General features: G+C 40.8%; 1 protein-coding gene across 1 annotated transcript; it reads left to right on the forward strand.

Moving 5' to 3' along the window:
- Positions 1–135830: 135830 nt before the first annotated feature.
- On the forward strand, positions 135831–136971 carry sox11a (SRY-box transcription factor 11a). Its single transcript, XM_053335355.1, has one exon. It carries the CDS (start codon positions 135880–135882, stop codon positions 136966–136968), a length of 1089 nt encoding a protein of 362 aa, XP_053191330.1. The 5' UTR covers positions 135831–135879; the 3' UTR covers positions 136969–136971.
- Positions 136972–288358: the final 151387 nt, after the last annotated feature.

A 288358-nucleotide genomic window follows, 5' to 3' on the forward strand; every position in this document is an offset into this window, starting at 1 on the left:
CTGGAACAGAAATGGGGTAAATTCATTAAAGAGTCTGGTGAACTGAGTGGCATCCAATTTTAGTATTAAGTGTAAATTTAAAGATGAAGTGCAACATCTAATAAGAGGTATAAAAAGGAGAATACGTGTTTGCACTTGAATTGAGATTGACAAATCCATTACATTTCAGAGTTTCTATTTTCTGGGAGAAATTGAAATCCATGGATAAATTCTCAAGTTTGGCGCATCTGCATTAAATGAATGAAATTGATTGACTTGGAGATGTTGCTGCATAGCCAATCAATCTAAAGAGAGACAACCCAGGGGGCGTCCGTGGGGATGCGAAAAGGAAGGGCCTCCTATTGTTTTGGGGCCCTATGTCAGCCAGTCCTTGACCTTGGGGGGGTCCAGGCCTCCACACTCAGGCCGGGGTGAGAATACTGGGACAAGGGCTTGGATGCTCAATATGGGAGAGGAAGGCTTTCAAGCTCAGGGTCACGGGGTCAGCATCAATGCTCAGGAGTATTAATGAGTGACCTTCGGAAAATGGTGGAGGAGGACGCAGGGGTAGAGGGTGGGCGGAGGTGGAGGGAAAAAAAGGAACGGGTGGGTGGGGTGAGTGGCAGAGAAAAAACTGTAAAGCCCTGAGAGAATGGAGGCTGAGACCTGTTTCTCCAAGATAACAGAGATTGGCCTATGAAAATGCATCCATCACAAGGCCACTAAGCCGGAGCCGTCTTTTGTGTGTCCATGTAACCCCTGTCGGCTGGGAGCGAGGGCTGAGGGAGGAGGAGGAGGAAAGGACGGGAGAGGGGAGAGGGGAGAGGGGGGGTCAATCTGTGGAGATGGAAACAGGGGTTAGGGGAGGGGGTGATGGGGTGATGGGGGCGGGGGTAGGGGCGAGGGTAAGGTATAGAAGGGTCGCTCAGGCCAGCCTGGCGTGGACAAGTGAAGTGAGGAACGCTCCATTGCTTATTCAACAGGGAGCAGATCTCTAAGAAGATAGAGGCCCACCAATCTTTTGAATTGGGGGGGGGGGGGTGGGGGGCTTGGTGGAGCAGCAGGCAACGTGCAGGAGATTTCTAATTTTGTTAGTGTGCTCTTGGCTGAGGGGTTGGTGACAGAGCGGTCTGGATGAGCAGAGGATGGAGCGAGGTAGAGAAGACAGGCAAATGGGGAAAAGAGGAAGAGCTATTGCTGTAAGAGGTTAAAGGCTTGGGTACTTCTCTTTCAATAAGAGTATGTTCTGAGGAAAAAAATAGCATCGAGCAACAATTAACCTGCTTTAATCCTTGCCATTTAATACATAGATTTTTTTTTTACAAGATGCAAATCCTATAACAATGGCTTTGGATTTTATTTAAAATAATCTAGTTCCGTGTCACAGTTACAATAAACTTTGAAGTGCATACTCTTTCACTATGTGTTTATTGTGCACTGTTTGAGCCTTTTTTTTTATAAAACACTTTTCCTTTTATACTGGTGAGCTTGTCATTCAGAGTACATTGCATCTCCATCTCCTTTTACATCAGAGATCAATAAGCATCTGCAGGAGTGCAGGAACAGGATTGTCTGCTTCATACTGACTTGTGTTTTCCTCTCCATCACCTGCTGCGCTCTCCAGAATTTCCAAGAAAACATTCTCCCTCCCCTCCATGTCACTGCGTGTTCAGTTCCTGAAGTGAAGAACAGGTTGACACAGATGAGCAACAGACGAGAGATGGATTGTGTAGGTAGGGGGTGGGGGTCTGTGTTCGTGCAGATCACTTCTATTCTGCATTGAAAGTGGCACATTGAGGCATTCAAATTAATGTGACTGCCTTCAACTTTTCGCTCTTTCTATTTCGCTCTTTTTACCCTCAGGCCTTTTAATTTTCACTGGTCCTTCCCAAGGCTTCCGTCCATCGTGGAGACAGATGCACCATAGGCGCTTTAAAGCTCCGTAATGTATACATTATTCATATCACTCCACAAAAGGTGCTCATTAAACTTTACATGGCCAATGGAAGAGACAGCCATAGATTGAAAGTGTTGCCCATATCACAAATGTCACAGTGGATTGACAGAGAAAAGGGGAGAGCGTTGCTGGGGGTTTGATTTGAAGATGGCTTTGATTTTACTCTGGGGTTATTTGCATTCGACTTTATCCATCCTCCCTTTTTAGTTCACTATCTATTCTATGTGAGGCCAGAACCTGTATATTTGAGTACTACACAGAAGTCAAGAATACAAGGATATGAATGTTAAGAAAAAAAATGTTGGTGCTCTGTGCTCTGTGTGGGGATATTATGAAGCACTATGTTCTTTGATGACTGTCTTTAGCTGTAATGTTATTTGTGGTTGATTTATCAATGTGACAGTTGCCACAAACACACAAAGAATTTCTGAAAGGATAATTCATCTAACAAACTAATTACATACAAGAGCATACATTTATTATACATTACTGTATATTAATCTATATGTTGTGCTGCACCCTATAGAACAATAAGATACTGCAGGAGGGAGCAGATCCATACAGTGCTGGAGTTTGATGTATGTGTATTTATGTATGCATAAACCCCATATACATACAGTAATTCAACATCAAATGCATCTTTGAATCTGCCTAAACCCCAACAGTGTTTCTCACAACACAAACAAGCTGCCATGGAGGGCCCTTTGGGTAAGACCTACACGCTTTCCTTTTCCTTGGTCGGGGTCTCAGCAGAGCATTCCCTTAATAATACAACACTTAACCCTCCTGTATTGTCCATAAAAGGCTTTGCTGGCAGGTACAGTAAGCTGGTGGGGCTAACAAAAGCTTGGCACTGAGCTGAGAAAAACATCCGCACAGGGAAATGAGCTGTCATTACAGTAGCAAGGCAGTGTACGCAGCACTCAGGCGCACTTCTCTGTATGTGCTCATCTCTTCTGCTTGCTACCCCCAAGGTCCTCTTCCACTCATAAATACATAATTACGCCCACCGCCCGCCATGATGATTTCTGTTTTCATCAGCTGTCAAAAATGACCTGAATTACCCATCACTGTTTGACCCAAATGCAGCCGTCAGATATGTTAATCACAGCTTACATAACCACTCAGCCCTCTTTCCACCGACTTAAACTGTGTGTATGCATGTGCCTGGAACCCCTTTAAATAGCACCTGTCACCAACAGAGCAAAATAAAAAAAATTAAAAAATGAATAAAAGAAATGTAAAAAAAAAAAAAAAAACTTCAGATGAAATACTTTGCATCCATAAATTAACCTTGACTTTGACATCGCTCAGCGGGAGTTGTGCTGAGCTGTACCTTTTAATGTTTAACATGACAGAAAAGACAGAAAACAGAAAAGGCTGATGTCCCTGAAAGCTATGGCCTGAACTTATCCAATATGCAAAATGGGCAGAAGGAAAACAAGACAAATGTTATGTTGACTATTCTCTTTTATTTTTCTACCTGTCAAGAAATATTTTGACAATGATAATCAAATATTTATTTATGTAGATATTGCCAAGATAGTTTTAAAAGGATGTAAACAATATCATTTTCATAGTTTGAACCATGAATTCTGTATTTCTATTATTCTATTGAAGCCTCTTCAACACTGAGTCTATGCATGTCTTTGGCATTAACAAATTCTGCCAGTTTCCTGTGAACTGGGATGACCCCTTTGGACATCTTAAGTCTTGCAGCCTTAGTCTCTTGGTATTTCATGTTGTGTCTCATACCCCACCATAACCTTCCAGGAGTGTTGTAAAGTCAAGTGTGTTTGACATTTTAGTGTTTAAACCCGTGTAGCTCTGCACACGCAGGCTGTTCTCTTTTGACAAAACATGGCCGAGGTCACAGTGGGAATTGTAGGAATAATCCTACAGACTGATGGCATTAATATTTCTCTGTAACACTTTTTTTTTAAAGTAGTCTTAACTCACACCCTTAACTGAATTTACATCAATATATTATCACAAAATTATGTGCCATCTCAAGCTCACATAAATTCATAGCCAGTGGTTATTTGCATTTTGTGTAAGATGTTTGCATAGTGTAACTAACTGATCACTTTGTAAAAATACCAGTTGTTCAAGTACATTACATTATCTCACTCACATATCTGATGTATGTGGTTGTAATTAGACACAGCATTTTATCAGCTAATCAAGAGTAATATGCAAGTTTAAAAAAAAACCATTGCTGTCAGCGCAAAAGCATCACAGCAACAAGTTTCAGTAAAGGCTTTTTGCAATGTTATCTCATTAGTGGTAATTATAACAGATATCATCCTGTATTATTGTGTGAGCCAACATACCCTGAAGCTAAAGTCCTTCCCCCAGCCCGACGCCTGTTTCCACATAACACTGGGTAGATTTCGCTCTGCCATCTTCCCTTTGTATAAACAGTGCCTGCAGTCAGAGTCTGCTCTGATCAAAGGGACAAATCTATCCAGGAGCAATCAGGTTGCTGTTCTAGCCTGGGCTGCTGACAACTCCAGGCTCTTTGATCAGAAATACATCATCTTCAGCAGGCTGCCTGCCTGGATGCCTTTGTCTGGGGCCAGGAAATAGGGGAAGTGATAGCTCCCTCTTGGTGCTCTTCTTCGCTGCTTCGCCTTTTGGCAGGCAAGATGAAAGCTACCCCAATTATAAGTGAAAATACCCCCAATGAACTGAGCTGAGATTCTGGGGTGCAGCTAGAGCCACCACCCCCCTATATCATCACTAAATCTCTATCTGGTGTCTATGCATGATGGTACAAAAGATATTGTCAATTTCTCTTTTCTCTTCTCCTGTCTTGCTCGGTGAAATGAGACTTTGGTTGAGATAGTGTGCCAGTGCAATTGAGGTCAGATCCAAAAGCATTGGTCTCCCTCCTCCCAATTTAGTAACTGCAGTTCTAATAACATGGTCTTGTCGGCAAGGAAAAAGAAAAGTGAATGTCTGGCCCTCTAAGCATACCTCCTTCGCTCCCCTCCCCTGCTTTCAACCCCTTGACTGTGAGCTAAAGCAATTTTTTCCCCACCCAGCTTCAAGAGGTGGAACAGAAGATGTTGAATGATGGACAGGTGTGCAGGCATTGTGCTGTTCTGCTCTGCACTGAAGGAGATCATTGATTTGCATTACAGTCCCACACATAAAACACAACGCTCACGCACACACACACACATGCGCTCCCCCAACCACATCTTACTGTTCCACCCGTATGACTGCACCACCTCCCACATGGCAGCCCCCCCACTCTGGCTCCTAATCAAGGAGTGAATGTTTATCTCACTTCCTGTCTTTTATAGGGGTGGAGTGTTATCTCGGGCTTCTGATACCACCTCACCTGGGCTGACCTGAGAGGGAAAGCTATCACACCTTGGCACAGGCCTTACAAGCCCGCTCGGATGATGTCAAAACCATACATTACCTCACAGAGAATATACATCTAGAAGTATTAAATGAGGGCTATTGCAGGAGATTTAACCTCTTTCACTGTCATGCTTGACTCGTATCTCGGCTCAAACAAATCAAACCAATTTCACTTGGAATAGATTACCCAAATAATTTTTTTTTCTTACTAGAAGTACACAAAAAAAAGCAACAACACCCGGGGAAGCCGATGCTGCTTAAAAGTGTAATCCCCTGCGTCAACAGCCTCAGAGGCATATCATGTGTCTTTAAGCTCATCCACCTGTCAGTGAGCTCTTCCAGCAATTACACATCTGTCAAGTGTCACCTATCTCAGCTCTCACTGACAAGGGTTATGTCAAGCAGTCAGCCATTACGGCGGCCCAAATGGAGTCTGCATTGTTTAGAGCCAGCAGGAAGTGGCTGTGGCATGGAAGAGTGAGCAGGGTCTCCATAGTGTGACTGAGAAGCCAAGCTAACGGTTAGTTTCGGAGATGGAGGGGGCTTCTGTCCAGATCTCTTTTCTCCTCATATTTCTCAAAGCTAGAATGGCAGCAAGGGTGTTTTTCTTTTTTTTTCACTGCAAAGAGCCTTAAGACTCATCCGGGCTGGTTAAATCTTTGCCCAGGGCAACAGCTTTTATATGCATGAGCTTGATTTGACCTGTCTCCAGGCTGTGAACAGGGTTATGCAAAAGAGAAAATCAGGCAGAATATTAAATATGATATCAGGTTTAGCCTTTCCACGTGCTTTAATATTATCCAGTCGTGTTTTGGTAAAGAATATATACAGTGCTGTGTGTGTTTTCCTACTTCCAATTCCCTATGTAGTTTATTTTGCCCTGTGGTGGAGGAAAGATGCCTTTAAAAAAGAAGTCTCGCACAATTAATTTTTCTTACCAACATTATTTTTTAATGGCAAACTTGTTTGTTAAGACTAAAATCACCACCTCCTCTGCAGATGTATCTGTAATGAACAATTTAGATTCAAAACCCCAAACATTTTTAAATGAATGTTAATGTCAAGTAGACAGCCATCACATACTGTTAGCAGATAGTGTTACATGGTTATTTAAGCTCTTCAAAAACTACCTTGCAGCCCTTGAATATTTAAATGTGTATTGCAGTCTGAGTATGTCATCAGATCGCGTCTCTTCTCTGTGGCTTGTTGTAATGGCCCTTAACACCCCGTCTTTGTTGCTTTCTCAACTGAATTTTGTATCACAGGTGCTCTACTCAGTGTTAAAAGCTGCAAGTAAAGAAAGAAAGATTGAATCTGGGTCACTTTAATGCTCTCGTCCGTCACACCGCTACATCTCCTCAGGCCTGAGACGCAAGGCACATTGTCAAGTATTAATGAAGAAAATGTCCCTGTAGGGCTGGTGTTTGTCAAACCAAATTACATACATTCAGTTGGAAAGGTGAGGATTAATCTTTCAAATCCCTTCTGGATGTGTAGGATGCACCGTATAGTCCCTCACTGAAAATAACCCCCTGACGCTGACACGAATTGGCTGAGCAGAAGCATTGTGCTGTTACGGTATATATACTGCAGGACGTGATGCCAGTAAACTAGTGAAAATGCTGACAGCAATACAGTACCTGCTATAGCTGCAACAGCTGGTAAATATGCACACACTTACACAAAAACTGGGACAGAATATATTCTAGCGGTGTGCCAGTGACTGTTTGTGGTTATCATTATTGTGTTTTCCATTTTTGCCTTTTTCATCGAGTGAATAATTTTGACTGGTGATAGAAAATACAGAGAGAATAAACATGATAGAGAAGAAACGCTAAGTTTGAGGTAGGCTTTAAACTAATAAGAAAAAAAGAAAGAACCTTCATGACAATAATGTCTTGCTTAGGTGGTCATATGCAGCAATCCTTTGTGGGGGCTTAAAACACATGCAAATGTTTCTTTCATATTTATTATAATCACATGAACAAAGAGTGCATGAACAAACACATAGTCAAACCTACTCTTGTAAAACAACCAGCCAAACACTATCCATTCTAGCAGAGCCAATTGTATGTCAATAGCTCTGTATTTTTCTGGCAAAAATGGCCTTTTTCACAAACCGATTTACAGTGATGGTTGAAGCTTTTGTCCCATGTGGCGGTTTTATTTGGATGCGGGGAGCAAAAATAATTCTCAGTCAATTAAAGGCCATTGATAACACAGAGACGGGCTGCTGTGAGAACAGCAAAGCAATCCACATCCTTGCTCATTTATGGTAGGGATTTGGTCTACCATGGGAAAGAAGCATTGGAGGTAGATCTGCAGAATTTCCCCCCTCCATCTCTCCTGCTAGTGTCTTGCTGAGATTTAAATAAGCCTAAAGATTACTTGAGGGCCTTTAAATGCAAATTTTGGTGAGTGTGCAAAGCCCCTCCTGTAAACCTCAGCCTTATCATTTGCCTCCCAGATTAGGGCCTGTCTAAGATGGGAAGCTGGCTCCCGGCCCCCCAATAAGCTGCAGGCCAGGGGCCACTCCAGAGAGAACGGGAGAGCGAGATGGATGCAGAGGAAAGGAGGCTGCTATGGATATGTGTGCCAAGGTCAGTGGTGGCTGCACTCGCAATAATCAGCAAGTATCTAGAGACTTACATCTGGGAGTTTTCTTATCTCACTGTGTGTTTGGGCGTCTCTGTGTGCATGTGTGCTGGTGTTTGTGTGTGTTTTCAGCTACTTCAAACACTACCACGGTGTGTTCAGTCACAGGGGCTCAGAGCCAGGATCTTTGACAGATTAGGCAATAATCAATTAACAAATTAAGTAAAAGTAAGCATAACTGCCTTGTATCCCATGCATTATAAAATGCTTTGGTGCACAGCTAGAGCGATTGGCCCAGCATCCTGCAGTTTATTTTGGGGGGATAACAGATGTTGGAAATGGTTTTGATAGGTATATTGCTCTGAGGAAAATCCAATACTATTTATGGTTTGAAACATGAAAGGATCCTGGCTTGTGGATGCATTTCTATTTGAATGGCACCCACTTCATTACTTAATGATTTGAAAAGGCTGTTAGGAAACTGAGCCTGAGCCAATGAACCCATGACCCTGCTGAGTCAATGTGTTAAACAGACATGGGCTCTGCTTCAAGCAGTTACACTTCTCACACCATGGAAATATGACATGAGTATGGAATAAAGGAAGCTACATATTTGATTAACATACGCTGGCTTGTGCAAATATAACTTAAGTTGGTTAAATCAGCTGTAATCAATATTTTACAGTAATACAACAATAGATTAATGTGAAATGGGTCACTTGTGGTGAGAGACTCACAGAGAATTATCACTGATTCTGCAGCTTCCCTCAGCTCCAGAGAGCATTACAGCATCTTTTCTCAGTATTTTGTTTTTACTGTTTTAATTCACTGCCCACTGACTCACTCACTGCTCAAATAGGTCTGTTTTTAGCTGCAGCTAGCAGGTATTTTCAGTTCCACAAACTCATTATATGCTTCTTGTCCAGGAACAAATGGCGCAGACAAAGTTTGTGACTAGCTGGTGAACATTTTGCAGGTTAAAAGCCAGATATGTCCATTAAGAGTTGGTGGAGACCAAACAGAGCTAATAGGAGAGTGAATATGGACTTATAATTATCAAGTGGACACAAACAAGACTACAAATTAATGCCAAAATCGCTGTATGCCTGCTGAATGTGTAAATAGGCACATTGTTACCAACATTAAAATTGATTGATAATACATTTATTTTTAATAATAACAATAATAATAATATTAATAATAATACATTTTATTTAAAGGCGCCTCTCTGGGCACTCAAGAACACTGTACAATAAATAAACAAAACAATAACAAACAAAACAGATAAGAGACAGTGTAAAACAGTTAAAACAGAGTAAAGTGAGGTAGTGCAGTTCAGGTTAAGTGGGTTATGCAATTTTAAATAAGTGGGTTTTTAGCTTCAATTTGAAGAGATGGAGAGAGTCCAGGTTCCTGATGTCCGGAGGAAGTAAGTTCCAGAGTTGGGGGGCAGAGCGAATGAAAGCCCTGCTCCCCATGGTGACGAGGTGGGCAGGAGGGACAGAGAGGTGGACGGAGGAGGCAGATCAGAGGGAACAGGAAGGGGTGGCGATGTGGAGGAGGTCAGACAGGTTGTGGATGGCCTTGAATGTAAACAGCAGGATTTCGAATTATATGCAGAGCTTGACCGGAAGCCAGTGGAGTTGCTGCAGAACAGGGGTGATGTGGTGGATGGAGGGGGTTCTGGTGACAATCCGAGCTGCAGAGTTCTGAACGACTTGAAGTTTTTGGAGGTATTTGTGAGGTAGACCAAAGAGAAGTGTGTTGCAGTAGTCGATGCGGGAGTTGACAAGTCTGTGTACAAGAATAGCAGTGGAGTGGGAAGAGAGGGAGGGGCGGAGGCGATTAATATTACGTAGATGGAAATATGCAGACCGGGTGATGTTATTGATATGTGATTGGAAAGATAATGTGCTGTCGAGGATGACACCCTCTTAACCTGAGGGGAGGGGGAGACCGGGGAGTGGTTGATGGTGAGGGAAAAGCGGTCAGCTTTGGAAAGTGTTGATTTTGTGCCAATTAGGAGGAATTCAGTTTTATCATATAAGGTTGAGTTTGATAAACTGACTGACTTGTAAACTAGTAAACATATGGCTGTGCATTAAGCCCCTTTCGCACATGCACTGCAACTCTGAAATGTCCTAGACATTACAAGAAAGCTGTATATGTGTCAACACATACGGATCAGATGAACTGGATATTAAACTGACTTTAACCTGCCAGTGTGTGTGTTGCTGATTTTTGTCATACAGCCGGTGCTGGATAAACACAGCAGGCCAGCTAAGCTGCATTGTTTTGACTGGGCCTGAACACTCCGCTGTGAAGCTAGTGCTAATAGCAGAGAGGTCTTCCTGTGATATTTCATAAAATAAATACAACCATAGCATAGTTTTTGCACCATGTCCTGCCTCCTGCACGCCCTATCAAGATGCCTATCTATCACCTAAACCAGAGTATTACCAGTAGGTGAGAACTTGTCTGACAAGGACAATCTCCTGCTGTGTGCTACATGTGTGAAAGGGCATCTCCAGACAATGTTGAGATCTGATTCTCCGGACATTGTCCAGAGTTAATATGTCCAAACAGCTATAGCGTGCTATCAGAAATGAAGCCACAGTAACTGCATAAGTGAGTGAAAAAAAACCCAAATTAGCTTGACGATCCTCCCAAATACACATTGTAAGACTTCGAGTTAGCTTTTGAGAACCTAATTTTGAGACCCTTACACTGTGTTCATTTTCCTTGGCTCCAGCATCTACCAGCCATTACAGGAACTGCACCTTAAGGCTATTCTGTGTTTGCATCAGTGGTGAGCTGTAATGGTTACTGCTTGCTGCTAAGCAGTATGATTCAAGCAATTCTGTTGCTCAAGGGCGCTACCATAGTAGTTATTTGGGAGTGTACATTCACTTTCCTTGCTCTGATGCTTCGAGCTTGGCTTTTCATGCCTCTGCTTTTCTATCCACCAGCTAGCTAAAAGTCTGCAGTGCTATCCATTTTACTACATCTCCGACAATTTCAAGCATTGAGGTCACTGAACTGCAGCACTATACCTCACCGTGCATTTACTGTATAGCACTTCATGTCACTCCACCCTCTGATTTTTCACCCTCACTGTAGCCTACATTCTGTGCATTTGGCACAGTGGGTGAGCACAGCTGGTGTCAACAAGGACCTGTGCTGTCAAAAAGCACCAAACTCAGGTCAAGGTCATGGAGGGAAAAGTTAGTGTTGGTGGGAGGAAGGGTGGTGGTAGTCTTGACTGATGTTGTGGTTGACTGCTTTCTCTCTATAATGCCACCCACTTCCCCCTAACAAACACGCACACACACACACACGCACACAGAATCCCCCTTTCATCCCCCTTTTCTCTACTATGTCCCCTTGTCATACATCCTCCCCTCCTCCCACCCAGGTGCTCAGAAACGATGTGGATGAGGTCGAGGACATGAGGAGCCCACCGGAGAGAGAACAGATGTCACATGCCTCTTGCACCACGCTCAGGGATGTGCGTGTGTGTGTTCTGCGCTGTGACAGGTAACGTGTTGTGGTTGAAAGGTAAAGCCAGGTTTTACTCCCAGAAGGAAATGAAATGAAATGGGGGCCAATAAGGGGGGAAGGGGCACCGGGATAAAAAGAATTGTATGAGAATAGGTTCTGGATGTAGATACCTTTTGGTCTGGTGTTCAGTGTGAACTTTGCAAATGGCTGTCAGTCGACGCCGCGGCTGTGAAATGTCACATTGTATACAAGATGTTTTCAAGCTCGGAAAAAATCCTGATAATCAATAAATAAACAATAAAATGTGTATTTAATTTAAATCACTGCCCCAGAAATAGATGGTGTAAATCACTCAGACAACCACCTCAGAATGGAAAGTCATTTAGCGTTGTTGCAGCTGACAAGACAAGGTCTTTTGTCATAGCACCATGTATGCTTTCATTTATCATTCATGGGTCATATTGTTCTAGATTGGTGATTAGATCGCTGGCAGATTCAGAGCTATATTAATGGCCCAAACATATGCACATACACAAGCATACACATCGATTAGAGGTTATCTTTTTTCTAAAACTGAATCTGTGAGCCCTGTACTTAGTGGTTAATTCAAAAGTACGATGTTCCCAATAAAATAAAAAGCTTCCCCTTTGTCATTATTGCAGACACACACGCACATATACAGGCACACGCAGCCTGCTAAATGTACACTTACCTGCGAATTAACTCATTAGAAATCATGCTGATAACAGGCATGTCATGTCCAGCTACCACATGGAAAGTGATCCACTGCGTCCCCTGCGATACCTCCCTCTGTGATAATGTACATATTCATTATTCAACAAGGCCTGTCAGATTAACAGAATATTTGGCAGATTAGCTGGTTAGCTGTCTGATGGTCTTGTTTTTTATCCAGCGACTGAGTGCCCTGACTAAGCATGTCATAATGGCAGCAATCCCAGGTGGTGTGCAGTGATGGGGGAGACCTACTTTTGATCTGGTCTGAGTTCCTGAAAGGTTCCGATGGATTATGCTGTCTCTAAATGTTTACATTGAACATTGACTGATCATAACATCAGTGCTGTATGTGTATGAATATTTACATGCCATGTTTGGCCACAAGGGAAAGGGATTTATCCTTGAACTAGAGTTGGAGGTATCTGTGAGCCAACATCTCCTATACCTTCCAGGTGCTGTAGCCTGCGTATATCCAGCAGAGCTTAGGTGTTCAAAGCCACTGTCATGCTGTGGCCAGTGAATCCTGCATGATAAGCAGGCATCTCCCTCCTCCAGCACAGTCCCTGCTGGATGATGAAGACATCAAAACCAAGTGATGACTTCTGAGAGCAGGATTGCATTCTATAACATGTTGTGTGTGCCTGTGTATTTGTGTGCATGTGTGTGTGTGTGTGTGTGTGCGTGTGCGTGTTTATTCAAGTGTATTTGTGTGAGCTAACCAAGCTGTTTAATCTGAGCCAGTCATTGAGGTTAGCACGGTTTGGTCTTTCGTTTGAAGGTGACATCACTGAGGATTCGTCACATGAGTGTGCATGCTGTGTGTATGTATGTGTGTATGCGTTGTGAGAGTAAAAGCTACAAAATGTGCGTATGTTACACATATGCTGACAATTATATATCAGTTTCCACAGGGATACCAGTGGACAGGATGTAAAGTGTATTTGAACTAATGTTACATAAGTCTACAATCAGGGGGTATGGTAGTGATTCAGTGTATGGTAAACATGTAGGCAAGAACTAATCAGTGAATCTTTCATCTTGTAGTGTTTCAGGAAGTTTATTCATCACTCTGGCACAGTACTGTATACTGTAACGTAGGAGTGTAGAGGGATTGTGATGGTAGGTGTATGTGGTGGGGTTGAAGGTGCACAAGTGTCTGTTCTCATAAATAATTAACATCGCCCATTTTACAGCAGCATACAGTCTACACTTTTGAGGCAAGATCCTCATCAACCAGCCTATTCCAACAAACACTTAGAATCATTAATTTGTGGAGTGGATTTTATTGGACAGCGCTTTATTAGTGTTTTACAAGAGGATTGCCTCATTCAGAAATTACTGTGCCGGCTGAATGTATTGCTGATTTAGCCTTTGCTCTGGACCCATTGCAACACTCCTCTCAGTTCCTTTTGTCTGGCCCTCTGAGTGTTAACAGTTGCCTTCTTTTGTAAAAAATCAGACTGGTCTGAATCTTGACTTTTGTTAGCAATGAGGAGCCACGTCCCACTTTCTATATGTATGGGAGAAGCAGCCATAGAAGCACAGCAGGGGCATCGTAAAAGAGCCTCACAGGATATTGAAATAATGACCGTTGTTTGCAAAAACAGGATAGCCCAACTCAAATCATTTCCTTATGTATTTGTCCTGAGCGATCATAAAATCTTCCGAGAACACTTAAAGTTGTCTGCGGTGTGCTAATCCAATATGGAACTGGGCACATGGAAAAGAAACATTGCCTCTAACTACCTAGTTATCTAGCTGGGTCTGCCAAGCAGTCTGAATTTGCTCTGATTTTTGCCCTATCAGTCTGGAGAGTGAGGGCACAGGCAGTGAATTAATGGTCAGGAGATTTATTTGTTTGGTGTAATAAGGACTGTAAAACAGTAAGAGCTCTGTGCAGCCTTGCAGGCCCCCTGCCCCGTGGGTACAATCAAATGTTGCCAGTAAATCAATAGAGCTGGAAGAGGTTTTTATAACCTGAGTTTAACACCAGGCTCTAAGTGCTCCAGGTGGCAGGTCATTTGTTCATTATCCCAACTTATCACAATAAGCAATGGCAAGTCTGATTGGACTACTACGAGAGAAAAAAATTGAAGAGGAAGAAGACAAAAATCTCAGGTGGGCAAGAGAGGGCTAATAAGGAAGGCAGAGAGTGGGCAGGGGAGAAGGGAGGATCAGAAGATTAACCACTGTAATTACGCACAGGAGCACAGTGGAGGACTGGGACAGTAGGAGTAACAGATAGCGTGAGAGCTCTTCCACCTGTCAGGCTGTACCAATGACTTCACTAATGCCAGGGTTATAATGATGCTCTCCTTTCAGTGCCACCAGCTGGTCCGGGCTTTAAATATTGTCAGTACAGACAACAGTACAGCCTTGTGTTTTTTCAGGTTTCAAATGTACACCATTTTTAAAGCTTTATTTATTCAGGAAAGTTTTACTGAGAGGAAACCTCTCTTTTTCAGGAATGCCTTGATCACATTCACACAGTTACACAAATTCATACATGGATGCTCCCCAGTACAACCACAGTCTAATTTGCAAGTCACTGAGCAGCTCCACTGGAGCAGTTAGAGTTAAGGGCCTTGCTCAGGGGTACCTCAGGGGTGGTAATGAGTGACGGGCAAATGCTGCTTTTTGCCCCACCAGGATTTATCCTGCTGGTTCAGGATTGAACCAATGACCTGCTGGTCACAAGCTCACTTCTCTAATGCTAAGGCCACAATTACTCTACGTCACTGTAAAAAGGGAAGAAAGGGGGGGTTGTGGGTTAAGTTGTGTACAGAAACAAGATTGATTGCTGATGAATTTTGTGGCCTCTTTAAACAAGGCTCAAGCTGGTCTTGAATTATATCACAAAAGTGAATGAGAACATTTTTACTTGTTAGATATGGCAGCAGAAAAGCTTGCAGTGTTTAAATCACCATGATATTCAGTTCAGGTATAAGCATCATATTCACTCAGAAAGTACTTTAAACACCACACTTATACAGCAAGTACAGCAGTAAAATGGGCCTACATGCTGTTTGCAGACAGCTTTACCCAAAGGAACACAATGTGCGCATTTTTGCGACCCCACTGAGAATTGAACTTCTAATGCAGGTCAACCACATGCTTTATCAACTAAACTACACGGGCCCACATGGTTCTGCACCTTGTAAAGGTGAACTGTTAGTTTGCAAAAGACACCACAGCATATAAGAGCCACATGGAATATCATTGCCATAAGGTAGAGTGAAAATTGCTCTAATCATAGTTATTCAAATTTTGTGTGCTTAATTTATGACTCCTGCATGGGAGCGTGGCAGCTGGAGTTTGTAATTATACAGCACAATCCACTCTTTCTACTCTGCTGCCGTCACAGTACTGCATAATTTACATGTCTATTAGCTCATCAATTACAGTGTAATTACTTAGATGCACAACTAGCTTTTTACCATATTATAAAGCAAGCCATCAAATGAATAACTAAACTAACAAACAAACAAGCAAACAAGCGATAAAGATGGCGCAAACAAAGAGAGCTAAATTGAAAGGTAGGATTTTCAGCATGTGTCATGGCAACCCAGTCTCCCATTAAAATGTAATACCTACATTTGTCCACAGTGCAAAACCTATTAGTTTCACCATAATGGGTCTAAAATTGTGAGATGCCTACGTTTTTTCTTCTTCTATTGGGCTGCACCCAAGTCATGTGACTGTCAAGTTTCTGTCTGCAAAAACAAACAATATGGCTGCCATTCCTTTTATTCTCAGTGGAACATGCAATATTTTAAGATAGTGCTTGCATTAAACTGTGCTTTGATAACATTTTAGTGAGGAATTTGCATTTCAGGTCCCATCAGAAAATTGCTGGAATTCAGTGTTTTCTATTATTGCTATGGTGGTTGCTATGGACACTGCTTTCATTGTCTTTGCGTTGTTGTTGCAGTTGCACAATAGGATAAGGTTAAGGCCATCTTTTTTAATGATTTCACCTTTGATTCTGAGAAATCAATGGGGTTTTTTTGGCAATTTTTCAACTCATGTTCAAGCGACTACATTACCCATATTCTCATATGTCTTACATGTTCGGGTCAAGCTTTAGATACAGCCACATGAACTCTTGAGCCCTTATACAAACACATTTTAAAAATCCTGGACAAAAAAAACTATGCATTTCCACCACTAGAATTGTGGAGAAATACAATTTACTGAGCTTTGAGAATGTTGTATTATTGTTAGATTTGTGCCTGGTTTATACACTTTTAAATGGTTTGGTCCCTCCTCCTCCTCCTTGGTGTGATTTATTTTATGTATACTCTAAAATTCTATTAGATCCCCCAGAATATCCTCTATACAAGATTGTACTACACCATTTTGCCACACTGCATTTGGGCAATCAGCTTTCTCTGTAACAGTCACAAATCAGTAGAACACCCTGCCTGACAATGTGAGGAGCTGAAGCTCTATCAGCACTTTCAAAACAGACTTAAAATCTCTGTTAAAAGCTGCTAAGTCACCACCTCTACCAGACACATGGATGCTACGTCTGAGAGCTTTCTGCTGCTAGCTCGGTGGCTAACTCAGCGGCTAGCTCGGCAGCTAACTCGGCGGCTAACTCAGCTAACTGGCTAACTGTAGTAGTAGTGTGCGCTGAATGTATTTATACTGCTACAGCAGCAGGGGCGGGTTTATGCCAATCACCGCTCCATTACGTAACACAGCAGACCCGCCCACTACATCCTGAACACAGAAATCTTGAAACACAGTTTGTGAAGCCTAGCTCCACAATTCAAATCTAAGTGGTTGAAATGCTTTTTACACTTTTTTTTAGAAATAAATGTATGACCTATTTAATGTGTTTAGAAGAAAATGTCTGAATTCACTTTACACAGTCTTTAAAGGAAAATGTTTTTTTCTCGCTAAAGTGTTATCAGAGAATATTTTAATGCTGAAACTATCCACTGAGAAAAAATAAAATGTCAGCCATTCTGTTTTCACAGAAAGGAATGAGAGAGTCTCATACATGGTTTATCATCTGCATTTGTTTATCACTGATTCCACTGTTCTGCTCTGTTCTATCTTGCAATTCATTACTGTGATTAATAAGCCTATCATGTGCAACAAAAATACTTTAGTGTAGCATCTCAAGACTCATTGTCTCTCCCATAAGCTTTTTCAAGGATGCATAATCTAGCTGCTCTCCTGCTTTTCTCTCCTGCCTCCTTGGTCTTTTGCTTTCTCTCACCAAGCCTCTCTCACTTTTTGATGATTTAATGACAGAGTGGTTTTAGAAATGCATTATGCATGATAGGAATTGCTTTGTAATGGAAACAAACAGAGACAGTAGTGTAGGTCGGGGTGGCAAATCTATTGACCATCACCAGCACCTCATCCAGTATGCATTACTTACAGAGGATAGATGTGTTTTTGTGCTGTGAATACTAACACTCAAGCCAACACAAGATACTAAAAGTGCTGATGAGCCCTTTGCAATATGGCAGTATGGTTTGAATTCCTGTCATTTCAATAACCTTAGCAGGATGTGGCAGAAAAAAATAGGGTTCTTTGAACTTCAAACTGAAATGGGGCGTGTTTTGAGTTATGTTGAGAACACATTTTCTTTATATCACTGATTGCTGTGAGTTTCAAACAGTGTGGCTCAAAAATGTAGATGGAAATTACTTAACAATGGATGAAGTTAAAAGAAAAAAAGCATGGCAGTGATCCCATCATCCACTCACTTGGAGCACTGACTCAATCAAAGCCATCTTGGCTGCATCTCTCCAATGTTACACACTCATGCTTTCTTCAAATGTCTGCACCATACACACACACACAACACTGTCTAGACATAGACATATTGTACAGAAGGTATCCTTGAAATATACTTTTAATAAACAAAGGCCTCCATTCTTTGCAGCACTTTTGTTGAGCCAACACAGTCAGAATAGCCCATTCAGAATCAAGCGCATTCACGCTGCTGTTGTTTTGGCTGCTGCGGGTCATAGCGGTGATAAATCTGGGGAAGTTAGCCCTGGTAATGGACTCCAGAAGGGGTCTGGGAGTTAAACAGTGATGAGCAATGGAAACTGTGGTCAGCAAGAGAGCAGCTGTAACCCTCTAACAGGCGTGGACAAGATGGGAGGAAGGAAACAGCCAAATGTTCAGAGGCCCAGCGATGGGTCTATTTTAGGGCTAGAGTTAGAGGAGGGGGAATCCAGTTGAGCGGCACATGTGAGCATGCTGGCTGTTGAAGAAGCAGTGAGACGAGCTCAGCAGGAGAACAAGAGCTGGAGATGAATTGCTTGTACAGAGGCACTGTTAACTCCAAAAACTGGTTTTTAATGTTGGGTGTGCCTTGAGAGTTTGTGTAAAGGGTAAGTGGAGCTACACAAGTATAGCCCTGGAAAAAGATATGTGGTAAGCCACCGTTGCATAATCCTCTGGAGACATGGTTAGAAACTAGCAAAGGCAAATAAGCTATAAAGAGAGAGAGGGGGGAGAAGGGGAAGGGAGTAGCCTGCTGCTTTTTTGTCATTAAGGTCTGTCATAAGTGCTCTCTAAGGTTTCCCTCTCCTCATTTCCACCTTTGACCCTAGAATGATCCTCGATTAATGCCATTTGTTCAACACAACAGATTCTTTGTGAACATGCAAGAAAAATGGCTCAGGTATTGATATGCATATTAGCCTCCACAGGCCAGGTCTCTCCTGCAGTTGAACAATTCCTATTGACGAACATTTGCTGCTACTGCAAGTTATTGTCTCGATAATTGATTTAATTGATCTGGTTCAATGGAAATCAACAAAATGAGTAGTTTAATAGGTGAAGATGTTTCTTGGGAATCAATACTGATTATTAGTCCAAAGGGCTAGGCTGTTATTGCGGGGTCATCTGTTGGATAGCCTTAGCTGTTTACATTTTAATCTGGCTCTTATTTGTGTTTAGACTTCCAAAGATTCTTACCATGGGGCTGAAATCCCCTCGTCTGGCTTATGTCTTGACAAAGTAAATAAATGATTCAGTGCCCTCACCAGTCGGGTTGGAATGTCAAAGGTCAGAGGGTCAGCTCAGCAAGCAGCCAAATTAGGTTAGAGAACACCATACGCTCAGTTCCCCTCTATTTGATTACTGCCTACCCATGTGTCCTAGAACATAGATGAACAACCCAAGCTCAGCTCACTGTTGAGCTTAATGTTGGAAAAAATTAAGGTGTTAAGGTTAAATTAGTCACCTTCAACATCGAAGGCTGTTTTTAGACTGACATTAGCCCTGTGTGAAAAAAATGCAGACCTCTCAGAGATTGCAAATGCAGAGGGCCCCAGCAAAAAAAAGAGAAAAACACAGGGTTATCCAGCAAAATAGTTGAAGCAAGCCAATATTTCTACAGTTTGTCTTGTAATCTTCATGAAATGGATAAATTGCATTAATCTGTTACTCAAATGGGACTCCCCGGATTTCATTGTCTCACTGGTACCTCAAACACCCTCACTAACACGTCATTCTGCCTCTTTATTTAAGGCAGAGTTGTTTTTGGTCTGAATACTCAAAAACACCAAACTTTTCAGCAGACCAGTCCTGTTTTGATTGAGATCTCATGTGGTTAAAACAAATGCTGGGTTTGAAGAAAAGCAACCATGTTGAGACGGTGAGGTAAAGTACTTGGCAGTGAGCTGCATCTCAGTGGGGAAGGAAAGAGTACTATGTGTCTGTTATTGTTGAAAAGTTAGGACTTCTCCTGTGCAATCTGTCATTTGTTTTCAGGGCAATAGACAACCCACAGGGAATGGATCTCGTTTCAAACATTAAACAGGCTTCCAAGGCACTTGAAGTAAACAAATTAGACTTGGTGGTTCAGATGGCTCAAATGACAATATTTCTCAATAATTGGAAACGATAAAGAACATCTTTGATATGTTGGTGGCTTCACCATGTCTAGAAGGCAGAATGAAGGGAAGCCTGCGGTTTCACTTCACAATCTCAGTCTCATTATAAATCTTCACAGCACTACATTTTGCTGTGTTTGGCTGAATAAACAGTTATGATTTGGCACAAAACAGACACCGCAGACGCCTGACTTCAACAAGCTGCCAGCCTCTCTATGTACACGATGGAAAGCAGGGAGCTGAGGAGCCTCTCTGGTGGAAATTATGAATATAAAGTCATGCATTATAGATTTGCAGGTGAATTTATTTATTCTCCTGCAAAAGTAGGAAATGTAAACCAACCAAATCAATGTGGGCGAGTTCATCTCTGTCCACCTAATCATTTGCTAATGGCTAGTATCAATTGTCTGAGCACGGCTTCGGCATTCAACACTGTTGCAATTAAAGTCAACAAGCACATACTGTACTGACGACTAAAGGTGCTTTAGCATGGGATTCCAGGTGAATGTATTGATTAATTTCTGCATGTTAAATCAGATTTATTCCACATCATCAGTCTTGTTTATTTATTTATAAACACCCTGTAATTCATCACTAATGAAGGATTTCCTATCTTGCTGATTTGTGAGAGTGTTATCTGTCAAGACAATCAAATATCTTGTTTTATTTTGAATATAATACGCCAAGCGCCATTCTTTTGAGTTATGCGCCAAATGGTGTCACACAAGAAAAATCTGACGAAACAGTCTGAATTTGTAGAAAGCAAAGTGTGTGCAGAAAGAAAGAATAACAGACCTAAATGTGCAGTGTTGTGGTAATGCAACCGACTGGACACTGCTTGTATGTCACACAGGCTTAACAACAGCTTGCACTTTTGAACATGTTACTTATTTATTTATTTGCTTGGTAGCAAGCCCTGCACCCACATCCTTGTGCTTCTACCAGCACTGACAAATACAACACAATACAAAGGAACGCTTGCTTTCTGAGTATTATTATTTATTCATGACGCCCTGGAGTCGTCCTGTCCATTCCAGACATTATTTTAGTGTTCTGTCACTGTTTCTCTCACTGTTTTTGTAAAGACAGTGACACTGGCCTAACTACATCTCCAGATCACAAAAAAGAGATACTGTAGCAGTGGTTGTGTATGTTGTGTGGTGTGTGCATGTGGGTTCTAGCATGTGTGTGCGTGTGTCTACAGACATATAGAGTAATGTCTGCGTGAATTAGTGTATGGCCTTTTGTTTTCACATTTAATTCTCCCAACAGGATTTACATTCAAGGAAAAAGAAAACTGTCAACAGCCTTTTGCATTTGTTAGCCAGATCGTGTTCTGTAAGTATCCAACTTATGTCAATTAGTGTTTTCACAGCAATGTTTTGATATTATTTACACCCCCAATTAATAATGAAATTGATGCCTTTCATTGTTGCTGAAAGTAATCCCACACTTCTTATGTCACTGTCTATCTCAGGGGACTGTTCCTATATGCATAACACAGTGTGTGGGTCTACACTGTGAGCTCTTCTCCTTTGGCATTGATGTATACTAATGTACTCCACCTCCCCTTGGGTAGACCTGTCTGGATCACCTCATCAGAATCCCATACATCTATCTGCCCATCTTACACAGCCTTACACCGTCATCATTGTCCATAATAAAACGGTTTTAGCCTTGAGAGGCTGTTTGATTGCTGCTGGACGGCGAGGCGGCTATTCACCGTAATATAATATTCCCCCTGTCTGCACTTTAAACCTGTCTCACACTGACAAGTGTGCATCCACCCTGTGGGGTCAGTGGGATCTCCCATCACTGTCCAACCCTGCGGTGTGACTGACGCAAATCCTATAGAATTGCCTGTTTTCAACTTGAGCATGCGTCCCCTCTTGACACTTCCAGCATGTCTGCAGATCTCCAGTAACAATATCACCTATAGAATCAATCACAACACTGTATTTGAGGCCTATGGAAGCCATTGATCAGTGCTTTGATGTCATGGCCTTTCATAAATTTGTGACCTTTTTAGTATTGGCATACTCCCGTCACACCCGGAGACAGTCTCTTTCTCTCAGTGGGCAGAGAACGTGAGTCCGAGGCAAACCGGTGCAGTGTCACAGGTGTCAATACAGCTGCCCCTTATTGACAATTAGGCTCCTCTGGAGCCCTGAAATGAAATCGGAGATGACAAGTCCCTGACTTTGATCCTGACCCCACGCCTCATCTCAGAAAAATGTTAAAGTGGCCCCTCTAGGGGAATCTAGTTTTTTATTAAGAAATAAAAAAGGCAAGACTTGCTTTAAGAAAGGGTTATGAGAAATGAGAAGATCTGTGCTCAATAGTGATTCCCATATATTCGAAAAAAGACATCCAACAGCCTGCATTATGCACTTTGTGTGCTTGTGTGACTCATAGCCTACAGTGAACAGGGAGAATATTTGTTTGTATGCCTTTGTAATGACACTAGGCCACCTTGTGCTATTCTCTCCTTTCAGATGCTTCTAGCAGTACGAGGTTTTAGGAGAAGGCAGCATTCAGAAGTACTTTAGCTTGTTAAAATTGACCATAAACAGCCCATTGTTTTAAGAGGGCCAGACACAGTCATTTGATACCAACACTAGACTGGCTTCTCGCCCCTTAGCTATCCTGTTATTTCACTCTAGTAGTACACATGGGGTTCAACGGATGAAATATTGCCAATATAAGGCAAGCACACACTGCATTGGGAAGGATGTGTAGAGAGCCTTCATATACAGAAGGGGAAATGTTCAGACTACAGTGCATTATAATAGCTTCATTTTGCTTTCATTTACAAACATGTCAGTGGCACCTCATATATTTTTCTACAGTGCCTTTTTATATTTGAATTTTTCTTTGAAATGGTTTTCATAAAATTAACTTATAACAGCATGCAGCAAAGACATGTTTGTTTGTTTAGCTTAATTAAAAAAAATATGTGAAGATGTGAGATGGTGCATTCAGTACCCCACCTGTCTCTTTCCACAGTGCTATCCCTGCATACCTTCCTCCTCCTCTCTTTCATATTCAGACCATCATCAGTGCGCCTGACAGCAGTCTGATGTGTTCTCAGCATGCTCCTTTACATGCTCATGTCAGCGCAGTTGAATGAGTCACCTGAACTGACAGCAGATGGTGCTCTTTGGGTATGAGAGGCCTGATCCATCCGCTCGGCCCCCTCTCTCTGCAATCTATCATCATTCTCCTTCTCTGTCTTCTCCCCCAAGACCACTGAGGGGACTCTGGACCACCATCCTCTGTGCCATCATTTACCTTTGTGCAGGGGAATGTCAGCCTGCTCAGCCTTGGGCTTTTTATCCAGGGAGCTGGCGGCAGCTAGTCAACGTGCAGTTTAGACAGGGATCCATGGGGCACTTCTTAATGATGTGGTTTGGTGATAAACATGGGAAGACTGACTGACTGAAAATTGTCTCGGTGTGGTAGGAAAAGCAAAAATGAAAAAGAGGCACATAGCATAGAGCTTGCTGGAGGAAAGCATAGTGAGAGGGTAACTGAAGTTCAACGCTTTAAACTTTCAAATGTGTCTCATTCACCAAATGTTTGCAGTATAGAGTGTATGAAAGATGGATTCCCAGGAGCAGGAGCATAATTTTAACAAAACCTAAAGTGGTGGAGGCTAGCTAGAACATTGTAAAATAAGGAAGCTCTATCGATTAGCATACATTAAATGTGCACACGAAGACACATTTTACCCAGAGAGTGTCTTTAATGCTATATAAAAGCCATAATGAATCCATTTGGAAACCTGATATACAGTGTGTAGGATTTAGTTTTTCACAAGCTCTCTGACCTATCTCTGCAATGCAAATGTTTTAATATGCCAGAGTGTTGCTAGGAGCCAATCAGGTATATTGCAGTGATTAGATTAAAATCCGATTTTTCCGTCAACTCAGCAAAGCTGTATCGGTAGTCAATTAAGATCTGTCATAATGTGATGGAGGACAGTTTGAAATGATCCCCTGCTCTGCTAAATGTATGACAAGCTACTACTAAAAGGGTCACTACTGTGACCTTGATTCACCAGAGGCTTTAAATACACAATCTGCTGGTTTCAGCATATGCAATATTTCTCGTAGTCTCCAAGTGAAACGTCAATGAAGTGTGTCTGCAGGCGCCTATGCAGACCGTTCTTTATACATTTCCCATTTTTCCACACAATAGAAATCAATGCACAAGTAATTCACATATTCATGAAGAAAATATGTCCACAGTTCTAAACCTATTCGTGAATTAGCTGACAAATTATTCCCTTTCACATTAGTGCTTTGACTGAGTGGTGGGCAGTGAGATTCAGACTTAGATACTTTTTTCTCTCAGTTAATAGTCCTACTTAATACACATCAATCATAGCAGTCAAAACATATTGATCGCTGGCTAGATTAAATCAGAGTTATTCCACTGCGATGGCTATTACAAAGTACAGCTATTACAGTGAAACAGTTCTTGATTTACTATAAGTGAGGAGCTGCTGTGCTGTCTGTGTACTGTGCTGAGATCTGTGTATGTAGGGGCTTGTGTATGCAAGCATGTGTAGTTCAGTCCAACAGATTCAATCTTTATTCAAGTTTGGAAATACATTTTCTTTCTCCACAGCATGTCTCTACATTTCTATTCACCTCCTGGAGTTTTATTATAAAATAGCGCTGCATAAGAAACAACATTGACAACTTTGTTCAGGGAAAGCATCATGTTTTTAGAGAGACCATGTGAGTGAAGTGGAGGTTACACTGTATGACTTCACTTTTGCATAATGTGCATGACCAAGTCTGTGTCAAAAATGATGTCATCAGAAATACTCATAGTTGTATTACTAAGAGGTTCGTAACACCTGTGACATGATTGTGTGCTGAAATAAAATCAGCTGATTAATTATGCTAATTAACAAATGATAATAGTAATAAAATACATCCTTCACCTACTGGTCTAAGCCTCACTGACAGTATAGAACCATGCTCTGCTGGAGATGTACTGTCTGCCCCGTTTGACCTCTGTTGGCTTCATCACCAGGGAGTTATGAAAGCCTCATGAGTAGCAAGCCTGTTCTGTACTGCAATTGTGCGATATAAAAACGCCTTCAGACAGGTGCTGCAGAGTGTGCCTCACTGCGCCGAAACAGCTGGGACCGGTCATCAGCACTCACTGGAGATGACATCACCTGACAAGTGTTCATCTGACTCATCTCCCACTCTCTGGCTTCATCTTAGGCCCCTGACACATGCTTCACCTCTGAGGCACTCATACAGGAAAGTAGCGTTGGACAGGACAAGGGCTGGGCAATGGCTGCAGGCACTGAATTCAGTCATGCTGCTATACTATGCCAAGATCATGTAAAAATGAGGTGAGGTAAGAGGGCAGAGGCAGGTGATGCAGTTTCTATCATCATCACACTTTGACAGGTGTGATGCTTTGCTTCAGTGGCCCTTTTTATAGAAAAGAAGAACGCTGCACTCAGTGTATTATATATTAGGGCAGTTAGAGAAGAAATAAGTCAGACACAAAGGACAATTAAACTGGAGAAGTCAAGAGTAGGAACAAGGCTATTTCAGTTTAGTGTGTAGGGTTGTGAATCAGGGAAGGTCCATCCCTGCCTAGGACATAAAACAGTGATCTCTTTAATTACCTAGCATAAAATCCACAGTATAATATTCTCACCCCAGCATTATACAGGACTGGAGTAATATGATTCTCTGAAGGTGACTGTCTTGCACTATGGCGAGTGGAGAAATGAAGGTAATGTAAATGGATGGGCTCTTTTGTAGGTTGCTGTAAAAAGCAATCAATTAATTTGGTAATTTATACATCTCAGCAGAAGATGAATTGGATAAAATATGTGATTTGCCATTAAACTGTCCAACTCATCATTTTTTTTTTTACCTCAGGTGGCTATCCATGCCCTGAATATCTGGTGAATGTGTTGTGCTTTTTCGGAACATATTTTTAGCCATATTATTAACCTTATTTACCTTTTTAAAGTCAGTGCAATTAAAATATGCCCATTTAAGGTGTAACTTAAACAAATCCTTCTAATAAGAAAATAAAAAGACCAATGTGGTATTAATTAAGTGGGGTAGAAATGTATCGTGTACATATGCAGATTATGAGGATGACTTTCACAGTAATCAGGTTTATAATCAAGATGATGCTACATAAGATCATCATAGAGGTTTTATTATTATCATCAGTTCCTCAGCCTTTCTCTCCCATAGCGCATCTGATAAGTGTGTGCTGCTGCGCAAGCAGCATTACATCATCCTGTTTCTTCCCGGCAAAGTGAGCTGTGGCACGATGAGATCAGAGCCCCCTTGTTATCCCAATACCAGAGCAGACTGCTGCAGGACCTAAAGCATCCTCTCTCACAGTCAGAGAGACACTGTTTGTCTGCAGCCCACACAACCCCAAAAAAACAGATCTCAGCTCAGGTTCATTCTCAGGTGAAGCCTCTATTTCAGGTGCAGAGCAAAGAAAATCTGCATATAGCTTTAAATACACACCTGCACAAACAAACAGATAGGATACACAGACACTCAGAAACTCTTTGCTATGTGATCACAGAGCATACAAATCATTTTCTAGATCAAAGACTCTTCGTAACTCGGAGGCTCATTCAGTTAATCTCTCGGAGATACTGAGTTTTACTGCAAACTGAATGTTTTGGTTGGATTCATTTTTGTGAACAAAAACAGATTTTAGCCACATAGCTTCTCAATGAAGATTTAGCTTTATCAGATAAATGTATGTCAGTCTGGGCACTGGTCTGTGTCCTTCCCCTCCGGGTTACCAAGTGCTTGGCTGCCATTTGGGATTCAGACATGAAGATGAATGGACACATGATCTGATTTTTGTGGACCTAGGTGACTCCTGCTCCAGCTACGGTTACAGTCTCCACCCTCTGACAGTCCTCCCCACACCCCTTCTCCCATTCTGGTTATCCTGTCTGTGACACTGTAATGATGACAAAGACTAACCAGTAAACAGCAGCATCCAGCACCACAGAGGACCCTTTTATGGTGCAATGAAAGTGAGGGATGAAGCATGGTTGTCATCCAGGGAAGCTCCAGCAAATCAGCACACAACGGCAGTCAGTCAGTGGAGTGAAGATGACCGTGGCGGTGCTAGCATTGAGTTGAACTGTTTGTCAACAATCAGTCCATCTGTCAGCATAATGCAGTGCAACACATCAACTCTGCCACTGGTCTCTGTTTATGGTCAAGTACTGTAAAGAACAAGAAACTGTGTCACGGCTGCTGGGAGCTGTACAAGAATCTACTCACATACCTTAGTATGACTTACTAATGAGATACTGATCTTGTGTCAGATTACAGTCTGAACACATTTTCCTCTTAGAGGTGCCATATTAATGCCTAATTATGTTGAAGGTAATGTGAATAAATTTGTTCTCTTCAACGTTTTTGTCTTTCTGTCCTGATAAGCTGGTGCCTTGCATCTTCAGATCTTTTAAAATGACTTTCGAAAGTAGATACATTTAACAATGCAGCTTGACAGTTTGTGGATAAGTGTATGGAAGATTATATGTTTTTTTCTCTTTTATGCCCTTGTGCCCATGCTCTGATGCCTTCTTTTTCCTTTTGTTCCCTGTCCCATGCCAAGTTTCAACAGCTGCGACAGCACTTGGACCACAGACTTAAAGAGATATATTGTTAAACACCCACCCGTCACGCATGCTGTCATTCAAACAGTCCGTTTAACCAGATTAATACTTTGCCAGCACTCTGATGAGTACAACTTACATACTTTTCTGTTATGTGCAAAGGGAACAAGGGACAGTATAATGAAATCATGCAAACTGACTGGAATATCCACACTGTGCTTAATGGGAACAAACACACAGAGGCACACATGTGCGCACTCTCACACACACACACAGTTTTTTTCTTCCTGCGCATCAAATCAGTGCTCAGGCCACGCTTGCAGTTGTCCCTTTTCACTGCTTTTACTATTGTTGAGAAAAGCGCCATTGTGAGCCCAAAACGGATTAGAAAGCAAGGAATAAAGAGCAAGCTGCACACATTTTCAAACTTCTTTAAGAGGCTGCCCACAGTGATACAATGCGCTATTGCCAGTACACAATGTGATCGGGAGCTTTGGGGGGAGATGTAATCCCTCAGGTCACCAGTTACACATGGTAAGAGATTCTTAAAACACACACACACACTCAACCTTGTATTCTGTAGCACGGATGTGTGTGATTGAATATGTATTGTCAAGTGTGGGGTGGCACGTAGTTATCAATATTAATCATCAGTAGAGCATATGCTCCTCAATCACTGCTTGATTAATCAATATATTGACATTATCACACCTGCGCAAGATAAATCACCCATGAACATGAGCTTGTTGTGCAGTTCATTCAATATACATGAGAGGATCATTCTGTGGTACAGCTGAGGACGGCCTGAAGGTGATGCAGCATGTAGGAGGTGTATGTGTTCATTTTACTCCCACCAGAAACACACACGCACATGTACAGGAGGAGACACACACACAGCAGACGGCATGTGGAAATGCATGTTCTACTCTGATGACATCACTGTCTTGGCTAGGTAGCTGGGGCATTTTCCATAGGCTCTCCTCTGTTGCTGTGGAGCACCCTCCACCAATCTCCTCCCCTCCCTCTTTAATGTATACAACACCGGCTCCATGAATGATCTGTGACATTGCTTCTTTGGGCTGATCCAAAGACAACATTATGTGACTGTTGAGGACCACCCCCCTCGACGTCCCCCCACAAACCCCTTTTCAGCTTTCAGATCACCTGGTGTGAAGTGTTTATGGGTATTTGTCGCTTACTGTGTGAGCAGAATACTGAGTAGGCCTTGCGAGGGTCTGCTATGACATGGGACAGCCCATCATCTGAGGGCGTGTATGTTAACTAAGCATTTCCATTTACCTTAATCTCTTGGTCTTGGATTGTACATATAATAAAGGTGTTCCGCATGTCAATTTGTTTTGGAATCTTAAGCATGATACAGTAAACATTGAATGCAGTGGCCCAGAAAAGAATTGACTGGCTTTGTATACAGACTGTGATTTAACATTGAACAGAGCTCATAGGAAAAGTCAGTCAGAGAACTGCTGACAACACTGTCTATTACTCTGGGCTCTTTGCAGTCCATGCAGAATACATGAAGTGTGCATGCTATAAATCCTTGGCTGTTTTGCTCAATACCCATACCTGACATCAGCTGAAGATCTATACCTGTCTAGAAATGACTCTCTACCCCCCTTGTCTCAATAGCCTTGTCCCTTGGTACACATTTAAAGAGGCATGGGCAGCTAAAGCTTTCTTTCTCTAGGGCTTTCGGAGAAGAAAGAGTTCAAGAGGTCAGAGATATGTGTTATTTTCCCACCAGTGCAACACACTGTCAGAGCCATGTGTCAGGGAATGACAGCAAAAAGAAAGACAGCAAGAGAGGTAGATCTGGCAGACAAAGGCCAGACTTCACAGAGAAAGCTGGAGATCAATGGATCAGCAGGCTATGCACCCTGCGCTCACAAACAATTGCACACACACACATACACACTCCAACAAACGCAAGACGCTGCAGTTTGATGCTAAGATTGACCTATCTGAAGCCGTCAAAAAAAACTTGAGAAAGACATACAGACAAGAATAGACAGACATGAATAAACTCACCCAAATGAAACACTTCCACCTCTATACCTCACTGAGTACATTCAGGGTGCACCTTAACAGTCCCCCTCCCCAAGGCTTGTCATCTTGACGAATGGTTCTGGGTAACTGTCAATTAAAATGAAATCCCATCTGTGGAGTAGACAGAGGAGGACACATTGAATGAAACACACAACCACGCAGACACAAACTTGAGACCAAACCAATCTGGAGACCAGTAAGCTTCTGCCCAAAGACAAGGGCTGATCCACACACTGGGCTTCATATGGGCAATACATCAAACAGACAACATTATCACTGACTACACCTCTGAAAACTTCAACATGATTAATTATAATTAATTAGTGAAATGCTATGTGTTGGCTAATTTATCATATTTGCATTATTCAAAATCCATCATCAAAACATAGCCAACAGCAGGCCTCTGATTTTTTTATTTATTTTACAACAAAGTGCTAAATCAGCAAGTTGCTTTTTGTAAATTTGCACACACCCCCTAGAGATGATTCCAGACAGTCGTTGGTAACCAATTTAGTCCGGGCCTTTGTGGAATTCCAACTTGAACCAAATTAATCTGTCTTCAATGTGTGCGTGGATGGTAATTCATTTTAAAGCACATTTGTCAGTTTTATTGATCACTGATTGACATCTTGCAACCTTGCTGACTAAGGTAAATATGCCAATTTGTGCTGTTAAATAAAGTAAAGCATTTGCAATGTTCTGTCAAAAAAAGAAGATGTGCCACCATCATTAAATTAGTTATTTTCAAGAATCTAGTTAGCATTTTCTACATTTAAAGTGAAATTAAATGACAACCTACATTTTTAATGACCTCAGCCTGGAGTCCAGCCAATCCCCTTTATGCGAAATCATCACTATATGATTGAGACTAAAAGCGGTGTTGAAAGTCAGTATGCAAGCCTCATTACCCCAATTAATGGCGATTCTTATTGCATAAGCAAAACTCATCTGAGGGTAGAAGTCAATACCTTTGTCATGGTTATGATAATGGCCTTAAATGCTCATCTGTAGTGATATGCACATGGAGAACTTTGGAGCTTGACACTGAAGGACATCAATGCTGCAATATAGGTAATTAAAATGAGTGCGTCGCAGCCATTGCAATTAAACAGGGAAAAGTGTGTCAGGGCCTGTGTATGATTTGTGTCATTAATTTTCATTACCAAGTGTTTATTAACCTTTTTATCTTGTGTAGTCCTGATGGTGGGCCGTCCTGTGTATATCGTGACTGTGCTTGCGTGCGCGTGTGTGTGTTTCCTGGTATTTTTCACCTCCTACAGAATGTTCCTATCATGGGAAATTTCATGTGCGGTCCAGGGAACTGTAAATGTTCATGTTTTTAATACACAGCACATTCATCAGCAGCAGGAAACTGCACAGCATTAGCAGGCGGTCCAATGAAGGAAATATTATGGCTCATAATTAAATTTGAAATTAAGTGATATTTCATCTCTTCTCATTAATTAGAAAAGAGGTCTTCTGTGGTATAATTATTTATTCCTAGCAATGGGAGGGGACAATCATAATCTTCTCTGTGATGTCAGCTTATATTCCACTTCAGGTGAGGTGGTGGTCTGGATACATTTAAGTTATATTGGTAGAGGTATATGCTTGATTCTTATCCTTGTCATGTTTAAGTGTGGTTCATGAGATTCTCAGAGCTCATTGACGCTTGATAATGACAAGGCCAGGGAGGTATATTTTAGGTATTAAGCAACGTTAAGCTGATACCGTCAAAGGTGTGATCCTAAACCAGTAGACTGCAGGACAAAAACACAATTGAAAGGGATCTGTAAGACGGTACTTTCATTAATCATACTATAATGACATTACACCACGTCTTTTCTGTGCATTTGGAGGGGGGAAAAAAAATTGTTGCTCAATGGTGATCACTATCAAAGCTTAAAGAAGCAATCCTTGTTAAAGATGCATAGAGGTATGGATAGCGGCCGGTAAGGGATTAAGAACACGATCTCTCATTGCAGCCCCATACGTTCTCGGTAATGTCAAGAGGGGATATGGAGAATAAATACCTTTGCCCAGATACATGGATACCAATGCCACCCCCGTCACCTGGTCTTAACTTTGATCAGTAATTTTCTAGTAACGAGATTTCTCTGATTTCATTAAATAGTCATTTCGCACCTGGAAGCCCAAAGCTTTGCAGAGAGATCAATGATCTAATCACGTTACCGTTAAGCCAATTGCCTTGAAAGTCCTTTGTGATATCCCTTTACTGTTTTAATGACTTAGTTCAGATTAAACAGGTTTTAGGAGCCAGGGATTAAGGGACACATCCATTGAGGTGGAAAAAGCTTTTTCTGATGCATAATTTATTGCGAAGAAAGAGGAAGGATTAATGTGGACCATGTGCCCGCCACTCAACATTCACTGGTCAGTGATTAGAACAGAGGCCTCAGGAAAGCAGAGATATCACAGCCTTGAAAAGGAAGATATAATTTCTCTCTTTCTTCCCTTTGTCCTGAAAAAAAGAAGCTGCAGCATTCATATCAATTCTGCAAGTGTCTCAGAGCTTCTGTGTTTCACTGTTGGTTAGTGACTCACTTCCTTGACAAAGAGTAGCAAGTGATTTGTTCAAATCCACAATGAGTCAACATCATTAATCAGCAACCCTTGACAATGATTTACTAACCACATACAGTAGTGTGTGATGATTACCTGACTCAGTGAGAGATCCGCAACATCTAATTTGCACAATTATTGTTTTATTAGTCACGTATCTAACTTACCTGATGGCTGGCAAAGGTGTAGTGATTAATATGGAAATGGAATGCTTAATAACAGTCTGCTTCTTTGTACCACATTCAAACAGGAGGGGCAAGAAAAGGAACAAGAAAAATCATGATATTGTTTCAGAAATAAGTCATTTGAATTTCATGTGAAAGCTGTAACCCATCAACCATTCATATCTAAGCACCGCTGTGTTTGTCTTGCAGACAAAGTGTGTGCCTGTTCTGGCCCTCTGGCAACATGTGTTTCCTCAAACTACCTCATGTATGGTTGGCAATGAGAAAACAAGTAAATAAACATAATAAAACACTACAGAGTCACGTCTGCCAGTGAAAAGGAATAGCTCCGCTGGCATCAGCCCCACACCCGTAGCTTTGTGAAGGTTCTAAAATGTTAATTACAATTTGGAGACTTGTGGTTGAACACTTTCCAAATATATTTTGTTTCCCGCTTCCTGATTTTTCTGGCTGTTGCTTCATCCTCTTACCAAAACTGTCTTATTCTTCCAGACGCATTTTATTTTGTCACTGCGGTAATCTTCTTCAGGCTCCTCAATTATGTGTCCATGGGCAGGAAGAGCCATTTGCTCCTGCTTGAATACCATGAATAGCAATAACAGCGCTGTGAAAACACATTACCAAACACAATTAGAGCATACAATGCTTCTATAACCTGCAAGACCACTAACTCACAGCCCAGTAAACACATATTTACTTTTAAATGAAGTTTATTCACTGTCTCTGCTGTTGGGGCCCTTCTTTCTTTCTCTATCAAAAAATGTATGTGTTTTCCTCTTAAGAGTAATTTCTAATTCATGCAATTGGCTGGAGTGAGTGTGTTGGGGAATGGAGGATTTGTGAAATAAGACACAGAAAACTGAAACACCCCCCTGGTAGGATGTTTAACAGCTTTTTTCATGCACTTGCTGTTTGTAGATGAATTGCTATACTATTGGCCTGAGGATACCAAAGCTGAGATTTTTTATTGGTTCACCTGGTGCCTATAAAAGCCATTGGTAAGCTGTGTCAGTGACAAACGGCTGATTCACCATGCACTGACTAATCCAATACAACCGAGAGTGAGAGAATGCCCGAGAGCTTCGTCTCCTTCAGACACCCTTCTCTTGTAAAACACTCCAAACACCGCCTCTGGCTGTGCAGGAAGTGAGGATTATGAGTATACACTTATACTCTTCTCACTTTGTCTGAACGTGTGGGAGAGCTGAAGCAAGGAGTGGAAGTGAAACATGATTATGGTTTAGGGTTAGGGTTAGGAGGAGAGGTAGACTAATTACATATGTTAAATGTGTGATCCTTTTGCTATTTTTGACACAGAGATGACAGGTGCATGTGTCATGGTTAAAAAAAAGATGACTCATAATACTGAATAGTACAGTATTGCAAAGTGCATGTTTGAGGAAGTAAATAAGTATTTGCATCAACTGAAAGAATAACATATTGAGATTCTCATTGTCATCACAAAATTGTAATATTGTAATGTTGGCACTTTTGTATGTCTGAGTATTTAAGTATTTTATACAATGACAATAAAGGCATCTATCTATCTATCTATCTATCTATCTATCTATCTATCTATCTATCTATCTATCTATGTATCTAGTATGAAATTGCATTACCATAAAAACAGCTACATGTGAGAGTGATTTATTTTCATCAGAGGTACTTCCATTTTAAACATGTCTGTTTCTGGTAAACACATAATTAGTTAAGACCAGGCTTAATCCACCTCAGGGAACATAGCCCAGGATGTACCGTTAATGGAGGCAGTTTTGACAGAGCGCACACCTGCTAATTCTGTGTTATCATATTGTGCAGTAGATTGTCAAACTGCATTATTACACCTGTCTGAAGACCAACATACAACACCTTCTGTCTGAGCATGCAAATGTTTCAGCTTATCATGATTAATGATCATATCCAAACATCCAAATGTCAGTGTTGACTCTAAGAAACAAATATGAGCATGTTTTTGTAGTGCAGCAGTTTGACTCACGCAGTGAAGTTATTAATCTGTCCTCCCCAACTCATCTCATTGTCCCCTGTATAATGACAGCCTGTGTTAATTGTGACTGTTTATAAAATGGAGCTCAACGTTGGAGCCAAGCTGCGCTAATCTCATCATCCTCATTTTCTTTCTCTGCACCACTAGGTTTGAAAATCAACTATTGATGTTCCTTATTACATTAGGTGAGCTGCTTGATGGCAACACACAGCTGCAGGCCGTTTGTATGGATATCCTATTGATCTGATTTACATATATAGAGAGTTTGTTGTTTGTTGCTGAGCAGACAGTGTGTGTCTGGAAGTGAACTATTGAAAATGTGACATTCTCTGCTACTTTGAAGAGGTGTTTTTATACAACCAGTGACACAACATTTATGACAAAAGCCACTATATTGTCATAAAATGTATCTGCAGACTAGCCTAAATTAGCAATCGACATATGGCTATTTTATCTGTTATACTAAATCAGCATTTTCATTGAAGTATCACTTTCAATCAAGAATTCTTTTTGAAACAACACAACACTTTTACAGTGTACCAATGACAATGAGAACATGTTGTATATGTGTGTTGATGAGTGCTAACACAATATTAATTGAGCATGTTTCAATTTTTCAGAAGTACCAATGAAAGTTGTATCATGGAAAGCCAATATGAGGGGGCAAAAATACTATAAACAAACAACACAACAAAAGGTGAGTGGCAAACTCAAATACACTAAAATGTAATTTGGGCACACACAGATCATACCTTCAGACTAGGGATGCTCGATATTAGCTTTTCTGCCGATAATCAATATTCCGATATTGTCCAACTCTTAATTTACAATTCCGATATCACCCGATACCGATATATGCAGGCTTTTTACACCAAAACATAACATATCTCATATTGTGGAATTAACACATTATGCCTAATTTTATTGTGATGCCCCAATGGATGCATACGTAAATGTAACATGGTAAATCTCGTGTCTGGTTTGTGTGTTCGTGTACATGGCGGTGGACGCTAGGAACTTTTTAGCCACAGTTAGCCACGGTTAGCGACCCACGAGTCTAGCGTGTTGTTGTTGTTGTCGCCATCAAGCGCGCCGGTAAACGTCCCATGCTGTGTTCATGCAGGCTCGGAAATGCTGAAGCCTACAGAACAAACATTGGTTATAAAAACCGATACTGATACTTCCTGATATTACATTGTTGAGTAAATATCAGCCAATATTATCAGACATCCTTACTTCAGACTGAACAAGAAGTGTGTTCCAGAATGTTCCAGAAATTCACGTTCTTTCTGTTCATTTCCACACATCCTCTTCTTTTTCCTTTTGTCTCTGTACACTCATGAAGTAAAGCTCTGCAGCTTAGATATGAGCTTTTTTTTCACTTAAGTTAAAACTTTCTTCATATTGATTCACCTTTACCTCAGCACTGTCTGTTGTGAACATATGTCTTTGTATGCAATTGTGCTTTCTCAACAATTTGTTGAAGCTGGTATAAGATGGTTACATTAAACATAAATTCTTGCCTTGTACAGCTCTTATATTTTTGTGTAGTCAAGGACTTGACAAAGGAGTGTTGTCATAAAATAAAACAGAAAGAAAACAAGGAAGCAGAGACTGTAACCACTTGAGTAAAGCGTGTACAAGTACAAAACACTTGGACAGTAAAATTCTCCACATTATAGCATGCAGACACTTGCACATCTAGAAGCATATTTAAAGTTGCATTAGTTCTCTGCTGTGATCTGGTGCTACTTGTAAACGATGCTGCCCTAATTTCATGGCTTTCCAGGGCGAGCTGAAGAATCTTGCCTCATTTGTCTGTAATTTGTTCCCAGTGCACATATGAGAGGGGTTATAAATACATTAGTCTTCTCCATGGTGCGGCGCTCTGGGGGGCCGCCGGGCAATCAAGCAGCTTGCTGTATGTATAGTGCTGCTTTTTACCCAGTCAAACATTGGCAGCATTAAGATGGGACAGCATGTACCATCCACTTTATGGAGTGACTGTCAGCAGGTTGTGCTGTCCCAGAGGTGGGCTGCTTGCACGATGCATTAAAGCCATGAGTGTTGGACGGATGCGGACCGGTGCAATAAAGGGAACTGCAGGCCATGCAGTTACAAAACTACTCAAATCTCTCTTTCCCCTGATGTAATCCACCCATGAATTGAGTCAGTGGTGCGGAAACATCAATTAAAACATGACGATTATCACTAAATTTGTCATTAGCCCTGAGGAGGAAGCAGCCATGGCCACAATTTCTGTCTTTCCTCTTACACACACACACACACACACACACACACACACACACACACAGACACAGAGCATTGCCTGCAGGACTTTACAGAGCAAGAGATAGGTCTGAACTTGTTCTTCACTTGGAGAAAATCAAATCCTGTTGCATTTTCATCAGCTGTCAGTGTCAGATATTTCTGCTGGACTGGGCAGGAAATTAGGCTATTAAATTACAGCTTTTCACAAGGCCCACATCATTTAGTCCTGCTTTCCTACAGATGTTCTATCAAAGTTAGTCATTGTAACCATCTATCTTTCCCATGGTTAAATACCTTCTTTCAGTCAACCCAAAGTGCTGTTCTGCTCTCTGTCATCTCTTTTGTTTTCTCTTTCTGCTCTTCATTCTCCCAGTCACTTTATCTCTCCCTCTGTCTCTCTCTCTCTCTCTCTCTCTCTTTCCGCTGATATCTTGGCTTAATTTGCGCCTGCTTTGGGTTCAAGCGCAAAATCAATTCCGAGGAGGTCAGCAGAGGTCAGCGGCCAGGCCAGAGCCAGAGCAAAGTGGATTACTGATTATCATGCAGGCAACATGGCTACCATATTGGGACATCCGCGACCTAGATATCACAGCTGTATTATGCACTATCTGTGAACCAATCGCAAGATTTGAAATGTGGAAAAAGAGTGGGAGCTACTGCAGTATAGAAAACCAAAACACATTCATTCACATGATTCAAACCTTATTTTCATCCCAAGAAAGGGGCGTTAGAGTAATGTTTTTCATTCCAATAAAAAGCAGCAGGCAGAGGTATGAATTTTCCATACTGGTCTCATGAGAGGTGTGATTTCTTTTGTTTTTTTGTTTACTTTCCTTTTTTTCATTTCAAGAAGATGCTCAAAACAAAGTGTGAGTCTATAAATTCACCAGAAACAAATATTATAGAGTAAGAGGTTCTGAGACGACAATTGTAACTCTCAGAGGAAACTGTCACCTCACATTCACACACCCTGCCACTGCCACTAAAAAAAAAGATTGTCACACAGCCAACTCAGACTGTACAGCGCTCATTGCCATCAACTGCCATCATGGGCTTTGTCAAAGCATCTGGAACTATTAGCAGAGCAAGTTTTGTTTCCTATGAAGACAGTATTTTTAAAGAATATATATTTTTTGCATTGTTCCATCATTTAGAACATGTTGAGGATGATGCTCAGCCCTGACAGCAGAGTAAAAAAGAAAAGCTGGTAAGTTACAGGATTACTACATTTCACACTCACATGTTCCCCAAAAGACAGATAGCGAAACTCCTTTTCCTCATCATTAGTTCCTCATCAAGGAGTCAGTATGCTTCGGTATGCTGAAAACCCCTCCACCAATGTAGGAATTGAGGTTGGCTGCTTAAAAGGGACGTAACATTTAACATCATTTTTTATCATTATATTGTTATAATGTCAGATGTAAATGTGTTAAATTATTAATTATTAGTTAATATTTCAAAACATTAGGAACCACCCTGTTTGCAATGTTACCACTACTGTCCCATCAAACTGACAGAAGACTGGGAAATGGCCATCTGTTCCGCAGCGTTTGTTGCTAAAGTTGTTTGTGTTGTCCACTTGAGCATGTTTGGATGTTTTTGAGAAGTTGACATTGTTAGTAAATAAATTAATTGATTGAATGAGAAAAGGAAGTGAAATAATATTTTTCTTATGTAGCCTCCAGATATCTGCTGAGAGGCAGCTTCCGGGAGCTAACCGATCAGTAGGGGCTTGAAAGAGAAAGAATCTAAAATGGCCTGTTTCAGACTAAGGCTGACCTGAGGGGCTGCAGTATAAGACACATAAGAAGTTTTCAATAGAACCCTAGAATACAAACGTAGACCTCGAAATGTGTATAATATGTCATTTTTGCTTACTGACTGTTTGAAAAAGGAGGCAGGACTCTCTCTCAAGCTTTTCATTTTTAACATAACTACTTCCATCACACTGAAAGTAGTGTGCATACAATACATGAATGCCTTAAAGAAGACTGTCTACAAGTGTGTGTTGTAATCCCCATTTGTGCAATTCATAGTGTGTTTGTTTAAACAGAGCTATGCCTTTAATGTGTAGGTAGGCTAATTTGGCTAATTTCTTTTTTGGTGTGGTTACATTGAATACAACATCTTCCACACAATTTGAATGAGGGGACAGAGCATATACTGTATGATAACATGTCGATTGAAAAATTTACACACATTAACATGCCCATCATTTCTGCTATACTATCTACTACTACTATACTATTCTGTTTCTTGAGCTCCATGCACTTTCATACAGTCTGTTTTGTAGGCCACAAACTGGATAATTGATTTGCCTTGCTTCTTATTTTTAGATTTGAATGACATTCCAGGGAATTTTTCCAATTGTCATGATCTCATTTGTACTTCCTTTGCTTGCTGAGATGTCGATGGGGGACCTAGAGGTACTGCAGCATTTCAAAAGGGGGGCACATTACGCAGCACTTTTATCCAAGCTTGATGGAACAGCTGCTGTTCCTTGGATTATTTTTCTCTTTATCTCCTTCTCCCTCTCTTGTCAGAAACCCTCTCAACTAATCTATCATCCTCTCTCTCTACTTAAACCTGACTTTGCTATTGGAAGGCAAAGGTAGAATGAAAGGGAAATAGGATCTCATTATTTCAGACCCACCGCTCACTCTGCTCATGATTGATCATTATCAGAAAAAAAGCCCATTTGGAAGCAAGTGATTTCAGCTTTAGAAGAGAAAGAATACATAGGTATATTAAAAATATATACTCAAAGTCCTCACTGAATAAAGGGAACAGTACTTTTTTCTGCGCAGGTGCTGTAATGAAATGATCAGTCTCTCACTATGCACATAAAACAGGCTTTTGAAAAAGGAAGGTTATTGTTTCTATTAATATTTAAAAAGTTATTACAGTAGGGACTTCAGGTTTGGAGTGTTTGGAGCAAATTTTGTGAATTTATGATGGAGAAAACAATACTCAGTCGAGTCCTCGACTGTGCCCTATTGGAGGGTATACAGTATTTTGTGTTGTGTTCACTGCCCAAGTACCAGCAAGCAAAGAATGGGATAAAATATGAATATGATAAAGTTTTCTTTATTGTTTCATATTCAGGTAAAGTGAAATTCTTGTAAAGAGATGACTTGCTTTGAGGATACAGTACAAAGTACGATGTTACATTTAACTGAAAAAATGTTTTGGTGAGGAAAGTATATTGTTACAATCTCAGGGTTGTTCAGCACAAGCACTGCATGCACAGTATATGCAGACAAATAGGTTAAATGTATCAATAATACATGTGTTAGGTTTATGTTTTTTTGTGTTGCACTGTGAAATGTGAGTTGTTGGGTTTTTTTTAGAAAATTCGGTGTTAAAAAATATAAAAATATAAATGTATAAAATGTGAATTCAACCCAGCATTCCAAAATCATTCTGAAATTGACAATCATGTCTGACAACCACTTCTGCATACTTGAACCTGAAATCACTTTTTTGTTCTTCTGTATATCATTGCCAATTTGGATAGTATTCAGATTCAAATCTGCTCTCTCTGAATTTCTTCCCTCAGTGATGCTGCCAAAGGATATAAAACAAGTAAGGGAAAAGTTGGCTGTAAAGGAGAAAGGTCATATTTTCCAGACAGTCTGAACTGAACCATGACCTCCATTTCTCCCTTAAAGCAAGTACAGAGCACATCTTTGGTCTGGACCACTGCAGTCCCAAACTGCTTAAAAACATCAAAATAGGGAAGACACTGATGACAACAAAAGACAAAAGGCCATGTGAAAGAGCAGTTTGATAAGCTCCTCCATGCTCTCTAACCTGTCAGACAAGGTTTTGGGGGTCTTGGCCTGTCTGCCAGTGGATATGACATGCCACCAAGGAGAACACCTTTTGGGAACAGTCTCAAACTATTCAATTTTAGAGTCAGACTTAAATTTTTACTCTGCACTGACTGTCTGTTCAACACTAAGCAGTTTAGATGAAATCAGCTCTTGCATTAAATGAACAGTGGTGCCACATCACAAACTAACAGGTTTTAATGATATGATTATACAATAGTTTGGAAACTTTAATTGCACAAATCCCAAATTGCATGAGGATCACTGCCAACTGCATCTACTAGCTGCAACTTCCTCTGCCATATCCTCAAACGTGGACGAGGGAAATTATTAAACGATCCATGGAAATGGAGCTCATGAAATCCAGAACATAAGTAGCCCCCGGCATTCCACACACTTGCTGACCTCACAGCCCACACAGCACCCCAGACACCACACGTGTACGCTCTTTCATGTAAGACGAGTGCCTTTGCTGCAGCTTAATTTGAGTTCCCTCTGACTGAGCACAGTAGCAGAGTGCACCTGGGAAGGAGTGACGCACCCAGGTGACTGGTCGCCAGTGTAGAAGAAGTTCAAACCTCTCTCAGAGGGCATTTATATGCGCTCAGCACATCTTTATCCCACAGGCCAGAATTTACAAATAGATTTCAAATTAGAGCCTCTGCTTTAATTTTCTAATGCAGTGACCCATTCTGCAGTGGTGTAATAGCGGGTCCCAGTGTGACAATTAAAATAAATCACGTCTGAACAGAATTCGCTATATGTATTCATGCCTCATCAGTAACTGAATTGACGTAAATGATTTATCCCAGGGAACTTAAATACCAATGCCTGATACCACATAGGGCTACCACCCTGCAAGCGCTCAAGTTCTACATGCTTTTCAAAAGCCCTGCTGTGAATAATGAAATTGACTTGTCTAAGATGAATGAATCAATGTGGGAAGATAGACATGGGGGTTTCCTGAACAGTCTGAAACATATAGAATTACCAAGAATCAAATACAAGCAAATCTATGCACACACTTATTTCACTGAAATGTTTTCAATCAACACACATTATTGTTTGCGTCAGTTTGTCTTCATATTTGGCAGAAAGTACAAGTGGTTGCTCAAATTCAAAGCTCTTGCTCGTCAGACAAAGCAGTCATTTTTCCTCATGGCTCAGAAAAGAAGAAACAGTGGACAGAACAGCCAATTGCCAATTAAATACTACCATTATGAATTGTTCTCATGTGAACCTAACTAGAAAGAAGGTGTGATACTATCAGCTACCTTCACTTTTTATTAAAACTGACAGCTCCAGTATGTAGAAACGTTGTTTGATTATAGTGGGGTAGCACACTTTGAGCTCTAAATATCATTATACTTTCGTGTGAAGCTACTTACACTGTTTTAGTCACAGACCCCCACCACCAACCATTAAAATAATGTGGATATGTAGCCCACTATGTAAAACTAGTCACCTTCTTCATGATTTGGACATTCTCATCCTCATGTGCCGCTTCACCCTCATCAGCTTTACTTTCTCTGCTTTTGATTAATCCTGTCTCATTGGAGATTTTGAAACTATCAATGGGAATTATTCAAATCCCTGAGGTATGAAATAGCTATGAGGAGGCTGTGGAAGACACTCATTAACCCCAAATGGAGGGGAGCCCACAGTAAATCTCAATGAATTCTCTCTGTTGTAGAAATCTGATTAGTTACGGTCGCTGTACTTAATCCCAGTTGAAGGTAGAAGTTAATTTTGTCTAGTGTATATGCAATAATTCAAGATTGGAAATTAAAGTGTTATGTTTTCTACAGCTGCTGTTAAAGTACATTATACTCAGAGTTCTGTAATAATGTGTGATCTGTAGAGACTTTGGTACACATTTGAAAACTGAGGGCTTAAAACCCTAAGAAAAGAAAATTTATTGCAAAAGAAATTCATGCACAAGAAACATTAAGTCATCAGACAACTTTGTGACAGTTTGTTACGACTGCATAAATCCAATAGCCCAACATTTAAACCAATAACAGGATGCACTTGTATGGATTAAATCACTGGATTGTAGTGGCTTGTTCAGAGGCCTTTGCAGATAGCATTGTTCTATTGATCATTCCATTGTAGTTAGTTCCGCATTTCCATTCTCAGAGGCATGTCTTTATCCTCTCTAAAATATCGGAGGATTTTTGCATAAAGTCATGAAATGCACCACAGACGCCAGCCGGAAAGACCAGAATCTTGCCTTATAAACTAAAACTAGACATTCTCCCCTGGAGGGACATGTTTTAGCTGTATAACCACATCCAAATTGGATCGACAGCTGCTGTATATGATTCCATAATTTGAGGCATAATATGTTCCATTAATGCTGGAGCACTCGCAAGCATTAGAGAGACGCAAAACTCTCAGGATGTGCTCTGCTTATTCTCTGCCTTATTTCCCTGAAACATGGTGCAGACTGGTGCGGCTGCCATTCTCTTACATGCAGATGTCAATTATAGAGGTGGCAGAGAGTGGTGAGCTGTGCACATCTGCCAGTGGATGATGTCTCCCCCAGCACTGTGTAAGCCAATGAAGCATGAATCGCAACCATCAGTTGGCAAGCTTCACCTTAACAATAATGTCTGCAAGACACTGCCAGACCAAAAAGCTTATCTGGTATGCACCAATTAAGAGCAGCTGAGTAAAATATAATTTACTGGATTATTTTTTAAACAGATTTTTTTCTCATGGTTTCTTTTTTCTTTTCTTTTTCTTTCATTTTTCCTTTCTCTCTTCTTTCTTTGATGTAGAGACACACTTTGATTTTTTTTTCATCCTTTGTCCTTCATGGGTCACATGGCGTGGAGGGTATATGGGGAGAGTCTGTATGTCTTCTTCTGTGTTTGTGATGGGGAGGTTCTTCCTCATCACACCCAGACCTCTGCTGCCTGCTGTGTTATTAGGCAAATACAGTACATTAGGGACAGACCAGCTCCACCACTGTTGTCATCCAGAACATCTAGTTATCACATCTTGCGCTCAACCACCTGCTGAGTTCACAGAGCTATCAGCATCCCCCATGACCCGCTTGTGTCTGTGTATGTCTCTGCTGGAGACCTTGGATATGTTAAATACCCCCATACGACCGAGACCAAGTTTTCTACACGCAACATCTCCCTCAGAAAATAGTTTGCTCTGAACACTCATTTGCACCAACATGTGCGTACACACATACACCCACAAACAAACAAACTTTAATTTGAACAATGTTGTGAACACAGCCTTCCTCCAGTGCATGTATTGACTTGTACCAGGGTGAATCTGTTTGCGCTATAATGTACCAGAAGCTGCCTGGCTGTTTCCAGAGCATTGGGCTCTAAGTGTGTGGATTACAGCGGTATACATTTGTATAATGCCTGTGATAATGGGATAAAGCAGCTTCCGTGGGAGAAATCTGTATGGAGAATGGATTATTCCAAAGCTCTGCCTATGGGACGCTGAACCCAGGAGTTATCACAAGCAGTCAGCATCTCAAGTGGGTGCATTGCCTCAGAAAAGTGTTCTGATGCCGCATTTCATGTCCGCGTTCTATTCTCTGGAGAGAAAACATGAGATGGGGAGGCCAGTTGTGTAGGTTTTAGTCAGTAATTACAATAGGAGCACTCGAAAGGATGAGATATAGTAGCCCCATTTCAAATTTGCATTTGCTTTACATTAGGACTGTGCGCACGGCTTGCATTTATTTATTGTTCTCCCGTCCATGATACAGGAACCCACTGAACTAGTTTGTATGTTTCTCTTGATAGCCATTATAGAGGAAAATTAGCATTTCCATGCATACAAAAGCAATTACCGTCAATTTATACACATTTCATAGAAACATGTCCCCAATTAGAGGGCCATTTCAGGGGACTGATAAGACGAGCAGCACTCACACTGAACATCTGAGGTCTGGACAGATGATGCGTCCTGCTTTCTCCCTGATCCCTATCTCTGTCCCCGGCTCTGGCATTATGAGGAGCTCAGTATGCAGCTCTCTCTCATTTCAAGTACAGCTAATTTCACCCTTAATAAGGATGCAGTGGTGGAAAACAAATGTTGCTGTGCTGATAGTGATGCTTTGATATAGCTACAGCAACTGGATTGTCATGCTTCATGCAGTATGTTTATAATAACGTTGCTAGTGCATCTTAACAAAAATGTCATGTACTATGAATGATAAAACTGTAAATTTTCTAATTCCTTTATTGACTCTAATGGATTTATGCAGGTACTTTGCCCTTCCTTAGTGTGTCCTGTTGCCATTTACATGAGGAAGATAAATCTCAGATGACATCTCTGAATCTGTCCATTCATTAGTCCAAACAGGCTTATCTGCTTAAAGTCTTTGGCTAAGACCCCATTCTCACTGAGGAATGACTCACCTCCATATTGCCTCATTATTCACTAACAGCAACAATTACGTCACCCTGTTACTGGCTGTTAGAGATTATGGAGTTATTTGCACCAAATCCTCTTTTTACATGATATCAAATGCTCTGCCAGAGGTCTGTCTGGGCTCCTGAAGAACCCGAGTGATTCAAGAAGTTCAGCGATTATTAACGTTACAGGAGGAGGCAAGAAGGTGAGGATAGTGATGAGATTGATAATTAGGATGCTGGCGTCAGCCATACTTGGGTCAACATAGGAGAAGTCAGAGCAGAATAAAGCATCATAGACAGTTCAAAGGCAACAGCTAACCTTTTGATAAGCAAGGGCTCATCTAAACTTTTATATTCAGTACAACAGATGAGCTTAACCCATATCTCACTGCTGATAAAATCAAACTACCCCAGCTACATCTGTAGGTATGCAGGAGTATGAGTAAAAAAAAATACTATTAAAGATAATCTTATCTGCAATGTTGCTGGTTGGGGCTCACACTGTTACAGCTACTGTATTGCAGTTGGGATCTCATGATTCTGCCATTTATTTATTTGGGAGCCATATATACTTGGGAGGAATGGCGCAGGATTGTGAACTCAATCACAGTGCGAGGGGATGTCAGTGCACAGGGCGCTCCCCGTGAATCACACACTGAAAGGCTATCACCCAAACCTCCAAGGTCCACTGCCAACTCATCAGTCATCGTGGACCAGACCACGCCACAGACTGATCAGGCATGCACACGCTCTGGCCACTGGGGACATTCACAAACTAAGCCCCTCCTTCCCTTTCCCCCTATATCCATACTCTCTGCTGAAACCATAGCATAACATATTCCAAGGTCTAAGTGTGACTTTGCCTCTCAAAATTCTGTCACTCTTCTTAGATTGTGTATGAAACTGAAGGCCACAGAGACTTCTTTTTTCACACTGCCTGCCCTCTTTAGATTGATTTCCATACTTTTATTTATAGCTGTAATGTTTTTAGGTTACAGTTACAAAGCACTTCTCTCTTTGTCACACAGGCAAGTCTTCAATAATACAGTCTAATATGAATTTCATATAGTTTAGTTTAATGTTTGTTTCATGTTTAATGTAGATTTTGACATAGTATGATTAACTTTTGAGTGCATACTTTGCCCACTTAAGCATAATTTTTTAAATATTAAATGTAGTTATTAAATCATACTGGCCAGGCTATTGGCCTAATGAGGCTGAGGCAGTGTAACATATTAATATCCTCACATTAGTATTGTGTAAGTGGGGATATTGACCTGTTGTTGGTGCTAGATGAAAAGTGAGGGAATCACAAAAGTCATTAGGATTTATCCTCTGAAGAACATGAATGCCTGCACTAAATTTCCATCTATTAGTTATTGAAGTTATAAAACAATGCCCCGACACAGCAAAAATACACATTTTGTGCTTTTTAAACAGCATTTGTCAAACATGATGTGGGCGATGAGGTACGAAGAAAACATACATAAATGAGTGACAAGAGGTGTGTGGGACATGAGGAATAATACAAATTTGCATGATTACATGGACAGATGAGTGATTTACCTGCACTTATGTCTGACAGCCATTTTAGACGAAAGACATATGAGTGGGATCGAATCCTGTGTTCTCTCACTGTAGCTCCTGAACAAAGCTTGCATCATATCCTGTAATTGATGTACGACCCACAAGGAGGGTTCAAGATAGAGGGAATGATGTTTATCTAGCAAATTCCACCACTGAGATATCGATGCATTACGGGAATGCACAAAAACATACTCTGGGATTCAAATCACTGACGACTGTTTTCCACTCAGAATTTAGGATAACAGTTGTGTCTCTTCACTGTTAAAACTTGTGTGAATGCCACAGTATTTGACAGTATATTTTGTGCACTAGAATAAAGAGAAAGACAGAGGGAGAAAAAGGTCTATACTGCTTTACATCAACAGGCACCTTCTAATACTCTACCCTGAAAGTCAACCAATATTCTCTGACCTACTGCGTGGCCTCTCCTCTGTGTGTTTTTTTCAAGTTTTCCAATTACAGTTTTCAAAGTTTAAAAGTATTATCTGCCTAGTTCACATGCTTGCTGGCTTATTCAAGCCCACTGCCCCTGTGCACACTATACAGCGCCTTCTCTGCCATGCACATCTCTCACATTTGGCACACTCATGCCCAGCCTAAGCCACATTAGAAAATAGATGATATGACAATTTCACACATATAGCGTTATCCTTTGCCTCACTCCGATTCACCTGTGGCCAAGCAATCTTCCTAAAGTAAGCACAATAATAAGTAATTACCATAATGTTTGAATTAAAAAAAAAGAGAAAAGAAAAAAAAACTTTGAATGGAAGCAGGAGTTGGGGAGAGGGTGGTGGGGAGGAGAAATATTTGATTAATCTTCTTAACACGTTTCATGTGCAGATTCTTTGAGTTAATTTCAAGGACCATGCCTAAAGGAGATTACCTCCCCATGCTCCTGCACATTTGCTCATGAGTGATTTTGTTTATTCATGTTTTATATTATAATGCTCCTCCTGCCGTCTACAGCCACAGAACCACCGGCAAAAATGCAATTTATTTCCCGCTCTGCACACGATGGAGACAGCTGATAATGTCACCAGGAAATATGAAGACTGCTGGGACGGGACCAAACAGCCTACTATTTATGTATGGAATATAAATAAAATATTTTGTGTGGGTTCTTTTAACCCACATGTACACCCAAACACACACACTCCCCTCAAAAGTTGCTCCGGTTAGTGTTATTGAATTTTTTTGACAAGAACTAAAGGCACTGTGTGTATGTGTGTGTGTGTGTGTGTGCGTGTGTGTGTGTGTTTCTGTATATTGTTATTTTGATTTACATATCTGTCATCTGTCAGTAGATCAGCATGCATCTACAATAACATGGATCATTACAGAGAGTCATATAAAAGGTCAAAGATGCGTTCAAGTTCTCAGAGGTTGCAGATTATGCTTCTGCTCAGTCGCCAATCACACTTATCATTAAAAGCTTATAGTAAGCTCATCCCAGCTAGTGTATGTGCCTCCCTCATATGAAAACCCATCTATAGTATGTTGTCATGACATATATGACACAGCCCACTCATATTTCATTGATGCGACTCAGTTATGAACATGCATCAAAGTCTCTTTCATCACCCCTGCTAATATGGATTTATCTGTTCCAGTGGCAGTGATGGGACGGCTGACGTAACTATTTACACTGACTCCTATGATCCCTGCAGATGACGAAGATGATGATGATGACGACCAATGCTCTTTGCCCAGCAGACGGCTGCATGGCAGGATTTATGGCCTGTGGTGCCCATCCTCGGCACAAAATGCATTGTCTCTGGGTAGATCGTTCAGCCTGTCCTTGCTTTATTGATCTCACTCCTCACAAGTTCACAACTTCCGCGTTCCTGGTGCTTCACTTGACAGGAGAGAGATTTACTGGAGGGATGAGGTCAGATAGAGGAAGAGAGATGGAGGGAAAGGGGAGAGGGGAGAGGAAGAGGAAGAGCGAGGGTGCGATGTGGGACGTGGAGGGAGAAGGAGAGTGAGTCAAAGAAAATGAGAAAAGAGAGGAGGGGAAATAATAAAAAGGTCGTAAGAAAAAGGGATAGTGAAAGGAGAAGGGGTGAGATGAAAAGAGAGGAAGGAAGAGGAAAAGGGAGAGAGAAACTTCCTCTGGGAGGACGCAGCTCTTGGCCAGGTCAGACAAGATTGATACTTGTGAGTGTGTAGAGGCCTGCAGCATTAGCCCCCGGTATAGTGGAAATCCACTGGTAAACACAACCAGCAGCTCTCAAAGGTGTTCACATCAATCTCAGCACTGTCGTTTTGCTGTGCACGGTGTATACACACATACACTCTTGTCTCTAAGTGTTTGTCTCAGTAAAGTGGTCAGCAAGTGACATACAGCTCAGAAAATCCAAACATCTTTGAGTCTGACTTCAGAATTTGTTCCATCATCTTTTCACCTGGTGATTTTGCTTTTAGCACTTTTAAGTCCACAGAGATACCCCCCTTCCCCCCTCCTCTCCTGGCTGTCTTGCCATGTACAAGATGTGTGCTAAGGCATGTGCAAACATATGTTGACAGGCATACACTGTATTGTGAGGTGACATAAAGTATGTTTCAGGCAGTCCCCTCGTTATGATCCTTTGGTTGTGGTAGTTCCTCAAATCCCCTTCTAGATGTGACTTTGAATGACCTTCTCCTTCTCTACTTGTCTTTTGTTGAGAGCTTTGGCCTTTTTCCCCAGAGTCTACAAGATTACATTAGAGACAGTGACTCTGTACTGTTCACAAAGCCCACAGGGAGTGTGAAAAAGGCAAAGGAGGCAACTTACATAAGGCCAGGCCAAACTCACAAACCACCAGCCCTTAGGGAGGACAAAGCCAATGGCCTACAATGTTTATGTCAACCCTTGTACAACCTAATTGGCTTGACAATCATGGCATATGTACTGTTTGTGAGTGTGTCAGTGGGTTGGTGGGTGGGTCTTCACACGTGTATGAGCATATTCTCTGTGTATTTATACAATGCACTCTACATTTGTTCTCTGTATATGTACACTATTCACTGTTAATGACTGATGTGGTTCCTCATTCACCAATCTGCTGTCACAACATTCATTAAGAGTGCATAAGAAGCTGCTCCACAGCGTAACCCCTTATCTTTTGAACTCAGACACTCTGATAAGGATTTCAGAATGACTAGAGATCAGAATACAACTCTTTTCAATTATTTCTCTGCCATTTGAAAAGCAGATAGACTCCCAAATGGAGCCAGAAAGCCTGAAATGTGAAACGGCATGTTATTCTTTTCAAAAGAAGAAAAAAAGCTGGGGATATCTTGGTGATGTAGTGAAGGGGAAAATGAAATGCAGCTGTGTGCTGGGCCATCAGCATGGAGAGTGTTTGATAATCACACTTTTTATTCTTTTATCAAAGTCAGTGAATGCGGAGTAATGCACAGAGTAGAACACATGGGAGAGGAGCAGAGAGATTTGTGTGATCCAAAAATAAAATGGGTCATCAAATTACCCCTGTGATTGTGTGTACCTGCCCAATTATGATTGATCTTTGCTAGAGAAACAAAGTGGTATATTTTATTTGCATGTTAAAATATGCTCTCTTTCTCTCTCCCTCTCTCTCTCTCCCAGCACCATAATTATCTCAAATGTGAAATGCTATTTAGGTATTCATAATTTATTTCTGTGTGGGGAGGACACAATAGACAAGTCTGCAACGCTCTGCCAAGCCCCAGATTTTTTTTTTTAGTTAATTGAAAATCTCATTTGCATGAGGAGAAAATCAAACACTCATTTCCATACATGAGATTATAAAAAGATAACTGCTAGTGTTTGTTGTTCCATATTTGATCTGAGCTTTTCCACCTAATTGCTAAATGCTGCAAATAGGACTAGAGTGTAACCTCCAAACTGATGTTCACAAGGCGACTGGATGTTATGTTTCGGTTCAAATGCCTCACTGTGTTTTCTATCTGTATTTTCCTAAGTTTGTATGTGTAATCAGGTGAATGTGTGTTTTTGTCAGAGCCCACAATGATTCCGTATCAAAAACATAGAAAATGGATAACTGCATAGCTGGGTGTCTGCCAACTTCATAAACAGTAATGCCAACCCAGCTGAATGTTGTGTAGGGAGGCAGACACATGGAGCTTTTCTATGATGTGTGTGAGAGATCAGAGGTGTCCTGTTTCACCACTGAAAAACAACCTCATATCTTCTAACTTTCTCGCTCTCCCTTCTTCTCTTTCTTTCGATAATACACACACACATACACACACACACACACACACACCGATATACACAACCCTGTCCAGGCGGACACCATTACAGGCAGCCCCAGCCTCTGTTCCCTACTTGAAGCTGATTAATGCAGCCTCTGACATGGGCGTACACCAGGAGCTTTCCAATCCTCTTCCTCCCTCCCTTACATCCCCCACCCCCCACCCCCCTCCCAAAAAAAAAAAAAAAAAAAGATTAGTGGAATTTATTTAGTTGTCTGAACCCCAGATAAAACTGACCTTAGCATTACTGGCCACGAATGAATGCAGTGCTGACACATTTCTGTCTCACACATTTTTAATAAGTAGGGGTAATTTCAGATGAGGCTATAAGTAAGCTGCTGTCTGATGAGGGATTTTTCTAAATATTTCCTGTGAGGATTTGCTGTTGATCAGGCTCATTGTACCATTAATCTGAGACTATTTACAATTAACATTGTTATTCTATGTGTTATATACTCTGCTTCTCCACTCTACTATCAGTCTGTGCTGAATGTTTACAGTTTTTAATGTGCCGGCTTTGCCAGCACTTTGAATATCATGTCACCTATTAAAACCTAATTGCATTTAATTCCTCTGTGTTTTCTTTGACATTTACTATATGCACTGACAAAGTTAGGACATTCTAAACACTCAGGTTTTTTGCTGTAAATGATTAAGTTACTTTTTTCATGTGTTGCTCGTAGAGGAAACCTAAACCCAGTGGTTTTCTTACACAGGTGATGATGAGGTTGTTTTCTCCCCCTCTTAAGTGAATAAAGTAGCTGAGATGTTGTAAATGGATTATTTCATTTTTTTAAGCAAAATCCTGACATGAATAGCCTGATTGATACACCCATCTTCACTGGATGCACACATACACACACACATGCACTGTGCACAAGCAACGCTACCACTGCTGTACATGTGACGACCTCTATTCAATAGCTAGGAAAGGACAACTGTCAAATTAAATGACATAAGGTATATTTTATTTCTCTGTGCATCTGACCTAAGCATTTTGCCTCAGAAATATGCGCTATGTATTTTCGTCTAGGGCTTCAGCGCAGGTAATTGAAAAGCATTGCTCAGTGTAGCGTATGCACTCAGACATGCGAGGAGGCCACCATTACGGTTCAGCATGGCCTGGAGGGATGAGGGGATGGAGGGATAGAAGGGCTGCGTGCCATGATAGAAATTTTAGATTAACTGGGACCCTCACAGTCCTCTCAATGTCAATGGGTGAAGTGGAAATACCTGTGTATGTGGCATCTGGATAAAAAAAACCCACAAATGTACAAGGTTATGATTGCCAAAAACTGTGTTATTATTATTATTTTTTTATTAGTAAAGGTTAACATTTTAATCACAATGGTTCATGGAAGTGCACAGCACATACACTTAAGACATTAAATCTTCCTCTTAAATGACACGTTTTTTCCCCTCCTTTTTCCTTATGGCCTTCACGGAGAGCATGCAGTAAATGGGGAGAGAGTGTGAATACTCAGTTCCTCATGTAATAAGCATATAATTAAACTCCTCTGACAATTACATCATGCATTATCAGCCAAAGCCAGATCCATTACTCTTTTCGATCAATGGCTTGGACACAATAGGCCTACTACTCTGACCACACCAGGGACTGGCGGCCAGGCAGCTGCAGGCTTCTTTGCTGTATTGCAGGACCAGTAAGTGCTGTTAGTGACATCCAACACCAAGGGTTTGAACGGGGAGAGGGAGGAGGGCTGACTACTTAATGCTAGGTAAAGGGAAGAAGGAAATGGGAATTAGTCCTGATGAGGACAGTAAGGAGGTGGTGCAGCTACTTGCTGAGGCTCTAGAGTATAATGATGAGTCATGGTAGAGTGAATTAGTGTGTGGTCCTCTTTCCACTGCAGAATCAGAGATTGCTGTCTCTAATAATGAAATCCTCAAAGATTACTGGGGTCGAGCAAAGGCTGGCCTAGTGCAGAGTTGCATAATGATTATGAATTAAACATCCCTGGAACTTCAGGTCTAGTGTACATTTAAACTCTGTGCGCCAATAATTCACATGTAGTAGATTTGAAAATTGGCTCTATTATACTGTAAAGACAGTGTAAGTAATGCATTGTGGGTGAAGGGAAGAGTATGACGTTGCACCATGTTGTCAAAGTCAGGTCAAGTCAAGCACTTACCTTCTATAGATCATCAACCATTATCACATATTCAATGGCATTATTGGCAGGAAGATCGCAGGAGAATGACCAATGCATGCCATCTGCCAATGTGATGTGAGAGGGGTATGAGATTGTAATTTTGATCAGTCTGCCAAATCCCCCTGCCTGTCAGAGTGGTCAGAGAGGAGCAACCACAGGCCCAGCAAATAGATTAAATCAGCCCAACCTCTTTCTGGCTCCATCTGCTTTCCCCTCTTTCTTTTTCACTCTTTCACTCGTCGCCTCTCACCCGGCCCTGTATTCATCTATTCCACTACTCATCCATCCATTTCATCTTTTTTTCTTACTCCTATACTCTCCTGCTCCTTTTCACCAAAATTATTACATTACACATCCAGGGAACATCCATTAGCTCGGAACATGTTATTTCTTCTCCCTCGTCTTCTCTTCTTCTCTTCCTCTCTTTCCAGGAATTGGCTAAGGCAATGTTATTTCAGATTATACAGTTGTTAAAGCTCATTTTAAGCTAACAACGGGACATCAAAAGCGGTGAACCCTGCACAGAGGGAGAGGAGGAGGTGTTGATGGAGTTTCTGGGCAGGTGAGAAATGGAGAGAGGCTGTGAAGAAAAGACCTGATCAGATGGAAGGGAAAGATTAGAGAGGGAATTATTAATGGGGCCAGGGCCCTTTGGAGCCGGAGATTTGTTTGGAGGAGGATGCACAACTGCATGCGAGATAATCGAGAGGGGAAAAAACTGATTTTCTCTCCTTTTGCGCAATGTGAAATTGGAAGATATGAGGAATCCGGACAGAATGTAACGTTGATACTCTTTCATCCAAATCATTTTAATCAAAAAAATACAATATGAAGACCCATGAGATTAAAAAGTACACTAAACTGATACATATCATGCCTTGATAACTTGCATTGAACAGCCTATGCTTAGAAATGGATTGGAAAAAATGGCTACCCCAAGCCTGCTGCCCTTTTGCTGGAATAACTGCTGCATTTTTTTTTTCTCTGTATGCTTTCCAGGAGCAAGCAGGTCACCCCAAAGGGAGTTTGAGTGATTGATGTCCTGGTGTCGTGCTGATTGACTTCATGGTTGCATACCCTGGAAGAAGGGATGAGGTGCAATGCGGTGGGGCAATCATAGCCACCCAGGACATACTTCATTTCTAGGCCCCTCTCCCCATGGATCAGTCCACCATCCACCCACACACCTTGCAGGTTGAACAGGCTAAAGGCAGGGCGGCTCTTAGTGTAAACTGTGACCCCTGCATGAACGCACTTGTTTTGTTTTCGTGTTTGATGGGGAATTTAGGGGTCAGTTGGTCTTGAACCCTGCTCTCCCAGGAGGTCAGTATGACCATTGTGTTCTGACATGGAAGGGTTGGAAACTGGGGAGTTACCTGTGGTGTCTGTCTGTCATTCAGTTTACATGTGGATTTAAGGGTAGTATGTATTGTATGATCCAAATGCACCTCTGATGGTGATTCAACAATACTACAGGCTTTCTCATTTCCTCTGCTTGTACTGTAATCTTTGGGGATTACTTGCTTTAAAATGCATATTTTAACCCTTCTACGTTCTGAAGGAATGTATTATTAGATGTACACTTCTGAAATAACATGTACTAGGGCTGTATCTTTAACATAAAGTGCCCTGTGCACTCTACAGGCCTGGTACTGTATTTATATTGGGGTTTCACATGATGAGAAACAGATGGAGTGTGTCAAAGATAAAAGGGAAGGAAGTATGAAGTATGACTAAGGTTATAATGATGGGGAGCCAAGACCCAGGAGACCAAATACACATTTCTCTCTCTCTCCCTCCCGCTCCCCGCTCTCTGTTTGGCTTTTTTTTTTTCTGGCTGGTCTCGAACTGTTTGCTTATTTAGCCTCGGACCAGATTCACACCAGATCAATCTGTGGTACCGCAGAAGAATAACTCCCCTGCAGCAGTTATTGGTCTGTATGGCAGAGATGGGAAAAAGCTGCAGGAAGGGAAGTCTTAAGTGGTCGAGCGCCGTCTGGTAGGGAAGCCAGACTAATATCAAGCTCATTGCTAAGTTCTTCAGCCAGTATCGATCTACCATAATGTATGTTTAGCTGATCCTGTTCTGAACTCCTTTCAGTAAACAGGCCGCAGTCAATACTGTCACACCACGTTTGACTAACACCTCCATGCCAAGCCAACAACCAGCACCTCACTGACTTGCACTGCATGTCAAATGAGGGGAGTTCAAGCAAGACATGTCTTGAAACCAGCCAACAGATACTTTAAACCCCCCGGCATTATACTATACCAGAATGGTCATGGCAGTGGCATTGATGCTAATGGGCTACAGAGTTCCAAACTGTCATGTAGCCGTGTTGTTTGTATCATCTCTGAGAGCCAGCCCCCCATGTGCACCTGCTGCTGGTGGGGGTCATTATGGATTTCTCTAATGGCTTTTAGAGTTTTAATAGCAGGGTTTTGCATGGAGCGGGTAATGAATCACTAGATGTCGTCCCTGTGCCTAATGAGAGCACCCACTGTTTTCTCAGAGACACAAGGAAGAGATAAGCATGGCAGGCAGCTCCTGGAATCCGTCTTTATTTATTCATTTGTACGTATTTGTTTGTATGATGGATTATTTCTGCAACTGTCTCATTTTTGGGTGAACACACATACAAGTTACACTCATGTTGATTTGGTAAATCAATTTTTGTGTACCATTTTTTTTTGAGAGAGAGTTGGTGTATTTGGGTTTTCATTGTTGTCATCTGCAAGAGGATCTCTGTAATGGTTCATATTCTTCCCTCACAACAGAAAATAAGCCCGGAATCATCAGGGGGGGGAGCAACAGGGGAGGGTGACATCATTACACACCTGTGGTCTTAATGAGGCTCACCGCTCTAACATCAGGCATATCTAACTGGGTCTTCAGCTTCTCATTTCTTTCAAATAGGAAGCTGAAGTATGAATTAACAATAAGATAATTAGTAGCTGAATTCCAATTTGTAACTGTAAAGTGGTTCCCTAACCAATAGCCTTACTTGTCAAAGGACTACACTTCATAAGACAAAATGTCAAAAATGTTCAAAAATCAGTTTTTTCCCAGAAGCTCCCATGTATGAGTTTATATATTCCATAAGATTGTCAGTACAGTGTCAGTTTGGTCAGGTTGTAAAAACAGGAGTTTACCTCTTACAACCCCAATCAATATGACCTCTAGAAAACACATTGGCATAATCAATCACTCGGTCACATGTTTTAAAATTCTGTCTTTCAGCAGCAGGTGACAGCATGGATTACCATTGATACCGTTCATTCAGATACCTTTGCACCTGAGCATGCCTGCCTCATACATGGGACATTACATTTTGCGTTTGAAATGTCTGATGAAAAATAGAAAGTGGAGTGAAGACTCTGCTCGTCAAGCACTTTTTTTGATGAATCACTGTTATGTTGGTGGTGTTATCTCTTGGTGGAATGAGACTGTTCGATATTTTCACTCTGTCTCCTCCAGAGCAATTGACAGCTGTCTGTTTTCAACAAATTGACTGCAGGTGCTGGTGTAATGAAAGCATACTGGCTTCTGTGAAGAACAAAAACAGAATTACGCTGAAGCAAAGGTCATATGCAGAAATGATATAATGTGCATTGCTCTGCACACTGAACTGCACACTAAATGGGTGAAACGCTATGGGGCTTTTTCTCCTTTCATGAAGAACACAGTTAAAGTACATTTAAAGTGAGTTGAAGCTATTATCCCTTATTGATTTTCCTTATTTAGTCTGTACCAAGCAGAGCAGAGGAGATGTAAAGAGAGAAAGGCATGTTCAAGTTTGGGGAAAATTGACTTGCTGTTTATGCAAAATACCGTCAGTAAAGTGCTGCTGATGTTTGTACTTTATTTTCTGTTGTATAGAGCTGTCACAGAGCAGAAAAAGCTCTGCAATTCAACTATACAGTATGTACCACAAAGATGAGAAATAATGCCTAGCATGGAATTCAAACTAATGCTACACTACCATAATTTCCAAGATGAAACGCCTACTACTACATAATGCATTGGCAACAATTGTTCCTGTAAATATCGACCCTATACTATTCTAATATGCTGCAATGAATGAGAATAAGGCTTCCTGAGAAGTGCATTCTCTAATACGGACCCTCCAAATGATGTGTGACATATAGTGGTATGGGCATGTTGTCCCCTGTACAACATGTACATTTTGTCACAGGAGTTTTGAAATCAATCAACGTATGAGTTATTCACAGTCCAACATCAAAAAGGCATTACTTATCTAAGGCTTTTAATTTCCAATCCATCTGTCAAGTGAAATATGGAATCTCATTACTTTGAACAAGTGGGGAGGGGGACAACATAAATCATTTTATTTTCATCTTGCGCTGACAGAGTCTGTTTAGAAGTAGACCAGAGTGAAATGGCAGAGAAAGTGGGAGTTGGAGAGTGAAAGTGACAATCAGAAAAAGAGAAAGAGAGATCTGAAGTGACACCTAGGACACACAGAGAGAGAGAGAGAGAGAGAGAGAGAGAGAGAGAGAGAGAGAGAGAGAGAGAGAGAGAGAGAGAGAGAGAGAGAGAGAGAGAGAGAGAGAGAGAGAGAGAGAGAGAGAGAGAGAGAGAGAGAGAGAGATAACAAGATATAATCACATTTTGTCTATCTTATCTAATGTACCCAATTGAAAAAAGTAAGACTAGATCATCTGAGAAGTATTTAGTCAACCTGCAAATGAGAAAAGATTTATTAAAGGATACAAATTTGTAAACACATATGTATAAATGAGCCACTGTTTGATCCCTAATTATGATCCTCACTTTAAAATCCTCTATAAAATATAGAGAATATAATGTGAAGGGGCTTTTTTTCCCAAAACATCGGTCACTCAGTGCAACAATGTTAACTTCTGTATACTCGTAAAGACACACTGGATGGCTGCTTTTCTACTAATTATTCATGTCACCCTGGGAGGGATTGAGACACAAATTGAGTGTACTACCCATTTAAATCCATCACTGTACCATAGTCTAATAATTCATGTCTATTACAGACCCTCTAAATTATTCATTTGCCAAGATAATGAAAATATGCTAATTAGAGAATTGCTATCGAAAAAGAATGCATAACACTCCTCAGCCATCATAATTAGGATAAGTCATTATTTAAGCATTACTTTGTGAAGTTGAGTTATTAGGGCCTGTCAGGTTCTTACAGTATGAACGATCAGAAACACCACATTCTGTTTGATTGAGGGCATAATTTCTGATGACTCATTTTAGGAAATAGCGACTTGTCAGGTTTCTAAATGCATGAGTGAATCCTGTGAAAATTATTGCATGCGTCTGTGGGAAAAGTACACAATCCTGCTGCATGCACAGATATTATGTTTATAGCATCAAACTGCAGTGAGCCCTGACAGTTTTTAAAGACCTGTGCTGCGGCCTTATGGATTTTAAACTTAATTTGAAACACAGCCCGAAGAGTGAGGCAGCACTTGTTCCCTAACTGTCGCCCTTCACTCAGCTGCTTCTGATTAAGCAAAGGAAACCCTTCAATCCCTCTCCCTCAGCCTGCTCTTTTTCTTCTCTCTTTTTCTTCGTCTTTCTTTCACGATGGGGCCACTGAGCCATTTCCAACAGAGAACTATTCTGAAAGTTTATCAACAGCTCCTAGTCAATCCGTTCCTCTTTTGTGCTCTCTTCTCCGGGTTCTCTTTCCTTCTTCCTCCCCCTTGGGGCCTGCTAGAAAGGAGAGCTCTGTCATGGCCCTGTGGAGAGAAAATGGCGGAATTCATCCCATGCTGTGTTGGTGATAACACTCCCAAGCGTGACACATCCCGCCTCAGATTACAAGCAGAGGATTCATTCCTTGCATTCTCCTTGTCACCTCGCCTTCAATGCCGGCATTAAGCAATTTCCCAGAATAATGGGCCCTATCAAGGAAGAGATCCTGCCTGCAGTAGACTGGGCATCTATACAGCCGTCATGTTACAGGAATGACATTCAATGTTGTTTGCATGCTTATGGTTTGTAAAACAAATGGACACCAGCACATGCATGCATGCACAAAGCATGTCACACTGAACACGCATCCACACATAAACCACTGTCTAGAATATTATGGAACAGAGGCACATGGTCATGACAGGCATGTAGCCAGAAATGGGCCTCGGTGGCACTGGCTCACACTCATTACTCACTGGTCTACTCAGCCAAGTTTGATCAAAATACATTTTGTAACAATAAATATAATAATATATATTAAATAGATAAATAAATATTTACTTGATATATTGTTGACTTGACATCTGTGCTGAATTTGTCGTCTTGTTAAAATGGAACTGCTGAAATAAGTCCGCCTCCGTAAATGTAGCTGGTTGCTCTGGTTTTGACATGCAGACCTTCCTGGACTGCCTTCAGCCAATAGCTGACTTTACAGGTGATGTAAAGTCACACTACAACAATGGTTAAACAAAGTTTTTAATGTGTTATTTGCAGAAAGTTGAGGAAGACAACAGTACAGGTCTTTCTCCCAGTCAGCCTGATGTGGGTTAACCATAGCTGTGGGAAGTAGGGTTGGGGGGGGGGGGAGCTATAGCTTCAAGGTGGGTGCTAACCTATTGGCCCATTTGTGTTGTTTCAATAGTTTTTTTCCTAACTTGACGGGACAGAGGAAACTCTCCAGAAAAAAAACGAATTAAGTTTTTAGCTTCTGAAATATTTTTTAGATAGCTCTGATGGAGCTTAGGATTTATCAGTAGGACATCTGCTTTATTCCAAACAATTTCACTGTATGAACCTTGACTGTGTGGGTGACCTTTTGGATGAGTAGAAGGACACAGAACAGTAATTAACATTAGATCCTGACCAACTTCCTGTTGGCGTGTCAGGGCATTTAAATAATCAAGTTACACTGCTGTGCCTTGTGTGTGAATGTGCACAACGTCTCTCTCAATGTGGAGATGCACTTATCATTTCTGATTTAATGGGGTTGCTGCCAGTATTTGATAAACACAAACATTTTTTTTGGAGTGGGTGTTTATTATTCAGCAACCCCACAACTTCAACTGAAATCATGTTCTCATGGCTGGGTTCACCTGTTGATTTATGTGCCATTTATGTACCACATTCACAGTTAAAAGTGCTTCTTATCATAGAGGTATCGATAGTTTTCTTGATTCAAGAATAGACTGTAAGCACACGATTTTCTGTAAAATGTGCAGATTTTTTTTCTGAGCTGGGAGAACTGGTATTGAATAACAATGGCTATTGACTACAATGTTTGCACAAGGGATATGTGTGCAATTTCTGTGTAAGTTAACACTTCTGCTGTCTGGGTTTATGTTTAGTTGCCACTTTGTGCAATAAAATAGTTAATTAATAGTACCATGTGCTGTAAAGCTGATGGGCAATTGGTCTTGCCAGTACAAACATACTGTATTTTAGGCAGGGTAGGCTATTAATGGCAGCTTTTTGTCCATACTGTGGTGTACAGACATTACAGACTGATGCTCAGTTGGTTGGGCATGTTGGAATGCTGGATAAGCAATATGTTTTGATGTCAATGCCTTTGTGATGCAGAACATTGCAAAATAAATGTATGTAGTGTAGTATCTGGGAAAGGATGGCCCCACCCAAAATATAACTTCTGCATACGTCACTGGTCATGATATCAAAACTTGGATAGTATGACTGCCTTGGCCTCAAATATGATTTTATAAGCGACCCAGATTACAATAAATGACACTAATTATGAGTTATCACCTGATCTGTGAACCTCCTACAGGATGTGCCGCAGTAGCTGTAGCCGGAGAGAGGATAGTGCTGACTAATGTCTCTCTCTGTGTGCCTGGCTGGTGCCAGAGCTGATGTAACTCTGCCAGGAAGCAGTCTGTTAACAGATATTTGAGTTGCAGCAACTCAGCCAAGACTGAGTCACTTGGTTCTTCAATGGACTTTTTTTTAGTATGCATGATCTACTGTATGAAGATAAAAGATTAAATAGATAAAATTTCCAGTCAGCAACTAACACATTATGTCATTTGTTTTTTAAAAGTTGTGCAGAGGAAATTGGCAGTAAGCAGGGCCCAATAAAATAACATATTTATGTTCTTTATCACAGACATATCTCAGTGTATCATGAGTCTTACATAAAGAGTTTTGCTATATTCAACACGTGATCAATAGAGCTGCTGTGTAGTGGGACAGGCCAGACTCTGAAAGTCTATACACCAGACGATTGAATAGTGTCTGTTTTTTTGGACAGAAGTAAAGTAACAGTCTGGATCCCTGGTGGTCTATAGCAGTTAAGAAGCATGCTCATTCATGCTTTAATTCCAGCTGACCTTTATTACTCCCCCTCCCTGTGTTTCCTGTCTGTATCTTCACTCACTATCCATTTAGACAAAGATGCCCTGCCCCCCAATCTCTTAAAACCACATGTGTAAATCTGTTCCTCACATTGTCCTCCCATGGTATCATAACTTTTCAGAATTGTAAAATTCTGTCTCATAGTATTGCATACCACTGTGCAGTGTTTTGGTGTCTTATGTCTATAAACCCATGGATGTGTTACTTAAACTGGACTTCTTGAAGCTTTTTTTGGAAAGTTGTTTTGGAAAGGCCAAAAATGTTGTGTTCAAGAGAAGCCTCCAGTGTCACGGTGACACTATCTACATTAGCTAGATAGGTCTGCAAGAGAGCAAAAATACCCAATAGTCTTTACTAATAGACTTCACCTGATTTACATACTGTACAGATTGTTTCAGTTATTTATTTTTCCCAGATACAATAAATTGGAAATTAAATTACAAAAAAAAGTCATTAGCAAAAATACACCAAGCCATGCTGCCATGTCATGTCAGTAATAATATACTTCACTTTCCACAACCCATAGCACCAAAATCAGCTGAGCCCAACCCCCTTCCTGAAGCCTCATAATTAACCTATTCACGCTTTTACTCCTTGTTCCATTCCTTTCAACTTAATACCAACACCTCTTCTTACCTTTTCTTCCTCCTGCAGTACTCTGCTTAACAACGATGGCCCCTGCTGACCCTGACACAACCTTACTGTTTTTCTTTGAGTAGCTAATGGCCAGCAGGCCTCATCTCTCTATTGACCCCTTGCCCATACTGAGGTGAATTATGGCACCTCAGTGGCGGTCTAACGCGGCAGGTCCTGACACAGAGACATCAGTCCAGAAGAGCCGGCCCAGGCAGACTAATGATGCAGACATTGGTAAATGGCGGGCGATGTTAGCGAGCAAGCGAGAGAGAGAGAGAGAGAGATTATTAGGGCTGATTGCTTCATCATTGTATAGGGAAGACAAGCAGAAATACCATGGAGTTCATTTCTCCAGGGTGACTCTGTTTATGCCCAGGCACTGATCAATGAATCGATTATGGACTTGATATGAGAGTTGATTGTGGATCTGTTGGATACCAAGCACTGCTGCTGACTAGCTGATGTGTGTCTTTTGAAGTGATGTCTCACCTTGCCCATTATTCACACTTTGTTTGCGCCACACAGATAAAATGTCACTGTCTGGTGGTAGTGACTTTTCATTATATGCTAGAGAAGGTCTTTGAAGGTCAGTTTTTAACACGTCTGGTCATGTTTTTAATTTGAGGGAAATTAGGTTGTGCATCATACTCTCTAAAAGCAAATAAGGTTTGTTAGTGTGTGTTTGTTAGTTTCCTTGGCTCCTATCCCTTCTTCTCAATCCCAGACTACATACAAACTGTGCTTCTCCCTTCTGGAGTCTGGACACATTCTGCCTCCTACTGTCTGCACTGAGGAGACCCACTCCCCCTTCACCTCCTCTCCTCCCCCTTCTCCCTGTTACCCCCTCTTTTCTCTGGCCTGAGACACAGGACATGTGATGACAGAGGTGTCAGCACAGGTCACGGCGATCCTCTCCTGCCATTCTGTTCCCACTGGCCCAGGAGTCAATACATTCCTCCCCGTTCTTGGTCCCACCAATCTGCTCTCGGTGCTCTCAGGAGCCACATTCCTGCCCATCAAGAGCTCACACCGTCCAGCCTTACAGGGATCTGGTTACACTTGACTATAGTGGGAGAAAAAGCCTGTGTGAATGTTTCTCTCTCTAATCCTTCATCTCTTCTTGCAGTCATCCAGATTAGTCATTGTGAGTATCTCAGTCTGACTTTTCTTTCTCTCTCTGTGCTTATCTGTTCTTCCCTTCTCATGTGTGTGTGTGTGTGTGTGTGTGTGTGTGTGTGTCACTTCTTCACAGTCTCTCTACCTTTTAGGCCAGTTGAAGTCCTCTACATATGTATTGTAGATTGTGTAGTTAGGATTCAAAATTAACCCCCTGCCAGGGGCCAAATTAGCAGCAATATTGGTCATGGAGGATAAATCAATAATGGTCATTTAACACCTCTCTGTAACTTTTTCAGACAGATTTAAATTTCTTGGTGATATATAGCTCCTGGTCTTTGCCTGTTACTAAGAATTGTCCTTGCAGATTCCCTGTACAAATTAAAGCATTGTAGTGCAGAAACTGAATTTGAGATACTGCTTTCATATTTTGTTCTACAATATTGACAATATTGTTCTGAATACTTGACATATATTCATATCTGAACAGTGATTTTGTAACCATGTTGATGAACAAAAAGTGTGCACAAGCCATCCATCCGTCTGTTCTTTATACACACAACCCCTGTTCACAGATGCTGCATTGAGCCTATCTCAGCATACAATAAAATGATCTAAGTGAATGACTTAAACCGTTAAGTTAATTCTTTAATAATTATTTTCCAATGTAGGTAACAATAAACAATGTGTCATAGGGCTAGATGTTAAGTTAAAGGTGTTGTTTTAGTGACAAATCCAACAGAGATTTGTAACCTAACTCTGTAGTTTCTAACAGGATTATGGAACTTTTAGCGTCTGTCAACTCATTGTGTTTGTTGTATGGCCTACATCTTCACTTTATTGGCTGCAGTGTAACTGCTCTCATCAACCTTGTTTTCAGCAGGCAGATATTTTGAGCTAAAAGCTCTGATAAATCCACTGTACACCACCAAATCAGCACATAAATGACAGACAGAAAACCTAACGCAGCATGTAGAGTCAGATATTTTTTCTCAGGAGTTGGTGGACACGAAAAAAAGAGCTAAAGGGAGAGTGAATATTGGATTTACATTAGTACAGTGGCCAGAAACCCGACTGAAAATGAAAGCTTATGTTGATCTCTGCTGACTGGATGTGTCAATGGGCAACTGTTCACAAACATATTCGCCACAACAACTTTAAAAGGCGACAATATGTCACTGTTATGTTTATAGCTTGTTCCTCTGTCACCAATTGACCAAAAAACAGCTGCTTTGTGTTAAAAGGTCAGTAAAATGTGTTACTTACTTGTGACACTAGCCTATCAAATCATTTCCAGGTCTATTTATATTGAACCTGCTAGTGTGAGCAAGAGGGGGTGAGTATGTTAAGTCTACAGCGGTTTAAGTTTTACACTACCATTTCTCTCTTACTTCAATCTTTTTTGATATTACAGCCTTGCACAGTATCCCCTCGCTTAGGGCTATGTTAGCGACAGTCTGACAGACGGTATTGAACAAGAAAGCTAAAATCAGATTCCTGCCTGCCCATGAGTGTTCACTTGCTAAAGTTCTCATTACCTGAGGGAGACAAGGGCTGGAGAAGCCTCATTTTAGTGAGATTTCAGAAGCCAGGTACGCAGACCTTATATCTTTATATTCAATGTTTCAGATGCAATCTCCTCCACACCCTCTTCTCTTGGTTATGAAGTAACCCCTGCCAAATACGTTGGCTTTTCTCCCTTGGCTAAGCTCACATCATCACATCAGGCCTGTTGTATTGATTTCTGGGGAAAGTAGTCCTAAATTGCTCTTCCTTTGTCAATCTGAGGCTTGTTACCAGGCAACAGGATGACCCAACTCTCCTAAACCCCCTCAACCCACCCCCCCCCAAACCCCAAACACACACACACACACACATACACACATGCACACACACGCACATACAACACACATGCTCAATTACACTCTTGACACAGTGCCAAAAATGCAATCTGAGAGTACCTTTCCCTCTTCTAATGTGAGATATGAAAAGATGCTGGTGACAAATATGTTTCAGCACATGCAAACATCAAATCAATGTTGGAAGGCAAAGCATGTTTTTATTGAAGGTATAAAATTACTTGAAATGTCTTGCATGAAACCCTTAAAAAAAAGAACTTCTGTTTAAAGCTTCATAAAAAACAATGAAATAAAACTTGAATCTGAAGAATCAGTGTTTTTTAAATGCATGAATATGTTATGCCTCCTAATTCTAATTAGAAATGTGTTGTAGTGGCTTTTTGGCATTTTGATGGATGATGAAAATAATGGTAGACTTTCAGTTAGAAACGGTGTAGAGTGTGTAGAAATTTAATCATATGAATGCAATGCTTGAGGCCATTTGGTTAAATATTGTGTTTCACATTAGAAGTGATGACTGTCAAGCCAAATTCCTGTGAAGAATTCCAGCTAAAACAAATTGTCACTGGCTTTTTGATAGATTAGCCAAATATTCAAATACAATTATTCAAACACAATTCTTCATATTAATCACATTTGGACAATGCTCCTCTGCTCTCTACACTCATTTTTCATTTGTCACTGCTCAAACCCGCCTATCTAAAGTGGGAACTCATTTCAGTAATTTCTGTCTAATTCAAGTATTCAATCTGAATGCACCCCATAGATGCACACACACTGGAGCGGACGCACACGTACATAACATTCACAACCTCAGAGGGATGGAACAGCGTCAGTAGTTGTGGGGAGGATTAAATTTTGGACCACCTGCTTCAGTCACCTGGGACATATTTTACATGATTGAGCCAAATGCTTGAGATTGGACACACATGACAACATTCAGGAAACAAGCCTGGATAAGAATGTGTGTTTTTTTGGCAAGAAAAACGTGAATATGTGCATCTGTGTGCTCCCACCTGTACTATATTCCTTCATGTCTATTACACCAATAAGTTATTCCAAACAAACAGACAACTGACGGATAGGGATAGAGATTTTAATGAGAAAAAGACAGACAGAAACGGAAATGAAACACTGGTTGCCCATACAAATTGCTGTAATAACCATATCTACATTAAAGCTTCGTAATAACTTATACAGCCTTGCTTTATTGAGGTGAGGAGGGGAAAAAAAGAAAATAAATGCCTATCTGCAGTGTTTCTGAATTAATATCTCATTATGGTTCTGCATCATCATTTTTTGGTCTCATTTTAAAAAGGCAGGGGATTACACACTAATTACATATTGCATGGTGGGGAACGTCTCCACCGGTGATGAATAAAAGTCCAACTGCTCACGGGGATGTGTTTCTTTCTAATGAATCGGAGTTAAGACCTCTTGATTCCAGCCATATCTGTTTATTTGTCACTATCTCTGGAAGCTCCCTGTTTGTTGTTTTATTGAAGGAAAAAAAGCCTTCCTGTGACTTTGTTTTGAGGACCTTATCTTTAGATTTACTAGCATGAATGACATCATCATATCACTGCTTTTTCATCATAATTTGGTCAAACTTGAAACAAATTTCCTCTCTGTGTTTATTAAAAGATTTCTGTATTCATACACATTCCCCGACTCCTTTATGTCACGAGGGTTTTATCTCTCCTTCCATGCACATATTCAAAACACAAAACGGAAAAAAGAGAAATCCCTCGCCATCACAGCTTTCCACTGATGAAATTGGCTCCTTTTAGAAATGATTCCAAATGTGACTGTGTCTGCTTGCGTGCGTGTGTTTGTGTGTGTGTGTGTGTGTGTGTGTGCGCGCGCCCGCATCACGGGGAGGCTGCAGTGATAGCCTGAGGCTGCACTCCTCTCTATGTATCTGATCCAGGCCTAATGAAGCTGAAAGCCTGGCAGTTGTGAGGAGCATCTGCAGAGCCACAGAGTGATGGGCATCTCATTCTGCTGCCGTGTCCCAGGGGGGCTGCACACATCTGAGGACCTTGCCTGCTGTTTGCACAGTGACTCGGTGCCCCTGTGTACCCGTGCTGCAGAAGGTCATGCCACATATGCTGTGGATGCCATCTGGAAGGTCTGCTTGACTGCCACGGCAGCCACTCATGCCACCGTGGACAAGTGATATAAGCGGCCCAGGGCTGACCAAATACATGTTGAATGGAAAATTAACTGCCAATTGTTTTTGTCATTTTATGTCAACATGCATACCTCCACATGAACTCCAATGTTACTAGTCAAATATACTGGCTATCTGTACTCATTGTTATGATTACAGACAGATATCAATATAGACACCAAGGCACCCAGGTGGAACAAATCAAATAATGTTGCACAATATATATAAACATATACATATATGTGTGTATATATGTGTATGTGTATAGTACACACGATAAATGTGCATGTAATATGTTTGGAACGGAGAATTACACTCATTATTACTACTTAATTATTACTACTTAATTAATACTTATCATTATTTTAATTGACTGCAGGTGGAATTAGTGTCAACGTGTACAGTGGCTTCTGTAACAGTTGTGGTTTTGATCAAATATTGATGACAAACATACCTAATTTTTCTTGTATTTTGATGCTCTTTCATGTCTGGAAACAGAAATTATGGTCTCTTTCTCCTTTTACTATTATTATTATCTATTCTTTCATTTTCACAAGTCCGACTTTCCATGATCTGGATATCATTAAATTACAGGGCATTTATATGGCAAGTGAGTACCATGCAACAAGGTCTGGGCTGTTGTACCCCATACATCTAAATATAGATTTAATAACAGTGGCCTGAAATGCTTACAGTGCAATCTGCATTTCTCTGTCCCTTTCTCACTATGCATATAAACATCAAAATACATGTCTAAAAAGGAAAAGAAGTACTTACTCTCTCTTTCTCCGTCTCTGTCTGTAATGAGGAGAGCACAGAAGACTGAATGTCTGACCATTTGATTTTCAAGCTACATTAACCACAGAGCCAGAAGAGATGCTCCTTGGCAGATTTCATAACAGTGGCATAATAAAAAAAGGACCTCTAACCAGTGGTGTACTGCAGCGAAGGCATTTAGGTAAAATGACTGATAAGCCTCCTTTTATCTTTGCTTCTTTGCTACCTTCCCCTGACTAAAAGCTTCATTTCAAGCAACTCCGCAGATATTCTGAAGTGTTCTTATGTTGCTCATCTGCATCGCCGCAATGATGAGTGCTCATGTTTCAAAACAGGAGAGTGAGGTGATAGACATACCATGCAACATGAGAGATATTCACAGTGAGATGATGGCATCTTATTGGATGAGAGAGGAAGGCTGCCTCAACTAAACCAACAGGAATCACACAGAACAAGTGCTGATGTATTCATTCTGTCATGACACTTCGAAAACATCTTGCTGGGAATGTTGTGACAGGAAGCTTTAACGTCATTTTGTTGCTCGCTCAATTCTCATGTCAATTAGTTTAGATTACCTCAAAGGAAATCAAATTACTGCTTAGATGTGAAGGTATTATTTATCAAAATGTGCACACTTGCAACACAGTGAATTCATAATACATCTGGTGAAAAGTCCCTCATCTCTCCTTTCAACCACTGTATTCCTGTGGTCTCTCTGCTCAGTCTGCAGACCTCCATTGGTTCTGTTTGCCTTTGTGCAGCTTCCATAGGGTATATTGAATGTGTCTGACCCACTGTCTTTTATGGAACATCTTCCAGTGGTTCCTAATTACCTTTGGTTTTATGGTCAGACCTGTGTCAGTCCCCAGCTCAATTTGTTCTTGTGAAATATGGCTTGGCCTTGAGTTCAAGTAGGGGAGAAAACACGGCACATTGATTAATCAAGGCATGCAGGTTCAACCTCTGTTCTCAGGGAAGTCAATTCAATGACATGTTTTCACCTGGGGCACATACCAGTACTCTGAAGTTGCTTCCTCTCCTTAATTAAATTCCTTATATCTTTCCGTCATCCCTCTCTCTCCGCTTCCTTCCTTGATTGAATATGTTAAAAAGCTGTTTAATCTTTCTTAAAAAACTCAAAACTAAATTATGCAAGCAGATGATTTGGTGGTACTTTGTGTGTGTATGAGCAAGAGAGGACACAAATAGGGCAGGACTATTAGAGGTTTGAGACTGGCCCCAGAACTATAGGACAGATGATGTTTCAGTGGAGTCTGGATCTGAGAGGTGAACAGACGCTATGTTTGTGGTAAACAGACTTTAACACAATATGTTTTGCCATAGATGTGGAAATTACAGGCCTGGTTGACTTTGACTGTCTAATGTTAATCACAGAATTGCTTTGCATTATTGATGCATACAAGAATAATTACCATAATGTTTTAGAGTCTAAAGAATCCACATATTTTACCATCATTTTGAAAAATATAAGAAAGATGATGCATGACATTTACATAGACTTTTTCTTAAACCATGGTTGTGTATTGTGTGTTTGTATGTGATTTGAGAGCACAGAGTATGATGATCAAAAAAGAGTTACGCTCCAAATAGGTAAAAACAACTAAAAGAAATGGGGATTGTTCATAAATTCAGGAGGAAAAAAACATTTGAGGGAGCAATTTTACTCCACGAGGTTATCAAAATGCCTTCGATGTCTCCTCAGTTTGGTTTATTAGGGAAGTATCTAGCTTACCATGAGCAGTGAAACAATTACAAAGACAATTTCATGGGGAGGGTTTCTATAATCATCAATGCATGCTGGGAGCCCATATCAGAGTAAGTTCATTTGGACTGAAGAGAATTCATTTGTACTTTATAACCCACAATGCAGCCATTAGCAGCTGCACTCAATCAGATATTTTGAAAATAGAGAGGGAGAAAAAAAAAAAAAGACTGAAAATGTGAAAACAACATGCAAATTAAAGCTTTTGAGCTCGAGTAAATGAGTGACTTAAATGATTTATCCAGTGCACATTAAGTGCTGCCTTTTAAGTATGTATTGTTGAGTCTCTGGACTTGATTAAAAAAAACAAAAAAATAAAATGCATAAAATATTTCTTTGAGAACGACCACAGGGCAATATAAGTCATGCAAAAAGAGTACCACGAATGTCACTTAATCCTGTGATCCTAAACTTTAGTTGAGGTGAGCACAAGTCTGCATTAACCCGAGCTTAACTAAATGTTTTAAGTGATGATTTGGTGGAGAAACTGGAGCTGGCCAACACCAGGCCACTTACAGTAATCCTCATTATGCATGCTTACATCCATCAGCAGTGTTGTTTTGATGAAAACATAACAAGTCATAATGAATGGAAATGAATGTATGTTTGTGGGATCAAAATAGCACATAATTACACTATTACCCCTGATGATACAGGTATGCCCCCATCTAACAACACAAACATCAAGGTCTCTCAAGCAAATATTTCCTTGAGGTTAGTTTGTAAACAAATTAAATTCATTACAGCGAGATGACTGGTGGTAAACAGCAACATGCCTCGTGTGTTGCTTGTAGGCAATGAATCTTTCCTGCTGATGCAAACATGCTGCAATTCAACGCAGAGTCATTGGACATAAAGCACAGGTGATCTTAAAGCTAGATGATACACACTACTGATCACCATTGCTTTAAATTACATTGTGTTTTCCCTTAGCTCAATGTTTATTGTGTTTAAAATATCACTGTGTTAATGGCGGTTTATGATGAATGAGTTTGTGCCATAATAGACATGGCTATTAGGGCTAAAAGGAGATGGGACACACACCCACAGGAGCCACAGCAATTAGTTTCAGCCAGATCAGAGGGTGCTGGCATAATGACCTGATTCTGGCAGCTTATTCTATTCCTGATCTCTAATCATGGTCGCTACTGGCATTTTTCTCTGCCTGTCTTCTCTATTGCTCTCTCCCGCTCTCTCCTGGACTGGGGATATGAATTAATGAAATAATAAAGACTAATGTGAATGTTGCGGGCTGAGTGACCACTCACACGTGGCTCTCTTGCTTTGGCGAGTACAATTACATAGTAAGTTTGATCGGTGGTGATAGACAAAACAGCAGGGGCTCATAAATATGGATGGAGAGTCTGAGAAAATAAATTAACAGGGCCTGGCCTCTCGGCTGCCCCACTTAGACTGTCAATTACGGACCTGACAGGAGCCTTGTGAAAGAGCCACACAAGGATGACACGCACACACAGACACACACATACACACACATACACACACACACACAGTCATTAAACTGTGCATTTGAGACCATTCTGAAGCCATACAGCAGTCACCTGCTTCATTATCAGCAGACAGAGTTCATGCTTTATGACATGTATCAAGAGCTTACAGTTATTGAGTATTGTCAGCGGCCACACAAAATCCAATGCAGGAGGGAAAAAAAGTGAAATTCTCATTTCCGCATGATGTAGAAAAAAATGACTTGAAGCATATTTCTTGCATGTTTCTAGGACTGTGCAAATACTTTTTTTACTTTTTTTTTTTAGGGGGTAGGGGGACAAAAAATACAGACAATGGAACTTTTGCATCTTAAAACAGGGATAGTCAGGAATAGGGCACACTTTTTTCTAAGAAAGGTCACTATTATACATGCTTTTAAAATAAATGGTGACAATTAATTCAATTATGCATGCTGAAAAGATCAACACATTTTAAGAGGGCAAAGGCTGGAAGGAAAAAAACAGGCAGGGATTCAAGACCCTTTTTGGACCATGTCTTGTGGATTCATGTTCCATGTGAAAGGGTCACCCCCCGCAAGTTAGATACCAGCAATAACTCACCTCCTGACCTACAAATCTGGCTTAAAACCAATTTATGGGGATTTGCAGAAATAACTATCAATATAATTTGATACATCGATGCAATTTGTTTGCACGTTTAGTCAGTTTATGTTGATTTTTCTTTCAGGTTGATTTATATAATTTATTATATTATGTAATTTATGTACGGCACCTATGGGACTATATATTCCATAAATGCAGTATCCATGTGTATATGTTGGCAGATTTTATTAGTGTTTGCGAGTTTGCTTATATAATAATGGTCAGAAAGAAGAAGCGGTTAATTGGGAGTTTTGGGGAAGCAGGCCAGCAAGATTAATTTGGGGAGATATAGATTTTTCCTTAAAGACCCTGATGTCCCATAAATATCATCTGCCATAATAATCTACAAGCAATAACATTTCTTTTGCCAACTTTCTTTTTTTAAAGGGAGACAGAATGTCTGTGCAGAATATCCTGCGGTCTGTACTGAAAGGAGAGGGTTGAGGATAAGGGGGCATCTGTCCTGAAACATTGTTTTACTTCTGATAGAAACTCTTGTATACCTCAAGGGTCTGAAATGGATTTTGTTGGCGAGTACAGCAAGGAAAAAGTACCGCTTTCAGCAATTGCAAATAAGAAAATAATGCTTCTAAGCGTTTGAATAATGACTCTCACAAGTTTCCTTTGAAGAAGCTGGGCTCTGAATAAGATGCGTTAACAAACCAGCCACCAGAGTAAGAAACCATCCAAATGAATGCATATTGACTCACAGCATCAAACAGATGGAAACTTTTAATTTTCTTTAGAAAACCTTTGGGACCAAATGAGTAAAGGTAGGAAAAAAGTGAAAAATACACTTACAGATGATTATGTGTATTAAAGACACAGTGTGAGATTAAGAGAAAGAGTATCAGGGGAGAGATAAAATTAGAGAAGAGAATTTCCCAATCAACACTACGACAGATTTTGTCATTAGTAGGCTTACTTTGACTTTGGCAGACACATATTTTGTCAGAAGGTAAGGATAATTATGTATTTGTACTGGCTCTTCATCTCCCTTTTCTCTTTCAAAGGCCTATGAGAGCCTGACTGTCCAACATGTTTATTTTACTGAATATACATTTCCTGACTTGCCTGAAACCAGACTTAGATCATGAACTTTTACATGTATTTAATGATAGACTACTTCACCATAAATCTGAGACCAAAAACAATATTTAAGATTGACATATTATATACTGTCACAAAGCTGAAACCGGGTGGTAATGTGCTGCTCTGTATAAACCAACTAGCTGCTGTAACATTTTCAGACCTCACCAACACACAACTCAAGAGTGACAGAGCCACTGTGATGGTCAAACCTATCTCAAAAACCTCTACATGTATTATTTTTCATTAAACTTGTGAACTTACGTCTAGATCTTTGATTCAGACATCATAACTTACCTGAGAGACCGTAGCTTACCCGTCTGTATATCTTTGTGCTACTCAGGCTGCTGCTGACACTCACAGGATTTTCTTAATGAAATGATGCCTGACAGTCACAAACAAATCACTTGGGCAGGCTATGGCTAATTTACCTTATAAATAATAAGGACCCATATACAATAATATCTGTGCTCCTGATAAACTTGTGGAGAAGGGTTGAAATTACATCAAATTGTAAACATTTCTCCCACTAATTTCAAAGATTAATGTTTGGATTGATTACAGAACATTCTTACTAAAAAGGACCTCATATCTTTATTCCCTTTTGGGAGGAATTTTCATCAACACAAATAAAGTTGTCTAATTAAACAGCATGTTTGAGCAACAATCACAAATTAGCTGACAACACTTAATGCCAGAAATTAAATATAAAATCTAATTAATTATATTTTTGTCCAGTAAAGACGTTTCAATTCTATGATGTGTGGAACATTTCAACTATAAATGTAACAGTTTCATATTTTCCAACTCACCTACCACACTACCACTGCTGTCAACAATGTGTAATACAGCCATTCACACCCACACCCTATCTACACCCATGCTTTAATAGATAGATAGCTAGCTGGCAGCAGGGATTGGCAGGAAACTGACAGGGAGAGAAGCACAAAATGCAATGTTGGTCCAAGGCCAGCCAATTTCCAACACTAAAATACTGTTTTCATGTTTCACAGTTTAGTACTGTAGTTAGCAATGCATTGTGGGCTTCTTAACTTGGAGCAACAGGACAGAGGACGTAAACAGTATGCTGATGTTTTAAATTACAGGACACTACAGTATTTTTTGGAAATTTTCCAGAAGATGACGGCAGGACGCACAATTTGGCGGACATGTGCTACATATCATCAGTCTTCATTACCATCACTCCGGCCTTACAGCTACAAAATTAAACGGTAAGTTAATTAAAATATTATTTTATTTGCCTGTGGGTGGGCTTGCTATCTTATTGATATTGCCAAGAATGTTTGATATAACACTCAGGAGTTTGTCTCGCTATATGTATCAGTGATGCTTAGATTTGAATAGGCTAGCCGAAACAACTTGGGTTTTTTTGTTGTTGTTTAATCTTGGGTAATCTTAAACTAGCAGGAAAATAGCACTAGGCTACTGGAATAATTATATCTTGCCCAATGTCATAACTGTGCCACAATAGTGGCATTCGTAAGGCACGTGAGGATTCATAAAAATACACCTAATTTAAAGTGTGTTTTGCCAGATTGCAGTTGGACTTTCCAAAACTTTTTCATTGTGATTGATGATGATGATGACAGGCTTGTTAACTGGAAAAATCAGTGGTTCTCGTTCATAAGGATTCAGCAGTATATTTTATTGCTGAAAAGTATCATGCCCTGTGTATTCCTGACATGGGTGTTTACAGCCTTGCCTGAGTACACTGTCCATGGCACACCACTGATAATTCTTCACCATTCTTTCCCTCTGTTCCAGAATGATGGCGAACTTGAGTGAAGAAATCAAAGAGATCATCTGCAAGACCTTGCCAAATCTGTCTGAAGACACCCAGTGGCAAATAATATTGAAACTTCAGAGCTCCGGCTTGGAGTCAAAAGAAGACTTAAAATATATACAACAGGAAGACATTGCTGATCTGCTACCTGTTATCCAGCGCCGAAAACTCCTGGATGCATTCAGATTAGGTAATGTATGGCTAGTTTAGTGTGACATTCAAGTTGGGAAGCACTAATACTTAAAAAAATCTGGTATCAGGCTGATACCATAGTAACATAGGGTACAGGTATAAGGAATGACCATAATTAATTCATGAACAGTGGGAGCCAATTGTAACATAACAGAAACCATACTGATTTGTAATATTATACATTTCACAGTTTACTTTATGTTTATCATGTTCTTTCCAACTCATTATTTATAGCCCAATATAAAAACATAACAGTGCACCATACATTTGAATTGAACACTGCTTTATCTGTACGTGTGTCAATCAGTCAACGTGTCATTGTCAAGGCTGTTGCTAAGCTATGATGCTTGCAGCTCTTTCGGACAGAATCTGTCAGTATGCTAACGGTTAACTGTCATGCCAAAGGGAGCGTAGGCCTTCTCTGAAGAGCTCCAGGAGGCTGACTCCTTCCTCTGTATAATACCAGTTAATGAAAATGCTGCGTTGCACACATGCTGCAAGACTACATTATTGGTCAGGCATGGTGGAAATGCCGATATAAAAGATCACATTAAGATGGCCAAACATAAATTGTGGTTTCCCTGAGAGCTTCAGAAAAGGAACTTCAAATAAGAAGAAAGACTGCAAAACATGGCAACCTTCTTAAAGGTAGCTTTCTCAGTTTTTGTGCAATTGTGATTTAATGTTTTGACATTTTAATATTTATAAACTCACAACCAGTTTGTGGTGTAGCATTTTGAAGATGTAAGTTAAAGTTATTTTAATATATTATAGCCTATAAAGTTGAGCGCTCTCACAAATTGACCATGAGGCACACGCATTTCAACCAGTTCACATGCTCACACACCACACCTGACATTTCTCACGCTGAGAAGTGAGAAAGCAAGCTCACCACACAGAAATTAATATTTAATATACAGAAATGAATGGGCGAGGTGTAGGCAGATTTCTCTTCTGAGTTAATAGCTGTCCCGAGTTAGCGACCCACCAATCAGAAAATAGTATTTCTTGTTGCCGAGTAAATTCATAAAATAAGGTTTTTTTTCCCATTGCACATTCCATTAAGTAGCCTACTCTGAATGCGGACAGGTTGCAGATGAGTTGGAAGTGGAAGAGCAAACACACAAATGTCTATTCCTTATTGATCCATTTGTCGTTGTCTTTAAAAAAAAAAGTATAAATAAAACAATTTATTTTATTTAACTGATTCTGTCTTACCCATTATTTTCATTTCTATTTGTGCTGGGGTCCGTTCCATAAAGCAAGCTCAGAAAAGCAGCGCTTATTGTCGAACACCTGACTTGAATGAGCCTAACAAATGAGATCAAGCTAAAGCGGTTCCATAAAGGCCAATCCACATTCACGCAATCAAACTAATTCAAGACAGGCAAGTATTCAGACTGATTGCGTGTGCACGCCATTCACAAGCAGGCCATGACGTCGAACACAGATCAAACAGATTCACAATGGCAGAATCCACCACAAAAGAGTCACAGAGTAGAAGCAGTCTCTGGAACACACTTCTGCTGGAGACATAAGAATTTAAAAATATGATCACAAAAAACAATAAATAAAATCCAAGAGAAAGACTGTCAAGAAATCGATTGAAAGGGTCTGATCTGTCTCTGAAGGTGAGCTCTTGTTGCAGTGCCCTGTGTACTATAGCAGCTCGGTCATGTACAACCTCCTCAATCAAGGGACAGGCCTTCACAAACAGAGAAACAGCGCATGAGTTGAGGTCGTTATATAGACTGGACCTTAATCAATTAACAGAAAAAGGAAAAAGGGAAATGCCTAGACGTGCATCCGCTAAACACGTCTTAGCTTACTTTTTAGACATTTGAAATGTAGACTACTAATCAGTAACCAATACCTTTTAAAATAGCGCTTCCTACCAGGAAAACAGCAGTTAAAGACATATGGATTTAAATATTACATCTCCTGTCCAAATATTTTTGCAGTTGTTCATATTTATGAGGCTGTTATTCTGTCAGGCCTCAATGTTCAATATTATGAACACACACACAGACACACACACGTACATACATACATATATATATATGAGTATTAAGTTGACTATATGTGTATATGTATATTTATATGATTACTATAGTCGACTTCATGTGAAATGATGGTGATTAATGAAGCCATATAATATATTAAATCATCTCTTTTCTTTCAGACTAAGCTTTTTTAAGTTACAAAAGTAATTGGGAGAACTAGATGGGGTCGAGGGGCCGCTGCTGTCATAATGCACAGTATTTTGAGTCGCTCTGGCCCTAACAGATATAATCTCACTCCAAACTTTTCAGGAAGTTTGAGAGCACTGGAAGTTTTTTATTTGCCACAAAGAGATTAAGGTATTGCATATTATGTGGGTACATTTCTGAACCCATCAAAAATCCTGAGTCCAAAACAATGCTAATATCATCATGAGTCTAAAAGATTAGCCATGGTTCTCATCCTTTCCTAACAAGCTGATATATCATTGTGTGGGATTTTAATTTCAAACAGCTTTTTCTCTGGCACTGGGTTTATTTGAGAAGTTTTCTTGCTTTGTCTTCTTTTTTTTTACTGTTAACAAATAAGTCAAAGGTGACCTAAATGATCAATAAAAATAGTAAAAAGTTTCTGTCATGTTTGTTTCATCAGCTGACTAGGGGGGCACAGCGCTGAAACAATTTTAAATATTACTGACATACTTTTCTGACAACGTAAAAATCCCCAACCTAAACTTTACGTAAAATCATGCCGCAGACAAATTCAAACAAGTGCTTCACAGACATTAAAATGATTTCATTTCAGTCTCAGGGCTGTCTCTGATCAGCAGACAGTTCTGTGTTGCTACAAGGCCCCTTTGTTGTCACCGAGGGGAGAGAGATCAGCGCTTGCCAATAGAAATGAAAGCATTAAAGATGGATTGAAAACCTGCAGCGCTCTGCCAATTCTCCATGATTATTAACTCATTGACAATTTTGTCAGCAAATTATGCGTAGTCTGCGTCAGGTTTCCAGGCAATTTCCTTGTGAGCCATCAAGTTTATCCGCTGTGTTTCCTGCTAAAAAAACACTTAAAACATAGTGAGGGAAAAATCTTTATTTTCTGGTTGGTAGATCACTGGGAACTGTCCATACCTTTACATGCACTCATACTTTTAGCCTGTATTGTATTTCTGTTTTAGGCTCTTGGAAAGAGATTGCTGAAGTCCATATTGGATACTGAAGACTATTAGTCTAGAGAAGACATTGATGTTGACGATGTGCAGTATTGATTGTGCCACCTAGAATAAGTTGCCATAACGGGATCATATTGACCAGAATCATTGACGGTATACAGTATGTTTCTCTGCCCTGCGGACAAATTCAATTCTATCGATGAAATCATGTTGAGAGGATCAAGTGCATACCTACATACCATACTGCATGCAGAGGGAATAGGAGAGTGTAACACAACTGATTAATCAACTTAAGTTACACCCACATCAGTGTAGACTTGCTGCATAAAAGTGGTGGCTGAAGAAACAAATAATTCATTGACAATGAAAGAAATCCAAATTATATAAACCATCAGGTTTTCAAGATGAGGAATAAATGCTCTGTCTAAACAAAAGCAACAGATAATGTGCAAATGTTAATATCTGCAAAAGCTCCACTGTGTGTTTGAATGGATGGGCAGATGGACAGATTTTAGTAGCTGTAACTAAAGGATAGATTAGTGGTTAATCTTGTTGTAGGGTTTCTTCTTTCACTCAGAATCATTCCAGGAAACAAGAGCATATTTGAAATCCATCCAAATCTAATTAAAACACTCAATACAAAGGGCTGTGCTTTTTTGACAGTTTGATTGGAGGGATGAGAGGCATGGTGAGGCAGGGCCTACTGTAACCATTTCACAGGAGGCTCCATGCAGTGTTTTTCTTTAGAGGGGTGCCTTTTGTTGTTGCTGGAGACAGATAGGCATTCCTGATAAATGTGAAAATGTGTCAAAACTCAGGAGGGAAGTCGAGAAAGTACCAGAGGTATATTTGGCCCACTTGGGCATCATTACAGCTATTGTGTGACTGTCAGTGAGTTCACCCACATTGTACTGTATTTTTGCTGATGCTGTGCCTGCTTCATAAATTACTTTTTATTTTCTGTGGACTTGCTAGGCAATCTCCACTTGTCTTAGAGTAAATTCAATTCACTTGTAAGTATTGATTTTCAAATATTTTAAATTAATTATTATTTTATACAAATAAATACACTCTACAACATCTGAAATAACTACTGCTGAGCTACAGACTCCTAAATAACTGTGCATTAGGCCACAAGGCAATATGAGAGAACAGCTAGCTTCACATGGGCAGGACTTCACATGCTGTCTGACCACAGGCAAAAAGAAGGAAACAAAAAAAAAGAGAGAAAAATCAATATTTCTTTACAGGCCTGGGAGACTCTGAGGGCTTGCTTAACGTCCTAACAACATGCTTTAGAGCACCGTCTGTCCCGTAAACCTATCGGATCTCTGCAATCTCCAACTCTGCCCGGCGACAGGCCCTCCCAGGCCCCCGCTCTCACTTCCCTGTCTGGCCCCTGCAGTCCCAGCCCTTGCTGCCCCCTGTCCCAGTCCTTGCAACCTCTCGCTCCCCAGCCTCTACAGCAGCAACAGCAGTGCTGTTAGCATTGTTAATGGCTATTGTTATGAATGAGGACCTCTGCTCCTCTTTCTTCATTGGCAGGCCCCAGGCAGGCAGATGGATAGGCTGCTACTTCTTCTCTGCTATCAGGACAGCCCAGACGCTGGACCCAGGACTGGCGGAACAAAGTAGGAGGAATGATGCCCCAGTGGGGAGAAAAGGGCGAAAGGGACCAGAAAGGCGGAGAGGAGGGAGAGGGTAAAGGGATAAGGGAGGAGAGTCAAGGGAAGAGGGCGACAGTGAAAAAAAAGCAGAATAGGAGGGGGCAAGAGACAAGGGTGAAGGAGCAAGGGAGCAATAGGAGGGAGCAGGTCTCTCCTCCCCTGAATAAATTTGGAGCTCCATTGTAAAGGGTGTAAGAGAGGAGTGTGGCTGCTGTCTGTAACAGAGGCCTATATTCTCAGCAGCCTGTGGAGAAGAAAAGAGGAGGGGTGAGGGGCACATACTGCCCCTTTACTGGCCCCCTGCCGTAGCCCCCTAACCGCCCCCCTCCAGCACCCCTGCCTGGTGATGAATGGTGGTACTTGCTGAAAGTGAAGCCTGCTGGTGAGCCTTGGCTCAGGCTGGTAGGCAGGGAACGACTGCTTGGAAGATCATGGGGACAAACACAGCAAAAGGCTGCCCTTCAGTCGCCCATATACTTCACCAAGATGGCAGGCCCAATGGTGGCACACAACCACAGAAACCGGTGACGGGGTGGGGGTGGGGGAAGGGGGGGGGGGCCTGGGGGGAGCAGGAGCCTAAAGTCATGCCCAACCAATACCCAAATAGAGTGTCTTGCTTCCCATCGTACACAGATTCAGAATCATAATCAAATCCACTAAGGCACATTTTGGTTTTGTGCATTCTCCAAAACTGTTTGAATGAGGAATCCTGGCAGTGAAAAGGCACAACACTTGTGACAAATAGCAAATGTTACCATTGACTGCAATGCTCCAATTTACAAAGCCTGTATATTCTTTTTAACAAATATAGTAGGATAACTCTTCCTTGCTATTGATCATGAGCTCACATCCATAAATTACTTACTGTGGTCAGGAATGTCAGCCAAGACATTTACTATAACTGCAAAAATGGGAAATACTAATTGCTTACTCAAATAATGAATGTGCTATTTGCTGACTACATCACAAAATATGCTGCTCTGTAGATATGGGTTGTTTTTTTCAGACACTGTACAAGAAAAAAAAAACATGTCAAACAACACTGTTTTCTTGCACTTTATCTAATGAGTGTGTCTCAGGTCCTCCCTACACACTTCCTTCTCACTCATTTTCTCCCTCCTTCTGTCACACACACAAATACACACACACACACACACAAACACACACACACACACACACACACAATAAGAAAGTATATCCTGCCCCTAAGCAAACCTTTCTGTATTAGAGAAAGAGACAGAGATATGGAGAGAAAAGTAGGGGGGAGATTGAGAGAGCCTGGGGGCTGGCCTATGTCCCGACTCCCCCAGCCTCTCTGGATCCCAGCCATCTGCCACAGCTGCTGCCTGGCTTTAACTGCCACTCTAATTGACAATGAACCCAGAGCCCTGTGATAATTGTGGCTGCTTGGTGACTTGGGCAGGTAATGCCTCCCTTTCAGGATTTATCAGGCCCCATCTGTTCTTCGTAGTGCTATATGTGGCAGAAAAGGCCCCCTACCCAACCATCAGCACTCACCATTACTCTTCCCCTTCCTCCTCCTCCTTCTTTTGTACACCATCCCCTCTCTCTCCCTCTGTCGATCCATCCATCCCTCAACCTGCCCCCCCGCCAACGACCCCCCCTCCACAGTCCTGTTCTGTCTTCATGTGCGTTGTCATAGCCAACCAATATCCTGCTCCCTAACTGCTCTTCCGTCTCCTCCTCCAGTTGCTGAGCAAATATTGGGCTTTTTTGTGAGGGGATGCTTATTAGAGAGCAGCCTCAGGGATAGCCACACCCACCAGAGGGCATGGCTCTGAGACTAGGATTGTTTGTTCAATCATTAACTAAAAATAAAAGACTCCTTGCGGTTGCCTGAAAATACCCCCTTTTTGTCCTGTTCTGTGGTGTGAAATGAGTGTGTAGTGTCACAAGAAGAACTGGAGGGAGCACAGGGCCATAACCTCACAGCCTCGCTAACACCACACTACTCCTGTTCTGTTGATTAGATAGTACCCATCTTTCTCACATGAGGGAAGAATTGGGATCTCAGCAGTGTTAGCAGGTGTTGCGTCCAATGGTGTTTGATTATTGCTATGCTCAATCTTGATCAAGTTTGCTTACCAGCCGTCCCCCATGTTATGAACTGTCACTGTCAACAACATTGCACATTTAGCATGTCAGAAATTGTAATGCTGATAAATTGAGAGATAATTCTCATATCATTCTTTATGTAAATAATTGACAATTCCAATATGCGGCATATGAATGTGCAAACAAAAAAAGCACAGAACTCCCCAGCCTGTAAGTTTAGTTTTCTTTTTTTGTCAGTGGACAGCTGTTCTTCAGATGGTTTGGAAATTATTATGACAACAGGTTGTCTTCACATTTTCATCAAAATCAGCTTTGAATGTCATCCTGAATCCAACATAAGCAAAAAGATATGATGGTCTGAGACAGAGTATCATCCAAAGATGCAGACAGGAAGCGCACACCACTATGGGCACAAGAGGATTGTGCCAAATGCTTTTTTCTTTTGCCAGATTAATGTCAGATACTGGCAGATAACTGGAAAATATGTCAGCTTTACTTTCCAGAAATGGAAAGATCTTGGCCATGTGCTGCCTAATTGTGGGCAGTGTTTTACCATCTGTTAGAAGGAGATATAATTTTCAGACAGAGTGATCAGATATGGTACACATTTACTATCATTATCCTAAATGAGGAATATGTGTTTATTTATAGCATGATTTGGACCTATCTTATTATTCATAGGTTAGGTACGACATGTACTGCTACAACCCATTTGGGTGAGAGCCACAGTGTGTTCAGCTGCCAAAAAAGACACAAGGATGCTTCAGTGGTTTTTGATCAGCACAGGAATCAAATTGTAACTGTTTTTGGAATTATTTTCCCAACTCAAAATGGGAAACTAAGATTTTTTTGTTTACTAAATTATTGTATGTTGCTTAAATTAATACGTAATTGTATTTCATGGAATAACACTGATTCGAGCATCCTTCCCTGTTTGTAAACTATGCATAGAAAACATGTTTTACAAACCATTAAGCTCACAAATTTGTTCACACAAATAAAACCAGCCATCTGTAATTTAGCATTATTTCAGTGCATTAGGAACAGAACATTTAACTCAGCCATAATTTTAGGCTTTGAATTAGAGCTTGGATGAGAAGGCACTCTAAACAGGAGTGCCATGTGGACACAGGATATCACAAAGATTGGGAAAATGTCATGTGGAGAGTTTATGAATATGAAACAGGGTTAAATTAAGACACATAATAGCATTCTGTGTAGCCGGCATTCTATCATTTAACTTGGCTGGTTTACAGAAATTGATATTTGAATATGGATGTGATATAGCTAAAAGCAGTGCTGTAATCTTGTCCAAATGGAAACAAGTGTTTCCATTTTTTGGTGAATATTATGACATGAAATTGCTTCATTCTCTGACATTTACCATACCATATGAGCCCTGGTCCTGATTTACCTGTGCAACCCTTTCTAATACCTCATCATTTCCACAGCAGATTTCAGGACTTCAAGAGCAATGACATCTATAGGCCTTAATAGCCTCCAACCACTGGATTCAGCAGGCCTGCAATACCAAAACAGCAAGATTTCCGTCTCCCCTACACACTTACACACTCATGGACATACACACAGACACACGCCCTCTAACAAATGCATCCTGCTGACAACCCACCACTCCTAATCCCTCCTCATCATGGCTGCCTGAGCCCACAGGGTTCCAGTCATTTGGTGTGTATCTACCACAGGATACTGATGCTGCCATGTTGCCTGCTCAGGTGCAAGTGTGTTAGTGTGCAAATGTCTGTGTGTGTGTGTGTGTGTGTGTGTGTGTGTGTGTGTGTGTGTGTGTGTGTGTGTGTGTGTGTGTGTGTGCTGCAGTGCAAAATGCAGTTGCATGATTTGAAACAGGAATTAGCAGGGTAAATACCATACTAACCTTCAAAGTACTCACCTGCAACTTAATACCTCCTGTGGTCAATTGATTTTAAAATCACCAGTGATATAATGGGTCATGAATATTGGTTTATGGCCATAAGTATATAGCTAGTGCCACATACCCATATTAAATATATTTATTTATATTCCAATAAAAAAACCTGTAATTTAAAATGTATAAAACATATAAATTCTGTAAGACGAGAGTGTGTATGATAGCTTATGCTGGATACGCCTAATTAAATAAAGAAAAAAACAGGCTTGTGACAGCTCTCTGACTCACATTATAAGTGAGGACAAAGGCAATGGCATGATCTTAATCAAAATGACAAGAACATTAAAAATGTAACATTGCTCAACACAGGCAAAGATAAGAATCGATTTGGGCTGCTGATGATGGTTATCACCATTAATTATTGAATTAGTTCTCCATCATCATATAAGTGCAGTGTTGCATCCTTAAAAAACGGGACAGAAACATGTTTCTCTCTGCTGATGTACAATTTAAGTTGAGCTAAATTCACACTTACAAGTTCAACATGTAAACATAACATAGCCTACTCATTTTATCTGTATGTCTCACAGTAGCTGTCTGGCAGTGTTGCTTCCTCATTTCCAATTTGTCTTTATCTCACTGAGAAATGTACCAGTGGATTGGATGCTGGCAGGGTGATAGCCAGATCTCCAACTCTCTCCTGTAATAACTACAGAGTCCCGTGTGTTGTGAGCCTGTGATCCTGTGATCAGAAACACCATGTCCCTCTAGGTGCATTAATCCGAGAGGCAGGGTTTGGCGCAGAGAGCTGAGGCCTAGATATCTTCTGCCTTGGCCTCCCAGGATGGCCCTGCAGCAGAGGAGCTCTCCACTGACCCCAAGGCTATAGAGGCTCTGAGATTAGCAGCACTCCCCATACTTTGTATTTGTCACAGGCCAGTGCTGTGGGGATGGACGGGCTTGGATTAGCACAGGGGAGAGGAGAGCTATTCTACATTTCACACACAGCTAAGAGGGGATTCAGGATTCTGGTCACTGCCTACTGGGAGATGGGGTGTAGATGAGAGTTTTTGGAGGTATTGCATGCATGTATGTGTGTGGGTCTTTCCTAGGATGTTTGAAGTAGAATTAAAATAAAGATTAGGAAGTTAATCCTAAGGTTTGAGGGATATACTTTATGGCAACATGATTTTAATTCACTAGGAGAGATGCCTTATATCATGTAAAACATGGAGTGTCCCACAATATTCAAGACATGGCTTTTTTGTAGTCATTCACCTTCATCAACCTTTTTTTTATAAACTTGATAATAAAGATTAATGAAGTCTATTTGTGAAATGTAATAGCTTTAAGTAAATGTTGAACAGAATCAAAGCAAAGGAAGAAAGTCTTTTCAAAATCGACTGTGCATTGAAATGTTTGAGAACACGATCTCATTCAGTGAGACACAATGGGTTGCAGTGAATAAGCAGCAGCAAACATAATGCTAATCAGACACTAAATCATCCTAAACAATACACAGTAGACACTAAATATGAAGATGGCTGTATAGTTCACATGAATGGTGGCCCTGCAGGTTCCAGGTGTCACTGATAGCAGAGCATTGTGAAGTCCCATTACCATATGTTTTAGCCATTGTCATTAGCCTGCTATTTGTCGGTCAAGAGACCCTGACACAGAGAGAAGGAGCGCTCATTTATCATAAACACAGAACAGTGATTCAGACGCTCACAAAGAAACCTTGCATCTGTGCATTAATATTCATTGCTTCATTGGAATCTTTTTTGCTATCAACAATATTTTATCCCTATTTCTCTCATTTTCATTCTAAGAACTTTTACTTGCTCACAGCTTTCCCTGTAAAATGTTTTCTCTAGTTAGTGTCATTTTTCTTTTCCTGATGGTGTCAAGGTTAATAGCCTCAGTAATAGTGCTCACATCGCAAAACATGATACAATGCAACACATTTCATGAATGAAATGACCACAAAGGTCGATTGAACCTGCACTCCAGAACTACTCATAGGACCGTTTCCAGAATGACCCTTAGGACTGTTTATGGTATGACAGTACTGTAGTTAAGGTCTGGTTAGGTTTAAGCACAAAAACCACTTGGTTAGAGTTAGGTTCATGAATCATGGTTAAAGGATGGGCTGCAGATTACATATTCCCAAAATCCCAGGTTCTACCAGCCAAGACAATATATACAACAATTTAAGCTTTACATGTAAACAAATCTTAAAACAAATTATAACTTATCTTTTAAAGCTATGGTATTCTGCAAACACTTAAATGAGTCTATGTGTCTGTCCAAGTCAGTGTAGAAAACTGTCACAGATGGAAGGATGGACAGATAGAACAACCTTTCAGGCGACTTGGCTTAGCCTTGTTAAATGGCATCGGACAGCCAGATTCATCAGTGGCTCATCTGTGCTGTTTACACTGTTTAATTGTTTGACAGTTCCTGTTTATGCTGTGTCACTTCCAATCCTCTCTATTTCCATTAAACAGCTGAGCTTTCCTTCAATAAATGTGCAGCATTTGGAATTTGCCAGTAGCAGCACTGCTGGATGTGATCAAACAACATGTGGCTGTCCGGCTTCCTGCAGGCATCACTCTCATATCCTGGAACTGAGACGAGGTCAATCAACACTTAAAGCACTACTTGTGTGGAGGGTGTGCATGTGTGTGCATGTCTATGCATGTGTGTGACTCTCAGTTCCCCTGAAGTTGTTTGGGTTTTGCCAAACATCTCAAATTGGGAGGCCTGATCGAGAATCAGTTAAGCCTTTGATGTCTGTTATAAATAAGATGTTTGAGAGGATCTGCATGGGCAGTGATCCTGGATCGCTACTCTAAGATGCTTGATATACATGGGTCATTAGCTTAAGATGACTTATTAGCGCACGCACGCTGCAGGTAATGGAAGCGTAGTTACATATACATGCTTGCACTTTGCATGCCATGACTATTCAACCTTCAACAACTCCTATATAATCGAGAACAGTGAGCTTAGAGGAGAGAACAAGTGAACGAGACTGAGAGAGAGCAAAACAGACAGCCAGAGGGTGCAAAGATAGTTGGTGGAGAGAGTCAGAGAGCGCGCCTGCAAAGATGAAAGACAATGCAATCAATAAGATATATAAGATAACAAATAATGCCCTGGGTATCTCATTAATCGTAACATAGGCTTATTATGCTGAGCACAGGTTTATAAAGCTGGGTCACTTTGGCTCTCTTTTATTGAAATACCAGCAAAGGTGAGAGGAAGTAAAACACCACTGAGAATACAGCTTGCAGTAGCTTCAGCAAAATATGTGACAGAAGGTCACCCACTGTCCAACACTGTGTGGAGTCTGTTGTTTGTTTGTGCACAGTTTAGTTAACACGAGGCCATATTTGCAAAGAACAGCCAAAGAAAAGAATTTAAGATGGTATTTCATATCAATACATTCCTAAATGCAAATAGCCCACACTTTCATTGTACATTTAAAACCATGCAAACTATCCAGAGCAATTCATGTACGCTGTAAAAACAATTTGTTGTTGCATATCAGGTTGTGTGTGGTTCTGTGAGTTGCGGTGTGTTATTGCAGACACTGTGATGACATTGGACCCTCTGTCATTCTTCCCTTCATGCGTAAGAGGAAGAAAATGATAGCTTATCCCTCAATGCCCTTGAAGCAAGGTGTCTCTGCATAGTATATCCATCACAATCAACGCCAGATCATTTATATTAAATGTTGTCCTTCTTTTTTTTTAAGCTACACCCTGTAATATGTTGTTCCGAATGGAGGGTGAATTTAAACAGAGCAATAAACAGTGATTGTCGCGTACAACTTGTCCTTCTAATTTACAGCTTGGAGCTGGGCACCGGGCTAAGGAGAGAGGAAGGTTGGGAGTCCAGATGCATAATAACCTACCCATTTCCACCTGATCTCTATTCTCTGGATGCCATGACTTTCTACTATAAAAGGTGCGTAAAATCCAATAACAGAGACCATGGTTTACAAAGAGCAATATTGCAATTTCCATAAATGGAGTGTCTTTTGGTCTTTTCATTAATCTTGTTGACATTTTAGCATGATAATTTATTTATGTATATGAAAACACATCACCACTCTAAATGGGGAATTAATAAAATGAACCGTTATTAGCATAAAATATGGCTTGTAGGTGTGATTGGGATTACAGTCCCTTGGTAGCCGGGTCAACACCTAGCTTAATCCTCATTTTAAATCGGCTAAGTACGTTACCAACTTGCAAAAACTGTGACTGGAAAGCACTCTGCACATCACATGTACTACATAGTCTGCATTTTCTGTCATCATTCCTGTGGACTGAAGTTAATCTGCTCCTAATCACTGTGCTGTTGTTTATTGTCTGATCTTTTTTGTACATTTTTGCTTTCATCTAATGTTGACTAATCCCTAATCCCTGCAAGTAGGTATGAGTAACTCAAGAAATGTGAGCAAGAAGAAAGAATCATCAAGATGACGATAAGGTCCCAAATTCAGAGAAATTCCTTTCCCAGACAAGGATAAAACCATTACCAGTGACGTATCCACATTACAAAGCATCTCAGGACTTTTATCAATTACGAAGCACATTCTGTAGGTTAATGCAGAGGCAGCTTAGTGACTACAAGCCTGACATCATCTTCTACAGTAATGCTGATTCACACACATTCTACTGCAATTGTCTTTCTCCACAAATCACTAAATCTTCACAAATGTCGCCCAGTGCACTGTGCCAAATGGCTTTCCCTTTCACATTAGTCTAACTGTAGACAGAGAGAAATGTTACCTTCATCAGACACTGATCAGTGAGTTCCACAACATTGCCCCCAAATGTATATGTGCATGTATATGCAGGACCCTTTTCATGAATTGGAAATTTTCCATCCCTGAATTTTCATATGACTAATGGCATATTGTTTTCTGACTTACAAAGACGGATATGGTGCAAGCAATGCCACTGTATAAATAGGTGAGCGAGACGTGGTTCATTAATAAACTAACTCTCGCATTTTTCTTTTTGCATGTGATAGGTTGCTGTTGGTTTTATCATGGGATTTGCTGCTTGACTAGCAAATAGCAAGTGCTGTTATAGCTTTAGACTGCTATATAATTGATTGAGATCCAGGCCCTGTCATCCCTGGATAGCAGCAGACATGAGCTGTATGCAAGATAATGCAAGGGCTGCTGGCTTTGACCTGGGCCCCTGGCAGTCGCGGCTCACCTATAAAAAATTCCATGGATGATTAATACAGAAATCATGTCAGCTTTTTAGGGCTCAATTCTTCAGCCAGTGGAGGGGTGTGAGCATGCATGTTAAGAGCTTTCCAAAATAGAATAGCTGGTGAAGTCTGGGGTAATGGTGACTTGGATATGACTTATGTGTACACACACACAGAGACACACAAACACATATAACCAATCTGAATCTGGTCCACCCCACCATACCATTTCACTGAACACTGAAATGCTTGAATGAAGATGGATAGGATTTCCTGGAATGTAATCCAGGGGAGGCTGCTGGTCATTGCTGGACCCCATCTTGGTTTTTGTCTATGCTGTCACTTACTCACCCAGCCAGCTAGTGGTGGGTCGAAATGTGATGGGTTTTACGTGCCCTTGATTCCCCTACAAAGGGAAATTACAAGGGATTCTGAATATGAGCCAGACATTCATGGTTATGCCTTTGCAGATGCCCAAAGTCAAGGTCTCGGTCACTTTGGCCCCTTGCCTGTCCCTTCCTCAACTCAACTGATCAATATGTCATAGAGCACAGCCCAATCAAAGTGAAATACTCGGGACACGCCTCCTAATAACATATTTGCAGCCATAAATGTAAAGATTAACGATAACAAATGACCAAGCCAGCCTTATGTATGCCCTGACGCTCTCCCAATGCATGAAATTTCAGGCTAGCCGCTGCTTGTCTTCGGGTTCATTACCTCCACATGGAGGCATGGGGGTTTCAATCATACCACCCCAAAATATAACCCCCATCCAGCTCCTAAACAGACTTACACACACACATAAACACACATGTGCATGCACAAACCACCTCTTCCTCTCATAATGAAAACATAGGTTAGGCACACATTAATCAATGCAGACACCAAGTTCTATGAAACCTAAATGGGGTAAACATCCCCTGAGCATTCATTACCATTCTATGTCAGGCTACAGAAATGAAATAAAAAATAGAAGAAAAAATACATTAGTATATTGATTCTAATACTTTATTATAGGTGTCAGCCCATACAAGAAATGGGTTGTACACAAAGCATTGTGCTTCTGTGCATTATAAAAACACTCATGGCTTTTTAAGTTATCCTTACAAGAACATATACAAATGAAATAGGCCATTTAGGTCCATAAATGCAAATCATGACAAAGTGATATAATGTGGATGTAGGTTACAACCAGATCGTAAATATTGACACAGTAAAGTGTAATACGTGTTGAAATGGAACCTTGTAAAAGCAAAGGTTGTGACCCTGATTGTAAAGTGAAAATAGGACTACAAAAGTGCAAATTCTTCCTTGTAATACACATTATAGCAGATCCCTTTTACAATATAGAATAATTGCCCATTGTCAGACTTGGTTAATTTGTTTTCAAAATCTAGGAAGATTGGTGGCTAAGCGTCATAATGTGCCACAGTCATGATTGTCCACTTCCTTACAATTTACTTCATATTAATATACAGTTCCCTCCATCCTTTCGCCCCTTTAAAATATATTTCCCTCTCTCGACTGTTGCTGTAGGGCAGTAGTAAGTCATAGCACGACATGCAGATATTAGAAATGCAACAATCTAAGATCAGGGCTGAATCGAGGGGGGGAGAGTAGATGGATAGAGGACAAGGGGGAGGGATTGACATGCAGATACTCTCAGTGCTGTTGGCCTACAGCTGAAGAGCCCTTAACCAAATGAGAGGGCTGGTCTGGATGGCTTCCATGGTCCTCTATGGGCCTCAGCAGGCCAGGATCTGGATGAAAGCATGCTGTGATGTATCCACAGGCTTAAAGGGTCGAGAACATCTGTGGTCTGAAGCAAGATCCCATCCTGACTCATCTTGTCTTCAAGGAGAAAAACTATTGCAGATAAATGGGTATTGGGTGTTTGTTCGTGTGTGTATGTGTTCGTCTGTCTGTGTGCGCGCGTGTGTGCTGCTATGTTTGTGCAGTTGGCCATACACTGTGGAAGAACTGTCCTGGTAGAGAATTAATGTTGTACTTGGAGGACAAATGTAAACTGTAGTTATGTGGAACATGTCAATTGTTGCTGATCTTCATTTAGCCTTGAATTTAATGGAAATATTGTATTTCCCTCTAGTAAACAGCTAATTCTGCTCTGTTGACATTATCAGTAATATGGTCACATCTGAGAAGAGAGATTCAGACCAATAAATAAACATCAGTCAAGACACAGATTAAGCAGTTATCATTCCTGCCTGTAGCCATGATGAGTCTCCGTCAGAGACTGTACCAGTTGCCCTTTACTGTGGTGCAAATTACATGCAGAAGTGGCATGTCAGACATGTGTGACTGTTGGCCTATGAATACATAGGCAGTAATCAACATTGTTTAAAATGCTCATTTGCATATGCATGCATCATTAATTCTATGCAAATGAGGCAGTGGGGACTGCACTAGTGTGACTCTCCTTGTAACCCAATAGTATAGCTGTCAGGGGAAGGTTACAAAGGGAGGCAAAGTCATTAGTTTATAACAGTCCTTCTATATAGATTCAATCTTCCTCTTGATGATTAATGAATAAGATGAGCAAAAGTAACTTTTTAGTAATGTATGCTCTTTTACATGCCTTTCTATGTAACATACAGGACGTTGATACAGACAAGGGGCCTGTGGAGAATTAAAGACAAGAAGCAGTCATTTGTGCCATAAATGCACTATCACGTTATGAAAGACCTGAGTTTACCCCTCAAACCATGGTAATGTTTCTTTTTTCAATTATGCATGCACTACTTAAGAAGCATGATTAATAAGTGATTATTTATTTTCCTTGCGTGATCCAGAGTGAACATCATAGGTTGACCTGATTTGTATTAGACTGTGATTATGGTATAGTGGACATATAGCATCTTGTAAAATATTCTGTTTGTATGTCCGTGAACTCATAGTGGTCTTGAATGCCACTGAAAGACTGAAGTTCTTCCTCAGTAAAAAAAAAAGAAAATTTATGTTTTCACAGAAATAAAAACTCATGGTGAAAGTGCCTCCTATATGTTGTACATACACCAAGTTCAAATACAGGCCAAAATGTTCTCATACTTTTCAGGGTCTGTAAAACGATATAACGATGATACTCTCCATGAACTTGATATGCATAATGCAGGAGAGACGTTCTAATAACAAAAATACAGCATCAATAATGTATTGTGAGAATGGACTAACGCAAACTGCTCTCACACCTACTACTTCCTCGATTCCACTGTCCTCTTTCTGTGCTGTAATGAATCAGTCTGGCAGGGAGAATAAGGTGGCCTCAGCAAATATACATGAGAGTGACACCTTTTTGAGTTTGAGAAGTTGGAGAGGCATCTAATAACGCCACTCCTTTTCCTTTGCCGTGTATCCCTCAGTTGATGCGACGCTTCCGGAGGGGCCTAAGAAGACACATGATGACAGCCATGCTCAGAGGAAGATGGTAACAAGATGTGATGCATAACACATGAGAGAGGCTGGGGTGTCATTACAGAGGGATGAGCAGGCTTCATCAAGCACATCACAAATACATTTTAGATGACACCTCCACTTGTGAGACGCTTACTTCAGAGAAAATAACATTTATTACCCTGTTATTTTTATTGGAAATATGCAGATGTGTTAGACAGCTGCCGAGGACCAAGGGTGTAGATGAATTACTGAATTCCCATTTGTTTTACATAAACTTTTTCTATTATTTTAAAATACTTTTTCTTTGTTTCTTTTTCTTTTTAAAACAGAATATTGGATATTAGTATTCTGATGCTGATAGACTGTCCCTTTTCACTGCTGTGCTCAGAATAAATTTGATATGCCTGAGTGCCTGCAGTAGACTTTGCTTTGCTTCCAAAAAGCGGTTGTTCAATAAATATCCAAGCCACCCGATTCCCTGTTTTTTCCAGTGAGAGAGCATCCCAAAAACTGTTATGATTGCATTGGGAAAGAGCCTATTAAAAGTTATGCAAATTAACAGTTTAGTGGGATGCCCCTCCCAGTGACATAAAGCTGTGGCCAAAACATTAAATCCTTGCCATGTCAGTTTGAATCATGTGTTTACAATTTTGGAGCTGGGGAGTTTCTTTTATTTTTTTATTCCTGGTTACTCACAGATTTATCTACTAGTTAAAAAACTAAAAAACTAAATCAAGAATCCACTACATGTGACTAATGAATGACATTAACATACATTTGGGTCACAATTAGGTCCTTTTTAAACATAATTTGGATGTTTGGGTTGTTTTTTTAATATATTTGGCCATTTATTATAGCCATACTTTCCACAAAATAAGTTACTATTTAGAATTCCAAAGACCTGCACATGTACAATTTCTTAAGCATTGCTTAAGAGGAGCCTATTTCTGTATTTCCTGTATTCCAGCAGTGCTACTCCCTTGCTGAAATCTTAAGGGCTTCCCAGTAGTCTACAGGGATGATGTAGGGAAACAGAAGAGGGAGGAACAAAAATCTGCTGAGCTATTAAAAGTTCTTATAGAGAGTGAGGGAGGGGGGCAATACTGGTTTCCTCTACTTGCCTGTTAGCTAATAAAAATGCTTACATACAATGAGAGAAATACACAAGAGCAATCAATATTTTATGTAACAGCTCAGGCTGGGCCTGCAGTAGTGAAGGGGGAGAAGCCAGGGAGGAGATGAAAAATAGATTGCATGAATCCAGTGCAGTGATTTACAACAATTATGTCATCCATCTGATAGAGAGAGAGAGAGAGAGAGAGAGAGAGAGGAGGAGGAGGAGGACTAAATAATTCTGGGCCTCCACATCTATTTATGTGATCATGAGTACTAAACCAGACTTAAGTTCCACCCAGATCCTCAAGCTAGCCACCCAAAAAAATAGGAAAAAATGAGGAGGGGTCTAAAGACAGCAGGATAGAATGAGGAACTGCAACCTAATGTAAATTCAACAAGCTCTGCCTCTGTCCCTAGTCAAGCCCATTCCCCTGTCCTGACCCTAAAGCACCATGGTACACCACGACACTCCACACCATGTCACCATCCACATTCTCCTTCTCTGCTCAATGTTCCATGACAACAAGGTGAGACGGACAGCAGAGGTTAGGCTGAACAGCTGCTTCCTGGGTTGGAAATTCCAGGCATTGAGGGCCATCTGTCTATATGTTCACTGATGTATATGGGAGCCATCTATCAGACTGCTAGCCCTGCAGCTGCTGGGGCCGTCACAGCCCAGTCTGCCACCCGCCCGCCTGCCTGCCTGCCTGCTTGCCTGCCTGCTTGCCTGGCTGGCTTCTCCCAGCCTCAACCCCAATACAATGAGAGCTCCTTCTTCACTTTGTGTCACACAGAATGGGCTGATTTGATTAAGTCCTGGGCTCTCATTATGTTAGGTAGGGGTGTAGAATTTCAATGATAATCCATAATGCATGACCGGAGGTTTTGTTGCCATGGTGACATAAATTCAAGGTTACCAGCTCAGACGCATAATTGGGTGCGCATTGAGCGCTGAAGAGGTGCTGTTAAAATTCCCCTCATGAAAGTGGAGCATCAATCATGCTGTCGCAGATTGCAAAGTACTCATAATCAGATGAAATGCTTGGCAGAGAGAAAACGTCACAACAGGACAGGGCTTCCTACTCTTTGAAAACTAATCTAACATGTGAGAATGGACTATGAGACAACATATTTTTGTTTTTGTTTTCGTTCGTTCTTTTTTCTCACTCTTAAGACCCTCCTCTATGGCTTTTTAAGGTTTTTTTGTACAGTAAGTTGGTCTCAGTTCATTTGGCCCTTATCTTGCTCTCCCAGGCAGGAATATACCCTCAGTCTGTGCAGCTCCCCCCAAATGATGGAAATCAATTCACACAAGAGATCAGGACCTCTATGACAAGCAGAGCCTCCAGCCTGAGGCTCATCAGACCCATTTGAACGGCAGACAAAAGCAAAAGATTTCTGCCCCTTGTGCCTTCTCCTGAAATCCCATTGAAAATCTACTCATGCCTTCTCCAATCTGCACCACAATTCTTTTATTGATGCTCTTTTTTTCCCCTTTTTTCTGGGAGGGGATCGACAAGGGGATGTGCTTGCTTGGAGGCGTGTGTGGGACGGGAATGGTGTCGGTCCCCTGGATAAAACCTTCACTTTTTTCCTCTCCCTCCTCCCCTTTTACTTCTACTTCTGGCATCACTAACAAGAAAAAAAATCGAAGAACTGATGATTGGCTTGAAGCTACTTGTTAGTTGGGGAAAGTTTTTTAACCAGTGGAAAGATTGTCAGGAATAGAACTAAAACATGAAGTTTTGTAGGTCAGGTTATTGTGCAATTGAGTCTGCACTAACCATGGCTCTCTGTCTGTAAGCTGTCAGGTTGAACCATCACAATCATGTGAGCTCTATCCTGAAATACCCCCTGTCCATCAATACAAGACCACTATAATTCTCCTATGGTTAATAACCATAAATCAAATGAGATTCATAAACCATTAAGATGGTGCTTATTATCTCTTACACTAGGTAGTTCAGATATTCATAGCCTTGAGGTACGTGCTTCAAACCAATAATCTGCTCCATCTATGCAATATTTCTCTCTTTTTATCACATGAATTATGCTTTGTGTCATAATTTACCAGAGCATTCCTCATCACAAGAGTCACACACTATACTGAATTAATTTTCACTGCTTGTACACCACACCAGCATACAGTACACCGCCTCACTTTTTCTTTTTCAGAGCCACTTCCTGTATTGATAGGCAGAGTTACAAGGTCAAACATTGCTTGTAGTTCACAATATTCAGTGTGAATCATGCTTTTGGAGTAGGAAAGTGTGATGCCTATCTTTAGGACAGGTACATGAAATATTGATGCAGTTTACTTTAACTCAAGTGCAAGTCTACTCTTTTCAAAAAAGAAGCAACAAACACATAAGGGAGTTTCAGCAGTGCTCAAGCATCAAATTAAGGCCCTACAAGAAGACATCCATGTATGCCAGTCACGGCTCACCTTCAAAGGCCCTGTGTACAACAGTAGAAGCCATTTTGTTTGAGAGTACAAAGGAACATAGGTTATTAAGAGGAAGGCTTTAAAAAATCGAGAGACAGACATTCCTTTTCAAGTCCAATTTTCCCCTGCTACTGTATTTGCCACCTATCATTCCGATGAGCGCATTGCTTTAAAGCGACTCAACAGGGTTCCTGCCGAAGATCTGAATCAAGTTTTTAATGAGCTCCGTCAATCTTGCAATGCTGTCACAGGTGTGGATCCACTGATGCTGAAGCTCTGTGGGGCTTAACACAGGCCTTGCCGAGTCAATTAAAGAGTATAAGCTATTCACATTGAACAAGCAGTGTAACTTATGCACAGAGTGGCTTTGTTTTCCAACTGCCACTCTCTTCTCTTTCTCTCTCTCTCTTGAAATCAGTGGCTTGTAAATGACAACACAGAAGCCCCTCACCCAAAGCAAATGCATGTTTTAAGATAAATATAACTTTCACATCTTTATCAGTCAGTGCTATGCATTTAAAAAGCATAATTCACTTGATTTCCAGTCGTACTATGGCCCTTGCATCAAATGTCCCTGTTGATTCCTAAATAAATTCCTTAAAAGTGCAGTACAGCTGTCTTACTTAACCCTCACACACTTTTCAGGGTTAAATTTGACCCATTTTAAAATTTGAGAGCTGTAAAATAAACCATATACACATTTCTTTTAGCTGGACTTTTCCTAATGTCACCCACAGTATACAAACATGGAAATAAAATGCAACATGTTTATATCTTTGTGCAGCTGACACATTTTTATGCAAGTGTACAATTTTAACCTGTTTTTATTTAAAAATTCAAAAATCAGCATTGAAACATGTTGTATTCATCATATTAAATAAAATGTCCACCTGGACCATATACTAGTGATTATGAATAAGATTAATCAAACATTTATTAAATGTAGAATATGTAGAATGAGCAGAACAACGCCATCTAATGTCTCGAGATCGTAGTCGCAACAACCAAAAAGTAATTCCAGAAGTCGGGTTGCCAGGTCCGGTGCCGGATTTTATTTTAGCTCTAATTCTGTAAATATACCACTTTATCCACATGTCTAACCTTTTTAGGCGAGAAAGTAGCCCTTTAGATCAACAATGTGACGCTAATTTGTCCAAATAACATCTGCTTAAAGTTTTGTTCCTGCGAATTCGGAGCCACTCAAGTTAGCCGTAGCGAGTAACGCACTTCCGGTCATTTTCACAAAATAAAACACCCGTTGCCTTTTATTATTAAGAAAACCATAACGATAGAGTTGGTGCTTTTATTTTGAAAACAGGAAGCGAACATACCCTCGCTGTAACTGACTTGACTTGCTGGGAGTAGCAGCAATGCCTCTGCATGTACTGCCTAATCCTAAACACCGATTGGCTTGTGTGTGGTGTCGTCAGAAGCAGAAGAGGCTCACGGTCGTAAACATCTAGTCACGTAGTCTGAGATGGACGCGCAGGTCAGGAAATGACGTAAACGGACCTATATGGTTTGTTATTTGTGTTATTACATTACGTGTTGGACTAAATACATGGACATATTGAGGAAAATATTCCGGTTTTATGGAAACGGATTTCATATTTCACAAGAACGGATACTTGGCGAGCTGTACATAAAGTCCTGTGTCATAAGATGATCGTTGTGGATAAAGGGAAGACTTTGAAGGTATGTAGGCATTATAGCTTTTCTCACTTAGCTGAGTGGCTAGCCAAGCTAATCGCTAATACTATTACGGCTGTGAGCAACCATATAAGTCGTGAGTGGTCTTGAATGAATCAGAACAATCTAAGCTTTCCAACAATGTACGGCATGAGTATATATGTTTAAGGGTTGGTGTTTAAAACATTCAGAAGACCGTGTGGCTACCTCCTAACATCCGTCCCGTCCCGTGAACGGAACAGCGTGCGTTAAGAGGTTAATGATCAAATATCAAAATCCGAATAGCGTCAGAAAGTCAACCCACTCTCCACATTTCCATTGCTACCGTTTTGATACTTCATGGTACACAAACAAATAGCATCTCATATGAAAGCTAAGACCCTGGCGAGTTCAACAGTACCACTATTATTGCGCTAAAAACTCAGTGAACCAGCAGCATACAAAGGTAAACAACCGCTTATTTACAGCGACTAACAGATATTCTGTCTTACCTTCGAAGTTTTGTGATGAAAAGTTGTACTTGAGAGCAAAAAACGCTGGTTTTAGTAAGTCCAACACGGCTGTGTTTGTTTACAACTCCATTTCACCCAGTGCCAGCCTACAGTAGCTGCGCAGGAACAACAGACAACCCTGGCAACCCGCAATTCCGGTCGCTAAATGGCTGGTACAATGTACACAGAACGTGTCAGAACGTCATTGTCGAACCCGTCAAAACATTTTAAAAATATTAATTCAGACTAAATATTTTTTTTTATGGAAAAGCAATACTTTCATTCTGTACCCCTCAAAACGCCCCGTGGCTGTATTATTTTTAAAAAAAATATAGCTTTTAATAAATATTCCACATATTCAACCTTTAATGATGGTGAATGTATGAATTGTGAATTGGTGTAGAGACTAATTATGAGTCATAATATGAACAGTATGTAAGGGTTAATCAGAACTTCTTACATTAGGTTGTTAGTCTTTGGGATTTGTTTTTTTTTTTTGGTTGTTTTTTTTTTGCAGCCCAGCAACCCCTCCTTTCTGTGTGTGCATGTGTTCATCTATGAGCAAGATAGAGAGCGAGGGAGAGGGTGTGAGAGAGAGGAAAGAGGCCTGTAATTCCCTGTCCTCTGCATGAACCCCTGATACTGTCCCATATGTTATATTCACCCATTTCACTTGTCAAAGGGCTGATGTGTAGCTTGTATGGAGAACAAACATGTGTTCCAAATGTGTGTCAGTAATGCTACGCAGTGACCTGACCCCAACATGTATTTATGTGCGTGTGCCGTACCATGCCGTTCTCTGTTTCATTCTGAATATAAGCAATGTGTAACTGGAGTGACGCTGCTTAGTGGACTCAAGGCTGCCCACGCAGAAAAAAAATAAACCAATAGAGGTGCAATTGGAGAATTAGAAGCAAAGGAGGAAGGGGGAAGGAAAAGTATGGAGGATGAGGGAGAGAACAGAAGGAATGTATTGGTCAAGCACACAGAGTGTCAACAAAGCAGTGTAAAGACTTGTCACTCTTGGTCACTGCGCTTACTGCTCGGCGACTGGAGAGGAATGCTTCGGTCATTCACCCTCTAGAATAGGCAGTGCTCCTTTGCCCCTTCCTCCCTGTGCACCACCATTGTATCAGCAAGAACATTGTTCAGGAGATTCCTTTGTCCCTTTAGATTTTTGGAGGTCCCTTTTCAAGACATCCATCGAGACCCCCTGTGCAGCCAGGCCATAGCTGGTCCCCAAACAGCTGTCCGGGATCAAGCTGAAGTCACTCTAAGCTGGCTCCCATTTGAGTCAATGCATTACAGATGTTTATCCCATAGAATTAGACTGGTGGCTAGATAGCTGAAGGGAGGATGATAATGCAGAATTCTATCTGGCCAACTTGGTGCTGTTATGTATTTCTGTATTGGGGTCTTAAACCAAGTTGACCCTTGGTAAAGATTTCTCTGTTCAGTCCCTTTCCAATGTGATTGAATCCAGCCCAGGCTTAGGGGCCATAATAAGCCCTTCCCAATTCTCCACCAAACTGATCTCCAATGCACAAACTGTGGCCTCCCCCCATTATAATGTTTACAAGGTCAAGGTTGCAGGGTCAGTGTTTCTGGCTTAGTTAAATTGGCATGCTCTTTTTTTGGTAATGGATTACCGACTTGCTGATCGCTTGATGCTTAGTGTCACTTTTATCAAGGGCAGGAGAATAATATGGGGACAAGCTGAGGATTTAGGGCCAAATGCAGACAATTGAAGCATCTCAATAGATATCGAACACACAGTGGTGGGGATTTGCATAACCTGGTCGGTGGCAGATAGGATAGAAAAACACTCTCTTGGACCTGACAGTCTGAAGGATCATTTGAGTGATTTATGCAGGAAATTGTATTTGCGAAGCAAGGGAGATAATTTAATAAAGCAAGGCCTGGCCTAGTCCTCAAGAACAGGGGGCTCTTTGCTGAAAAATGATACAGCCTCCTGTCTGAGGGGATGGCAGATAACGAAGGCCAATATTTACTGTGGATTTGTGCTCCTTCTATTTCCTGTCTTAGTCTTACTATTATCTTGCTTAGTTTCCTGAAATGAGCAAACATATTATATGCATACATATAAATGTTTAATATATGCAAATGTAACCTGTTTCATTTCCTTTATGCAAATGTTGTATCATTATTATTAGCAAAAATGATGAGAATATCAGTGAATCACAAGGCAGCTTTAACTACAGTGGTGAATAATCACGCTATTACAGGGAGGAAAGAAGGCACCAAGAATCCAGATAAGTTCATGTACGTCAGGCTCATAACATCAATCCTTGACAGATAATTAGGTCCTTTATTTAAAACGTTTCTTTTAAAGACAGCGAGGCTAGGGACTTGTCTTCCCAACACATTTGAGTAACAAGACAACAGTCACATCCTGGTTGATGACTTGAATTGTGTTAAGGATGCTGACCTCTACTCATATTGCAGCATAAAAATGAATTAAATGGACCGAGCCGGCACAGGACTTCTTCTAAGTAGAGTGCTTACAACAGACCTTGTCTTTATTGTATGTAAACAAGTGTAAAGATGTAAATATCTATATAAATGCATGTCCTTTGTCCAATAAGTGGTTGTTTCACCTCATTAGTGTGCCTCTGAGCTACAGCCTTGCCCTGAATCAACCGACCAAATGCGTCTTTGCATGTATCTGCACATATAGGGCCCTTCCTGATATTGTAAGTAAGGAAAGAGACTCAGCTCCAGTTAATGTTGCATGTCAGCAGAGTAAGGGTCTCTCTCTTTCCTTCTGCAGTGGGTCTGTTAATGTTTAGAGTCAGGAGGCCCAGGGGACTCTAAATCCCTTGGACACAAAGAGCCTCTGTGAGCTAGCGAGGTCACATCTGCCCAATGACTCTGTGTGCATATAGGGAGCACTCCATAGGCCATCACAGGGGCCTGCTACAACTGCCCCACTTCCATAATACTAGCCTGTGTGCACTACATGGCCAGTGGGCTTGATAGAGCTTGACATTTCACCACACGAACATTAAACTCACTGTCACGTCATCCCATTCTCCTCAAGATGCTAGGAGAAATATAACATCATAAAATGGCAGGCATATCGGTGGCGAAGCGTTGGGACAAAAACATAAAATTAGTGTTTCGGTCATAATGTTGCACATCAACTGACAATAAATGGTCACACCACTACAATGTCATTGGTGGCATTAAATGAATGTCTGAAAATTTGATTTCACCCTACTCTGCTGGTCTTATCATTTCCTGAAAGGCACTGTTCCTTTTTAAACCTGACACACAGAGTCATGACAAGGAGAATGGTGCACATTTGGTTTGACATTATGCATTTCATAACAGATGTTTACTCAGTGGCTTTGGGGCTTCCTTCTTTAATGGAGGTCCTTAAAGTCCTTAAAGGTGAAATGAAAGCTTTAGAAGTAATGCTTGACTCAATGTCATTTTTCTTATTATGATTTTTTTTTAACACTAGAAGGAGTCATTCTTGTTTATCAGGTCTCCTCACCCAGCACAGGAATATTAACACACCTTTGAAGTGATTAGCATTGCCATTGACATGGTAAACAGTGATTAAAAATATATGCCTTTTAATGGGCCCCAGCCTTGCCAATCAGATAGTGTGCAGGCTAGTCAGTGGAGCAATAAATCATTAGGTCTGGCCAGTGGAAACCAGGGCTATCCACTGGATCCAGGGTTGACTCGATATGGAGATATCAATGAAAGCCTTTGTTTTGTCCACCACAGCAAATTAGACACGCCAGTGTGCTTGGTTAATGTACACACTGCAATCTTCCCTGACCTATACAAGCTGAATTTAGCACTTGGGATTTCTCATAAAGCAGAAGTTTCATTCCAGTTGACTTCACAGAGTGAATGTGTCTCAGATGATAGGATGGCAAGAAAGGCTGGAACAAAAATAATCTGTTAAATGAGACAGCAGTGTTGTCATACAGCTAATGAAATTACACAGTTGGAATTCAGCAGTGAACTAGCCTGTATTTAACTAGCTGTAAACATTGCTCAAAAACATACAAAATAAAAACTTCCAGTCCAGTTGACCTTTGACCTTTTTATATTGCCCAGGATAAAACTCTGAAACAGGGATGCCCGCTGGCCAGTAAACTCTCATTGCCCCATGCACACTGAGAGCAGTGACACTCTTGGGACAAAGTGGAGGGGCCCTTTTAGGAGGTGACAATGACAGGAGAGGTTGGATGAGGTCAGGGTGGTTTGATACCATCCTATGGAGGCCTTAATTGCTCATAGAGAGGCTATATGGGCCGTCTGTGCATCCACTGTGAAAGGACTGAGCCAGGGAAGGTAATTTATGACTGGCAGGGTGAGGTTACAGGGGGAGCGTCCCCTTAAAAGAGAGGTATGCATGCCTGGCCCCTCTCCTGAGCTCAAGTGGCTCAATAGATGGCAATTGAGCTACTTGGGAGGTGGACCTGCAGTCTCTTTCTCTTTCCCACTCCCTCATTCTTTCTGTCTTTCTCTAACTCTCTCTCTCTAACTCTGCTTGGTTGCTCCCTCCCATGTCCTAGATCAGCTCATCTGAGTGTGTGCAGCAGGATATCAATCTTAATGAAGCTGCCAGGCCAGTGTCGTATCAACTTTAGACTACAGGCCTTGATAAGCATACCAATTCTCTGTAACAATACCCAGGGTAATAACCAGGACAATAAGGTCTCACAAAGGATGGAGTGTGGAGACATCTGAATTTTATGGGTACTGTGTGTGTACGTATGTGTGTGAGAGAGAGGGCACATAAATTGTCTGTCAGTGAATGTGAGTGTGGAGGAAAAGCATGTCTTTAAACTGAACATGTACATATACATTGTATGCGTAATACATAGTGTGAAGAGTTCTTACTTATTCAAATCATGTCCTCATGTCACACTTGGCAGATTCACATTAAAGTAAGACCGCTTATAAAAAGCAGTTTTGCAATACAGTATGGCTCAAGAGTGTTTAAGCCATACCTCATTCAACGGCTAAAGTAATTGAAACTTTGTTGCATAAGCTACAGGTCACTCAGAGAGTATCCCACCATGCAGCAGAGCTATTAGATTTCCCTCATCATTCGGCTTTTTAGTCATACCTTTTAGATGAGTCATATCTTGTTGTGTTTACAGTATGGTTTTATCTCCACAGCCAGATAGGTCTGTAGTGGTAAATATGGGCGCCTGCCTGGTGGCTGCTTCTGGTTTGGAGGGTGTTAGAGGACAGTGTGCGACAGTGTGACTGTGTGTCTGCTTGTATCTGGAGGGGGGGGGGTTTAGTCATATGAGGCCAAGATGAACACCTGTGGTCTTTAATTTATTGTGGTAGGTTTATGCAGCTGTGACTATCAAACTTATTAGCAACATTACCCTGCTTTCATCTGCAGAGAGAAAAAATTATGCTAACCACAAACTTATTTAGGAGGGAGGAGGGGGATTTCCATTCTAATTTCCTTGCAAGGGCAGGCAGACATGTGGTTGGATGTTTGATGTCATTCTCAAGAAATTTGTATGCACAAACGGCTCATATGCTGACTAAATTGATGTAACTCAGCTTTGCTGAGTTATCTTGCATCATCTTCTTGGTATCATGCAATTGTAGGCAGCATTTTTGGAATTCAGTGAAAATCCGGTCATCACTGTGTATTTTTCATATCCATTTACATTACTATCCAGGGATGTGCCTGCAAATAATCCATATTACATTCGAGGTGAACACGAAAACACCATTCTTGGTTTATTGTGGATAGATTAAAAAGATAAATCCTACAGAGAGCAGACAGAGGGGGTCCTCCAGGAGCTTTAAGAGACCAAGAAATGTGATGATGTCTCTTGATTCATCCCTTAGATAAGAACCGACAGACATGCCTCCAACGAGGCTCGGTTGTCACAGGTGGGGTTTTGAATGGCAGGTCCATTCTCTCATGTGAAGGCTTTTCTGTGAGAGCTCAAAAGAGCTAATTAAAAAGAGACTATGGACCAGGCTACTGGGTGTTTTTCATTACAGCCCCCGAATACAGTATAGGCCCTAACCTGAATCCCTACAAGTTAAACATATGCCAGTAACAGATCACTAGCATAACCTTGGAGCTCATGGCTCTTCTTCTTCATCAGTTTGACGCTGATAAAGAAACAATAAACACATCCATTCAATACAGATATAGAAATAATTCACGCATTTATATGATCAATGGGAGGATGAGTAACATGGGGAGAGCATTTTATGCCCTATCCTGAATCTGTGAGATCAGTTAATGCAGTCCACTGTGCGGACAGTCTGGCTCAGCTGGACATATGAGATATTTATAGATCCAGCTTCCCTGAGGATTGATTGTCTGGTGGGTTGTTCTGTATTGATCCAATTTTCAGGAAGCAAACACACCACAGGTCAGACATCCATGCACACCTTGGGAATGTGGACACTGGAAATGCCGTATACAGGTAGTGGAAGTGGTAAGGCAAAAACGAAGCAGTACATGGGTACAGTATCTTTGATTTAGATTCAGTATGTGATGCCCTGGGGGCTAGAAGGTTGACATTTAAATTAGGGTTTGGAAGCAGAGATTTAAAACTAGATAAATTATAGCCTTCTGAGCAGCTGAATGTCCTGCACATGGCTCTTATAGTTTGTCTCTTTTGTTCCCACTGATGTTTAGGGCCCCATCTTCCACTGAAAGTGTAAGGTGGCACCATGTTGCATTTTAATTTCCCTTGTTTTTAGGCAGCAGACCCCATCACTGTCAATGGCCCAAATAATAACGTTTTATCGGTGCACACAGTGTGGCTTGCTGATGCTACTCAGCCATTATGATGAGGTAGAGACAGAGAAAGAGAAAGAGAGAAAGAGAGGCCTCAGTGCCCCTGCTGCTATAATTTAGGGCACTCTTATCCGTGCCATCAGCTCAGATTGTAATTCAAGAAGCAACAGTGTAGAGGGCTTAGTGCTTTTTTATGCACAGCCATTATTGGGGTGGTGAGATACAGTAGTGGCTTTTAGCACAGGAGAGGCCAGACATAGATGGGTTGTCCAAGTGTTTTACAATTGAATGTGCTAAACCGCTGCCACCATGCAGCCACACAAGCAGCCAAGGATGGGCCCTGATTCAGGTCTTTCTCGCCCCCTCCTGCTGTCCTCTGCTCTGGGCCTCAGTGATGGGCAGAGAGGACCGGGCTGTTATCCCCTCTGGTAATTACCACCATTAAAGCTAATCCTGGTCCAATTCAGGCTGCTTTTGTTTTGAGCTTTATCTCTTCAGTGCTGGAGAGTTTCTCCTTTCAGAGCAGCACACAAAGACACAGTTTTTAGAGTTGGTAATTATCTGTTATATCCCCTCTGCTGGGAATAGGATGAAAAATACTCGAGATGGACAGGAGCATATCTGCCCTCTCTCTGTTTCTCTCACACTGCCTCTCTCCATCTTCTTCTACTTCTGTCTACTCTCCCAATTGCTCACCTCTTTCTCTTTCTTTCATCCTTTTTTCATTCAGGATGTCAAAAAAGATAATTGTTAAATTCTGTGCTGGATGTTATTGAGAGATTAACGAGATTGAGCATGAATTTATCAATCTCTGTGACAATACTGCGATAAATGTAATTATATTCAGTACTTATTAGCATGATGGTAATGTTGGCCCCTAATTTTCCGCTGTAATTGCAGCTCTATTTTTACGAGGTGTTAACTGCTATTAATCACATTGATGATTCAGTAAATGTAGCGCAAAGATTTCCATTCAATTCCATTTCCTCTGACCTATCTCTCAGCAGATCTGTCTCTTATCAAAGGAATAAAAGATCATTGTTACATAAAAGAGAGAGAGAAAGAGGGAGCTCTTTCCATGCAGAACCTGTTTTAATGGATTTTTTTCATCATTTTCCCCAAATCAAACTCAGTGTCATAATTTTCAATTTGCCAGTTTTCACTGCTAGGATTTTTCCTTTTTTTAATTTTATGAGCTGGCAAATTGTTAACTGTCAAAGAAAAGTGACATCCTGCAGCTGGAAATAGACTGGTCCTGGGTTAAGAGTGTGTGTGTAGTGTGTGTGAGTGATGGAAGGGCTCTTACACTAATCAGTCTAAGTATTGTGATACCATGTCTTGTGCACCATGTTAATGCCAGTAACAGTATTCTACCCATAATACTGGTTTGCTATCACATACACACCCTTACATGAGAGGAATGGCTGCTCCTGCACATTTTTAATAAGCACCATCTGACTAGTAGAATCAACAACAGAATTGTGTGATAGGCAGCATGAATCCAAATGCCCTTGTTATATCCAGCAGCACACTCAACCAGCTTTCCTCCAGCATGTCATCACTTTGTTTCAGTTGCCCACTCACAGCTCGCCTTCACTCCAGATGGTGCTTCACTTCCTGGTCCCGGGCCTGCTGTGCTGGGACCCCCTCTGATTGGTCAGCCCACCTGCTCCCTCACTGCCAGAGACATGATTGACAAGTAAGTTCCCCAAACAGAGGCCCTGCTGCTGCTGACATTCTGTTGTTGAGTGACAGCCCCTATGGTGTTGGACTCCCCGCTGATGATTCTGGGCATGACATCATTAGTTTCTCTCTATCAAACAGCTGTTCCCGATTCCTGGTGTTCATAAAATCAGGCGTCCGATTCTACACAGAGTGTAAATAACATTAATTAGGCTTTGCATGAGTTGCACAAATCATAACTGGCTCAATGTGTTGCATGTTTGCTGAAGTGGTAAATCAGGACTTGATTTCAATACATAACCTTATTAATTTAAAACAAATTGCAAGGATGAGGTAAAGTAATCATGCTGTCAAAAAATATCCACTCATTTACTTATGCAACAGGTAACAAGAAAAATCATTCAGGAAGGGACTGTAGCCAAAAAAACAATTTAAAAATATATTTTGGGAGTGCCTTGGTAACAGAGTTGATAGAGCGGATGCCACATGATTGGAGCCTCCCCGGTTCCATTCCAGCAGGAGACCTTTGCTGCATGTCATTCCCCTCTCTCTGTCAGCTTCTATGCCACCTACTAACGCAAACAAGCCCCAAATAAACCTTCAAAAATATATGTATATATATATATTTTGCACTACATAACAACATTGCAAACTATAACCTCAGACATTACAATAGTGTAAACTCATTACCTCTTTGAAACTACTCTATAAGACTGTAGACTATTTATTGCAGTTCTAATACAATTGTTTAGATTGCATCACATTGTAAAGTGATTATATTGCTCAAAGCTTAATAATATCCATTACTGTCAGGATTTTATTTCTGCAGTAGACACAGAATAAGGGAATGCCACCTGTGCTGACAGCATTAGCTGACGAGGCTGAGTGACAGGAAGAGGGCTAAGTGGTCAGACCATTGGAGGCCACGGCAGCACGGTCCTCAAGCCTTGGCCAGATGGTAAGCTTCAGGTGTGTGTGTGTGTGTGTACTGTATGTGTGTGGGTGTGGGGCTCGGGGATCTCTGGAAAGGAAGGAAAGCAGACATCACTGTTTGTGTATCTCAGAGGAGCAGTCTACACAGGTAGCTAATGGATATGCTGCTTCAGACACCCGCGGGCATCCTCGGGCAATGCACTGGCACAGCGCCAGCAGGAATCATGCCTGTCATCATTCAGGCCACAGGCGGAGGTAGGCATAAGGAGAGTTTTTTTGTTAAAAAAAAAATCGGTATTTATTTATTTATATATTTTTTGTCAAGTTGGAAAGAGGTGTTATGGATGCTGCCTATCCGCACAGGCAGAAAAATAAATTATAAATAAATCTGGCTTTTTTTTTTTTTTTTACAGCCATCATCCTCTTCATGAACACCCTAAACCTACCCTGAAACCACAAATTATTCCAATTTGCAGGTCCAGCCTCAAGCACTGGTGTCTGTTTTGCAATCTATCCAAGTGTTTTGCAATCTATCCAAGTATCCAGTGTGTCTAATTACTGAATCCATTTTGACAAGAGTAGACTTTGTTTTATGTTGTTGTCACCTCACCTCACTGCAGGCAACTTGTGACCACAAGGTTTTGAACTGTCATGGTGTTAGTTTATGCACCCTGCCCCCCCCCCACCCACCCCCACACACACACTTCTCTAAATATGATTATAAAGTATGTTTTTTATTCTGCCGAGATTAGCCATCTGGCTGCGGGATGCAGGGAGGGAATCTCTCTGCTTGTTAGTGACTGGCCTTCACAGCTCTCCCTCCACTGAGCTCAAAGCTTACTGAGTGACACCACTGCCCACTCACACAGACAAAAATACCCCACTAACTGGATGGCATATGTGAGACATTCACCACAGGGTACAGCTCTATGCATGTACAACAGAAAGACAGACCATGGGTAAATGAAAAAGAGAGACAGCAGAGAGACGAAGACAGATAGGAAAACAGACAGAAAAGTGTCTTTTTCCCCTTTCTGTAGATTCATACCTTGTCAAATGGAGTGTGAGGGAGAAGGTGAATTAACTTACATGTGGAGGAAACTTGGCTGATGTCTTTCCTAGATAAACTGAGCCCCCAAGTGAAAGTCCAGGACATCTTTCCCTCAGAGAGTTATGTGGGAAAGTGTGAATATTTGTCCAAACGTGGTGCTGAAAGCTGTGAGTCGCGAACACATGTGGGAAAGGTGGGCTGAAATATGTTGGACAAATTGGACTTTGTCAGCTCTGTCTGCTAAGCTCTTCAGATGGTCTAATTGAACCTGACACGGCTTTACTTCTGTGGCTTCCTCTTTGGCCTGGCCTCTATTTGTCTTTTCACTCATGTTATAGTCATTAGCCATGTTCGTCTCATTGTCCTGCTGTGCTGCTAAAACACGCGCTTGCTTAATAAAGCCTTCTTTGTGAGTGATACAGTAGCACCTCTATGATCAAAAATAAATTGTCTTTTTACTGGAAGGTGCGAAGCTCTGTTGGAAAGTGTGAAATCTCTACAAATACTGGTGGAATTAGCAAAGCCAATTTAATGCCACAATGCAGAATCCATTTGGCTGTCATCATATTTTGAGTCTTTTACACTGTTTCTGGAGCAGGAAATGATTTTGGAATTTTCTTGGCCTCAGAAATCATAACACAGACTTGTTTACAGAGTGTAAAAAAAAGTAAACTTAATACATCCTCAGAATATCCTAAAAACACATGTAGCTACCACATGCTGTTTGCATTTTTTATGGCAGCAGTATTATTTAAGGTGAAAAAATATACCTTCAAATAAATCATGATATCAACAAAAAACTAGTAGAGAAAGGAAGCAGCATTTCAACAGGGGGCGCCACATTGTAAATCCAGCAAACCTAAAATACTGTACAGCAGCACAGAAAAGTGAGGAACTGAACTATTCACAGGAGGCAGGCAGCTGGTTCATTCACATACACACACACACACACACACACACACACACACACACAGTCACACAAGCTTTCGGTGCCTGCTAAGAGTTAAAAACAAGTCACCTCTCTGACATTTACGCAGGGCTGCTGCTTCTTTTCAGATGCACTGTGGGATATGACAATACCCGCGGCAGGAGAGGCATTGAAAAGACTTCTGGGGAGACAGGAAGCCTCCACTAGCACGATGCACCTGGACTACCTAAACAACCAGCACAAAAAGACCTACTTGATTGAGTGAATGTGGGAGGACAATGGGTACAATATAATAAATGGAGTCGTGAAACAATGCCAAATGATGTCACCTGGCAGTCAACTGGACCCCTGCCACAGTGCTGGTTTAGTTGGCCTGTGCTGTCTGTAACAAGTCACATATTCTGTATCTTGTTTATGGTCCAATTTCCCCCACTAAAGACTACTATTTTCCAAATCTAGACTCTTTTTTTTCTCTCCTCTGAAAAGGCACAGTGAGTGAATAGGCTTTAATTCTTGCGGTTTGGATGGCTTACCAATGCAATTTTTCAAAACACACTTCACAGATACTACTAGTGCCATCAAAGACCCCCAGAGGAACATTAGCACGGAGGAGTGTTTATACTTTGCATTGATAGTCCATTTTCTCTGGCAAACATCAAAGAGCAGAATATCAGCTTTGTTGAATGCCATTTACTGTGGCATGAGATGTTTTGATTAAATGAGCCGAATAAGGTTATTTCCATGCCTCTCCTCCTGTGAGAGAGAAACTATACAGAAATTATGACGGCTGAAGCTACAAAACAACATAATCAAGTAAATAAAAAGGAAGTTGATCTTGACATCCCTTGCTGATAAGGATTCACTTTTGCCCACAAGAAGAAAAAAAAAGCTTTTTCTCAACATGGGAGAAAGAGCTTAAAATATTCTTCTCTGTGCACTCAACTGATACCATAGCTGACTACATCTAAAGAGCATAATTCACAGCCAACATTGACCAACATATGCCAGTGCCATACTAACATACTAATCCACATGCAGCTGCTAATCACTGCAGCCACATTCTCAGCACTTCACTGTTGTGCATCCAGGTTGGCTGATTTGATGAGTATCAGATAGCCTGGACCTAAGCTTCCTGTGCTGCCTCTCCATTTGGTTCCCATTTAACCTGTCTCACAGCCAATAAAAGACCTAGTCAATTACAACAAACCGGGAACTTCATATGCAGGAAATAGGCCAATTACATTAAACCCAGAAAGCTCCTGCAGTCAGCGAACGAGGGGTTAAAAGGGAAAAAAAAGAAATATGTAAAGAGGCAGGGAGTCAAGCAGTAAAGGCAGCAGTTTTGGGTTTCAATCTGCCAGTTAATCTTCAAACAGCAAGCTGGCAGTGTGCTGGTCACTGATAAAGGCCGTGGTCTGTCATCACACAGCCTCACCTCCAGTCACTCAGCCCTCCTGTCAGAACGTCATTTGGAATCTGGGAAACAGCTAAGGGCAAGGAGAGAAAGGCCACAGAGAGGAGGCAGACGTGAGGGAAAGATCTGTGTGTGTTTGTGTGCATGTGTCTGTTCAGCTCAGCTCTGTCGTGTGCGTGGTAGTGTTTGTGTCTACGTGAGCCCGCCTGCCTGTATATAAATGTGCCTGCTTTTGCCCGCACATGTCTGTGGCACAACCTGTGTCCGGGACCCTCCCTCCCCTTTCTCTCGCCTTTCCCGGCATGCACACACACTGACACATATACATGCACACAGCTCGGGTCGTAAAATCAAATGCTGATTGTGTGATCATGGGTAATTGTGTGAGGAGAGGCCATAAAGTCTAAAAAGAGGGTGTATTAGTGTTTTGTGGCTGTGTTTTATGAGAAGGTGTGCTTTTACGTCTGGGGATGGCTGTGCTGAAAGGTGAGAAGGGGAGGTATCAAAGAGCTGACTTTGTTGTTTAAAGGCAGTCCCCCTGAGGTAGACTGCTGCTCAAAGACAATGTTTACTGCCTGCTGATTGACACTGTAAAGGCACCCAGACGGCACTGAAGAACTAATTGGATATGGCAGAGAGAGTCACCCATCTTCATGTCTGTAGAACTTCATTATTAATTTTGACATTAGATAATTTAGGTTCACACATCTGATTTGGAGAACTTAATTCATTCAGCAAACATTATTTGAAACATGAATAGCTGCAATAAATCTGCTGACTGACTTCTTTTAATTTCTCCTCAGTATTTGCTGTAAATTAGGAGAAAACTGCTTGTCTGCAGATTGATTCTTATGCCATGGATAAATATTACGTTTCTGTCAATTGTACTTTTCTATTGTTTTGATTCATATGATCTTCATATATTACAGTCTACATCACGCCCTATTCTTATTCTACTACATTTAATAATGTATTCCTGTAAATGACAGCTATAGTACTACAGACAGAGGTGGAAATACACTGAGCAGAACTCACACATAGATGTATGGCCTTATACTGTGTGAGAGAGTAATAATGCGGAATAATTACACCTATATAATTATGTATCGTTCTTCCTGTAATTGCTCTTTTGTAAGCACCTGGATTTCTACTTTTTATGATGTTTATGTAGCTTGATGCTTATACATGTAGCTTATTTGCATATAGTCGAGATTAGTTGCTTATTGCTCGGTGACCTCCAGCACAAACATTAATTGCATGGTACTTTTAAGAGTATGGATCAGATGTGTACTCTACAAATGATTTATATACTTAAACCAAGGTTGCTCAGTATATGTTCTGTATGTAATGAGCTCTCTCTCTCTCTCTCTCTCTCTCTCTCTCTCTCTCTCTCTCTCTCTCTCTCTCTCTCTCTCTCTCTCTCTCTCTCTCTCTCTCTCTCTCTCTCCCTCTCTCTCTCCATATACATATACACACATATATGTAAAATAAACCACAGATAACCACAGGAATAGTTAATTGTCATATATTTAACTTGAGTAATGTACCGTTTTTGCACCTTTAGATACAGTTCTACTGAAACAGGAAACAATGTTGTTCTGTATGTTAAAGTGTGAATCACATGATCTGTATCTGTTCCCTTATCTCCAAAGACATAAGTTTTAACATTACCCTGCAAACTTCAGTCCAGTTTCATGATAATTGGTTTAACTAGAGCTCTGTGCTGTGTTGCTTTTAGTACAGAGAGCCATAGTTCACTTTCTGATTAGTTCAGTTTATGGTCCTGCATTCAATGTTCTGTGATGTCCTTTTTTCCTTCCTCTGTAAGCTCCCAGATCATTTCCAGGCCTTGCATCCAATAATATTTGGTCGAGCATACATACACGCTGGCATAGTGAGGTGAGTCAGTCAGTCAATCTTTCATTAGGCCTGAGGTGAACAGGGTCACACGCCACTCCTTCACAGCCCAAGACAAGCAGCACATCTGCTATGGGGTTGATGCTTGGAATGATAATGCCTCTTTCTGCTCTTATTTCTGCCCCCCCCTCTCTCCCCCTCCCTCACTGACGTTCTGTCTGTCTGTCTCTCTCTGTCTATCTATCTCCTCTCATCAGGAGGCTGCAGCAGAATAGGGCAGCAGCATTGTGTGGGAGGTGATTATATGTGATCTGCCGACTCAGACTTGACCTTTTCCATGTTATCCCTCAGATTGAAACCAACACTCATGGACTCGCCTCCTCCCATGTTACCACACTGTTCGTGTTACTTTTTTGCTGTTGCTTTAATGTTTAATACATATTTCTTTGAGAAGGGACTTATGACCACATGCTGGCAGTAATTGCCCTGCTCTAGTAGAATTCCATAGCAGGTTTGTGGTTTTGTGTGTGTGCACAATTTTAGGAACTGGGGATTATAATTACAGGTGTGGCCATTTAAGTGGCCTATAAAATAGAATAACTGATCTTAAATTGTAGACTTATCGCAATGGGAAGTCAAATGGTTTGAACACAGAGGGGTATCTAGGTATTATTCTGCAGGTTGAAACAATGTCTAGAGCCCTATATAGAGTACCAGCTGGCTTATTTTAGTAAGTTAATCACACAATTTTCAAATGGTGTTAATAAGCAACACAAGCAACCGTTTTAACAAAGCTTGGTTTATAACAGACTGTGGATTCGTGTGACACGACTGCATGTACAAGACAAGAATGAAGACTGAGTAATTCTGTTTTTGAGTTGTTAGTATAATTCAGACTGTCTGTTAAATTCTAACTGCAAGTGCATTGTTCTTTGTGCAGCTCCAATATCCAAAGCAAATGAGACCAACTTGTGTGCAATTTACTCTGTTGTCACATAGACATGGTGAACACACCTATCTTTCTCTCTCTTTCTGCCAGCTTTGCTGTCGCAGCAGTTGCTGTCAGTTTGAGCGGTGCCTGCCCCCAAATATAATAGGGTTTTCTTGACTGCCTCCCCAGGGATTGACTGGCGGTGAAGAATTCACCATGGCTCATTTGGAGCATTGCAGGGACGGGCTTCATAAAACTAGCTCCTCCATGTCTCCAGGCAGGTCTGTGGTATTCCAAAGAAGGTGTTAGTTTCACTGATAATACTTTCATGGAAAGACAGCACTTCGGTTTACCATGTTGTCCTATGTCTCCGGTTCTGTCTGCGGCACATGTCATGAGGCTCAAGAATTTTGAGTGTTTTTCATGCAAATGCAGTGTTTATTAGAAGCACTGTAGATCTCAAGCATTGATAAATGGTTACTGCATTCATAACAGCCACATAAAAACAATGATTCATCACTAGATTTGTGATAAATTAATTATTGTCTACTTAACATTAGTTAAGTTGAATTCTATTAGTTTATTTCTGCAAATAAGTGATATAATGCATTGCAAATTGCTTTATATGTATCCATAACATATACATTGTATTTGAATTAATTATTTTAAATGTTAAACAAAGATAGTGACACCATTTAACTTTCTTTTATTCTGGAAATAGTGCCTAACCCATCCACATACTGTACCATGTGTCTCACCTGGTGCGATATACATCAGCGGCCCACTTTCACAAATTCAAACCCACATGTTCAGGCACACAATATGTACCACATACACACTCACTCACACTCCCTAACCACAGGCCAGTATCTGTGGTATGAGGGGTTCTTGTTGCTAGACAGCTGCATGCCTCGGCCTCTTCACAGCGGTCGACTGAGCTCCAAGGAGCTTGACAAAGAGGCTTAAAGTCCTCCCTAAGTCTCCAGCCCCTAGGTTGTCTGCATACCCTGAGCCCAGCTCTGGAAAAGGCCTGAATGCAAGTTTAGCAGCTATGGTTACACCCCGACAGACCCCTGCCGTCGTTCTCGCTTGCATTACCATTTTTTCCCTGGCCCGCTTCAGTCTTATAGCCCAGCAACAGGTTCCTCTGGTGCTCTCCTCTTATTTCATAACACGATGAAAGAACTGACAGACATACTGCTGCTACTGAGGGACTCTAGTTTTTCCCCTATGGTTATGTGTGGGTGTGCGTGAGCATGTACATCTGTATTTGTTTCGACATCTCTACTGGGTTGCGTACAGACAGTGGCGCATCATGCTCTTTGACAGAGATTTTAAATTTGTATTCACCCTCCTCGTGTTTTTCTTTTTTGTTTGTTTTGTTTTGCTTTGCTGGAGTTTTCCTTGTGGAGAGGGGAGAGTGGCGTACTGTGAGGTGTGTTTTTTGGCCGGTTACCTACTGTACTGGAAGTGCCTGTGACAAAGCCTCTGTGAAGAAACTGGAGGTCTATTATGGATATGGACAATAAGTCATCACCCATATCCACCCTGTCTGTGGGCACAGGCGCACAGGAATAGATAAGGGTGAAAGGACTGGTGTGTGTGTGCAGACATGTAGAGCTACACCATAAATGTATCACTTATAAAGGCAGGAGAGGGACAATTGTAGAGGCAATAAGAAACTACTGCAGTCATTTCAGTAACTGAGGGAGGTATGTGTATATGTCCGTGTCCGTGTCCGTGTCCGTGTGTGTGTGTGTGTGTGTGTGTGTGCGTACACGTGTTCTATACTGGGCCAGTTTGTACCTGTGTGTATGTCAATTGTGAGTGTGTGTGTGCGTGTGTGGGAGGCGGTATTCAATGTCGGCAGCTGGAAGTACTCAAAGCTGCTGCTGCTGCTGCTGCTGCAGAGAGAGAGAGACAGAGGGAGAGAGAGAGAATGAAAGAGAAGAGAAGAGACGCCTGCACAAGAAAGAGAGGCTAAGAGAGGTACCAGCACAGGCTCCCTCTTTACAGGGGCTGAGCTCTTGCAGAGTGAAAGCCCCTATAGAAAGAAAGCAGGGTCATCTCAACAGCGCAGCAGCCTTGCACACACAAACACACATTCACTCACACACACACGCACACTCACACTGAAGCAGAACACCAGGGCCAGCGTGAGTGCAGTGAGTGCACAGCAGTCCTCCTCAGGAAGCGGGTCTTGTTTAGACTTACAGCTATGTGCAAAGAATAATAAGGATCAGGACAATGTTGGTACAGACATGCAACACTCTGCCGTCAGCCTTTTATGTCTGCAGAATCTCCTTCTTCACTCGGACAGATACTCCCTTTGTGCGATATTGTAGATGAAAGAGGATTAGGCATACCTATGTTATGGTCAGTGCCAAGGCTCCCACCCGGTGATGCCAAAACAGTCAGATGAAAGATTTTGTGGTTTTTGAAACTCACTGCAGGTATTTTGCCATACTCCTCCAGGAAGTTATTCAAGTTCACATCCTTTCTTTCTATGTCTTTTAAAAACTTGATGTTTTTCCCCCTTTTTTTCCCCTTCCTTTTTTTCTGCGAAAAGGTAATGAAGGGGAACCGAGTTGCTCGGCTTAGGAGTGCCAAGGCCATGAATTTCACTGTGAAGTGTTAAAAGTTACAGTGCACAGCTGAACTTGTATATTCAAGCATTTGGCAGAGTTACAGCTCCCCAGCTAAGCCACATGTTTCAAAGTTTCAAACTTAACAGCAAAATGAACAGGTGTCTCAGACAAGGTTTCTGTTCTTGGAAATATGTGTTTGCATATGTGTCTTTGTGCAAGTGTAGGCACTGACCTGTTCTCTTTTTGGTGACATTAAAATAGGTCAGTCAAGCTCCGGGCCCCTTCCCTTTTTTTCTACTTTTTTTACACAGATCTTCACTGTAATGGACACCTATAGTTTTGTGAGGGGAAATACAGTCCTGTACTTTGTGCTTCTCCCTGACAGAAACATCAGTGAATCAATCCAGCGATTTCAGTGGGTCATTCCGGAAGATTCTGTTACCTTTCAACATGCAGAGCGGGCCCCCAGGCTGAGGCCAGGGAGAGGCCACATAAATGTAGGGAGACTGAGAGAGGAGAGGGCAGGAGGAAACCAAAGACCAAGGAGAAGATGGATAGATTTTGATCAAGTTTTAAAAAAGAAAAACAAAAGAAGAAACAAGGCAGTAGTGCAACTCAGAAAGCTTGAAGCAGAGAGAATGAGAATGTGGCAGGGCGAGAGAAAAGATGTTGAAACTGAGTGAGAGTGTGAGAGTACTCAACTCAGTGGAAATCCTCAAGTTCATACCGTGTTCCAATCAAAGTCCATTGACCTGGCAGGCCTGTGACAAATTATCCCAGCAGCTCTACATATGACTCAATCAGCATGGCGGATAGCTTTCTGATGAGCAATAGGTCTCCTCATATATCAGCCAAATCACCCCCTGATGACTGCATCAACACGCAGCCTACGCTACTCTAAGTGGAAGCCAAAGGGAGATCTTGAAATCAACTCTCACAGAGTTACATATTGTCTAAAGAGCACCTATAGAGCCAAGATGCACTTCATTCTTTTGTCACTTCTCCAAAATAGATTGAGAGTAAAGTACATACTCTTCGCATAGTCAAGTCATGAACTTGACTATACATCTATCAAGTAGAATATGCACCTTCAGTCTCATTATGGTAATCAGAACAGTCATTGCCTGTGTTTCATCTGGATGAACGGACATGTATATAACATGAAAAAAAAGTGTGTGTGTATGTATATAGCCATATATATATATATATATATATACATAGAGAGAGAGAGAGAGAGAGATACACACATATAAAAAATATAAAATATGATTGTAATAATTTACTTGTTTTTCTGTAAACACAGCAGCCACATAGTGCCTGATATAGTGGCTACGAGGTTTAGTTTGAACCTGTGTTAGCTGTCCATTACATAATGTCTAGATTGAATGGATATTGGATGCCACCACATCAAGCACTGTCCCATCTGTGGCTGCCGGGTAGGTACATACCAATCACACATGAGAGACAAGCCAGAGGATACCTGATATGCCACCGAAGCCAAGTGGATGGATTTACTCTCTAGAAGGCAACAGACCTATAGCTTTGAGCCATGAGTAGTGAACATCTAAAGGCCGACCTCTCTTCTTGTAATTGAAAGTGCACTCACTAGCGCAGCAGCAAGAATGTGTATATATATCTTGCCTGAGAGATTCTCCCGGGAGGGTGTCTATGGGGCGTTTCATTTTAAGTTGCTATCTGTCACATGAGCAAACTAATCAGAGAGACAGATGAAAGGTGGGGGGCAAAGGAGGGGTCAGCTACTCAGTGATGGCTTCCTCTGATGGCTGGGTGACCCCTCACCCCTACTAGAGGATCCTGGGTAAGGGATAAGCCATGTGTGATGATGAAACTAGAATGCAAGCTCCTGGGGCTGTGATGACTTAACCCAACCATCACATTGGATCTGCATGTTTGAAACTGTATTTATACAGTTACTTTTTTTTGTTTGATTAAAAAATGGTCACATTGTTACTCTGGGCCTCTACAAGCAATCAAATGCTTGATATATTTAACCTTGAGCACAAGTGATTGTGTTATGGATTTTCTATTTGCCTTCAAAGTTTGAATCTAGTCATCCATTTATACATTTATAATTGGATGTGTTGCATAAACCAGATTCCTGTGCTTAATGGAGCCTTTCATGGCACACTAATCAGAGCAGACGCCACCACAGCTATATTTACATGTAACATGTTAGAACAAGTCCCACAAACTACTCTTACATTTTGGATTAGGTGTCTGTACAGCAGCAAACAACAACAGCCTGGGTCAGGAGGTTCAGAAGCATGATCAATTTACTGTCACAGCATCGTCTCCACACTGCTGGCCAAATGAACCACCTTATTTATCCAGCTACAGCTCTGAGGCAGAGGAGTTGTAAAAAGTTAAAAGGAATCCCCCCCACTGAACCAAAAGCGGATTTTCACTGCCTTTCTTCTCTGCATGGAAACAGTATGAAGTTAATGCTCAGCGGAGAGGACATTAGACTGTTTATGGTTTATTAATTGTTTCTGAGGGAGTGTCAGTCCAAGCATGACCTGCTGTTAACTACCATATAAAACATCCACATGTTCACAACATCTGGGGGCTTCTAGGTAAACAATACAGTGAAATATACTTTCAACATATAACATTTTTTTCTTTTCTTTTTTGGCTCAAGCAGGAGGCACGTCTGCCTCTGCAGCTGCTTGGCCTTTTTAACTCCCTCAGTCATGTCGGCACATGTCCACTGTCAGGGAGCAGTGCCAAAAACGACCACTGTGTTCAATTATATTTCAGTAATTACGTCTGATACACATTAATCAAATCTAATAATCAGTTTTCAACGGCATATGGTTAGCAGGGTTGCGCTGTCAAGTGAAGGATATCAGCAAAATATTTCTGTGTGCAAGTAAGTATTCTGAACTTAAGAATACATTAAGTTAAAATGTCATAATCAAGTTCAGAATTACCATAAATATAATTTTGATGCCAGCTGAGGCTTGCAGATGCAAACCTGCATAGTAAACAGTTGGATGAGATTTGTATGTGTGTGTGTGTGTGGCATAAAACACAGAGGTGGAATTAAAATCTGATGTCATTAAAATCTGGCAGGGTATCACATTATTTACATGATGTAACCTTCCTCTGCCAGGACGTGTCACTCAGGACTCCATCTGCTGTGAGTGCAGTGCAGAGCATCACTGTGTGTGTGTGTGTGTATGTGTGTGTGTGCACCAAGCGACTGCAGCAGGCCTCTAATATGTGACCTAAGTGATAGCGCAAAGCTGTCAGCTCTTTCCTGTGGGAAGAATAGGACAGCTAAACAACTGATTATCTGTTCCAGTCACCCACAAATACTATTGACAATACCTCACTGCCAAGAGAAAGTGGTCCAAGTCTGATAGAAGTGACGTGTGTGTGTGTCTGTGTGTGTGTGTGTGTGTGCGCGCGCTGGCATTTGTGTGAGAGATGAAAGTGAGAGATGAGTGTAAGAGAGACAGTAAAGCTAAGTGAGCTTTGTTAACAATAGATTTGAATGTGGTAAATATATTAAGGCAGCTCATAAAAGTTGAATGAATTTAACATTTCCATTAGACTAATTTATAATTTCAAAGGAGGGAGCTATGTTCTTTGCAACTGGGAACAACTTTCTTCCAGAGGCATTTATAAATTGATTGAGACTTCATCTGTTGGAGCTTTGATGTTTTCCCTATTCTTTTTTTGTGTATTATTCTTTCATCCCCCTCCTTTTTTTATATGCTCAGCATTAAACAGGACCATGAATGGGCTTCTTCATTGAGAACACCTGTGCAGCAGTTAAAATAAGCAGGCCTATCTAATACTTCCAGCATCACATGTCTATCCTAGAGCTTCTTCTTTTCCAATATAATCAAACAGGAAGGTACACGTTTCCTGTCTTTGGCCCATATGGAATGGAAGGTAACCATCAATATACATGCACACTGCTAAAACTTTTCTTTTTTTTTCTTTTTTTAAATCTTCCCCTGCTCTCTTCTGACTCCTGCTTACTCACTCACTCATCTTCCTCTCTCATTCCCTCTGTCTTTGTGAGGCATGCTTCTGTAAGTGTGCGCTCACTTTCAAAAATAAGATAACAAAGTTTGCGAGAGCTTTGAGCTTTTTCCTTGATCTGAATACAAAGCTTTCAGGTTCATGTTGGTTCACGTTTGGTTTCCACTGCAACTCAAAGAGCTAATTGTGTTCAGCAACATCACAGTGTGACACGATGACTGACTAATGCATTAGCCATCGTTTTGTTTGATCTGTACAAAACAGCAAAGTACAGACTGTGGAAAACAATCACAGAGGCAAAACAGTAATACAAACAGATGCTGGAAGACTACTACTCTACTGCTGATGCATGTGGCAAGGCCTACAATAGATCACGGGTTGTACCACACATACAGTATAACCAACACCGTCTCCCTGTCTGAACAACTTAATAAATTCTATTCCCGCTTCGAGACCTCCAACAGTGAAACACAGAGGAGGCACACTCAGAACATGCAAGAACCCCCACTGACGGTCTCATCAGCTGATGTACACAAAGTCCTGAGGAGAATTAACCCTTGCATGGCAGCAGGTCCAGAGTGAGCCCTCAACACGTGCTGCAGAACTAGCTGATGTTTTCACCTCCATTTTTAATCCGTCCCTTCCATAGGCCACAGTCCAACGCTAATTTTAAAACCACCTCCTTCATCCAAGTCCACAAAAGAATCCCAGTCACTTGTGTGAATGAGCACAGACCAGTTGCACTCACTCCAGTCATAATACAGTGCTTTGAGAGAGTGGTTCTGGCCCATATCCAGAGTAAAACACCTGAATCAGTAGACGACCTGCAATGTGGGTACCGCCCCAACAGATCCACTAAAGACACTATCTCTGAAGTTCTGTACATAGCCCTTCCCACCTGGAAAACAAACTTGCTTACATTTGAAAGCTCCTCATTGATTAAAGCTCAGCCTTTAATACAGTCCTCCCCCACAAACTTACAAACTGTATAACCTTAGCCTGAACTCCACACTCTGGCTGTTAGATTTCCTCACTGGCAGAATCTGTCAGAATTGGAAATCTAACCTCAAACGCTGTGTCCTCAGCCCCATGCTCTACACACTATTCACATATGACTGCATTGTCTCATACAAGGTCAACACCATCCCGATACCACCATTCATCGATCTGATAACTGGGGGTGACGAAACAGCATACAGGAGACAACAACAACATTACTCTCAACACAGATATGACCAAGAAGATGATGTGTGGACATGACGAAGGAGAGGAGACTGCTTCATCAACTGTTTGACAGAGGGCTGAGGCGGAGAGGGTCAACAATTTTAAATTCCTGGGCGTCCATGTGAAGATCTCATCTGGACACATCACCCAGCTGCACAGCGGTGGCTTCTACAATTACATCATAGAGGGTATCTTGACCAGCTGCATGACTGTGCGGTATGAGAACAGCGCCGTCATGGACCATAAATACCTGCAGAGAGTGGTAAAGACTGCTGAGAAGATCGTCAGGGTGCCTCAACAATCTCTGCAGGACATTTTCCAACAGAAGAGTCCATTGAAGAGCTTCCAGCATCATCAAAGTCTCCAGCCAGGCCCCCCATACAAGTATCTCACACTTATGGCCTCAAGCAGAAGGTACATAAGTGTGAAATGCGGAAGCTGTAGGCTGAGGGACAGATTTTATCCTCAGGCCATCACACTGATCAACAGATCCAATCTACTACCCCTGCCCCCAGTCTCACTCACTTCACCATACAGGAAGCTTTACTCAACCCCCCACCCCACACACACACACTTGCATCCTCCACAAACACAAACAGATGCACATACACTCTCCCACTGTCTGTATATAGAATTTTGCACAAATATTTTGTCACCTAATACTCTATATTGTACATAATGTTATTTGGATTATCTATTTATTTTCTTTTTTTTTTAAATCTCTCCTTGTATTTTAGTATTTATTTTCTAATTATATTTATATTCTAATATTATATTATATTTATATATTTCTCATTTTAATACCTCATGTTTTTTTGATAAATGGCATAAAGAGTGGAATGTAAGGAAGATTTTTATCGTACAGGTAAACTTACTTACAGGTAGAATACCCGTCGCCGCTCATAACACAGGTCACCCCTTGTGATGTAGCTATGGGAGTCGTGGCTGCTCACTTGTTTTGATGGTGGTCGGTGTCATGGCTGGTTCACATGTTGTTTTGATCCCTGCTGTCAGAGCCCAGTGAGCTCACACAGACACAGCTGGCTTGGGTGGAGCTGCTAGGGGTACATAGGGAGTTGAAGGACATGGCTCCTTGCCAACACATTTCATACATAGCGCATATCTTACAAGTGCAGCTGAGAATTAGAGATAGGGGACCCTCACCCCACACTGCCCACCCTACCATCTGCCCACTTGGGGCTGGGGGCACTGTGGCTTAGCTTCCATATTAGCAGGCATGACAGCCATGCCCTCAATCAACCCCTCATGCACACACACCTTCTCCTCTCTTCTCTTTTCTTACCCCTCACTATTTTTAATGACAGGAGTATGATAGTGTGAATCTTGCTCCTCCTTAATGTCAGTGTAAATGAGAGATTACTGGCCTTTAACAGCAGTAAAGAGGGAGGACATTATTTTCCTCTTGCCGTCTAATTTGGTTCTTGCTCGGAGGGGACTGCGAGGCCAGAAAAGGTTAGGTCTCTGCAATGCTGTGTGTGTGTATATGTTGGTGAATGTGTGTCAGTATGTGGCTGTGTGTCTCAGTGGAGGTTCCAGTTCTCTTAGTGGATATAATTAGAAACTTCCGTGTAGCTTTTAGAAAAATAGTCAGCTTCCCCTTGCTTGTTTTCCTTTCACCATTTATCTCACTCTTCTCTGGTGACATGATCTGGGAGTTAGCCGCCACGTCCATCTTTGTGTCTCAACTTGCCCCCGTTTCTCTGCTGGTGTAAATCTCACATCCTGTTTAGCATCAGCCAAATAAAACAGCAGGATTGGATAAAACACATGGAGGGGAATCCCCAGAAATAGCATGCATGAGCTTACTCAGAGCCTAATTCCCCTTTGGAACAGAGGTTGGATGGAGGAAGTAAATGTTTTGATGATGTAAAAAACATGAAAAAGATTTGTCTAGTCATTTAATTACTTCAATTTACTCACATCAACAATGAAAGTCAAACAGTATAAAAAAAAAAACTGGTAGACATGGCACCACTTTTTGCTTAAGTTAGCCATTTCTTCAGTTCACATTTCTAGTTGAGAAACAGTTTTGAATCAGTTTATTTCATGCATCATCAATGTAACCTCTAAGATGTGAAGATACTATATATCAGGTAACTCTCTCTCTCTATGCATTTAGAAATGACAGTTATTAGTAGAAAGCTGTTGGCAGATAACTAAGAGAGAATTCTCCTCTGCCTTTCATCAGCCTTCAGTCTGCTATAAATAATGGCCGGTTATAGGCTGAGTGACTTAAGATTTCTTTATTTGTCATTTCACACACATGTATTTACATACACAGGCTGAAACGAAAAGTCATTTCTCACCAGCTCCTTGCAGTGCATAAGAGAAAAAGGGGGTGGTAAAAAAAACTGTGTTAAAAACATTCAAACATATAATAAAATGAATAAAAGAAAAGATAAAAAAGAAAAAAGAAAATAATAAAAGAAAACAAACATTCGTTCCATCATCCAGACCAACATTTAGCAGCATTTTGGGTTGAGTACTTATAAACCTCCATACACTGCCCTGCTTCTTCGCCTATAGCTGTCATAGAGGGCTTAACACACACTCACACTTTCCTAAATGCAAAAGGCTTCTCATGGCCTTGTATTTGCCTGAGTCAGCACTGAGTGCTGCAGTACAATACAAGAGCAACAGTTAGCTCATGATACCAGCTGATGTTAAAGATCCCCACTGATCCATAAACGGAGGGAAAAGGATGTTTTCTCTCCTCTCCTTAACTAACTATTGCACTTTAATACAGCTAATTAAACATTTTAATCAAGGGTAGAACTGTATTGATCTTGATCTGTGCTAAGGGGGGGTTAGTGTTAACTATACTGCTCTGATTATTCCTGCTTCACTAGAGCTGTCACTCACCCTCCAAATGATCCCATCAACTTGCCTCCTGCTCATGTCGAGAGAGGACCAGTAAAAACAATGAGTTGAAGTCATCCCCGACTTATAATTAATCTCTTGTCGACTTCTATTGACACGTCCACTCTTTGATTAAATAATTACCTAAGTGAAATAAGCCTCGGTGATTGAGTCATAATCCTGAATAAGCTGTAACCAACTATGGTCACCTCCTTCGCTACGATTAGCTCATCATTTGCTTGGCTGCCAGAGCAGCAGCCCCCCCATCTGTTATGCTCTGGTTCTGGGACAGCAGTTTGGGGTCTCAGTATTTACGGAGCATGGTAACAGGTTCTCATTTGACTATCAGTACAGTTAAACTCAGTAAGTGTGTGCAGAAACAGACACATGAACACACATATGCCTGTGTATGCAAATACATTCACACGCATGTCTGCACATTCTGACAAGTGCAGTTTCTCACATTATACTACTGCTCATCCCACACACACATCCCTTCACACATGCACTTGCAAACACATGCATGTCTACCCACCTGCCCACCCAGCACTCCCACACCTCACACATAAACAGCCTGGCATCTGTCACGGGGTGGGGGGGGGGTCACACATACAGACACAAACACACACACCCTGACACACAAACAGAGTCCTGTTGTCTGCAGCGAGCGTACCCTTTTGACCCTTTGACAGGTACACGGAGGATCTCAAAGTGAGAAGAGAAGCCTGAGAGCAGGTCTACAAGTCAGAGATGCGCCCTCTCCATAGGTAGCTGTCGAACTCCTCGGGGCTCCAGGGGACGGCGGTGCCTCTCCCAGGAAGCCATAACTCTCCTCTCAGGAAGTGAGGTGTGTCTGGAGCGTTATCTACATCTGTCTGGGAGAAAAGCAGGAGGACAGGAGGTCAGACAAGAGTGGGACCACTTATATCATGTTTTATGTATGACGTGTGGCATGTGTTTGAATATTTACATGTGTCTGAAGGTGATGCAAATAGAGAAGAAAAAGAGGGAGGAAGTTTAGAGAACGGTGCTTCTTTTGTCAACAAAGACTCTCAGTAAACAGTTGAGCATGATGCAATTCCAGAACTGAACCAGTAACACCCACACTCCATACCATCCATTAATCAGACTGTCACCTGCACAAATCAGTGATCAAGTCCCTGTTGACTATTCAATTGTCAAGTAAATCGATATCTTACAGACTTTATAAACCGGTTTTAAGAAAATATTCTTACATTTAGTTGCATTGCACCATTAGTGTTGTTCCATCATATCATATCCTTAAACATCAGCTGTGACCTTCAAATGTGAACACTGATTTCAATACTTTCCATCCTTCCTATTCCTGATAGTTTTTCAAATTCCCCCTGGTCCTAGGTATGTTGAACGACCCCTGAAATAACACGTTTGAAGAATATAAATGATCGGCCCCCACAAAGTCGAGTTAAAAGCTTTCGTTGTGATCCTTGTGAACTCTTAGAACACTCCCAGGCATATAATTAAAAGGTAGTTTCTAATTTCTATGAGAGTAAATTAGCGCCTCAGCTTCATTGTTAAATCATGGCTGGTGGCACGTAGCCTGGGGAGATAGATTGAATGGATCAGAGAGGGTTGGACAGTCACTGGATAATTTTGACAATGGGGTTCGGGGGTATCATCCATCACTCAAGAGCTTACATGAAAGTTTTGACAGGTAGAGGTCATGGCAATGTGGCAGGAGCCAACAGAGATGGATGCCTTTAATTTGGGTAATGAAGAGTTAACCATCTTGGGAGAGCAAGAGGAGCGTTAAATGGGAGAGCCATCCGCCATTAAAAGAAAGTCTTATTTAATTCCTCCAACCCTAATGAAAGACATCGGAACACAATCCTTGATTGACAACGAGGCCCTAGCTGTAATTCCCTGCAGACAGTTCACTTAAGTTCCCTCCCTTGTTAATCTCAAATATAATGAATTGCAAAACTAAGGTTAAATGTGGCAGCGTGAATTCATTATCACTAATACATTAGACCATAAGATGATTTACAGTGCGGTCTCTCTCTTATTTTCATTAACGGTGAATGGCTTTGATTTAGCTGAGATTTCGATGGCCTGTTCATCCTCACCATCAATCTCACTAGGTTGGTCATTGTCCTCCTTTATATCTGACCTCTTCACTCTTGAATGGAGCAAAGAATGAAAATATGTAGGAGCAGACAACCTGGAGAAAAAAATTATTATTCTGCTTTTTAGTGAGTACAAGACCCCTCTTTATCGCTTCCTCGGAAATTATATTCATCCTGAGCTGTCATTCAACTTCATCCTTGACCCTGGTCTTATTGTTGCAGGCTTAATAGTAGTGCTTTCACCTAGATAACAGTTAATGCTCCACTGTCTACCAGCAAAGGCCTGCAAATACTATCTCACTCTAAAACACCAGGGACCCTATCTGCATACTGAGCTGATAGTTATATGGACATTCAAAATGCATGTACATGTTCCCCATATCATTCATTAAGCAAAAAGAGAGGTGTCTGAAATGCATGTTTCTTCCCAATGTGTAATATGCATATCTCAAACACAGAGTAAACATGGCATAGCATTGTGGGCACTCCCTGTCTATTCATATTAATGCTCAGAGGAATGTCATACATAAATCATTTTATTAAGTTTATACACCTGCATGTGCCCAATTTTTTTCACAAAAATTGTATCAAAGCACTGACTTCCTGTATGCCTTCTGAAATGTTTGTGTTGTTTATGCATTTTCACATGTTTCTCATGTACTTGGTGAAGGTAAGCATGCATATAGGCTACCATATGATATGACATAAGTGTTGTGCATAAATGTGACAAGTTGTAAGAGTGCACTAAGTAGAGGCTGCTGCAGCTATACGGTGAGTGACAGGAAGGTTATGGGATCCTAATGACAGGGTTTTAAAGCTATAGCTGCTGCTAATTGGGGTGATGTGTCCATCCTGTGTCCCCCCAAGACATGTCTAGCTACCAAGGATTAGCCATGATTAAGGTACTGGTCTTCTATAGTGCTTTAACACCTCTCACAGTATTTATCCGCAACGGTCAGATTATTCCAGTGATGGACAGATAGAGATCGTGGAGGTCATTATATATCTAGACACTTAGTTTGAAGCCTATTATCGCCACCTTCACTAGTGAAGCTTTGGAAGTTACATATATCACCCGATGTGATATGAGATTCTACACTGTATGCTGCAGACAGAGAGCCAATGTAATATTTATGCAATCAGCTTGTTATGTAAAAGTAGTTCAAAAATAATGCCTCAGGATATTTTTCACATTTCTTGTTAAAAGAAATAGGGAGGCAGTTCTTACACAATTACAGAGTGTAAAATCATTATGTTGTGTTGGCAAACATTTTAGTTGAGCATCACACTAAGTACGCTATAATGGGTCTCTCCAATTAACAAGACAGTAATTATGTGTTGCTTCCTCTACAGGTTTATCTGGAACACTACGTTTTATGAGCTGCCCTTTTCTTCTCCAAATACGTTTATGGTAAAGCTAGCGTACTTTGTGATACTGATATGAAAGCACAATCACAATTCTTAATGACAATACACTGATATTACACTGATCTTGAGGGGAATAACGACTCCAAATGAGAAACAAGTTTAATGTGATTCCTAATAAGGAGACATAGAACACACCATATAAAGGAATAAAGATGTAGATTTACTGAATGTAGATTTTTATTTCTACTTTTCACCAGGAGAACTCCAACACCACCAACTGTGAACCTCTTAGGCAATTAGACTATTAAACACTACAATGGTCACAGTCAATACATTTCCAAGGAAAACATGTTCACAATTCAGCTATTGGGGTTTGAAATGATCAAAAGTGTAGAGCCTTATTCACTTTTTCCTTGTTAGACCTTGTCTGTTCTAAAGGGAACCTCTCATGTGTTTTCATTTGTGAAGAAGACTGTGAATTTAAAGGGAGCAGGAATCTCTACCTTGTTAAAATGAATTGTCATGTTTGCTTGACAGACACTTATAATGAGATTAGTGTGGGGATGTATCAAAGACGAAATGTTGGAAATAAGAGGAGAACTCATCCATTCACACGTTTATGACTAAATTCATTCTTTCCATGGTTTTTTGAAACTTTGCTTTCCAACTCTCATCTCCTCTACTGGCACTGGAACTCAGTTTAAAAAGACCTCATGAAGCTACAATAACAAATGGGAGATTTTGTTTTGATGATATGACATTTGTATAAATATTTGACATGAAAATACAAAGCCTTCCTCATTTCTTAAGAACTGGTAGATTACTTATAAACATTAACATAATCAGTAATGAAAATCATACCCACATATTACCATCATCAGACTCTAATCACAATACTATATGCAACCAAAATTGAGTGGTTGTGACTATAGAGACATACAGTACACCTCTACTATTTTTTTTACTTTTTATTTTTTTATATTGAGATCTTTAACTTGTTCACCCGATAAAGACACCTGGAGACCAAAGTCTGATGAAAGCCCCAAGCTTTGCCACACCTGAGTTACCCTGTGACTGTGATTTGACACACTCATTACCAAACCTTCTATTATTGATTTCTAGATAGTTGCTAAACACTCTCCCATGCACACAGCTTAGCCTTTCCATATCCCTAAGTCTCCTCCAATGACCTTTACTGTTAAGATAGAGATAGCTCTCGGAGCATACAGAGGGATGTGGAGGATTTGCAAAAGAGGGACATTCATGAAAATCTTTCTTGAAGCCTGTCTAAGAAATCCTTAAGAGACATGAAGGAAAGGGCAGTGAGTCAGTATATGGAGAGGACATACTGAGGCTCTGATATGGATGGAATGCTAGGGAAAATACCAGTCTATATGTGCATATGTAATGCAAAGTAAAAAGGAAGTCAAATGACTCTATTGAAGTTTTTCTCCTTTTCTATGGCACCATTGGTCTCTCCAGACATACACTCAACATAAATATATTTGAGGGGAACTTTATTTGTGATTCAGCTGGCGTATAGAGGTTGATATTGAGATGACCTTCTCTATAGACTTGAGTTGGTATTTAAAGGAGTTCAAACTTAAATGCAAGACAATATTTTCTGTAACTCTTACCAGTTTTAATTTTTTATGTCAGAATGAATGAATGAATAAGATGAATTTGAATGGAAAATAGGCCAAAAGTAACTCAGAATAGTGAGTTAGATCACCAGAGTTGGCCACATGAATGGAAACAAAAAGGATGTTTTCATTCTGGCCCCCATGATTATGATTATGTTTACAAAGTTGCTCAGTGTTTACGTGATGTGTTGTATCACCATACAGGAATGATGGTCCTTTACATCTTTTTTCTTTTCTGACTTACAGGTTTTTGAATGAAAAAAAAGGTATTGAGGGTATACGACTAATTTCTCTTCAGTTTTAGGTGGTTATTTGTCACTATGTGGTTTAAGGGATTGATTTTCTCCCTCCCACTACATTGATGAAACCCCTTCTGGGGGTTCCTCTGGGAATTCATCTTGTGCTGATAACTTTGAGCTATCTTATCTGGTCACTGTTCAAACAAGAGTGAATGCTCAGATTTGCTTCAGGTGTTTGTCTCTCTGTGGGTCCATTTCTTCTTGTTTTTGTTTTCAAGGTTAAAGCTTGATTGATGCACATGATTTTCGCAATGCTGTTTTTGTCCAGCAATGTTCGAGCTTGGGAATATATCCCTTTCATCCATCTGTTGAAAAAGAACTACACAGAGGATGATTAACCAGCAATCTATAGTATTACTTGATATTATACTTAATGTTAGGTTTGGTTTCATTAGCTCTGATAAAATTAAAGGATAAAAACAGCTTTTAGGAATTTGCCTTTGCCTTTCTCTAAAACTAGAAATTATCAGATGGCAATAAAATTCATGTGAACATGCACAGAACTCAATGTACATTCTGGGATTCCACTGTCATTATATCATCATTATTTTTGATGAGACAAGAGTACATTAACCTAAGTATTAATCAAAGAAATGTGAGGAAGCCATTAAGAAACGAAAAAAATAAATAAATAAAAGTAAGAATCCTTGACTTGAATTCCGGGTTTTCCTACCTACTAATTATAAATCTTAAGGCCCTAGCACTATGCTGTTTGAGATTTGTCCACGGGGCATGGATTCTCAATTTGTCATGCTGCTTTGAACTGTCACTATTCGACTGCTGGTGCAAAGATCATAAACCAGTAAAACTTCAGAGCACAGGATGCGACTGAGGGTGACTAAGCACAGCAGAGGCCCCTCACCAGTCTCTACACAAACTGGCCTGTAGTCAACACTATCTTATCTCATGAGGGGGCAAGTCTGGGCTGGTAGGCAGGGAAGCAGTGACGCATGGCTTCAATGGAAACAGTCCCACACTTTTTTAGAAATGAACTGATGAAGTGGTAAACAAATCTATTTCTCTATGATTGAATGTTTGGCTTCTTGTTTTGGTTGTATGTTTGACTACAGCAACTAAATGTACTGGATACCACTAAATAGCAACAATGTCCTCATTTATGTATTTCTGCGGTAATGATGAGTATTTTTCATCTGGTTTGTATTAACGTGTTAACAATAACTTTATGTTGGATTGACACACATTATGTTTTATAATCTTACAAATGAAACTTTCCGTCGTTCCCTCTATTGTGTCCTCCAGTGTGTGAGAGAGCAAGACCTGACCTGCAGGCATACAATCCATCAGCATTAGTCCTACACCGTCTCCAGACTAAACACACTCTCATTACAGTGGCTGCTAGTGCCTGGAGAGCTCTTACTCCACACAAGTTTATTAACACAAGGCACAATGTACAATACAAACCTAGGTATGCTGGACTTGTACAGTAAACACCACTTCAATGCCGCTGGTATATAATTAAAGGATTTAAATGGTCAGAGCTTATGGGGAATGACATGGCAATATGATTACTGTAGAACATACTGTACTATGTAAGCCAGAGTTGCTCCGGAATGATGTCATCTCCTTCAGGCCACTGTGGATTCCCGTTGCTTTGTGGGGCAGTGTCTGTGCTATGATGAGTGAAAGAGGAGAAGATAGGAAACTGTAAATGCTTTCTCACAGAATCCAGAAGTCATCACATGTACAGACTAGTTATGTGTAGTCAGCTAATAAAAGTGCAATTTGCATATCTCACATTCATAAGGGTGATAATAGTCACAAAGTATTCAGTTACACATTTTCTTTTCCTTTACTTACACCCACACTGATCCTCATATGTCACATTGGATACACTCAAAGTTTATGGTATCCATCTGGGTTTAATGGACACTGGAGTAGTTGGATGAGTATTTACTGGTTGGGATACTGAATTTTGTTTATCATCAGGTGGTGGAGGAAATGTTCAGATCCTTTACTTAAGAAAAAGTAGTAGTATTATCAGTCAAATGTACTTCAACATAAGCATGAAAGTACTGTTGATGCAGAATGCCCCTTTTCTAAAGTGTTATACAATGATATTATTGGATTAGTATAATTGATGCATTAACTTGTTGGGTGCACTTTAATCATAGAACTTCAAGATCTGTATCTGCAAACTACTAACTATAACATGTATGTAAATATAGTGGATTACAGAAAGAAGAAAACATGACTGAAATAAAGTGGAGTAGTAGTAAAAAAATGTATCATAAAATGGAAATATTCAAAGTATAACTTGTAAACTAGCTAGCAACTTTCAACACAAAATTCAACGCAGTGCATGGACCAAATTCAGAACAGTGTTTGCTCCCTTTGAATATGTATAGTAGTAGCTAACGTAGAGGGTTGTTGCAAGTACAAGTGTATGCAGGATACTGGCAGCTTTGGACTCTGATTGTATTTATGTGTCCCTGTGACAAACATTCCAGCACAGTACTCAGGCATCAGCTGTTTACATTCACAACAAGATACTCCAGTCTCAAGTATCCGCTAAGCATCAGACCTTGAGAGACAGAGACCACATCAAGGAGGTCAACAAAGAACCTGACACCCTGGAGATACATTTGCATTGAGTCGAGAATGTAAAGCAACAACAGGGCATAAAATGGCCTCGGAGGCACCAAACACTTAAGTGGTAAAACAACAACCTCCAAACTGCTGTGAGATCCTCCTCATTGTCAAAGCTTTTCTTATCTTGAGCGAGAGAGAGGAAGATCTTTGAGGAAGGAGTGCATAGTGACAGGCAGGCAGCAAAACGAATTCTGGGCCAGCTGACATAGCTCGTTGTAGTATCATCTCACAAGTTAAGACAACAAAATAGGTTGCTGTAACTGGTCAAGAACTTACAAACTATAAATCATCAGATTCATGAGCTGATATTAGGTTTCCCTTCCAGCCACAGCCTGGATACAAAGGACTTTTGGTCTGTATGGAAAGAGACAAGGGTGACTTACCTTATACTACTTTCAAACTGCTGGAACGTGTTACGTAAATTCTATACATGGCACCAGATTACCATTAAGTGACTCTACTATATGGGCTAGACAAACACCAATTCACTACGTGGCAATAAACATTGTAACCTGAGTACACGGGACACTCAAGAATGTGTCTGTCAAGTGAAAAGTTAATTTGAGTTTTTATGTGCTACCAAAGCAACCCCCCTTTCCTCACCCCCCCCTAACCCTTCTACCCATTGTGAAACCATCAGATAGTGGCTTCCAGAAGTCCACACCTGTCTCAGGGCTATGCAGAGGAGATGGATCCATGCATTTTGAGCATCAGATAGCCTCTAGCCAGGGTTACTATTGATCTAACGCTTCACTGGCCCTTTGTGTGAGCAGCAGCTGCTTTGGGGGGCTTTTAGATAAGCAATGCAAAGGGAATTGTTTCTTCTGAAACCCTCTTTCAATGTTCATACATGAAAACCATTGCTTAATTCAACACTCCATTGCTCTGGAATAAAATGTCCTCTCCCTTGACACGAAGCAGAAAATAAGCATTAAAACATCTCCCTCCGGGTTATTGGAAAGTGCATGGTATTAGAAATCACATAGTGATAATGCAGTTGTCTGGATTTTCACTGTTTAATCATATGTAATCTCTAGAGTGAAAAATGAAATGGAAACACAACATGTTTCAGTATCTCACAACTGTCCCTTTTACTCTGATCCCAGTCAGTGAATGAAGCAGTTGAGGTGGGGTGGGTGGGGGGGGTATATTACTGGTGTTGAGTGAGGCAGGCATGGCGACGAGTCCCTCCCTAAGATGACTCATAGGCTGTATGGGCTGACACCAGCACCTCATTCACAGCCAATAATGAGCCATGCTAATGAGCAGGACAGCCACCCTGCGTGCTCATCATTAAGCAGTCTTGTGATTCATGTCCAGCATGAAACCATCATATAAAGAGATAAGGCTGGCTGGAGCAGGCTTGGATGAGATATGTATAGACAAGATAAAAAAATCACAAAAAGGTTCAGGCACTAGACTGAGGGTAACACTTTAATTTTGTATGATATGGTTGATCAATATTTTTCAAATGTTTTTGTGAAGGAATAAGTACCATTTTAGCAGAGTAGAACTGAATACACAGTAATTTAGCTTTGTTCTACCTAGGAAGCTCAGACTTTCATATGCTTTATACAAGGACAATTTCCTGGGATTTAATGTAGATATGCAGCCAATATGTGCTTGCAAATTATACCTACAGTATATACGATATCGTGCTATCAGTTCATTTGAAATAACCTCCTCTACACTCGTCTGCACTGATCAGGAGATCAAATACCATTCAAATTAATCCATCAGAAAAAAAAACATGCTGACAGTAAAAAATGCATGTGCATGCTCCAACCTCCTGAGACTCCTGCTCCGACACATATATCTGATAAAGCTTAATCAGCACCGGGTGGTCATGATAAGGCATTTCAGCCCTATCTCTGTCTGAGAGTGAGACACAGACAGGGGTTGCCTCTGTGCTCCAAGGATGGAAAGGCAAGAGCTCCTCTATCTCTCAGCGTTTCTCTGCCTCAAACTGCCACAGCCTCCTTAGCCTTGTCTTCTTTCCCTGTGTGCCTCTTTTTCTCTTTCTTTCCCCCTGCTATCCCTTCTATGCCTTTCTAACTCCCTCTCTGTATCAGTAGAGACACGTCTTAAGCCCCAGCTGGGGAAAATAAGGTGGCTGGGTGGGGGGAGGGTTTCAAAAGGGTAAGTGATTGCCCTCTAGGGGACGAAGCAGAGAGAAAAAAAGCAGGATGTCTTATCGCCCCAGCCTCCAATAGCACTGCTGGCTACCACCCAGAGCCGGGGGGAGCAGGGTGGAGGGGGTGCAGGAGACGCCAGCTAGATGCTACACTGCCTCTTGACACAGCAAACTCAGCAGGGAGCCTTCCATCCATGCCTGGCTGTATGGGCTAAACTCCAGGCTGCAAATCTAAACGTTGCTATCTGAATAAGTGTTATTGCTGTGCTTGCATGCTTTGTGCTGTATTACATGAGCATTCAATCAAATAGATAAAAAATCACTGCATGTGCTTAAAAAAAACAAAAAATGTTTTATATGTAGATATCATCACAATTAAATCAATGATTTGAGTGTGTGCATGAAGTGTTTCAACTCTTATTAACAAGGTTCTATGGGATAATACACGTGTTTACTGTGCTCAAACACTATAAACAAGATCCATAACACAGAATGTACCACTGACCCACTTCCTTCATTCTAATGCAGACATGGAAACAAACAAGAGAGAAAGCACGCCAAAAAGAGAAAATGTGATAACACTTGCTCACTCAGATATAACTGTGAAATAAAATATGCTATATTTAAGTTAATGATAGCATCGAGCCTTCCTCTAAAGCCATTAACAGCTGCTAAAATGTATCATTCTACAGCAGGAAGGCAGGCAGTCAGGCAGGCGCACCGACTCATCCAGGCGCCTGCAACAGTGTCCAAGCGCCACCTTCAGTATCCAACCTAAGGGAAGAAAAAAAAAAGCAAATAATCACACAGCCCACATCTTTTCCTCAGACACATCTGCAAAGACTATCAGCCTGTCTGGAGAATAATCTACACTCACTATGTTTTCTTCTTTAACTTCTAAAATAAGGGGAAATGCTGCTATTGCTTTAGTCTTATGTGCGCTTTGGTGCGTGATGATCATCTCAGAAGCGCATAGTGCTAACTGTGTGTTTAATATGCCTGTCTCGCCCGGCGTGTTGCCCTAGACACTGTGTACCACAAATCCCCACCTCCACTCCAATGAGAACTCGGGAGGGAGGAATAAAAGGGTTAAGGGGAGTCTTGGATGGAGTCTGCTGGGCGGAGTGGAAGGGACGTGATTGGATGGCTTTCTGTGACGCAGGGGACATGAAAAAGCTGATAACTAGTTAAGAAGGCAGTTTGTAACTCTGGAAAAAGAGTGCAGAGCTTGAGACACACATTACGCAGGACGCGGACGAACCGGCGCACATACAGAGAGTACAGCCGTCTTGGCAGTGTGGGACTGTTAGACACTGCAGCGTCCGGAGACAAAGTGACTTGAAACAGGGGACAATGGTGCAGCACACAGACAACAGCGAGACGGACGGGAGCATGTCCAGGGAGGCTACTGATTCGGAGGAGAGTGAATTTATGGCATGCAGCCCCGTTCCGATAAACCCGGACTGGTGCAAGACAGCCACCGGTCACATCAAGAGACCTATGAATGCATTTATGGTCTGGTCAAAAATCGAGAGGAGAAAGATCATGGAGCAGTCACCGGACATGCACAACGCAGAGATTTCCAAGCGCCTGGGAAAGAGGTGGAAGATGCTCAAGGACAGCGAAAAGATCCCGTTTATCAGAGAAGCCGAGAGGTTGCGGCTAAAACACATGGCTGACTACCCCGACTACAAGTACAGACCCAAGAAAAAACCAAAGCTCGACAGTTCAAAATCATCAGCACCGTCTCCGGAGAAGTGCGGTAAAATTGCAAAGACTCCCAGCAAGAAGTGCTCAAAGATAAAGACTAAGAGCGGCTCCAAGTCCTCTCACGGCTACAGTGAGGACTGTGTGTTTCCCAGTTTAAAAGTTACAAAGACAGTGAAAAGTGAGCTCACCGATGAGGACGATGACGACGAGTACGAAGAGGACTACCGGATGGGGATTAAGACGGGGGACGAGGAGCGCCTGAGGCCGTACAATGTAGCCAAAGTTCCCGCGAGCCCAACTTTGAGCTCCTCGGCTGAGTCCGAGGGGACGAGCATGTACGAAGAAGTGCGGAACAACAACAGACTGTTTTACAATATCAAAAACATTACCAAGCAGAGCACATTACACGCTGCTTCCGTCTCACCAGCATCCTCCAGGTCGGTCTCCACATCCTCCTCCTCCAGCAGCAGCTCCTCTTCCGGCGAGGACGCGGACGATTTGCTGTTTGATTTTAGTTTAAATTTCGCCCCCAGTGCCCAAGGCTCGGAGCTGGGCAACCCCAATTCAGGAAACCTCTCCCTGTCTCTTGTGGATAAGGACCTGGACTCTTTCAGTGAGGGTAGCCTGGGTTCTCACTTTGAATTCCCAGACTATTGCACGCCAGAACTCAGTGAGATGATTGCCGGGGACTGGCTGGAGGCGAACTTTTCCGACCTGGTCTTCACATACTGATCTGAGAGAAAAAAAAAGTTCCTCTAGTAATAACAGAGAAGGGAGAAATGAAATGATATATGTGTCCTGGTCAAGTTGTCCCTAGCCTTTGCCCCCTCTGGGTTTTCTGAAGGGTCCTGGATGGAGGTGGACCGGGAGGCTAGTTGAGGTTTGAGGAATGAGATGCTTATGAAGCTGGTAGCAAAAAAAGCAAAGTCTGCAGACGTTTTTTTTCTGGCAGCATGACAGGGTTTTATGGATTTTTTCCCCCCGTAGGTCTGCATTTACTGTTCAGCTTAAACGGACCACAAAAAAGGGGAAAACGTGAACTTCTATGCATCCTATCCTCTGAAAAACAAAAACAAAAAAAACTGCAGGGAGCTGAAAACGGACTGTGGACTGACTCAAAGCAAATCTGTGAACTGACAAGTGTTCAGGATGTTACTTTACAACGGTTTATGTAATTTCTAAATGCCGCAAATGTTTGTTTGTTTTTTGTAACTGATTCCGTTTACCTCCTGGTTTGGTAAATTAAGCAGCCTAAACCTCTGCAGAATACAGGTGTGGAGGAAACATTTTGATACATAACAGACCTCATCTTTTTAAAAGAAAAGTAAGATATTTTCAGGCATATTTTTGTACAGTTAAAAGGGAATGTTCTTACTGTGCTTTCAGTGAGTTTCAGGCACTTCTTCCCTTTATCATTTGTTTTTAGCATGCAAGGGAGTCCTGGTTTTAAGGATTAAGTTAAATTAAAACTTGCATCAAAAATGCCTTGTGATTTTAAACTAGGTTTTGTACAGTTGTAGAGCAGATTTGTTGAGTATTTGTAGACGATACAATGGCATCATGGGGAACACATACCTCAGAGCTGGAACTAGTTTGAAGATTGTATATGTACTGTAATATAGTAAAGTTAGGAGTTTATGTATATCATACTCGTGATATGTGGATGGGTCCCAATCGCAGGTGTGAAACTGGATTTTGGTATTTTTATGGCACATACTGTTTTTCCCCCCTCTCATTTTTTTGTGCAATATATACTCTTAAGATACAGACCATCAACAATTGTAGCAAGTGATGGAAAAACAGACTTGTGCACTGTCAACATCATTTCATGTTATGATGCTGAAGCCTGTCCAGGCAGAAAAATAAACAAATCAGCTGGAACTGATACAAAACAATTTAATATGGCCTCATGGTGTGATGCATACGACAAATGGATAAATACCACAATTTGAATGTTATTTGACTCATAATGGGAATATTTGACTCTAAACAGTTTGAATCTGACTGAAAATTAGGGATAAAAAGAGTTCTGCAAAAGGGCATAGTCTGATACAGTGGTGGTCTGGCATTAGTTTAACAAGCAAGCAAAAAAGAACATTCCATAGTCCTGTTTCATGAAATGAAACTTTATTTTAAAACTGAAGACTGCCTTCTTTTTTTAAAACATTAACCATAAACCTGTATTTTTTATTTCTTGCACTTAAAAAAGCAGATATTGTTTATTTTTATGTGGGTCTTACATATGAAGTCTGTTTGATAAAGGGTTTTGGAATATGACCTAATTATATGCCAAGACATTTTGTTGGAAGTTCTGGGCAGTAGTTACTTCACATTCCAAGTGTGAATCTGTCTTTGACTCATCTTTTAATAAATAAGTACCTACCACCATCGACTGTCCTTTCAGTTTGTGAATATATGTACACAAATGTGTTATTTGTTGCGTTTCAAAAGGATGTGATGACAGAATGATGCCTATTTTGTATGTAGGCGGATACTCTGAAATGGATGGGCTCAAACTAACATGTGAATTCACATTTAATAAAAAGGAAAAAGGAAAACTTGTAAACTACAGTGTTGAGATGCTTTACTGTTTCCATTTTTCAAATGTGCTGGTTTGCTTGAACTTTCTTTCACAAAACATCCCCCTTAAAATGGACACTACGGCTTTAAGAAATTGAATTGCCCGCTTGCCTGCGCTGAGCGATCTGATTGGTGGGCTTGGTGGTCCCCTTGGAGACAGAGCTGGAAACAGGAGCCGCTCCTCTCAGCGTGGGAGCTCTCAGTCTGTCTGGCTTCCATTCAGAAAAGTAGCACTATGCCCAGCACAGAACGACTCCAGAGCTGTGTGAACAGAGGGCTGAAAAAATGACTAAATGTGACATATGTTATCCCACGGATAAACAATGGCACTTATTCCAGGCAGATGCTGTTTAATCTATACAAATGTGGAGGGTCTTTTTTTAGAACCATAATTCATCTGTGGAAGCAAACTAAACATTTGTCTACATGGCCAAAGTGCATTAGTACCTCAAAATATCACTAGGTGTGTGTTTAAGCAGAACAGGGACAGTAGGCCAGCATGAATAGTAAAGATGGGTTAAAATAATTATTCAGTCACAGTTCCTGAGTGTCTGATTTGCCCCTGGAATTTTGGATAAACTGAAGCTGGTTGTAAAGAAAAACATTCAGATAGCAAGGACCAAGATCCCTCAAGTTAATATTAAGAAAAAGATCAATATACTTGGTTAAAATAAACAGTGAAAATAAGAATAAGAATGTTAATGTCTGGAAGTAGCCAAATATGTATGTCTTGCATACAAAAATATAGTTGTGGTACTACTTGATTGTTGATCACCAGAGCTGATTATGTTATGGCTCAGACTGAGATAAACTTATGTTTTCATAGTCAGAACTGCAGTTTCTGTATATAAGTACACTGATATGGCAGCTGTTTATTATCAAAGATGAACAAGAATAGCACCACACATTTTAGCCTCATGTGAGGTCATATAAAATGTAATTAGAATGTCAGAGCACATACAATCTGTAAAATTATTAATGTAAAGTGATTGCATCTTCACATTGTCTCAAGAGCACCACAGATGCATCCTTTTGTCTCCTCTGAGGCATGGTCAGAGAGTTCCACCTTTAACAGATCATATATAAGGGGCCAGACGCCTTGGCGATTTGTGTTCATTACAGCAATAGAATCTAATGATGAATATTTGCCATGCATGGCTGCACAGGTACTAGCCCCCTCCCCATTAAGTCAGTTTGCAAATCTGTAATAAAACATTTATCTAGCTATTACTTTACCTGACCTATTGGTCAAAGTTGCTAATGGGTTCCAGGGCTATTCCCAATAGAATCTCAACATTGATTTTGTGTTCCTCTGAAATATCTGCTCAGGGCTAATGCCACTGGTACATGTTGAAATGAAATTAGTGACCCGTTGAAATTTCCTTCTATTTCCTCCTTAAATAAATAAATGGAAATCTAGAATGCTCAGGAGATGCTGAGTGAGATGCTGTCCTCCCCTGAATCCAGCAGGGTGGGGGATATTGTGGCGACAAAGTAATTTCCATCCCCTTGAGCCTTTAAATCATTCATATAACTCAGGATGTCACAGTCAAATGCTGTACGTGACACCTATACAAAGACCCCTGCCACAGAACTGAGGGCTGAAGGTTGATCTCCCGGTTTGCAAGTCGCTTAAAGCGGACATCTAAAATGTGTCAATGCCGTCTCAGTGCTCAAAGACAAAATTCCTCTGTGACCGGTCTCTGTCTCAGTCTACTGATGTTAAATGAAGTAATAATAAGCCCCGTTATGATTTCCTCACATCTTTTTTTCTCTCCATACTGACTCTCACCCAGTGAGCTCAGTTGCATTACATCACTGCTTAGCTTATGCTGCTGCGCAGTAAGATTCCATGTTGTGTCATCGTTGATCCACATGTGCTCCTCTTCCACCAGTGGGAGGCTGTCTAATATTGCTATGGGAATACTGATATATGCTCTGTATGCTGGAGGTTTCATAACAACAATAACAGCGCTTCTTGCCTAAATGTAAACCTGTTTACTGTCTGTTAATTGACGAGTGGGCAGGATTTATAGTCCGTGCTCCAGATCTGCTGTCAGCAGTGGGGATGGTGTTGACATCCTTTCTGTCCAAGCAAGCTCCTCTCTTGCTCTGTTATACAAGCATGTCATGCTGTTAGACACTGCCAGCGCTTTCCAGATCCTGCGAGCAGTGTGACAGAGTATTGAAATGACACACCAGCAGTTGGTCCCCTGTGCAACAGCAAGTCCTGCGATATGATCCAAACGGGTAAAAAGCTATTTGGACCATAAATATCATTTATTATCTTATGAATTCAGATGAGAAAACTACATGTTTATTTCTGGGATGCCTGTCTAGCATGAAATCTTAGATATAATGACCTTATAAGTACTCATTCCTAATGTTGTGCAATCCCCTTGCTGATAGTCAGGGAGAATTTGTCTGTAAAATTGCCTGCCTGAGCAACAGTCCGGTCCCTGTCTCCCCTGCTCCAGTCTTGGCCTGGGGCGACTCCTGCTGCTGTTGATGGCTATCCATTTGCTCTGCCCTCCCTGTGTATAGGAGGGAGGCATAGAGGGAGCATCGGCCCCATCTGCTGCACTGATATTTACTCTCCCTTCACATTTGTGAGAAAGGAGGTGGAGGGTGAGGGGGGTGGCAAAGACCCAATTCCCTCATGGTGTTTTAGCAGTCTGGCAGATCTGCACACATGTGCACACACACACATTGGAAGGGAGTGAATTAGAGAGAGATAAGAGACAAATGGGTGAAGTGGGAAAAGGGTGCTGTTCAAATAAACTATATCAAGTTAAACTCAGGTTTAACTTGATGTTGCCTGGATACAAAACAGGCAGTGTAACCGATAATAAGTGTGTAGCTTGAAGCAAGTAACCTGAATGATCTGCTAGTGCCTAATTTTCCATTCACAACTTCATTGCAGTTTTTCATTATTTAGCAAAGGCAATGAGGAAAGAAGTTGAGTGGAGCTGTTATGCTGAAAGTACACAGCAGGTTGCCGTGAGTTGTTTAAGCTGTGCTATTGTCTCGTCAACACAGAAACAAACAGTTCAATCACTCCTCCCAGAATCTGATGTGACCCGTGGTAAGATCTCTTTGGGAGAAGGTCACTTTTTTTGTGGGGAGCTGCTGGAGGCTGTGCATCAGTCATGTGAATTATCTGTTAAGAGGGCAGGGACTCGACTGCACACCTGCTTCTCTTTTCAGACAAACTATTACAAAGTATTTCTATTAATTAATTAAATGGAGTTTCTTGGATGACATTTTGCAGATTTGGGGTTCAATATGTGCTACGAGCACATTCTGTTTGCTTCACTAAATGTGTGAGAGAAAATAAACTGAGCCTTTTTAGCTTCAAAAAACGCCACAATAATGGGCTCAGTGTAATTACGGCCAACTTGTAATGACATCTAACTCTGTTTAGAGAGCAATCACACAAGTTGGTTGGCATGATTGTGGTCAGTTTGGTATTTACATAACCTTGTTTGGAATTAATTGTGACTCTGTGCTAGATGTTTATCTTAAAGCTTTACAGCAGCTGCACAAGCCCCTTGCTCTTCCAATAAGAAAAAGGGCATTAGGCCAGTATATTAGTCCAAAGGGGTCATAATGGGTCATAATATATGCAGGGTGTTAGTAGTTTATTAAAATCATACTTTAAAACAGATTAGAGTGTGTTTTTTTAATAAAGTTACGTACGTTTGGTTGATTTGTATTGCCTCAGATGATTCACTGGGCCATATGTGTTTATATGTGGTTGTTGACTAGATAATGTTGTTCCCCTCTAATCAAATGGAGTGGATATTAGTATATTATTAGAGCTCACTGCTCTCTTATTGCATGTGTGTATCTGCTGAGGAAAGTCTGTTTGGCTTTCTGCCCAGATGCATGGATTTAAGACCACAGCACTACCCCCTCCCCCGTTTTTGGAGTTGGAGATTGTGTGAGTGTGTGTATGTGGCTGTTTGTCTGTGGGCTTATATAATTTCTTAGTTTGTTGTTGCGCTGGTGAGAGACATTAATATAAAAGAAACATCAATGCTACTTATAATAGTTCTAACTGCTGACTAATCTAGTAGTTTGGATGAGTTTGAACTTTCTGATCAAGGGACATGTAACACATGTTGAAGTTGGAAAAGTACTCATTTAGTTTAGAAAGGCACACAACCCTTCTGCAACTCTTCAATTTAATGATACCAGCTACAGACATTCATGACCCCCTACCTACCCACCCAAGGATTAAGTAAGGCAGTAATCTAGATTCAAAACTGCAGCTCAAGGGGAGTCCATGCAATTTCCCCCTAAAGCTAGAGCAGAGCCAGCAGTTGGTCATTCATATGCATCTGAAATCTAATACTCTGCTGCTGTGCCCCTCAGTGGCCCCACCTTTCCTGACTCACCAGTGAACCTCAACTCCTCCAACACACTCTAACTATTATAAACCCCATGCTTCCTCCCTCGCTCTCTCTTTTGCCCTCCCCTCTCTCTCTATGTATTTGCATGTTACCCAGGTTACACTGTCAGGGTACCCCCTCACAGTTAGACTCAACGCAGGGTCTCATTTGATAGTCTTTGCTGCTTCAGTAAATAATTAGTACACTGAATCCTCTGGGGCCCTATACAGGAAGCATGGCCTGCTTACCAGGGAGGCTAAGGTTCTAATGATTGCTATCCTGCAAGGTTTTTGATAGCAGCCCCCCCGCCTTCTCCTCGACACAGTCTGTGTGAAAGAACAACACACACCCTTCAAGGATTTATTCTGAATATGAATGTGGATGCAGCTAAACAGACTTAATTTATACACATAGGGTTTTTTAAGCATTAGTCTGTGATGATTTATATGACTTCAGAGTTTGTGCTTGCAAGGAAACTGATCAGAGGAATATTCTTGAAAACAGATGTTTTTAGTTGAGTTATAAAGAGCAAATTAATAAGCTGATTTACATTTCTACTCACTGAGTGAATGAACAATTATATAATCAATTGAAATTATTATATAATATATTGTCTAATATATTGTATCTTTAGCAGCTGTAAAAACATTTTGAGTAACTAAACAATGTTCTCACAGGATTGCATCTATAAAATGACAACTCCTGCCAAAAAGTCCATTACCTGCATGCAGATTTTAATGGCTCTATCGAACTATAGATGCAGAAACAACTTCAGATGTTATTGTACGGGATGGAGTGAATAAATGAAAAAGCACCAGGACCCGAGTGGGACTTGAAAAACTTCCCTCCCCCTATGCCCTCCAGTGCATGTTGGATCCAAAAAAGGGCAAAACGAATCACACTGTTGAATAATTCATACGTATGCGGATGAACAATTCATATGCATCATGCTGAATCTATATCCATTATGGAGAAATGTTATATTCATAAAAAGTACAGAGCACCAAAAACTACACCTTGAAAATCATCAGGGAACAAGCAAGTAAATCTGTATTTCTGGGAGTTAAGCACACAGTTGACAGCTCCCATCTCTCCCTAACGGGAATTGTAGGCTGATTTTATTGGCTTCCCAGCGTTCCCATCACAAGATAGACTTTGAGGTCTAGACCAGAGGAACATGTGGCCTGGTCAAGGCACCAAAAAAGATGGTGTAGAGACACATTTTACGCACTGCTGGCACAAATGCAGCACATACACCCTCTGTGGGAGGTTCTGGGTGGTTGTAGATTGTTTGTAGCCAGTGGGGACTGGAGGTATAGTGTCTGAGGAGAAGTGACATGTAGCTCCACTCCTCACCACTGATACACACAAACACTGCTGACACACACACACACACATACACACACACACACCTTCTCCCTCTCTCCTTCTCTGCTGGCTGGTCAGAGTTATTCATTTCGTTGAGCACCTCAGTCGCCAGCAGAGAAATGCTGTCGCTGGGTCATTACAAATACCCACAGGCGGTTGAGAATGTCCTCACAGATACAGGAGACAAACGTGGACCTGCATGCCACTGCCGGAGTGCTGCTGTTTGATGGTGTTCTGAATGACCTACATTTCACTTCTTCATATAATTCATATTGGACCTGATGAAATCATGGATCACTAATCCAAGACCTTACAGAATTGAGGTTTTTTGTTTATTGTGGTTTTTCTATTTCTTTTTTCTTTTTCTTTTGATGACTGATATTCACAGAAATACTATGAACAAATTTGTTCAACATATTAAAAACACACATTTAAATTTATTCTAAAGCACTTTAAAAATATCACCATATCAACAATAATTAATTTAGCTCTATGTTTTTTAAAAAAGAGTCTTGAACCAGATTTTCGGGTAAAATTTAATCAATGAATATGTAGAATTTCACAATCAAGTTTTCCACAAAGGCATCACAATTGCACAAAACCACTTGAATGAGTAGCTCTGCTGCAAAAAGTGATAATTTGTCCTCTGAGGATGCTGGTATATATTTTGCATGTTTTTGACCATGCATAAATTAGTAAATAAATATCTAAATCAACCGTTCAAGAACTACTGTTGAAGATACATCATGTAAGTCAGTAATATTACAGTTTTTCAGTGGCAAAAAAGATCAGGTCAAGACATAGTCTATATCCTGCTCTATATCCCTTAGAGTTAAAGGTGTGTTACTGATATTCCTTCCATACACACCTCAGGTACCTTATATTGAATACAGGCTCAGTCTTCCTTTAATAATTCCTACCAGACTATAAAAAATAAAGAGGCCTTGCTGTTCACAAGACCCAGGCTTGCAACTGTAGCTCTATACATCTGTATCGTCTGTATGTGGCTCACCTCTGTGACAGGATGGTCACAGGCTATTTTTACAGAGTGGTGAGATAAGGGACATGACTGTGATCAAAAGAAGACTGCTTATTGATTTCCAAAACCACACATTATGCTGCAAATATATATCAAAGGGAACAGCCTGCATGGCCTCTGTGATATGCTCAGCATGATTTAAACATGCTAAGGCCATGTTTAAGCCTCAAGCCAACACATTTCAACTCTGAATAACGAGGTGTAACTGCCTCCATGCCTGCACAAGGGAGTCACTGAGGTAAAAAAGAAGAAGAAGAAAATCAAAATGAGTATAGAGGGATAAGAGAGACTAATACAAGAAATTGTGCCACTGTGATTCGATGAATTATTAAACTCCCCTTCACAGATTTTTTAATTAGAAAGGGTAATCCAGTAATTAACATGAGGACCAGTTGGCTGGTATAGTATATTACTGAAACATACAATCCCAATTCCAGTATTACTGTGAGCTGTAACTTCCCTCCTCATAAAAACTCACTAATAATCCCATTAGGTCTTACTACAGAAACTACACTCTACTCATCTTTTAAGCGCCAGCCTCAACCGTGTAATTGCTGTGCATTTAAGGCAATTTGGTCAGTGGCAACAGAAACCTGCTTAGTGCTGAAAAGTTAATGACACTGAAAGCCAATACTATACCCCTACCACTTAGTCTACCGTTTGACAGAATCTGTCATTACACAGTTCCACACTCAAAAACAGATAGATTTTACATTTCCTATGTTAACCCCCAAACTCTACCAAGGCATGACTAGTTGGAATGCAAAAAAAATGTTAGCCATCTATATCAGGTCTGATAGTGATGGATATTAGTCTTGCAGATCCAAACATGGACTGCAGAGACGTGCTGTCCATGAAGATACAACCACTGAGGACATGACAGTGAGTGGCAACAAAGATGTGTCCAAATTGTGTTCAAAGAGAGATACAAGGCATCAGAGTGATTGAATGGTCACAATAACAGATTTAGTTGTTTTTGTCCAATTTCCATCAGGCAGTCAGCTTGTTCCTGTTACGATAGAGTCCCCTAGCATATTGGAATTGCGTGACTGATATCTCACACACTAGATTTCTCACTTCAGTGCACCCTAGAATCCAACCCTACCACCCACATACACACACAAACTGCTCCCTCTCCTGCAACTTCCATTTCTAGTCCCAACCCCCACATCATCCATTCAAACTAAAACACCTTTATGGCCATATTTCTGTAAAGTCTGCTACCTTGATTTGCTTTGGCATTCCTGTCCTTATTCATCCAGTGGGTCTGTGAGCTGGAATAATTAGGAGAACACCATAAGGCCCCTGTCTCCTGACAAGTGATCAACAAACAATGATTTATGAGGCCATCTTGTATCAGGGGATGACCATTGATTTAAACACACAAAGAAAACACACACATGCATGGACACACACAATTTATGACACAGATGACCATACGCATAAATCAGATACAATCTGTTGTTTTATGCTGACCTATCCTATTTACCTGTCATTCACTTTAATAAACACCAAAACTCATAACAACTTGATATGGATCTGATGAGTGATCTGACTGCAACACTGTACACTGTTTAAAATCCCCTGAATGCTTGAACGAACCTTCTGCAAATCAATGTTGTCGCTCTTTCACACCATAGCTGCTGATTCCTCATATTTTCTAACTGTTGTTTTAAGTATTGATTGTCACAGAGGCCTATGAGAAACACAACGACAATGCAATGTCAGTGTTTTACTGTTTGAAATTAGTCTATATCACTTTGGCCTGTCTACTGTTTTGGTATGCCTAGGTAAGGTTTCTTGACAGACAGCATGCATGCTGTGTTTTATTACCCCGCCAGCTGCAGGGACATTATACATCGCTCTTCCTGTGAAATCGTAGGATCATATTTCTATGTGTACTGGAAAGCAGCGGCTTCGGGTACTGATTAATGAGTAATGAAATGGCTTTTAGTTATTACAGGATGAAAATATTAATATGGGAGATGCTGAGTGAGAAGAAGGGCGCCTTTATTATGTTACCAGTCTGTTCCATCATCCCATAGATCTGTCATAGGTTCACAGCGTCAAAGAGATTAAGAAGTCATATTAGTCATCAAACACTAAGTGATCCTGGTCCTATTAGAATGGGTACAGGCTGTCATCATCATATAGAACTTATTTTTAGCACTCAATAAATCTAAGTCTGTGTTAATTGTGTGGTTATGATATGCTGCTCTGGGCAAAAATTCTAAAATACTTTATATTCAGTAACAAATACATTGAGTTCATACTAATTTGATCATTTAGTATTGCCAGACATAGCAATGGGAAATGGTTACTTCTTCTACATGTATAAGACACATGCTAAGTTCCTTAGAGACATAAGACAATGTGAGAATGAATTCAGCATTATTGTCTTTCCTTACCACAGATTGATCGTCACTGCAGTCAGGTCGATATGTGTCTAAACATGATGTTAATAAGGTGATTGGATTGACTGTCTATACCACAATACCAGGGAGCATGATGATGCACGAAGTGTATGCATATGTGTGTTTGTGTCTGAGAGAGTATAAGAGCATGATAGAGATGGTGTACTGGCCAAATGCTATCTCTTATCCTTTCTCCTCTTTCTCTGGTGCGGGATGATAAGAATGGGTGCCATTATGGTTGTTGCAATTATACTGTTATTAGGGATTGTTGTTGGTCAGAGCCAGTAGATCAAAAGGAGTGGATCCATATTGATTAACTGCCTTTGTAAGGGAATGACCAAGTCAAGCTCTCACACAGTGGCAGAGCCGGTGCCCTGTATACATTTGATTGACTACTCCTTGGCTTTAACTTGCATTGTTCCAGCGAAATAATTGAGCATGCAGTATGAATCCAGTATTAGAGATTCATGTGTCTCACCCCACCTCTCCCTCTCTGTGCTCCTTTCAGCTGGCAGATGATTGAAAGGCCTCTTGTGTCTCTCTGCTCTACGTGGATAAGCAGTTGTCATAGGAAACATCAATACTTGAATGGATAGACAGTTTTATCCATTGATTAAACACTGAGTGAATGCACGAGTACTCACCCTGACGTCCATGCCAGTAACTACCCCTCCTCCATTTTTGTGATTTAGTGTACATTTGTGCAATGATCTTTAAGTGCTATGTCATTCCCTTACCTCGCCACATTTGCAAGAGCATTATCGATAACTTCATTTGAGCTCCAGTACATGTGGATGGACAATCATGGTAGTAGGGAAAGCAATGTTTTATATTGTTGCATAAGGTCAAGCCCATGTTTCTCCTGCTCAGAGAATTGGTTTGGAAATAGCCCCATCAACATTGATGAAGCAATGACGAATGGGAATTATGGTTTGACAGGTCAAAAATTGCCACTTGGAAACTTACAATCAATCACAATTTCCCTCAATTTACCGTAAAAGTCCACTGTATTGTCAGCCATGAGTTAGGCTTTTTGTGTGATATATTTAATTTAATATTTTGATGATCCAGTGCTCCAAATCAAAAAGACAACTTTTATTAATTATTCAGAATACTTTTATTCATTTTTATTTGGACAGAATGACTTTTTTTATAAAACACAACAAGCTACAAATTCACATATTTCTAGATTCTGTTGCTTGTAATCATCATTTTAAAATTCGAATAATGCAAAGACAGAGGGATGTTGTCAGACTGACACTTTGGTCTACTGCAGCATCTTGTCAGGCAGGACTCCTATTATGGTGGCGATCTCATTCTAATGGTCATTAGACAATCAAATGAGAATAATCCGCCCCGATCTCAATTATGAAGAAGCCAATTCTCCTTGTGTGTCGATGGCCTTTCAGAGAGCCACCGGGCCTTACCAGATGTGTTGCTCTTAAACTGATTGTTCATTTGTGCCTAATCTCACTATGTGTGAATGCCCTTTAATATGGCAGAAGAAAATGCCAGTTGGAAAAGTATTGTTTGTGAATATGGAGCGGAAAGAGTAAAACAAGCACAACCTGGATTTCATTAATGGGTTTCATAATTGAGAAACACCAAGTAAACTTGAATTACTTTACGGGCTGCTGTCATTATGGGAATCTATGTTTAACTGACACAGACTGTATTTGAAGTTATAATTTATGTGATCTTGATATGCATGATTTAATGCTCATCTAAGGCATGGTTAACCTAACCTGTGTTTTTCATTGATTGTCTACTTATAGACTAACCACTGTAAACCAAAAGTGACTCCAAAAGTCATACATACCCTCTAACAGCATGTTGTTTTCAAGGTCGTCCATTTGCTCGGTCCTTCGCCAAAACAGCAGTGGCCATTGCCCTCAGCATTAACCCCTGCTGGCTCCTAGAGGTTAAAATCCCTCTCTTGATTTACAACAACCAGTGGACACAGCAGCCATTAAAAAGATGTAAATTTGGACTGTTTGTAGAGAGAGGTGCATGAACCCAGTGACAGACCACCCACTCTCTCTCCCTCAAACAACACTCTCCATGGCTGTGGCTCACAAATCAGGGGGGAGCTTTCATTTGGGGAAGGTCACAGACCTTTTTATCACCTCTTTAAGACACCCTTTGGAGCCATCTCTCATGTTGCACAACTTGATGCTGCGCATCGCTTCGGTACATGGCCATTGGACAGTGGTGTTTGTTGCCTCAAACCGATGACAAGTGGCTCTTGCCGATAAAAAAGTGGCAAGGACATGAAGTCGCAAACATGCACTGTGTGTAAAGGGATTATTAAATACCATCAATTGTGTTGAAAGTCACTTTAGACAATGACCTGTACTTTTATTGAAATTCTCCCATATCACTAATCACCTTAGTGTTTGCATTCACCCCATAAACATTGCACACACACGGTTTGAACATCCTTGACATCTGCCTTTTTGCTGGAATGTGATGGATGGATTAAATGTCACCTATGCCCTGGGTGTTTCCGTCTGTTTCTGTATGGGTGTTGTTGTGTATGCGCTTACACTGTTTGTTTCTGTCAGATGTTAGTGTTGTGTCTGTCAGTCTTGCCTTCCTATCTTGTCCTGACGTGCTCTGCTGGATCCTGAGGCATTTGGCACCCTCTCAAGCCCCCCCCCCATACTTTGCTATACACACAGAGACACACACAGACACACACATACACACACACAATTAGCCAAGATAAGCTGGGATTCTGTGACTTCGTGCAGATTCGTCTTCAGATAAGGGAGAAGAATTTAAAGGCCCTGCTCAGACAGAGTGTAAAAGAGCTTCTCTAAGGAAAATAACCACATGTACAAAAGCCAGAGCTGCTAGGCTCATGTCTGTCGGTGTGATGATTGGCCACAGTATCATCCTGTCATACTATATTACTTTTGGTTTTTGCACACCTCAGTGGCGCTCTTTGCTGAAACTCATTTATCACATAGCAGGGGATAGACACCATCATATCACTTGGGACGTCTCTGAAAGTGTGACAACCTACTGTTTTGGAAAGGATCAGACAGTGCTTATTTGAGTCTCGACTGTAAAAAAGATCTGACATGCATTGAATACAAACAAAACCTAGTGTTTGTAACTTAAAATGACTTGAAATGTATACAGGTTGTTTGCCTCATCTTTGCATTTTTCTATGACAGTATCTGTTTCACAACTTAGCTTATCAACACATATTTTTGAGAAGATTATCATGTGTGGTACTTGCTGAAACCAGCCTAATTATGGTATATTCTGCTATCAGTGGAAATACCCTTAACTTCCACTGAACACATTTTCTTTGTGAAGACAAAAGCTATCCAAATAAAATTAGATTTATTTGGTGAGATTAAGCTAAGGATGAGTTTTAAATTTTGGCAACAAAATACATCTGAGTTTTGATAATTTTACATGTTGCAAAAGGGTCACATCTGTCTTGGGTTTCCCCAATTGAGAATTTTGGAGGCCTCTGCAAATTGCAGCATTTGTGTGTGTGTGTGTGTGTGTGTGTGTGTGTATGTGTGATAGTGAGAGTGAGAGTGTATGTGTGTGTGTGTAGACGACTAAGCAGTCCACACTTGATATAATGGGGGAATGAGATAAAGCAATCAACTTATATTGTCTAAAAAAATCAGTTAAGCACCTCTCTCTGAGAAGAACTTAAAGTAGCAGTGATACGAATGAAGAGGAGTCTGTCCCTCTAGTGTGCATATTACTGCGTCTCATCTTGCTTATTGCTGCCTAGAGTGCTATGACAACAGAAGTGAGAATAGATCTAATCTCTCCAGCCCTGCTAATAATACTACGCCACTGACTGAGCACCGAAACATGCACAAAGGGCTAATCATCTCTATTTCTAAGCATTTTCTTACACATACATGTTTTCCCAGCAGTTCTCAGACTGTCAAGAGTAAATAGATAAAGAATGGGCTGAAGGAAAAAGTCAGCTGTGCTGTGAGAGGTGTCTGCCACCAAAGCGTCATTAACACCCAGTCTTGCTAGAGTAAGGGAGGGAGAGCAGACGGGGCCTCCAAGCACTAGGAGCGAAATTGCAAACCCAAGGTTCCTGATACAACCTGTTATTATTTTTGACACAAGCCATTTACAATAGCTATGAAGGTGGCAATGGAAAATGTAATATTGATTGTATGCCTTCAAGGCTTTGCTCCCATGACTTCTAAACGTCACACGTCTCACATATGTTGGGTGTGATGATATGTTTCTCTTTTTTTATTTTGTTTTGTTTTCCCCACCTCCACAAATCCTATTTTAGGGGCTTTGTTGATGGTTTATTTGATGAGGTAATTACATTGGTAGATTGGGTGATGTTTTGGGAGTTGAGAAAATAATAGAAAGCTGCGTAACTACAGCAATGCAATATGATATTGGTCTGATGTGACAGGTGTTAATATACCCAATGGCAATCTGTATTTCATCTCTTTTTCATGAGGGTGCTTACTGAATTACTTCCAAATGATGTTTATGAAACATTAAGCGACTGTTGCACCCTGGGATAGCAGTGGCTCATTGCAGCATTATTAAGATAGACTCTAACATATAGTACAACAAAGACACACAGGGAAAAGGAAATCAAGTTTTTCTTAAACATAGACGTCCTTGGATGCATTTAGCTGTGTTTGTACAGACACGTAGGCTTGGAGCTTCAAATGAAGGCATTAGAAAGTAGAGGAAGCTATTAAGCTCCTGAGTCGCAGTGACTAACTAAACAAACTGCGGAACAACTGGGAAGATAGTTGGCCTTTGCTGTACCCTGTCTCTGTCTGTCAGTGATAGAAACCTGTCAAAACCAAGACAAACATGTTTAACAAGGCCCTCAAAGGACAGGAGACAATTGTGCAAGCCTGTGTGAGGTGCAGCGGAAGTCTCAGTATCTGGGGAGATTGCAGGGGTTATCTGCCAATGTAGTAATTACACTAGAGCTTCTCTCTCTGGTAAGTGTGACAACTTTCCGCTTGCTTCTAAAATGAATGCATGACCTGCACAGCACCCCTCCATGTAGCAAACCGCTGATTGCTGTGTTAAAAGCTACCTTTGTGAAAAGTGCTGTCTAAGAGCAATTTTGCTTTAGTGGTAGGCGCTTTGGAACACATCATTATGGACTTCCATGATGATTTAGATGGCCCCATAAAATGTATCTAAAAAGAAAATATAGCAAGAGCAAAACCTTTGTGTTGTCAAGTATTCTTCATATTTGATTTTATACTTTTTTATTTAAAATTCAGCTTTTCAAAAGCATTAAAAATTCTTAGTTAAACTGCTGATTGAGAAATTTCTATATTATCTTCATTAATGCATTACACAGAATTACAGACAGACTAATTGAGCTGTTGCCATCAGTGTTGCCATTAGAACATACAATGTTGAGTCAGTTCATGTTAGCACTGTCATCATTTGTCCAGATAATAGCGCCTCTCATTCCCCCATATACAGTTAAACTGACATGGTTTTATCTCTGTCATCACATTAGGTTGAGTGGAGGAAAATCACTCTTAATGACAAAGAGATTATTGGCTTTGTGTTTTGGTTTACCAGTAAATGCCGACCATGCCAATGGGATTTCCCCACATAAGCCATCACTATCAGTTTACAATAACTGTTGCATCCCATATTATCCACAAGGATATCAAAGCATAATACAACAAGTCTGTGCCGCTTCAGTTAGGGACATTGCCAAGCATTAGTCTTGAAAAAGACAGACTATATCCTGTGGAGGGTGCAGCAAGAAGAGCTTTTACTGTCTGAGAACAAATGGATGTGGAAAAGTTAGCACTGTAGTTAAACATTAATCAGTCAACAATTACTTCCTGGCTTTCAAACCTCACTTCCTGTTGGATTCTCTGAAAGAAATCCTTAACTTCTCCTCCATACTAACTGTGTCACTCACGCATTTTGACTATCAGCAAACCCAGCTGTGTAGCAGTACAGTGACAATATTTTTTAAATCCAATTGGCTTCTACTAGTGATACTGTTTATCAATTAATTAGCACAATCGCATTCCTATAAGTTACATATTTTCCAAACCTAACCAAATATGCATTTGGTTTGGAAATTCAGCCACACAAATTTAAAGCATTTATTATTGAAAAAATTACCTGAATCAATTACTGTCAGGGACAGAGTGGGACTTAAAAAAGACCCTGGACTTTCTCCCTGATAGGTCCACCACCCTGCTGCGTACAAACAGTCACTAACATGGGTTGTCCTGATATATCCCTACATTATAAAATAAACAAAATGATTGGAAAGATAAGTTATAGGCTATAATTTATTCTATCCACAATATATGTGTTACTTTGTGTAAAGGGGTTAGCCTAGTTTATCCTAATGAATAATGTAATGCCATATTACACTTTTGTTTCATATTAAGACTGTCAAATGACAAAACAATTAACTAATTAACTGTACAATTCTGCTGTGTTTAATTACTATCAATTTCTTCCCTATAATGAAGCTGTATACGAACAAACCCCAGGCTTGTAGCCTAAGTTTCAGCTCATAGCCCACAAGGCAATGACAGAGAAACAAACATTACTCAGATGGAAGACAGTGAGATTTTAACTCCCCAAACTTTTGGTTAAAAGTTTATTTAGCCATTTCACCGACCGTGTGTACTGCATGTCAAAAGTGATACCAATTGATGTTTTAGGTTTTCCAGTTTCATTCAACACCATGGTCTTCTATTTACCTGCAGAAGTGAGCTCACTATGCGATTCATTTTTAACACGTTTATTTATTTATTGTTTCATATTAGCTTGACAGCAAGATTTAGCACCTTCATTTTGACAGCACTAAATGGAATGATATTTTTCATCATCATATCATATACCCAGTTGATAAAAGCTGACTATGCCTTTGCCTAAGGCAGGGGTCAGTGGCAACCTGAATAAATATAGTCTACTGTTTTGTGTCCCTGGGTGCCTGTTATTAGTACCTCTGCTGTCTGTCCCTCATCATGACCAACCTGTGGATGCTCATCACGTTCAACTTCCATCTGGTCCTCAACACTTTTGCTGCACAATTCATTGCTTTGGTCAGCGTCTAGGACTACATAACTACTGCTGCTGCTGGCAGTTATACTGTAGCCAGAAAGCTCTGTGAGCTGTTTACATTTTGATACACCAGTCTGGAGAGACATGGTTTTTCTTTGAACTTTTCCCATACACCTTTCTCCTTACGTTTTCTGCTTGCAATTAGGCCTATTACCATCTAATGATGCATTCTTCTTTGTTAGTTTTTTTTTTTTTACACTTGGCAAACAAATGATCATATTAGTGCCCCCTGCTGTTGGCTATTAGTGTCTGTATCTAAGTTTTTGGTTGATGAACCAGGCAGGCCGACAGCCGTCCGCTGGACGGTGGTTCTGGATAAGTCCAGAACGTCCAGATTGCCATGCGTCCCTGATTACTGTTCAATTATTCAACAACATAATTTAAAGTTACCATGTGAGAAAACTAGATTGCATATATAGGTTTGAATGAATGTTGAGATCCACTACTGAGCCAATGCTAGTGAATCAGTTATCTGATTAGGCAGATTATTATTGAAAAACTGATCACCTGAGACAAAAACTAGCTACATACGTTTGTTCAAACTGTTAACAGTCATGTAACTTTTTCAAAAGTTATACCAGAGAGGAGGTTACCTTTTAGTCAACCAACCTTTTTGTTGGCTGATCAAACAGCTGTCGCTACCCATTGTTGCATTCTTAACTTAACGACATACCAACACTGATTATTCAAAATAAATAGACTATGTCAAAGATCTTTAATTTTTTGGATGCCAAAGTAGATCGATTAAAGTAATAGATTATGTAATGCCCCTTTAATATGATTGAACTCTTGCAAGGGTAACACTCATGACTCATGCTGCTCACTAAAGTGAGGATGAGTGTCTGTTGGGAAGGAATGGCTTTTAAATATTGTAAGAATTGTTTGAAGCATTGCTGAATATTTAGAGTTCCACTGCTTTCATGTGGCTGGGTTGATGTTAAGTTCAGCGCTTTTCTCTCTAGTATCGCTGTGCTCATCAGTGTCTCCACTGTCACAGATGATGTCTGTTTCACGGACACAGAGAATCACATTTGTGCTGAGGCTTCCCATGGCGAGTAGGCCAAGAAGTTTTGATGAAAACTTGAGAAAGGCTGTGAAAGAAGAGAAGATCAAATCAGCAGCTCCATCGGCCCTCGTAAGTGCTGATCCCCCCTGAGAGAGCTTGCGGGATCACAATACTTCCCATAAAACAGCGGGAGCCTGGCCAGCCGTCTGAAAAGGACCTGCCTCTCAGTGGAGTGAGGGAGAACTGAACTGGAGAAGGGAAAGAGTGGAGGGAAAAGAAAGGTTTCTCGTATACACAGGTTGAATGAGGGTCTTAGTGGTCAAACCTATAGAATTGGAGCAGGAATGGTGGAGTGGGAGGTGGTATGTGGGGATTGAAGAAGAAGGGGGGCTTGTTGGTCATTATATGAAGCCTAAGTACAACACCAGCCCCTCATTCTCCCACTACTGAAAGTTCACGTCCCTGCTGTGTTTACCACAGCCCCCCTATGGATTCTCTTAAATCAGACAGGAATAAAAGGCAGGACTGTGTACTCCCACTGCCACACATTTACCTGAGGCTTACCCTTTTGACCTCAACACTGCATGTCTCTCAAAGGGACGAATTATACTCCTATTTTATGTCTCATAAAATGCTGTATAAAAATGTTGACTAATTTGAAAAAGAATAAAATAGTTTATATGCTTATTTTTTCTGTGAATTATAAAGTTTTGCAAATTGCCCCACTAGAAGTAGGATATTTACCATGCTGTTTCACAGCAGATTTTACAGCCTCTTTTTAAGCAATGTGTATTTGGGTTTTCAAGGAATGTAGTTACGGGCGAAAGGTAATTCCTTGCTCATTCCCTGCAGTGAGATAAAAACACTGTCGCACAATGCAGCATTCTAAAACTTGCACTTAAAACCCAGAACTAAGTGGGGAAAATGATTAAGCAAATGAATCATTTCAAGTTGTATAGCCGTTACCTGGTTGAGGGGACATATGAATGCATGGAATAAATATGTCGCTGTTTTATGAAGTGTGAAATGGACCAATGCAAAGACTCTCCTTGTGTTGCTCTGTCTGTTGCTCATTGTAGAGGTGACTCCACATTTATGGGCATTTACACCCCCTGAATCTCGACAGTTTGGATACCTAAATTTATGGGTCCACTGGCACTTAAGCTTTCACTAGTAAAAAAATATTCCAGTAGTTAGTTCATTCTGATAAATTGTTATTAAGCTAGCTCTTTGGGGTTTAAGTTAAAGCAAAATGCTATTTTCTTCCAGATGATGGAATGGGATAATGATAAACACTTTAACAAAGTGACTGGGTTATTAACAGAGCTAATGTCTATGTCCGGGGGTTGCAATTAAAATAGTTGACACACACAACCCTGAGTCTTAATGACCTCACAATTCCAGACACTTAGCAAAAATTGCTCATTATCTGTTTAGTTGGATGAGTGTGTTTGTCATCAGTGGAGTGACTTTCTCGGAGTAATGCCTCCTGTGGATGAAATACAGTAAATACTAATTAATGAGGAACAGAAAATGTTTTATTTTATACGCTAAAATACTAATTAATGAGAACTGTTAGTTCTGCATTTGCTGTTTCTTGTATGAAGAATGTCATGAAAGTGTGTCTGTACCATTTAGTGTATGTGTTGTTATTCCCCTGTTACACACAGTATCAGGCCTGTGTACAAGATGACTGTATGGCTTTTTTTGGAGAAAAAAAGTTAATTGGGAGATCTCTTGCGATTGTCATTTATGCCATAATTTTGATCAAATGTATCTTCATGTCATAAAATCGTATTTATACCATCTACTTACCTTGCAAGGCAGCTCTGGATTTGTGAGATCATGAGATCATGCAAGAATCCATCGTATCATGCTTCAAGTTATACTCTAGTGGCCTAACCCCCAGCAGTTCAAACCAGTCAGCATCCTAGAAGTACTGGCAGCTATGGTTATGGTTTAGGTGAGACGATAGGGAAAAGTGTTTAAATCTCTGTGATAAAGGGTAATAGACAGATGGTTCATCCAATCACCACCGATCACCAAGTATTTTTTGAAAGTGCCAACCCTTTTCCAAACTGTGTCTAAGGATGACAACTCAGACGGTTCTGCGTAACAAACCATCTGATGTGTCAGGTTGACCATGTTTATGATCTTTTCTGTTTACCATTTGTCCAGTGGCTATACCCCATTAAGAGTGCGGTGGCCAAAGGCCAGGACCTTGTGTTCATTGATTGTGTAAGATCAAGTCACATCATGGATGAACTTTGAACCCAGAGTCCACTCTGGCCCTTGGCCCTAGTGAGCAGCTGTGGTAAGAGTTGGCATTCCTCCCCTGTAGGTCAGGACACCATTAGCCTCACTGTAAAGAATGTAATACCATTTGTAATGACTGGACAACAAACAATAACAATCTACATGTGAATCACAGTTAACTCTTTCTATGTTTACTAAGTGACAAAGCTTCAGTGATCTGTAAAAAAGCCATTTGTTTCATTAATTCTTCCCTTATTAATATTAAAAGTTAAGAATCTGATAATATAGCAGAACTATTAAATGTCAAACAATGTGCATCCTTATGCATGTACATAAATTATTCATGGTCAATTCACATGGTAAATGATTCTTAAAGTCTCAGAAAGACTTACGATCTCTGTTGTTGCACTATGTAATGGAATTTTAATGGCTTTAATAGCCAAAACACATGTCCCAAGTAAGCTGCTGCATGTAGGTTCAAGCTTGGTCAGTGTGACCAACACACATATGGCACTCTTCCTTGACATCATCTGAATCCTACTCACTGCAGTTGGGCTGGAGTCCAAACCTTTTTTATATCTCTCTTTTCCTTTGCTGTTTTCTTTTCTTCTGTTTACTTCCCTTTTCCTTAGTCTTTGCCTTATGTTGGGTGCACAGAACTAGACTGATATACTGCTGTTTTCAACAAGCTCTTATGAGTGGTGGTGAAAAGACTAGAGACATCTCTAAGCCTTTTGGGACCTCACAGCCACAAGTGTCTGCAGGGCTGTCTACGCTGAAGTCTGTTTTGTTCAAGTCTGGGAAAGAGAAAGACCTCATAGTTTCTGAAACCCTTTGAAATGCTGTTTTTGTGATCGATTCGCAGACCAATTCAGTGAACCCATAGGAGCAAACTCCTGCTCATATGCTCCAGGGAAGTTCATAGTTTTTGAAGCTGATGGTATTTGCGTTTTATGCAGGCAAACTGTGAAACGTGTTGATTTGTCCTGGGCATCCACTGCTCTACAGGCTTTGAGATGAAGACGCTGGCTCACTCTGAACTCCTTGCCAATTTGTGTCACTGAGGGAAAAGTAGTCTTACTGTTTTTCCCTACTGTCTTCCTCACCAATCCTCTATCCAACCTTGCTGCACTAGCCCTCCTCGCCTCTTTCATTTTTCAATCTCCCCAAAATCTTCTTATTAACTTTCTACTGTCTTCTTTTTTTCCCTCTCTCCCTCCCCCCCTGTAACTTTTTTCCACATACACTTCTGTCCTCAAAGTAAAATGCAGCTTGCACAAATTTATCAGACCTGACGCTAAGAAAAAAACTTGGACCTCCTTTGCTATCAATGTCTAATGCCTGTTCCTGTCTTACAAGTGCAGATGGCTGTCAGGCACTGCAATCCCAAACACTATGTTCAGCTAGGGTATGTCTTTGATCTCTTTTGACTAATAGTAATGGCTTGTTTTCATCTGGGGGGGATCTTGGCGCTCTATGTCAAACAGGGATTTCATCAGGGCAGGCAATGTGTCTTTTTTGTATTGTTCTACATACAGAAACTGGCTTAGTTGAGTGGTGAGAGGACGAACATTGTAGAGATGGTGAAAAGATACATGACCACTTTTTGTAGCTTATCAGTGATCAATGTTTGAGCTACTAATCCCTTGTGCACTTACAACACTCATATTTCAGTGACTGACCTAATACATACACACAAGCTAGAGAACACTGCCTCTTCATTGTAGTAAGAGGGAGAGAGATAATGGTACAGTGTAGTTAACCCTATGCATCTCCTAGTTGAGAGCAAAAATGTTATATGTTAATGTAAATTTATGCTTTTCACATTTGACTATTAGTACTGCTTTTGGAGTACTGGAGTTGCACACGACACTGACTGGCACTTGGCACTTCCAAGCCATGAACGCAAACTCACCTGTGTAATTAATATTGTCTGCTATTATCACTCATTGAAACAATTAATGAAATCTCCCTAAACATTTATGCCACATGTTACCACACTGATGCCAGAAATAGGAGATGGATTACATGTGCTTCCTGTAGGCAGAGGGAGGAAAAAAGACTGATTAAAGAGGAGCGTGAGGGGTTTTCTTCCAGTCCTCTGCCCCTCAACCCTCTGTTACTATCCTCCTCCGGGATGTTCCCACACCAGTTTGTTCATACACTTGTCAGACAGTTTTCCAGTCTAAAAGAGGCCACAGAGGGACATTCCCATGTAAAACCACTCAGGAGCCAACATGAGATGATAGTGTGGGGTGCGGTGAAAAAAACAAATAACTCATGGTAAGTTATTTCACCATGTGGGGAGCAGAAAGACAGCTGACGGGGACATGTTTAGACAGTTGCGTTCGGGCAGGGCATTCCTCACCCTCTACCAATGCACACACATACACACAAATTTGTACATGTGCTGAAGACTTCATCCTGTAGTACATTGGGATACCACAATACATATAAATAAATATACAGACACAAAATATTGGGCAGGGTTCTTGACTCATCCATTACCCCCCACAAACATGTGCACACACACATAATGACTGACATTCCATTTCCTCTGCCAACATGCCAAGGCTCTCAGGCATTGCACACACATGCACATGTGCACGCACATACACAAAAACTAACATACAAACACATGTGAGCTTGATTAGAAAGCTGTGGTTGGTTGACAAATGGCACGGTGTTCATATTTTGCCTCCGGCATGGCGGCAGTAATGATTCCATAATTGTCCTGAGCGCTCAACACTCACTTCCAATCAGCATCCAGAACAGCTCTGCAGCTGGCTACCCACGCCTCTGGAACCTGCAAAGACACACACACTCACACAAACAAAAAGATTCAGTTGCAACTAATAGGAGTCATGAGGAGAATGCTGTTCATTTTAGTGTGTTCATAGCTCTCATCTTTTGCTCAGGCATTTGCTGTGCGATCCTATCTGTTATTTCACCTAGAAAAATGTTGCTGAAGGTGAGATGGGTTTGGAACAAGGCAGCTGTGTGCAATTTCAGCCATGCCTGTAGACTAAGTTAGAATAGCTGAGAAAGATAGGGATTGATGAAGTCTGCTGCCTGTATTTATGCTGGTAACCTGTGATTGCCACTTTAGTACACATGAGCATATAATCTAGGAAAATGATATTGACTTTGTTATCATTGGAATAGACTGACTCATGTGGCCTGTGAGCCTGAATGAGTATTTGTTTTCTATCCTTGTTACATGTGCTGTACTTCCATAACTCACATGTTTCAAATTCAAGCCATTCCACATGTATGGAAAGGTCCCTATCTGGGTCACGGTGTGGAGATTGGTGCAGAATCTCTTCCCCTGTCTTTCTCTCTTGGCATTTATAGGGAAGAAAATATTCAAACAAGCAATCCATTTGCCATGATATCACCCCGCGCCTGTTAGGGCAAAACATCTTGTCCAAATCATAGGGTTATTACTTTGGATAGTGGGGTTAGAGATTCTCTGGGAACGACTCATCCTTGTTTCTCATACAGACTTTAATTAATGATGAATTAAGCCTCTCGGCTTGCTGGAACATGGCTACTCTTGAAGGTTAGCTCTGCTCGAATACTTCAGGACTGACCTCTCTGAAAGGCTGCCAAGAATGTCAGAAATCCTAGTTGCGTGGGATTGCTTTGCCGAGTTCCTCCTGGGTTGGTTGCTTGCCTCCTCCACTCTGTGTTTCTGCTATTAGCAGTGCCCTCTGCAGGATGCCTGGACCGCATGTGATGATGTAAGCACATTTCTCCTGTGCTGTGCAACTGCCTGTGGCCATGAAGCGTTGCAGGGCAGGCTATCTTTTAACGCACTCTCTCTCTTGTCTCCTGCTCTCTCTTGCTGCAAATACAGAACCACTGATTGCTTCGATCTTTATAATGCTAAGAGACATACAAGCTACATCATGTGTTGTCACTGTAAACACTGGTATGTCTATAAACACTGCTCACTGGGGGGGGGGGGGGGGGGTGCTTTTAAATGTACATTATCACTTAAATGTCAGATGTTGTGGTAGAGGAAATTACATCATCACCGTCTTAAGCCAGAATGTCAAAAGGAGACAGAGAAACCAGTCTGTATTCACATGCTATCCCTTCTTTAAGCAGTAAGGAAGCTGGCCTACAGTGAGCCAAAAGGACTGTCAGCAGATGCCACATTGATACTGAATGTAAAGATGCTCTGGCTGTGTGAGAATACAAAATATGGCCCTGGCACAAAGCAAAAATGATATGCGGAGGGTATTCCAGAGATGTCTTGTCTTGTCTCGTCTATGTGTGTGTGTGTGTGTGTGTGTGTGTGTGTGTGTGTGTGTGTGTGTGTGTGTGTTGGCTGGTCTATCTATACTCGCCTTCAAGGTCTACTGGTTGGTTTGGAGGAGGTCTATATAAGGCTGCTTAGGAAGGCCTTCAGGGTCCTCTGTGTTAATTAACTAATTACTTTGCTAATTGAACACGTTCGATGTGCCCCCCCCCCCCCCACTCCCCCCTCTTATTGTCAACCTCATCTCCACTATCAGTTCTGAAGCCTGGTAGCAGCCTCTGACACAAGCTTCCATCTAAGGGTGCTGGAGGAGGGGAAGTAAAAAGTGGAATTACATTCCTGTCAGCATCAAATCCTTATATCTGTCTAAATATTGATAGGCAACCTTGAGTTGATATCCAAATTTTAATTTTTGATTTAAACTGCAGCATCGACCTATGTGACTTAAACTGAAAGTAGAGTAAAAAAAAACGCTGTCTCAGTGTCAAGTGAAAGGATTGGTAGGCACAGTATGTAGGGGGTGTTTGATTTCCTAGACACAGATTAAGCTTAGTTGAAGAGTAATATGTTATCTTCAATGGAGGCTCTAAATCACAGGGAATATAGGCCAGGATTTAGTCTAATCTGTGCTTAACCTGTGGAAATGTTATGGTCATTATACTTTGTAGTTGTTCACATTATGTTGTTGTATAACTGAAAAATTATGGTTTATTTTTGGATTTTTTTTTGCTAAATTGGGTAGATTATTTACTAGATGATTGTTTGGATTGTTAAATAAAATTGTTTCTGATGACAAATCTTTAGTTAGTGAAGACTTGCAATGGAGGTGATAGTGGATATTTTTTCACCTGTTAATAGGTGACAAGATCTTGGTGTGCATATGTGTGTGATCAATTTGGGTCTGTCTTAGATATCTTCTCCCTTTAGCCTGCTCTGTCTCTAGTTCCTTTTTTTCATTTTGCTCTTTTCTTTCCCCTCTCACTTCTATTACCTTCCTCTTTCCCATTTCTCACCTCTTCCTCATATCTTTCCAATTTATTTTGTCAGCTCTCTCTCGTTTCCCATTTCTACTACTCTTCCCACTTTTCCTTCACCCCTGCTTCTCCCTCCCTCTCCCTTTCTTCTCCTCCACCCCCAACTCCCCTCTCTCCCTCCTTTGGAACAGGGAGTTCTGGGTTGGGCAACAGCAGCAGCTGCAGAAGGAGCAGCTGCTCTATGTATGTGTGTGTGTGTGTGTGTGTGTGTGTGTGTATGTGCGTGCGTGCCACAGCTTGTCCCCTCCACCAGGCTGCTTGGGCAGGGTTGGTCCCAGCAGGGTACCACAACCCTGCCAACACCCAACCAACAAACCCAGGCGCATGTGTGCTGGTACACACAAATCACATACGCACACACACGTGCACAAACACCACTTACAGACATAAGAACCATATGAACAGCCACACACAACACAATTTCACACGTACATTCATATTCAAATACACTTCTATTCAATGAGAAAACCAGTGAATCATTCAGTTATGAGCCTCAGAGAAATGTATGGAAATATACGCTCACAACTTCTATGAGTCATCCATCCCCTTATGGAGTTTGTGACAGACAGAATGCAATTTAGAAATATTCTGTGTACGATGTAAAGGGATGAGGAATGAGAAAGGGTTTTTATGAAAAAACAAAAACAAAACAGCAGTTTATGACTGCACACACTGGAATCCTTTCACACTGCAGGCTCCAAGGTTTAGTGCCCAGGGCAATGTTAAGCTGAACTCTCTCTGTGTCTGAAGGTGAAGAGGGATCTTCACATTTCATAGTCAATGGATAGTCCTCAGAGGCTTTCATCCTGTACAGAGGCGATTTCCATTCGCCCTCCCATGGCGGGTGCCCCCCCCCTAAACTCCCCACCCCTCCCACACATACACACTCACCCACACTCCTGTCATCAAATTATAGGCATTTTTAAAGCGCTCTCAAGTTGCTGTTGTCTTTGTTTGGTTGCTCTAATGAGAGATAGGCCTGAGGCAATGATTTTTCACAGGTAAACAAACAAAGCTATAGGCTAATGTTTGCTTTAGAAGGCCAGCTATGCTGTCTCAATAAGGGGGGCTGGTTTTTATATGACTCAAACAGGGGAGAAAAAAATACTAAGCATGGAGCAAGTGAGACATAAAGAAATACATTAAGAAAGAAAGAAAGAAAGGAAGAAAGAAAGAAAGAAAGAAAGAAAGAAATGACAAAAAGACAGAGACAGACAGAAAGCAAGAAGGGTAGCGAGAAGAGAGAGATTGGTGCTATCATCCAGTTAGCGGCTGGTGCTGAGGGAATACTGTCCTGTCATCGGAGCCAGCCATGCAGAAGGGGAAGCAAGCTCTTCTATTGCACCTTGGCGTCTGTCTGCGTCTGTGCAGCACCATCTCATTGCCTTGTCGCTGCTTACTTCGTCTGACCACACTTCCCACACTCCTAGCCCCCACAACCTAATTTTTTCTCCTTTAACTCTCTCTTCTCTTTCTTTTATCCCTCATATATCTGTTCTCTTTTCCGATTTCCAACCATATGAAGAACATCCATCTCCCACTCCTCCACTTCATTTATTTTTTCCTTCCTCTCTTGGAAACCTCACCCTCACATACCCCAGTTAATTTCCCCCGACTTTCTATCTTTCTCTCTCCCTCTCGTCATGCTTCAACGCTCATGTGGGAACTCTGGTATTATGCCTGTGGTGTTGTGGCCTTGGCCTGAGGGTCATTTCTTAGGCCCAGAGGGGTGCTGCTCCACTTGCCTCCTCAAACCAGGGGTACTGGGCAGTGTGCTGGTCTAGAAAGATGAACAGCTGGAGGGTTGGAGGCCAGTGGGGGCCGGCAGAGGCCACAGAGGTCACAGCCATTCAAAACCTTGGCTCCCAGCTCAAAGGTATGGGGTGAAAGAGGATCATGCTTCTGGAGGAGAAAAAGATCTCTTGTTTCCCCGTAGCTCACAAAGGACACAGGCATGCAGCCAGCCAAGCAGACTCTCTCAAACAACAACCCCATCATTCTCTTATCATGTGATTATATTTTCTGTGTTCCTATGCACAGCAACAGGAATTATTACATTTGTGCTGCAGCATAGCGATAATATATGGTGTTTATTTTTAATAAACCAAGCTCTGTCTGTACACATCTCGGGAACCATTGCTTGTGGTATATAATACTTGGTTGTAGAGTGTTCATCTTTCACATTTATGATGCTCATATAGGTAGGGGAAGAAGTCAATAACTTTCAGGGTCTAGTGCAGAGCCACTAAGCCATTCTCTGGTCTTGCGGTATCGAAAAAGCAACTTTTTTTGATTAGTAAACAGTGGAGCATGCCCTTCAGGGTACTTCCCAGGACTCGGAGGGACGTAAAGGTTAATCTTCAGTTTATTGCCACCAGCAGTCAGACAGATAGTATCTTTTAAAATTCCTCGTCAGGCGCTATTGATCCATTGACGTCAGAAGCCCCCAGACATGACATTTCTTGTTTCCCATGCTACCTGGACCATTACATGACTATCTATGTTCAAGAAAACCCTCTACTTCTTTCTGTAGCACTAAGTACTCCTTAACATAATTGGTGTTATAGGTGTCAGCTTAAATCATATATTTACATTCAATTTTACTCTACAATTTTCACCTTTTCACCAAAAATAAAGCAGCCAAGTCAGGGATTGGAGTGATAAGGCATTTCCCTATTGCAATGAGCTGTCTCTCTCTGTTATCGGGCCTATTAATCTAAGTATGAATTTTATTTGAGGAAGACAATAGGGTCAGCGATCAGACTGGCGAATGCTCTGCTTCTCCTCCTCTCTCACTCTCCACTCTGTGTCTTCTTTAGATGCTGCCCTGTGATGGGAAATCTATATGGTGCGAGAGGCCAATTTAGGTGGCTCCAACACTGTGGATTTGAAGAGTGAGCAGCCAGGGTAAACATAGTGAATAACGCCTCCACTCTAAATGATTTCAGTGTGAGGGGATGGTATTTTTCATCAGCTATTTTCCCGAGACGTGTGTGATGCAAGGGAGAGAGGAGTTCAAAGAAGTTTTCCACTGTTGTTTGCTGTGTGAGGCCTGTGTTGTCTACTAAAGCCATTCAGTTATCCATGTACATGTACCTGTGAGTCTTTGGGTGTCAAAGCTTGCTTGTACAACCTTGTGAACTACCTAATCACTGTTTTTTGGGTTTGTCCAATGAAAAAAAAAACATTCCCTGGGTGTTCATTTTTTGTTTACTATGCACAATTTGAACAAAATTCCCCTTTTAGGCCTTTTTCTGGTCCGGGCTACAACACTGTTGAGCCTGCATCTCATTCCTATTTAAGATATGGTGTATCAGGCTTAGTGGGCTGCAATTAATTCACCGCCTCCAGGGCCTCTCTGGCTTTGTATGAGAGGTCAGACTGGGTCAGGCCAGATTTTTTTTCTGAAAGTAAGCAGCACTAGGTTTGTGTTGGATCAGATGAGACTGGGCTAATTCTCTCCAGCAGCTGGTCCTTTTCACTCACTGTTTACCCTCCAATGCAAAATCTGCTGCTTTGCCCTGTCTGCCTATAAAGAAATCTCTTAACACTTCAACTGACCAAATTTAACAATCCTCTTAATTAAAAAACAGAAGATGCTTTCTTTTTTTCATGGTGTATTGATTCAGTCGGGGCCATTTGGTCTGCAGTAAGCAAAAGCTCTAGATTGGACTGGATTGAATCTAAATTGAGTTGTGTTATGTATCTTCCAGCCAAGCCACTTCTTCGGTTTCTAAGCCCCATCATTATCTCTGGTGTCCCTTGTTTTGCCTCCCCCCTCGTTGGCAGATTTAGCAGAAGCGGAGCAGCTTCTCCGGTCATTTGGTTACTTGCTTGGTGGGTCAGCCAGTTCTCTGTGCTTTCTGTGGCCACCACCTCTGCATCTGGGAGTTGTTTGCCGAATGCTGTGTCATCAGAGCTTTGCTGTCTTGCCCCAGAGCAAGCTAAGTCTAAACACTGCACTTTGTGGCTGAAAGGCCATCTGTCACGGGGAGGGAATCCGGCTTCTCCTCCAAAAAGCATAAACAGGGGCGGGCTGTTAAGCCGTGGCGCAGCTCACTGTCATGGAAATGCCCCATCTGAGCAAGGCTCAGGCCCTAATCCTGCACCCTCCCATCTTTGCAGCTGCTGTTTAGGGCTCCGTGGCTGCCTGTGCATACCCACTGCCTGTTTAGCCAAGAGAGAGCAGCATTATGAATAACATTCAATCAGAGATGGCTCCTTGGCTTGTTAGCTGCTGGTTTACAGCATGTGTATGTATGCTAAGCTTGTCATCACACACACCCTGCCCTGACTGGGGAATGGGTTTACACAAAAATAGGTGAGTGATGTATCTAAATGTATATGCAGAGATTTATCTGGATCATAGGACATCATCATCATTTGAATAATCTAAATGTACAGGTGCCTATTCAGGAGACATCTGTTTGGGTTGAACTCACTCCAATCTGAATTTTTCATATTCATTTGTTGCTAGGTATATCTTAGCTTTCTCTTATTTGTAAAGTTTCCTTTCATAACTGAACATTTTCTTTCTTTTTTCAAATCCAAGTAATCCATTATATTTTTTCTCCCTCTACTCCCTTTATCAACCACAGAACAAGTGCTGTTTGAGCCCCAAACCAGCTAGTGAGGAGTAGCAGCTGAGCAAGAGACTGGGGGCAGAAGATCCTGACATTTCATACATGATTGCAGAGATTTACGTGAGGTAATTATTGGGGCTGTGTCTGCCAACCTAGAGAAGATCAATTCTTTCAATCAATTCCACTTTTAAGAGGATAGGCCAGATTACCAGGGCTGAGGGCCGATGTGAACAAGGGGCCCATAATGCTCTTAATAGGTCACTAAAATGTGTGTTAGAACCTCTGGTTGGAGGATTCCTCTGAGATCAGCCATTCTGCCCTCCCTTTCTCGCTTTTTTTCCTCGCTCCCGCATTTGCTTCTCCCCCTTCTTCTATCATTACCCCAAAGTTCAAAAATAATTTATTGGCTAAGGCAGACTCCCCATTATTGAAAAATTAAGAGAGTAATATTTGTCTTTAGTAACTTTATTGGCATGTTTGGAAACAATCAATAATTTCTTTTACAACTCATTTAAAATCAATAGCAGCAGAGATCCAATTTTCCATTGTTTTGGTCAAGGCCAGATAATGGACTTGCACATAATATGGAGCAAAAATGCAATGCCTGTATCAAGTTATTCCTACTTTAACTAATTTGTTGAACCTTTTTATTGAATAACACAATTGCCCTGAATAGTTCTCTGCTGGGATATCTGTTTTCCATTAGTCCTGACTGTGTGGAGGTTTAAAAGTCAAAGTGCAGCAGTTACAGAGGAAAATTTGTTTTAATTCTTTTTCAGAATGGTCTGCCCTGAAAATCTGAGAATGGCACATAAATATTTTTTAAAATTACCTTAATTGTAGGGAGCTTTGACGTGAAGGGGGAGGGTATGTGTGTGTGTGTGTGTGTGTGTGTGTGTGTGTGTGGTGGAGATTTTGCCACATAGTCATGTCTCTTTGGCTTGCATCAGATAAGGGTGAGTAGTAGTGACAGGATAGATGGGAGAGCTAGCCTAAACCTAGCCAGTGTTTATTTAGACATAGCAGCAGGCTGGAAAGTCAACAGTAGGAAGGACAACGCATGCACACCAGCACCAGAGAAACCTGAGACCACAGACCTAAGCCATGTCAAGCGTCTCAGGATTGGATCACTTGCCTGAAGTCAGTTTTGTGTGTCACCTCACTGGACATGAAACTGCAGAGAATTTAAACTGATTGCTGATCCCAGATCGGCAGGTCCACTCTGAAAGACTTGGTAAACACAGACTCTGACAATGGCAGCCTGTCCAGTGTTTGTAGCACTCACTAGGGAGGAAGGTCACCAGGGCACTGTCAACAGTGGAAGCCACAATTCACCTCATGCCTTGTGTGAGTAACAAAAGAAGGAAAGAAAACACAGCTAAAGGGGTGAACACATAAGGCATCCCCCCAGCAAATAGTCCTTCATGATTCTACTCACATGAACACCACCCTGCTTAATGTTGTGGTAATTTAGGGAATATATTGATTAACATCCACAAGTGATCTGACTTTTGAGTAAACCTCTGGAAGTAAAAAATAATACTAATGGACCTATTTAACTGTATCTATGATTGATATATTGTTAAATCTGTGAGTGCTAACTGTCACAGGATAGGTTCACACTTTTTAAAGCCAATTTTAAAACAAACAGAATTTACTTGTAATCATGCTTCTTGTTCATACTGACCAGTAAAAGATCCACTCCAAATGCCCTTCCAATATCAGTGATGTAGGACAAAATCCACAGCCCTCATATTGAGCAAGAAATGTATTTAAAAGAGGCTTTGGCCATCTAAGTTGGTCAAATAAAGTGGACATTTTAACACTGCTAAGAGGCTTTTTACTGAAAAATTCCCTTTTTGTGTATTGATGGTTCAGCTGCAGTGGAGGGATCATAGCAAAAAGAGGGAATCTGGCTCTAAAAAGACAGTCAATTTGAAAGATATTGACTGGATCTGACTAATTTGGATGGCTGAAGCCTCATATTATATATATATATTTTTTAAGAGGAATGATTACAGAAACATGTCAATGTTCATCTGGGCACTTGACTATATAGGACAGACTTGAAAAACTGAACCTTCTGGCTTTAATATGTTTTTTTAAGCTATTTGCCGTTAAATCCAGTATTAGTGTTTAAACTCATTCACCAACACTGCTTCGGATGCAGCAAACAGTGAAACATAATTATGTGTGGAAAGTTTCTGTAAAACGCTAAATGAGCATTTCATTCATCGCACAACAGCATTTAGTGCCTGTAGGCCTTTACCGTACCACCATACAATTAACTGGATCAGGATTTAGTGCCTGGCCTGACTGCTGCCGAGAGCACTCCCTTTAGCAGTGGTTATACTTTCAGACATGTTAATCAACGATCCTGATGACTCTGCCATACATTTGGTATAGGACTTCTGTCTGGATACTGCATTGCACGGCTGTAAATAACTTCTGAGGGTTTCTGGTGATTTTCTGGAAAGTTCCAGTGATTGTGGATCTGGCTGCCTGTGATGCCATGTTGGAACTACCTTTAGGAAGGCCTGGCTCCACTTTTCCCTCACCACATGAAGGTGAATTATTTTTAAACCTGTTTTTGTCTAATGTTTGATTATATATGAGTTATGGCAGTCAGAATGTTAATGGGGTTTTTTTCTGTGCATTTGATTCCTTTTTCATTCCTTTTTTATTTTTACCCCCTCTCTGCCACTCTACAGTCACATACCTCTGAGACATCTGCAGAAAGGTTGGCATTAGCATGTGAAAGGGTTCATGCAGACAATGCTATGCATTATGTATTCACAGCATTTGTATGAAATGCAGCCGCTGTCATTCTTGCTAGCCTGTAATCTACTGGCAATATTTCAGGCTGAGCAGGGAGAACAATCTAAAGAAGACACATAGGCTACCAGTGCACCTACTATACCGAGAGCAACACACTTAAAAAACTCACTGTGTCCTGTATTCTAAAAAACATCAAATGCAAGGAAGTGTCAGATCTGTCAGAACTGCCTGAGCCAACTGTCTAGTAGCAAGACACATTACCAAGTGGCCTGTGTTAATGAGGAAGAGGTTGTTTCTGTTCTTACGCAGGGAAGCAGTAAACAGAGCATTTGATCCCAGAGAATTGTTGTGTTGTTGTCATTTTGAGCCGCACATTTTTCAGCACCCTCTCCCATATGAGTGTGTGTAAATCTGGGATTGTTAAAAGATCTATTGGGAATGTGAAAGATACAGACAAGCTCCATTTGTGGGACAAACTGTGGATATTATTGGAAAGGTCCCAAACACATAAAAGATTATTTCCTCATGATATCATTGAATAGGCCCTTATATTACTCCCCCATTTAGCAAATATCTGCCATATCTCCAGGCATAAGCTTGGGCAGTGTGGTTTGTAAAGTTACGGTACATAAACATATCATTCTATTGGGATATTTATTGCTTTTGGATTGCCTAAATATTGGCCTCAGCTTGTTATCTGAAGTAACTCTTTGTAAAGTGTATGATTCATTAGCTGTTTATACACACTCACTGGGCTCACTTGGTTATGGTATATTATATAAAATATATGGCTATAACACACAGAATATCCTTTGTGAAACATTTTGGCTGACATGTCCAAAGAATCACATGGTTGACTCTATGACTGTTTGACCGTTTCGCAGATGGTTACACAGTCTTAAAGTCCCTGAGATTGTCTGTGTGCTCTAACTGTCTGTCATCAACCCATCACATCTCACAGTAAACTTAACTTTCAGTGGCGGTAGTGGCCATGGGCCGCCACAGCTGCTGTTGCTGCTGCTGCTGCTGCTTGAGCCGAGCAACAGTGGTGTTTACCCAGACGCAGACAGAGACAGGGTGGGCCGAAATGAAACACACAACCCCAAATTGTCATCTCGTTTTGTGCCTTATCCTGTTCTGTGACGCACACGCAGTTTATCTGTTGCACTAGCTATGGACTTCGAATAGATTTGTCAGCACTCGCACCACTTCTTTCATTGTGTGTCTTTTTTTCTGTGCCCTTTCAGTTTGAGGCTTTTCCTTCTTACAAGCAATGATGGACGGTTTTGCGCCCTTGGATTTTAGTGTCACAGCTAAATGTGTGTTTGCATGGCTATTAGTGAAGCCCACTGAGGGATGAGTTGCATACTCTCCTGACCCCCACACATTTAGTGACAGAGCATTCTCTCTCTCTCTCTCTCTTTCTCTCTTTCTCTCACGCACACCCTCTCTTATGTGGTTTAAATTGTTCCAGACCAACCATGATGTTATTGACAGCTCTCCATTTTTGCATGTGAATTGTGTTTACACAAGACTGAAAATACCATGGAATGCATCATCAAGTCAAAACTATAATTACATGCAGGGTGTTGATTGTAATTTAAGAAGTGAGAAACTTACTGAAGTGCCAAACAGGAAGAACATCAGTTTTATCATGGATGCTTAGTGGGCTGTATACGCATGCAAGACACATGGTGTGTAAGTCAAATGTCTCTCCTAGGACCCCCTTCCCCACCCTCATTACCAGAGAGCTGCTTAATGACAACGTCAATATTGATCACAGCTCAGTGAAGCACTGGAGGACCGTGTGGTTAGTGGACCAAGAAGGGGGAAGACATCCAATGATTTTCTTTTTTTTAACATCCCTCATTCATTCCATTTTGCATCCTGGAGAAAAGCTCAGACTCAGCGGTATCCTGTTCTTACCTTCCTGTATTCCCATCTCCTTTCCTTCTCTTTCAATATATCTCCAATCGCTTCCCTTCTCTCATGTCGCGCACTAGTTTTTCCATCTTTACAGACTGAGATGCTTTAGCACGGGTGTGAACGAGCCTATGTTTTGTCAGGCCGGTGCCTATGCAATCTTTAGTCAGCAGATAATTGCACAGTAGTATGTAGTAAACATGGGTTAGAGAAGCAAAGAGACAGAAGTGTTCAATGTATAATCTGTTAGAAGCAAAGCGCTGCATATAGAAGCCAAACTGATTACATTACCTTACATGTAGCTGTGCAGTAAATAGGCTTTTCTCTCCACAAATGTGCGAATCCTTGCACCAAAGATAATGCACCTGTGTGTTGATCAACAAGTATTGATTATCTCTCTTGCTAATTGGGCCCAAGTTAATTACTAGCAATTAAAATCATGAATGATACATTAGCACAGATGTGGTAGACATTGCGGTGGGGCATGCACTCACATATGTAAACATGCATTCTAGTCACACCTACACCACTCTACCCAATAAAAGCACACTCACACATACAGAAATAATTAAATTTTAAGTCCTTGACATCCCTGGATCAAACAGAGTAAACTCCTAGTGCTGTAATTTAATTTACATCACTTTCAGTGCAAGCTGCTGCAGTTTAAGCGAAGAGACAATGACAACGAGAGAGTGAGAGGAAAGGGGTGACTTTACTTTACTCTATTGCTGGGAAAACCTGGTTTTACCTGAAGCTATCTGGTGCTTGGGATCTTCTCCTACCAAAGCCTCGCTGCTGGGCTGATAAGCTCTGCTGCCTCCTCAAGCCCAGGTCGCATTCCTTTTGATCAGGCCTGAAGTTCAGCCGAGCGTGGCTTTCACCTTTTAGCCCTGCTGTCCTTAAGCTGGTTGGTGGCTGCCTCCGCTCCCATACTGCAACAACAAGAGGAAATGAAGGAAGTTTTGTCGACTGGCACCTTATCTGGTCAGGGTCAGTGCAGTGATCCCCGCAAATTAGCCCCGGACCTGACTGAGTGTGTGCGTCTGCTACCCTGCTGCTCCACAGCCACTGACAATTGACAAAACCGTCAGGATTTTGTGGTCAAACATCAAAGCCATCAGATAGAGAGTGAAGCGCTTTTTTTCTTCTCTTTTTGCAGCATATGCTTGCAGTTGGCTAGATAATTAAAATATTTGGAGCAGGAATGCTGTATACCATTAAAGTTCATAAACTTAAGGGTCTGTGGAGTGTGTGTGGACCGTGTGGTTTGAAATAATCTCTTTTCTGAAAACAGACCATTCATTGTCCAAATGCTGTATGGTACTTCTTTGCATAAAACGGTTTAATGTCTGGGGTTTCCAGGATTGAATCATGTGTCTCTTTGGCTTACAGTAAAAATTAAAGTTGAATCTCCATCCATCCAGGATTCAGTGGCTCTGAATTGGTTCAAAAATGTTTTCTGATTTCTTGCACAGCACCAGACCAAGGAAATTCAATATAGGCTGTGACAATATGAATGTCTATCCCAGAATGCCTTTTAATGTGTCTATAGGTTCAAAAAGCCTCTAAGTGCGGGGCCCATGAATCTGCATTCCACAGCTTCTAAATGACATTGGCGCTGCTTGGGAAATTGGATTCATTACTCCGGCCACTGATAGAACGATTACCCCATGACTGATACTCTTCCCGACTCCTTCATTCCTTTTCTCTTTGATGTTGAGCATTTCTCTTTGTTCTCTCTGTTTCTATCTATTACTCCACTTCCTTAATGTGATTTTGTTCCAGAACACAAGTGATAAACATAGATTTTAGAAAAAGTAATGTTTGCTTTTACAGATTCTTACTCCTCTCACTCCCTCTTTCTGTTTTCCTTTTTCAGTTTTTTTCTTTCTCCACATACTCACTGATCTATTCAGAGCAAGAGAGCTGTTTTTATTTTGCTGCTGTTGATCAGCAACTGTGCTGAGCCGGCATTGAAGATGAAATGCTATGAAAATAACTGTGCTATTCCCCTCTTAACAGGGCTTTTCTTGGCTAATTAAAGATTCATGCAAAGCAATGTGGCAACTTTGACAGATCAGTTGCAGACGGTCTGAGTAATGTTGTAATGCCTTTCAAAGCTCTTCTTGCAGGGATTTTCTTGCAAGCAAGGCCTTCAAAGAAGAACAGCTCTGACCTCAACAAATAGAACTGAGTTAAAGATGATTGATGTGTCTTGGAAAAATCCATCCCATAATTTCACCTTTTCACCTTGGAGACGCTTCCTCCTAAGACCCATATTAAAGCTTAATTCTGCCAACGAGGAGCAGGCGGTGTTTTAAAGAGAAGAACACATGTCTGAGAGGCCTGTTCCTCCTTATCTAGCAGCTTCAGCCTCAAAGATAGATGTCTGCCATGCCAGCATGTTTATTTTCCTTGCCGATTAGCTTCGATTAAAAGCAGACCACGTTGTCTCTCTCCTCCTATTTGTGCATTTGGGTGTCTACATGTGTGTCTGTGTGTGTGTGTGTGTGCGTGTGTGTGCAGTCCTCCGATCCTCCCTGTGTGGGTGTGTGGGTGTTAGTGTGAGAGTCTCCGTTATTTCATCTCCACTAGGCTGCACATGATAATTAAGCCATGGGGGGCTGGGAGAGGGAAGGTGGGTTACAGCTTACAGCTTTGAGTAATTCTGTGGCCCCCTCCACCCCCACCCCCACCACTCCTCCGTCTCCTTACAGCCTACCTTAAACCTCCCTTCCTGCCCCACATCCCCCTCCACCTCAGCTCCAATCCCACCTCAGGGTGTGGGAATTTTCTTTAGTCACACTTGGCTTGCCAGGTAAACAAGCCTGAATGGGGAGAAGCGAGCAGAGTCCATGGGAGCAAATAAAACAGGAGAGGATGTAAATGGATTTATCACTGAGCCCCCTCACCCGCCTGCAACACCCTCACCCCCCACATCCTCCACCCGCCCTCTTTTCTCCCAAGCAAGGTGGCGCTCTGATAACTTGGCAGTCTCTTTAACGAGTCAATTGCAGACCTCTGGAACTCAGGTGCCTGGAGAGCTCAGAGTCGGCAAAGTGGGGACTTTTTCTTTAAATATATTTTCCATTCACTCTTCTCTGCAAAGGATTTCTCTCGCTCATTGCCTCTCTGTGTCTCTCTCCATCCTCTCGGCCTCTTTGCCACAGAAACAGCAGTGGTAATTCTCAGAGGCAGCTGTGTCAACTCTGTCTTCAGTTGGACTGTGAATGATAACAGTGCACTACCTGTAAGCCCTTCAGCTCAAGCAGACACACACTCCCCGTTCCTCTCCTCCCTAAATTATCTGCCACTAATCCAGATCAGAAAGTTAAAAAGCAGGTCAAGCGTGAAAGCCTGATGCTGAGTAATGAGAGAGCGACCCATGTGTGTGTGTGTCTGCATGTGTATGTATGTGCATGTGTGTGAACTCATGAGTGTGTATATGTGTGTTGGTGCACCCGGAGTGCTCGCAGGACAGAATCCTACCAAAGCCATCCAAGGCCTCGTTTTCAAAGGAGCCTTTCAATCTGAGGGCAGGAAGAGCAGACTTAAACCAAGACCACCATAAACAGACTCTCCTCTTTTATAACAAGCCCAGCCTGCCAAAAACAGCTCCCTAGGTTTCCATGCGCTGTGAAGGGGAAATATGGATTCAATAGGAATACAGTATAAGGGGTCAGGAAGGAGGAGAAAAAAGGGAAGAGACAGAGAACCAAATTTACGTGCCACTGTTGACAGCATTCAGGTGTGTGCAAAAGCAGAAAATCTATTCCAATCGATCCGGAAGAGCAAGGCTGAGGCAGAGAGATTGGGTTGTACACTGCTCCTGCTCCTCAAGGGAGCCTTGATCATGGTTATAGCGCCCTGTGTTAATTAAGGTGCTTTGACATTTCAGCATTAGCCTGGTCTCTCATCTTGGCACTCGGGCAAATCTTTTCCAGGCTCCTGAGAGCCTGTTTTGGGAGGGATGAAAGGGTGTTATGGTACAGTTGTTAGGAAGGGGATAAGGTGGATGTGCGGGCCTTGGTGGTGCAGTACCCGCTGGGAGTGTTCCATCCACCTGTCTCTGGCTGATCCTGCATTGTGTGCATCTCTGCAGTGTGTTACGATGGAGACTGCTGCTAATCGATTGATCTTCCAAGGCAGCATTATCCGTCCTAATCCCAGGTTGTCATTAACACCCACAGTGTCATTTGTTATGTATTGATCTATTGACTCATTGATTGGATGGTATACAAATGATAACAAACACATTGAAAAGTAGAGAATGAAAGTCAAGGAGAGCGACAGGAATTAATGAGGTTTGACTTTTCCTTCCTCAACTAGTTTCTTGTGCTAGGTGAAAAGGGATACACTGTATTGCACAGTACTGCATCATAAGTGGAGCTAGAAAGAGTTTGCTTAGTTCCAAAAAAAATCACTGTACATGATTTGTAGGGACCAAAAAACTGCTGTCACACATTCATCTTCATCACCTGTACACTATTAAAGGTAGGTATTAAAGTGTCTGCCAATAGTTTGAGTGATAGTGCTTTCTCTCTCTGGCCCCCTGCCCTGTGCACCTCACCAAACTCCATGAGTCCATTTCTTTGTGGAGAGTCAGTGTTTGTTATGCTAAAGCTGCAGCAACATGCTGCTCAGAGTGCCAGATGCATTAAGGCTCAGTACAGGCAGAGTGAAAAACAGACACCGTTTCAGACATTGCCGGGAGCTTTGGATTTGCCAGCTATGCCTGTTTCCCTTCTCTAAACAACCACTGACATGCAGGATGGAGGAAAATACACTTCCCTCCCAGATGTTAAGTGCTGTATACATTTAACTGGATGTTGAGTGCAATATGAACAGTCTTGACTATAATTTTTTTTAGAAAACATATAATGTAGCATGGTCTCTAAAGTGACTCAAGACAACCTAAGGTGGAATCTCCTTTTTAAGAGTGGAACTCCAACTTGCCCCAAAGGGATTTATTGAGCCATTACTACAGTAATTGGCTGTATTCAGAGTTCCCCACAAGTTGGCACGTGTGGAACTTATTAAGAAGGGTTCAGAAAAGAACCTTCATGTTCTTGACATACTAAAAGGCTCCATCGTGGTTCATTACAGAACTAGTGCACATTATGGGGTTATACCTAAAACCTATTCAGGGGATTCTTCACCAGAGTTGGAAAGTAAAGCTGGATTCTCTATTACAATAATGTAACTACTTCTTTACAGTGACAGGAAGTGTCATGAAGGGATTACAATTCCAAAATCAGTGATTACATTACACTTACTAATCCCACTAAAGCTCCATAACTATGTGATTTTGGGGGATTTGGTTGAGAGAGACAATACCCCCCCCCCCAAAAAATGGAGGAGTTTCTGGTAACCCTGGAGTTTACTTATATACATTGTTGTTTTAGCAGGCTAGCTAGCCAAAAGTAACTACAGTATTTTTTTTAGTAGGAGGGTGTATGAACTGAGCTGTTTCACAGTTACGATGGGACTTGTGTTTGCATTTTTTGGCACTTTTTGTCAAATGTGTAGCTGGGCAGCTACAGTAACTATGCACAGTAGTGAAATAAGGTCCCTAACTTGATTCACACCTATACCACTGACATCAATGGATTAAACCACTGCAGTTCAATGTCAGTGCATAAGACCAGATTTATATGAATCACTGAAAAAGACAGGCTGCATGAACATTTATTGTGGCAAAATAGAATCCTATCTTTTGTAATTGTGTGTATCCTTGAGACCTAACAAAAGCATTTAATGGATTTTCCTACTCATAAAATCCTTTGCAAAGCAGAAATACATTTTAAATCCTGCATTATTTGCTTTCTTACAGTCCTCTTTCTTGCAAATGACGGTGTATGTTTCTACTACTACCAACTGTAGATCAGTGGAACCAGTGGTACCCATACCCATGACCACATGGGTGAGATGTGTTTGGCTAATGCTTATGTGTAATTTGAACATTTATTTCCTAGGCTGTGCACACACACTTCGTCTTAACGTCTTAAAACATTGCTCCATGGCACCACTAGTGGTCAAAAACTCCACAACATACCTTTAAGTAGAAAATAATTGTGTCCTTCTGTGTCTGTAATTGCTTTACCCTCCCAAGGATTACAATGTGCTGAAGACAAAAAGTGTTTTCCAGGTGGAATGGATTCCCTATATAGACACCTATTTGTCTATTAGACCTTGGGGTATTTTTAAATAAAGAGGTTCTTCAAATGCAAATGGTTCTCAGTACACCCTCAACTATCTGCAAAAAACTAATTGGGGACCATGTTTTGTAAGAGTGTATTTAACTGCAGTGGAATTGCACAATCAAGTTTAATCATGGCAGAGAGGTAATGATGTTGAACCACTGACAGTTTAAACACAACTCATAGGGTTTTTCCATTAGTCCTGGTTGGTCCTCTTTAGCCGCACCGTGCGACATCAGCCCACGATGAAAGGCGTTTTCACTACAACCTCACAGCAGGGGATAACCGTGGTGAGCCACGCTGCTGCAGTTCTGATGCTGGCAGAGCCGACCACGGCCAACCCATTATGACCTCCCTCATCAAACAAGCATAAAAAAGCAGTGTGTTGCAGACTCAACCTGTGCATCTGTGTGGGATACCAGAGTCTCTGTGTTCAGCTCTCAATGCTTTTGTAGCTTCTAACTGAATCTTTGTGGTTTAAAGTTTTGTTTCACTCCTACAATGTTTTTACTTTCAGACAGACCTTATTTTACTGATTACTGATTGCTTTCAGCCATATTGGAGCTGTGTTAAGTTACTGCTGATGAAAACTTAACATGCTTTTGCGGCTTCATATTAAAATCATCTTAATGACAAAATAACAGGATATTTTTATTGTTAGGAATTTATAGGAAATGAAATGAAAAATAGCTAGTTTTCATCTGTTGTCCCTTGGCAGGTCAGGACAGAAAAAGAAAAAATAATAAATAAAAAGAACAGTCAAAAAAAATTAAAAATGAACAGAGTGACAAATCAACACAATTAAAACAACAGGTTGTTACAGACAGACAGATATACAAGGCATTAGACGTACAGAGAAATTATAGTGCAGGTTAGTTATGCATAACTAACCTGCAGTTTTGGTTATTTTTAATCCATCTCTTAAGTTTAGTTTTAAAGGATAGATAACTGGTGCAATCTCTTACATCAGTAGGGAGAGTATTCCAGTAGTCTGAGGCACGTACTGTCCAAACGTACTGTGCCTATACTGTCACTCAGAGGGGGAGGTGCTAGCCCCTGTAGTATTTTAAATATGAAATAGGCATCCAAAAACTGTAAGAAGCTGTCTAATTTAAATAAGTTATATTTTGTTAGTATATGGCAGTGGTGATTGGTTTGTTGATAGGTTTCTGGTCTAGTGTTTTTAAGGTCTGCTTATAAAAGGTCTATTGAGTTGTTGTACTTGCTTGGAACCAGCTTGTGTAACAGTATGAAATGTGAGAAAAGATCATAGCATGCATAAAAAGTTTGGCAGCCTCTGTGGTCAGGTATCAAACATATCAGCTGTAAACTGACAGCCTTCACCTCAGTCCTGTTTTTGTTTAACATGACCGTTTAACAGCACTGATCTAGAACAGAAGCAGTTTCTACATATGTTCATTTATTTTACCAGACTATTCTGTAGGCAATATGACCTCTTTTGTTCTTGATTCATTCAACATAACATTAACCAAAACTTTACCTTTTCCCACAAAATAAACATATTTCCCCATTCCGCTTAATACAACATTCAAAGTGCACGTGCTTATTTAATGGCGCTGTCCTCTATTATGCTTTAAACATGTTGTGCATTTTGTGTGATACTTCACAATAGCATTTTCTATTTTTTGGCATTTAACCAAAAGTAGCCTACATCCATTTGGCTATAGAAAATAATCAGCAAAACAATTCTTGCATGAAAACTGCTTCATAAATTAAGTGCATAATGGATTAAGCATATAGTGAATTCTGAAGTTTTTCTGTTGTTTATCTTTCCCTCCACACACTACTCCACACTGCCCAAGTCCGCTAGCATGAACTAGTTAACACACAGCTGTCTATCCACCCACAAATCGTTTCTTCGACCAACTAGAATCTAAAATCTAAAATCAAAGCATATCGACTCAATTTAAGTCATATTTACCAACCTCTGATGAACAGGATAAATCAGTTCTGCATGAAAAATGTAGACTCATTCATTTGAATAGGGGCAGACAGTGCCCCTAACCCTAACCCTAACCCTAACCCAGTCGTCAACTGGCAAAAAGTTCAACCAGACTCAACTTTTGCTGCAAGATAACTCAACGTTATCGAATAAAGTACTACGTTGGCCAATCACAGACCTGCAAGCACACACTCCTGGTGGATTACTTTGTCACATGAATGCTGTATTCGATTGTTTAACTCACAAACGTTATGATGAAAGATAAAACACTTGCTGCCATGATAACTTTCCAGAGTTATAAAATCCAGTCTGTGAGTTTTACAAGCCGGTGTACAGTGTTTTGACTTCTGATAAGTCTTTGAAAGCATTAATCTGTAACTCCAACCTGACTTCCTGGATCATATTTCATTGTTTCACTGGTACCTCGAACAAAACACTCCACCCACTACATTTTGCTGCACTGTTTTAATCCAGTACAAGGGGCAGTTTTGAGTCTGAACGTGGCCTTGGAGTGGTGTGAAAATCTTCACACGTTTTTCAGTGTGTTCCCTTTCCTTTCCTTGGGTGCATTTGCAGGATTTTGATTGTTTGACTCTGAGAGTACTTTGGCCTGATTGCTGCTCTTTGCTGCATGCGAGCAATGCTGACACTGGATGGGAGGTCAGGGTGGTGTGATGGCGGTCTCTCTCTACACTAACAGCTCCTCAGTGGGTTACATGGTGCTCACATTCATCACTGATGAAGTCTCAATATAAGGCTGTTTCACATTTCCGCACTGCACAGTACCATGTCGTGCCAGTATGGATAGACTACACTTTCCATCACACTACAAAATGCCAGAAAGAAAGGCACACTTACTTCACAGAATGTCTGAAGCTATGTGGCTTTAAAGTGATCTCAGGAGTAAGCAGGGTCGAATAATTTATAGGGTAAGAAAACAGTCAAGGCCCTAATCAAGGTTCACACAGTAGGAGTCCTGATTTAGAATCTCCAACCATCAGCTCAGCACTCTTTTTCTTGACTTTTAGATTTCAGAGTCTGGAAAATGTATAGACCCAGATATATAGGCTGCAGATCCTCACTGAGCACAATATAGAGTTATTTAAGAATGTGAGCCACCTAATACAGCATATATTTTGTTCTGTCCCATATTTGAGAATCTTACAGGCCAGCTAGCTTCAGCTGGCTATTGAAATTGTCAGGACTTGCTTCTTCTAGTATATCTTCCCTGTAAAAAATGGCATAAATGTATTCCCTTAAGAGTCTCATGTAATCTTTTGAAATGAAATAACATCAGATGACTATTCACCACGGCAGATTGATAGACCAGATGTGGGATATCAGCTATAAAAATGACATAAAAACACAGTAAAGTATTTATTCCTGAGCGCTGGTGGAGAGGAGTATACGGAACATTGGGCAGTGTACCACAGTTCAAGACAAACCTACTGTGCAGAGTGGTTTGTGAGCTCACTGAGAGCTCTCTTTTTTCTGCCCACTGCTGTGCTGCTCCCTTTTTCCTGTATCCTCAGTTGAACGTATTTCATTCAGCTCAAATTGGTCAGCCCGAGGCAAACTTAGCAATGCCATAATGGGAAAAGATGGATGTTCTGCGCGTTGTAAATCTCACATCTGCTCTTGCCACCAATGTGGGGCCTGGATGTCAGTCTACGTCCCCACATGGCCCGAGACTCTCTTATGACTTCCCACAACCGGGAAAGAGCAGAAACACAATTCCACAGCCCCAAGGTTTTAGCACAAGCTTTATGAGTTTACACAGGTGGAGGTCCTGGACTCAAGTCCCATTTGTGTGCACAGGGTATTAAATATTTACAGCAGTTTAGATACTCAGCCTTTGGAAAATATATCTCAGAAACACATTTAGAGAAAGAAGACAATCATAGTAATAACTTTAAGGATAACTGTCAATTATTTGCTCCCAGTTTGGAAGTGGTGAGTTGAATGAGACCTCTGCTTAGGTATATGATCTGTTAAATTAGCAGAGAATGATGATAAGAATTGCTTTGACATGCATTCTCATGCTAATGACAGTTTCCCCCCCTTTCTTTCATTTAGATGGTCATCTTAATGACGGTCAGCCCTGTAAGTGCAGCAGCATCCAATAAGGCTTCATTTAAACCCCACCACCATTCAGAGTGAATGAGGGGGAACAAGGGGCCCTAGATGAGGAGACGTGCGCTGGACTGGCTCTTCATCAGCTCTGCGTGGCTGTTTGGCTGGTAATAACACACATTATCAGTCATTAACGCAGTCTGCCACAGTGCCTGAGACAGGCAGGGACTCAGGCCTCAGTTCAGGGGGGAGGCACTTGATGGGGGTGGTGGGTGTGCACATTAGGATTGGGGATGTAACCAGACACAACTTCATGCAATATACTGTGACATATTGAAATAAAATTCTTGGCCCCATTGTGTTATGGATCTGTTTTTGTATCTGTTGTGATTTCTCTATTATTTTGCATTTTCCCTTGTTAATAATCTCTATTTTGCTGTTTTTTTGTTTTTCCTTCCCTATCTCCCACCTTTATCTCTCCTGAGCTCACTCTCTCTGTCATATGGATTCCCCTATGACAATTTGTTCCCTTCCCCTCTTTGCCTCCCTTTCTTATTGTGGTCCTCAGCCTATCTTTTTCTCTTTTCTTCATGAGACTCTATAGTCTCTCTTTCTCTCTCTCTCTCGCTCTCTCACTTGCTCTTTGTGTATATCTTCTAGGCTCGCCCGAGATGCAAATGACACAAGAAAGTGATAAAAGTTGCATGTTGGCACCACCATAATTAAATATTAAAGACTCGCATTTTTTCCCCTCGTTTTTTTCCAAGAGAAGGGATGCCTGTGGATATTGCTTTCACATTACAGCAGCGAGAGAGAGAGAGAGGGAGAGAGAAAGAGAGAGAGAGAGAGAGAGAGAGAGAGAGAGAGAGAGAGAGAGAGAGGGAAATTTATGAGAGACTTAATTTAGACTCCCAAGGTTTCATAATGCTTTTCTACCCACATATTATATCATAAGCGAGGATGAAAAAAATCTGTTTATGGGGAAGCCATGTTAATTGTAAAGAGTTGATAAACTGTGTTGACATTATTCCTCTGCAGAAACATTCTGGCACAGAATCATTAACTCTAGAAACCACAATAGGTGAGTGGTAATACATGCTTTACTTCAACAAGTTCTGTCTTTCTCTGGTAAATAGGTTTTTTTTTCAGCAATGTTTTTTTTCAGTTAAATCTTGTGATTTGACTTATTTATCATATATATAAAATATAACATATAACACCCTTTTCAGTTACTGTTGAGTTGTTACATCATCGTTACATACGTTATTCTAATGCAAAGTGTGACCCACTTTCTTTAGTTGTATTGTTCCTGGGCTTAGTCCCACCAACCCTGTTTTCTATTCACTAAATGAGGATAAAAAAAATCATTGTGTTCGTGAGTGTGCTCATCTCCCTGTGTCCCTCTCTCTTGCTCTTTTGCACACACTCTGTGTATTTATGTGTCAGTGTGTGTTTGCATCATCTGTGGGCTTGGTATTGCTTAGCAGTGCCCCAGTAAGTGTGTGTCATGACTGCATCTCTACATGGGGTATAGGCCTTTCTGCTGTGCTCATCCAGGCACAGCTAAAAAAAGAGATGAGGAGGAGGAGGAAGAGGAGTGGGAGGAGGAAGAAGGGGCTTGTTGCTTTTAATTGAATTGTAAATGCAAGTGGAGGGGGAACTGGGCTGCTCCTAGGGACAGACAACAGATGGAAGGCAGAACCTGCCCTGCAGGGCAAGAGGGGTGAGAGGGGAGATGGGTGGGTGGAGGGCAGATAGATGGATGGGTGGGGGAAGGGAGAGGCAAAAGGGCCTGGTGCATGGAAATGACCAGGGTCTTTGGCCTCTGTGGAGTCTATGATTTCTCTCTTCACCTCCATTTCTTTTCTTTTTTTTATCTCTGTGGATTCTCCTTCTGTCTCTTTGCGCCTTAGAAAACCGAGTTTCGCTTAAGAAGTGTTAGACCTGATATGTAGCTTCTGATCAATAGTGGTAGCAACACATGTAGTCAGTTGAAGGAAATGAGCTCTCCCACTCTATTTGGGAAATGCATAGATTATACTCTTGAATCAAATATAAACAGATAAAACAACATAACACTTTTTATGTGATGTCCTGGTGTGTCTATATAGTTGTTAAATGTACAAGAAAGTTTTTAATAAAGGGTGTTATGTTACGCCTACATAAGAAATCAACTAATCAGATGAGCACAAATAGGCAATAAAAAGACTTGCTGTGTAATATAAATGGAGATTTGCCAAGTGGGAAAAAGAAACAGATCCTTAGGAAATCAACAACTTTTTCTCTCAGTTTCCCTCTCCCTCTCTCTCTTCAAAGAGAGGAAAACTACCCCAGTCTGCCCTCCTCAGGTGAACAGGGCTTAGGGATTCTGTCACTGCACCAAGCAGACTAGGTCAGAAACTGACACACACAGACCCACATACACATGCACACACACCACTAGGTCAATACAGGCTTTACCCCATGACTAGATTAAGGGTATTTGGGTTGTTTGTGCATTTGTGATGATAATAACTCCACATGGGGTTGCTTCTCATTTCATTGAACCGATCAACACCTCTGGTAGATATGCCTAGGTCTTATCTCAGCATTGACTGACTTTACAAGTTTCAGGAAAGGTTTGAAAGTCAGAATGTAACTTCTGCTGTTGAAAGTAATACCATAATTACACACTCAGCTGGAAATTATTTTTTACATGCATCTGCTACAGGACTCATTTCCTGAAGAAATCATTCTGAATGACAAGATGTGTTCTCCCTGACAATTATAATATTGAGTAGAACAAGTACTTTACATTCAAATGTACACTCCCTGCTATTGCCTTGAATATTTTATTTTTTATAAATCATTTTGAGATATAATTATGTTTTTTCCCCCTTCTTCCATTTCTTGCAGACGATGCCTGTGATGGATACTCCTCATAACTGTCTCTGCAAGCATGATGTCACCAAACTGCCTTAGTTAATCTCTCTCCTCCCAGACAGCATATTCACAGCCTTGGGGCTAGACCCAGCTCCGACATCTATCTGAAGCCAGCACATGCACTGTTGCTCTCCAATAACTCCGCTCAATTGCCCATCATTCCTCCTCCTCCTCCAACCTCTCCCCCCCATACCTTTCAGAGCACCACCGTCCACCACTGCATTTTCATTCTGTTATTAATCTGTGGACGTGTCTGCCAAATAATTAACCTGGCCGAGTTATTTATTCCCTGGGTGATATTTCCCTACCTGTGTTTGGAAGGCTGAGGGGAGGACAATGCCATTGAAATGTCCTCTTGCTGCTGAAGAAGACCAAGTGTGTGTGTGTGTCTTTCTGGGGGGGTTAGCAGGGAAAGGTTTGGGGCCTTACCTCAATCCCAGGCAGGCGGGGTACAATAGATTCACTTGGGGGTATTACAAATGCACCAGTAACCTTTTCAGTTAATGAAAAAGAGAAAGTGCTAATAAAAGAAAATAAGCTGGAGAGACACTCTTATGAGGGGACACATGGGCCTGGGTGTAATTCCCAGAGCATTTCTGTTAGCACTCATATAGAGTTCACAAATAGTGTATGCACAGACACACACTGAAAACACTCCCACACACACCAACTGCTCACATGCCCCCCATATAGACATGAAGATACGTTAACACACACATTGCCTTACACATGAATAGAAACACACCATCACTTGGTCATAAGCAGTGCAGCCAAACCCTGCTCCTTGCTGGGTGTGATTATATCCAGGAGAAGGTAATGTGTTGCGCCTGAGGTGGGAGGTGGTAGATGGAGGAGACATGAGTGCTTTGGCCTTGAATTTCACCCAGGACTGCCTCCCCATTTCCCCATGCCCATTTCTCACTCTTAGGGGAGGATGTGCTGTGGGCTGGTGGAAGTGCAGGGCCATGGCGCAGTGAGCTGAGTGTTCAGGGACCACCGGGTTTCACCAAAATATTCTCCTGACTCTCCCAGTCTGTAACGACTAGCCAGGATGGAGGCAGTCTTTCTCTTTCTTACATGTCAGCAGTAAGCCATTTGTGTCAGAGCTGATGACTGAAAGTTTATAGATGGTGAAAATGCATTTACTGATGAAAGCTTGAGTATGTCTAATAGCAACTAGCTTTTACCTTTATCCTTGAAACAGAGATTGTAACTCAGTTCAGTATATGATTCAAATCTGAAATATATTATTACCACATCCATAAGCATTTGAGCACCAGTGACTGATACTATGCCATTTCATCTGTTTTTTTTTTTTTTAATGAAAGTTTCAGCTACTAAGATGATACAAAGGGGGATGACATGCAACAGTCAGGGACACTACGATTGCATACACACCTGAAATCTTGCTTTTATTCCTCATTTGGGTTTTCTGATGGGAATTGTGCAAGACAAAGCAGCAGTATACAGAATATAGTATACAACAACATGCATAAAAACTTTTTGCAATATTTTGGATTTTTTTCATGCATACTGCAAAATCAAGTAGATGTAAACATTACAGTCTAGGAATGAATTTCCTCATAACATAGTGTTTGTTTCACCTAAAACTTATTCCTAACAATGACTGTGGCCGTCTCTGGCCAAGGGGCCCACAATTGCCTTAGAGTTAACTCTTGATCTGAATGAGGCCTTCATGTGCTATCATATGACAGCATGAAAAACACTCTGTGTGATGTGTTTTTTATACTCAGCCAAGTCCAGACAGGAGAAGGAAAAATAGCCAGCAACGATTGGGCAGCTGTTGGAGCCTGTCGACCTTGGGTGTCAGCCTAAGTGTAATTATTTTTCGCACATGCCATGTTGACCAGATATACACCGCTTGTGTTCTATTTATCAGGCTTCTTGTGCAAGGTGAACGCGGGACGTGCACCCACACACATACATATTTTCTTAAATGTATCAACAGTGGTGGATTAGTATGAAACGAAAATCATGACCCTCAGCAACAGCCTACTGGGACATAATATTCAGTTCATGTCTTATTTGGGTTTGAATGACGTTGGTACTGATTAAAGGTGCAGTATGTAGAATTTAGTGGTATCTACCTGAAGATACCTGTTAGAAAAGAAATATAATATCTATAAGTCTATTTCAATTGGTGTATAATGCCCTTAAAATAAGAACTGTGTTTTTTTTTACCTTAGAATGAGCCCTTTATACCTACTTAGGGAGTGGGTCCCCTTTCATGGAGCCCACCATATTGCACCACCATGTTTCCCGGGCCCGGTAACCCAGAACGGAGGGTGGGGGGGTTAGGGTTAGGGTTCCCAGGGTAAGTTGGTCACTGTTAGATGCCACTAAATCCTACTCACTGCACTTTTAATTGGAGTTTCCAGCATGGGGAATGACTCTTATTATTCACAGCAGCAGTTGTTTTGCTGCCAACTTGATCATCTTTTCCATCTCCATTCCCCTCCTTCATCGGCTTGCTGTTTGGAGACACTGTCAGTCTGTGCATTTGTCACCCTTTCTGTCTTTCTGTCTGTGTCAGGATGTCTGAGCCTCAGATGTCTACTGTCTTCATTCCTGTCAAACAGTATGATACAGCGTGGTATCTTATCAAATGTCTCTAAATGCCAGTCGAAGAGACTGGAGTAATATTAAAAAGAGTGCAATTAAAATGGAAAAGAGTGGGTCATGTTGGGTAAGACCTTCAGATAAAAAAAGGCCTCTGAGCAGCCAAGCAGTTTTCACCCCCCCCCCCCCCCCCCTCTCCTTGCCTGCCGTTGCTTGCTCTCCTCCCTCGTTCACTCTCCTGTCACCCTGAACAGAGGATTGACATTCAGTCGAGGACACCCCTGGCTGGCGGTTAAAAGAAGTGGAATTAATGTGCGAGTTGAAGAGAGAGTGGAGCAGGGGGGCATAGGGTAGGTGGGGTGGGGTTGGTTGGTGGTAGTGAATGACTGACACAGTTTTTGATGGAGTGCAGACATGGCTGACTCACCCTCTCTGCTTTCTTCCATCTTCTCCTTTGCTCTCATTCTATTCCTCTCTGTCTATCTCTTTATTTCGACCCCCTGCTTGCTTGCTGGGGTCATCACCCCTCCCTCCTATCTCCCCACCCTTCTTCTGGCCTTATTGTTTTACATCTCTTCATTCAGTCTTTTATGGCTGCTTCGTCCTCGTGCAGACCCATCTCACTGCCGGGTGATGGGTTCCTCCTCCAGTTATCGCAGCTATTTATTATCAACGTCGATCCACATCACATATCTCTGACTTTGGGAAGATGGTTTTCACATTGGACCGCTTTACTGACTCACCATATAACAAATCCACTGAGAAGTGCACATGCGCGTTCACACACAAAGCAATCTCTGAACTCATTGGCTGTCTGTCTGATGACAATTCAGCCTCTGGGGGCAACAGCCAATATTTTGGGGGTTTTGGTGTAGCAAGTGGATATACAGGTAGCGTACAAAATATATCTGGGCATATATCTTCTGTGCACCAGTCATTGTTTACAGTCCGATTAGTGACTTGGTTCTTGGTCCTATGCTCATGAATGCAGATACATTTTAAAAAAGCTAATAAAATACTAAATTGTTGTCAGATGATAGCCGATGATCTCCACACAGACTGTTTACCTGCATGCAAATATGATTGGTGAATACTACTCAGACTACAAACTGACTACAAACAGAAACCAGAACCAAAATCTTGTCCTGTTGCCTACAGAGCTTGCTTTTTAATGCAGCTATCTGTTTATAGACACGCAAAGTGACAGTCAGTAAGGAGGCTTCACACCGCTGATTTACTAAACAGCTACTTTGTGTTTTAATGCCTTACAGTGGAATACTTTGACAGCTTTCCAGGGTATTTCTTTAAAAAATACCTAACTCTGTTTTCTCATTCTGTAATTTGGAATTGGTGTTAGTATCTCAGTGACTTTTACTACTGGGTATGGGATTATTTTAATGTGATGGAGGCTAAGTAATTCCAAACTGCTGACATATGACTGTCTGTGTTTTTAGGGAGAATTAATCAGTTGGTCTTGATGACATCACCTGAATTCCTGGAGATACAGGGAGTCTGAGGTGAACAGGCTGTTATCAGGTCATGCTGTTTGAAGTCAGCAGGAGGGAGAGACACTTTTATCTAGCAGGATTTACTGTGAAACAATTTTCAATGCAAATGAAATTAAATCCAGTTGCGTTAGATGTTCTATTCCTAAATGCAACAACCCCCACATTTTCTCCTGGTTTTGAAATCTCACTCATGAAAAATGTTATCAGATCATCATGTCTTTCAGCTTTCCCTTTCTGGTGCCCTCTGACAAACCCAGAGTACTGTAAGGTAACTAGAAATCCATTGGTGCAATACCTCTGTGAGTCATGCACTGGGGGAACATGTTTTAGCACTTAACCTCCATAGTAGGAGCGGCTGTGGGGCCCAGAGGGACTATGTATTCAACAGAGGAAGGCCGGCTAATTAACTAGGCTGGCTTGATGATACAATAGCATCTTTTGAAATGGCCAATACATTTCTGGAACAGTGGCTGGGTCTACAGTGGCATAGAGGGAGGGAAAGGGGCAAGGAGTGAGAGGAACAAAGATAGGGGGTCAGCTCTAGGTTGTATGTACACAAACACAGTAGTTGGATGAAGACAAACCTTAGTAATTGGCACTAAAGTACTTTAGATGTCACTGCAAACAGTGAAAGAACAGATTTACAGTTATTACAAAGTACCACAGCACTTGACACAGTTACACTTTCATAATGATTGCGATGAAGTAACTAGTTCTAAAAGCAAAACTCCAGCGCAGGAAAAGATCAACCTGAACAACATTTCCACAAAGAGTTTTCTCTCCAGTTTTCCTTTTTTTGACAAAATATACTTTAGCAAGTTGATGTAATCAGTGAATGTAGTGAGGTTGGTGGATTTGCTGGATTTGAGGTTGCTGAGAAGAGACGGGCTTTGAGTGGAACCCCAGGTAGGGCTCCACTCATTATGGATCGATCCCTCCGTCTCCCGTGTCAGGTCCTCTGCAGGCCTGATTGAAGTGTTTTCACCCAAGCTTCATGGAACTGTTAAAAGAAAAACATCTCTCTGCCTCCTATTGATTTCAAAATGTCAAAACCTAAACCTTAAGAGGAACAGAACACACTCCAGAAGGCTTCAAGACGGGCTTAATAGCTGCAGAAGAAAAGCTGTTGGGAAAGTTTTTACCCAGTTTATTCTTTCTGTAATGGTTTCCCCTTTGTCTCACTCATCAGAATGGATTTTCTGAGGAAAGAGGTAGGTGAAGCATATCACCCTGCCATAACGAGGCAGAAACTGTCAGTTAGGATAGCATCCCGTCTGGTTCGTTAGGGATTAGGCTGGTTGGGGAATGTTGTGAATTAATCCCGAGCGTCAGACATCACACCGAAGCCTTGTGCTGGATTAGCATTAGCTTTTGTTTGATTCATTGTGAATTAACCGACATAATCCACCTGGTGTCAGACACAATAAAAACACACCAACTGACACAGAAACAGGATTAGGTTTACAGAGGAGAACAGCAGGCCTGACTGCCATCAGTCACTTAACCTGGAACGCTGTTCAATCAAATTATATAAATGTCTATAAATGGCATTTTGCCATCTAATGAATTTTGAAACCTCTCTCCCCAGCTATGTGTGTCCAGTGCTGCCTGAACACAGAATTGACTGAAGTGTGTTGTCTTGCTGGAGGGTTTTTATTTATGTTTTATAGTATTTCATATACTTTACTTTAATACATGCATTTACAGTTTATTTTCAAATCTGAATGAAAAAAAATTGCTTAGCTTGGGTTCATTCACGTTCTGGGATTTTTTCTCTATGCTCTCTTATTGTGTTTATTTTACAGAGAGTTTTTAAATCCAAGATAAAGAGGCAAAGTTGGATGTGGCTCAGGCAAGTCCTATTCTGCCCTGCGGTAAGAGATTGGTTACTTGGTCTTTCAGTCATGCACCCTGCATGACAGCAGCTGTGTTGTCATTGCCCTGGTGGAGGCTGAGAACCTGCAGCAAAGAAGGCAGACATGCTGGGAACACCTGCTGGGTTCCCTGCCTCTGTTTCTCTCCTTGCTTCCATCTCTCCGCCCCTCCCTTGCCACCTCTCTCCTGAATCTGTCACTGCCTTTTCTTTCATCTGCATCTATTTTCCCCTCCCTTCTACCTCCATCCCTTCTCCTCCTATTGGCTTCACCCCTCCATCTCTCCATCCCTGTTTCCTTGCAATCATAGGCATGACAGCAGTGGAGCTCAGTAAACACCCCTCAGGTGTTGGTCTACCTTACATACAGTAAAGTGCCATCTATGTGTTAGTAAGGATGTGGCAAGATTAATGGAATATATCACTTGAAGACATTATGTTTACACTCTGTATTTATTCTGGAAATAGACATCTATCCCAACACAACACAACAACACAATAAAGTAGGTAGGTTGTCATTGATTTCTAATAGGACTGCCCCTTAAATATTGCTATCTATGAAAATGTAAATACAGAAGTCGCCACAGTTTTTCACACTTAAAAATCTTAGTTAAACATAACAAACAAGCTATCGATTTGTGAACTTTAGAGGAGCTGTTTCCCATATGTCTCTATTCTAAGCTATCCTAACTCCTGGCTTTGTACAGACATAAGAGCAGTATGAATCTTTTCATCTAAGTCTCAATAAAAAAAGAGTGTACTTCCCAAACAATTTCTTTAAGTTTTTAGGCAGCTGAACTACTTGCTTAATGTAACAGAATGATTGTTGCTGCTTGTCAGAAAAACTGTGTTTAACAATTTTAATACAAGACCAATATGTGTCTCTAGAATCCTTTGGTGTGGGACGGTTAGAAAATGCAATTTTTTTGGACTCAAATGCTTTTGGCAGTTTTGCAGGACAGCATACACAATAGCTGAGTGAGGTCAGTTCTATTTGTGGGGTCAAAGCCTGCAGATGCAGTCACAGTCAAGACTCCAGGCACTCAGACTGAGCCCTCTCAAAGCCCTATCACTCAAAATGGAAGCCCGTAGTCCCAGCAGGATGACTGATACGTATTGCTGGTTTCACCATCATCATTTTTAGACAACCCCAATATATTATGCAGGATGAGATGTTGTGTGTGCGTGCAATATGGTCATACATGTTGTAGACGGGAAGTAGATGCATCAGTCACAAAGGGCACTTGAAAGATGACTGGCTGTCTTTCCATATGGTCTGAATGGAGAAACTGTCATAGATTTCTCAATTGATTACACATCCTCACATTGCGTTTGTAATTGCATAAGAGTCAAGGCAAGCTGGGATCCTGACCAGAACATTTAATCACTTTTCATTTATTATGAAGCATATAGTCAAAACTCAATATCGAAAAGAAGCACTTTATCAAGTCTGAGGTATGATCATGACGCCCATGATGAAATATTGAGCACATTAATACCATTTCACTGTGTTTTTGTTCATCTTCAGGCTAATACAAGTTAAATACTTGCTGTACTGACATTTTACGTTTTCAACACGTCGCTGTCTAGACCTCTTGACAATGACCTCATGTGCTCTTCCCTGTGCTTGTATTTATTATATCAAAAATAAGGACATCTCTTTCAATGCTCAAGACTACTCAATGTCTGTGGCTTTTGCACTGATAGAAGATGAAAGGAAAATAAAATGTCTGCAAATAGAATTCTAATACTGTTCTCAGTCTGCTTCAATACCACATAGATCATAGGGAGACATTTATAAAAAAAAAATCTTTCTATGGCACAAATAAGTAGAGGCGCTTTGAAATGCAGAGTGGTCAGTCAGTCAGTCAGTCAGTCAATGTGTCCTCCCCTCTCACAAAGTGCACCGGGGGCTAGATAATGTCAGCCCCCACGTCGTTTTCTGACCCCTCCTCTGTGTTCGGTGGAGCCAGAATGAGGCAGGTTGCCAGAAGCTTTCAGGGCTGGTAGAACAAAATGTCTCAGTGGGTCTTGTTTTATTTCCCTCAAGTAGCATTCAACACCTCCCCATCACATTCGCACAGACAACCTCCCATTACCATACGATTCAAATCTAACATCGCCTTTCATTCATTGTAAAAGGGCACCCAGAAACATGTAATTATTTTCTCTCTCCCCTCCCTGAGATCAAAGCCCAAACAGGAGTGATTACATAGAGTCAGGCTGTCTTTGAAGACACTCTTCGGTTCCTCTCTTTCTGTGTGGTTACTGTATAAACAGGGCTGAGAGACGCCACAGTGCTAACCTCTCCTCAGCAGGCAGACACTTGCAGAGTGGCAGGTGTGCCTCTGTTTACAGGCAGAAGCTGTTAGCATGGTATACTTCAACCCTGACCCATCCCAGGGTTTCTGATAGTTCTCTCTCCCCACAGCTCACTTTCTCTGCCTGCCATCATAAAAGCAGCAGCAGCAAGCTCTACTGCATCCATATTCTTCTCTCCTTGAACCCTTGCTATAAAACATAGTTTTACGTGATCTGTTTTTGGTTTGTGGGGTTAAACATGGCAAGAATGAGAGATGCGCTGATTGCAATGTTTATAAAGGGTGGGTGAAGTATAAGAGGAGCTTGAGAAAGGAACCATGCAGAAGATATACTCTCTTGCTCTCTTGTGGAGCCATGCTGTAAGATTTCTTTTTAATTTGGCAGTCCAAACATCATCGTTTGCCCAGCGCTTTGCCTTTTTCCAGCTGTATATTTACAGTAAATGGATGACTGAATTACAGCGAGGAACAGCGAATCAATTCCTGTCATCTCTCTCTTTCTTTCTGTTATTTTTAGGTGGAGAGCAAACACTTTTCACAACTGAAAGTGAACACCAACCAGTGCAGCAATGCCAAGATTTACTAAGACCTTCCAGCTGTGAGAGCTATAGTGTAACAATAATAAGACAGGGTAACAATCTCTGTATTGCCACGGATTTACATGTATTTACCATGGGAATACAAGATAAAATAGTTATTATTTGAGAAGTGTACACAGCCCAACACTTTTTTGCACAGTATAGTAAAAAAATCTGTTTTTTTCCACAAGTTCTATTAACAACATAAACAATTTTCATACTTATTTTATCTTGTGGTTTACTATGTAGCCATCTCAATATTGAAGGCTGATTTACTACATTTGCTATAAGTGCCATTTTATGCTTTATGCTACTAACCAAATGCTTATGGCAAGTTCCCAAGCACAAAAAATACCCTTTCTTTTCTCACATGGCAAAAAAATAGAATTATAGCCACTGCACTCTATGATCTTTTTCAAAGCTATAAATGTTGGTATAATTCAGACATCTTGCTGAGTTGTAGATTGTTTCTAAATAGTGTCGTATCTAAAGGAAAGGATACAATAAATTGATCACATATTGTCTGATGTCAGAAACAGAAATCAAAGCCTGATCAACATCTGTGTTTCAGTGAGTTGAATGGGACCATTTGTAAGATTATTTTCTGCACAAAGAGAGAATTCTCCAAAAAAAAAAGTTATGGAGGGTTGCTACTCTCACACTCACAAACTGTAATGGGCTACAGTGCAATAGACTTATATGAGTTGTTGTGTCTACTGTTCAGGCATCACTGGAAGCACAGATATATATCAAATATTTCCCACAATCCAATGACACACACACACACACACACACACACACACACACACACACACACACACATATACACACACACACACACTGCAGGAACATCAGCTCACATCAGCTGTGCACAGAAAGGCCTGTCACAGGAGGAGCAAGATGCTAACCATTAGCGAATTTACGTCAGCCCAAGCGCAAGGGTCAGCGCGGTCAGACAGACCACCCAACAGCTTGGTCATCAAGGACAAAGACACAGAGAAGGGAGAAGGAAGGAGAAAGAGGGAGTGAGAAAAAAAGGAGGGAGGGAGGAAAGGAGCGTGGCTATCTCCTTTCAGACAGTCCTGCACAAATGTGCTGAGATGACACAAGCTTTTACATATGGTGGGTGCACTCAGTTGTGAAGCCATATGTACTGTCAGCAGTGTTAAGGTATTGTTCACTATTGCGGTTGTGTGTGTGTCTTTATGTGTTTGACTCTATGAGGCATACATATGAGTACATGTGTGTTCTTGTGTGCAAGTGCACATTCAGGGGAAGCATTCTTCAAGTGTGTGGGTTGGCCTTTCTCTTTGCAGAGTGATGACAGTGTCCAGTCTGCTGCTCAAAGACTGAACTAACACAGCAGGCATCACAGGCATACTTTCAGGTTCATATTTTTCAACAACCCCAGCTTGGGTTATTTGGGTCGCCATGACATGACAGAGTAATTGGTTTGCACAGATCACTCCCCATATTTGACAACGTGCCCCATTTACTGTCTGAGCGCTCCGGTCAAGCTGCTTATAAATCTTTCACTGACTTGATTAATTGTCTCAAAAGTGCTCCTCTGCCAGGTAAATAAATAATGAGTGAAGTGATGATTTCTATTGTTGTCCAGTCAGCAGGTTGACCTGTGAAGAGGTCGACTGTGAAAAACACTTCTCAGGGAGGAGGAGAGAAAATAGAATATTTAAAGAAACACATAAATTGGCCGCCAGAAGTGTTCGTTTTTTATGGTGTAATATTGAACTGTTTGTGTGTGTGTGTGTGTGTAGAAGAGAGAGGAATTTATTTGTTTTTAATGGACACTTATGTCACAAACTTACAGTACATCGATCCCACAAAAAGAGGTACAAGAATATATTTGACTTCTTAAAGGATGACTTTCACTTTAATTAAGACTCAAAAGTTCACCTTGCTTTTTCTTTCCATGCCAAAGCTCTCAATTCATGACCTTGTCATTTCTAGTGGTGAGGAATTAGGATAAAGTAATGACAGCCTGCCCCCTGGCTCTACAGACCAGCAGGGGGCAGAGATGTGTGTGTGGTGGGTGGCTGTTTGTGTGTGTTCTTGGAGGTTTTATTCCTCCTCCACCTCTACTTTAATGACATCAGAAGAGACAGTAGTTCACTGCTAGAGAGCATACCAAACAGGAAGGCTCTCCCTCTCTCTCATACAGTGTCTCCTTGGGTATTACAGCTCAATATGAGGTGTTCTGTTTGGCCTGGCTGGGTTTTAATAAAACTTGACAAGGATTTATCACCTGTTCATGGCTCTATGTGCTGCCACTCTGTCAGATGGGGGTGGTGGTGGTGGTTGGGGGGTGGTGGTGGGGACTCTGGCATGCGGCAGTCATATTCACCTCATATTAATGTGTTTGCAAGAGGACTGAATTCGCCTGGAGGAACAAGGCAATGAGTTTGGCTGATGAAGTGAATTTATTAAGGAGCAGGCCGTCACTTTCTCCCAATGAAGCTGTTTTTGTGTGCACATCCTTCAGAAGTCCTGCCTGATTGAGACATATTCAGTTTTCATGCAAATTGATACTCATCATGTGCTGTATTAACATGGGGGAGGGGGGGGGGCATTTAAAGTTTATCACCTACAAGAATAGAGGTTACACAAACACCTGTGGATATGTAGGACAGTATATAAATAATACTGACTGTTCGTGTGGACAATGGCTGTCTCACGTCAAAATGTCCTCTGGAGAGGTTTCATTATCCTCTTTCCATCTACCCCCCTCCACCTCTCATCATTCTCTTTCCCTCCTTTGGCTCTCTCCATCCCTCTATCCACCTCATCGTCATTTCTGTGTGTGCCTCTCACCATGCATCCCCATTGAGGACTTCCTCGGGACCGTTGCTAGGTGATAGCCCCCTGATTAACAAAGAAGCAAGGGGGAGTAAGGGAGGGAGTGCGTGTGTGTGCACACACGCGCGTGTGTGTCTTTTTCTCGGCAGTTATCACTAATTGACAGCTGCCGGCCCTCAGGGCTGTATTCTAACCCCATAGCCCCAGTGTAATCGGAGGGCAGGGCTCTGTCGCCCCCAGTAGGAGAGTGAGGGGGCTTGGGGGAATGGGGAGGGGGGCAGCGCTGCTTTGGCTCTGGCCTTAATGTGGGGCAGCACACTGCAAGACCTGTTTGGATAAGCAAAAAGATGTGGTGATGTAGGGAGAGACAGGAAGGAGGGGTAAGGGGCTGGGCTAGAGGGGGGAAATGGGGGGAGAATCGAAAATGAGATGGGGAGTTAGAGATAAGAGAAGGAAATCAGGAGGAAAAAGAGGAGCAGGAATACTGAGATTGGAAAGGAAAAAGTAAATATAGTAGAGAGTAGAAAAATAGATAGCAGAGGGTGGAGGGGTGAGGGCATGGCATGCTGTCGGAGGGAGGGGGTCCCCAGCTTTTCCTCAGTGCCAGTGTGCCGGCTCAACACCATCTGGAAGTATTCTCATACACCGGCCAACTCTCCCTACTCCAACTAGGACAATCTGATTATTCAGCACCCCCCCACCCCCCTTTGCAATATAACTCAAATTAAAATGAGATTATTGTGATCATACTTTGGGCTTGGAGGTTGATAATGAGTTAGGGGCACATGTGAGAGTGGCTGTATGTGAAATCTGTGAGATATACACTGCAAATGTTTGCCAACTTTGGTCTCAGGTTTGCTTTAGTCTGAAAAGGCTTTCAAATATTTGCTCGGGGTGCTTTGAGTCAAAAATTGAAAAACTGTCAAAGCTATCAAAGAAACTCAAGGTAATTTTGAGAAATGGAAAAACTGTAACTACTCTAATAAATCATCAGTGATTATTAAACAAAGGCTTTCATGAAATTAGTATTTAATATTTATTCAATAACATTATAATCATTCTCTTATCATCAGTACTTTGAAAGCTGAAATAAGTAGCACTTTTTCCATTAGAGTTATTACAAAGTGGTAAAAAGAAATCAAACAGCAGATGTCTACATGCTGCTGAATATTAGACATTTTCCTTCCTTTTCAAAGACAGGCAATTTAAAAAGACCCTTGTCAAATATTAGCAGCACTTAAATGTATAGTGTATACAGAAACTGCAATACATCATGAATGAATTGAAAATAATTAGTGAAAAGCTTTTAATGCAGTATTTCACTCTCATCACAGCTTCTCTTATGTGAAAATGCTTAATAATAGCACTCCAGACTGTTACAATGTAGTTAATATGCATAAAAGTAATTTCTGCTGAATCCTCAAACACATGGCATTGCTTTGGTATAGTAAAATACAGAGGGCACAGATTTAGAATCCACACATCTTGTACAGAAGAACAAAACACAATTACAGCTGTGTCATTTCCACTCTGTGTAATCAGAATGAGTGATTATTTTCACAGGAAGCATAAATTGAATTACTGTATAGGACATGTTTGTCTCATGATAAAGCTGCATAGCCTCCACTGTAATTATCTTCATATTACTGTAATTATTTGAAAGTGTGCAAAACGGATTATTCCCTTTCCCCTCCGCCTGGTTGCTCTGACTGCCACACTGATCCAGTTTCAGCTGTGGCCGAAGCCTGTCACACACAGTCTGCCTCTATGTCTTCATGCAGACTTTGACATTGCCAAGCAATCAATAGATCCTCTGCACAGAAATGCATCTCACCCTGATTATAATGAAGATAGCTGGTCATTTAAAATGCTAATGGACAATTTCACCTAATAAGAGACATTTAGCCCAGTAGTTCATTAAAATTTAGAGGTGGAAAAGTCTATTCCAATTAAGTTTCACCCTCTTCCCCCCAACGCAGAAGGCATTAGGATTTTAAGAAATGTTGAAATGCCCCATCTTACAGTCTAACACTCTGCGAAGGAAGTGCGCTTAAAACTTGAGTGGAGGGTAACTGAACAAAGACACCATTGAGAAACATTAGTTGTAGTTAGCATATGACCTCATCTGCCACCACATTTAAGTCACTGTGCATAACACAGATTCCGGGTTCAGTTTTCAATTCTCCAGCACTCTTCAGTTGTTGGATCATTTTTATTTTCTGCCCCTTAAAAAGCTATGACAATTACTACCCTATATTAATTTACATGTTATCTAGGTTGTACTGAATTTGGTCTTGTCCTTGTGAAGAGAAAAGTGAATCAAAATGACTTACAAGAGAGCAAGATGGAATGTCATCTTCGTCCCCCAACACAATGATGCAAAACACATCAAAATCTACAGTGTTCTTTCTTTTTGATGATCAGTCAGATTAGTAAATGGACAGCAGAGGTGTCCTACTGTGGCAGAATTATGTAACCCACATGGGTACTAAACCCATTTATGTCATTTAATAGTGTTAGCATGCCCCACCACAAGGTGGCCCATCAGCTCTTTACTCATTGTCATGTTCATCGAGTACGCTCTCAACTCTGACCCCAAGACGCTGATTAGAGAGCCCTACTACAAAACGAGCCAACGAACATTGGTAAGAAAGACGATGTAAAGGTCGAAATTCATGATTTATCACCTCATAGCACTGTCTAATAAGTATTTTGCTTGTTAGGAACGAGTCTTGTGTATTATTAAATTGGATGAGAGGAGCCGTTTCACTGTGTGAGCCTCCTGAGAAAACTCCAGTAAGTGTGGCTGCTACATGCTAGAGGCTAAGCCTCGTTGTTAGCTTGTTGATGTAGCTTGTTGTGTGAAAATTGATATACTTTACTTAAACCAGTCGGAGTTACAGGAATGTTTCCTTATGTTTGAACCCACTGTGGTACTACCTGTGTCATTGTGAACAGTGTAAACTGACTCTAAAAAAAAAATCGCTAGCTTAAATTAGCATGATGCTAAAATTATATTTCCACCCCTTCATTCAAAAACAAATTTTTTTTTTCAAATTGACAATGCAAAAAAGTGCTCAAACAACATGTTGCTGCTTGGATGTACCGGAGTTGTTAAAGTAATATTAAATTATAAATAATAATTTTTACAAAATAACATACACATGTAGGCTATGCTACACAAAAATAGGTATTTTCTGTAAATGAAAGATAAATAATAATAATGGTTTATTTTTGTAGTAACCAGTTTTACTTTTTCCATTATTAGGCTACCATACAAACTATGTGTGCTAGATTCCCCTGCTGTTCTCCTCCTCTCCTACTGCTGACTGTGAGATCTGAGCAGGTAGAAACTGTTAGTTCACTAACTAGAATGAGGGTGCACACTGCAACAAAGTTAATGATCCACACAGTGACATTATATCATTGATATGACGCGCAAAAACGATAGAAAAATCGTTTTTTGTGCACGCGCGCAGTCACTCTCTAGTACGCGCTGTTGCTTGCTCGCTTCAGATTCTGGGAGATTGTGTCTCATTTGCGGGCGTCAAGGAGCCGCTATCAATATGCAGGAGACTCTTGGAACGTCCGGGAGAGTTGGGTTGTCTGTTTTTGTCCTCCCCCTACTTCAGTAGCTTATGAAGGGAGGAGGGGCAGGTTGTGTTATGAAGCCTAGCCTACACCGAAGCCAAAAGCGAAATTATATGGGTAACTAGCTGCTAGCAACTTCTAATGAAATCGAGCAAGTGATCAACATAGTTAATGTCACATTACTTCAAGCACAGTCATTTTTGCAGCGGTGCTGAGAATTCAACAGTGGCGGTGCGCCGCTGCTGAATGTACAGTACATAGGGGAAACACTGAATATTGTTCATTTACATTTAAAAGGGTTAAAAAGAGGTGTTATGCTACAGTTAGAAAAATAAATATTGATTAATAGACCTGTTTAAAAACATAAATAGTGCTTTATGAGTATAAATAAGTGAATTTACATTAAATAATGGAAGTTCATGATGAATAATTGTCATGGTAAAAATACTTATACTCTACTGTAAATGTATACAGGGTCATTTACATTGATTTGATTATGAAGATATTCAGAGTGAAAAGTGAAAGTAGTATGGTGTTATGTGATTGAACAGAGAGTAATTGATCTAGATTCTGAACCTTGGAGGTTCAGTGGCGAGCCAGGAAGGACGATCAACTTGGACGGAACAGTACACGGTGTGGCCAGCCGTGGGATCCACTCCGGACAACCTCTCATTTCACTCTCTGACACAGATAAGAACCAACTTTCTACCTATGGGGCTTTTTTCCTTATCTTTATTCAAGAGCATGGTCTGTTAATTTGAGAGCATGATTTATTGATTTCACATTCACGTTTTGTAATTCTGTCCCTCAAAACTCTGCCCTTGCACTTAAATAGCTCCTGCTGCTGCTTAGATTTACTCTGCTTCTGCTTGAACTGTATGCTTGCACTCAGCTATATTGTTTACACAGATTTCCTGCGTTGCAGCTTCAGCTCTTTTCCTCACTCTCAGGCTGCCTCTATGCACTTGTGAAACGTCTGTTCTCTGATCCCTGCTCTGCCCTCTGAGTTTTTGTGCAACAACCCTGTCAAAATATCCCAACCAATAGAATGCCAGGTGTAGTGCTGACCATTGAAATCATCCCTGCCTCTTTGCAGGTGCCTTTAGATAATAACAAATTTGCTCTTCACTCACTGCGAGGGAGAGTGCAGAGCATAGTACAGAAACTTGGTGCAGAGGCTCTCTACCTCCCCTGCTAACATTTGTCACTTTTTTATGTTGTATACAGCTGTTATCTCATTGGTTGCGATTTGAAACGTTTGCGGCAACTGAGGTCAAACGTTAAATAATTTGAACTTTGAGCTTTATTAATTGTGCATCCTCGGAGCACCCTGGTAGCTGAATGGATACTGCACATTCACCTGACCACAACGTCCTGTTTTGATACCAGCAAGGGACCTTTCTTTGTTGCATGTAACACCCATCTCTCTTTCCTCCTGCCTTTTTGCTGCAACCTGTCCAATTAAGGCAAGAATGCAAAACAATAAATAAATTAAAAAATATACTGCACTTGCTTTCTTATATGATATTTGTAATAAAAGGAAAGTTGGTGTATACTGATGTCATTATGCTTTCTTTTACTTTACTAACTGCATATAATAGTAACCATATAGTGTATATTGTTGCTTGTACATGTGCAAGAGCAAATCTTTGCACAAGTAGGGGAAATTTATTATGAGGGCAGGTTTTTGAGGGAAAAACTTTTTTAAATTAATGAATGAATATAAAAATTTAAATGTGAAATCAATAACTTATGATCTCCAATTGAATGACGACACTCTTGAATAAAGATAGGAAACATTAATTTCGCATAGGTACATTGTGCAGATTCATCTTAATTGTTTTTGTTCGGTGTATGATTCCCAAGTATGCATGCATATTCACCATTTTCCCACTGTTGCTATAATATTCATTTTTCATCCTGTAACATCTGATCTGAGACGTGGTCTACAGGATAACAGTATCTAGACAAAGTGTGTAGATAAGTCCAGAAAAAAAAGTTTTTTTTCTACAGTGTTTCACATTTGATTCCCAGTATTCATATTTGAATCCCAGTAATCATGCCAGTAACAACAGGATGAACTTAAGTTGAATCACAGGAGGGAGGCATATGGAAGGTTGAAACCAATAGATCTATGAGCAGACAACCTTGAGTTTTGTCCAAAATCGCCTCAATGATACTGATCACCCCATTATACGTTCTGGTACATTTCTTCTGCAGAGAGAAATGCTCTGTTAATTTTGGATAGGTCAACATGTACTGCAAAATGGTTCCATCTGCAACACAAGCAAACCAACGGATGTGCGGGCTTGCTGTGGAGCTCAGATCAGATAACAGGACACAAAGTAAAATATAAACACCACATCTGAGTAACTGAGTCAGATACACAAAGAATTCATTGATTTTATTTGGTTAGATTTGAATGCTTATACATAAAGGACCTGATTTACTAAATAAAGGGTAGTAAATTGCATGTGCAGTGCAACAGATTGCACAGTTTGCGTGTATTTTGTGGGTGATCTACTAAGAATAACTGCGCAAATAACAGGTGCAGACAGCAGTATTTAAATTAATTTGATCCAATGGAATTAGAGGTTTTAATGGAAGGGCTTAACAAACATATTAAGTTACAGCAAAAAACATATCACCAGAAAACCCGCCATATGGGAGAGTATTTACTTTGCTAACAATGATGTGATCAATGTTAGCAAAACCAAAGATGTTCCACTACAAAACTATTACCACAGGTGGAAAAAATCAGTTCTCTGCATATTTAGGGCCCTATAAAATCCATTTATTTTTTCCCAAATTCCGTTTTTTCCGTTTTAATTTTTGGGAATCCTGTTTTTTACTTTTTACTCTTATTTTACTAACAAAAACTGTGTTTTTAATGTAAATGACTAAAATGTCCATATATACAAATTAAATAGAAATTAACTTAAATTCATTGAGGTGACAAACAACACATTTCCTCAATACTGTACAGTACATTAAAGTGCATCAAAAACAAGCAGCAAGTAATTCAATTTTAGTTGACTTGTCATAAAACAACAACCAAACATTTTAAACTTCTTCAAAAGTAACTTAAACAAGTTATTTAAGCTGTAGAACTAGTTAGTCCTTGTGAGCCACACTCTCCAAGTTTCCCACCTACCAGAGACATCAACATTGAAATACATGATTGTCAGCCTCTTTGTGTTGAGTTCAGTGAGTGTCTCTCATCTGTGAGAAGAGTTTTGTATTTGCTGAAGCTCCGCTCACAATCAACTGAGCTGACTGGGAAGTAGATGAAGGACACAGCCATCTCTGCAACTCTTGGGAATCTTACACTCAGGCCTCTCCAGTAGTTTGAAAGCTCCATATCAGTTGGCAGGGGGTCCCTGGAAAGACATTGCTGATAGGCAATCCACTGCTCACTGAGCTCTGCTGATGGGTTAGCCATGGGCTTCAGTCTTGAGTAAGCTTCGATCTGCTTTTCCATTGCTGGAGCCTGTCTGGGATCAAAGACTCTGGTCAGCCTGTACACATCTCTGGCTGGATGTGTGTCCCAGTGCTTTGAGACCTTGGTGAAAGCCAAATGAGAGGCATCATGGAGATTGTCCTGCACGTTCTTCTTCTCTCGAACCATACATCCACCAGGGGGCAGCCCGGAGTCAAAAGTTTGACAACAACAAACTCAAAAACAAACATGGCGACTGTGGAGGAGCTAGTGATAATGTACCTCTTGCATAAAAGATAAAAACGATATGTTTAAAGTTTCTAACCAACTTGCACAACCTTTCCTCAAAAAGTTCCGCCATTGTTATTTCTTCTTTGTGTCTCACAAGAGCTACGTATCGGGTAGTGACAGCAACACTGCCCCCACGGTTTCCGGTGGTATTGCTCCGTTGGGTCCATATCCGTAAGCTTTATGGAATATTTATGGATGTTAAGTCAGTCCGGGTTCGGGTTAGGCTGAGTTTCAATTAAACCTTTTAAAAGAACATGGTAACTTTATATATTTAACACAATGTGTACCTGTGTGCTTACTGGAGTCCCAAAAACTCTTTAGCAGAGCTGTTGCTGTACGCAAGTAGACGACTGCACCCGAGTCACGCTTTTGCTCATCGCTCTTCAACATCAGTTTGGTCTGTAAATACTGAAACATCACAGCAACTAGTATCCCGAAATACTGTTCAACACACAAACATTTTTCCATACAACATACAGCAGTAACGGGTCATAAATAGTCTATTTTCATTAGCTGGTGACACAGCTGGAGTTCACAGTGCGTGCTGGACACTGCTGTTTATAAGGTGTTATAGTTAATAAGTGTGGACGCTCACATCATTATCTTTACAATTATAGTATTGTTGTTTATGTGGACGGCCTTTAACATACCTATAATCATGTCCAGATCCAACCTCTCTGTGTTTTACTGGTGAATAGGTCACACCGGTGTATAAGACGCACCCCACTTTTAAATGAAAAAATATTGTGTTAAAGGTGTGTCTTTTACACACCTGTTTTTTACGGTAAATTCCTTTTATTTGGACTTTATTTGCAGCATGGACTTTTATTTTAAGACAGTTATGCCATTTAAGCTCTCGGCCTTGAGTTTGAGTTTGACATGTGGATTGTGGGAGCCCTCCTGTGCTGTAAAATGAATCAGTTCTTTCTACTTTGATTTTTTAAGTTATTTAAATTTTGTAATGTGATAGCAGTGTTGAGGTGCAACCTGTTAGTACATCACATAGAGTCAAATCAAGGAAGCTTAACTATGAGCTTGCCGTAACTTCTGTAGTCAGAGTTAGCATAATATATCTGAATACAGCTGTGCTAAAACTAAGCTAACGACCTCCTACTTTGTTTAAAAAATGAGTTACTTTGTCAGTTAACTTATTCTTCCGGTTCATAGACTACATACATTTCTTACATCTCCAGTTAAATCCAATACCCCTGATAAAGATCTGGTGTAAGAGATTTTGCATTATTCATTAGGCAAAATTCTGACTGGCTGTGGGTGAAGGTGGGGGCCACACCTCCAGCCAATCGGACTTGGATCATTAATAATGCAGATTTGATGTAAATAGCCTCCAAAACAGCCTGCTGGATGACAGAAGAGAATCTGGGCTGTAAGGAAAGATGGATTAAGAAAAATCGAAACAACCTTTGGTGAATAAAATGTCAAAAACAGGCTGTGCTGCCAAATCATTAAGCAACACTATTTCTCATAACTTTATGACTTTGGTGGAATGAGAAATATAAACGGATACAGTAATTCTTAAAAATATTGATATAACATCAATATGAAATCCCAAAAGTATTATTTAATCACATGCGTTTTTATTGGAGGCATAATGAAACATGTTTAGTTCTGGTTATTTAAGCTTTGCCAAAAGCCTAAAGAACCTAATGTACGTGCACGCACACACATAATCCAATCTTATTGTTCCCGTTTATTTTGACACCTAGAGCAAGTTTATTGGGAGAGGCAGATATCATGCATCAGTTTGTGTGTGTGGTGTGTCAGTGCTCAGTGTGTGATCTGAGAGGAGTCTATATTAGCATAGTGAATCAAACAAAACAAAGGCTCTGCCAGTGATGTAAACACAGGGAATTAAACCTCCTGCAGTTCACTGCACGGTCATCCTCAGCTAATTTGACTGTGCAAGAAATCAAGTCTCTATTCAATTACAGCATCTGCTTTCCATGCAGAACTACGAGAGAGGATATCATTTACAATTGAAGATTTTCAGGACTGTAAGCAATGTAAGCCCTCTTCAAAGATGATTTAAATTAGAAAAAGTATGCCTTATGAAAATGTTCTCCTTTTCTTTAAAAAATACAAATATATGTGCAATAATGCATAATACAAAATGTCTGATGGGATTGAATTACAAATGCAAGATTTGTTCTTCCCAAACTCAGTTTTTTTCTTGTTGGAAGAGTTGTTTTCTCCTGACCTTTCGGGTCAGAACAAGACCTCTTCCACACTCTCACAGCCGGACAGCCATTGGCAGGCCTATGGTTGGCAATTATGCCTCAATCTGCTCTGCTCTCAGACATGCTGGATATCTTCCACCCACTGCACTCAAAGTAAGGTCTCCCGGCTATCAGACAAAATAATAATAAGAAAAAAAATATCAGTTCCAGAGTTCAGCTATTCAACAATAGTTTACAGTAGACTCTTAACTTTTCCATAGTTGGTCTTAATTGACTAAACCGACAATTGATAATGTCAGAGAATGCAATGCTTTAATATCTGTGAAAATAAAGGTTTACTGGCCTGAGTATTAGAAATATGTGTTTCTGTGCCTATTTTGTTTTTTTTCTTTTAACATAGAAAACTCATTAGTATGCAGTGGGAGATTGTGCAAAGGAATTTCAGGCCTACCTATTACCTTAGGATGTTTTTCCATCACTTGAACATTTTTTTACAGGCTGATTAGCTGCTTTGAAGGTGAGTTGAAACAAGACCGAGTTTTAGCATTTTCCTACTTCTTAACATGCAAAGAATTGGCTGATCGAACTGTAAACTTCCTTGAGGCTCAGCACAGCAGATTGGCCAGTTCAGTATAACTTTTCTGCATTCCTAATAAGTCTGATCGATCACCACCTGACAAAACCAGAATTATTTCAACTATTGAGGATTGGATTCTTCAAAGTAAACCCCGCTGAAGTCAATATAGTAAAATTGAATAATTTATTCATTCTAAGCAGCATTTAGTGAAATAGTCTTATTTGGTTAATTCTCTGGAACTGATTAAATGACTCCTTCAAGCACAAACATATGACATGATTCAAGTAAAGCCGTTTGCAATATTGTATTCATATTCTTCTTTGAGCTAAGCTGTGTATTTGAGTGGGAGGATTTTGGTTCCTTCTCAATTTTTTGTTTTTCACACTGCAGTCTGTAAACCAAAAATATGGAGAGGTGATAGATTCTCCTCTGTACCTTTTTCATTATAAAAGCATTCTGGGAGGTATCCAGCTGTATTTGGATTCTGTGACTCTGAAGAGGCTTTCCTTGTCTCACCGCAGCTGAATAGCACACAAGGAGGCAGTTAGTGACCCAGTGACCCCATCCACAGAGAAATAGAGCTGGGTGGGATTATATCAACGTTAGCTGGACCCATGCCAATGCTTAGCCATAACATTCTAGTCAGAGATAGCATACTTTTTAAATTACATATGGACTACAGCTATGGTAAATTTTTCAAGTGAACCTTCTCTTGGGAGGTTGCCACTAAACTTGACACAATACATCAAACACAGCTTAATGTGATTACAATGTGCAGAGGGCTGCAGTTAAGTCAAGAGTGAGGGGGAATTTGCCAACCCTTTTGTCTCTGGATGGTTTGTGTAAAGACCCTTCCATTTACCTATGTGAAACATGTTCTTTTTTAAAAATGAATGAATTATTAAACTGCTACCTGGTGTTCTTGATTTGCAGTGTATGCCTAGCCTGGCTAACACCAGACCCTGATTGAGGTAGGGTCTGGCAAGGAGCCATTCATTTTCTCGTATTTGAGGCAGGATCAACAAATGTCGATCAAATGCTTCCATACACTACTGGACAAACTTACAGCCAATCATATCAATGATACACAATGATGTATTCAGAGCCTGTAGGGAACAGCATGAACACATCTTTTTTATGAAGGAAAAATCATGTAGCGCAAGTTTTTGTTCTATTTTCAAAGTGAACTTGCCTTCCAATTTATTTAGCACACAATCTATTGCTGCTTCAAACTGTTGCTGCACCTCCGTGGCCGCCATGCTGGGTGTAAACACAGTCACTCTACAGTCATCATTGTCTTGAGTCCGCCTCCCTGTTCTGTAATTGGTTCCCTATCTCAGGTGAAAATTTTGTCTTGGTGGCCTCGCTGGAATGAGAGCATGGGTTTACCCAGGCTAGTGTATGCCTGCATAAACAGGAGCAAATGAAGGTATGTTCCAGCCTTGATTATGTTTTTTTTTTATCAAGATAATAAGGAGAAAATTGTAATGAATGTATTTACAAACCACCACAAAATGCTTTCCTTGAACCTATCTACAAAAATGATCCACTTCTGGCTCTGGTTGTGGGTGATTTCAATCACAATCTGTAAGCACTTTTAACACAAGATGCTAAAAATATACACAGCTAGGAAAAACTTTCTTTTTTTTTTGCTAGTGAAACATAATCCAGGCATTAATTAAAGCAGAATTGATGGGGATTCATTCTGTTTTCATTTGTTTGTTTTGCTTTGTGTTTTTTTCACACAAGGTTAACAACAAGCTGTAAACACAGTGTTAACATAGAATAAACTTTACTGTGTGGCAAACAACAATATTAGCATTAATTCACTCATCGGCATTTTGTAGGCACCTGGAGAATGCTCAGCTCTACATTAGTTTCCAGAGTGAAGAAAATATTTCACTTTTTAACTACTACTACTACTATAAAACCAAAACAATTAGCAGAAAGATACTAAAATGCACAGAAGAGCTGAGAGGGAGTCAGATAATAATTGTGGGCTTTTCAATGGGTTTTTTTTCAAACCATTCACAATACACATAGTTGATTGACCCATTGTCTTTCATGTATGTATCTATCCATGTTAATTATTAGCACAGCTCTAAGGTGAAGCTAATTAGCAGCATAGAAACATATTATGTAAGAGAAAGTGTTCCTTCAGATTTTTCACATTTCAGATTTTTGATTGCAGATTTTTCAGATTTTCCATAATTCAAGGTTAGGTTCTTCTCCTAATTCATCCCAAATTTGCATAATGACTATTTTAAACTGCTCAACATGCTCTCTTGTACTCTGCCAAAAACTACAGTATGAATACTAACCACTTACAGAAGAAGACAGAGGTAGAACAATACCCTTGATCTTGAAGTTGACAAACAGTAGTGAAGCAGCTAATGTTGCCTGTCTTGACATTTGAGACACATCATGATGCTACTGTTTCTGTTGGATGTCATTAATAAACGTGTTTTAGAATAAACAGATGCTGTTTTTGTTAGCATAATGTTCAAAATAGATTAATTACACCAATCCGGAGTGTGATTTGTTTTTGTCGAGCACCTGACCCTGTGCAGTCTGTCTTTCTATTACAACAGTACATGGAAAAGTCATCTCATCCATCAGGTCTGTGCCATTTCAAGGTAACCTCACAAGTCTGTGTCAGACAGTCAACGAAGGCAGCAGTCTGCCATGGCAGAGATGCGCTATGAGCCATAGCTCCGAGGCCAAAGGTGTAAGGCTGGGTGCATCATCACAGGGAGAAAAATGAAGCCACTGTAAGCACCTATTCAGCAGGCTGTTAAAGGCTGTGTGGTTAAAGGGACTACAAGGGGCTGCTGTGGCTGCTGTGGCTCAGGAGGTAGAGCAGGTTGTCCAATAATTGGAGATTGGCAAAGGCTGTTTCATCAGTGTGTGAATGTGTGTATGAGCATTAGATCTCCTGATAAGCAGTTAGCACTTTGCATAGCTTCTGCCATCAGTGTATGAATATGAGTATGTGTGTGTGTGAATGTTGGGTGAATGGCTGAATGTCATATAAAAAAGTAGCCTCGTCATTTCACTGGTTTCCAAAAGAAATGCATGCACTATCAAAGATCTCTACAATTCTTTTTTTCTTTCCTTTCTTTTTCTTTCTTCTTTTTTTTTTTTTTTTTTTACTATTTTCCATTGATAAACCCAACTGTAGCAGGATGCATAAGGATGAGGTAATGAATCCATAGGTCTGGATTTGTAAGACAATCAATTGCATGCACAATAGTGAAGTGTATGTTGATAGTGAAGCAAAATATTAAGCATCGTTCATAAGCCTACGTTCAATGATGCGGCAATGAGGAATTGTGCCGACGTGTGGGGTGGGGGTGTTTATTTGTGCTTTAGAATGTAACCACTGTGAAAATATCAGAAAATAATGTTTTATTTCTAAAAAATCACTCCTTTGTTCTCAGTATACAGCTGCTTGAAGATAAATGTCCCCCCTTTGTCCTGGTAACATATATGTACTCTCATTCTACAATGCTAAACATAACATAAACATAGGCTCTTCTGGTCTGCATGCTGTTTTGCTGGTAAGCAGCACAACTATATAGAATAGTCTGACATAAAAAAATCTGATTATTGTAATATTTAGAACCTAAGGTACATCAATTAATTGTTAGAATTGATACTTTTGAAGCTCAGTAACATTTAATGAAACTGCAGAGGAACAATAGTATAGTGTAGATTAAACAAAGCTATGTCAGACCCCCAGATGATTGTTATTTAGTTCTGTTTGGTGAATTTCAAAATGCACATTGTCTCATGTAACAATACATTATAAAAAATAATAATGTTAAACCTCTGATATACATTGTTTCCATAAAAAGCACAGACACATATTAGTATGGGAATTCATGAGTGGGCTCAGATTGCAGATTCCACTGATTACAGATGCAAATAAAATATGTCAAATCAAATCATTCAGTTGCATTTGCATTTATCAACCAATTTGAACGATGTGTCCTCATAAATAGTTATTTTTTTGCTGTTTAGCTGCAGTAACGTAGCCAGTTAAAACTGCCACCATTTAGCTGGTAATGAATGTGTCTGCATTTCCTCCCCAAAGGAAAACCAAAAGAGCAGTATTTTCAAGTTCTTGGAAGGCCAATTTACCAACATCCTGTGATTAGGCTTTTGTCAGACTGCTGTTATTCTTTTCTTTTTTTATAAATGATTTTTTTTAGTCATTAATTTCCCCCAAAAAAATGTATATCTACAAATGTAATGACACCAAAGTTGAAAGCTGTCAACTATTTGCACATCATCTGTTCTGAGCCACAACCTGCACACTATTCACCTCGTTGAAAATGCATTAGTTATCCCTAAATTTCCATTTCAGGGCTGAGGTCCCTGGTATAATTCAGCTGATTTTTGATCACATGAATAAAGAGTGTCGGACAAGCAATTGGATTTGCATACACACTTGTCTAAAGTTTGCATTTATGCCATACCTGTGCACCACACAGTAATGAGGCAATTATTTAGACAGCAGGCCTGCAAGTCTATTGGGGGAGATGCCACAGAGTTCGCAGCTGTGGGATTAACATGGTTAGCTGGACTTCAGAGAGGCAGAGACAGACAGGGAGGGATTTCACACTATCTAATGAAGAAGACTTTTCACATTTCATGGCAAATAATGAATTCTAAAACAAATTTGCTGCGAAAAAGAAATGAGCTTCGTAAGAGTCATGGAATGCATTTTAAGCACAGGGATGTTGGGAGAATGTCAATTTTAAAGGCAAATGTTTGTCATTCATGCTGGTAATTTAGAGATTGTTGTATTTGAATAACAGGGAAAGTCAACACACATATTTCAATGTCCTGCAATTAATTATATTTGTTGCAATCATACCAACCAATACATTCTATAGAAAATACATTCTCAAAATAACATTTGACGACTCCTGCATACTGATAGATACTGATGTTTGAATACGATGATTGGGAACTTCAAAGAGCAGAGCCAAATGACTGCTGAAGTATCCTTTAATGACCACGCTGATCAATCGCTTTCCTGCTGCTGTAAATTGAACTCGGTGAGGGTGATTAGGGGATGAAGTGCGCCATGGTGGAGTGTACACACACACTCTCCTTCTCATACTCACACTCTGTTACACACACACAAGCACACGCGCACACAAACAACCTCTAAATTCCATAAGATTTGATAGCTGCTGCAATCACGGTTGAATAAATTGCCCACTTGAGAGGGAATGGCTGCATGAAGTGATTTCTTTTGACCTGATGAAAAAACTGTTCCATCGGTATAAGGATCATCCTCACCTTTGTTATCCTCACAATTTCATCTTTATTGATAGTACATGCTGATTTTGTTATAGAGGTTGTCACTATTGTATCATTGTCTTATGCAAAACGTGAATGTCTTGATAATTACAGGGGAGGTAACACACATGTGCACACATTGCCAAGGCACATTCCTGTTGGTTTGCTTCTTGTTGTACCTCATGCTGTCAGATCCAGCAGGCACTGTAGCTCCAGGCAAAAGTTATAGTATAGTTATTTTTAGTTATAGCAATTATATTCCTGACATCTTTGTTCCAGTAGCATCAACAAGTTAAGATCAATTTAGGTATCTTAAGCTTGTTTCACAATTTTTTTTTTTTTTAAGCAGTCATTTGTAGTCTGCATGTATCTGAATAATGAGGAGCAGTGAAACATTTGGCTGGATCAATTTGAAGAAAAGACGTTTTCTAAAAGCCTGACTAATTATACACAGGCCTTCAATTATTGTGTGGGGTAACACTTCAACAAAAATATCAATGAGTTATTTTGTCTTCATTTACTCTCAGAAAAGTCGGGGTTAGCTGGAAATGACCCGTTTAAACTTTGCATTGCATCCTGCAGGCATATTTATCCCTTTTCCGCAGTACACTGTGTCCTCCTGCTCATAAGGAAGGAGGCTGGTTATTCCTCATGCAGGTTCAGTTAAAGTTACACATTAATATCCACAGATGACCTTTTGGATGAGCTGCAGCATTAGTCTTGTGCGTTCGAACCTGTCCTGCATGGACATAGAGTAATGTGCTGGTTGACCGCTGAGCTGACCCTTCCAGGCATTAGAATGTAGACCACATGTCTCGGCTGTGTCTACCTCCACTGGAACATGCGATAAAGTCTAAAACAAATACAGAGCAAATGTGTTGTATGAAGTCTTATCTGGGCCCTGCATACTGTGCTGATGGAATAAGCTGTATCTGGTTTGCTTTCTTCCGCTTAACGTGCATGGGTAAGCACACAAACATGAATGCACATACACACGCATAAGCTTATGTTCACATGTAAACACACACACACACACACACACACACACACACACATTCACACACAAAACAGCACCTCAACAGTACAGAACTGTTTCAACCTTCAAATACCATTGAACTCTAGAATTGTTTTTGTGTAACCTCCACAACAATGACAAAAGCATGATTGACAAGTTCAAATAACTGGAAACATTAGCATCTTAATTCCAGGGACTGTCACATTTGGTTAGCATCTCCTCTTCAAGGATGCGACTAATAAAGGAAAGGTATTCATGTTACTGAACAAGCCCTCCTTTATAACCTAATTGCTTTTGGTTCAATAGCTTAAAAGTCATTAATTACAGGGCCAGCTTGTAATAGAGGTTAAGGTGGCTTTTTCACCAAGGTAATGAGCCGGTATGCACAACGGCCAGGCAGATTTTGATGCGATAATAGGAGGGGTGAATACCATTTTTCCATCTTTGCTCAATGACAGCACTGGTTGAGAGAAGAGAGAGGCCTTTTCATAGTGCCTGAATAAAAAAAAAAATCTAAATAGGCAACAGATAATTGAATTCCAAACAGTGCTATTTGTATAGCTGGCAGCATATTATGTGTGAGGTGCAAATGGCCTTAGCCAAATGTGGATGACATCAAAATGATATGTATTGTGGTAGCACAGAATGTAATGTGTTTGTATGTGCAAATGTGCATGTCCATTCTCAGGGTTTTCATTATATTCTCAGTGGTGATGGTTGGATGGCTTTCTGTTTGCTGTTAGTCTGTTGCGTTGTTTTTCAATTCACATCACAAGACATGCTATTTACTGCTCTTTTCTTGGCATGGTATTGATTACCTGCTGAGGATTTCAAACATGAAAATACAAATTCTACAATTGTTATTTCACAAATATTGAGTGGTATGCCAATCTTCTGCCAGGTTAAACAACGTACATGCATGAAATCTATATAAGCAGTCTGAAACAAATATCTAAAAGCGTTCACTATCTGTTGGATGAGCGTAAAACAATGTCATTTGCTGGTAACAAACAAACTAAATGTTGCCAGACGCTTCCTGTGAATTGCCTTCTATCGATGAGTGCAAAACAAAGCACACAGCCTTTCCTTTCAGACTGCCAAAGAGCACATTCAACAGAACATTTTTGTCCTATGACCTCTAACCCCCCAGAGATCTGATGGCATTTCATTGATGGCCTCCACCTTGTGAGGCGAGTGAGAATAGAGGGACGGTGAAAAAGAGGAAGGAGTAAAGGTGGAGGAGGGGAAGGAGAACGATAGCAGTGGTTGCTCAGTGACTTTGGAGGAGATTAGGCGATTGAGTTCACCTTTAATGACGGTGGAGATAGTCTTTCAGTAGGGGGAAATGCCAGAGCTCAGCAGTTTGTTTTGTGTAGCTTTAAGAGCTTCCTGTGTCAGGTTCATGTTGCTTGTCTCTCTCCCCTGCAGCGGCCCATTGTCTCTGAGCCACAAAGGGCAGCACAGTGTTGGGTGATCGACGGAGCGACTCAGCCCGGCTCCTCTGCCACAGCAAACCTAACCTCCGCAGGGAATTCTTCTGTGTGACTTCAAGGAATCTCATGACAACACATTTGTGTGGGTGTGTCCCATTGCAAAATTAATCACCATCACACGTGCGTACACTTGGAACGCAGACTTATACACAAATTACAACTTTTAGGCAAGATTTGAATTATCTACAAAGTGTGTTGGATAAGTTTTATCGTGCCTGGCCACAAGTAGTTTTGTATATTGAGTAATGGAAACTCATTCATGCCATAGTCAACACAATACACAGTGTAGGTTTTGTATGGTTGCAGTAGTGCAAAGTTTTTAATGTAATGAAATAGGGAACCTGCTTACCTACTTTGCAATATTTTGTTTACTGTATATCATGTTCAATCTTTGGACTGGTACTGTAAATGGAACAATTTGTGTGTTTATTCCACCCTACAGATAAACGAGTAAAGATCAAGTGGGTAGCATCAGGCCTGAAAAGTGAAGCCTATGCAGAAGTGCCTTAAGCATGCATTTTTCCTAATGGCCGGCAGGGGGCAACTCCACTGGTTGCGAAAGGAAGTCCAATTGTATGGACGTCTTTAAGAAAATTACTCCTACTTCTCACTTGATTTATTACCTCAGTAAACACTTTTCTAAAACATTAATGGTCTCAATTGCTATAGTTTCAAGTCTTGTCCAATAAGTTGATGTTCTTTTTTAAAATAATGAACCAATGGACAATACACAGAGTAAATGAGTCAGTTGTTCAGTTTTCCAATGGGTACATTTTCTTTTAATGGTTTTTAAACCTGTTTTTTTCTAGCAAACATTAACATTAGCAGTATCACAGTTAAGAATGTAAATGCACCATGCTAACCAAGGTAGTATTTAGAGTGAAAATACTGCATTATTGATTTAATAATTGAAAAAATTATACCAGTTTTCCGAAAAGTCCGCACACAAATACTAACATGTAGTGCACGGAAACATTCACATACATACACAACTAACACTACACCTACCATAAGTGAGGACCACCAATGTTTCTTTGTAACAGCAATGTAAGTGAGATATCATCATCATCTCACCTTCTCTCCTTTTATCCAATGAGTAACACATCGTTGATCCAAATATATCAGTTTTCCACTTCCCATGCAGTTGTAATATAATGAAACTAATTCACTGCCAGCTGTGAAATTGCATCATTTTTTCAGAGCTACGGTGTTGTTCAATTTTTGGCTAAGCTGACCAAAAATATGTGTCTCTAGTGTGATAGATTTTCTTTGGCTCAGAGAGGTCAGAGAGAGGATGAGGCATTGCCTTAAAGCAGAAGTGGGGGAAAAAAGGCCCAGCACACATGCTGCCCATCTCTAAAGAGACATGGCTGATCCGGACACAGGCCAAACAATCCCAAAGGCCTTTTGCTCTGCAGCCAAATGAAATTAAAACAACTTCACTCTGCTGCAAATGGAAAAAGGAAGCGCTTGAGCAAGTAAGGTCCAGATAGGGCTGAGGTCCTGCTGCTGACTAGAAAGTGAGACAGTCCCTACCACCCCCACTCCATGTTAAAACTAAGCAATGCAATACACATACACACACACGCACACACACACACACACAGATACACAAACCCTTTCCTCCTTCTCCTTCACACTTTTTCTCGTGTTCTTTTTCTCTCGCTCCCCCTGGTTCTGAACCTGACATTCCTGCTGGCCCTGTCTCTTTGAAGTGGCTTGTTGGAGCGGGCTCCTGTTACAGGGGCCGGGACTGGCGAAAGCCGATCTGTCTGGCTGAGGAGAACGGCCCTGGCCCAGGGGTTAATCAGCAGACCCAGCACACTGCCCACTCTGTCCACACAGGCACAGACACACACATCCGTACAAATGCAAACACTGCCCACTCTGTCCCCACAGCGCAGCTGTAACAAGACTAGCCAGATTTGGAGGTTAAGAAAGACAGCCACAGCCCAACCGCTTTGAAGTTGACTGGCAGCCACCAGGATTTGGACTCTTAAAGAAGAGAGCTGGCTGTGGTTCAAAAATATACAGGGTCATGCGGTGTAGAGGAGGGTGTGTGAGTGTGTGATTGGGTGCTTTGGGGCAGAAGACAGGAAGCTGACTAATCTCTTTTTTAACCCTCTGCTGAATGGTGAGCTCAGGTTGTGAACACCAGTATAGCTGTATTTGAAAACATGTGCTTGATCTGAGCTATGTTGATAGTGGAAATAAAAATCTAGAGCTCAGAAGGAGCTGAAGAGCACTTCTGTTAAAAGCCATATACTATGCAAGAACAATTGGTGTAAATAGGCAATCTGACTATATATTAACCCTTTATTATGAAATAATGAAACCATTAGTTTGGTGCATTTAGCGTAGCCATCATGCATGTTCATATTTAGATTGCTTTTATCTTGACTTAATGCATCAGTGGTGTTATTATGAGGGAGTCATTCCACAAAATAATCAGCAGGCAATAAACTGATAAAACACAGCGAACAGCAAGTAGACCATCCAATGAAAAAAAGGTGTAAATTAACACATTTATTTCCCTTTAAAACACTCATTATTGATTCAAGTACATCATTGTTATCAGAAACACAAGGACACAACAAAAGCAATATGCAAAACCTGATGGTAATTTTCAGATTTCCATCAAATTGCATTGGTCTCTGATCATGTAAAGCCCAACTTCTAGGGAAGGCAACCTCAGACATGTCTTCTTAATGGTGTTTCAGGAATCATTCCAGTTCCCATTTACTACAGTCTTCATGAGCTAAGCATTCAAATAGGTAGCTAATGTTACATTTTCTGGCCTCTTCAAGCCATTGAAAACATTTGATACTGCCAGCAGTTTTGCTTTGTTTCCAAGAAACATGCCTTCTGGCTGAGCCAAGTTGATGTCAGTGTAAAACAATCTATAATAAAAGAGACTAAAAAAACCTGAACCTAATCTAAATCACTTCACTTTAAAAGCCTATTTGTGTTCTACTATCCACAGATTCAGGGTGAATATATGGGATCCCTGACAAGCCTGTTCTGTACAATCCACTTATCTCTCTTGTAGCATCTGGGCATGGATATGATGGAGTGGACGCCATCCAACATGGCACCATGACAAAGTCAACAGTATAGTGTGCTCCACACAAGGACAGTTGGCTTGATTGTCTCTCACTCTCTCCTGCTTTCCACTCTCTCCATTAACCGTGGGTGCAGTGATGACCCTAATGCCACCGTAAACAGACATGAGTCAATAACACACAAGCAGTCAAGGCGAATTTTAAACAGAAGGAAAGTTTTAAAAAAGTATACATTTGCGTATTCGGTTCTTTGTGACAGAAAAAACATTTACTTTTCAGCCCAGTTAGGAGGTCAACTTTTTAAGGAAAGCCAGACTTCATTTCTTTATTATTTGATAGAATCTGGAGAAATATTTGCAGCAGAATTAGTCCAAAAAAATTCTGACAACTGCAGACCACTTTGATAAATGATCTGCAGGTGTCGCTAGCTTTCATGACCACTGCCAGTCTTCTTGATTCTAAGTGCATTACCAGGCTTGACTCCAGATGCACATTAAATGTTCCAGCATGTCCCACTCTTTGTTTATTCAGTGTCGGGTATGTGTGCACGTGTGTGTGTGTGCAGGGTAATTGTGTAATGCCCAGAGACAAATTTTGTCCCGGAGTTGGATGATGTTTGGCGAGTGTTAAGATCGTCAGTGTTCTGTCCTAGTCCTCAGGGGACCTCCTTCATTTGTGTCTTTTGTTTATCAAGATGTTTGAATATTAACATAGGCCATTTTTACGGTCATAATGAAGCAGCGTTGCATATCCACACATCTGCACATTTCCATACTGTTCTGTGATTCTGCCTCTCTCTCTCTGTCTTAATTTTCTGCTAGATGCACGCTACAAGAACTATCATTTGCATATGCGTAAAAAGGTCTTCAGTCTGGGGAACCCCTCCCCTTCTCTCTCTATTCAGATATTTGTTTGTTTACTCTTCATTTGCATTGCGTGGAAACAACATTAATGTAATGGTCTGTTGCTGTCGCGCTGGTTTAAATTTACATGTGTCAGATGACAAGGACCTGAAGACAAAGATGCTAATTGCTCCCACTAATCAGCATTCTTGCTCTTCAGCTCTGGCCGATGTCAACATTGGTATCTTTAGAGCCATGTGAGCCACTCATCCGCCTCATCAGCTATACACTGCAGTCCCCGACAGGTGCTGGCAGTGTTTATACCCTCGATCCCTCTAGTACAAAACTTTAATATTCATGTTGGCCGATAAAGGGAATTACTTCTTGATTGCTTGGAGGAAAATTGATACATCTGGCAGATAGAGAAATGAACTAGTTTGAGGATTCAGATCATGTTTTTTATTTATTTTTTGGCTAGACTGAACTTTCTCTGGGAGCAAAGTCTATTAGCTGCAGTCTTTTCTTATCTCACTTGGCACACATTTGTCCCTCTACAAGCTTGAATGTGTCTTACAATACGCATGACCTGTGGGGGATTTTAGAAATACAAGCTAATGCCCACAAAAACATACACACTAGGCAGTTTGTGGTGATGTGAGCATTCCATGGGGTCGTATAAAAACAGCAGGTAGGGTGCCACTGATTCAACCAAGGTTTTTATTTATAATGTCCTCCACTTAAATTAACATACTGGGGAAATTAATAGCACTCCATTGTCAGAAATTTTGCTACCACTTGCAGTCTCACTTGAATTGAGTAAACTGGTACAAAAATACTGCAAGTACCACATTGAGTTCCTGACACTATACAGTATATGAACTACATATTTCTACATCATCCAAGTCAAAAATGTAAGTTTGGCATGGACTGGCATTATGAAGCTACTTCTCTGACTATCTGACCCAGACCTGCAGGGCTTTTTCTACTGACACTGGCATCTCTGGGTAAAGAATGACCCTCATTTCTGTGGACACGGCACTGTGTCCACTCCCCCGGATCTGGGCGCCCATTCCATTTCATGGTGCATCACCCCTGCGCGTGATTATGCCGCGCTTTCAGGTGCAGAGGAGGAAATGTTTCGTGAAACTGATGTCCCTGTCAGCGCTCTGCAGCTCTCCCTTCTTTTGCAGAGCATGTCATCTCACTGATTGGTGAATTACCATTCCAATGTAAAGAGCAGCCCCGCCCCTGTCCCCAGCTCACTGGCCCTGGCAGCAAATGAGGAGATGCATATGTTAGAGGCGACGCTTTCCTGGCCTCATTTGCATTGGCTGAATGGAAATCAAATGGTTTAATGTTGAGGCAAAGCTGGTAAATAGTGGCGGTATCAACATATTACACACACACACACACACACACTTGCACACACCACTAAATAAATGCCATATGTCCAAAGGCTGACCAAGAAGCAAGATGTTGGTGTTTGGGAAGTGTGTGTGCTGCTCCTTTAAAACCAAAAAGGGATGACATCATTTTATTTCTGTGAATGTGTTTCTGTTGGATCTACAAGGAGAGTACTTGAATTACGGCCAAAAAGAATATGCAAGGAAAGGATATGCATAATAATTAATTAGTCATTAGTTGATTCTTTGGGCAGCTGAGATGACAAAATGAAATCTTCTCAGCAGCTCTGTGAAATTAACACTCAAACTGTTGCCCACTCGCTTCTACAGTCCCTCACTTACTGATTATTCCGACTTATTTTTAAACCCTAAATCCCTCAAGTATTACCTAAAAGTAAAGCAAACACTAAGCTGATGTTTCTGCAATCATTCACAGTTTCTTTGTACACACACAGTCCTTAAGTTATCAGTGATGTCATCATCTCAGGGACAGAGATCCAATGACATACAACACAGTGAATCACTCTACAGTAGTGATGTCTGAGGATTATATTCCTTTACTGACACAAATGTATGTATGTGAAGCATAATGGTTGAATATTTGCATGCACAATCACTAATGCATGTCTGTGTGCGCATTCTGTGGTGTCTGTCTGTGTGTGTCTGTCTTGTGTGTGTCTTGGCAGGACAGTATGGAGGAGCACTGGGATTCTCCTTTGGGTCTGTGTTGGTCTATTCTCGACCAGAGACGCTGGCTCAGTAGACTGGAATCCTTCAGGGCACCAGGGACATCTGATTCCCCCTCTGCCTAAGCACTGAACTAAATGCTCCTGCATTATTCATGTGTATATCACTTTATTGCTGTGCAAGGTTTTCACTCAAAGTTTCTGCCACACCATTTACTGTACCTATCCCCTAGACATTAACTGATAAACTTTTCTCCATTTTTCTTTTTCTCTCTCTGATCCCTTCTTCCTTGATAAAGACAAAGATATAGTCTAAATAAGTGCTTCCCAACTAGTTAAACATGTAATGCAATGTCTATACAGGCTGTGTAGTGAAAGCAGCATGTTAACCATGTACTAGCAGCAGGTTCATTCCTTTGTCAGTGTCCGCATGGGATGTGTTCAGGCACAGCACTGACCACAGGTCACCCACATCTCAGCAGCACCCAATAAACAAGCAGTTACACACATAAAATAGAAGAAAATAAACTTGAGGTGTAAAAACTATGCTGTGGGTTGCATTTATGCACGTAAGGTTCAAGCAAAATGTTCAGCAGCCTTTGCAGACAGCTGTGTTAATGGTGATACAGAGGTGTATCTGTCCTGTCAGACACGCATGAGACAGATGACTGAAAAACAAAGCTAAAACACCTCCTGTATAGACAAGCCTTTAAGATCCACATTTCACTATCCATGCAGTGGCTAACTAAGAAACCATTCAACTTAATATTGCAAGTCTCAAAACCCAATGAAGTAAACTGTGTTGCAACAATAAATTGAAATTAAGACAAGCACATTACATGAAAAGCATTGTCAAAAGTTAATTTTGGTATATTTCTGTACTGTTTTACTGACAGTATGTCAATAAGCCAAATAATAAGACCAGAGCAATACAATATGTAATGTACTGAAAAAGATTAAGAGAAAAGTAATTTTCAAGCTATAGGTTTCAACCCAGGCCAGTATTTCATTGTAACATGGGATGTAATACAAATGTACGATCTGTATCTGTTTATTCCACAGAAGAAAAATAGGCCATACACCAGATGTTGTTAAAATCAGTCCAGATTGCCTAATCTTCTGTGTTCAATTGTTTTCTACATGCCATTTATGCTTTTCATATAATGTATAAGTATATTTGAATAAAGAATAAACTGTATTTAAATCCTATTTAAAACAAAAATCTGTAATCCTTTCTTGGCCATTTTGCATGCACTTTCTAAAAATAGTTGCTAAATTCAGTTTTTCATCTCCCCATCTATTGTCAAATAATGTGACTTATTAGAGTACCAGGCCTTCCTCAATGGCTGAATACCCAACTTACTGTAAAACTATATATACTCTGTTGTTTGTTTTGTTAATGTTTGGTTACTACCTGTTCCTGTTCACACTGCACAGACAAAAATCACCTTTATGCTTACATGTACAAACATGTTAACATGTGTTGGATCAACTTGGTTTCACCAATTGTGTAGCTGTAACAGGAGAGCATTGTCTTTAACTGGACATTTTTACTGTCATGTCGGAACATTTCAGTCATTTGTACCATCGCGTTGGAACAAACCATGATCTTTCCCTAACCCCAACCAAGTGTTTTTGTGCCTAAACCTAACCAATGGTGTTAAGCAACAAAAAAAAAGCTTAAAATGAGGTGTTAAATGACACTTAAAATGCATAGACATGGCATGTAAAGTGGCATTCTATTTGTATGCCATCCCACATTGGTTGGATTGCGTTGGATTGTATATTGAATGGAGAGAGAAACATACATAGAGAGTTTGAGCAAATGCTCTTCCAGTTGGAGCATTACAATGTAAGGTTATTCTATAGATCAGGAGATATACTTAATCCGCTCTTCACTTCCCCCTGGTGCAAAACAATGAGCATGGAGATTTTCCAGTCCTAGCAACAGATAAACATCCAGGGAAGCAGAGGAAGAGCAGAGCTGACTGGAGAGCTGGGCTATTGCTGAGGAGCAGTGTTGAAGATAATGTGGTATGACATGCCGTTTTGATCTGGACTGCTTTAACACAGGACGCTTTAAGCCATACACAGAGAAAATGCAAGTCTGTGCTAATTACCTGAGTGAGTGAGACAGAGAGGGCAAGAGAAAGGGAGAGAAATGTTAAGCCCTGCCAGCACACTTCCACACCTTCTGACCTGCATTACCGTCCAGCCGCCAGCTTTCTCCCTGGTCAACACAGAAGCACTGGCCTGCCCTTATTGTGTTGTTGCTCATATCTGACATGTTTGGTGGCAGTTCAACTTTGATACGACAACACTCATTTTTCATTGAAGTCCACTTGCCTGTGTGCTTCATTGTGTTCCCTCACTCTTCAGACTGTTCGCTTTCATTTGGAAAGCAAGTCCCACTGGGGATGTTTCTGAGTCATCTAAATTGTCTGAAGAATTGCTGTACATGGCAGGCAAGCTAATTGGACCCTTACCAAACCAGCCTCCATCCACAGTGTGTTTCAGATTAACTGCTGACAAGGTATGACAGCAAGGCCTTTAAAATGTCAAAGCAAGATACCAGCACAATGCTTAGCCCACCTTCTAAGAAACACAGCATGTGAATTGTGAAATTACCACAGATAAATATAATGAACAGGACTCCCTACTTTGCTGAGATACATTTGGACCTGCTCACTGTCCCTGCTGGGTGCGAAGTCCATAGCTTAAATTGCCTCAGCCAAGGCATCTATGCTCTTTGTGTGCAACAATAGAGGGTGACAAAATAGAAAGGACAGCTTTTCTAAAATGTCAGACGGTTGGGGTCCTGCTGAAATATCTCCCCTCTCTCTTTCTGTCTATCTTGATCGATAAAGCTACCTTTGACAATGCTACATGTTGTCACCATGACATTTGGTCACCCTTCTTTTTTTCCTCACCTGGCTCACTGCTGAATAGCAATATAACAATGAGATTTAATACAGGATCAATAGCTACACTCCAATGATACATTCACTCGCATAATGAATACTGATGGATGAAAACAAATACCTGCATGGGGAATTTGTATTCTGGACAGTGTGTCTGTAATAGCCGTGCCAATGATTTCATTACGGTTTTTCCGCTTGTGTGTTTTTTCTCTCTATCCATACAATCAAATAAAGGATATACACATGATTTAATCAAGGCTATGGCAGTAATGTCAACCCAACCTCTTGTGTATTTATGAAGAGTTCTGAGTGTGTGTGTGTGTGTGTGTGTGTGTGCTTGCATGTATGTGATCTCATGCCCATGAATATCATGCCATTGTTTGCATTTCATTCAACAGATATAGGCTTAGTGCAATATGTATAATAAATACTGAAAATGAATTGATCTTTACCACATGTCTATGTGTGTATATTGAGTTATGTTCCTGGGGTGTGCATTCATAGTGTTTGTACTGCATGCATAGATTTGTGACTGGAATATACATGTGTGGTTTATCTTTACTTTTGTATTGACTCCATATACATGAATTGTTTACTGTACATGCATGTTGAGAACATTGTAAGAGTATGTTTGTATTATACATATGTGTGAATGCATGCATAGATTGACACATACAGTGTATTTGTGTGTATCCTTGTATTTATTAGCACACACTGCGTAACTTTTATTAATTGGATGTGTGTATGCATTACTTGGTACCTAACTCCCAGCATTTCTGTGAGTTCCTATCCAAAACACACAGGGTATCCGGCAGCCTGCTGTTGTTTGATAGTCAGCTCAGTGCATTGTGGTGTTTGGTGTTTGGGCTTTGGGCCCTGTGTCTGGGCCCCTGCGTGACTGACGCCTCTAACGCCCACTGTTTAAACATCTCTCCACGTGTTTCCCTTTTGATCAGTGTCTGCCATTCTTACTGATTTTCCAAATCACTGATGCTTGTCAAAGAATTAATTACCTGGATCGTTGCTCCGCTGACTCCGGCACCAGCTGCGGGGTTCACCAGAGAGACCTCGGCATTCTCCCAGCATTCCCGGCTAATCACCCACAATCCATTTCAAAGTCAACCTGATTGGCCCTCTACCCGGAGAATAATGTGGAATTAGACTGCATCCTGACAGTAACAGTTTCATATTTGCATACAGTATACGGCAGATTAGCTTGCAGGAGCCCGCCAGTGGGAGGTGAATATCAGCATCAGCTCCAGTGCTAATGGCAGTTGCCTCCTACAGTTTATTAGATAAGTAATGGTGTAAAGCATTGTGCTAAGCACACATCCTCACTGTGTTATTAGCTGATGTGTAGCACAATGTGCTCATTAACCATGGGGGATGAACATTCCAACATGCACACCTTTTCAGAAGGTGGGAAAGAGAGAATAATTTACCTGAAGTGATCACAGAACTTAAGTGTCTGATGGCATAACTGTGTTTCCACGGAGAGTCACTTAAATGCTTAACTTGTAGAACGCTGACTTGTGGATGCCACATAATAAACACAACATACTCAGGATGGTTTTGCCTTCAGGGCGTATCTGACCATGCAGCTTGCTGTGAGCATGCATAGGCGGTGAGGCTATAAATATACCCAGTCTGCTCGTTGGTTTGTCTGTCGTTTTGTCCGTCTGCCTGCCTGCTGGTGTGTCTGCGGGGTTGCAGCAGCATGACGTCAGCCGGGCTCGGAGCACTCACTGACCTCTGTCACAGTGAGAGGAGTGCAGTGCGCTCCAGACAGCCATATAACAGTGCAGACGATGCAGGCAGGGCATAAACACAGAGACCTGAATGCAGAGGGAGATGTGTTACAACATGTAGCTGTACAGCCAGGGATGGACTACCAGTGAGGAGTGCAGACCAGGTTGCCTGGTGGAGAGCAGGGTTTCTCAAAGATCCATGTTGATAGGTTATACAAAAATGTAAATCAGGTAGTGAAAAGGAATAATGTACAAAGAGAGATGTATAAATAGAACTCTCACTTTGTGTAACACACACACAGCCACTTTGAAACTCACACACACCAATTTAAGTCAGACCCATATGAAGTAAGGACAGCACACTTATATGTAAAAGTTACAGTAAGCAGGTGTTTTAACTGCGTTCCTGTGGTGACTTCAACCTCTCTTGCTGTTTATTAGACCAGCAAGCTGTAGAGAACTAACCAGGAAGAGCCGTTGTAACTGTTTGTCAGTGTCTGTACGAGTATGCATGTGCTTGCATGTGTATCTGTCTGTGTGCAATCACTGTAGTCATTACCTAGTTTCCCTTCCTTGCCTCGAGCAAAGTAAGAAATGGCAGTCTTTCATTCTGACAAGTTGTCATTCAGGTAGTTTTTTCCCCCCAGTTTCCTTTAAAGGCTGTCCGACTTTGCTTTCATAATACCTCAGAGGTTTCTGTCAGTTTTGTGGCTGACAACAGATAGAGTTTGCATGTCAACAGGAAGCTAGACTGTTAGATTTGTGCTAATGAATACATTTAATCTACTACAGAACTCTCAAAATGACACAAAGAACAATTTTTCAACTCTAAAAAAGGATCTTTCTCATATTTTCAATGCCTTTAATATTTTAAAATGAGATGAAGAAGTGATTTTTATCTCAGGGCAATGTATGACCTTAAACTGGTTTTGGAGAGATTTTGACACAATTTTCAGCAAATAAGTTCTGTCAGGCTTTCAAGCAATCCTCTGTTAACCTCTCATAATTTTAGCTTGCACATTTTATTCAGTGTCTCTTTCCATTATTCAATGTCTCATTCCACTACAGGCTCAAAAATTCAGCAAGTTTCCTCAGGCTTATTTTCCACTGCAATCCTATTTTACACAGACACTGAATTAAAAATAAGTGCATTTTCTGGCTCAAAAATACCCTTTTTAAAATGTACAATATCCCAAATGAAGAATGTATTTTTCCATATTTACCTGTGGTTGCCTCAGCGCTCTGAATTCATTATCTGTAAATTTGGGCAACAGAGAGCATTTCCTCCTCCAAATAAACTCACGGATGGGGGCTGATGGAAGACATCCATCGAGCCTTAGGGCCAAATGACAGGCCCAGAGAGGGACGTTTATTTGGATGCTGTACATTGCAATAGTTTGACCTCCAGTTTGGAAGGCCATTTTAATCTGCTGTCCTAATATTTGGTTATGACTGTGTCAAATGTTGTGCTTCATATGCCCTTGAACTGTTATTGTGTATTCCAGCCTTATTTCTTCATGTTGGCTGTCAAGATAAACAGATTGATGGTCTAATCTTGGGCTGTGTTGGACTGTGTTCTACAAATTACCCAATTCTTATAAAGATGTTTTAGATATCTTTGTGAATGTCATTCTTTAGTCATGCCATATACACAGTAAGATGAAGAAGACAAAAAGAAGTAATGTAGGAGTCAAATTTATCCTGGGTCTGGTTTTGCAACACAATCCTCTATTTATCAAGTGTGTTTTTTATTGGACTTAATTTATGTTTCAGTTTGAATATCTAATTTTTGAACTCTTAATTCATTTGGCCAACATCACTTTGTTTCAGCATTTCAAAGCATGGCATGAAAGCAATCAGGTGAAAACACATTGCTTGTGCCCTGGGCATTGCTGTTCACAAACCTCATCTCAAGACAGAGATATGGCATAACACCTTTGGATCCATGAAAAAGCACCTTGCACTGAAGTGAGAAATTGGCTACGAGTCATTATGCACAAACACCAAATGCCTTGGCATTTTCTGTCCCTGCCAAACAATCATCTTCCTCTCCTCTGTCTATTTGCAATTAATGATTGAATTTCAGCCCCCCAAAAATCCCATTTCTGCTTTGTGTATGTATCCCCAATACACACAGCTGCTACCAGTACACACGGCAGCATGCACAGCAAAGCTTATCTCCAGCCTTTAGATGGGGGCCTATGGAAACAGTCTTGATTATTTCCCTCCTTCTCCAAAGCACCGCTGTGTGCTTTGGGATTAGAGGCTTTCTGTGGTGGCTGCACATGCACACTCACTGGCTGCAGGCGAGAGAGAGAGAGAGTTCTTCTGCTCAATAACGCCCCCCTCCCCTCCTCCTCTCTCTCTCCTCGCTCAGTACTCAGCCCACCCACCCCTTCCTCTCCTCCCTACTCCCCTCCCCATGCACAACACACTAGCCAGTCCTAGGAGTATTACATCACCCTGATGTAATGTCTAACCAATCACAACACAGCAGTGCTAAACCTTCCAGGATTATGGAAGTCGGTAGCTCAGACTGGGTAATGAGAGAGAGAGAGACGCACTGAGAGACTAGCAGCATCATTCATACATATTTTCAAGAATAGCCTCTGGATCAATTTCCCTCTTATTCCTGAAGAACAGAAATAATAATACAGACTGTCAAGGTGCCTTCTAGATGTGCATTTGAGAGTTGGAGGAACTATTTGAAGCACTAACAGTGTTCTTGAGAACAGAGTTACAGGATAGTGATGTACTTTTCAGGATGATTTCCCATTGTGTGTCATTGGTAAATAAATTGTAATGTTGAAGTAATAATGATAAGTGATCATTCAAAACCTGAGTGTGTTTTGTCTTTGTTGATGACGATGATGACAACGATGACGAAGACGATGACGACGACGATGATGATGATGATGATGATGAATGTTATTATCTATTACTAGTGGTGACAACATTGCATTTGGGTATAAGGAGCAAAATGATTCCTGGGGGCTGCTTTTAGTGTTTTAGAATATTGTATTTATATACATTAATTTAATTAGATTTTTTTGTACTGTTTAGCTTTATAGTATGTATTATCTTACTGTCTTCTTTTGTTGCTGATGTGAATGTCCACATGGGACACTGCAACAAATAAAGATGGCCTCTGCTCTGCTTTTTTTTTTTATTGTAGCTCACTGCAGTTTTGTAAATACATTGAGTACATGCTGTGAATTTAATTTGTCTTTGTATGATTGCCCCCCCCCCCCCGTTTTCTCTGTGTGCAACCTGTTTTCATAAATGTATTAATCATACAGTATACTTCTACTTACAAACTGAATATATATATATATTCATGTTTTGCAATTCTTATAATATGTTTAAACATTCGTTAAAACTTATTGTTATCACTATTTTTTTATAAATTAATTTTTACATATATATGATGTCACTTACCTAGTTATGTATGTATGTGTACCCCTTCAGTGGTAAGTAATATAAGTAAAATGGGCCAATTATCTTGTCGTAATAAATGTGTGTGTGTCTATTTCTGGATGTCAGGGTTAGAATGCAGTCTTTAGTGCCCTCTGAGCCATGTCTGCCTATTAACTCTGCTCTTTGTTGTCCTCAGTCTCTATGGAAGATGAAGAGTGTCTATCATGGTGATTGGCACTGCATAGTATCACCTGTTTTTCCTTAACACATACACACTCTAGACTTCTACATGCCCCCTCCCCCTCCAACCATCACCTCCATTGCACCACTCAGACACACAAACATACTCATTCCTACATACACCCCACAGGCACAGACTAGCATCAGACAGTGTAACAGCAACAGCATCAGCTTGCAGTTTGCCATTTGCTGTGGTGTGCATGGTGTTTGACTGCCACGCCAGTACACAGAGCTGCTCCGAGAGCTAGAGGGGGAAACTCATATGTCTGTGTGGTATGTAGCTGCAATGGCAAACACTAGAGGCAAATTATTGCATTGTGTAGGACAGCATGGGAATACTCAGTTCTGCCAGGAAAGTCTCGCTCTGGGAATGATGAAGTACTGATGGGATAGCAGTAGGCAGCCTGCTGCAGAGAAATGCTCACTTCCAGAGTCAATGTTCCATACCACCCATACTTATCTGCACTTAGGTTGTTTCACAGTGCAGTGGTAAAATTGTAGCTGTTTCAGAGTTTTCACTGTTTCTTGTATACTGTAAGTGAAAGGTTCATACCAAAGTCATCAAGGTAAAACAGTTTTGATCGGTATCAAGGGGCCTTACACTTTCCCATTTCTAAAGCCATTCCAAAGTCAAATGCATACATAGCAGTTTTGCAGGGGCTGACATCAGGTTTCATATTCAGACTCGTGTGTGCACTGGTGTGTGTGTGTGTGTGCATGTGTGTGTAAGCACAACTGAGGTAATTCTAACACCCTCATACTCAAAGCCCTGTGTGTGTGTGTGTGTGTGTGTGTGTGTGTGTGTGTGTGTGTGTGTGTGTGTGTGTGTGTGTGTGTGTGTGTGTGTGTGTGTGTGTGTGTGTGTGTGTGTGTGAGGGAGAGTTAGTAGCATAGGTGGTGTCAAGTTTGCTTTTGCTTCAGGTCTCAGTGGGGGAAGACATTGAGAAAACTGCAGCTGGTTTACCTGACACACTCCTAATTCCTCCTCACCTCCTGGGAGCATCCACACCCAGGCTTTTTTTTTGTTTTGTTTTGCATTCTCATTTGAACTACTGCCAAGTGGGATGAAGCCAGAGGAAACTGCCACATTCTTGCCTGAACGCCTGCCTCCTTGCTACTACTACTACTGCAGCCAGAGTCAGAACCTCTTTCGCTCTCATTCACTTTCTTTCCTCGCTTTCATTCTCATTCTCTCTGTCTTTTCACTTTCAGATCATGCAACCCCCTCCCTCTTCCCTCCCCCTTGTCTCAGTCTCTGCTCTCTTGTGCACACTACCATTCGCTGTGCAATATATGCAATTTTGGATTGCAAAACAGGTCGAAAAATGAAACATTCTGTAGTGCAGACATCTCATTAGAAATATATATTCAAGTCATTCTGAGCACAGCTTTCAAATTTCACATACAGAGACATGGAGGAGAGAGAAAGTGGGTGAGACAGACAGAAAGAGAGAGGAAAGATTAATGTAAATCTCAAAATAAGGAAGGCATTAATATTTCATTAGTGCCTCTTTTTTCTCTCTGAGTGACAGAGGAGAGGAGATAGTGGCTGATTTAATGATTTTAGAGTCTCTTCCTTTCATTTTATTCTCTCTCTCTCTCTCTCTCTCTCCCTCCAATGCCGCTGCCTCCCCCAGTTCCCAGTCAGCAGATGGGCTTATCCTCATTTTTTTTATGAATTCCTCACAGACCCAGCTGCACATAATTACAGTCAATTCAGCCTTATCTCTCAAATTAAAAAGATTAGATTATTTGTGAAAGAAATGTATGCAGCTCCTCTCAACTGATAGTGGGCACTATACTACATAGCCAGGTTATAAGCACTACCCCCCCCCCCCACCCCCACCAACCCTTAACACATAGACATACATTAACCCGCACTGTGCAGATATCGACTTACTTCATTTCAATACAGATACAACGTCAATGCACATTATTATCTTCAATAAACTGTCTGTTTTGAAAGAATATCACACTCATGTTTTCACTTTTTCAGAAACCTACTCTGGTTATGGATACTGACTGTCTGTATCAAAGAGTATAGACTCAGCTATGAATCAGCACTGAAAAAAAAACAACTTTGAGCCTTTGTGGGACTGTATCTTCTTCTATATCAGTATTTCAGACTGCATTGTGCTTTGCTCAGATACAACACAGCAAGGTGCTGTGGTGCAGTGACTCATACAGCATACTTCAGTATCATGGAGTTTTTGACATTTTGTGCAACACTAATGAAAGCACAATATTAATAATAAACATAATAAAGGCACTAGGGTAAACATGCACTATCTCACATATCCAATAACTGAATTTAAAAGTGGGAGTAAAAACAATTGTGTGAATGTGGGAACGATCATTTAATCAAATTTTTGAAAATAGGCTAGAATGTGCAACAATACATCAATTTGTCTGTCTATTGATCTCCTACAGTAATGTTGTTTGATTAGTCTGCTGTGGCTTCCAGCAGAAACAGTCACTGCTGAGTGGGAATGCAATATAATCCAGATTTCACTCGAGCCACCCAAGGGATAAGTTTACTCTCTATCACCCCCAGCATTACCAATTGATTGGTTGATTGAGAGCACATTCATTCCAGGTCATGTACTATATTCAGCCCACAAGCAGTGGAAATGTTCCCCGAATCTGCATAGATTCAACTGTGTTTTGCCATCCTAACATTACTTGTATTGATTAGTTTCTTTGACACACAGATGTGATTTATGGTTTTTGTTACTGAGTTGTAAAATGTTTTCTATGTTGTGTATTTGAAGGAAACATTTACAATAAAACACTTACAATTGTTGATGATGTACTTTACATTTATGGATTAATTTTGTTTCTTATGGTATAATTTTCTTAATCCTGAGACAACTAGTTTGTGCTTTGCTGTTGAAAAGATATACATTTCATGAAGTGGCAAAGCAATGGTGAATGTTTGGTTAGGTTTAGGTATGAAAATGGTTTGGTTAGGGGACCTTTGTTGTCATGGTTACAATAGCCATATGGTTATGATAAGGGTGTGATCAAGCTCACGGTTAAAAAAGAAAACAATTTTGGCTTGCGGTTTTAAACTTAAAACACTCCCATTTCAAAATCAGATGTTTTGTTGACCCATCCAGTTACTTGTCTTGTGAAGCAACTGGATTCATGAGATTACAACATCATGAGATCATGCAAGAATCAATCTTGTTAGGTTTCAAGTTATACACTTGTGTCTTATGAGGATTCTCATATGATCTTGTGATAGTATGGTCCCATGAATCCAGCTGCCTCACAAAGTAAAATGGTGATAGACAGATGGTTCATCCCTTCACCTGCCAAGTAATTTTTGAACATGACTACCCTTTTCCAAACAGTTTCCAAGAGCAACTTCTCTGATGGTTCTGTGTAACAAACCATCTGGCACATCAGGCTATTCAGCCATCCCATGGATGTATTATACAGTATGGGATATTGGACTCAAAGATGCCACTGATACTCCTACCTACTACCTTGCCAAAACAGTTCTCTAGCTTCCAGGTGTGCGTCTTGCTGAAACAATTTATTTTGTGGTTTTCCTTGGGAGGACAGTCTCTCATGCAAACAACTGGCAAAACATGATGAAACCTCATATTGAGATAGCCAATATTAAGTTTGTGTGTCAGACCATGGTGAATTAGTTATCATATTTACTCAATATCTTCACACTGATGTCCAACAATTTTTTTTTGTGGAGTACTTTTACAAAACCAAGATACAAAGTGCTTCTCATGACAGAAAAACAATGATAATAAAATTTACCAACTCTTATTCAAGCCAACCTAGCAATAGTGCTCAGTAATCACAATTAAGACACCACCATCAGATCAAGTGGAAAGAGACACTCAGCAGCAATCAGATCATCCAAGTGATTATCTGACCATAATGTGAGGATGTAATAGCTCATTTTAAAAATCAGGGAAATAATACTTCCCTGTAACCCCTACAATGAGACTTCGAGCATCAGATAATGATGATCATTTTTCCTCAGATGTTTTGTAACCAAAGAAGTTCTGACTGACAGAGCTTATGGTCTAGGATGCTCCAGGCAGCGCTTCTGTCACCCTTAATCACAGTCTGTGATTGGACAAAGACACTCATTAAGTAAAGCAGAGTAAAAACACATGTTTGTCCTTCAAATACACATCCCTAATCGATTGGCATCATTACACACCGATTAAATCACTCTGTAAGTGCTCTTGGAGATATTTGATTGAACACTTTGATGGTTGCATTAGTGGATTGTTAATTAAGCCTGTGATACTTTTGTGGTGTTTTAAATATAACATATACTTTGTGTTCCCACTGTTTTATTACAGTATTTTGCTATTCTGGAGACATTATTTTGTTATTGATCATTAGTCAGTTTCACAAGGGAAAGTATCATTAATAGAGGTGACTTTGGCACTAAAACTGTCACCGTGAAGTAAAATGAAACTAGCTATTTAATGGTTGAGACATCACTGTGGTCTATGTGATCGGGATCACTCTGTTGTGTAGGATATACAGCTTGTTGAAGAGTGGCATATTTCAAAATGACACATTTAATTTCCTTCTAAAACAGCTACTAAACTATGACTATAAAGTGGACCCTTTTACCGCACATGATAATAATTATCATAATTCTGTAATCAGAAATCAGTTGTTGTAATGTTGCACATAAAACCTGAGCCTGTCTGCGTGTAATGAGCTCAAGCATTTCAGATGGAACAGTTTTAAGCATACTGGCTTTATTCAAACCGGACATGATACAGACATAGATGAAATATTGCACAGAGGTTAGTTGAGGCTTCGCTGTATGAGCATTTGTTTCTTACAGGTTGATGTCTGTGAAGACAGTCATGCTGTGCTGTGTTTAGTCTATGCAGACATCCATGTGGAGTTGCTTGAGGATTTCCCTATTCAAGCAGGGAACAGTGAGTATACTTTACATTACCATGTGTCTTTGTGAGGCTGTGTGTGTGTGCACGTGAAGTGCTTTAACTCAAAAGACCAAAGTGAATGAAGTCCTGAACGGCCCTCTGTGCTGCATGGAGGTCTAACAGAACATTTCCATAGACCCACATTTACTCATCACACATTCATACAGTCGCACACCCACACACACACACACACACAAACTCAGTACTGTCTGTCTTGCCATCAGCTAAACAGATGTGTGCGGTCACAGATTTCACAGTTAGCTTCCTCAAAGGGAAAAAGGGAAACATATCACTGATCATAAAAAAAAAAATCAAAGAATGAAATACTCCCCAGTAAGGTCGAAATAGGTCAAACACAACATCTATTAGAATCATTTTCTTTAGTTAAGCAGGATGTTTGACTTATCAAGGAGCCAAAGGCTCTTTGTTTTGATGAGACTGTCAGCCTACAGATATGAAACCATAACCGATTACACATCCCTACCCATCGCATGTGTGCAAAACATACAGAATATATACACCTGCTTAGCTAAACTGTGGTAGAAATAGAGAATGTAGATTGCAGAAAAAAACAATGATATTAGAGCTTTACATCAACCACTTCATCAATGAGGCTGCTGGATTGAAATCATGTATTAATAATTAAAAACAGCTTAATCCTAATATGTCCTCATGCTGAACTTAACATCACCCCATTGGAAAATATTCAAACTGTTTTCTCCCTCAACATTGCATATTCTTGAATGCAAAAAGAAGCTTTTCAAAAATATAAGTCACATTTGTCAACCTGCACAAAGGGTGGCTACAATGTTTGGACAGTGACACTAAGCACATTCCCATGAATTATGGTTAGTGATCTAAACAAAAAAAGTCTTCTAATCAAATGTTTCTTTCCGTTAATGAAATGTCTTCCCTCTTATCTGGCTCCCTTATGATCCATACGTTAATGTCTACTATGTAACTATTTATCTGTTCAATTTTGCTCTCTCTCTCTTTCTCCCCATCTCTCTTATCTAAAATTGTGCTGTAAATTTGGCGCTGTGAATGATTATGCTTATCGACCTGCCCGTGGACCTCATATTAAAATTTTGTGGCATGATTAGCCTATTTATCTATATAATTGGATTGGAGTTTGTGTCTAAGTGTGTATGTGTGAAAGCTGCTGATTTAAGGGACCAAGAGCAATAAATACTAAAAGAGATGGCCAACACAATTGTGCCATAGATTAATACCATTTGCATACAATCAATAGTTTCACCCTTGAAATTTTTTTAGAGTTTAATCAAGTTATACTTGCCTATGAGATTATTGAAAAGAAAACAACCTCGGGTTTGGTGTAAAATGAGACAACATAGAATTTACCATGCTAGGGATTAGTGTCATGAGACCAGGGAGATTTGCACAGGCAAAATGTGAACACTGTAACACAATGCATTACAATAGTTTCCGGCATGGTGTAATTCATGCAAACATCCCAAGGCTATTTATACCACTCCACTAGAATCTAATTGTGTCCAATATATAATCCAACTAAGAGTTACTGTGGCAGGGGTTCAAGTCCTGTGTAACATGAATATTTAAGGGGTGTGGTGTTAAGGACAAGTGTGACAATTTGTGTATGCCACTGAATAACTGGCTGCTGTTAAGGATAAAGACATTTGACTGGAAACAGTGAAACAAGTTTTATATGTAGTTCACTTGTGTTTTGCAATACTGAAAGAACAGATGTTGAACTCTTAAAAAATAAATTCAGATTCAATAAACAAGTATAGTAAGTATAGTGTATGTGTGTGTATGTGTGTTAGTTGTACTCCATTAGGGTGTGGTCTGATAGGCATGCCTAACATGAAATTACGCTCTTAGCTTTTGAGTAACACAAACACATACATGCATCTGAACACACTCACATACACACACACACTCTTTCGTACTGTTTCAGAGCACAAAGTAAAGGAATTTCATTACCCTTCCAAAATTGATTGGGTAATGTTTTCCTGAAATCAATAGCGCCTCACTCAGTTTACTAATTGGATTACTTGTTTTTGCTCGAGGATGTCCAAATACCAAGGTAATGTGAATTGTTTATGAAATTATTACCTTGAAAGTAGAGGCTAATGTCAGTGACTAATGCACCTGTATTTATTCATCTCTCGCAAACATAAGATGCTTTTCACAAAACACTCAACAATAATAATGTAGGTCGAGCTACTGCTGGCTGTGAATGCCAGTAACTGGTATATTAATAGCCTTAATACTAATCATTAATGAAGCTGTCCTTATTGAGGCTGCTATGAGGACACGCCGAGTGTTTATTAATCAGGGAATAATAAGTAATCCGTGAACATTAATGGAAATGGATGAGACTAATGGATGACGCCTGCTCTCTCCCACACTTAAGCCTCAGACTTCATTACTGACAGGCAGATTAGTGGAAAGGAGAAAGAGCATAACAGACTCCACCTGTGAACATGTGCATGCCCACGCAAACACACACTCTTTCTCTCCCTCCTGTGACAACATGATGGAACACTGTCAAGCTCATTTGCTCTTCAATAGACTATATGTAATTAACAGTATCCTCTCAGAGAAGCTGCTGAGAATAAAATGAATAGACATCAAATAAATCATCTGGCAAGGTTGGCTTCTTCACTGCTTCCAATCTTATTATGACATTTTTCACCAATGGCCTCACTGCCTCAGAAGCCACTGTGGATGGATATGGGGTTTTTTGTGCAGCTGTGGATAGATTTTTTTTCTCATCTTCTTTCACTAACCATGACGACTGTAGTCACTCACTTCACACTAGCTGTTGCAGCACAAAGTTAATTTCACCCAGGCCCTGAAATGTCCTTTAACCATACTCCATGAGCACATACCCAAGCATCATACATCATCTGGATCTAATGTAGATGGGGGACTTTTATAATATATCCCGAACTGTTCAGATTGCGTATTGCTATCACACCAACCAAAGGGTTAAGCACTTAGGAGAGACATGACAATACAAAGTTCTCCCTGCTGCACTATAACATGCTCTGTGAATGTGATAAGAGTGTCTGATCATGCATCCCAGCATTCTATATCAGTCTCTCTATAATGGATCCCCCCAATGACTCCTTGTGGCTGCATTATTTAGATGGAATAAAATGCCGGAAGGAAGGGAAGAAGGAAGCTGGGATTTAGGGTGTGATTGTCTAAATGTTGACTGGAGCCCATAACAATGACTGTAGTTGCATTCGTACACTACCTTGGGGGTTGTGAAAGACATCAAGGTTATTTATTTGTGTTGCTCTTCAGTGTGTGTGTGTGTGTGTGTGTGTGTGTGTGTGTGTGTGTGTGTGTGGGTTAGCCTAGTGTTATGGTAAGGTTAGGATAAAGTTGGGGGTTAAGCGTGAGGTGGCAAACTACCTATCGATCAGTCTGTCAGTTATTACATATCATACAGATACATTCTTCAAAACTCTCTTAAGTTAAACCATATATTTATTGTAGGAATTCATCCTGACTTTCTGGAGCATGTAACTGAAAACACAGCCAGCACTGAGTTGCTTCCTTTAAAAACATGGACACATTTCCAGTCAAATTACTAACAGAATGTATATGAGTTGGCTGAATCTGTAGAAAAGAGTATAATCTTTTTTGAAACAATAGACTTACTCTTCAGTAAGTTAAATTCTTCTTTCAAGTATAACAAAAAAGTCTTTCAAAGAGAAACATAGGGCCTCCAAATTTAATTGTTTTAAACCACCATGTTCATTATTATTACAAAACGCCTCTTTTGATCATCCCTGTTTTATTACTCGAGAGAAAGTCAAAAATCTTTTGTTAATAAAACTCAAAGGGCTTGGAGTTGGGAGGGACATAAAGAGATGTATTGTGATACAACCTACAAATTAACTATAGGGAAATGTTCTTAAAGAGTGTTAATGGCGGGGGGTATTCCCAACTTCAAAACCCTCTATGTCCTCGTTAGGCTTCACTTTAATGGCTAGTATTTGCATAAAAATGATAAATAAATAAGGTGACAAAGGATATCCATTCCATATTTGTTGAGCCCTTTTAATAAAGGCACCAACTTAGAAATATAATCATTATAATAATAATCCTGTAACTGTACTCCTGTGGCCGTAATTAATTGGGTTAGAGTATTATATTATTCTAACCCAATTAATTAAGGATTTACCAAAATGTCAAGGTTTCAAATCAAATCTAAACAAACCTGTTTGAGTAACAAATAAACACAGCCTTCTTTCTGAGAATCAGACAAATAGCATTGTCAAACAACAATACAAATAGCTTCTTTTTTTTTGTTGATTGATCTCAATGGATACTCTTTATTATTAAGGACATTACAGTAGAAAAAAGATCCTCCTTTCTAATCAAACCCTCATGTGACTTTGTATGCGTAATAGCTTTCTTTCATTACTTTGTGGAAATCATTTGTTCTGGAAATAATTTTCTATCTGATTTTAAATATCTCTGTAAACGACACAACATTTTGAGCATTTTCATTGTTTTCCATCCACTCTGCCCTGTTGTAACTTCATTGCAGGCAATTTTCCAGTAAATCCTACATTTCATTTGGTTTATTTTTCAAATCATTTTGCATTACAAATATTTAGAATCACCTGATCAACTAATTCATTTTTCCCCAAGAAGAGCAAGAAATTGCACGTCCTCTAAAACTACATTTGAATGCTTCCCAAACTAATGAAGGATTTACTGTATCAACTAAGAATGTGCAGAGAGCCCAATACTTGCATTTGTATCTGTATTTATTGAGGCAGCCTAATTATTTGTATAAGTTTGAAAATAAGTGTTCTTCAATAAACTATTTTGCAAAGGACACACTTTCACACATGATGTCAAACAGTCTACTCCACTAGATCTGTAGACCTGCAGCTACTTATACATCCTTAACACAGAGACAAACAGCAGAGTGAAGCAGAGGAGAGAGACGGTGACAGCATTTTAACCGAGTCTCGACCTGTGCTTTGTTATTTAATGTATTTTTTTTCTTCCCGAAAATAAATGATTTTAAGAATGTTTGTACGAAATAAATATTCATTAAAATCCACTATTAGTACTTTTCCAAATACCATATTCTGATTGTGCTTCACTACTAGTACCTATATCAGTCTATGTACAATTTACAACACTGAAAGATTTATCCTCTATCATTTCTATTGGCCTCATTTTGCCTTCTCCAAGTGTATCTAATCAAATCTGGATTTTAAAATGTCCCAATATCAACTAAGGCTAAGCCAGAACCAGTCAATGTTTAACATTTTTGTGTGATGTTTAATCATCAAACAAGCTGTGGATTGACTAATCGATTAATTTACCAATCTTTTCAGCACTGGCTAGAACTACACTTCCTTGGCTCAACACATGAAAACCCAAACAAAACACGCATGACAGAAGTAGTTAATATTGTTTTTGCCTATGAACTGCAGAGACAGCCAAGGCCTGTACAGCCTGCAGGTATGAGACACACAGCTTCACCTGATGTGACACACTTACAGTAGAAGTGACGTCCTACGTATCCCTGTCATTCAATTGTTCTAAACTCACGACAATATTGTAAAACAAACTGAAATGCACTGAATGCTGTACAGTATTTGCTTTGGTTAAAATAGAAGGTGTTTAAATCATCTGACAGTGTCAGTGAGCTGATGTGATTGTGCCTAAACTGAGGCAAACTGGGCCCAGAAAATTTCGGGCTGAACATAGGGAACCTAATTTCAGAAATCATCAGTAAAGCATGGGCAACAGGGCACAGACTGAGGGATCTCCAAGCCGTGTGAAAAATGCCACTGATCATCATGCTCAAGCATTTTTTCTTTCTGTCATGGCTGTCGCCAGCGAGCAAACCAGAGCCCAGAAGTCTCCATCATCAGCTTCAGACCCCGGGGACAGGAGAAATCACATTATATCTGCTGTCACACAAAGTCACTGTCAAGGTGTGGTGGAGAGAGCACACAACAGCTCTGGTGTGATGCTGGAGACCCAGAAATACCTCAGACGCCTCATCTCAGCTCCTGGCTAAAACCAAGCTGCAATTTTAACAAGTGAGACACATTTCACAGTGATTTAAGGTAGAGAAACACCTCTCTCATCTCGTTTGTACTTACAAAACCTCTGTGTCTTGAAATTCTGTGCGCCAAGGAGATGGTGGAGTATAAAGAGTTCAACAGAAGGGATATGCAATTTAGTTAACCTTGTGTTCACTTCAGGCACTTCATCACAATTTGATAAAGAGGGTTTCATTTTAACACTGACTCGCCCCTCCAGGTTTTCTACTAAGAAGAACTGCCTATCAAACCTGTGCTATGGGTGATGAAACTGCAGTGCAATAGTGAATGGAGAGGTGTAGAGCAGAGCTATGTGTGTCAGTGTGCTTGTTCAGCACGCGCACTTTCTCTCTCTCTCTCTCTCTCTCTCTCTCTCTCTCTCTCTCTCTCTCTCTCTCTCTCTCTCTCTCTCTCTCTCTCTCTCTCTCTCTCTCTCTCTCTCTCTCTCTCTCTCTCTCTCTCTCTCTCTCTCTCTCTCTCTCTCTCTCTCTCTCTCTCTCTCTCTCTCTCTCTCTCTCTCTCTCTCTCTCTCTCTCTCTCTCTCTCTCTCTCTCTCTCTCTCTCTCTCTCTCTCTCTCTCTCTCTCTCTCTCTCACACACACACACATACATTCTGCTCTGCTGACCATGTTGTGTTGATGGACTTCCAGAGGGACGGTGTCTCGGGAGGTAAAGCTGCTGCCCAACGCGAGACAAAAAATATATAAAAGCAGGATTGTGCTGCCATGCTAGAGATGGAATTAAACACAAGCGCACACACACACACAAACACATAAAGCTCTGGAGGAATGTGGTGTCACTTCACTCATTCAGCCATGTCTGTGAATCAATTTATCACTTTTTTATCAGTCACTTCAAGATGTAGTATGTGTAATCTCTGTTTAGTTGGTGTGGATTCGAATAATGCTTTTTCTTTTTTTCTTTTTTTGTTGTGGGTGCAGAGAGAGAGAGAAAAAGAGGGAAAAAAAGAATTGTTGTTGGTTGACTGTGGTACTTTTTCTCCCAACTGCAAACTAAAGACTATCCAATAGTTAGGATGAGTTTGTCATTGTTTAAGGCCCTTTAGGGATTGTATCTCATAAACCTTTCATAGAGTGTTTCCAGTGAATGTGAGGCATTTTTTAATTCCAAAGTCTTGACTCTCTGGAGAAAACCAAGACACTGGAGCTTGCCACAGCGTGCTTATACTATCTGTGCCCGCCATCTGAATTCCCAGGGAACTTAAAAGCACACGCTTTGTTATTCATGATCACTGTAAGTTTCCATGGGTTGTTTGGTTTTCTGCTTCAATTTATGTGTTGAAGTTGTTAGTCATTCAGCACAGTGTACTGGTTACAGAAGTTAATGACAGATCGGTTTAGATTATTATGCAGTACATTAACATCCAAGAGAGACTGCCGGCTCGACATGCCCCGGACCTCTGGCTCTCTCTAACTCCCGCGGTAATGCCAGCCCACCCCTCTAGCCCACCTTGCACTCCCTCACCACCAGAGTGGAATCAGCAAAAACAGAACCCCAATCCCTCAGAGAGGCCAACTCTATTTCATGTCAAGAATAGCAAATGGGCTGTGTATGACAAAAAGTTTGGTTTGCACTTTCCTACCCCTTTGAAAGTACTAGGCTGTATATGTGTACCAGGAAGGTGCATTTTGTAATGTTTGCCACAGATGGTGACGAATACAATCGGCACATCTGAGAATGGCTATTGTTCATTGTAATATAAAGCATAGAGGCTTATTACTATGTCTAATAGGAAATATATGCCCATTAACTAGGAAAAAAACAATTTGTGCTTTCATGCATTTGTTCTGCTTCAGTTCCTGGAAATGCATTTACACGCTGAAATATTATTAGAACCAGGACATATATACAGTAATTGTAAAGTGATATATTATCACAGGATAAAGAAGATGTAGCTTATTCTCTGTGAGTTAAAATGAGGTAGCATTGCATTATCCATCTAAGTTACATTAATTTCATCAGGGGCCACCATGCTTTAACACACTCTTTAGTCACACACGTAAACATGTATGTGGCAGCCACTTACATATTTACCGTTGGACGCAATTTGAAAAATTGGGCATTGACAAGTGAATGCTGCTGTGTATATAATAGTGGAGGGCACCATAGAGACATTTTGCTGTGCATGCAATGCTTTTCTCATCTTTGAGTAAATGGATGAGGTTGATTAGCTGCTGCTCATTATGACCTGGATGGTGGAGTTGAGCCTGGCAGATCTGGTCTCATTTCCCTTCATGTTGCTGCAAATTAAATGGATCCCATGTAGCACTGAAAGCTCAAAGCTTGGCCTTGGTCTTCATCTGATGAAATGGTACATCTGTTATGGGAAATAGGATGTGTATGTTGGGTGTGTTTGTGTATGTGTGAGAGACAGATAGATAGAAAGAGAGAGAGAGAGAAATAGAGGATGCAATGGAGTGAGTGAAGACAGAAAGAAAGAGAGGGAAAGGGAGAAAGAGTAGGTAAATAGATCAATACACCTCACTTCACCATGAGCCTACTGACAGAGTAAGTGAGGAAGAAAGGAGAAAGTGAGAAATGATCAGATCATAGCACTATAAATTCTTCTTCTGCACTGCCCAGTGCGCCATGTTAAAGAGACGCCAGAGAGAAAGGCCCTAGATCATAGGATCAGTCTTTACATTCAAGAATAAGCAGGATCTCTTAGCTTCAACATGAGGAGCTGAACACCTCTGAGTTCCACAGAGGAAGAAGATGTATAAAGTAGCTGCTCTGTTTATGGGTGAACAGTAAGAGAGAAGAAAAACAAACAGAGAAATGGAAATAACAGTAAGCAAAGGAGGGGGAGAATTTGAAAAAGGGGTCCTTTAGCACTGTATTAATAAAGTGTGGTGTTTATTTTCAGCCAGCACAGTGGTCACACCAGTCCATATGGCACATTTTTCACACTACATGTACAATGCTGTCTATGCTCTAACCTCTACCTACAGCTTCAACATATGATGGGTATAAGACATCACAGGGTTATGCAAATCCTATTTTTGACACTTTTTGGAGACAGGGTTCTTCTGTTCCATCCAGTTTGTGCTGAACAGGCTTTTTTTTGTAGGCATTAATGCTTAGTCTGAAATGTTGTGAAAAGAAACAGCCAACCCACTGCTCTCAGTACTGTAGAGGTGAACTTATGAAGCATACTTACATGAAAAGACAATGACAGACATTTATCAAGTGGGCTATTGAATGTCACAGGGGAAGTGCTGATGTGAGATCACTGACGAGGGCCTTTTCACATCCTCATTTATAATAAAGAAGGCAAACATTTTCTACATCAGCGCTCTCACTTTTTGTGAAGATGCGCTGATCTTGGCCACAGTGTCTTTCACACTTTTTTTTAAACAACTGAAATTGCCACATAGATATGTTCTTATTTGGAAGCTTTTCAAACAACTTGTGATTCGATGTTGAGTGTATGTAGATTTGTGTATTTATCCTGTTCATTCAATACAAATACAGTGGTGATTTGAAAAAGAAGGAGAAGATGGAAGCTGTGGTCTTTACACTTGATTGACTGAAGTGCAGCACATATCCCAGTGACAATGGGAAAGGACCTATGTATATATATTTTATAGCATCTTCTTTCTCTCTACCTATCTTTCCCTCTCTCTCTAACAAACGCACACATAGAGTGCAAAGTGGAAATTAGCAAGCCCATAATAATTGGGCACTGGGAACTACGGGGCGAGGAGAGATGTGGATTGAACTCCATTAGCACTGAACGGCGAGAACACCCAGCATGACTCTCACCTGCATGCTTTGAGACCCCCCAGATAGGCCCACATCTCCAATTCCCTGATAAACATGCACACACACACTCACACAAGCAAACACACACAAATACAGTAACCCTCAACTCTGACCCGACAAAGCTAACAGGATGTGTTGTGCATCTTTAAACATGAATTCCATCTGCAGAGAATAAACAGATACATGGATATGCATGCACAACACAGGGTGTAGCTTTGCATGTTATGCTCAAATTCCATCCTTTCAATCATGGTATTCAGGCTACAGATGAAGTGTTTTTACCCAAATGGAGTGGAAATGAAAATAAATTTGTTTTGCAACTGGAGAGCTTCAGTTCTATTGGTAACATTTGGAACATTAATGAAAGTCAGGGCAGCATATCTATCTACAGCTTACCGCCATTGTCGTTACAGAGTGGGTGATGTCACGGGTATGTGTTTGTGTGAATAAGATTAGAAGGAAGAGAGAAAGAGTGACAGAAGATGAGACAGATATGTATGCACAACTGTAAGAACCAAATAAAGCAGCAAAGCAAACGAGTAGTAGCGGCCTTTAGGGAGAGCCAGTCATTTGCATGGCATTTGGCAGAGAGGCAACATGACAGCTAACCACTCCACAACATGCTGTCAGACTACCAAACCTGCATAAAACCTGCTTATTAACACCATTCCAACTTTTGCTGTGGAATTTATAATATGATCTTATCATCATACAGAGCTTCCTGTGCCTTCCTAAACTCATTACAAAGCATGGGATGGAATGACTCATTGTTTTTTGAAATGGTGATAATGCATCAATCAGAAACCAGGATACTAGGTTTAAAAAAAAGTGTATAAACCTGGATGAATAGAATTTTTGGCCACTTGAGAGCAGCACAACATACATACAATAAAATGACCAGGTAAGCAAACAGTGGCCTACTTGCACATCCAGTCAACAAAGAGCAACATTAACATTTATTTGGAGACATATTTCTGGTCATCTGGGGAAAGTATGTCTGATATCCTCTCTCCTTTTAGCTTTTTTCTGGCCTGAACCAATTCTTGGGAGGCTATATTCACCTCGTTAGCTCTACCACTATATGTTCACCAGTTAGTTGCTAACACTTTCTGCCTTTGGTCTTTATATCAGAATTTTCTTTCTCGAAGCAGTTGCCTGATGCATCTTGAAATGAGAGCAGCAAGACTGAAAACACTAAAGAAAACAATCTGTAAATTTTTCGGCCATAAAACCTGAACAACCTAAACAGAACTGTAAAGTGGAGTGATACTTATCTGTGGATTTGTAGGTACGGGCAACATCTTTTTCAAATTACACATTTTTCACTTTCTTGTTTCATTGATTATATAAAACTATTGATCCCTGTCTCTGAAAAATGTTAATAATTAAATAAACAGAGGACTGGGAATTTTAATTGATTTTTTTAAAGTAACCTTTTTATGTGAGAATTGTTACTTTGAGCTCATGCAACCACCTACATGACCACCATCATAATGCCGCCACATCTAAAAACCATATTTTCAATCTTAGCATTGGGAGACCTCTGCAACTGTACTATAAAATAATGAACAATTCACTATACATTCATTCACACATAACCATACCACATTAATGACTGCCACTGTCATTCCAGGAGCCTCCCAGTCCAATTCCCATTGCTGCCTTTGTCTCTTCAGGCAGTTATCAGTGATACAGACAAAGTATCACTCAGCCCTCTCATCTCGAGTTCATCATCTTCTAATGCTTTGAATAAATCCAAAGTCATGAGTAGCATGGGACTACATTTTGTAAGTTATTCAATTAACTAATGAGAAACGCTGTCTTGTTAATAACTGATCGAGGATCGTCATTAAAGCACAATCTAACAGCTACGTTACTCCCTCTCCACCCGTTCCACTCAAACTGATCATTATATGCCAAATGGCACAGTCATTGTGGTACGGTGGCTTCCAAAGTCTTTCATCAAGAATTTTCACCCGAAGCAAGATCAAGTTGGAAGATTGTGATTGATGTTGTGGTGCAGAGAACAATCAGGGATTCCTGATTTGTAACAAACTTCAGTAAGGCAGTTTTAAACTGTGCTTAATGATGTATACCCCTTTTGTTTTGCATATTTATTTGATATTCATGAAGTGTCCAAGCACACTGACTTGACATGCGTCTCCATGGTGATAAATTATTGAGAGGTCTTTTCAGTGAGGCAGTTGAAAAGCAACTCCATTAATAATGAACACGTCTGTGTACTCTTATAATTGTGTTATTTTCCCTGGAAAGTTGTGTGCACCAGCTCTCAATCTCGCTTTGTTGGGTGGCTTTGATATGTGGACACTGGCCAGCACTTAGGAGCATGTTCTTTAACTAGGGCCATTTGGTGTAACCTTCAGACATGATGGGGATTTATCAAGTTGCTCTCGTTGGTGTTTAGCACAGTGATTGTACAAACTAACACACTTTGCTTGAACAGATTTGGGTTTTTTTTTGTCACTAGCATGTTGGCCTGTTTTATGCATCCATTTGGATATGCTTATATTGCACACAAAAGGATAGAAAATTCTTTCTTGTTGCTGTTTTGAAATTCTGGTCTTTTCTTCCCAATAAGATTACCCCCTTCGATCATATGCCAACCCTTGCCCTATTGTGAGCAGTAAGCCCTAATGTTAAACCCTTGGAATAATTCTGATGCTGAGAGACATTGGAGCACATTAGTAGACTTTTGCCAGCATGCATCACCATGAAAAACCGGTAGTTTCATCAGTGAGAGGTAGAGTCCTGTTTTCGACAGGGTAGCTTCAGAGCTTGTTTGGTGAGAGGATTGGAGAGGACATGTGTAATATGTGTGAAAGGATGTCCTGTTGAGTGAGAGCCAGCCTCATCTGTGCCAGTTCCCTACCTCTCCCTCTGCCCTGCTACCCCCACCCCCACCCCTCTTCTTTTTCTGTTTCTGCCACTCTGTTCATCTTTGTCTCACTCTTCCTCTCTTGTTTCTTTCTGTCTATTATATCTCCCTTTTTGTTTTAATACACAGTCAAAGCAATTAAAACACACACTCTATGCCCGATGTCTCACTCAAGTGCAAACACACACCCACACAATCTGTCTCCCTGCTTCTTTCTCTCTCTCTCTCTGTCTCTCTCTCTGTCTCTCTTTCTCTCTCTCTCTCTCTCTCTTTCCATCCTTTTCCCCCTCTTTTCTCTCATCCTCAGTCAATTATACAGATGTCTAATGCTTTCTCCCTGCTGTAGGGAGCAGACAGAGCATCTATCATCCTCTGGGGGATGGTAGTTGGGTGGGGGGTGGAGGGGAGGTGGGGTGCGAGCCCCACGCTTTGCTCTGCAGCAGAACACTCATTCCTCTGGGCTGGAAGAACGCCAGTCGACTGGGGATCAAACCTTGGCCCTCGGCCCGGCAGCAGGCTTCCACGGCACCCTCCCTTCTCCACCATATCTGGGCCACTTCCATGTGGGCCAGCAGCAGGCAGCTTTTTTGCTGGTATCTAATCTGTTGTTTGTTCTTGCGAGTGTGCTGTCGATGAGCAGAGGAGGATGTTGGGGAGGAAATAGAGGGGAGAAACATGCCGGTATCAGAGATACCAGCAGAGTCTCTTTAGCCTAAAGGTGATGTTTGCCAATCAAATTTCTGGGGATTGAGTCAGTAGGATAGGACATACAGGGCACATACACAGTTCTGTCAGGCCGTCATACTAAAATATTTTAACATGGCTCTTTCAGTCAGGTAGGGTTTACTCTTTATTATACCAACCAAACAGGTTAGAAAAGTGCAGTAACTTTCTCTTTCTCCCAACCGCAAACAAGCTGAGATACAGAAAATTGTGAGGTAAGTTTAGGCCAGCTGACAAGAAACTGAAAAGCTTTTTCAAACAACATTGAATTTCTTCGCTGTAACCCAGAAATTCAGCGGACAAGCAAAATGCAAATAAAATTATCTCACCTCATCAATATCTCAGCCAAGTCACAGGAGGTACGAGAGGTAAGGGTGAGTTCATAATCAGAACAGACTCTATATTTCATTACTTTGCAGATACATTTCTGCCTGGCTTGGGCAATTTTGCTGACTGGAAACTCAAGCATTCAGAGTTTTGATGGTAACATTCTTTCAGTCAAAACACTGCAGGCCTCTTGGGGCCTGTGATGCTTTACAGAGATGTTTTTAACTTGAGCATTCTACTTGGATGCAGATACAAGCTAAAAAACATATTAGCAAATAAATTATGCAGCATTAAAAGATTTGCGGGATGTATTTACTGTCAAAACATATTATGTTCACATCCACCAGCAAAAGTATTGAGTACTGTACATCATGTAAAACACCCATTAAGCAAATTCAACTTCCTACATGACAACAAAACTGTAATAGCCTACAGTATATTGCCTGCTATCTCACTAAACTGCAACTCTGTTATACTGAGTAGTCCACATTCCAAAAGGTCAGGGGTTAACAAGTGAAACTGGATACTGTGCCTGTGTCTGTGTGGGTGAATATAGGAGTGTGTAATCAATACACACATGCAGTTACCATGGCCTGTTGGAAACATTCCTGCCTTAGGGTGAGTAAAAAAGCAAAACTACACGGTGTTAAGGTGGGAAGGGGTTGTGTGCTTGATAGTGATATGTGCTCGTGATGGTGTTGTTTAGAAAGAGGGGGCTGGAGGAGGATACAACCCTGAAATGAGAGTGAAATAATGATCCTGGCATCCTTGCAGTTCAGGTACACCATAACCTCTGCCTACATGTGTTCAGCCTCTGTGTGTGTGCTCACAGGCATTGCAACTGCACTGAAAGTGCAGGGGGAAATGGCAATTCCCAGCTGTCAGCCTGACCTGCAGGTTAGCCGCTGTACTTCTGCCTGACCGGCTGTAAAATTAGGAGCAAACAAGGTGCTCTTTAAAAACAAGGGCTAGCATCCAAAGCCGTGTCTCTCTGGGGTGAATAATTCATATTAAAAACATCACTCACAAAGGCACTAAAAATATGCCCAAGGCTCTGAAGACCCAATGATGTGCCAAGCTGAGGAAGGCTTGTATAAAATGCACACGTTGTGAAGGAGGAACATTGAGTCCTCTCACTTGGAGGTGTGTTGGTATAAGTAGATCATGAAAAAAATGATCCTCTGCAGCTAAAACCAATCCCCCTGTTCCAGAAATAAGTGCACATAGTAATAGAGTTGAATTTCCCTGTGTTGTATTCTTTTTTTATCATTTCAAATTGGATATACTCTTGATATATTCTTAACTAAAGCGGGTCACTGAGCTTGGAGTGACTCTATTACTCAATGAGTCACACTAAAATTTGCTTCTTTTTCTTTCTTTCTTTTTTTTTTTTTTTTTTTTTTTTTTACAGCAGTGTGCCTTTTCAATCTCATTTTAAACAGATGCCATGGGCTGTGCAGTGCACCCAAGAAAATAAAGTAGCTCTTATTTTTCTTCTGAAGAACTTACTCGGAGTAATAGTAGACAGAGGGAAAATGTTGATCTCACAACAATCCCTCTTTGTGTATAATACAGCTTTACTACTTGCAAATGGATGAGGTTTGAATCAGCAAAATGTTCAAAGAACAATTGGAGTAAGATAATAGAGCTTTGGTAGTCAAAATATGAATCATGCATAGAGGCAGAAAATACACCTCAACCATTCATTTTTGTTAGAGGACATGAGTTAGTATAGTACGTTACAAATGCTATATGTTGCTTTCAGTTGCCCCAGTAAAATAGGTCAATAGATTTTGTGTGCGTTTAATCTCTGATCAGATGGTGTTCTCATCCAGGGCTATTAATGTGCTGATCCACTAATTGGGAGAGCTTGCTCTCTTAATGCAATGGCCTTCTAAATGTGTCCGTCCCAGTAATTTAATAATGGCCATTTCATGCTACTCTGACTTTTCAAACAGCTTGCTCGGGGCAGCTACAGGGACTGGTTATTGATTGAAACTCCTAGGCCGCCTGGGCTAGGCTGTGGGTGAGAGAGGCTGATCAGCCTGTTTCCCAGAGTCCAGATGCAAGCACAGTCCCCCTCCCTCTTCTCCACATGCTACTCATAAACACACAAACACGAACCATATACACACAAAGAAACAAGTGCATACATACATTTGTTCATTCCACTGAGATTGTCTACAGCAGGAGAGCTATAAATGGAAAAGAAAAAAGTAAAATCTCATGGAAAAAATGTCATAGAAGTCTGAAACAAGGACATGAGACCTCTTCAACAGCTATCTCATTCTCCTACTTCCATGTGCAGCTCTGTGTATAGTTACTGGGGCCTAGTGCCTGTGTCTGAGGAGTAATGAGAAGAGGGCCGAGGAAGAGAGATAAGAGGAAGAGTGATGGGGGTCAGGCTGCAGCGTCGCGGGCAGCACTCGTGGACCTCACACACCACCCTCCTCCCCCTCCGACAGGCTGTCCAGGACACTGTTTGTTTGCACAAGGTGATAAATAATTTGGCCTGTACTGACATGGATTAATGTGGCCCTTAGCCCCTTTTCCTCCCTCTGTGTTCGGTCACTGAAATGGTTGGCCCCTCAAACAGGCCCCCCCTTATTGGCCAAAATGCATGAAATTCTTATCAGCTTTCAAAGCCAGAGTCCAAGAAGTGACCCTCCTGGTACTGAGAGGCGATCATGGAACTTAAGGATGCTTTTATATATTTAGAGCAGTGCCCTGGACATGTTCCCCTGAGGGATTTAAAGGAATTTTAACTGAGTTTTGTACCTCCCAGTGGGCACTTTGAAATATTTTCTACTCCAATTAGAACGCTTGAAATGTTTAATTTTTTTTTTTTCAAGAGCATTTGAAACAATTGAAATAAAAAACAAGCAAGAGAGAGAAAAAACAACACTCCATTAAAAGAAACCCACTAAGGGAATAGTGATTAATGTGATGAACATAAACTGTACTTTATAGTATGCAGCAATTTATAGTAAAAACACAAATCACACATGTCAACAGAGTCAACTGATATATTCCTGTCCACAACAATCTACCACAATGACCGTACCACAATGTGAGAGTATCAATAAATTTTTGATGTATTAATTAGCATTATAATCATACAGCCTTAAACCAGTGATGACAGTGACTGGGTGACAGTTGGACTGAGAGTTGTGTTGTAAGTGCTAATCAATCTCAGTAATCATAAATACCTGAGACAATTGTACTGTGCTCTCAGGTCTATAGTGAAAGGGTTTCAATTTAACTCATTTGGCCTCATTTGTAGAAAGTTATTGTTTACTTTGGGGCAAAAATGACAATAGCTTCACACTGTAAAAAGACCAACACACTCATCTTCTGAACAAACTACTCAGTAAATGAAAAAGGTGGTTTCTTGTCTTCTTACCAGTTTTTTGTCTTCAGTTGGGTGTTTCTTTTCAAAGTACATTATTAGAGGCTCTTTAAAATATCTAAGATGTTTCTTGTTTCAATAATTAAACAGTGTACAGCTAAGGGCTCTCGTTATAACTCTTAATGTGCATGCCCTATGGCCTTTATCTTTGATCTTTCATGCTACTCAGTGTGCTTTTGCATAATTTTAACTATAACGAGAAACACTTGAGCTGCCATATCCTTCCTCCCTCGCTCCTGCTCTGTCTCACTCCTTAGTACATTAAACAGGGGAATGTTTCACTGTTCAGTTGTTGCAGATGTTAGATGCAATGTGCTCATGTATGATGCACAATGGTGGACTGAATCACTGACTCGGCATGTACATAAATGGTCACATTTGCACACTTGAGTGGATTGAGTGGGAAGGTGTCTGGGTCTGTTTTTTAAGGACTTGTGTTTAAATGTGTTAAATGTGTTGTGGATAGTGTGTGTGTGTGTGTGTGTGTGTGTGTGTGTGTGTGTGTATGTGTGTGTGTGTGTGTGTGTGTGTGTGTGAGAGAGAGAGAGAGAGAGAGAGAGAGAGAGAGAGAGAATATCTGTGCATGTGCATGTGTGTATTTGTTTTCTTGGGGGTCCCAGCTCAGGGCCTGCAGAGCTCCATCATCCTTAGTCCAGGCCCCAGCAGGCAGGGTCAAAGCTCCCTGCACCATGAAACACTTTTCACCACAGAGCCTGACTACCATAGCTGCACAGACAGGCCATCCCAGCCTACATCTCTCTCTCTCTCTCTCTCTCTCTCTCTCTCTCTCTCTCTACGTGCATCACAAAGACAAGAACATAAACACGTAGAAATAAGATGAAAACAATTGAAAACAATACAGCAGACAACATAAAAAGGGTAATAAAAGCTATTAAAGACTCATTTATCATTTTAATTTACAATAATGCACAACCATGCATGGTATTTTATGGTCAAAATATTCTTACCACACTTTTGGTCTGTAAAAATATGTGAAAATGTCAGTGTGTCATAAATACTTCTTAACATGTGGGATTGTGTATGCTTGGTTCTGTGCTTACACATGTATGAAGATATGGTCCCTTACATTTAAATGAGGAAAATGTCCCGATTTTTCCCTCTATGTAATACATTTTTAGTACATTTAAATGATAGTATTTTGTTAGAACATGTTTTGCCATTTAATAGACAAGGGTAGTATTATTATTCTTCAATATCAGATGCTTGTTTACAGAATCAGCCACAGTGCCTCATGACATCATTGTTGGCTTCCAGGATTAAGCACATTGTAATTAACATTAAGTAGCCCCCATGTCCTCACCTTTCTTTTTTTGCTAAACCCCTGCCTCTGTCTGTCTGTGTCTGTATCCCTGTGTCTTTCTTTTTCCATCTCTCTCAATCTCTGTATATTGACTATGAACTGGCTGTAGCGCCGAACAGCAGGCCCACACAGACCAAAGCACTAGCGATGGTGGATTAGTCTGTTGAATTATTCAAAGCCGAATTCCCCATTGAAATGTGTAAAAGGTCCCTTGCTGGGTTTAAAAACAGAGAGTACAGTTGGAGCTGACAACAAAAGGTTCAACTTCAAATAAAAGGCCCCCATCACTTTACTTCATTTGCATTACAAGTAATTCATTTTAACATTAGACTTTTGTTCTGACTTAGTGGCAAATTTTTTTTTTATCATGTTTAAAAACAACACTGATTTTCCGGGGGTCTTCTGTTGTTGACTGGTTTGACACACAAAGCAAAACAATTAACACCACAGGGTGCTTAGAAAAGTCTATTTTTGTTCACTTTTCCTACAACTTTCCAACAAGATGCTGATGGTAAAATCTTGCGGTTTTCATGGTGTGATGTAACACTGAGCCAATATTTCCTAAAAAAAAAATGTACACAGTGTTCATTCAACACAACAAGAGGGGTTGAGACGAATTTGGCAGCAGATTCAACACAAAATTTGCTAGATTATCTATTGCTTTCTATATTGTCCCCCTCCTGCATCTGGATGCTTAGTGAGAATCAAAATACATAGTGGACTCATATGATAGATAGAAAAAGTAGTAGCCAGCTGGTTAAGACGCACACCACATAACTGCAATGTCTGTGGTTCACTTCCAGCTGCAGACCTTTTTGTCGCATGTCATACCCCTCTCTCCACCGCTGTTTCCTGTCTCTCTAAAACTCTCCGCTCTCACATAAAAGCAGAAATGCCACCCAAAAATGTAGGACTTTTTGACTTGAAAATATCAACATTCTAGTTATAATTATCAGTGTGAAACTATTTTCCTTTTTTCCGAATGTTTTGACAGATCCAACAAGGCACTAAGTAATACAACAGTGCCTGAAAAAGCAAACAATCATGCATGTTTCACATCAGCCAAAGTCTGTTGTCTCATGTAATATAATGCAAAAATTGTATATTGACCATGCATTTTTAAATTCTCACATGACCACCTCTGTGATAAGACAATTGTTTTGAAGTGTCTGATTACATCAATGCTCACAACTCCTAGGAATCTTTCTTGTCACTCACTTCCATCCCACACAATCTGTGCATGGTATTAACATCATACCATATTGTAGTGTGTGCAGAGAACAGAGAAATACCCTGTAAAACAAGGATGTGAGTGATGTAACATTTTTTATTATTATTATTTTTCCCATCTGACAAAGTATACATCTGCATCGAATTATCTATACAATGAGCAGTGAATAAGCCAACAATTTTGAACACAACCTTACAGGAACACCAGTATCCAAGTGTAAATGGTAAACATTGAATGTTCTATATTGTACAGAGAGACACTACTCAAGGCTTTATCCTCCATTATGAAGGGACAGTGCAGCACCTGCTAACACACATCCCCATAGGAAAACTAAATACACAAGACCAACAGCAGCACACAAATGCTCAGTACCCCAGAGAGGTGTGTGTGTGTGTGTGTGTGTGTGTGTGTGCGTGTGTGTGTGTGTACAGCAGGGGTGTGGGGAAAAGGTATACCTTGATGAGCGAAAAAGAGATGGAAGGAGTACTTCAAAGCAAACAGAATGAGAAATGCTATTTACGTGTATCAATATATGTGGAGTTTCCCCTTTGAGCCTTCCTTAAAACACCTTCCCACTGCCCTATACATTCCTCTCTCTTTCGCCTGGTGTATATCACAGAGAGGGAGAGAGGCCACTGTTTAAACACATTTCTAAACACATTTTTAGGCAGGTACATAAAGGAAAACTGAACTTAAGTAAGGGCACTTAAGGTACCTTCTGCATACCTTAGAGACTGCGCTGTGCGGGGCCTCATGTACAGATCTGCACAATGTGCTCTGACTGTGTGTTCTATTATGCCCCAAGAATGGCAGACATTGCAAATCATTTGTTAGCATGAAAATATGTAAAGGGGGTAAATATGGATTTATGTTGAGGAGCGGCCGCACCATCAAAGCATCACACTCTGATGCCAGTGGTGGAGTTCAATAAGCTGGAGAGATGAAAGCTAATGAAAGGCAAACACGAAAAGGGGCATGGGAGGAGGTATGGAAAGAGAGAGCGGAGGAGGGAAAGGGTATTTGAGTGAGTGAGGGAGGGTGTGTGTGTGTGTGAGAAAGGAAGGAATACAGACGATGTGAGATGTTGTCTGGTGTGGTCCAATCAAGCCACAGGATATAACAGTAGTCAATAGCGAGAGATGAAAGGGATCTCGGTATGGAGGCTGTGTGGTCTCAGGGAGGACTCTGTGCATGTGTGAGCCTTTGTGTGTTTCTGAGCTGGTGCGCGTGTGTGTATATGCAAGCATCAATGAATAAGGGGTTGCCAATGTGTTATGTGTTTCTGCCAAGCTGGTCCATGCATTTCTGTGCTGTAGCAGTAAATATGTAGCTAGGAACACATGCCCACTGCCCTCACTGTTGCACATTATAGATGCTTCCTGCAGAGTCCCATGGGTACAGTACAATATGTTCCAATCAAGCCACCTTAGATCATACCTATCTACTGTATATTTTCAAATCAGCCAGACATCAGGGAACATAGTGAAAGAACAGACTCATGCACAATTTGATTAGCATACTGCCATTACATCTCTGTCTTTATTGAAGGTAACATGCTGTGTAATTGCGCACCTTCTTTAGAGACTTTCATCCTGTGTATTAAACCTTCTGCACAGCTTGAATCATGTGCTGCTGTTGATAAGCAATAGGCCTGGGATATAAAGTAGTTTACTGTTAAGTTGTGGTGTTTTGGGGAGTGAATAATGCATGTATTTCAGTTATGGCTGAGCTAATGGCACGCAGGCACTCACTAGCTGTTTCTGGCTAAGTTTCAAGCTTTGGCCCATAAGCCCTTAAGTGTATATGTCATTGATGAGACAAATCCAGTCTCTACTTCACTGCTCAGTGTATCCTACAGCTCAGTGAATGAAAATGTGGATCATATTTGGCAAACTTGTATTTCACATATACAAATGAGGTAACTCTCCATACATCATCATCACTACGCCTACACTGCAGTAAACTGCTGATTGTGTGGAACGTGTTCTGGGCATCAGGGACTAGGGTTAAGACAACACCTGTAGAGAAACAATGGTGGCTTGTTTGAAAAAGAAAAGAAAAGAAAAACTCATTCTAACTCTTTGCCATAAATTTTATTGATTCTGAATCTGCTATCAAGTGCACTCCTGTTTATTATTATCCTATATTGCATGGCTTACCCTTGGGAGAGCTGTATGGTCATTTTCACACTCCAGTGCTGACCTGTGAGGTGCACTGGCATGGGCAAGGTAATTGCTTTTCACAGAGAGGACCATTTCTAGTGAAAAGATGACCACGCATGCGTTTGATTTGGTTTGGTTTGACTCAGTGGTGTGAAATTGATGATGCCAATATTATTAAATATGATTTCTTTTCATTAGTTTGTTTGATCCACCTGCTTCCCATCTGTGGTCTATGCAACAATGAGTCAAACATGTTAACTAGGATGTTTGAACATATATACTGTAAGTTCAGATGAGTTCGACTGGGTTGGTTCAGTTAGCGGTATAGTGGTATATTGATATTGTTACTGTTATGTTACGGAGTCTGTATGAATCATAGGTCTGCCATCTCCTAATTGGGGAGATCAGATCATCTCTGCATATTAATGGATAACTAATTACCTGACCAGAGGTATTACTGTTACAAGTTTGCAGGTAAGCTATGCTGCCAGGGTCACTGCCTGCGCACAAGTCTTTCTCTGCACTCATTACTACAGTAATGAAGTTATGCTTTCCTTTTTTTTTTCTTCTCCTCTATCTCATGTCCTGCTTGTCTGGAGCTGGGTCAGTGTGCTGTGCAGTTCTGTGAAATGTCTCTGCTTCAAATAGCTTTTAGTAGCTATGCTTTTGTTGTCATACATGATTTAAGTCATTATACTGTAATATAGTGTCTTCTACACATTTGGGACACAATAATTATGTTTCTTTTCTCAGTTACTCAAAAAAGTAATAAAAGTGGTCCTTAACAAAAAGTGCACTCTATATATTTGGTGTGAAATGTAAAAAACTTTGCTATAGCAAAATATTTTACTTATGTATGGAAGGCGGACTAGGTCACATTGTGAAAAGGTGAATCATTGACAACAAGGCTCATCACAGACAGCCACGTAATTTACAGACAGGCCTATGACATCATTTACACAGCAGTAACAGTTATTAGACTAAATGTCCATGGCAACACAGATTGTCTATTAACAGAAGAATGGCGTGCTTTATTGTTATGTTGCAGCATGTGTGAGCATTTGTGAGTTTGTTGGCTCAGGGCCAGGGAACCTGTTATTTGGGCTGTCTCTTGTTCTCTTTCTCTCTCTCTCTCTCTCTCTCTGACTCTCTCTCTCTCTGGCTCTCTCTCGCTCGCTCGCTGTCTCTCTCCCTGAGCCGCCAGACATTTGAGAACTGGGGTACTTTTACACATAGTTAAACCCTGAACAGTCCAAGACTCAGCCTGCAGGCGCACAGGCTTAGGCTGCTGGTTTAGGATAACAGGACTGCCATCTGCTGGTCATGCAGGGGATTGTATGTGTGGAAAGCTGAGATAAGGGAGCTGGAGAAGGAAGGATCTGACTTAACTCAATTTTAAATCATCATTGTTGGCATCTAAGGAGATTGGTGTTGGGCACTGAAACCTTCCTCTTAGTCAGTCAAACACTTAATTCATCAGATCAGATGCCAATATAATCTGAATATCACAAGGCTCAGAGTAAATAAAGTTTTCTCCTCTTACAGAAAGAAATCACCTGTATTTATAGCTCTGTCTATCTGTTGTCTGTCTTTCAATATTTCTCAAATCTGTCTTCAAATGTTGATATGTTCAGTATTGTGAGCACACCTTAGTTATGAAATACACTCAAAGGATCTGATCCGAAAGACCAATCATGCCTGTCCTTTTTTAATCATTACCCCAAAGAAAGGTTTCTTCACCATTCTAAAACAAGACAGCAGTGCACCCAGAGGTACAAAAGCCTTGAGGCAGAGGCTAGATGTTCCTCTCAGCTGAATATGCAACACTCCTCTGGTATTGTTAAAAACCACTGGAGCAAGAATGGGTCTTTGCCCTCTTCACTACCAACAAAAACGGCATCTTTGCCTCTTTGCTTTTCCTCAATTGAGACTAACCAAAGGAAGGGCGGTGACTGAGAGGAGGGAGAGAGCAATGTGGAGAAAGAATTGGGTAGAGATGAGGAAGGTGGGTGGGGCGCATCTCTAGGACCCTCATTTACCCTGTCAGCCCTCCTAGCAGGGGATAGTGTTCAGGATCTATTGATCACAACTCAGTGGAGCAGTAATCCTACAGACTTGATTGATTCCGACTGTTGCCTAGGCCTCACTGCACTGCCCAATCCTCCCTCTATACTTTCTCTGTCTCTACTTCTCCTCCCAATCCCTCGTTCCTCCCCTCCATCTCTCATAAAGCATTGATATGCATGACAGCTAAGGGGCCCCATGAAGGAGGGATGCAGAGAGGATTGGAGGGACGGGAGTTGGGGGCATTAAATGTGTGTATACTGCAACAGGAAATAGCTGGCGAGGTGACGGGTGCCTTGACACAAGACGGGGCCCCGAGGTGTCTACGAGCCACTTGTCCCCTGATTGCATTGTGTCTCGCCAAAAATAATGAGTCAGCAACTTTGCACTTGCCCTGGTAAGTGCAGAAAAAAAGTTTTTGTCATCTCAAGCAGGATAAGGAGGGACTGAATGCTATTTTTCTGGCAGCCTTTCTCTTATGTATGCTTGTTTACAGTGAGAAATGTGTTTATAGAAGTAGTAGGTCTAACTTTCATACTTACATATGAGAAAAAAGTTATTGTAAGGCACATTAAATAATTTAGGTTGATTTGAAATAACACAGGGCAAATATAATCACAAGTGATGAATCAAACACAGGATTATGTGATGCAAATTGTACTGTATGCTACACAAAAAAGGTGGGCTTGTGAGGACATTTTAAAATTTTTGGATGGGCTTTATTTTATATGATATTATAATTTGAATTTCTATTATGTTAATATTACTTAAATTTCTGAGTGGTCAAGTTAATGAAAATTTCCCAAATGCTGTTGATATAATACATTCCCTCATTATAATACTTGTAAAGTGTGACATTACAATTTACTGTATGTTCAAATATACTCTCATACTGTTCATTCTTTTTGGTCCAGTTGGCATGTTCAACAGTCTACTTGCAATACAACAAACTTATTAAAGAGCAATTTCACTTATAAAATACTGCAACATGAGCTTAAATCAAGCACATGAAATTATAAATATGTATGCTGTAAATGATTCCCATAAAGAGCACAAAGCTGTGTGTACATTCTGTGTCAGTCAGCGCAGGGACTAATGTATAGGTGACTTCTAATAGGAAACTCACCCAAACAGAGCAGAAGATAAAATAAATAAAAAATCTTTAAACTCATTGAGCATATGTGCTTATTCGTTGATATGGTGAGATTCATGCAATAGCCTGACCTCTTGGTTTGGAGGTTTGGTAGTTATTTGTAATATATATTCTGATAGTGAATGCATAGGCCATGTGTCAGCAAGCATGAGGACAAATTTGATGAATGGCATGATCAGGTGCAGTCTGCCCTAAGCATATTATGTATGGGGACAAATCTGCCCATATGAATTTTATTTTGTCTGTACCTTGATAACAATGCATTCGTATTTGTCTATGTTTGTGTGGTGATGGCCACAAGCCTGCCATCACACATCCCACAAGTGTTTCAGGCCCCTCTGAAGGTTTCTGGGACCACTTTTCAGAGATCCTGACAGCTGCAGAGGGATCTGGCTCAATCCTGCTATTCTCCCTGGCAGCGTCCTGTGCCAGGATTGAGGCTGGCTCGACTGAGCTCTGCCACACACGACAGAGGGGGGCACCAGCAATGGGAACTCATCCTCACAACCCAAACATACACAGAAACACAGACAAACATGGGCACAGACACAGGACACGAACACACACTCATACATACACACAGTTCAGAAAACAGATTGTAAAGATTTAAATTTCATATAGGCAGACAAGGCTGTCAACATTTCTGAATGAATACAGAATCTAATAAAAAGTGATAAAAATCATTGTTTTACATTAGCACGAAAAGACAAAAGTGAACAGACTGAACAAATCCATTTGACAACAAAAGAGCAGTTGGTGCCATAAAGCGCTGGAATAACCGGGTTATGCTAGAAAAGACTGATTCGAACATTGGAAGGCAAAAGCACAAGTGTGTTTATAGCTGTTCCGAACAGCTACACTCAAAGGTGGCGTGAAAAGACAACCTTCATAGAGTTAGAGTAGGTACAATATCATTTCAATATGGAGATAACAGTGCACATTTGACATCTGACAATCTCTCCTGACAGACACATTGTTGTACTTGGCAAAAAGTGACTCAGCATCAAAAAGGTGTAGGACAAGCATGTCCAAACTATTCCATAAAGGGCCGTGTGCCTGCAGGTTTTTATTCCAACCAATCAAGAGCACACAATTCGACCAATCAATTGTCTGATCAGAGACTGAGATCAGTTGATTAAATGAATCAAGCCTGGTGTGCTGCTGTTTGGTTGGAATGAAAACCTGCAACCACATGGCCCTTTATGGAGTAGTTTGGACCTTCCTGGTGTACGAGGAGGGGGGTTTGTAAGCTGTTTGACCAAATATTTCTGATTGAGTATACTTGCGCCGTAACATTGAGACATTACATGTTGACCTTGTCGTAAGATGTTCCACAAGTGTGACTGAATCTTTGTTTGGCAAATTTTCAGTGTAGTTATAATGTACTTTCTGAATAGCGGTGGATTGCTTGTAAAAGCAGCTTTGAAGAGCTAACATAAAGCTTAAAAAGGTTTTATCATTATAAAGCCATAATTCATATGGTTTAGTTGATGGCTCTATATGCTATGATGTTGTGTGACATGTTTTTAGATGTAATTATATTCAATAAAAAAATCATTTTTGATTAAATTCTTATGAAACTCACTTTCTCCTCTTCACTCAATGAGTATGCTGGGTGACATCACAGAGGTTAAATACCTGGGACTCCTCACCAGTCTGTTAGAACTGAAGAAGCCCCTTGGATGAGAGGCGAAAACATCTTCAAGTATCTTCCACTAAGGCCATTTGCTCTCGATTCAACCCTCCTTGAATAACCGTGACCTGAATGACTGAGAATCTTTAAGTTTAAAGATGGTGGTGTAAAAATGTACCCCTGCCTATCATACAGGGATACATCTTCATCTAAAGAAATGGGTACTGCCAAGTTTCCATCTACCTGCATATCCCATGAGTTGTTTTCAGCTCTTACTTTGCAACTGACAGCTCTGTCCACAGACTCATGCTCAAGTTGGTTGTGGGACCTGATAATATTGACTGCTAGGTTGAGTTACTAAACCCTCAAAACCTGTCTTGTTTTTTTTGTTCCCTGTATAGTTTCCTCTGGGCAGCTCTCTTTTTTCCTCAATCCCACTGTTTTTTCTCTCCTTACAATCATTCTGTTTTGTTCTCCCCCTCTTCCAGCCCTCTCAGAGATTCTGGTATTAGGGTAATTCCTGAGGGGGATTTTCCCTGCTTTAGACTGTCAGTATGGCCCTTAAAACTGTCTACTGCCAAAGACACTTAGCACAGAGTATACAGGCTAACACATGTTATACAGTATATGAACTATACAATAAATAGGCTGGTTCAGACAGGCTTGTTTCTGTTGATCTGACAACACTCTTAAAGACAAGTACAGTATGATATATTCTTGAACCACTAGATTTTGATTTTACTTCTTTAGGTTTATAGTCTCAACATAGATATTTGTTTATGTCTTCACTTGTTGCCCACACTATTCCATGTGAAAACACTCCCAAAACGAAAATTACATGTAAGTAAATGTCTATCTTGTTGTTCACCATGGTCAATTGACATAGGATAATGATTTTTTATTCATTTACTATTGTAAACATATCATGATCAGTTTAGTTTATTAATAATAGGTAGCACAGAAGCACAGGTAAAGAAACTTATTTTTAAATTATTTTAATGAAGAACTTTTATATTAAAATTTCAGAAAATCTTTTTTTTTGTGTGTCATTCAGTCTGCAGAATGGATTATAATAGCTTTGGTGATCATTTGACTTTTCTTTCAGTGCTATCATAAGGGCAAAATCTTAGTTTGTCCAATAATTTGGTATTTGACCAATTACCTGAAAAACTCATGGCATTTCCTTCAGCCTCTGTTATGTCAATTAGCATTTGTTAACAAGACATTGTGCCTCAGCATGTTAGCATGCTGATGTTTGCATTTAGCCCAAAGCACCACTGTGTCTAAGTAGCCTTACAGAGCAGCTAATGTGGCCGTGTACTCTAAGCCTTGCTATTGTATAAATATAGGTAACTTCACTCTGAGAAAAACAGTCAGAGAAACCTCAAAGAACTGTTACTGTCACACCACAAACAATCCAAGGATAAAAACACCTTTCTGTGGTTATTACCTTATAAACATATGCAGAAAATCAAAGTATTTATAGGATCAGTCCAAAACATGCCTCTACGTTTGATATCAAATGTACTTAATTGGCTATGAATTCGCTATAAATGTAACCCTCATTTTAAAGTTACTTTTCAATACATTTTCCTCTGGAATAATTACAACCTGCCCAGTTTGAAAGACATAAGGCTGCCTGGTATAATATTATACATATCATGAATGCAACTGACAGAGACACTTCTATTTCTCTCAACATGCAATTTTGTCACTATAAATTAACCACTTAACGCACGCTGTTCCGTTCACGGGACAGGACGGATGTTAGGAGGTAGCCACAAGTTCTTCTGAATGTTTTAAACACCAACCCTTAAACATATATATTCATGTCGTACATCGTTGGAAAGCTTAGATTGTCCTGATTCATTCAAGACCACTCACGACTTATATGGTTGCTCACAGCCGTAATAGTATTAGCGATTAGCTCGGCTAGCCCCTGAGCTAAGAAAGAAAAGCTATAATGCCTACATACCTTCAAAGTCTTCCCTTTATCCACAACGATCATCTTATGACTCAGCACTTTCTGTACAGCTCGCCAAATATCCATTCTTGTGAAATATGAAATCCGTTTCCATAAAACCGAAATACTTTCCTCAATATGTCCATGTATTTAGTCCAACACGTAACGTAATAACACAAATAACAAACCATATGCGGTCCGTTTACGTCATTTCCTGACCTGCGCGTCCATCTCAGAGTACACGTGACTAGATGTTTACAACCGTGAGCCTCTCCTGCTTCTGACGACACGACACACAAGCCAATCGGTGTTTAGGATTAGGCAGTACATGTCTCCAAAGCCAATGAGGACATGTGACCGACAACAATGACGACATGGCTTTGATTGACTGCTGTTCTAGCCTATGGAAATATTCGGTGAAATGAAGTTGATAACCTTTTAGCCAATAGTCAGAGGTTTCCAACGGTGTATGACACTAAGCTATTAGGTTTGGCTTTCCATAAACAAACTCCAAGCGTAACCGGTGTGCGCCCGGTGACTTATACCATAATAAACAGATAGATAGATAGATAGATAGATATGGCCAAACGAAAAAATATGGTTATATGTAATAATAATAATAATAATAATAATAATAATATTAATAATAATAATAATAATAATATGGCGTCAGCTTTCATTAGAGACCAAGATTTTGATTGTAGGCAAAGGGGATGTGAAGTTATAGGTGTTTGATTGTGGTTATACAGCTTTGGTAACCAAGTGTCCATTTGGAGTCTCCAAAAAGGACCTGAGGAAAACGCATGGACATACCTGTTGAAAAATAATTCTGAAAAATTCATCTTTTGGTCTTTTGACTCCAAATTTGGACTGCATGAAGCCAAGACCTGTGGCTGTGGCCTCATTGTGTCTATATCCTGCTGAGAGGTCCCTGAATGTCTGTACACATGTCATTGTAAAGGCAAACCTATGGGCGAGTAAACAACCCCATCATTGTAACCTCTGCCACTCTTTGTCAGTAAGTCACAGAATCACACAGACACTTTTACAAGAATCCTGAGAGTGTTTCCTTTCCAATGATACCAGACACATCTCTGAGTCTCAAACTATGTGGGATCTGTGCTGCTCACAACTTGGGCATGTCGTTTAGGCTAACAGCATAAAAAACAGGGGCGTGTGTTTTTAAGTCACTGTACTGAAGCTGTTAGATCAAATGGCAACCGGAATGACACCATCCATGTACATGTTTGTGCAGCATTTACCCTCAAATTCTGACAAGGCTTAAGATTTGTCTTCATCAACAAATCCCATGCTAAGATTCTCAGTCACATCTGATATTTATCATTCTGTTGCATCACATCTTACAAATTATTATTAAAAATTTTAAAAATGCTGTAGATAGTACATAATTGTGGGGCAATTCAAAAAATATTTACTTAAATTTTGGAATAAGGGAATATAAAATATTACTTTAAAGTGTGTATTCTGAGTGAAATTTGATTGTCTCTGCTCGGTTAGGGCAGTATCTGTCAAAATCAGCTCTATAAACAAGCAACTGCGGATTTGGGTTGATAAGGGTCACAATCGTCAGTCTATTACAAAAATATTTGCAAATCAATACAGACACTGAAACAAAAAGATAGAATGACAGGAGATCCCCGGTGCAGCTGATTTTTATGGCTGATGGTCACTTGCTTGTAAATGTACTAACGAGGTGATAGAATTTTCTACAAAAGCAAAATAGCACTTAAACGTTCCTACAATACAATAGCTGAGTCCTCTTTTTCCTAACACAACACTCCACAGATGGATGAGCAACAGTTTCGCAATTACTGACGATCGGGTACGGAGAGTGCAGATTGGTCTTCATAACAATGTCTTGCACAGATGTAGGCTCTCTTAAGTGCTGATTTATTGGAGTTTGGCATCTGCTCCATTTGCATGGGGTTAATCTCAACCAGTTAAAGAAGAGAACTCAACTCCCCTGTGACCTGACAAATAAGGTTTGATATGCAAATGACATCCCCTTACTCTCAACAAATTCAAAAATACTTTTCCTCTTCAACAAGGAAACTCTTATTGTTACTGAAACATACATATCTATATATGTATATAGATATGTATATATATATATATATATATACATATCTATATACATATCTATATATATATATGTACATATACACAGATGGTAAATGAGGGTGGGATGTGTCTTGCTGGTGTGGTAATTTTTTAAAGGCTGCATGAGAAAAAAAGATGGTGAGATTCCTCAGTTCAGTAGTCTCACTCTTTTTTGAACAACAAGCGGAGCATTGTGCTTTTTTAATGCTGTCTCAGTGGACTTAATACTTGTTATTTTCCCTCTCTCTCCTTTCTCTCTTGCTCTGTCCTTCCACCTCATATTCCCAATGCGCTGTCTGTGCTCTTGCATCTGTAATCACAACGTTACCTCATTGGGGGCTGCCTTTGTAGCCTGTGTGTGTGTAGGTGCGCGTGTAGGTGCACGCATGCAGTGGTGTGTGTTCATTTTTGAGGTTCTGCTGGGGGCTGTGAGGGAGCTTAGCAGCACACTGGGTTTCAATGGGAGCCCACACCACTGCTCTGCCAGTTCTTATCTCCTCCCATGCAGGAGAGCAGTGGCATCAAGCCGGTGGCTTATTAGAGAAGCAGGGAACATATCCCAAATACCCCCTCCCAGCCCCCGCCCCCTGCACCCAGCCCTCTGCACACACACACTCACAAAGAGACACACAGCGGTCCATGGACCTACGTTTCTATGCGTGCCTGTGGCAGGGCCCATGAGGGGAAAGTATGTCTAGGCACACAGTGAGTGTTTATCGCTTTTTCTTTTGTGTTGATGATGCAAAAATAAATTGCGATTTGGAGAATGAACAGCAGCAAGAGAAGGAGCCCCAGCATTTTATGTCAGCAATAGAAGCACTCTGTTTTGCTTTAGGGTTGTACTTATAGTGATCAAGCAGAGCGAAAGAGAGCGGGAGAAAACAAGACAGAGTAATAAAAAAATACATTGTTTTTATATTGTTTTCTCTGACAGACGAGCTGGCATTAGCTGTGATTTTGCCGTTATTGCCACTGCTGCAGGGTGAGGTGAAGTATTATTTGGGAGGTAAATGAGTGGAATCTGGACATCACAGTTGTTACTCTATTCTGCTTTTGCTAATGCCTTCATTACAGAGCTGTATCTCAGCCATTATGCCTTGGCAGAAGGATAGTAATCACAGAATGAAAGGCCAGCAGGTCCTTTCAAAAGCGACATCAAAGGCCCTGAACACAAACATCTACCATTTACCTGCAATCAAACACAATCTTACTCCATCTATTTCTGCTTCACCTCTCCACTTATCAAGATAATTTCAGGGGCCTTTTTATCCAAAACTGTACAGTAGCAACAGGAGATATATTTATTTTATTTCATCACTGAACACTGGGATGTTTGTGAGACTGTGTGTGTATGAAAGACAAGTTGCACATGTACAGAAGTGGGACATTGAAATGTGTGTATTAATATTTAGATTTGACTTCCTGTGAACAAGCAGTTGTTGGTGTGTGTTTGTGTGTGTCTGTGTGTCTGTTCTTGTGCAAGTGTGGGAAGATAATATTATGCATTTGCATGCTGGGCTTTAATGTGGAAGAATGTCATTGATTTATAACCATGATGAAAGGTCAGTTCACCTTATTAAACAACACATAGGTATACTGCTGCATAGTATCGGATAACCATTAGAAGCCAATCTGTCCATTCCCACTGTGACTGGTGGAGGCATTAAGGTCTCGGCTAAAAAACTGCATATAAATCAGCTTTAAATGAGTTTGTTTTAGAAAATATACACCAGCAATATCCTGTAAACCCGCCTAAAATTATAGTTTATTAAACTATTGAAGCCTTTCTCTTTACTCTCCTCCTGCTTCTGCCCTCTATGTGCAAGCTTATTTCCTAGAATTGATTTAACTGATTTAACTTTAATTGGCTGTCTTAATAGTGTTATGCAAGCATTAATGCAGTACTGAGTTTTTAAAATTGTGATTGTACACAGTTTATCTACAGAGATACCTCCCATGACTACTTATTAACCTCGTTATGTTAAGACATCCCATGAAAAGTGGACTTTTGATACTGGCTGCCTACGAGTGTGGGCTCTGCATTTGGCTTACACGCACCCATTCACTCCTCATCTACCAATCCATCCGTTTCTCTCTCTTCATCTCTCCCTGTGTCCTTCTCGGTTATTTTGTCTGATTACGCATTGTTTAAACTAAAGCCCTGAAGGCTGATTGCAGATGCATTCCGGCTTCAAGAGCGCACCATCTCCTCATCATTGGCTTTGTTGTCTTTAGGCATTAGCATGTGTGTGGAACATTTCAGGCCCCACTTCTAATCGAGTGAATTGAAACGGGCCTCACAGAGCTCAGATGTGAGTGTTGAGAAAAGCTGTGTGGGTGGGAGTGTGTTAGAAACCAGATACAGTAAGTGTGTGCAGTGTTTCTACAAGATGTGTGTGGGAGTGTTTCTCTATGTCTTGGTGGCAGGTGTTTTTTATGGTTAAAAATGCATATATGTTAGTATTTGCATATATACACAAGCAATAATGGTGGTGGTGGTGGTGGTGCCTCTGTGTCTTAACTGAGTGTGGCATGCATACACACTTGGCCCCCTTCTCTCTGTATGTAAAAGTTGGTTTTACTCCCACCTGTAGTGTTCTGACAGGTGCAAGCTAATGCTCATAGTACAAAACAGATGTATAGAGGCTAGGCTTAGTGGATGACAGACAGACAGATGAACAGACCAATATAAAGGAGAACCATCTGGGCCTGCAGTTGGTCCCCTTCAGCCTTCAGAAGGCTTCAGAACACTGCTTGTGCCAGTCGCTGCTGGGGTGTGGCCTGGACCGAGAGATGGCACAGAGTGGATGATGAGATGGGGGATTCGGGCCCCAGCCTGAAGCTGCGCTGGAAGGGGAGTAGAAGAAGAGGCACCAGCAGGCCCTGGAGGTGATCCAACAGGCACTCTCATCCTCTCAACTGTTGCAAAAGGATTGGTGGTTAGTGGGATAATCCAGCGGCGTGGATGCTTCAGATAGCTGCCTTCACATGTGGAGAAGGAAGGAGAAAAGAATAGTATATCCGACCAACACAATGAGAGTCTTAGGCAGTGATGGTGCAGTTGCTTAAAGAAAAGGCTGGACTCTGCCAAATTATGTAAACAATTAAAGCGCAAGGCCTGGTTTTGAATATTTTGTGTGTGGGTGATGTTATTTTTGATTGACTGGTTCATGTAGCCTACCAAGCTGCCATTTCATGCAGATCACCTCTAACCCACATTTCATTTACTCTAAATGGTTTTGACTACAACACAAAAACCTATATTCCTTTTTTGTTCCTTTGCTGATTGCTTGGTTCTCAAAAGAAACTGTCATGCTGAAAATTAAAGAACATAGGTTTAAAGCACTTCTGTTAGCATGTGGGGTGGTTGGATTATCGACAGCGACGTCCAAACCAAGGGCATTTATTGATCTTTATCTTTTCTTCACCTAGCTTGTGAGAAATATGTTTAAATGTTGCTTTTAAAGTTCATCCAAGCAATATAATTTTAAATGAACACTGAATGAGAGGACTCTCTGTAGTTCCCAGCACGATTGAGTATTTGAAGCTTTAGCTGTGAATCTGAACAACAGCTCAATGTAGCTTTTCAGAATGTTTTCAAATGCTTCTTTTTGTTCAACAGCTATCATCTATCCTCCTGTGTGGTCAACAATGCCAGCACTTATGCACTTATTCTACATCATAAATCATAAATCTTATTCAAAAAGATTTAAGTAAAAATTTAAAAACAGACAATTAGCACATGTCTAGCCATCCCTGGATTATTGAGTGGATGACTGTTTGCTAACAAAATAGCCCCAGGAACTTAACTTAAGCAACCTAAGGAGAAAAAGGATTGTTTTTGTGAGTTTGTTTTATAGTCTGTCTGACCCCTATCAGTCAAAACTAGCTTATTTCAGCTTTAATAAACCATGCTCATTTAAAACCTTGTATCCACCTTTTCAAATGTGTTGTCCTTGGCTCATTGGTTTTTAATCTCTTTGTTTATCCCCATCCCTGGTCACAGAGTTTGTTTGATGCCATTTCTGTTCAAGGGCACCACTAGATAATGCTCTACACCCTGTACGCAGCAGATGGGAAAGATCCAGGGTGGCACCACGCCCGTTTCCACAGGGTCATCTCGACCATAAGACTACCAACATCAGGTGACTGCTGATGGGAAATCTCCACCAAGTGCTCAAGGAATGCAAGAATGAGCCAAGACACTGTAATATGTGCCAGCATACTGAAACTGGCTGCAAAGGAGTTCAGAATGTAGCTTGAGGCATATCAAAGAGAACAGGAACACAGTATAGATTTGAAAATAATCATTTCGTAAATGTCAAGTTTGAAATGACACATTTGACAGATACAATGTCCTGCAGAAGAAGCATAGTTTTAGTCTTCTTCCTAACCATAAAACTTTTTTTTTGCATTTGGTTTCCTACCAGGAGAAGCACAGGTGTAACTAATAACATTAATAATGACATTCTGCCTCAAGAGTTTTTTGTGCCAGGCTTTATTTTATTTATAATACTTGTCCTTGAGCACATAACCTAGCACCATGTGTATATTTTTACAGAGTATGTAAACTGTGCCTCATTTTGTTAAAATCCCTTAATTCATGATTTTCATATCCTCTGTGTTAGCTACAATCCTGGTCAGATTGTAGCTGACCGGTTAAATAAGTTGGGCAGCATGTTGAAAGAGGCATTTCTTGAACTGATGGCTTAGGAACTGTCGACTATGGCATGTTATATTGCATTCATACGTTATATACTGCTCAGTTGCATGTTTCTACACAAAAAGTATGCCCTAAATAGATATGCCAATTACTCTAATGGAAACCAGGAAGCATGACCACTTCAATTAGCAGATCTGTTTCTGTTTCATTTTTCCTGTAACACCTCACAGAGATTGGTGATGAAACACAATGTATTGTGGCAGTTATGTGTTGCCTGTTCTGCAGCTGGAAATTGAATGCTCCTTGTGCTTCAAACAGATCTGACACTAAAACAGGATGATGTTACCAACAACACATCCACTCCAGTGGCATCAAATTATAGCACAAGCTGATTGCAGATGTATGGTTCTTCTGTGCATCTCAAACATGTTGGTGCTGGTGTAATTGGAATCAACACCATGTGAATTAAACTATATCCACCAGGGCTCCACCTCAGAAAAGGTCACAGTCTGGTGAATCTATACAAGGTGCATCAAAGTTTCTGTTATGGAGCGATTGTGTGCTTGTGAGATATGTGTTCATGTCTACACACACACACACACACACACACACACACACACACACACACACACACACACTCTCTCTCTCTCTCAAAAACGCACATTAATAGGAACATTATACTGTAGCTATATATGTGTTCATGAATTCATTAACAGCCAAATTTAACGCAAGGGAAATTGGTAGTCATATAAAACAAATGTGCATCAGTCCTAGATATTCAGCAGCAGTTTACTCATGTATCCAGTGTTAGTCCACTTGTATTTCTCTTCCCTCCAACCAGCACTAGTTATTCTCCATCCCTCTCCCTCTCTCAATCTCCTTGTCCTTGTAGCTAATTTACCAGCTTGTTAGTAAGGAGGCTTTTGCACATCAAACTATTTCACTTAGGGCAACCAAAGCATATTTCTTTTTTTCTTTTACTCTGGATATGTAGCAATTATGGACAGGAAGAGCTCCCAGTTTTTTTTTTCATATTATGAGCTGAACTAAACTGAAATCAGCTGGCTTGGTGCTCTTTGCTTTATTTTGGAGGTTGCATTTTTTTTCATAAGGAAACTAGATTTGGCTTCCTGCCGGTTTTCATTCTCTCTTTCTGTGAGTCGACAAGCTATTATGACTGTCAGTCATTTTCAAACATAAAGGGGCTCATTTGAAAAGCCTCAATGCAAATCTCATATCTTACATGAAACAGTCTTGATTTATTTTCCCTGAGCTTTTCTTCCCAAGTCTTCAAACAACCTCCCAACGCACTCCCCGCACACCCCCAACACACACCCCTTCTGGCTGGAATCACGCCTTTCAACATTCAGTCAAAGGAATGGGGAAGTGCTCTGTGGACGGTTGCCACAGTCCTCCAGCACCTAACACCAACCCCCAACACACACACCCCCTCACGCCCCCCCTGCACCAACTTACCCTTTTCCTTTTCCTCCAGTCGATATCTGCCCACAGCAGGTGCTGAGCCGAGCCCAAAGATAGCAGTGATATTAAAGAAAAGCGAAAGTATTGGGAACTTCATTTATCCTCTGCTCACATAACTGTCATTCGTCTTACTCTGGGCAAAGCAGGATGGCACACCTTATTATCAGCAGCTGTTGTGACTGTGTTAGCGGATACCTATTTCTTTTTCTGTGGACATCTGAAAGATCTAAAAGTGGTGTAGTCGTCCCAAAATCTATTAAAACTGCTAAGACTGAATAAACAGTGTTTGAATGTCTCAGTGCATATTTGTGTCTGTGTCTGTCAGCTGATGTGTAGGATACATCTCTATGCTGCTAGCCCAGTTCTTCACCTTTGCTTGTAATTCTTTCCCCCTACTGGCACAGAATAGCCCGCTCAGTATGACTGTGTGCTGGGTTGATGACATGTGCTAACACGCTGTCTTAAACTGCCATCACAAGGAAGTGGGGATGCTTTGCATCCTGCAGGATGGCAGTGGAGGACACACACTGCATCAGTGCCAGACGAGGCAATGGGAGTCACCAGTGAGGCAGCTGTGACCTTGCAAACAGAAGCTCAGAGTCAGTGCCAAAACCTCACCCTCCTTCCCCATGGTGAGGTCCAGTGTGCCAGCAATGCCAGGTGCCCCTCCAGAAGTGTTTGTGGAGGCCAGGATGGAGCTGTGGGCTGCCATCCTGGGGTTGTTTTACATTAGAATTGAGAGCACAGAAAAGACAATATTGACTGATTTTCTGGTTGACCGTTCAGTGATTTGCAGATTTTCTGTAGACGTCTGTTGACTCAATAATTCCTCTGGCACATACTGTTGGCCCAAATAATAAAGTGTGCATAGACATTCTGTTTTGTTTTTATTCAAATGTCAGAAGCAGATTTATTTGCCTTCCTGCTAAAGTATTTTATATGTATCCATTCTCTATCAATAGACTTTTACAATGTTCAAACCAATATCAAAAACTTTACATAATCATAGAAATCCAATTCAGAACTTTTACCAGGGCTTTTTCCAGAAGCCAATTCTACAGTGGCAGAATGATGCTCATTTGGAGCTTATATCCCACAGCTTCAGCCTTGAGATCTCCATAATCACCAAACCTCCCACTGTGAAAAGATTATCAAAGAACACATGTAGCAAGTCATCTCTCACCACAGAGTCCTCGAGGCTAAGAGGGAAAACACGCATACATCAAGTAAAACATTGCTGAACACAATTAGCTACCTTATCCCAATGGTCACTGGAACCTTAAAATCAATAACAACATTAGTAAAACAACAGACAACACATAGCGGCAGTGCCACAACACATGCTTAAGGAATTATGGTTTGTTCTGTGAGGATTTTGTTATTATGGCATCTTCTTTTCAATTATAAATAAAGTTGCTGTAAAAGAAAGCTGCAGATAATTGGTAATGTGGATCCACAGATGCTCTATTTGAGGAGTTTTTATCCAGAAAGGGAGGCAAACTTGGTCCCCAAGCTGCAATTGCAGTAACCCTAATGCTGCACAGACTCCCACCCAATAAAATTTGGTTTGAGAAATGTTTGGAGCATAGAGTTCATAAGTGCTCAGTGTTTATAACGTGATTTATGCAGCATATGCTTCTCTGTCTCTAACTTTTCTAGCTAGTCAGCATTGCCTCTTTTTGCATAATGTTACAATTAGCTTTGGTTAAATGCTGTGCAAGGGAATGTGAAAGAGTAACTGAGGAGACATGTAAGGGTTGATAAAAACACTAAGTGATCTTGAGGTCTTTTTGCTCTGTTTTCAATTTCCTTTTCCACATTCTCCCACATGAAATGGAGTAACCTTCACTGCTTATATAACCTTCTGAATTTGATTACCATATTAACGTCCTTAACAGCATGAAGCTAATTTGTGAGCTATGGATGTCTTTGGAGAAGGTCACAGTAATGAAGTGTACACCAGAAACATGATTTCAGCTTCACTTATTAAACATTTGCTAATTGTTTATATTTGCGTGATTAGAAATTTTAATAAGAAAAGAATGCTCTGGACGTAATGTGCGGCTACCTGTGACTGTTTTCTCTTCTTCCCATGGACCACCCCTCCCTCTCTCCCACTGGTGTTTCTAATTATCTCCTCTGACACAAGATACTCTGGCAATTTCACCTTGTTATATTTAAGAGATGGTTGGATGGTAGAGCCATATTTTCTGCAGTGGCTGTCTGCTAGTCATCTGGCTAACGGCCTGAACAGGAGATTTCTGAGGTAATCATGGAATACCAGCACAAATCCATTACTTTTAGTCTTTTTTTGTTGTTGTTGTTTTTGTTTACAAAATATAGACATTAGTTCTAAAAGCCCACCAGTCCTCTAGAATGGTCATAAAGTTAAATCAACACTTTAAAACAATTTTAACAACTAAACATGATCATTTTCATGAAGGCTGTCGTTATGGCGTGCATTTGTTTTGGTGATTTCGCAATAAACTGGCAACTGAATGTAATAATAGGAATGGTCAAGACCTCTATTCAAATGTAATGTATTAGTCTAGCACATTTGGTACTGAATTATATGAGCAGAACAGGAATTCAAATGAATTGAAGATATTTATTTAATATTTGTCCTCTTTATAACCAAAATTCAAACACATTCTCTCCTCTAAAATTTACACTAGGCTAATGACAAACAGTAATAAAGTGTTTTCAGTGTTTCCTCATGCATGCTGATGTTATTACATTAACAAAGCACAATTAACAAAGTTAATTTAACAAGCTGAAAAGAGGCAGTGCACATAGAAAGAGATGATGCAATCAAACGTCAAACAATTTTCACAAGAGACAGGAAATACAGACTAATTACTAATGCAGACTAATTACTGAGTCTTCACTCACTGTTGTAGTAACTGTAAAAAAAGAAAAAAAAAGAGAATCATGTCCTACAGAGTGCATGTGCACTCATTTGTTAAACAGATAAATAATGAGGAGACAGACCATGTCACAAAGTGAGGCAAGAGTTGAGTGGGAGCTGAGAAGTCAGAAGGGACAAGAAAGAGGATGTCCTTAAAGAGAATGTTTTCTCATACATCTTCAAAAGGAAACCCCACAATGTCTTGGTGAAGCCACCTGCACACAGAGGGCAGGCTGCCACTGTTTCAATGGGCGCTGCATGCACACCCCAGCGGGCTTCCAGATAGCGGCTAAAGAGCTTATTTCCCAAATCTCTTTATCCTTTCTAGAACTGTGAGACGTTGACAGAAAGTCAGTTAACTCTAGCCAGTGGCAGCTGCATGGGTTTTGCATAATTAATTATTTATACGGAGCCAGACATAGTAATTACCATCCAGATGAATATGATATTCTAATCAGGCAGGCTTTAATTTTAATTGCCCTCCAGCATCTAACTGTCAGTGCTGGCCTGGCTTGATAAAGTGGAGAGTCTCTAAACACCATTAGACATCTGCTCTGAGAGCATTGCCTCCACTACCCACCAGCCCCACCATCCGCCATAAAAATCAATACAAGACTGGGGTGTGTGCGTGCGTGTGATCTTGCTCATTTTTCTATAGAAAGCCATTTTTCGTCAATGACAAAACCAGAGCAGGGCTTCAAGCTATGGAGCCCCCGCCCTGATGATGGATGAGGCCTCTAGGATTTTGTATTTCTTTTGCTTTCGTTTCTTTATTTATTTAAGAATTTGGAGTCCCATCTCAATGTACTGTATTGTAGACTTTTTTAGAGCATTGCTTTTTTTGTCCTATTTTAAATGCTTTCTGACAGGTGCACTGGAAATAACTGGAAAGACTGAAAGAGGGATTTACAGTATTTGTTTCCAAGGGAAATCATCCCTTATACAGTATGCCTCCAATAAAGACAGACATATTTTTGGGTTAGTTCAATGATTGGTATGACAATTAATATCATCCTTTAAATTTAATCAGGGAATGAATGTGGTTGCATGTTTGTAAGAGTTAGTACAGTAAATGAGTGAAGCAGGCTGTTATATGGTGATTTACACTTGTGGCTCACAAATTTTTCAGAATTTCACATCCACTGATGCCCATGCTCTCTGAGAACTCTTGACAGATCTCAGTGCAGTAGGCACTATAATCCCAACAGCTGTCACCATGGCAAGGTTTTTTTTCTGTACAATTGCCAACCACAATTCCAATAGAAAAATATTATCACACATTTCACACAGGTCTTATAGTTAAAGCTGGGGCCGGCTGTGGGGATTGAATACCCTTATTGTTGAGTATGGAATGAAATATGAATTTAATATGATTACATGTTGCAATTATCAGTGACTAACAGCACATGCCTCCCTTTACCTTATGACATAAATATATTTGCCATCATAAAAATGAGTGTCATCAATCTGTATACTCTGTATATAATTTGGTGTTCTAAGCCAGGTGTTATTCATGCTTATTATATTTTATTATATTTTATTATCTCTTATCTGTTATACTAAAAAAAGAAATGTATGCAGACGATGTACAGTATAATATATGTATACTAACAGCTGATGGGGAAAATTGCACCAGTTTGGTAAATGATGTTCTTTTACACAACATGCTATGCTGCTTCTTGCATTTGCCGTGTGCAAGTTAAGCCTGCACCTGCAGTGTTACACTGAGATGAACAGGGTGGAAATGAAAACACTTAAACTTCCTTGACACAATCTGGAGGGGCGAAGAAACATATGGAATCCACAGTTATTATGGCTCTGCACCTCAAGTGAGAAGATGGATGGCTTCACAGATGTGCCTGACAGACTGATAAACCCAGTGGCCCAGCCAGTTTGGTACATTTCCCAAAACACTAAATGAAAACGAGAGATGTTAACTTATATTACGTGCAATAACTGTTCATAGTTTTCAGCTTACTGGCTGCTATCAGTAAGAGAAAACAGAACAGTAATTGACAACGCTTGCAAGAACATCCGAGTCCTTCAAAAACCCTTGCTTCTCACCTAAACCTCCCATTGCTTCTCATCATCATTGTGTATTCACAGAGCAGAGCAATATTCCTCTATGCAGCTTGGCTCAAGGTTTTTTGATCTCCATACGTCGCAACTGTGGTGAGGGGAAGTAAGGTCTTCAGATGTCTATGGCTCCTCATGCCCAAAGTTTGAATTTCATTAAAGACCCTCTCTGCTCCCTCGGCTACCAGGAACAAAGCGCGAGCCGGACTCAATGGTAATCCTGCCTGCGAGGCGCTGGTGTCAAAGGCCACTCGTCGCCAGCAGATGAATCCTGTGGTTGGGGTGGCAGAGGCTATGATGGAGAGGAGAAGAAAACAGAGGAGCTGTTTTTCTCAGGTTATCCAGGGAGAATCTAATGAGGAGGATTGGAGGAGAAAGAAGCTGCTGCTTTTTGGGTGGAGGCAAGAAGCAAGCTGCGGGAAAACTTCAATACAAAAAGCAACACAGAGGAGGATGAGGTAGAGAGAGAAAGCTCTAATGCTTAACATAAAAAGAAAGACAGTGAGACATAAGGCACAATCAGAAGTTGCATTCTGTGGTGTTGCACGAGAGCCACTTAGTGCCTGAGGACAAGCCCAAGGCTAATAAAGCTGAAGGTAGGTAGACGCTCTGACCTTGCTTTGGAAAGCAAACCCCTAATAAGGACACAGTCTAAAGAGTGAAAAAAACTTTGCTGTTTCTCTCCAGAGCAAACACTCTCTCCATCCCTATTTCATACACTCTCCTTTCATTATAGCACAGAGAGGAAGAGGAACCTATAGGCACCCTAATGAAGGGGACCGTTGGATCGGATACATTAAAAGGGGGGATTAGACAGTGTCTGACATGGAAACTGACTTTGAACATGTTCGCAGTGTATGATTAGTAATAGACTGTGAAATTTCTAACTCAATTATAAGAGGCTTTCATAGTAATAGGATTTTAGAATGTGAAAGCATCAGTAATTGTAGTTTCATCTGTCAAACACTGCTTTGGAGCATGTTGCATTTAGTTATGGTTGAAAGAAAAAATTTTATGTGTAATGTATAAGTGGTTTCACGACTTTTACTCTTACTTAAATACTAATATGTCTAAAGTGAAAGTGCTACAAAAGAATTTTAGATCCACAGAGGTTTTTGAGTTGTGGTTTCTTAAGTGGGTTTCACAAAGTAGATCAGATGTAGACACACCATATTTGGATTAACTAATATCTCTAACCCTTTCCTAAGCTTTGATGTACATAAAAGTATTCTCTAAATATATGGGTAGAGACTACAAGGGTTTGTATTCTTATAAGTGGAGTCAATGGAGTTCATCCCAAGTCACCATTTCATTAAATGAATCATTATCTCTCTACACATTAATTGACTGAAATATGGTTTATTTTTGGAAAAGTAAGAAAAAAATACCACAAAACATCCAGTAGTCCTTCACACAGTGATGAGCCAAAATTGTTTGGTTTTATATTTCTGATGTGACTTATTCCCATTTTGCTTGATCCTTTTCAGTCATCCATGGAAGGAAAAGGTTTTTGCCATGCTATATTGGTTCTTCACAGCAGAAGGTGGGTGATAAGGTACTGTAGAGGTACTTGCATCAGATCAGCCGGCCTAGAGCTGGCTGCACTAAGAAACTTTGACAAGTAGTCAATGTGAGTCCTCCCAGGGTGTGTGTTTTTCTACTCAGGCTCAGTCAGTCATGGCGCTTTTTGGACCTCTGGAGATAAAAAGAACTTCCTTCATGCCCTAATACTGTAGATAATTCGTGCCATGATGTTTTTATAACGAGGCAAGGGATTAGAGTTTTGTTCAAGCTTTCCTTCATGAATTCAAGATTAACAACAGGGTCTGTCTGCACAACCAATTTGAGGGAGGAGAGATTTTGAACTGGCCAAATACATCTGAGGGTATCTTGAAGCCCAATATTGAAGTGTTATCAGAAGGACAGAAACAGATGGGAGGGAGAAAGTAACAGTCAAGAAAGTGACCACTAGGTTGTTCATGCGAGTGAATCCAGTTGTATAACCATTACATGCGTGTCAGAGTTTGTTTCTCCAAGACCTTTAACACAGCCTACTGAACATGCCAGAGCAAATCCCTTTGAATTGGCCCAGCGCTCCAACATTAATCTGAGGCAGGGGTGACCATCCACAGTCTAAATTGAGCCCTCAGAGACCATTCACCCAGAGAGAAAGCGTTGTTAGAGAGCTGCAGGGACGAGGAAGGTACAGTGTGCCCCCAGTCCGACAGCTTGTGCTGCTGGAGATGAGATAAGGGCTATCAGCTGCCTGGCTCCACTGAGAGGAAGTGCTGCATTTTGATGCTAAGAGCAGCAGAAGCCGCTGCTGACAGGCACAGAGACCTAAATACAAGCTCAGGCAGGCATCAAAGGAAATTCTAGAGCCAATGTAAGTGGAATGCCAATAGAAAGTGGTCCAGAGATGCATGGCACTGATGCAGTCATCTGTGCCAAGAAAACAACTATTGTCACAGGGTCTCTGTTAGATAGTTTAACACTCGTTATTTCTGTTGGACTCACAGTAAGTGATTTTATCAACTGTGCTACTCTTTGTTGTGTTAAGTTCACCTAACAGGCTACTAATCAGCCAGAGCAGGACTTTTGGATCCCCTTTTGGCAATGAGAGTAATTACACGAACACTTATGTCAAAAGCTCCAACATGGCTTTGTACATCGCAACTGTTGCAACTTTAAAATGGTGGATGAATTGTTTTGGGCATCACACAACTCCCACAAAATGTCTCATTTAACTATCAGAATTTGAAAAGTCTAGAAAAGCCACAGAGCAGAGAGCTTTGGTTAGCAGAGGGTTAACCGGAATTCAGCCACTCGGTAAGCGGAAGTCTCAGGTGCGCATGTTGTGTCCATAGAACAGCATTGGAATGTCACCACTGCCACCAGATTACGTCACTCTGTATATACATAGTGATTTACCCGCCGGTGATAGGCTTAACCAGCATTGTATGAACTAATTTGGCAAAGGCTTGAATGTAACAGACGTTCATTTATATGTAAAAGTTCCGCACTGCAGGTTTAAAAACATAACCAATTTCTCTCCGGTAGTTAACATTATTGTTTCGACCTCAGTAACTTTCTTTATTTGCTTCTGTTGCTTTCAGGGGAACCAGTGATTGCTAATCATTTTATTTGCATATGAAGATAAGTCTAATATGGTTGCTGGCTAATCCCCTCCCTCTAAGTGCTGGATAACAGACCATTTTTAGCTTTTAATCCATTAATGAAATTTGTTTGCTCATTGACTTGAATCATCACCATAATTATGGGGAAGCATTTATCATTTCAAGCTATTTGAAATTATGGGTATTGTATGTGGCATTTGCATATATAAATTAATGACAGTGATGTGTCATTAATTGATATTATTTTTCATAGTCACTACAGTGCAAACCACATTCTCATGCATGCCTTAATGAGACATAAGGAGTTAAGGTAAAAATGTCAACAATGTCACAGTCAACTAATATTTGCATGCACATTTTACATATTTTTTATATTCATGCAACATAGAATATGTTTGCAAGCATTTTAGGAACTTACATACTGTACTTTCAGTGATTTGCATGTAATGTAAAAGCGAGAGCTAGCTCATAATTTATGTATATGGTGACCCATTACTCTGACATGAATGCATCTCACGGAGGAGAAGCAAAGGTGCACGAGTGTAACCATTCAAAATTAAGGTGCCTAGACCTTCATCTGACATCTTTAAATGCATGCAATTTTACTGGTCAGCATGTTCAAATCATTAACCATTGTTTAGTGTCTAATGTACATATTAATTATGCATGCTGTTTAAGATGTACATACCCTTTTGTAGCCTGTTAAATCTCTTAGAGCATATTTTTAGCTACTATCATTGATTGTTTACTGCTTTCCCATACACTTCTGACATTTTGCAGATGCAATGTTTTGGAAACTTTGCTTTTTGATTTGTTACAGTACACTGTCCCTTGTGTCTTGATTTAGAGAAAAGAAAGTACTTGCTCTGTGATTGAGAAAGATCTTTTGGCTCATGTTTTCAGTGGTAGATACTGGAGGTTTGTGAAGAAGGCTGCAGATCACAAACATAGACGTAGTCATTGCACTCAAACCACTGTCAGTTCTCATCACTCCCAAAGACCCTGAGGGCTGGGGTGTGCATGTGAGTGAGGTGCTTACTTTGTGTTCCTGATAGCCACCCTTGAGGCACCTTTCATCCGGAGATGTGCTCTCTGCTATTTTCAGCCCCTCTATATGTGAGCGCTGGAACCATCAAGAAGCACTAGATTGGAAAACCTGAGAGTGGCATCAAATAAATCTAAGGTTCCACAAGCATTTCCCCCCACCTATTACAGAGCTCCAACTGACCAGCCAACACAGCATCTAGTTAATAAATAGTTTCCACTGTGATGACTCCTGGGATATAGGCAGGAAAAACAAAACATCTCATCCTGTTCTACGGTCTGCATTTAGATTTTTTATGCCAAAACCACAAGGGAAAAAGAAAATGCATTTTTGTTGCATACCTGATGAGAGCGAACTATGTTCCGTGATTCTTTTAAAATTATTATCATTATTTATTTGTTTTTGTTTTCTTTTGTTGGGGGGAGGGAGGCAGACTAAAGGCTATATTTCCATACTATCAGTTTGACAGTATAGGACGTTTGTTGAATCTCTTTATGCAGCTATCAGTGCTATGATTTAGTTTTTTTCATTCTTCTCGTCCATTATTCACCCACTGCCGAATGATTAACATTCTGAGTCCCTCTGTATGAGTGGGATGAGTTCAGAATCCTTGAACCTGAAATTCAAAGCTATCAGGTGTTGCTAATGTGTTTCCAATTTCCTCCCATCCTCTTAATGCAACCCACTGAAAAACGACATCAATATTACAGCAAGCGGTGCTTTTCGCCACAATGCTGCCTGTAAGCGTACAAGACAGCTTTCACATCTGATTATGACCCCTCATAAGCAGCGACTGGCGCATCTCTCTAACTCCTGCCCCTAAACATCGCTTAGGGCTACAGAGGCGTTCATATGGCCCCAATCTCTCCATGTCAGAGTGGCAGGAGGGTAATCGCTGGTGACAGAGCTGCCTGTCTGAGTAGCTTTCTCGGCCATGTGCGTGTGTATGCATTTTTGTGTGTGTTATATTCTTCCTGTCTGAGTGGCTGCTGTGGCAGATGTGGATATTTCTCCATCTTCACAATCGGCCTCGGGTCTATTGCCTCTCCTCCACCCCTTCCTCCTCATCACTGCATGACCCCCTACCATTCACCTGGGAATGAGAGGAGTGAGGTTGAGCTTCTTCTCCCAAGGCTGCCTGTGGGGATCCTGGCATACTGTGACAGTGTCACGCAACCCATCTAGGCTCCTGGGAGAATCTGCCACTGACATGCAGACAAAGCAGTGGCCAGGCTCTTTGTTACATGTGGGTGTGTGCCTGTTTGTGTGTGTTTTTAATCATGTCATATATGAAACATGAATGGTGGAGGTGGCCAATGTTGCGGGGGACGGACACCGTCCAACACACTGGCTGTATAGAAACACCTTGAGGATAAAAATGCTTATCCAATCACTCTCCTCTACTCCAGCCAATCTTATCTCTGCACATGGTGTTTTTGAATAACTCTGGAGCTCCCTTTTATTTAGGAAAAAATCTGTCTGTGTCACTGACTGAACCTTGAACCTTGAGTAAATCCCCTGTCTATCACTGTCTTTATTGTTGCTACTACTGAGCATGAATTTAAAATAGGAACATAAACTACAGTCAAGGCCTGGAGTTCTAATGAAAAAAGTAAAAAGTTAAGGTAAACCTTAATAACAAATATGCCTTTAGTTGTTTTTCCTACAAAGAAAATCCATTAAAACCACATTTGGGTTGAAATCAAAAAACCTCAGTGTCTTTACATCCATGAAACTATCAGCACCATGTCTCTTAGAGCTGGCGATACTGTAACTAAAAGGATACAGTTTAAATTTCAGCACTGCCTTCAGAATCCCCTCCTCATCTGCATAACAATGGCAGGACTCAATGAGCATATTTGTGACCATGTCTGACAGTTTTTAACCATGAATTCAATACTACATACAGAGGACAGAAAAAGAGAGGGAGGGGGGGTAGTCAAAACAGAGCAAAATAAAAAGCAGATGGACAGAAAAGGAGAGAATGTCTGGGTGTGTGGGGCGGTGGGATGGTAAAATGTCCTTCATTATTTTGCTGTTCAGTTTATTCTTAGCTTGTATGACAACTGCCAGCTTTATGTAAAATCCAAATTTCAAACACTAAGCTACCACATAGCCTTGGGCAAACATGCTTAAATCCCCTCCACATACTGGCTAACTCATAAATACTTAATGTTGAAAACACTGAGACAGTCAAACTTTCTCCCAATTTTCATATGTTGCTTGTCATACTCCTGTCACACTCTTTAGACAGATGAATGTAATATTAATCCTACCACTACCCCTCCTCCGCCTTCCCCTAACAGCCCCCTCTCGCCACTGCCATGACTCCTATATTTTCCTCCTTGGCCCTGGTCCAACTGAGCTGTCAGACCAAGGCCTCATCTTAGCCCAGTCTGTTGACGTCAAGCCGGTGCGAAGCATTTGTGCGTGGCATCTGCCGAACGGCGATGGCCTGTCAGGCTCCTCTCTCTGTCTGTCAGTGAGTAATTGGCACACATACAGTATGAGCAGACATATGCAGGTGGCTGTCTCTGCTCCATGGTACCTTCCCTTCCCACCTCAGGACCCCCAAGGGGCCCGTTTAAGCAGTGGTCCTGTGGCGGCAGCCTGCTTGTGTATATATTATGGGCAATATCCTGCACTCCTTCACGAACTTAAAGTGCCAAAATAAAACATAATTGGCCGTCTGGAGTTGAGGCGTAATGGTGTGGATTCATTTAAAGGATTGAAAAGTTTTCTTCCTGCATGGAAAATGATGGTGGGATATTTTGTGTTTGTTTATTTAACAGATGGCATTTGTTCTCTGGCCTTACTAACCCTGTACCTCCTGCAGTATGCCAGACTTAAAATTCAGCAGCATATGTGGTACAGCAGGGGTGTTAGTCACGGTGCAATAGCCAAATCCCAAACAGGTTGTAAATGCAGGTCTGCCTTTCTAGTCCCTCTGTCTACATCCCTATTGCCCTGCTAAAACCTGAGTTCCCAGTGTTCAGAGATTTGCTAGAGGATGCTCTGAGGGCTGCTTACCTGTTAAACATGAGGCAGAGTTAGTCACTGTAACACAGGGATTGTCCAATAAAGAGTCCAACAATGTTAGACACCATTCAGGTTAAAGCTCTTCCTTAGCCTGTGACTAGTCACCAAGTTCATACCTGGTATCCCCCAACCAGCTATTTATTAAATAACATGCATGACCTGTATAAACAAAGCATGAAATTGGTAACTGGATTTTTATATTTCATGTACACTGTCCCTTCTATCTAAGCACTATCTCTGTGCTTTCAACAAATAATGCCGACTGCCAAGTCAATAACTTGAGTGACATGAATTTGTATCATTTTATCGTGTATGTAATGGATAAAACATCTGAGGAAGTTTTTTATTTGTCTGGTGTCTCCCAACAATTTCCTGAAAATGACTGATATAGCTCTCTGGTTCAATGCTTGGTAATCTCTCCTGTTCACTCTCTACATTCTCCCCCTTGATAACATAATCTGTCGCTTCGGTCTCCACTTACGCTGCCACGCTGAAAAAGTCCAGCTCTACATCTCCACTAAATCCATCAACACTGAAACTCACTCCTCCTCGATCAACTGCCCTCCCAAAATTAAATCATGGATGCAAGCCAACTTTCTCAAAGTAAACTATGATAAATCTGATATGATCAACATCATTCTCCTTTACTGCTGCTTCAACTTTGATCCACGCTTTCTATCACATCCACACTTGACTACTGCAATAGCATTCTTTATGGTAAGTTGATCAGAGCCACAAATTCTTTTGTTGTAGTTACACAACTGGGGTCATATATATAGAAGCATTGTTTCCAAGTCTGCAACAGTCAACCTTTCTCATTATCAGGGCACCACATAATGACGCTTTGTTGCATCCTTCCACTTGGTGATATTGTATAAAGTGCTGTCAATTCTAGTATGGTTCAGGGTATGCACTGTGATTTATCCAGACTTCTCCTCTGGAGGTCAGCAAGTATCTGTTTGGTTACAGTGTTTCTATCCATTACGGTCTGTTGTATTATCATAGCACATCTTGTTTTCCACAGTTTTAAACATACAGTTATCTGTATTAGTTCTATGTTTTAATGTTAATGTATATTCCATAATACAATACATGACAGGTTTATATTACAAATCAAAAATCTACAGCAGCCACTTTCAATTCAAGCCAGACTTCCTGAGATCTCTAACAGTCCATTAGAAGATGCAGCTGTGTCTCATCATGAATGCAGTAAATCACTGGGCATTCTTTTGTTATGACATAACAACTCCAAGACACAACAGTAGCTCTAACAGGAAGTCTTCCAACAGATATCAGCCACTGCACATCCCTAATGCTCTCAGACAGATTCTTATTTTTTAGATTCTTAGATTCTCACTGTGCCTTCATTATAATTTAAATTGTTATAGCTAATTAGTGCTCCATATTTAAAATAATTAAATGTTTTATAAATAATTTTGCTGGGTAAATCACTTAAATCTATTTGTCAAAGGTGGTATTGTTATAATAAAATATCCACCAATCATTTATTTTCCAGCCTTTCTGGTAATGGTGGCAGACATGTCTTTTACAAAAGCAATTTTAAATTTGTCACCAAACTCTATAGAACCCACATCACCATATTCCTTGCTTTTATATATCAATTCTCTTTTGATTACTTAATTGATTAGGTTAATGTTATACCCATCGCTTTTAGTTATTTCTCCTTTGATTCTGAGAAATAACGTTTTTTGTCACTATTGGCTAACAGGAGACTCTACACTACCCATAATCCTCAGCCACCGTTGCTCAGAAGTGAGGACAGTCCAGGACACAAATAGATCCAGAGAACCTCAGAGCATTTTGCATTCCAAGAAACTGCACTCTAGTCACATAATCTATTTCAAATGATTCAGTATCTGAAAGTGAACTGATTGCTTAGGTTTTTTAGTTTCTTCTTCTGTGAATTATTAATACATTAATACATCCATGCCACACTCACATCAATATTGGATGCTGTGAGCGTCACGTCCCTTGGCATCTGATACCAAGCACCCAATCTACTACAAATCTTACATTCACTGGAAAAAAACTGCATAGAAGTTGCACATTCTTATGGACTGAGTTGTACAATCCTCTAAACAGGGACAGACTGGGCGGTCTGGCATTTAGGCAGATGCCAGAACGGCCGCACAGAGATCTAGACCGGCCGAGCATGCCAAATTGATCACAGCGGCCCCTAGTGGCACTGACGCGGCCCACTCTCTCTTGCATGCTGAACAAGTTCCCGACACGCTTCTAGGTTTCATATCTCTTATGATTTTGCATGCAGTACTTGACACTGTTGACCTGATTGGTATTTATACCACACATACCTGTATACATCATAGTCATGGTGTATTTCAAGTTTTACATCAGCCTGCTTTACTTTTGAAAGGAAATTTCTTGTTAGGATTTTAAAGCGTAAGCGACACTGGTGAGCTAGCAGAGGAGGAATATGTGCAGGAAGAAGAAAATGAGCAAGAGGGTGATGATCAAGACATGGAGGATAATGATTGTAATATGCTGCTATTTCATCCTCCAGCAGTTAAAACTCTTCACCTATGCTTACAGCAATATATGGTTGGCATTAGGGCTGGGCGATAAACCGAAAATTTATCGATACCGAAATTTACGACCATAACCGACGTCATTTTGCCCATGTCGGTATATTCGGTTTTTAACCTCTTAACGTACGCTGTTCCACCCACGGAACTGGACGGATGTTAGGAGGTAGCCACAAGTTCTTCTGAATGTTTTAAACACCAACCCTTAAACATATATACTCATGCCGTACATTGTTGGAAAGCTTAGATTCTCCTGATTTATCCAAGACCACTCACGACTTATATGGTTGCTCACAGCCGTAATAGTATTACCGATTAGCTCGGCTAGCCACTCAGCTAAGTGAGAAAAGCTATAATGCCTACATACCTTCAAAGTCTTCCCTTTATCCACAACGATCATCTTATGACTCAGGACTTTCTGTACAGCTCGCCAAGTATCCATTCTTGTGAAATATGAAATCCGTTTCCATAAAACCGAAATACTTTCCTCAATATGTCCATGTATTTAGTCCAACACGTAACGTAATAACACAAATAACAAACCATATGCGGTCCGCTTACGTCATTTCCTGACCTGCACGTCCATCTCAGAGTACACGTGACTAGATGTTGACCTCTCCTGCTTCTGACGACACCACACACACACACACCAGCCAATCGGTGTTTAGGATTAAGCAGCAAGCGTCTCCAAGTGAGGACATGTGACCGACGACAACCACAACGTGGGTTTGATTGACAGCTGTTCCAGCCAATGGAAGTATTCGGTGAAATGAAGTTGATAACCGGTGTATATGACCCTAAGCTATTAGGTTTGGCTGTCCATAAACAAACTCCAAGCGTAACTGGCGTACGCCCGGTGCGTAAAAGAGTTGAACTATATATCACTACGCACTCGGCATTTTGTTACACGGTTGTTTTTTCTTCGACTTGACATATGACTTATAGCAAAATAAACAGATAGATAGATAGATAGATAGATAGATGGAGGACAGTTCAAACGTCGAAGGGGCAGCTGCAGCGCCGGCGGCGGAGGTACACCTGGTGGAGGAGGAGGAAGAGCAGCAGCTTGTTCCCAAGAAAAACGCGTCTTCAATCGTGTGGCAACATTTTTGTTTCAAAAGGGAAGATACTGCTCAGAAAGATGTAAAATGTAAGTTATGCAAAAAGACTGTCGTCACCAGCCAGGGCAATACATCTAACCTTGGAGTGGAGCAATTATGCTGCCACAGCCCCATTTAGTGGCCAAACTTTTTTTTAGCGCATGGGGTGGTTATCGTCCATTTATCGTTATCGAGGTGAACTGCTCAATATATCGTGATATTGATTTTAGGCCATATCGCCCAGCCCTAGTTGGCATACAAATTTTTACTGACACTGTGGTGTATTCAAGGTGCATGCGAACGGAGTTTTTCCACTCTGAAGTTCATCAAGCATCGCCTAAGGACCCGATTGACACAGGATAATTTGGAGGCCCTTATGCTGCTGGAGACAGAGAAAGAGATCCTTATGAACTTGGATTCAGATGACGTCATCGACCGGGTTGCGGAAAAGAGCAGGCTCCTTCGCAATTTGTTAACTGCATGACGGTAAGACAAATGTTTTTATTATG

The sequence above is a fragment of the Scomber japonicus genome, chromosome 16 (genome assembly GCF_027409825.1).
Source record: "Scomber japonicus isolate fScoJap1 chromosome 16, fScoJap1.pri, whole genome shotgun sequence".
Classification (NCBI taxonomy): Eukaryota; Metazoa; Chordata; class Actinopteri; order Scombriformes; family Scombridae; genus Scomber; species Scomber japonicus.

Coding starts and splice junctions, on each gene's coding strand:
- sox11a (XM_053335355.1), top strand. CDS start 135,880: ATGGTGCAGCACACAGACAACAGCGAGACGGACGGGAGCATGTCCAGG.